This window comes from Catharus ustulatus, chromosome 6, assembly GCF_009819885.2.
Source record: "Catharus ustulatus isolate bCatUst1 chromosome 6, bCatUst1.pri.v2, whole genome shotgun sequence".
Classification (NCBI taxonomy): Eukaryota; Metazoa; Chordata; class Aves; order Passeriformes; family Turdidae; genus Catharus; species Catharus ustulatus.
In genome coordinates, this window is record NC_046226.1 from 15,246,238 (window position 1) to 15,534,595 (window position 288,358).

At 40.6% G+C, this 288,358-nt stretch overlaps 2 protein-coding genes across 5 annotated transcripts; both read left to right on the forward strand.

Moving 5' to 3' along the window:
• Positions 1 to 33,006: 33,006 nt before the first annotated feature.
• On the forward strand, positions 33,007 to 107,843 carry CLMN (calmin). Of its 3 annotated transcripts, none has more exons than XM_033062706.2 (13): positions 33,007 to 33,150; positions 82,438 to 82,499; positions 85,007 to 85,102; positions 86,588 to 86,671; positions 89,183 to 89,275; positions 90,524 to 90,711; positions 92,481 to 92,674; positions 93,609 to 93,691; positions 94,895 to 96,208; positions 97,313 to 97,491; positions 98,711 to 98,774; positions 99,816 to 99,877; positions 101,304 to 107,843. In XM_033062706.2, the coding sequence occupies exons 1-13, from the start codon at positions 33,069 to 33,071 to the stop codon at positions 101,455 to 101,457; spliced, it is 2,655 nt and encodes an 884-aa protein (XP_032918597.1). In that variant the 5' UTR covers positions 33,007 to 33,068; the 3' UTR covers positions 101,458 to 107,843. The 3 variants fall into 3 exon arrangements, with proteins under 3 accessions (XP_032918597.1, XP_032918598.1, XP_032918600.1); XM_033062707.2 differs by having other exon boundaries at positions 98,714 to 98,774; XM_033062709.2 differs by lacking the exon at positions 33,007 to 33,150 and adding an exon at positions 53,791 to 53,809.
• A 5,919-nt stretch (positions 107,844 to 113,762) lies between these two features.
• Positions 113,763 to 179,942, forward strand: DICER1 (dicer 1, ribonuclease III). Of its 2 annotated transcripts, none has more exons than XM_033061833.2 (29): positions 113,763 to 113,858; positions 130,979 to 131,044; positions 131,941 to 132,041; positions 137,689 to 137,878; positions 140,757 to 140,919; positions 141,331 to 141,461; positions 142,344 to 142,478; positions 143,185 to 143,345; positions 144,576 to 144,744; positions 146,825 to 147,297; positions 150,928 to 151,060; positions 152,014 to 152,256; positions 152,355 to 152,509; positions 153,748 to 153,880; positions 154,336 to 154,411; positions 155,500 to 155,639; positions 159,168 to 159,347; positions 160,185 to 160,398; positions 160,480 to 160,633; positions 162,122 to 162,304; positions 162,617 to 162,722; positions 162,819 to 162,994; positions 163,280 to 164,063; positions 165,469 to 165,624; positions 168,786 to 169,668; positions 171,679 to 171,947; positions 174,498 to 174,660; positions 174,757 to 174,832; positions 175,129 to 179,942. In XM_033061833.2, the coding sequence occupies exons 4-29, from the start codon at positions 137,735 to 137,737 to the stop codon at positions 175,292 to 175,294; spliced, it is 5,766 nt and encodes a 1,921-aa protein (XP_032917724.1). In that variant the 5' UTR covers positions 113,763 to 113,858; positions 130,979 to 131,044; positions 131,941 to 132,041; positions 137,689 to 137,734; the 3' UTR covers positions 175,295 to 179,942. The 2 variants fall into 2 exon arrangements, with proteins under 2 accessions (XP_032917724.1, XP_032917720.1); XM_033061829.1 differs by lacking the exon at positions 113,763 to 113,858 and adding an exon at positions 113,896 to 114,079 and having other exon boundaries at positions 137,686 to 137,878.
• The last annotated feature ends 108,416 nt before the right edge of the window (positions 179,943 to 288,358 follow it).

Sequence of the window (288,358 nt, forward strand, 5' to 3'; positions counted from 1 at the left end):
CTAAGTTATTTAAATAGAATTCTACTGGACCTGAAGAAAATGTGAATTTGCTAAATCATATTAGGATTCAATATGACTTCTTATGGCATTGGCCCCTGACACTCTCTGTGGGGTTCTCCTCAATCCCAAACCAGGTAAGACAAAGGGGAGGTTTCTTTGTGAACCTGGGGTTTGGAGTTAACACCAATCACATGTAGTGAGCTAGCAGTTTATCAGTGTAACCACTGCTGATCTCTCTGAAGAGCCATCACTGCAGTTGTGTGGATGCACAGTTCTCATTAGCATCCAGGTAATTGCCGGTTTCTTTCCTTGGTCTTCATGAGACAAAGTCTGCCAGTATCCCTGATATCAAAGGGTTTCACAGGCGGTTATTTCTGGACAAGTAGAAAACCACTACAATGTTTTGGTGAACCTGTGGGCTGGGTTCCCTGGTGCTTTTATGAACACATGGGGCTCTATGCAGGTCTTTGACTTCTCTCAGGCATTTGAACCATGTGATCTTGTGCCTTCCTATGAGCTGTCTAAGCCCCCAAAGGTACAAATGCAGACACTTCTGCTGATCATAGCTGTGTCAAGGTTGGAGCAGCAGCCCAAATTCCTCCCAGGAGAGAACGGGTTAAAACAGGCCCAGGGCTGAAGGAACAGCAAACTGTTGTGGTGGGACACTCACATTCCCATTAGGGCTACAATTGGTGCACAAAAGGAATTTCTGGTTTCACAGGTTTTTGTTTTTCCTTTGCAATTGAATTTTTTCAGCTTGCAGTTTGTTTTTTGTGGAGCCAGACAGCAGCCTCCTTGGTGTATAGCGGGCTTGTTCTTCTGGAACCAGCAAAAAAAACTTGGGGCTTCATTTTGCCCCAACCCTGTACAGAGACCAGGAAAGGCCTTTGTCCAGCAGGGAGGAAAAGTGCCTATGAGCAGATAAAACAGCTCATGCTTGTATGGGGAATGAATATTTTGTTGATCAGGTTCAGCCTGCAAACAATGCTACAGTGCATTGGTGGGAGTTGGGACAGTCAACAAGAATTATTATAAACACTTCTAGAAGACAATTAAATACTCCAGGTAGTTATAAATCTCTTAAGTCATATATTACTGCAGAAACACCTGTTTTAGATAGCAGCCCTGCTGCTAGAGGATAGAAGTTTAGGTTGTAGCAGCAAAAGGTGGCAAGTTCAATAAATAAGAATAATAGGGTAAGACCCTCAAGTGGAGTAAATCAGTGTAGCTTCATTGAAGCTCTTGGAACTAAGTCAATTTACAGCAGTAAGAATCTGGCTTGTAGTCAACAGGGATTTTACAGAATGTTTAAAAACTCTCCTTCTAGAGAGTTCTCTGCCTTATGTCTGTGCACTAAATCGTATCCGCACAAAGTCCTTGCTGGTATAATGAGGTCATTTCGGATGTGAGCGTTCATTATATGCTTAGGTAAATTAAGGGGAAAAAAATACATCATTAGCAAAGTCTTAAATAAAGGATGGAGCAAGGTTAGCGAGTGAGAACTATTTAAATAAAATCAATCTCAGCCCTGGAGAGTTAATGGGGAGTGGCTTTCTATGGAAAAAGGCTGATGCTGTGTTGATGCTGCACATCGAAGCTGAGCTCTACGGCCATGAGAGATTAAAAGCAGGGACTGAGGTTTTTTCCTAGGCTAATATTTCAAGCTTTCTAAACTTCATTCTGTGACATACCATGAATGCAGCCCAGGTTTACAACTTCAGAAAAATGCTCTGATAAACACATATTGCTGGGGCAAATGAAACTGAAGGCTCATCCGGTTTTACTGTAGCACTCGTAGTATTAAGAGGGATTGTAATATAATCCTCTTCAATGAATAACCCTAACAGATGTTATCAGGGTTGCTCTGTACGAGCTGTGGACCTCTTGCTAGAACTCCCTCTGTGGAAGTCCAGTTCATAAATTGTCCTAATGGGCTGCCTGCCTCGTCCTGCTGCTGCCGCGGCATGAAAAGGAGGTGGTTACCAGCGGCCTTGAAAGCCAGCATTATTCCCATCTGCTTTTCATTACAATGCTGCTAAATAGTTCATGCTTTTTGTTTCACAAACAAATAAGACCAGAACTAATCTTTTTGTTTAATGTTCGTTGATTGACATTTCAGGGAGGAAAAAAAAGTTTTGGGTTTGTTTTGATTTTTTTCTTTACTTCAGATCTCTGCAAAAGCTTTTAATGGAAGATAGAGCAGATTTCCGTTGACTTTTCTGGTGGGCTTTTTATGGCACCATTGATACAGGAAAAGATATGGGGGAAATCCAGATGATGAATGTGCTGTTCAATCAGCTGGGATTTCTTTGCTTGCAAGGAGATAACTCGATGAAGTGCAAACAGAGACAGGGAGCAGACGTTGACTGCTTGTCAGCTATATACAGAGCTATCTCTGGCTGGGGCTGCTGGAAAACACAGCAGCTATTAGTCCCCCTTTGCCCTTTCACAGTGCCCTGTCAGAGGGTCCCCAAGCACTGCAGACAGAGCCATCCATTAAACCTCAGGGCAGCAAGGCTGTTAAATTGCTGCTTCTTTACAAGGAGAGGGATGGCAGCCCTGGGAGGATTGAGCCGACATTTTAACCCCCTGGTTCCCTAAACTCCACTGAAGTGGGTGGGTGAAGGCATTCCTGTGGGTACTCTGCATCTCCAGCTGCAGGTGCTGCCTCTGCCCTAGTGGGATGGGTGTAGGTGACCCAGCTCCACACAGGGACCTTCATCCCCAGGGCAGAGGTGGGGAGGGGCTCAGGAGTCCCCCTGGGATGTGCAGTCTCCCCTCAAGCCTGTGACCATGCTGGAAGAAGGTTTTGAGTGGTTTCTTTCCAACCCAAAGCATCACCAGGTTGTTCCACTTGAGCATCAGTTTTGGCTGGTTTATCTGGATTTGGACAATTATCTTCATTAGAGCACCTAGTGGCCTGTGTCAGCTGTGAGGTCTAATTGCAGGGTGAGATAGAAACGTCCCTCAGAAACAGCTAAATACTCATAGGATCATGGGATGGTTTGGGTTGGAAGGGACTTTTAAAGATCATCTCAACCCAACCCCTGCTCCTGCCATGAGCAGGCACATCTTCCACCAGACCAGGCTGCTCAAAACCCCATCTGGCCTGGCCTTGAAGACTGTCAGGGATGGGGCATCCACAACTTCTCTGGGAAACCTGTTCCAGTGCCTCACCACCCTCAGAGTGAAGAATTTCTTCCTCATATCTAATCTACCCTCATTCAGTTTAAAAACTTTACCTTTTATTCTACTGCTATCTGTCCCTATAGCAAGTCCTTTTCCCTCTTTTTTTAAGCCCCCTTTAGGTACTGGAAAGTGCCAAAAGGCTTCCCTGGAGCCTTCTCTTCCCCAGGCTGAACAACCCCAACTCTGCCAGCATGTCTTCATGGGAGAGGTGCTCCAGCCCTCGGATCATCTTTGTGTCCCTGCTCTGGACTCTCTCCTGAAGTTCTGCACGCTGGGGCCCCAGAGCTGGGCACAGGACTCCAGGTGGGGTCTCACAAGAGCACAGTAAATATCAAGAAAAGATAAATCATCCCTTCTTTCAGCCTGACTCTGCATTGGAGTGGTGGTGTGTCAGTGCAGATGGTTAAATCACCATGCTACATCTGACCACATAGTAGTACTTTTGTATCATTGCACAAACAAAAATGAGTTTTCTGATCCACTCTTGAGGCAAATTCTTTGCATTTATTGCAGGATTAATTTTTCCCCGATGGCTGATGCATCAACCACCCCATCCCTTTCTCCCATAATCGCTGGCCTGAATTCAGAGGCAGGAGTGAGTCTTGGGGCCTGACCCTAATGCTTGCCTGCAAATAGGCTTTATGACTTATGCTGAACAAGACACCCAAGCAGTAACATTATATACTGGTTTCCATATTGTATTTCTTACTCTTCTAGCATTTTCCTTATGAGGATCTCAAGGCTCACTGCAAGGTTTGACTAATTCTCAAGAGTCATCTGTGCATTAAGTTCTTTTTGCTGAAATACTGTTTCTAGGGCTGAAGATTGCTGTTCTTGAGCATCTCTCTGCAACAGCATACAATAGTTACACTCAGGACTGTACAAATAAATTGTGAAGGCCTCAGTGCCTTGCATTTTATCATTTTCATTGAGGATTTTGACGTTTGTCTTAAAAATTTTCAAATCCAGGAATAGTAAATGCCGAGTCATAAAAGCTTAGGAAATGGGTCAAATCCAGAGTGCAAGGGAGCATTACAGTGTCTGATCTGCTGTCTCTGATAATACCCTCATAAGACAAGGTCTCTTTTTTTTCTCCATTCCTGAATAAATGAATTGCAGCATGTATGAAATCTCCAGAGGCCATCTGTGACTGTAATTCATTTACCCACTGTATTATGGAACAGATTTTCCAGCGAGTTCAAAACTCGGGAAAGGGGGGAAGGGAATAGTATGATGAGAAGGATCTGTGATCCATATCTAAAAGTAAAAATATTATTCAGTTGTCATATTTGATGGATAAAGTGTCTGACACACCAGGCAAAGCCATAGCAACTAGATAAATATGTTCAAAACATTTAATTTTGATACATTAAGAATGAGTTGGAGCAGGGGCTTATCGACATTGAAATTAAGCAGACATTTCTAAGTTCCTAAAAGCCTCTGATTTTGTTTAGTTTGGAAGAAAATTTGCTGTAGATAACTTGGAAGTGTAAGGGGAAGTTGGACTTGGTGCACAAAGGAGCAGCTCTGACAGGTCAGGACTAGCAATTACCTTTCTTCTTCATCTGTTATTTTCCAAGTGCCAGCAGCCCCTACTTCATTTGTGTTAGACCACAAGAGGCCTCTCGGCAAACTTACAGACCCTTGGCTTCTGCTTTTAAATTGAAATTAGTACATTCATTTACGACTTTAGCTGCTACAAAAATATTTTTATATATAGGGCACTCTCAATATTTCTGTAGTGCTGTTAACATTCAGTAATTGCAATTAGTAACACATCCTCATGAACAGCCATTTGGTTATGTGGCTGTAAGCAAGATTTCCTCCCTGAGTAATTCCAAGGATGGCACTGAAGCTGCAGCAGGAATTAATTTGGTCCATGGCAGCTGGCAGGGTTTGTGTTAACTCTGAAGTTCATGCTGGTACCTTCTGAAGGGTTTTCATTCTGCACCAGGTTGTGTGTTCATAAAGTGATGCTGTGCAGAAGAGGGAAATGCTACAAACTTCTAAAAATTATTTTCTGCAGGCATCTGATCAAGAGTTCTGGCTGTGGGAGGAAAATGTTCTCCTCCATGCAGTAATTTGGGGGCTCTGTTGGAGCAGAGAGAAGTGAAAAGAAGGCAAGAGAAGGAGCAAGGCTCTGGAGGAGACGCTTACCTTGCCAAAAGTCTGAAATCAATGCTGTACCAAGACCTTCACCTGCAGCCCCTGGCACTTGTAGGAACCAGCAGCAACTTCTTCTTCCTAATGCATCAGGCCCTCAAATATTTTTCTTCTGAGCCAGTGCAGAAGTGAAGAAGGCACACACAACCACTTTCTTTTCCTTCTTCTTCAAAGGATGCATCTTCAAAAGATGCACTCACCTTGCCTGACTCCTATGGTTGATGTGGGGCCTGAACAGAGCAAGGGCTGAGGGAGAGCTGAGCATTAACAGAGCAGCTTCCACCTCTGGAGAAGGAGTCACAGCTCCTCATTGTGCAAAGCATGCCAAGTGTGCTTGCCTGGGCACTGAGTGAGCCAAACACTGTTAATACAGCCCCATTACTGCTTTGAACTTGACCATCACAGCTCACTAGGGATGAAGTAAATGACAATTCTAGTTATTTTTTGCTCACACCTTCTCCTCTATGGCAGATAAAATATTTTGCAGAATGGCCACAATGCTAAGTGTAATTTTTTTTATACAATACTGGCAAAACATTCAGTGACAGGACTTGGTGCTCACCAGCAGAACTGTATCTTTTCAACAATTCATTTTTCAGGTGGACAACTAAGATAGTCCTCTCCAGAGGGCACCTGGCAAGGCTTCAGGAAAGTTAGAGGGAAAGGTTTGATAGAGAGTAAGGGTAAATTTCTGTATGAATATAATTAACCACTGCTAGTGCCTGCCTGCTGTGCTGGAAGGGCAGCTGGGGGATCTGGGTATCTCCTTTTGCTTCAGAGCAGTCTCAAAACCCAAGGTTTCATCCCAGAATGAGCAATCTTGGCCACAGCTGTCTTCCTGGGGCCATATTTTGGGAAGAGCTATTCCTGTTCTTGTGTGCAGTGCCCTTTCAGACAGTGACAAATGGTTTGTATTTGTCCCTGATAAAAGCCACGCCTTGCCTGAGTTATTTTTACAGCATTTTAACCACTAGTCAATCACCTTGTTTTTGCTGTGAGAGAAGCTAAATGCAGCAATTAGAAAGAACCAGACACAGTGCAACAATATTTAGTGATGTGTTAGGTACTGCTGCCCCTTACTCACCTCTCATGGCAGAGTGCATGACCCTGTGAGCCGGCAGATGGGGCATGCAGGAGGGGAATGGCTGATGTCTGCACTGCTGGGTGAGCCCTCCAGGACAGCAAAAAGGGTTTAATTTATTATGACAGAAACAGGGTCGAGAGGAAAAAGATTTGTGATAAGCAGGAGCAGAAATGTAAGCATTTTCTTTGGTACCACTTTCTTTCTAGACTTGGAAAATGAAAGTCAGCATCCTGGAGAGCTGTGTTGGATCAAGCTGGTAACTCAAGGTAGCTACCATGAATACAGGTGTCATGTTATTGCTGTCTGGATATCACATTGCCCTGGATTTCTTTGCCTATATTGAAGAAAAACTTGGGTTCCATAAAAACAGAGCACAGACAGCTCTTGCATTTGTGCAAATTTATTGATATTGGAGAGAGAAGAAAGCCAGAACTTACTTACTGGCACTTAAAAAATCTCTAAAATCTAACAAAAATCACAGCCAGACATGCATGCCATGCTGCTTGCTCCCTGCTCAGATGAGTGCAGGTAGGAGTGCCAGCAGCTGGCAGAAAAAGGACCACTTCTGGTTTTAAACCATTTGTGTCACATCTCACCCATGAGGAGCCTGGTGGGCAGGCAGCAGTGAGAAAAGCCAGGCAGTTTCACAAGCAGAGAAGTCCCTGAGGTCTGGGTGTGCTGGGAGCCCAGATCCCCTCCAGAGAAGTGTAATCCCAGAGTGCTGGGCATTCTCTCAGTCAAAGGCTGCCAAATGAGAGCAGCTGGGAATGGACTATGATCTGCAGAATAAGAGATGATCTGATTTTTTAAGGATTTTTGTTTGGAGGACTATAGGGCCCTCCTTGAAGGCCCCATGTGCTGACCTTGGATGCAATTGAGCTCCTAGTTTATATCTCTAATTTGCACTGTTGCTATGGGAAACTCTTTTGGGGCACATGTGTGTGCATGCACACGAGGCTGTGCATGCTTCCCAAGGGAGGGTGGCAGACTCCATTTCCTCTGCCCCTTTTATACCACAGCCTGAAACATTTGTGTTTAAATTCCATTACATCGTGAAAAACCTCTTCTGTTTCAACCAGCCAAAACCAGCTGCTATTTCTTCCTTTGTTTGAAATAGCAAAGCAAAACAGTGTTTACTTTAATTCTTGAGAGTGTCACAGATAATCTGTGGGATGGAGTCCTCATTTTCCATGCACTCCAAAACCATGGAGTGTCACGCACAGCTGTCAGTAGTACAAAAAAATGAAATCAAGTTGCTTAGCTCAGACAAAAACAGATAGAAGTTCTGCGTGCATTGCCCAGTAAGAAAAAAGGTGGAAGGGATGAGGAGAAGAATCTTAATATAAAAGAAATGTGAGGATATTAGGCACTCACAAGAGGATAAAAGAATCTGAAATCTGCCAGTAAAGAGGGATCTGTTGCCTTCCTGAAGCATGGGGATCTAATTACTCTTTTCTTCCCTCTCTTCGTTATAAAGCAGCTATTGCAGAACATAAATGACCTTGTAGACTCATGAGATATTCCTGCCAAAAAGCGTGTCCATTATCAAGTAATACATTTTCTGCTTGTGTAGTTCCAGTGTGCTCTTTTGAAAAGCAGTAAGTTCTCTTCTGTCTCCCTTATCACATTTCAGGATGTCTTTAGTCATAGGACTCTGCTTATTCAGTAGTTCATGTCAAATTTACTCCAGTAAGCAAAACTTAGAGTTCTTTCAGAATTGCTTTCCTGTTCCCCAGTGAGGGAAGTGTTAGGCTTGCTCCTTCTCTCACTAAAATACATTTGAGCTTTGCTGTTGATTTCTTGGAGGCCATGAAGGCATGAGACAATAATTTTTGAGCTAAGTCTCTCCAGAGCATTCTAATTCACACTATCTGAAGCATCTTTTTAAAGTAATCAACAGTGAGAAGAAAACAAACTTTTGGGACAAACACTTCAGAAAGGTAGAAACTAATTTAAGAGTTCATCATAGCTCAAGTCCTCCTGGCCAGATGTATTATAGACCGTGAAACCTGGGTCTTTGATTGGGAACAACTTTAGGCTGGAATATTTCCTGATAAACAATCACCCCCAAATGCTAGAAGCAATCAGAAATGAACGAAATCTGAAATCCCCAGAGCCTTTGGGGACAGTTGTGACCAGTCCTCCCTCTAGCCCAGCTACAAGATTCTGGTTGGCATCAACTACAGCCAGACCATGGACCATTCCAGCAGGTTATCCATGCACATGAGCATGCAGTGGGAATGGTCACTGCAAAAAGTATACTACAAATGCATCTCAGAATCCCAAATTCAGGTATGTTGGCCTCTGGTGTCAAAGCCTGGATTTGAGGCTTTGCTTGGTGATGCATTAAGTGATACAATAGTAGAAGATTATGGTTTTGTTAAGAGTGAGCAAGTATCCACTATTTTGTCTAGGAGAGTGAGCCTTTTGTTTGCTCAAAATAACTCATAAATTGGAGTCGTGCCCTTAATAATACAGCTACTTGCTTTCATTTAAGAAAAAATTAAAATTGGTACTGTTATTGTGTCCCAAATTTTATTCAGTCATAATGGTACTCAGGTTTTTATTGTTGCTGTAAAACATTCAGGCATTTCAGTCCCATGAATGGAACACCAACCATCCATGTGTGGTGCATTTTCTAAAAGAAAATTAAAAAAAAAAAAACCAACAGAGTTTGCAATAAAAGAGTCTAAGAAATGCAGAGAAATGTTCTGACTTCTAAAGGAGATGTTTCTTGCTGGGAACTCTGAGTTACAATCACCTCTTCAGCGTGCTGAAATACTGAGTGCCCCACATTCACACCAGGATCATTAAAGGCTGTCCCACAAGCACCAGGTTATCGCTGTCTTTTTGTGGTTTCCCCAGATTCCAACATAAAGAAAGCTGAACTTTTGCATGTATTCACATTAGAAGTTTCAGGCTTTTGTTGGCCTAAGAAGTCCAGTGTCATCACCAGGCTGAAGTTTGTGATTCTTCCCAGCTCCAGCCTCAGCTCCCACCCATCCTTTTGACACATGGAAAGAGGGCAAAATCTGAGCATGGTTTAGTACAAGACAAGGCTGTTGCTCAACATGCTGGCCAAATGAAGCTGGATGTGGACAAACAGCCCACTTCAGCAGCACATAATTTGGCTTTGGCATGACTAAGGCTGCTCTTAACTTCTCACGGCAGATGAGGCCAGAAAGTTCTTTTGCAGAACCTGGAGTGACCCAAGTCTAGCTCCTTATGTTCCTGGAAATAATAATGAGAGAAGATCCCCTTCAAGGATTGTGTCACTGTTCCCACTTAGAGAGGACAAGGAGGATCATTGGGCTGCCTTTCAGGGGGTTACCTGGCAGTTCAAGGGCCTCAGAATGACAAGCAGGTGGGATGGGTTCTTCATTCCTCCACAAGAAATCCAGTTTTTGGCATGGGAGAGCTATTCCTGAGCACAGCATCCCTTTGCTGCCCCAGGGAGATGGGTATTTTGTGCTCCAGGGAGATGCCTGATATGGCACCTGCATGCCAAATCCTCCTGCCCCCTGTGCTGCTCTGCAGCCTGTGTCTCCCTCAGCCATGGGCAAAACAAACCTTGTTTCTGATTCTCTTCAAGGAATTAAAAGGCAATCCCCATGGCTTCTGCAGGAGCAGGGTTTCTGGCAAAACGCATGAAGAACCACTGATTTATGGGGCTAAGGAAGTCTTCAACAGCTCATCACAAAATTCTCACCATTGATCTGAATACAGTGGATAAAAATTAGGAATTTAACAGCTTCTGTTTTAATTTATTTCATTCAGTTCAAGTTTTACTTCTTGTATCCAAAATAGGCAAATAAATAGAGTTTTTAATGAGTTTTTTCCCAACTAGTAATGTCCCAGTAGTTTTGTCTGCGTGGATGTGACTCCCAGGCTCTTTCCAGTCTCACTGCTGACCTGGGAATGGTTCAGTCAGATCACCTGTAGGCTCCAGACAAGTCAAGGGTATCAGTCTCACAGTTTTCCTTTTCTAAGGCAAAATATAGTGCAGCATTAGACAGCTCCACCTTTCTCTGTGCCTGGAAAACAGCTTCATGCTGAAGGAGAAATAGTCTTCCAAGGTAAGACAGTGGTCTTGTTTGATATGGACTGTCTTAATTTCTTTGCCATCAGTGTCTTCTTGTTCTGAGACAAATCCTCTGGTCCCAAAATACAAATACTCGCTCTCAAAAATAGGGCTATTAATATGTGTGTCACATTACATGAAAAATATCTATTGATAAGAGCACTGGTAAAATTAATGCCACAGCTTTATAACTACCTCTAAGCAAATGCCTATGTCTATCTGTACCATGAGGAGCAGATCCTAGTTTCAAATGAATTTGCATCTTGTACTTGATTCTTTTTTAAAAACTGCATAAGGCTAAATCTGCAGCATGTGTTTGTGAGAGAAGACTTTACAAATGTCCATAGCATAGAAAAAGCTCAATCAGAATTGAACCTTTTACTGCACACAGGATATGGTCTTCATGCAGCAAAGACAACTTGAATGATTGGTGGATTTTTATGTCTAATAAAGCATTAACTGTGATCCAAACTTTTCCTGCAGTTAAAGTATTTAGAATGGCTCTTTCCTGTGTGGATTCTCTGATACTCTCTCCTCTTCCTGGCTGTTTATTTTAGTCAGAAATTGCAGGAGCATCTTATCTCTGGGATTTCTCCTTCTCAGTCAAATCTGGTTGAAATTGGTCCATGAGTTCAAAGGTTACTATGAGAAGAGCAGTTAGAGAGGCACAAACACAGACATATACATTGACCACATAGGCCTTTTCACACAAGTTAAAAATACAAAACCAACGAAATACACAATAACTACTTTAAAAGATGAAGGCCTAGGCTGGAGAGAGGCTTTTTTTCCCCTCTCCAGTATTACCCATCAGTGTTTTCTGTCTGGGCTCAGCATGCTGATGGAATGCAGGACAACCCACCTGCCCTGGCAGCAGTTTCTCTGATGTGAGCACCAGGCAGTTGTACCACAACCCCATTCCCAAAAGGAATAGGACAGGGGTCCAACTATTGCCTCTGGGGAAAAAAGCTGCCAGTCCTGCCCTTGTATCTAGGCTGCCACATCATCCTTTCCACAGACTGTCTCCAGGGAATGCCAATGCCCCCAACTTATATATATACTGATATCATAAATAACCATGGCAATGGGACTAAACCAAGATTCAGATCGGAATTTCTGTGAAGATTGGGATCCTTTTTGCAGGAATGTGACCTGCTTGTCTTTGTTTACCCAAATCCTAGGATTTCTCAGCTCTGCAGAGAGAACCATTTTCATTCCACCTGCTGCCTGCCACAGAGGTGTAGTTGTGCTGCCAGGTAAAATGGAGACGGACACAGAAAAAGCACCCAGACTTCATCAACAAAAGGTCTTAAACATGAGGGAAACATCAAAAAAAAAAAAAAAAAGCCGGACATGTAGCTCAGCCAATGCAAACATGTAAGAAACTCTGCAAGGGCTCAGAAGAGAAACCAGATTGCTGTTGAAATAGCTGGTTAACATTTTGTCTGGAAGCACAGCTTCAATAAAAATAGGTAAGGAAACCAGCTAAGGACCCCCAATGGCAAACATATTTATTGAGAATCCAATAAAAGTCTCAGAACAAATAGCCTGAAGGACCTGTAGACACAGCCTCTGCTGTAATAAAAATGCAATACAAGGCATCAGGGAAATGGTAAGGGAAAAGGGCTGCTCCATGAGAAAACCAAACAAGAATCCCAGAGCATGAGGCCTGGAGACACAGGCTGGGATGTAATAAAATAACTGCCATTGGGGAAAAAGAAAGAAAAACAAAACATCTAACAAAGGCACAAAGAAACCCCAGATACCCCAGCTAGTCTAGAAAATCACCACAAGTTGCCGTAAAAACACATGGGAAAATAGGAAAAGGGTAATGGCTGCAAAGTGATCAACTCCTGCAGGTACCTCAGGGCAGTGTGTAGGCGAAAGTGCACAGGAAGCTGTGTCAGCTGCAGTAAACTCTGAGGGTGCCTAGGAGACAAGGCTGTAAAAGGTGACAAAACAGCAGCCTCAGAGGGGCTAAATCTCTGCATGGGAGAAAGATTTACTTTAAATCCAAACCCCACACTGCATGGAGCTGTGGGTTTTGTTTTATTTACCTTGGTCAGCAAAACTTTTTGGAAAGTACAAAAAATGCTGGAGAATTTCTATTATAAGTGCACGTGAAAATTGTTTTCGGAGACATCTGCTAGCTCAAAGGTTCAATCTGTACCCGCTTATTGAGAATGTTCATGTATCACAAAAGCAGCCAAAAAAATGGGCAATTATCGTCAAAGCCATTGTCATGTTAAGTACTGTTAATGAAAATTATATAAAAGAGGGGTTCATAAGAGCAAGCACGATTCTTTAAGGCAAGTGAGTAAATTGAGGAAAGAAGGTGATTTTCATTTCCTGGCTTCAGCCACACACTGCAGGTCACAGCCATAAAAGATCAGTTGCTGTGGAAAGGTGATGGAAGAGCTGAGATCTTGGGAGCACAGGGGACAGGACAGGACAGGATGAGACGGGACGGGACGAGACAGGACGGGATGGGATGGGATGGGATGGGATGGGGTGGGATGGGATGGGATGGGATGGGATGGGATGGGATGGGATGGGATGGGATGGGATGGGATGGGATGGGATGGGGTGGGGTGGGATGGGACACAGCCCGGCTGCCCGCTCAGCTGCTGACAATCCCACACACCCTGCTGAAGGAGGACAGGTCTGCACATTCGCTTTTCTGCGCTTTTCTGCACTGCCCTTCCTTCTACCATCAGTGGGCGAGGGCAGCATTTGACACTTCTGCCCGGGCTCTGCAGGGATGCCCTGAGGACAATACAAGGTGCAGACGTCACCTGGTTTTCTCCAGTTTCAGAGGAGCTGTGGTACACATAATAACAGGTCTGCAGCGGAGATTTGTGTGTCTCTTCAAAAATTTATTCAGTCCACATTTAGGGGTTTTGCTTCTTAAAAAGTATATACATGTCTATACATATATATGAACACACATTTATATACATACATGTACATGCTTCTTCTGGAACAGCTGCAGAATTAATTTGCTTAGATATGTGCTGGAAGTTGGCAGTAACAAAGTATTTTTTTTACAAGTCTCTGAATTAGGATATTAAAAGCTTGTCAAGTTTACTTTTCATTGCTGACAAAGAATTATGTGCTTTTTCAACAGCACTTCTTCCACTTGCGAGCTCTGCCCCTTGCACCAATCACTTTAAACTACCCACACTTTTGAAATTGTCCTTCCTGAGCTGCACAGTCCTAGGGTTTCCTGGGCACAGGGTTTAATGGTGAGGGATGTGGGATTAAGATTTATAAATGAATCCCCAGCCAAGCATGTAGTGAGCTGCTCCTCACAGCTTTGAGCTCTCCAGTTCCCATCAAATTCACCCTTCTTGTTTAATTTACAGCATGGCTCCCTTTAAAGGACATTTCAAATTGTAGACATCTCTTCCAGCCCACCTGAAGAGGATTTATCCATCATATCCATGCAGCTTCCATGTGCTGCAATGTCCCAAAGTGCTCCAAGGACACGGCAGTGTCTGCAGTTCGCCAAGCCACACGTGCAGGGGTGCTCTCATCACGCACAGGTCTGGAAGGGAGAAAGCCCAAAAAGACCAGCTACAGCAGAAAGGTTAAGCTCAGAAAGGTTAAACTGTTATGTCTGTGGTCCAAAAGAGCAGAGAGCTGAGCTCATTCCACCAAGTCTCTTGCTAATCTGGCGTTCTCATGGGTGTGAAATATTATCAGCTGTTAGAGTTATTAACCAGTGTTAACCAGGTAGTGCGTGCACTGAGCTATGCTCAAGGTTAACTGTGCCATTAAGGGCTTACAAACTCAATTAGAGATTTTAGTGCTCAACAGCTAATGGTTAATTTCTGCAGATGTCCTGTTTCCAATTACTATTCATATATAATGTAAGCAGCATGGCATCACACTTCAACTCAGACAGAGCGATTTTTTTAATATATATTTTAGACCAGCAGAAGGTTTCACTTAATTGTGTAATACCAATATTTAGTATTCCTGGAGTGTCTTTGAAATCCCTTTTAAATCCCAACTGTTTTCACCTTTCTTTTTCTATTACTATCACTGTTCCCCGTGTCACTTGTGCTCATCTGACCTCACAAGGTCACAGAGATGCTCTCTGCATTGTACCCAACAGGAAAAAGGACTGCTGCAAAGTGGTCCTTCTGGTTCCCACAGTCACAGGGAGAGACTCAGAGGTTTTCTTTTTTATCTCTCATTGGAGATGACGTGGGAAGCTCACAGCCCCCAAAGTGCATGGAGAAGCTCAAAAGCAGATTTAAAAGCCTACATTTGATCCTGCTGAGTTTGGAAATTTTTAAGCAACAAAAACCCTCTTGTAAGACCAACTCTGATAAGAGAGAGTTTGACTAAATCTGCAGTGGGAGTTAAGTGGAAAGTTCTGAGTCCTGGAGTTACACCCAGGTGGAAAGAAACTTGCTGCTGTCAGTAAAGAAAAGGAGTGAATAAATCAGTTCTCAACTAATGAGCCAAATAAATTCATAACTGGAATCACCCATTAGGAAAAATCAATTACTTTCCGTACATGCAATTGTGATATTCCTCCTGAGAAGGGCATGAACACATACCTAGCTCTGCACATACCAGTAAATCTATGCTTATCATTAAATCTAACTTAAGAATACAATTAAATTGAAATTAAATATGAAATGCCTTGGGAACTACTCATGAGCTTGAAATTCAGTCATTTAACTGCAATGTTGAACTGGAACCTCCGGGAGAAAAGGACCCCAGGGAGATGCACACCACACTAGGCTTGCAAAACCCTGTGAGATGGTTTCACAAGCCCTTCCAGCCTTCTAATGACTGTGCTGTTATTAAAAGGGCATGTCCCACCTCTTCTCCCTGCCATGCTCCCCCAGCACAGAAACCAACCACATTGTTTGGCCAACTGCATCAGCAGACTGATCTAGACAAAAAACAGTCCTCCAAAAAGCCCAGTAATTTTCAGAGGGGTGTGTTCCTTGACTCCTATGACTGCAGGTGCTGTCCCACAAAATGGAGGGGTGGGAGGACAGGGTGAACCCCCTCTTCTGGTGGCTGCAGAACCATCAGCTGGTCAAGCTGGTAAGGAAACTGTGTGCTCTGAGGGCCTGTAACAAAGTTCCTGTCATTTGGGAAGTATCTGCAGTCACTTCTGACCTGTTTTAGTGTGAATGAAACCATGGCTTTATTTGAGTTGGAGCCATTCTTTCAGGTACAAGAGCTTTTTGGATGATATCTGAGGAGATGTTGGTCTTTGACATTTGTAGAGGTGCAGTGTCAGTGCCTGTTATAGATATTCAGGTTAATGTTAGTCTACAGAAAAGGTGAACCACCCAATGATAGAGATCTGCTTTTTTCTGTAAGTAACCCCAACAGGAGTAATTAACCCCAGTGGGGTAAGTGTGCTCAGCCATTTTAAACTGAGAAATATTTGAGCAAGAGATTAACAGAAAGGAGATACAACTTCAGCTATTAAATACAAAAGAGGCAATGCTAAGTTAATACAATGGAATATCGAAAAATTATCATGGATGGGAATAGCAGATGGTTGGGGCTCAGAATTTACACTGTGCATGAAGTTATTCTGAGCAGGGGTCTCCACTCTGGTGGTTGTTCAGAAGCTGTGGGTGGAACTTCAGCAAGATGTTAGATCCTAATGCTCAGTGCTTCTTGCTCCCCATCTCCCACAGAAATAGACTATTGAGCACCTCTAATTGCCCCCCACCAAGTCCCCAAAGGGGAGAGACTCGCCCACACAAGCCTGTAAATGGAAGGCAAGGGAGAGGAGGAATAAGGCATGCCTGACAGATATTTGTCAAAGCATCACTGGATGAGGTTCACATGGGTTGTGCAAGTATGAGCAGTATGGAACACATCCAAAACCAAAGGATTCATCTATTAAAATACAATGTGTGGCTTTTTCTTTCATTTAAATTAGTGGGAATGAAGGAACAGACAATCCTGTTTAAGGAATGATTTTCACTTAGCACTTTCACCTTGATGAAGATATTTATTTATATCAGGTATTTACTTTACAATGGCAGTAGCACCTCTAATCATGACCAGGCCACCAGAGCAGAGAATAACCCCAGCTCCCTTCAAAGAGACAAAACCAGGAGGAGCTGAAAGGGTTTCTCAGACCTCATAGGATTTTTTTCCTTGCTTTTTTTCTTTCTTTTTTCTCTCAGTAGAAACTCAGAAAAGCACTCGAGTGAATGGCAAAGTGTCTCACAAATATCTTGAATAATTTGGCAACCGCAATGTTCCACATCTAATTTCATTACAGCACATTGAATGTTTTGGGGTTTTTACAATGGTTTTTGCACCTTTAACAACATGTTGATTATTGCATTTTGAAATAACTCACTTCTTTAAGAATAACTTAAGTGAAAATTTCATTTAGAGTTGCAACACCTGGAGAAAATCAACATCATGTGACTTGTAGGCACTTCTAAACAGGAAATACTCCATTTATTTTTTTAGCTGTGTTTGTGTAATAAAGTCTAGCATCCAAGTGTGAGCAACACATTTTCTCATTTTATTAAACAGCATGAAAGGATTTATTACTTCTCCACTGAATGCACTTCTGGCACCAAATGGAGCTGGACAATAATTGTCAGGCACTGAGTTTAACATTACGAGAAAACACCTTTGGTGGAGTTCAGAGTTTATTGTATAATGAAAAATACACCTAGATGGTGAGGCTTCCTTTGAGAATTTCTTTGGTGAGTATAATCTCAGGTACTGCTGCTAATAAATTGGATTCTTTGAAACAGAAATTAAAGTACTGAAAAAAATATCTAAGAGAATTATTTCTCTTTTCCTCCTCCAGTTATGCAAAGGTCCCTGAGAAGGAAAATAAAAACAGAGAGAATGGAGAACATTTATTTTACTTCTCAGCAGGTCAGGGCTGCAAGGTGCTCACAAAAGCCGTGTACCACATTTGGAATTTTTCTCCCTTTCTCCTCTGATCTATCTTGAATGCTCAAGATGCTCTTTCTCCCAGCCAGAGAAAGGTTTGAAGGACTTTCCTCTCTCTCTTTGTTTTATTCCCTGTATTGCAAGGGAAAGTTGCCCCAGCCAGTGCAGGAACCTTGAACAAGGCCTCGGTTGGAGAGAATGTCAGTGAGTGTTTTGCAGGTGTGCAGCATTCTTGTACCCTCAGGAGTTCCCCAGGAATGGAGACAGACGAGAAAAGGGAGAGATGTGGTAAAAAAAAAAAGATGTGGTAATAAGTTAAGTCCATCCTTCAGAGGACAAGCAGCAGGGACCGATCTGCAGCACCCTGCTCTGAGCTCCCTGCATCTCGTACAGGCAAAGGTGCCTCCACAAAGGACCTGGAAAATGTGGCAGTTTTATGCTCTCTTGGCTCAATCACAAATGACTGCTCAAAGTTGAAATAATAAAAAAGCCCTGTGTGTCTCTAGGGTCCAGGGCTGACAAATTCTCCCCAATGTCTCTATGGAGCATTGCAACACTCAACATTTGATTTGTTTTCCACTGAGACTGGCAGCGCACGTGTTAGAGGTTTAAGGTTAACTACAGGAATGGGAATAAGCTTTGCACAATCCCCAAATTAGGAGCTCTAACTAATGAAAAGCTCTCCCATTTACTGCCTTCCTCAGTGCAGGACAGCAGGCTGCAGCCACCCCGGCATGTCCCGCTGGGAGTGCAAGAAGGTGGGGAGGGGAGCAGGGGTGGGACTGCTCCCTACGGCAGGGAAGCACTGAAACCATCTTTATTGCCACAGCCTTTCACACCCCGCCTTGTAGTTACCTGCAAATTGGGTTATGTCCAGAAAACCTCATTCTGTTCTGCACCTGCGGTGCGGCGGGCAGGCTCGCTCCCATCCCGAGATGCGGGCGGGCGCCAGGAGAGGGCAGCGGTGCCCAGGGCTCGGCGGTACCCGGGGCTCGGTGGTACCCGGGACTCGGCTGTGCCCGGGGCTCGGCGGTACCCAGGGCTCAGATGTACCCGGGGCTCGGCGGTACCCAAGGCTCGGCGGTACCCAGGGCTCAGATGTACCCAGAGCTCAGCGGTGCCCAGGGCTCGGTGGTACCCAGGGCTCGGCTTTACCCAGGGCTCGGCTGTACCCGGGGCTCAGCGGTACCCAGAGCTCGGCGGTGCCCGGGGCTCAGTGATGACAAGGGCTCAGCGGTACCCAGAGCTCAGCGGTGCCCAGAGCTCAGCTGTATCCAGAGCTCAGCGGTACCCAGAGCTCAGCTGTATCCAGAGCTCAGCTGTATCCAGAGCTCGGCGATACCCAGGGCTCAGCGATACCCAGAGCTCAGCGGTACCCACAGCTCGGCGATACCCAGAGCTCAGCGGTACCCACAGCTCGGCGATACCCAGAGCTCGGTGATACCCAGAGCTCGGCGGTACCCAGAGCTCAGCGGTACCCAGAGCTCGGCGATACCCAGAGCTCGGCGGTACCCAGAGCTCAGCTGTACCCAGAGCTCAGCGGTGCCCAGAGCTCAGCGATACACAGAGCTCGGCGGTACCCAGGGCTCGGCGGTACCCGGGGCTCGGCGGTACCCAGAGCTCGGCGGTACCCAGAGCTCAGCGATACACAGAGCTCAGCTGTATCCAGAGCTCGGCGCTGCCCGCCCGGCGCGCTCCGCAGGCGGCTCCTCGGAGCCCCCGGACCAAAATCCAAGGAGATTTTCTGTAGCAACCATCGGGGCTCAGGTGCGCTGCCTTGCTGCGGTTCGTGCTGCCCGTGACGGTCAGACAGCACACGAGCCGCCAGACACACGGACACTCATCCTCCATCCCCCGACTGCAGGGCAGGCCATTTCTTAAGGGGATGCAGGTTTTAAAGCCAGAAAGGACCTTTATGGTGAGGCAAAAATTTTTAGTGGGGCCTGTTGCAATAGGACAGGGAGTAATGGTTTCACACTGAAAGAAGGTAGATTTAGACTAGTTATAAGGAAGAAATATTTTACGAAGAGCATGATGAAACACTGGCACGTGTTGTCCAGAGAGGTGGGTGGATGCCCTGTTCCTGGAAACATTCAAGGCTAAATTGGACTAGACTCTGAGCAACCTGATCTAGTTGAAGTTGTCTTTGCTTTTTGCAGAGAGTTTGGACTAGATGACCTTTAAAGGTCATTTTCAATCCAAATAATTCTAAATAGCTCTTACTTGGTTACTTTCAGTTGCTTCTTCTGAGTTTAAATGATCCTTTTCATTTGTGTGTACTGCAGATCTCATTGGCAATACATGAGAACCACAGGTGAAGCAAACTGGCAACAAAAGAAAAGCTTGTCTACTGGTCTATGGTTATCACAGAAGGAATATAGCAAATCACAGTCAGTAAATACGTTTTAAAGTAAGATAAATCTTGAAAATTGTTTGTGCTTTTACACATTAATGTCTCAGTGCAGAAAACAGTTATGCACATAATTGATGTTACCATCCTGATAATCCCATTGTGGCACATTAGCTGTAGGTATTTGCATTTTTATAGAAAGTCACAATAAGAAGCCACAGGAAGGTTTTTCAGTTCTACCTCAGTTAGGCAAGCTGTAGGATTTTATGTCCTTATGAACATGTGGATAAATGACATTTTGAGGAAAATTATTATAATTAATAGATATTATAGGATCATGACCTGGTTATAAATAACAAGGTCATTGTTAAAATGAGGATACTTTCCATCCACTTTTAAAGTTTATCTAGCAAAAATAGGTCAGGCCATACTAAATGGTGTTTCAGGCAGTTCTGAAAACAGTTTAGAGGAATTGATTTAGAACTTATGTGAGATGTATAATGAAATTTTACAACTTCAGGGAGCTCAGATCACATTTATGTGATTCTGCCCTGAACATGCAACTTTGGTTTCAAAAAGCAGAATAATAAGTGAACCTCAGAAATCAAATGCAAGAAAGGGGTGGTCAGAGAATGCCCTGAAAACATCTGACTTTTTCTTATGGGATAGGTATGTATGGCATGAACGAATGGCAAACTTCTGAGGCAGATCTTAGGGGCATGTTAATTACCTTCATAATCCTGACTCCTCACACATCATCGATGTCTCCTTGGCAATCAGGCCCTGGAGTCACTGATAAAGGCTTCATTTGGCTGGGAAATGACTCCTTCTGAGCATTGCAGTTGCACACACAAAGGTACATAGTGTATGACGGCCTGCTCCTATGGAAAAGTGCTTCTGGGATTCCAGCCATTGCTTATATTTGTACTCGGTCTATTTTTTCATGAAGTCTATCTAGTGATACTGATGATAATTCTTGCCTTACTAGACAGCTCTGTGCCTGGACACTGCTCCCAGAGACTGAAAAACCTAGCCTGATAATCCGTATTGGTGAGACTGAAGTGTGATAGGAGTAAAAATAATAACAAGCATTTTTAAACATGTGTCTACTTCCAAGTTTCTACACAGAAATCTAGAGCTGGCACTCCTATAACATTTTTACAGAATGGACATTGTTCCTGTCTGATGATTTCAGCAAAGCAGCTGAGCGTGTGTGAGATATGAATGACGGTGGGAATGGAGGGAGACAGAAAAACATGATCAAATGTGGCTATTCTTCCTCGGTGGGTCTGGACCCTGGGGATGTTTGGGATGAGGAAGTGATCCTTAGAAATCAGGCAGTTACGATAGGGTTAGCCAGATAAGCATTACCTCTCAAGAAAAGAAGGAATTGGAAAGATTTATCTGGTACTGGCAAAATATATAACAATACATATATAAATACATAGCCAGCCTTCAAGTCAAGTCCTCTCCAGCATCATCCCCATGGAATGCATGCATATGTCAATAATTCCATTATGTCAGTGTCTGCTACTTGTGCAGGAAGAGGTTAATTCCGCCTCAGCCTTTACAAAGTAAAAGCTCTTGTTATTTTTGTTTTGTTTTGGTTTGTTTTTTTTTAAACTGTGTGAAGAAAGAGGCAGGCTTTAAATATTTGTGTAGGCTGCTTGGCAACAGATTGCATGCGATCTTTAAAAAAACAATGAGCTCTCATAGAATTTACATTGTTTGAACTGGGCGCTAATGGCTCCTGACCACGCTCAATGGCTGGTCTGTGGGAAGAGGCAGGGAGAGAGGTGTTAAATTGTGCATTGTGTGCTGCTGCTCCAGCTTTCCGAGAAAGAGGCTGTAGTTGAGGAGCAGGGTGGGAATAAAGCCGTGGCTTTTACAGCACATAAAATGCATGAGGTGAGAGCTGACTGGCTGTGGTTGTGCACTCAAGGCTGCTCTTGTGGGGTTAAATCTGCATGCACATGCTGCTCCCAGATACAACCGATGGCTTCAGGTCTGTCTCCTTTGGTCTCAGCAAACAGCAGTGTTCTCAACACTTTTCCTTTAGAAATGGCTTCTACTTGTCTGCAGCAATGGCACTATTAAGCAGATTGCAATCCTTTCCCTATCAGCTGGAAACTGATTTAAAACTGATATATCATCTGTTCAGCTGTTGAGGAAAAGCAAAGCATCCTTGTGCCTGCAGCTGTTCAAAAGTAAATGAAATCAGCTCAGAAATTATGAGATGTCTCAAAGCAATAAGCACTATTTATTTTGTTTGTTTGTTTGATTTATTGATTGATTGGCCCTTGCACCTCTAGGATACAACTGGAGCATGCTTTCCTAGGTTTCTTGCAGTGCTGCTGGAGCAAAACCATTCTTTATCTTTTCCCCAAATTTTCTTCCTGGCAGGGAAAGGCATTTTCAAGCTTTTGCAACAGCAGTGAGAAAATATCTGAGAATTTCTGGTGCTGGGTTTGTAACCCTTTCCATAATCTAGGGAGATTACACCATTTCCCTGCATTGACAGCCTTAGGTTAAGAATTTTGGAACCATTCCTGGTGATCAAAGAGGAGTTAAGCATATGCAGTACCCACTGATATACTTGAAAATAAGACATAAAAGAGAACTGAACATGAGTGTATCTGATACCCTACCTCAAAACATGCACAAATAAAAGCTCTGATCACTGTTGCTTCACTTTTACCAGCCAAAATACAGACACTGCTTTCTGTTTATACAGGCAAAAACGAAACCACATAGTTTTCCTGAAACTACCTCCGCATGAAGACACACGAGTGTAGCAGCTCACAAGAGCTGGGAGAAGTAGGGCATAGTAAACCAAAAGCATCCAGTCCTATAAATAATATGAATTTAGAGAAATTATTTGCATATGATCTTAAGTGATTTACATATGCCCTAAGCCACAGCCAAATCCAAACTAATATCCAGACTTTTCAGAACCAGGTGCTCTGAATTGAGTGAATGATGCTGATAACATTCTGTAGGTTTGCCACTATTTGTGTTTTAACTCTCAGAACATATCTGAATGGGGAAGATGAGCTCTTGAGAAGTATCAGCTGGTAACAGGGCACCCACTGACTCGCTGAGCCTCTCTTTGCAGATACCACGTCAAGGTTATGAGTCTATGAAGTTACATAAGAGCAGGAGGCAGTAGCTTCTCGTGCACAGATGTGTACGACTCACAGAAATGGTGCTGAATAAACCAGACATTCACATGCTCATGTTCCACCAACAACACTCTTCTGCTTACTCCCATATTTATTAATTCCATACATGTGAATATACAGGTACATACACGATAATTTTACACACACCTTTGGCAGAGAGGCCATTCAGGTTACACACGGGTATGAGCTGTGCTATAACAACCATCTAGCAAAATATATTTTCAAATGTTGTGGCAATTCAGGGTAACCTTGCAAAAATGGCTGTGTGATGTAGTGACTGTCTTGCTGAATTGATAGAAGAGGATTAAATTATGACTATCAAACCATTCACCTTTGTCAGTGGATCTAATCACAATCTGTTTGATAGCGACAAAAAAAATGCCGTCTGACGGCAGCTTTGTAGCTTTGTGAATGAGTGAATTAGTTCCCACTGGCTAAGCACTAACTGCAAACTGTTATCACTTCACAGTTGCTGTTATGACTTTTGCTTTGCTTAATGGCTTCATTTCCAAGGTAGAAATCTGTAAGAAATGGAATTAAAATACTTTGACCTAGTCTGTGCAAGAGCTGGAAAAACAAAAAGAAAAGCAATACTCTTTTAAGATAAACCTCACAAAACTAAAGGCAAAGGACCATTAGGCAGATCCTCTGATACAGCTTTTATTTTACAAGTCATTATACTTCACGCAATTAACCCACTTTTGAATAAACTGTACTGTTAGTATGGCACATCTTCTAGACAGGCACACTCTCTCTCTGAAGTCATTAAGGGTTGGAAAATCATAATTTCTCTGGATGACTGACTCACTATTAAAATCGCCTCATTTGGATTCATCTTGGCTTCAGCTTCTGGCCATTGGTTTTTGTCTTTCTTGTCCCCAGTGCATTTTAAAACCCCTTAAGGCCTGGTGTTTTCTTCTTAAGAAGGAAATTAACTGTGTGTGTGAAGAGCCCTGAAGAGTTTGCCTCTTCATCAAACACTTTCTCACCAATGATCACAAGAAAGAGCTCCTGGACATATACATATTTTAAAATCAGTTGTGCAATTTAAAATGCAACAGGATTTGTAAATGCTGGTAAAAATCACTGAATACAAAAGGCAGAGCTCTCCAGCATGCCTACATGTGATCATGCTTTTACCTTATCCTGGAATCTCAAAATGCTCCCATAAAAGTTCTTTTGGATCAAGTGGAATAAGCCATTGACTTATATAAAAACACAAGAAAAAAAAAATTTGATTTTCAAGTTTTGCACCCTTTGACAGTCTTACTAGAACATAACAAAACTGGGAAATTTGTCAGATTTTTATCTCAGCAGTTCTGCAGTACTGGAGATAAATATTGCTGTTGGGACTTCCATTCAAACCCATCACTTGCGACTGTGCTGGTTTTGAGAGGTAGGAGATCGCACCAAATGCCCTTTCTAGTATCTTTGAAGGGAAGAATTAAAGGGTATTTTCAATCTCCAAAATTTCTTCTCAAATTAGACCAGCTGAATTTTGTGCTGTGGTATGATCATCTGCCAGTTCAAGTCAAGGGAGCTGCAACATAAATAGATGTATTTTTAAGTTTCTCCTAGAAGCAAAGTACAAACATTTCCATCAAAGCTGACTTAAGTGAGGATGCCTCATACTTTTGCCTTCCTCTTTAACTGTTGTTCATTTTTGCAAAGAAGTTATTATAACAGGGAAAACAATGCATAAATACATACAAATCCATTCCCTCAACACAGCCATGTGATACAGGAGGGACTGGGTGGTGCAGAGGGAGGCTGGACATGGGGAAAAGCAACATTAATGAAATCCCTATAGTGAACCACAGGCAAGTTGCCATTTCAGCCTGCATTTCTATGGTCATGCACACACCAACACCTACAAACTGAGCACAGAAAGTTCTTTTTGGTACTCCACACCCACAAAATATTGCTGCTGTTTTCTCTCCAGATTCCAGATTTTTCTGCTTAAAGGATGGGTTTGAAATCCAGAGCTTGATTTGGAAAACACTTTTGGAAAAGAGGTCAAGAATTGATCAGATGGAAGCAGCAGCCACCTCTCACTAGAAACGCTTCCTGGCTGGGGTGCTGCTCTCCAAATCAGCACTGCTGACCACAGCAAAGCAAGGACATCAAAACCTGCTGAAGTAAAGGCTCCACTGTGCTGTGGTCTCTAACATGTCTTTTAAGGTGGTAAGTCTTTAAGGGCATGTTGGTTAGAGGATGACAAACCCTGGGAGATGCTTGCAGTTAACTGTACTCAGGTGAAATACCAGCAACCATGACTTCTAAACTGCCTCTACAGGATCCACAAGGACATTCCTAGCACTCCTCAAGGTCACACTTTGAAACATGATAAAAAGAAACTTTCTAAATCATCAACTTCCTTCTGCTAAGGAATGACTGATGGGTTTTAATTCTCCTTATTTTCAGAGGCTTCTGGCAGAACTGTGGCATTAAATATTCAGTGAAATATAAGTAAGGTTTGAAAATGCCTGCTCTGAAAGAGCCTGGAATCATTAGTGAGTGCATTTCATACTGCAAAAGCCTCCATCTGGCAGGTTATGCATCGGAGTCATCCATTTCTTACCTCAAAAAATTATCAATTTTTTTATCAGCTACAGGGTACAGCCCTTCAACTTGAAGCATTTATATGTTTTTGTTACTTTCCAAGCTAATATTGTTTGGGAAGGTCAGGGAAGGAAGCTCATCTCACTTCTCTTTCACAATCAAACTGGCTTGACATTGGATGTAAATCTGAAACCGCTTCCTCAAACAGAAACAAACAAATAGGAAAAGGCTGAATTGCTTTGGAAGGGTGCTGCATTGACAGGCAGCTTAGCTGAATGTTGCATTTGAAGAATATTTGACATCTCCAGTGCTGTGAAAGAGGTCAGGCAGTTCAAAAGAAGCCTTCTTGCTTGCTGGCTTCTAAGAAACCAATTCATTTTGTTACTATGGTGAAGTACGCACAGTAGATCCCACATAATTCATTCCTCCACAAACATTTTATTGCAAAAATATACTGGTTGCTTTTTTGTAATATCAAATATTATTTCAGGGCTTGTAGATTTTGTATCAGACAGGTTATGCCAGGAAATTACAGAAAATTGTAATATACAAGAGATTTGAAATCTGCAGATGGAAAGCTGTGTATAAAAGTCAGCAATGTTAGCATTGTTTATACAGAAAATGCAACTGCAGTGCTTGAACACTAATAATTACCTGCTGCCCTGCTTCCAATCCTAATAGTCATGGGGTAAAAAATAAACCAGGCAATCTCCATTTTCACTTGAAGCTTTCATTTCTGGTTGGTGTTGGAGAAGGCTGATTTATAATTTACCCCATATTAAATATTTGTAGTTATGTCCAGAAAGAGCCTTTGCCAGCAAGTACTATTGCAGAGGCCTTGATTTGTATCTCTGGGGTATACAGTGAATGCACCACAAGTTCCTCTAATCAAGATAATTCAGGCAGAAGAAGGAAGCCAGGCCAGCCAGGGTGCCTTGAAGCTGAGCACTGTGCAGGGATGGCCAGCTCTGAGCACTGGATTGCTTCTTCCTGCACAACTTCACCAGCTTGCACCACTCTGCAGGACCCTGCAGCCACCATCATCATCTGCAGGGTCATCCCCAAGCCACTGCTTGCTGTCCCTCTCTCCTTCCATGCAGGAAGCCCTGACACAGAATTTGCCCTCCTGTTTCCTGGCTCACTGTTTAAGGCAATGCTTGCACCAGGCTGGCATCTCTACATTTGCAAGGAGACCAGACAGAATAAAACCATGAAACTTATGTTAAGGGAGTGGATTCTAAAGAGATGGGAACTCCTAGGAGATGCTCAGATGCTCTCAAGGTGAAAGCTTTGCTTCTTTGGTCTTTTTCCTGGCCTTTAGGGTGCTACACAACATGTAGAGCTGGAAAAATGATCCATTTACTTACAAACATTGCAAGCTTTGTTCAGTATCTACTGGGGAAACAAATCTTCATAGCGTGCTGGAGCACACAGAAGGGAATCTGAAGGTCCTGAATTCAGCTGGTCACAGATGAGTGAGAGCAAATCAGGCTCAAAGGGGCAGAATTACACAATACTGTCACATGGATGAGACAACTGCACCCCATATCCATCAGAAACAGAAAGAAAACAGAAGCAGAATAAAGGAAAAAATTACAAACAAGTTTCCAAAAACTGGATGGAACTTTTTCTGTGTCGAGTTGTCTCTGGATCAAGGAAGGGTTTTGCCCTAGTATAGGGAGATTTTGAATGACAGGCTCATGGCAACAGAAAGAAATCAGCTCCACAAGTACATAATATTTAAATGAGTTTTACATAACTACTCTCCTTTTTTTCCAACTTTCATCTGCATGAAAGAATGGGAAAAAACCAAACTGAATATAAGAAAACCAGCCTGAAGGCCAGAGAACAGCCTTTCCTACTTCTTTTGTCAAATAAATCACACATGCTCTCAATAAATCACACCTTAAAATCACACTTACCAAAGAAAATGAAAAACCAACAGAGGGAGGACTGCGAGTGACCCACACAACCCTGCTCCCACCACACCAGCTGTCCTGATGAAGAATCAGAAGGAACTCACCTGTACAGCTCCAGCACATGGAAGCTGTCCCTGTGATCCCACCCCATCACCCCAAAAGACCCAGACTTGAAAGTTCCCTAAGTTGGTCCCAACAAACTTTACCTTGGTAGCAAGCAAATAAAACAACTTTACCTTGCAAGTTAGGAGCCACTGTAACTCCTGGCATTATTAATGGACTGTGTGATGAAACTTAGACATAGCACATAAAGACCTCCAGCAATTTCCAGTCTATTTATTGCCAGTATGTGGCAACAGTTGTTGTGAATCACTGTGGTTCATCAGTGGTGGACTTCTGGGAGTCAAGGAAGGAGGAGACACAGCAGAAGGAGGCTGCTCAACATCCACAATTTGTAAATACACTGAGGCAGGGCCAAGAGTCATCACCCCTCTTCTCCTCTTACCATCTGAAAGGGACTAAGAGGAAGATGGGTCCAGTGGGGCACAATACTTCTATTTCTAAGCTGGTATTAATTTTATTGATTATATACATTTTATAAATTAATTCATTGCTAGTTATCACACTGGTTGCACAAGCAGACCACACATTTTAGTGTACACTCCCTTTCCTTTAAAGAAGTCATAAAGCACTTGTATTTCACTTTCTTTTGCACATGACCTTACTTCCTCCAGTTATTATTACATTTTTCTCAGTGTCTCCTCTTGGCTTGGTTGAATTAGACCGTCTTTTTCTCTCCTGACTTTTTTTGTGTTTTGCTTTGAAAGTCTGTTTTACATGGATGGTACCCCTCCCATTGTTTACATGTGTGTGGGCAGAGGAGCCAGACTATGGGGTGGCTGCTGTCAGACAGAAAATAAATCTTCACTTACCTATTCATCTGGGAGAGCTAATGAGTCTTTTCTCTGGGCTGGCCCTCCTCAGTATTTCAGATATGGCTAAGCAAGGAAAATAAAATGTGGGTGAGACATACAGTGGCATGATTATTGCCTTAAAATGGAGTGACCACTCAGGTCAGGTTGTAATGTATTTGTGAAACACAAAACATAAATAAGAATGTGGATTACTTTTCTGTGTTACAGAATTTAACTTTTCTCCTTTTTTTCCTGATTCAGGTATAGGGTAAGACAGCATCCATTTTCAGTCCTCTTCCTGTAAGACTTCAGAAAAAGGGTTAAAAATTGAGTGAGATCCTCACATACTCTGCACCCCTTTAGCAAGCCAGAAGCACGTGCAAAGACTCAAGGACCGTGCCAGTAGTGCAGGGACAGGACCCAAATGCCCACCACATCTGAAACAATTTGTCGTGGATAGAGAAAAACCTTGCTGACCTGAGGCATTCAACAAGGATGTTTTGGGAATGTAGGTGGAGGGAGGTCCAGGAAGGATCAGTGGAAAGTTGTTTTTGTAGCCCTTTGGTCAGAGCAGTCATGGATGGCTGAAGCTTGGTTAGATAGGAAGTTACACTTCTCTGAGGTTTGGGTTGAAATGCAAGATATTTTCACCTACTGCAAGATAGACAACACTTTTTTCTGGTCACCATTGGTCTGGAACCGTTTTAAACAAAAGCAGGAAAAAAATCCATTCCTAGAATGACTGCTCATATGGAGAACTCTGTTTATAAAGGCAAAGCAAATTATCTACAATGGCATAAATATTTTCCTTAATTTCAGAAATAGCTTCCTTTGTGTCAGATACTTTCCCCTGCCATTTTAGCAGGAATCACAAGGGACCCTCCATCTGAACAGGCACAAAGCTGACCTGTAGAATTTGATTGCTTTGTCCCTACTATTACACAACCTTCAAGTGTAAATTTTATTCTCAAACTGAGAATTCAACTCATTAAATCACTCACTGGTAAGATAGGCAAAGGATGGGAAAGGAAGAGCACTTTAACATCTTTATTCTGCATACACTTAAAAAAAAAAAAAAAGATAAAGGCTATGCAGAAGAGTGGTAGTTTCCCCATGAACTTCCTATCAGACTCCCTACTTTCTCATATGTGACCAAACTCTCTTTTTAATAAACCCACTATTACAGTTCAGAGTCTCTGCCAAGTGTTTACAGCATTGCCCTAAGTAACAAGTCTGAGTTAAGGGACTTAATTAAATCTAACCTGCTTTTTCAGTTATAGAATAGTCCTTTAACATCAAAAGGCAAGTGGACTTTGTTAATAAAATCCGAAATCACTTTTTGTTTAAGAGAAGTTCTTTATTCCTCACTGCATACAATCAGTTACTTCTTAGACGGCATGTAGTATTTTCACAGACAATTTCCACAAGCCTTTACAGAGTTCACAACAACTAACATAACATTTGGCATTCCAGCTTTATATGAGAATCTCAGATTTTATACTTTATTGCTGAGCTGATTCACAGACCCCAGGTTGCAGGGAAAAACTAAAAAACTTAGAGAAAAATATTTATACAGGATGCCCTGTTGATTTTAATATTTTTAAATATCATTACAGCTTCAGAGGCTTACCTTTCCATTTTGCAGCACTTGGTTTTTTAACAATTATCTCAAGGGAGGTTCTACATATGACAGCTTCTGCTAACCACAAAGCTGATTTGGGGAAGGTGCTGGAGAGCCATCTGAAAGTCTCCTACGAGCAAATGCAGGGGACATGGCTGCTGCCTTCCCATACACAGCTGGACACCTGCTAAGTGAAACTGGATCAGGGTTTTCATCCACAGCACCTCATGGCCCATGGTGTTAATGTAAGACAAGGCTGATGCAACTTACGTTGATGTGCTGGGCTAGAAACTGGAGTGATCAGACGTGGCAGACAGGCTGAACCCCAGGCTGAAGTCCTGCCTGGCTCACTGGCAAGAGAAGGGCAGGCTGCTATGCTGATGGTTTTGCCTCCACTGGCACAGGAAGAACTGGCAGCCCCAGCCTGTGCTGCTGCTTGACCACACCAGCCTCTGCTATTGTGCCTTGAGAGTACAGGGCAACACAGAGTAGGTGTTTTCCCAGGTAAGAATGGTTTAATGCCTTTCCCCTCTCTCTAAGCGGAAGTTTTAACTTCCCTGTACCCACAGTGTTAATCATTTACATCTTAAACCCAGCCTGACTCTGAGACCCAGACTGTGCAGGTCAAGTGCAGCTACCTGGCAGGCCTGGAGATGTCAGTGATGAGGGCTGCACCCTCAACCACCATGAGAGGGGGGTGGGCAGCTCTTGCATGAGGATAAGGAGGAGGCTGAAGGCAGTAATTAGCTCTAGGGAAATCTGCAGGAACAATGAATCACATCACAGGTCAGGTGGGGCTGGCAGTGAGGAGTTACAGCAGAAAGAGTGTGGCCAGCAGGACCAGGGCAGGGACTGCCCTCCTACAGTGGCACTGGTGCAGCTGCACCTTGAATCCTTTCCAGTTTGGGGGCCTTCATTGCAAGGAAGACATTGAGGTGTTTGTGGAGCTGGAGCACATCCAGACAAGGGCAAAGAAGATGGTGATAGGTCTGAAGCACAAGTCTTGTGAGGAGCTGCTGAGGGAGAGTTAGCCTAGAGAAAAGGAAGCTCAGGAAAGATCTTACTGCTCTCTACAACCACCTGAAAGGAGATTGTAGCCAGATGAGGGTCATTCTCTTCCCACAAGTAACAGGTGAAGGGCAACAAGAAATAGTCCCAGGTTGTGCCAGGAGTTGTTTAGATTGGATATTAAGAAAATTTTTGTACTGAAAGAGTTGTCAAGTGCTGGAAAAGACTGTGCAGGGAAGTGGTGGAATCGCCATCCCTGGAGGTATTTAACAGACCTGTAGATGTGCCACTTAGTGGTGGCCCTGACAGTGTTAGTTTGATGGCTGAGCTTGATGATGTTAGAGGTCTTTTTCATCCCAAACAATTCCAAATCTGTGAGTCCACGATTCTGCAGCTGAAGGTTGCAGGTTGGTTTGCTTCTCCTCATTCATTTGCTGGCATCTCATACTGCCTCCCTTTGTCCAGCTGGTGTGCTGACCACAGCAAATGGGCAATGCAGGCCAGTGTAGAATGGAAAAGGCTATTTAGGGAGCTCATGACACCCCAGCTCCTGGAGGATATTCACACACAACAGGACAAAGCCTCAGCTGTTCCCATCCAGTACTGGGACTAGTCCTGCTTCAAGCTGCAGTGTGGATTAGGGATCTCCACCTCTGGCAGACAGTATTTCAACTGATGATGTGAAGTTGTTCACCTGTTTTTCACACAGCCACACTTGCTCACTTTCCAGCTCTACCTCTAAATGTGGTACTGATGCATTCAGCCCACTTGGATAATGGAAAAAAACAGGTCCTCCCAGTGTAAAATGAAGGCAAAGCCAGGCATTGTGATTTATGCAAATCTATCTGAGTTCGGATGCCTTTTCTTTTCCACAGGCTGGTTTTTTCTGCTTCTTATGTTCACGTTTATAAACTCTTTGTCATGGCATTCATGTGTCCTTACACCTGTGCAAAACTTTCCAGTCTTGATTTGTAAACAGCTGAAGACTGCCTCAGACTCTTGGAGACTGCATTTTGGGATAGCTGACTGCTGCATGTTATAGGGGTGACGAATCCTTATTAGATGCTTAAGGGATGACTTTGCCTTCTTACCATCTCCATCTGATTTTGAGTTGTAGAGGCAAAATCACCAGAGCAGGCTGTGGGAAGAGCACTGCATTCCTGAGTTGGGTGAAACAACTGGTTGTGTGGAGTGTTTGCTTGGGATCACATAAACACTTCAGACTTGAAAGAGCCACAATTTCTAGATCCCAGTTTGTTTATATTTAACTTTGTAGATTTTGCTTACATGTTTTGCTAGTCTAACTCTTGATGCTATACTGGTCTGACTGGATCACATCAAAATTTGCTGTTTACTAGCATGAAGGTACAAATAGTGGTATATTGCAATGAAACGCCTCATATGCAAATGAAATGCTCACGCTGTTCATCAGGTTTGTAGAGAACACATCTCAGTGACACCCAAGAGCCTTGGTAACAATTACAGTCCGAGCTGCATGAAAAACGGCGTACGTGAACACAGTCAATGTGAGAATTCACCTCAAAGGAAATTTGAGAGCCTGAACAGACTGACAAGAGCAAGCTAAATCAGTATGCAACTGTTAGTGTTTTTAATGTATAGTGGCACTGATTTCATCCCCATGAGCTCCGCTGCTCATACTTTTATTTCTCCATGACACTTGTAGGGATGACCCTCCTCCGGTGCCCAGGTACGGCAGGAGTGCGCGGGCACTCGCTGCGCCCGAGGGGGCGGCTGGAGCGGCGGGAGCGGCACGGCCCCGGCGGGGACACGGCCGGGGAGACACGGCCGGGGAGACACAGCCGGGGACATGGCCGGTGACACGGCCGGGGACACGCCCGGACCGCGCCAGCGCCCCGCACCCGGCCGGGAGGGCGGAGGGAGGGAGGGAAGGAGGCGGCGAGCGGAGCGGAGCGGAGCGGAGGGAGGGACGCGGGGCGGGGCGCAGCCGGCGCGGAGAGGGGCCGCCCCCCGCCCGCTCCGCTCCGCTCCGCGCCCGCCGTCGGTGCCGGTGAAGGCGGCGGTGGCGGTGCCGCCGGCTCCCGCCGCCCCCCGGCCCCGCGTCCCTATGGCCGGGCAGGAGTGGGACTGGTTCCAGCGCGAGGAGCTCATCGGGCACATCAGCGACATCCGAGTGCAGAACCTCCAAGGTAAACCAACACCCCCGCAGACAGCCCTCCCTCCGCCCCCGCGCCGCCCCGCTCCCCTGCCCCTGAGCCGCCCCGCCGCTGCTGCCCCGCCGCCCGGCCCGGCCCGGCCCGTTCGGCTCCCGCAGCTCCGCGGGGCGGGGGCGGCTGCGGGGCCGGAGAACGACGAGGAGGAGGTCGAGGTCGGTGGGGCCAAAGTTTCCCCCGAGCGCGGCGCCTGCCCGTCCGGCCGCGGAGAGCCGCGGGGCAGGGCCGGGGCGCGGGGCCGGGGCGCTGGGGATGCTGCGGGGGTGGCACTGCCGGGTCCCCCCGGGGCTGCTGCCGCCCACGGCCTCCCCCGAGCACCGTCGGGGCGGGGGCTGCGGCTCCGGCCGGGCTCCGGGGCCGTGCGTGTGGCCGGGCGGTGTCGGGGCTCGCCCTGCCGGGGGTCCCGGGGTCCGGGGCAGAGCCCGCCCGCCGCTCCCCGCTGACACCGGGGTCACCGGCGCGGTCAGGGCACGGCTCCGGCCCCGCGCCACCGCGGGCTGGAGCGCAGCCGGTGACTATCGCAGGACTCGGTTTAATGTATCTTTAATAGACTACTGTTGAATAAACACGGACAGGGCTTTCGGATAAATCATCTACGAGATGCTCTCCTATTCTGCCACAGGCGGAAGGGATGCAAATACCTGCATGTAGATCGGTATCAACGTGGTGGTAGTAGTTCCTCCAAAGTTACGATTGCCCCTCACCTAGTAACTCCTCGTGATTGGAAAAGATCCGATGGAAGAGGAAAAAACGGCAGTTGTTTATGAGAGAACAACTTGTTAAATGTAACATACTGATCTTAATAGCTCACATAATACTGCGATATATCTTCATGTTCCATAAAAATAATAGACTCGAATCAGAGGTCATTATCTCTTCCTGTCTGTGCATAATTATATTAAGGCACTGTCTACCGGCAGAGCAGTGCAATTGCTGGAAATTAGTTTCGGTTTAGATTGATTATAGGAGATATATAATTTATCAGAAAGGAGAGTCAAATTAGTCATTCTTTCAGCTCTGGTGAATTAATGCAGTTAGCTGCTGGTGAGGTCACTCCACATCATTTTGACCTGCATCATCCTGACCTCTGAAATTCAGATTTTGAGTATGGTCAGGACTGTTGATTCCAGGTTGCATTCCCCTTGGGTTTTGACTGTCTCTCATTACATTATAGTTGTATGTTTCTGGCTTCTGTCTCAGTCCCTTTTGATTCTGTGTTGACATGACTGGCCTGCTTCTGATCTCTGTTGCTCAAAACTATAGTCATTAAACCAAGTTTAATCCTTAATTCATGGACATTTCTGAGAAGGAATACAAAAAAATCTGTTCTTAGAAAGAGTAATATGTTTTTGGCTTTGCCTCTCAGTCATTTGTGAGAGAATGGTTCATTTCTCTTTCTGGATCTTAAAATGCATGTGTACAGATGCACACAGCCTTATCTAAAATTCCTGTAGTTGTGTAGGAGAATGTCATCCTACAGAGCAAATTCCTTTGAATGACATTATGTTAATGAAAAAAACCTCCTGTTCTCTTCTTATCATCCAAGAGAAATGTTGAAACATATATTGATTATCGCTTTGCTTGTACTACTAAATAGGTTTTTAAGAAGTTTCATGCCTCACCTGAGCCCTTATAGGGTGGAAAAAACATTTGTTCTGAAGTGCTGTTCCAAAGCAAGTGATAATAGCTGTCACAAAAGATATGATTTGTAACACATAATTCTCACATTATCTTCTAGAGATGAAAAACATTTTACAGATGGCGAGTCTGATACTTGTGAGAGTGTGATTTTTGTTGCTTGGGAGCATGGTGCGTCTCTTCAGAACAGTTTCTTGTAAAATGGCAGCATATGTTCTATGCTCATATGTAGTAATTAAACTTGCTTTTGCTTTATAATTCAAAATTCATTCTGTCCTCTCAAAACAATGCAATCTGAATCGTTGCTAGTATCATTGTCTATCAGTTACAGAATCAATAACAGCTTTGATGTACTAGAAAGTCAAGAATTTAGGGTGAAAAGCTGGATGAGGACAACACAGCATTTCCATCAGCACCATCAGAGCCACGTGAAGGACCTCATGCAGTGAAGGTCCTCATCTGCTGCCACATCTCCAGCTCCTGCAGTGCCCTCTAGTAACACCAGCTGTGTTTAGAGTATGAAGTGGATGGTTTGTCTTACTCCAGAATGCTCCCATTCAGTGGGGCATTTTCCATATGAGGAGGTGCCTTCTGGTCTCTGGGGAACCCATCATGGTAATATAGACTCAAGAAGGAGCAAGGAGAGGAGGGGAGGCAGCAGCTAAATATTTGCAGATATGAACAACACATGCAAACAGTGGCATGTCTGCATGAGGAGGTGGAGAGTTCTGGGCTGATGCACAGAGCCAGAGAGATGTGAGGTGTGCAAGGCAGACAGAGCCAGGCAGTACAGCCATGCTGTGCCCAAGCCATCCTGCCAGCTTGAAAGAGCTGGAAGAGCCCAAGTGCTGATGACTCTGAGAAAGGGTCCCGAGCAGCCTAGCTGGTATTAAGGTTTCTGCAGGAATCATACAGGCATCTGCTGTAGTAGTTTTCCATACCCTTTCTGCCTCAGTTTTAAAAGTGAAAATTGTTTATTTCTCTTGAAAATTTCTTAATTATGTCTTAGCTAAGCTACAGAGCATTGCTGACATAGAATTCTATTTGAAGATAGCATATGTTGTTTCAGTCTGTTGCATCTTCCCTCTCTAGTTTGGTTGTTCCACATCCAGGAAGAATCCAAGATGCCAGTTACTGGGAAGTGTCTGCTCTCATGAAGATGCTTTTACAGTGGTATGATCCCACGAAATTGAGAAGATGATGTAGTTGAATGTGCTGGCTGCAGAAGTAGCTTCAGGAACTGTATGTTCTGTCATGTAATGGGTGAAATATGGCCTCTGTGGTTTTTTTTTTGCTTTTTCATAGGGATACTAAAACTGACAGCAATGGGTGAATTTACTAAATGGGCTGGACTTGGGGTGGAAAAAAGAATGATTTTAAAAATGGAATTGCATCTTGATATTTAGGCATCTAATGATGGGCTTCTCTTTTCCTTTTCCATCAAGAGATTTTCTATTTTATTTTTTAGAGGAAGGATGTGACATTTCAAAATTGTGTCAGCTAAGTGATGTTAAAAGCCAGGCACAATTCTTCCATTCTCAACAGAGATGATTTCAGAGAACAGAAGCAGAAGTGACAATCTAATGGAGGAGAGAGGAATATAAAGAAGGAATGAACACTGGGTGTGGTGATGCACAAGCCAAGTTTCTCCCTCCTGGTCTGTTCGGTTTCTAAATGCATTTAATAAACTGATACACTCATGCTCTTTGTTCTGTTTATATATTCTCCATATTCTCCATAGTGAATTTTTCCACATACTGAGAGAGAAAAATGGAAAGCCTGCACAGAATGTAGGAGTGCATCATCAGGCAAGGGAATGCTCAATAATTAATTTCCTGCCAGGAGATTTTTTTTTCCTCTTTCTTTCATGGCAACACCATTGGGAACATTTTGTTACAATACAAGAATATTTTAAAATCTCATCTACTGGAAGCTTGATTTAGGATCATCAAAAATATACTTCCTGATGTGGTGAATTGCACTTGCTGGAAAGATGCAACATCTTCATCCTCTTTTAGATGATATGTTGGTTGTGTGCTGTACAATAGTCTAAACGTGTGTTGAATAGTACATATCTTTCCTTACATTCCTCGGAATGAAATATGTGGAGATGAATAATTGTGCAGTCAGATGTATTGTTCATCTCTGGCAAACAAGTGCTGCTACCACAACTTAAAAATAATTATGGTTTGAGTGTTCATTTTGTATGTTTCTAGTAGAGTAGATGGGCTGGGATGGTAGAACTCTACCATTCTGCTACCAGAGGACAAGTCAAGGTCCTGCTGCTCGTTTTTTCACTACTCAGGGTTTGATTCAGAAGTCACAGAAACCTGTACATGTTTACGCCTTGGTTTCTGTAGATTTAAATATTTTCTTGAGTCTCATTCTTGCTCTGCTGAGGGGTACATGGCCTTCAAAATATTTGGAGGGCTACACAGGAGTGTATTGTAGCATTGACGGAAATAATGGAGAAAAAGAAGGGTGGCAAGAAGAAATAATCTCAATGATATCAGCCCCATTGGTTCCCCATCCTTGCCATAGTTTATATCTCTGGGTGGATCACTTTGTCATAAAGTCCCAGCACTCTCTGGTTTTGCTTGACTTCCTGTTTGGATCCTTGAGATCTAGACTTTATAAGCTTTGGACAGTAGTAACTATAGTTGTCACTAACATGAATCTCAGCATCTTCTGTGGTAAAGGATTCTGAAGCCTCTGTCTCAAGAAGGAATACAAATGCTTAGCTCTCAGAAGTTAATTCTGGGAGTGGGAGTGTCTATACATCTTTACTTTGGATGACCAAAGGCAGGTGCTACAGTCAGTCTTGAAAATGTTTCTCTCTGTACTTTTTATTTATGTATGAGGCCCATTTTTAATGACTTTTGCACTTAACTACAGAAAGTAATAATGTTCCTTTAATTACAAGATACAGCAGCACCCAACTTTTTTGCTATAGTTTGACTTGCTTCTCAAAAACATGGAACTTTCACAAGTATAAGGAAACCTGTTTAATATATCCATTAGTTCTGACAAAAGTAAGGTGCTGTAACTGTTCATTACTTTAACTCTTCTATAACTTGTCACCAAACTCGGCAGGATTTCATTCTGCCTGCAGGCATATTCATTTAGTGGAGTTTCTTTATAGATTCAGGTAATGTTTGGAAAGATTAAATTGTCAGGAGAACCCTAGGCAAATTATAAATTATAAATGTGAACCCCAGAATATTCAGATCCAGGTATAAGAAGCCCAAGTTAGTGCTGGAAACCCAAGTGTCCTAGTGGGCATGATCTTTGTAAGGGCAGTCTCTTACCTGGCAGTATTTGTCAGCAATGGAACAAAGACTTACCTGCTCCAGATGTAGGAAACCCTGGCTGAAATAAAGGAGCAGTGAGAGGTGAGACTAAGTGCAGATTGCATGTTTCAGCATGCAATTTTAACAAGGTTAATGCCTAATTTCTCTAACAAATTAAAAGTCTGCACTCTCTGTCCCATTGAATGGATGAAATGACACCAAATTCAAATCATGCCCAGTAGCTCCACAGTCACTTGAATCACTTGTGTACTGACATTTTGTCTTAAGAGAGACTCTGGCAACTGCATGGACTTGACTCAAGGCATGGGGTTGATGTGCTGTCACCAACATCACCTTCTCTCTCTTTCCTGGGTGAGCTGTTCTTCAGCCTCAGCATTAGGAGAGCTGGTGAGACCTCAGATCATATCACTTGCCTGAAGTCATAGTTTAAAAATTACAGTCTTCCAAACACTGTGTTAAAACTAGTGATGATTTAAAAATATAATGGACTTTTCATAGTTCTCCTGCTTGTTTTTTGTTTTGTCCGCTTGACTTGGCCAGAAATTCAAGCAATTTTCTTTCTCCTAAGGACAAATTCAAGGTTATGTCATTTGCCCTCTGAAGTATGTGTAGCATTTATTTTGAAAATATTACAAAGGGATGACTTGATTTCCTTTTCCACTTTCAAAGACAGACTTCTGTTGGACTAGAAGAAGCAACCTTGGGCATTTTGGCTTGTCAGTGTCCATTTAGACATTATTTGTTTATGTCCTCAGTTGTTGAACCTTACTGTTGTTTCAGAATGATTCTTAAGGGCATATGTCTAAAGAGAAATAGCCAAATATCTATCTTGTCATGTAGAAGTCAAAACGATCTCAAAAATGTATTTAAGGAGTAGAAATTAACAGATAAGCAGTGAGATGTGTGTCAGTGCTGGGGTGGTGAAGGGCATCACAGCACATTATAAGAAATTACTGTCTTTTTCTACATGTCTCTGTACCTGTAATTCTATTTTTATATCTCCCAACCAGTTAGATACAGGGACTGTAGGTGGAGGGTTGCAGCATGAATTTTACTTCATTATAATTGCTGCATATTTCTGTGCAAAGAGCTGAGCTGTATTTTAGCTGTAGATTGAGGCTGTGCAGCCATGAACAAAAGTTTAAATCACCATCTTCTAGGGATGGTTGTAATAGCAACAGACTGCATATCTACAGAGTAAATGCCTATGGACCTGTAAGCTTTAAGCAGAGGATTTCTTTCTAAAACCAGAAATCCCACTGAATCTGAATAGATGTTATCAAAAACACTTAAAAGATAAGTCTAATCCTGTGCCCATTACTTAATTTGATTTGTGATTCAAGACATATTTGTTATAATAATGTAATACTTTGAGGGATTCTATTAATTTTCCACTAATTAATTTAAGGCATAAATTAAAACATATTTTATGTCACAGTATCTTGAAAGTTACTCCTAATGTTGGTCAATCTAATTCAGACCTAGTATATTTGTGAAGAATGAGTTACTTTTTTTATACTTTTAATATCTGCATCTCTTAGTGTTAGCAGTCAGAAGTGAGACCCTTCTGGACTTTCTAGAAAATCTAGTGTTGATTTGCTTCATTATTATGTTTTTCCTCTTTTGCTAGTGTAATTGGTAGTATAGTTCCAGTTGTTGACAAAATATATGTTCATTAAATATGTTGTCACAGGGTTCATTTTAAAAGTAAAGGTTTATATTTCAGTACTTGTTATCTTTAGTGCATTCATCCTTTTGGATCTTCACTTTATCATAATTAAGACTGTGGAGATGAGTGCATTCTATTGTGTACAGTGGTAGAGAGTACCATTCTGTAGTGTATGTAGATGCTTTACCCATACCCATGGAATGGCCCAGATCCATTTTTAGGCTGTTTTTCCTAAGTTTTCTTCAGAGATGCACATAGCAGTGCGCTAAGCCCCCTGACTGTTGGGAGGCCATGTGTTATTCATATGCTGTGAGAGTCATATCACAGCCTGAAGTGTCCATTTCACAGGACTCCAGCTGAAGCTCTGAACTGCAGCCAAGGCACAGGGAGCAGTTACATGCACAGGCTGTCTTTCTGTTGTGCACTAATGATAGAAGTATAGAAGTACTTTGCCATTTTGTCTCAGTCTTTTTGAAGAACCCCCTAGTGTATGTCAAAAGGAGTTTGGTGTATGCAGCCAGGTTAGTTCACAACTGAGGGCTGATTATGCTTCTCTTGGCTCAGTGAGAAATGGGAAGGGCAAGAGAGACCTGGCTCTGTGACAAATGAAAGCAATGCCAATGAAGATAACTTAAAATCTGATCCTTCATATGACTGCATCTGGACACATGATTAAAGTTTTCTGGCTCTTACTCATGTTCATGATAAACATGAACTGCAGTTGTAACTTCATAAAGACACAGCACTTATAAATAACATAGTATGAAATGTCCACTTCAGACTTATTGTCTTAAATACAAGGAATGAAACATAAATCTGTCTGGGCTGTTTGCCCAGGGAGAGGAACAAGGCAAACAGGAGCAGGCCCATGGGGAAGAATGTGGTGTTCAGAAACCTAGATAGTGCAGGAAGGACCGTGGCCAGCATTTGCATGTCATACTTAAACTTGATGAAACATCAATGTCCTGCCCAAATGAGATGATGAGATTTCAGAGACAAAATTCCCATCGACTCTCCCTTTTGGATAAGGTACTCCATAGGGCTGTTTCTGGTACAAAACCTGAGTGATTCCAAGAGAAGCTGTTACGAGTATCTGGGTAACATCTGGTCCCTCTCCTTGTTCTCAGGTTTCAGGCTGTGTAGGGGGCTTCCTGGCCAGATGATTAATGCCACTGAACAACATTTAGTTCCTGTTGCTCTCTTTTTTTTTTGTTTTTTCTTTGTTTGGGTTTGTTTGTTTTGTTGTTGTTTTGGTTTTGGGTTTTTGTTTTGTTTGTTTGTGTTTTTTTAAGATCTCTCTGGATACAGGTCAAGGGGTGATTTGAAGTTTTAGACTCTTCCTGAGTTTTGCTGTTTCTTCCCATTACAGAAAAAAAAAGTTGTTAAGGGACCTAATGTTGGTGAAAAGAACTTGTGGTCAGTCTTCTTGCAGCAGTTGTTTGGTTACTGACATTGGAAAGAAGACAGAGTATGAATTTTTACTGGCTAAACTGCATTGTGAAGGTAGACAATCTTTTTTGACATATTTGGTGTGGACCTTTGAAAAACATTACATGTTTCCTTATCCTCATCAAAAGGATTAAAGAAGATGGGAGATCTTCATTCAACAACTTTGTGTATAAAGAGAGGAAGTTTGTGTTCTGGTTGCTAGCACAGCCAAGGGATGCTCTAAAATCCTTTGTCCAAGCTGCAGCTGACAGTATCAGTCATCATGAGTTTATTTTAATTTAAGAATTTGAAGGTTGCACCAGTGTGACTCCTGTGAAGTCAGGAAGTGGTTGATGGGTTGACCTGGAGATGGGAGCCCATTTCTGCAGAAGGACAGTGCATGCTTCCTGTCCACACCCAGGCATGGCTGAGAGGGGCTGTTCTCAGGTGCTGAGAGATCCCAGTGGAGCTGAGGTCTGGGAAGCTGACATCCCTCTGTCTCAAAACATACAACTGGAAGTTATATTCAGATTCTGTTTTAACTGGTCAGATCTTAGTACTTTAAAATAGACCCTTGACTTAGTCCTTGACACCCTTTAATTTTGGGAAAGGTTGAAGCATTATTTCATTGCCCATAACACAGATGGCTCTAGAGCAATTATTTTTCATGCAAGATCTCAGCTTTTTTCATGCATAGTGAGTCCTTTGCTTTTATGCTGAGACTGATTATGAAAGCCAGTTGCAGAAGCAGTCTGGGTGCCCACAGCAAGCTGATGAGACCCCCTTGCTGTGTGACTCAAGCCAGTAAACAGCTTTGTCATTTAGGCACTTAATTATGAGCTGAATGTTCACTTGACCTCTTATATTCTCATTTCACTAATGAACCAAAGCCTAGGAAGAGTGAGTGACTTAAGAGCTGCAGCAGTTTGGGCTCTTTGAGCCAAAGTTTCCACTCATTTAATTTATCATACTAATGATCAGTTTTGGAGCCCAAACATAGGAGCTGCATGGAAAATACAGCGTAATGTGCTAATGTGATGGCCACGTGACAGAAAGATTGGCGAGGGCTACCCACTTCTTCTTGGCTTTCTGGTCCTGCTACACGTGTGTATTCTTGCATGCAGCATCCTTAAAGAAGAGTGAAGGGACTATTATGGATGTGGAAGTAGCATTTAGGAATTCTGGTTTTACAGAGAGGGTCCAAACTTGAATTCTGGTACTCAGATAATATTGAATCCCATAGGCTTTCTCTCTTACGACTTTGTTTGTCTTGAATAACACTGAAAGGTGTTCCAACTGCATTCCAGCAAGGATTTATTTCTATTTTTAAAGTGTTTTTTAGTGTTTGAGTGTCTCATGGTTTTAATGTATTTCTCTAGATGATACCCTTAAGTTAGGCTTGAGGATAAAAGACACATGAAAGCCAGAGGATTTATTTCAAAGTTATCTAAACAATCTAATGATATGCTTCTCTGTGTATGAACATGGAAAATTTTGGTGGAGCAGGCCTTGAGTCTTGGTATTCTCTTTTCAAGAGAATGGACCATTGGAACTACCTGACCAAATTCCTTTCTTCACATCATCTTTTCTCCTTCACTATGTTACAGCAAAAGCTGACAATGTCTCCTAACAATTCATGTAAACTCTAACACGTTTATGCTGTCTTCTCCATAGTAAACCCTCACAAGCTGGTAATTCCCATGAAGCTACAGACCTATCTTTCACCCCAGCATGGGTTGTTCTCATGTTTGGTGGCAGGTGGTTCCCCTCTGGGTTTGCATGTGCTTGTTGGTGTTCTGTGCAGTGCACACCAATTGGTGTGAAGGTTAACTGCAATCAGGTTTCAGTTTGGCTTGATTTGGGGTTTTTTTATGTGCAAGAAGAACAAAATGTTTGTAGAATGAAATAAACCTGCTTTGTTCTACTTTTCCCCCATTTGTGAAAATGTATTTTTTGATGTCTCACGTTGATCATCTTTATGAGTTACTACTTACCATTTTCAGGTGGAAACTCTTTTTTTCCTTCAAGGGCTTTGGAGTTACTTCAGTTAAGATCCAAATTAGCTGTGCTCCTCTGGGTCTTTGTACTATGCTTTCAGTTTCCTGAGTTTGTTAGAAGTTTTGTTTGTTTTGTTTTGAATATGTGTTTCTAGAAAGAAGATAAAGGGAAGCTGGGGAAGGAAGAAAACTTCCTGCTAGATGGAAGAGGATAATTAATGATGAACATCTCCAGGAACTATTTTTTTTTTTTCTTTGAGAAATGTATGCTAATAAAAGCTTTCTGCTTGCATGCATAAATGAATCAGATTAAATTTTATCCCAGCATGAACTTGCTGCCAATTCATGCTCTTCAGTTCAGTTCTCAGAATCATCCAAATGTTATTTTAACAGAGAGCAGTGCTATGTCCATTTTCCTGAAACCCTGTCTGCCTTGTACAGTGGTCTGAAAGAGCTTGGTGGGGTAGAGAGGAAAACCAAAGAAGAGCTTGCCATGCACATGCATGAGGCTTATTTATCTTGTGTGAATGTAGGAAAATACCTATTGAGGGATGTGTGTCTGCCCTGGATGATCACAGAAATATGTTCTGCAAGATAAAGAAATCAGAGAGTTCATTAAAACAAAATTAGAAATAGGACAGCAATCAGATTCTGTGTTTTCTTACTGCAAAGGTCATGGAGGAATGAGGCAATTAATTGCCCAGCCTTTAAATGTCGTTTATTATGAAAGCTCTGTGATATCTGAGAGTGTAAGCTGCCTTGATTTGAGGCAAGTTGAAACTGGTGTCTTGTAGAGTTACAGCTTAATAAATAAGCCATTCTGACCTGCTCCTGAAGATTCCTTTCCTTCTTTGTTCTCCATTCCCAGTTTCTCAAGCTCCTTGGTGTTTGGTCATCTCCATCTAGGCTTGGTTTCATTGCACGAGCAGAGGAAAGCATTGCTGTTTAGTCTTGTTCATAGAGATGAGTTATTAACACTAAGAGGAATGAATAAATGGCAGGTGCTTTGCTGGGCACTTCCCCCACCTTCTCAGTCTTTCTTCCCACCAGAGCATGGGAAGTGCTGAGGCCTGATAAGTCCTGAAATAGCCCCGAGTGTTCCCTGGCAGGTTCTTCCCACTGCGCACGGGCAGTGGCTCGCGATCAGCATGTGTGTGGGAGCTGATCCATCCCTTAAGGCTTCTTTGGGAACCCCAAAGAACAATAATATCCTGTTGACTCGGATTTTACTATTTATATCCATCAGCTGAGCAGCCACCTCCTCTGTCTGCTCCTTAGTTACCAGTCTGTAAATCTGTCTTTGGACCACATTGTCTGCTGCATGGTTGACAACATGATTTTTCATTTCAAGATGAATTTGCTTGAGACACTTAGAAGAGCAAATACATCGATGACGAAAGGTGTCTTTTTTATTTTGCTAACCTGTTCACTTTTTGGGCATCAGACAAAGAGACTGGCAGGAAGCTAACCTAAAAAACCAAGGCTTTCATTGGGAAACAGTACAATAACAAGAGGAAAACAATCAGATCCCTTATAGGTATGTTTGTGAAAAAGTGCTGACATACACCTGTCAGATTAAAGACTGAATCCTGCCACCCACATACTGTCCTGGCAGTTTATTTATTTCTTTTTTTTTCCCACCCATTTTTTTTTCTGCAGCAGATTTTCAGTCTTGTTGAGTAGAAAAGGTGTCAGTTTCTTCCAGAAAAACCCTTTCCTGCCTTTGAAACATAAGGAAAAACTGTCAAATTTAGCCTGGTATTTTCTAGGCTGTTTTTTCAAAGGTGAGCTTTTTAAGAGAAGCTGTACAATTTACTTTGAAGAGAAAAAATACAGTCTAACCTGTGGGAGTCAGCTAGAGTGAAAATAAAGCAATTATTTCACTGCAATCTTTTATGAAGATTTTTGAGGCTCCTATCAGAAAACAAAGTGTGCAAATAATGGAATTTAGTTACAAAATCCAACTGCTTTGGTTCCAGTATGGATAAACTGTTGTGGACAGAGGGGGTTAAACCTGATCTGAATCAGAAGGGGCCATTGCTCCTCATTGGAGCTAATTTTAACAGTTTGAATGTGGAACACTTAGTTCTGTAATTTGGCTTTTGTGCCATCCTGCATGACCAGAGGCTGGTTCTTTTTGAAGACCTTGCTAGTACATCCACCAAGGAAGCACCACGTAGCTCTTGGCTTCCTGGCTCCTTCTTTTCTGCACTTGGGAACGTGGTGGTTCTGCCCATCTCCTTTCTCCTGTGCTATCACTCCTCAGCTCTGCCTTTTCAGGTTTTCCAGTGCCATACATGTCCTTCTGTTAAAGTACTGTAAGCAAAATACATGGCATGTTCAGCAGTGAAAAGTGAACTGGAAACACTCAGAGAAAACGGTATATTTTCTGAAACCATTTTTTAATTATTGTGAAAGCTTTGTGCTTATAGAAAGTTTGGGGGTATTTTTGGTACCATCTGGATACCTAAGCTTGGACAACAAATCACTTCTGACATAATGACGACAGTGTATAATACTGTGTTCTTCTAACCCATGTCTCATTAATGTGGAAGCACATGGATTTTCCTGCAAAATGTGGATTCACCATCTGTGCTAGTATTCTTTGCATGAAGTGAAAGACTGTTCTTTGTGTTGTGATTGCAATAGACCCATTCTGCTTTTACTGCCTTCTCTCTAGGACAAAATGGATAGGTCACAGAACAAAATAAATCTACACCAAACACTGCTCACTGCTAATGTTTATTTACCTTACATTGAGTGTGGGAGCTACCAACATTTATTAAAGGTGGAACTCACAAATGAGTTCTGTTGTTGCCACTTTCACTTCTTTATGCTTTGACATTCATTGGCTTATTTGGGCTGGAACCTCCTGCCTTGGGGAAAATGTGAATTCCTTGTATGCCCCTTGTAGATGTCAAAACCTAGGGACAGTAGCATTAAGAGATAAAATGTTACAGGCAGGTTTAAAAATGGTGTAGGAGAGAGTTGCCCTCTGAGTGCGTTGGAACTTAGTTTGAATCATGTTGCACATCAGTTATAAAGTATCTTAGAGGTTATTTGCATTTAGATCTAGGAATGGCGTTCTAATCTGTTCTAAGTCTGGGGATCCTCAGCTTTGCTGCACTTCCCCACTGATGCCTGAACTGCGATTTAAATTCTCCTGCCTTTGTGACTCCTTTTGTATTTATGGAATAATAGTTAGGATTCTTATATAGAAGGCATTGCAAAGCAGTCTGTCTTTTTACCATTAGGTAATTTTAAGTATTACAAAAAAAGTGTTTTATGTGCGCTGAAAGTTTATGCCACTATCACATTAACTGATAGCTTCATTCACACTCACAAGCTGGTACTGATGGTTTCCCCATGAAACCTGTCAAGCCCAGGGATCTTTGATCATCTTATTCTTTCTTCATCTCTGTCAAGTTCTTTTTTTTCATACTCTTGACACTGAGAAATAGATGGAACATCTTTAACTACAGTAAGTATAAGTATATTAGCAGTAAAAATTTAATCAAGAGCAAAGTACAATTAAGGGATAGATTGTATTTTCTTGTACTTTCAGTAGTTCTGCACTCTCATGGAGATAAGCTGCTTTATGGAAGATGCAGATCTGTGCTTTATTAATGAGTTTTATGGAAATTTTGATACATCAGTAAATAATACCAAAGGGGAAGAAAAGGGCTCTAAGAGGGATTTTTTTGTTGATAGATTCAGAGTATCAATTGAAGGGTTAGACTTCTCCAAGGACTCTGTGGAGGAAGACATTTAAAAGAGGACAGCAAGAAGATGCTGGGGCTGGGAGGGGACTGAAGGGGCTGGAAGCTGGACAAGCTGGTGGAGAAGGAAGGTGCCTGATCCCTATGCTTTGCGGACAAGTCCATCTTTCTTCAGACACAGTGAATGACTCTTACTGGATTCAGTAACAAATTCAAAACAGCAATAGCAAAGCCCTTCTTAGGTCATTGAGGTGAAATTCTGGTGAGGTTTAACAAAGCAGTGTCTGATGGTCAGCAGGATATTATCAGAGAATTGGCTGGAGTAGGGTTTTCAGAAATGAGAGAATGTCAGTAGGAGAGACTTGAACATGTAGGTAGACAAAATCCTATGATTTTACCTGCTGCATGAAAAAATCCAAAGCTGCTCACTGGGGACATGGTAGTTATACCATAGGAAGCAAAAAGATTTTGATGCTTTTTTCATGACTTAAATCCACTAAACCATGCACAAACCGTGCAAACCTCAGTAACTGTAAGAAGTTAAGCTTGCCTTCATCCTTCCTACTTGTCATATGAATTTCTTTGCCTGCAACTGGGATCTGATCTTGCACCCACTGAATTTTTTGCCATTGAGCTCAGTGAGGCTAAATCTGGCTGCTGCAGTGGAAGAACTGCTCATCTCTGCCTGTCTCATGTGCACAGAGTTGCCTGCTAAGACTCTGAGCACACAGTGAGGGTCCTCCAAGGACTGCAGTGTGCCTGCAGCCAGTTTATATAAATGTATCTGCCTCAGTTCAAAACCTGAACGTACAGAACTACATACCAGAATTAAATCTGGGTCCTCACATCAGCCTGATATCCCATGCACTTGTCCTTGGTTGGCATGTTGCCAGGTGAGCCAGCAGCACACCTGTGCGAGAGGGGTGATGTGGAAGCCCCTGGGTGGATGTTGCAATGCTTTATGCATTCATTTGCCTGCCTGTAGGAATCATTCTTATGGCTTCTGGCCTATTTCTCAGCAAAGCAATTAGCAAGTCCGAAAGGTCTTGCCTCAAGGCTTTTACAACCATGAATTATGCATTTTACTCTGTATCCTGCCTTTCGTTTCTCTAACATGCTCTTTCCAATCATGTAATGTCTTATTTTCCCCTCCCATAAAATCTGACAGGCTGGTGCCCAGAGCAGGGGCACAGGAAAGCCTTTTCATCATCTGTTTCCAACATACAATGTCTTTGGTTGGTTGGCTGGTTGACTTTTTTTCAGGTGGTGCTTATGAAAGTGCATGCTTGTTGCAGCCAGTGATATCTTTAGGCTATTCAGTGCCTTCCCTTCTGAGAGCAGTACCAATCTGCTGGGAACAGCTGCTGCTTGCCTGCCACCATTAAAACACAGGTTTAATGTTTATTTACAGCACCACGGACCATAAACTGCTGCTGCCACTCTGGTCTGGTGCAGCTAAGGAATAACATAGGCTGTGTCAACAGGAGTACCTTCAAAAGTTAATGGGAATTAACTTTCCTGAAAGCCAGCCTGGATGCTGGTGTAATGGTTCCCATGAAGAATGAAGGTGGCTCTGCCTCAGCTGTTCATAGTTAAATGGAAACTGAATTAAGGATACTTGTTTCCTCTGCTGCTGTTCTACATGAGAAGGTGTTTGCAGTGTAAATCTTCCATTGCATGCTTGAAGTCACCCAAGTCCTGCCAACAGAAGTGGTTCAGAGGAAGCAGTGAGGGTGGCAGAGCAGGGGACCCTGAATCGCTCCAGCTGGGGCAAGCGTGTGCTTTGTACCAGGATCCATACCTGTGGAGCTGGGCCCCTTCCAGTGCTGGTGCTGGAGGCTGTGCTGGGAGGGGCAGGCAGAGGAGCAGTTCAGCTGGAAAGGCTGAGCACAGAGCCCTGTCCTGCTGGAGCAGTGGGGCTGAGGCTCATTTGTCTGTAATTCCAGTTTTTGCTTTTGACATCGCCTTGAGGCAGGGAGAAGTTATGTGGCTACTCTAAACAAAAATAGGCTAGAAATTAATTTCAAGAGTATTTTCCTGCTTTTCTGTTCCAACAAGAAGCTCACTGGGGATGCCTGAGCTGCTGTTAGTAACAAGGATGCTGGAAGGTGACCACATGAGTGTGGGTATGTTTACTCTGCAGCTGACAAAGCAGGGATATATACTTAATGGCTATATACCTATAGTGGTTCCTGTAAGCAGTTTATTAGGCCTCTCCAGACTTTGAGGATGCTCCAGGGAAATTGCCTACATGGGCCCATGGCTATACATTACCTATTCATCTGCTGATCCATGGGATGCAATTATTCCTCCAGCCTCACAGAAAATGCTCTTCTAATTCAGTGCTGTGGCAGTGAGTGTGGAATGAAAGATGACTTTCAGCCACTTCAGGAGCTTGCTGCTGCCTCCTCTTAGGAGTCCCCAAGGAATCCTGCATGTCTGCAAGGGAGCCAGCTGCTCTCTCAAATCACTTATTTGGGCTACAGACCCACCCACTCCAGCGATGGTAATTCTGGGCAGTGTCTGGGAGGTAATTTGGTCCCAAGGCCCATCCTTCTGCTGCTGGGGATTCTCTATGGATGCAGGGATTGCAGCTTGTGGGGGTGGGGGAACTCTCAGTTCTGAGCCTGTGCTGGCCAAATTACACAAGCTGTGTTTCCAGTACCTGTGTTCTCATGTTTTCTTTGCCCTTCTGCACTGAAAACCTTGTTTAGTTAACAAAATCAATTATAAGCTGACACTGCTCTTGGTCTTTTAGTAAATGTAAAATTTAATTGCTAGGATGAGAAATATTTGAGTAGTGAATTTAGTGCCATGATATAAGCAAGGCAAGGTTTGTAGGGAGAGGTAATGCCTTTTTTTAGACTGACTGATAAGATACTTTCTTGTTTTTCCTGATCCTGTTCATTGGCCTAATAAAAGCTCCCAGCTCACCTCAGACTTTTTTTTGGTGGCATGCTTATCTGAGCAACGGCAATCAATGACATTAGCCTAGTGCAAGTGGTCATGTTTCCAGACGGGAGACTATGAAACAAACTCAGTGTTAATTTGTAGAAATCCAGTTTATTTACTGTCTTGCTTATATTGCTTTTTTCATATAATTTGTGACCATTAAGAAAAAAAAATTAAGTTCTTTCACTTATACAGGGTAATCTCTTGAAAGTATGTCATTGTATTTTCAACAGCTTGGCTACAAATAAGTGAGATTACAGCAGTGACTGACTGAGAATGACAAGTAACCAATAGCACAGCCAAGGCCCAGCCTGACTGCAGATGCAAAATGTGAAGTTTGGCCTTGAGAGGTGGTAAATGGATAAATTAAACTACAGCTGTAAGCAGGAGAAGACTGTTTAGCTGCACTGCCATAACCTGATGTTTCCCAGTGATGCCTGGTCCCTGAACAAAGTCAGCCATCTGTGCTTCATGGTACAAAGCAACACAAAATACCTACCCAGTCTGCAGCTTGCTGAATCCCAACATGTATAATGTATCAGAACAAGAAGGTTCACTGCTTGAAATGCAAATATTATAAGTCATATATACATTTTCCCTAGTTTATTTGACTGTGTAGGGCGAGGCCTATTTAAAGTTCCTTACCTTAGCTTATTTATGCATGGAAAGTCCTTGAGGAGTACTTCAGGGAGGAGGCACCAGTGAAGGCTGGGAGATGCCTGAGTTTTCCTCAGCCCTTGCAGGCTGTTAACATTGTCCCAGGATCATTCATTCCCAAAAAAAGTGTTAGGATTTAACTCATCTTTTCTGTTCTTGCAATGGCTAGCAGAGCAGAGTGGAAATATATTTCAATTTACTAAAGCAAGATTTGAGGTACTAACAAAAGCCCCATGTCTGGGAGGACACTGGTGTGAACAGGTGGGAGATTGTTTGAACTGCTCACTTGCAAACCACTTCAGCAAATGTTTCCTTGATCAGTACAGTCTATCCTGCCTGCAGTCACTGTAGCTGCTGGTATTACACACCTGGAAGGTCCCTCCTGTTGACTTAGCCCTCATTAAAGCTGTGCCTTTCCCGGGGCTGTGACTCTTGAGGACAAACACTGAGTTGTGGCACTTTGCAGGGGTGGGATGTGATCCCTGAACTCAGCTGCCCTGTCTCATAAGACTCCTGGGACTCTTTGCAGTTTTGGCTCGCTGGGTGGCATTTCTCTTAAGCCCTAACTAACTGGAAGCTGGACCTTCTCAGCTGTGACTTTTCCCTGGGTTTGATGTTGTTTGCAGTACATGAGAATGTGAAATGCTAAATGCCAGGGTGGGAAAGCACTCTCATTTGCTGTGAGACAGAAGTAGGCTCAATTTCAGCCTCTGCTGTAACTCTGCAGACGCAGAGAAAGGTTTAGGGCCAGCAATGAAAACAGTGGAGACCACAGTGTAAGCCCTGCAGCTACCGAGGGGCAGGACTAGCAGGGGGGAGACAGAGGTCTCCCTGATTTCCTTTTGACAGGGTCAGCAAACACTAATCCTTCTCTGCCAAGGGAAAGTTGCTCTGTTGGCTCGTGGGGAGCCCTTGGTCACGTCAGCCCATGTTTATGCACTGAACACAGTATGAGAGCACATAAAAGAGCAGTGTTGTCAGCTGAGCCCCCCCTGCCCTATACAAACACTGCCTTGTTTAGCCAGCTTGGCTCGTTATTTTTGTTTCGTTTTGGTAGGGTAAACTCCTTTTCTTATTCTTGTGTGGTGTTGGTACAAGACTGTGTTCCATCTATTAGTTGCATGCAGTACTTGCTCGTTGTGTCTGCCTTGGAAACCTCCAGATTTGTACGTCTGCACCATCCCAGGTGAAGACTGCAAGAGGCAATTCCTCCTGTCACTGTGTGTTCTGAACTCAGCCTGATCTGCTTACCCACAGTCCTGGTTCTCTTACTGAATGCAGACTGAATATCAAGTGCTTATGCACAGGTAAAACTATTTGTTTTAATTGAGTCCATCAGGTTAATGCTGAATTAACAGGACAATTAAGTGAATAAAAACCCTTGGTTATGATTGCTCAAGTAGGCCCAAAGAGCATTTGGCTGTGGAAAAAGAACAACTCTACCAAATTTGAATTTCTGTTAATCTGCAAAAGAAACTTGTCAGACGATTGCAGTTTTTGATTGTTGCTTCATTCCCTTGGCTTCTCCATCCCACCAGCTTGAATTCACTATTAAATATCACTAAATAATCAAAAAACATCAGAGGAATGCTGCTATTTGCAAACCTGTCCTTGCAGAGAGGTAATTTCTTTTCATTGTAAAGAATGCAAATGTGGAGCAGAAGGTAACTCTAGTTCTTTCTCCCTGAAAAAAATATTTCCAAGGTCAAGGAGATAATTTTTGTGTGCAGAACTTATAAATAATACTCAAAACATAACTACATAACTGTTGTAGTCATGCTAAGTGTTTTTAAAGAACCATTGAAGTGGTACAGCAGAAAAAAAAAAAAAAAAAGAAGAAAAAAACCAGTGAAAAGCCCCCAACAGCCATTCCTGTAGGTGCTGACTCTGAAAGAGCTGCCTGGGTACAGTCTCCCTGTCACCTGCCTTGGCATGGTGTGCCACCTTGGACATGTCTAAACTATGCTGAGCTTGTCTGTAAAGAGATGGGAAGTGCTTCAAGGTAGGAGCTTTGTGTGTGTGTGTAGCTGTGCAGTCTGGATCAAACTCTCTTTGATTTTAAGTTGTGCTAATAATTAACCCTAAGCCTGTAGTAACTATCCAGCATAATGATAACCACAGTGCTGGCTCCTGTCCACAAGGTTATTGGCTATGTACTGCACAGCATATCCCTTCCACTCTGTGTCGGGAGCTGATGTTTGTGAATGTGAAAGAGTCTAAATTAGGCACACTTGCCAGTATCTTTTTCCAAATTCTAATACTTTATAGGCAGTCCTTTGGCCTGTTAGGCTTGAAGAGTGTTCTTCGTGCAGAGACTTCATTAAAGCTCTTGAGCACACACTGTGGGCTGTGCTTTCTGTTTGTGTTAGCAGTGGTGCTTTTTCATGTTAAACTGGTTTGACCATAAACTGTACAAGATTAAGTCCACGTCTGTTTTATCTAGATTGTTTTCCTCCTTCTGTGTTACGTGATGGTGGGTAAGCAAAGCAGCAGTTGTGTCTCTGTGTTGTTAATCACCCTTTCTGTCCAATTCCTTGAGGTATGAAGGATACAAACAGGCAGTGAGTGTGGTTATTGCTGCCAATCACTGATGCTTTGGCAGCTCACACAGAAAACATAACTAGAGGTGCAGGAAGTAACATAACTTTTGTTTGTGTTTAAAATACCATTTGCTTTAAATTTCATCTGCTTCTTCTTGTCAGATGCTTTGCCCTAACTGCATTCCCTGACTGCCATCAAAGCTGAAATCCTGGCAATGTGGCTGCTGATCTCCATGAGTGACTCTCATCCCGGTAGCTGAAAATCAGCAGTGAGAAACTTTTCTCTGCAAACCAAAGGGAGCCCAGGCAGCCTGGGAAGGGGAGCAGAAAACATGCCCTGCCCCCTGTCTGCCCCTGCCCCGAGTGCTGACCCTGCACAGTGACCCTGCTGGTGACCCTGTGTCTCACCCTGCACACCAGCCATCCTGACTCTCCCACCAAGCTGATTTACAGCCTCTCCTCTAGTGCGTGTGTGAAGGAGAGGGAAACTGAGCTGTAGTTAATCTCATGTTTCTAAGCAACCAGGTAATTCTCTGCAGCTGATCCCTAAAGGGAAATTCCTGTTTTCTTGCACCCCTGCTCAGAGGACACCTTCCTCTTTGCCTTCTCCAGCTCCTGGGCAACAGGAGTCTGAGGAGGGTCACAGCTTTGCAGCATTTCTCCACATGCTGTGGGGGAGGGCGAGGAAGCACCAAAAGGGCATTTTGTTAATGTTCTGTAACAGGTAAGGAGGTGTTGCTTGCAAAATCAGTAGAATAGAGGTAATGTGGAAGGTTTTTCCCAGAGATAAACTGAAAATCACACTCAGAAGTAGGGGGGGGGGTTCTTTGCTCCAAGAACTTTAAAAATGTCTGAATAGTGTATTGCCAATCCTGTTTACAGTAAAACCTGTTTCCTTTTAAGTTTTGGTGATAGAAGTGACTGAATTCTATTCTGAGTCTGTTTGAGTCCTCAGAGTGACTATAAGGAGCTAGCCTTTTATTGATAAAAGGTTCCTGAACTTCAGACCTCAGATTATAGGAATAGGAGTTACAGGAAATTGAGATGAAATGAAATCTCTAAGCTTCTCCACTTGGGAGAATGGATGCTGGGCTGGGGCTTTGTAATAATAATGATTATTTTTAGGGCTTCTGTTTTTGTTTTTTTTTTAAAGTCCCATGACCCTTACACAAGCAGTTATACTGCAGGGACCTCAGTCTGCTCAGCTCCACCACTGAAGGTGAGGTGTGGTGAGCCCAGAGATGTGCTGGAATGGTGACAGGAATTGGGCAATGAACTCTAGTCACAGCTCCAGCCCCAGTGGAAAAGGTCAGTACCTGACCCTGGAATTAGCTCATTTGGTTGGAGCATGGTGCTGATTATGCCAAGGTCACAGACTGGATCCCTGTACAGGCCATTCACATATGGACTTGATCCTCATTGGTCCCTTCTAGCTCAGAATATTTTGTGATTCTGCTCAGGGAAGCAGTGCTGGATTACTTGAGAAGTGTTTCTGTTAGTTGAAGGCTGCCCATTTCACAAAATAGAACTACTGGTTAGAGGGCGGGGAGGGAAATTAGTTTTTTTCCCTAGAAATTCAACAGTAGTCAACAGGAGAGAATATAGTTAATAGAAATGGACATGCTGTGTAGGACAGGTGCATCAGTGTCTTGAGGTTTGGGGTTTTTTGCCTTGCCTGGTGTTTTATAATCTGTATCTAAGCTGAGAAACTGTCCCTGTTGGCCTTTGTCCTGTTTATTGACAAATATGTGCTACTGGGTACTGTTGAGGACACCAAGTCCACTTCCATTTGACTCAGATAAGATGAAATGATAAATGTCAAATGGACATTTAGGTGTGATCCAGCATTCTGTCCAGAAAAGTGCATACTAAACCACTCTGCACTGATGTTTAATAGCTTGGGTAACCAGATGCTGGGAACACAATTCTTTGGGGCAAGTCTACAAGCCTGATGCATTTAAGCCTGTAACAAGCATGTACTTTTACAGAGTGGAGTACAGAAAAAGGTAAACTTTTGAAAATATGACTTCAAAGTTATATTCTTGAGTTATAACTTATGGGAGGGGGCAGTCATGAGATGGACTTGCCTTTGGCTGAAGTGCAGATCAGGCAGGGTGCCTTGTGCCATGTACCTCCTTACTGACCTCTGGGGAGCCACAGGGCCACAGCTCTGTAATGGCCAAGGGACTTCTTGCCCAGCATCACCCTGGCCCTTCACTGGTTTGCCCTGGCAGCACAAGGAAATGTTCACCTGGGCATGGCTGGCAAGGGCTGCCTGCCCTTGGTGCTGCCTGTGCATGGGCTTGCCTTGCATGGTGATGTGCAGAGGAACACAACCAGGGCTGCCTGGGGCTGCACAGATTGTATTTCCAGGCAGGAAACGCTGTCAGGGCAAATTATGAGGAAATCTTCCAGCAGACTCATTTTAGTCTTAAATCTTGGCTACGTTGATCTCTTCAGGTGGCGGTGGAAGAGCACGTATGGCAGGGCTCACAGGGCTGCCCTTGCAGCTCAGTGGTGCAGGTCTGGTGCCAGGTTGGGGTCTGGGTGGGCACCAAGGAGCAGTGTCTGCCTGATTGATACCTGGCAGCCTGTGCACAGTGAGCTTCTTCCTCTGTGGTACTTTTGTTGAAGATCTGACCATGGTTAAAAGGAGAGATTAGTGCACAGGAAGTGCCTGACAAGAGAGAGATTAAAGCTGTTGTTGTAATTTTGGTTTGGGAACACACAAGAAATATTCTAGCTGACAACCACCAGCACTGCCTATGAGGTAGCTGTTTTCTGTCAGGCGTGTCTACTCTCAGCACCAACATGGGCTTTCATCTGTTTTAAAATTAATGTTAATTACAAGTTATTAATACTTTTTTAAACAGCTAAGTGCAGCTGAAAGCAATTACCCCTAATTGCTAATTTGTGTATGTACACCCAAAATGGTAATCTCTTCATCTGAACACCCAGTTCTTACTGGAGTCAGTCAGTGTGTTTTTGCTTCCATTTTTTACTTCAGTTTTGGATTGTATGTTAGCCTTTCTTTTTAATGGCTTCACTGAAAGCTACAAGATCTCTTCTCACAAGTTCTGTGATCTTCTGGATAGGATGATCTTGTTAACTGTTAAGGAGGCCTCACTAAATGTTCTTTAGTTTTGGAAGAATGCTTTAATCACAGTCACTGACATTGGGAATTAATCAGTTCTTGCAAGTAGTGAATAATATGCACTTGAATTCATGCTGGATCTCAATTTCATCTGTGAACATCATCATCCTTTTTCAGAAGCTAAGGCCACAAAGGCAGCTTGTGCTGATAAATTTGTGGTACAGTTCAGTGCTGACCTTTGCAATCCCAGGTCTCAGATGGTTTTGGGCTTTAAAAACTTAATTCAGAGACACCATGGCTTCTCTTTCCATCTGCATGTTTTCACCCTTGCCAATATAGGAAAGATTCAAAGCTGCCAAATTCTGCCAGTGGGAAATGGCTTTTCTGGTACTGCAGTCACAATCTGGTGGAACAGATTGTTAGATGGGTTGAAATCTGCTGGGACCACCTTGGGCTGGACTCCAGGAGATCAAAGGGCTGACATCCAGCTGGCACCAAGTAGTGAGCAGTGTACACTGCTGGAGTCCACGTTGTTGCTCGACATTTTCATCAGCACAGAGTGTGCCTTCCTCAAATGTGTGAACAACACTAAATTAGGGGTAGCAAATGAGAGAGCCTAAATCCACAGGGGTAAACTTGGTGACTAGACCAAGATGAAATGCGTGGAACTCAGAAAGCAAAGCAGTCTGCACCTTGGTGGGACCAACCCCTTGCAGAGGTAGAGGCTGGGAAGCAGCTGTGTGACTTGTGGTCCAGCTGATATGGACATGGGCACTACTGTGAATGCCAAGAGATGCCAGTAGATCTGAAAGCTGAAAACAGCCCAGCAATACACCTTGGCTGTGAATAAGTGAAGCCATCACTTCATTACATTGGTAAGGTCATTGCCTTCTGTGTTTTAGTGATAGTCATGGGCAATCTTCTACAGGGAGCTATCGTACTGCACTTGGCATTTACTGGCTGTGGAAGGGCACTTGCCTGAGAGATGGTGCATTCCTGAACACTTGCATTTGTTTGAGCACTTCCATTTGTCTGTCTTTTTATCCTAAAGTTGTACTTGAAATGTACCTGTTTGTACTTCCATAGGAGACTTGAAAAAAGATGAATATACTAAGGCAGGAAAAATATTATTGGGTATTGACCAACCATTAAAACAATGGCTTTTCTTTGTCTAAAATAGCTAGGTTTTAAAAAGAATTGAAGGAGGAAATAGAACTGATTTTTATGCCACCTATTCGTAGTGTTACAGAACTGCCTGCCCTTTTTGTAAGACATGCAGTACTGCAAGTGCTCAGGAGTTTCTTTCCAGAAGCCAAGACCTGCAGTTGAGCCCTGTGCCCACTGCCCTTTGGGCTGCCCTTCCACAGCCAGCAGATGCCAACTGCAGTGTGGTTACTCCTTGGAGAGTATTGGTTGTGACTGATGCTGAAACACTTCATCCTGCAGTAGTGAGGACTCCCAAGTGGAGGCAGACAGGTCTCTGCCATGATCAGCTTTCAGGTGTTTTAATTCTGTTTAGCAAGCTGAGTGTTCAAAAAGGTTCGTCATCAAAAGTTGTTCTCTTATTTTTCTTGTTTTTACATCCTTACCTCAAATGATAGATCTACCTCTCAGCCTGAGGTGTATCCATAGTACTTTTCCTGCATTAATAAGGGTAGGAGGACTTGTGACCGTGCCACTGGCACTTCAGAGCTGTCAGGCTGTTAAGGAGGAAGGTGCAGCTGACAGCTCTACTACAGACCTCACACGTGTCTGCAGGCAGCAGAGCCAGCCTCCATCGTGGGGCTGTAACACAGAGATTTCTGGACTGGAGAAGCATTTGGTGCACCTCCCATCCTACCTGGGTGGGTGTGGATCATGCCAGATGTGCCCAGTCCATCCCACTGTGCCCCAGCATAGCTGGCAGCACAAAGCCCCCTTGGAGAGCCTGCCAGGCACATCAGCTAGCAGCAACCTTTGCTGAGAGCAGGGATTTTAGTAGGCTTCACCTATGGAAAATGATTTTTCAGCCATGATCTATATTTAACTAGCTTCTGTTTGTTCAGCATTAAGTCACTGGAACAAGATGAGTTTGTTTCATTTCCACTGATATGGCATCTTCAAGCCAATGCCAGTCAAATCCCATACCCTGAGCCCAGCTCGTGTTTAACCAAGTGGTACATTTCATCCTGGATCAGCTTTTAAAATTAAACTGAAAAGGAGGACATCTTCATCTGCCTGTAATGTGTCACCAGCACAGTGAAAACAGGACAGTTGTGTGAGTCCTGCAGAAGGCAGGGATACCTGTGTGATGAACACATTCCCCAGCTGAGAGCCGGAGTGTCTCAGGATCAGTGGCTGTGAGCTCTGCATGTCACACCTCTGCTGCCAGCCTCTGCCTATGTCCAAGGGACCTTTGACTTGTCTAAACTCTTTCTTATATAGAAAAGTCTGGATCTGCTGGATGTTGTTCTGCTCCCTACTAAAGATTTAGTTCTGGTGAGGAATACCTGCTGCCTTTTAATTATTCATTTCTTCAGCTATGAACTAACCAACAGAGAAGATCCTTTTATGGTGAGCTGGATTTAAAAGGTAGCAGCCCCTTGTGATTCTGATATTTGATGCATGAGTGAGGACTGAATGCTGCTATCAGGCCTCCTGAGATGTGCATCAGCTGCTGTCTTTGGGCAGCATAATGCAGAGATGCCTGAGGGGTGTTGTGTTCATCTTGTGCAGGCCTGAAATGTTATAGCTGGAGTGACTAGGTATGTGCAATGCTCTCCTAACCACAGCTATCGCAGAGCAGCATCAGAAATGGGTTATGATTGCTCTGGTTTTCCTAATTGTTCTCTGATAAGGAAGGGAAGTACCTCTATAGACCTGCACCACTTTATCAGCTGTGAGATGGAAAGAATGAACAGGGAAGAGAAGAGGAAGAGAGAACCGTGTGCCAAGATTACAGCCAAGATCAAAGACTGAATGGGGAAATCAGCACCAGCAAAACAGAGAGGTAGGAATGATAAATGCAAAGCAGGCAAGGAGGAAGATAGTTATTGGAGATAGTTATGTCTCCAACCACTTGTGCAAAACAAAGTCCTCCATTTACATCACTGGGATGGGCAGCTAACAAAACGTGTAATTTAAATATTGTAAATCAACAGTATGTGTACTTTTTTCTGTGGCTTATCACTGGATAGGTACAGGTAAGTATTAGGGAGAGAGAAAATGAAGAAATTCTTAAGATAAGGACTTTTCTTGTAGTGCAGACCCTGCAAATACACAGGAGAGAATGGACAGTCAGCCTGTTGACAGACATTACACATACCTGTTTTTTATCACAGCTCTATGTTACATTTTTGAATGCTTTTAAGAATTTTGAGAATCTAAAGGTTATGTCAGCTGTTTTTTACATAGACATACAATCAAAATGTTAGTTCTCATCCTGAGACCTTACAAAGTGCTTATGGAAGGTAGGGAGACTGGGGCATGAAAACAAATCCATTTGGTTGTTTCTCCCATGTTGGTGCCTTTAACTACCAAACTGTAACTACATCTGAAAATACAACCATTGTATGCAGCCACTGGATCACTGAGTATTTTGTTAGACATGCCATAATTTTCCTCCTATATGAGGACTCATGCTTTGTTTATGAAGTGTCTCCAGTCTGGACAGCAGCAAAAATCTGTGTGATGTATGTGTGACTCAAGAGACTAAATAAAATGGCTCAAGGGCTGTTAAGACATACTTTAACATACAGTTTAAATAGAAATAAGCCAGTGCTGCTGCCAAGACAGGCAGAGCTATAACACACCCTTTTCCCCCTTGGCTCATACAGACACAAGTGTTTGTGTGACTGTGCAGTGAATTGGATCGAGTGACCAAGTTAAAATAAACCCTTTTGTCCATCAGGTTAACTTTAGCTGGCATCAAATCCTGCATCTGGTTTCCCACAGAATTACAGAAGGATTCAGACAGCTCTCCCTTATCCCCCACTCCCAGCCATTTGAGCTGATGGAGAACATTAGGCAAATCTTTGCACAAGAGTTACCTGTGTGTTCTCATTGGGTATGTAAACCATGAATCTGTGATAAAGGATGGGAAAAACAGAAATTGCCCTACACGTCACCTTAAGTCATGTACCACTAAAGGATGAAGAAGAAAGCAAATTGTCATTCTGGGTCTTTCCTACCTGATGGGGTATTGCAGACTTGCAGCTCTGTCATAAGATACATGTTATGTGGCTGATGAAGCCTGCTGTAGGCAGGCATTTCTCCATTTCTGCTTTTGATTGCTTCCTAGGATGGAGATTTGAATCAAACTGCGTCAACGCTTCTAAGTTAAAGAAGTATTTTAGTTACAACTTCTGTTTCCAAGAATAGGCTATAACAAATTACATGATTGAGTTATAAACATATTCACATATGAGAGTCACATTAAAAGTAGCAAACAAAACCTTTTTTGCTTTTCAGGATGGTGAGACTATCCCTTCCCATGCAAATAAGCTCTGATCCTGGCATTGCACAGACACCCTGTTTAAAGGCATAAGGGCTTTTTAGCTTCCAGACCCTCCTGGGGAAGGAATTGAGGGCAAAATGAGATGGGCAGGATCTGCTCCTCTTCCTGTGCGTTCAGGTCCCCTCAGAGGCTGTAAAGGAAGTCTGAGGCTCTCCTGGGTTGGATTGCAACTGGCTGTGCTAAAAACCAAGATGAGCCAATAACAGACTTGTCATTAAGTGTTTCCCTCCTTTTGGTGGGTGCCAGGATGTGATGCACAGGCTGATGGGTGACAACCTAATGTGGGAAGTGTATCCTCCTGCCCCAGCTCATTAAAACCAGGAGTTATTTTAACACTACCTCGCCCATTGCTGTTAATATTGATTATATGTAGTTTCTGCACCAGAAAACAAAGTGCTCAATCAAGAGCACACGTGGGCTCACACTTACCTTCCTCCTGCATTTGCCAGAATGTGCAATGGAGAGTTTGCCAGCTCTGCACTGCCCTGCTGGCTGCAGAACACCAAACAATAACTGACATGATCCAAAACTTGGACATATGAAACTAACTTCCAACTTTTACATAATAAAGCTGCTAGGTTAAGATTATATTCATTTTATATGGTGTGGGTTTTAAAAAAAATCAGTCCCAACAAGATTTAGGATGGATTTACTGTACTGTTGAACTACAGGGTTTTTCTTTGTTGCTTTTGTTATTAAGTTACTATGTTTATCTCTGAAGATAATGAAAACTAACTAAAAATTGACTTTGCTTTGCAAAGGTTTTAGGAGGCAAATTCTTGGCTAGGGAAAACAGCCTTAACCCAACATTAAGAGTATATTTTTGAATGATTTTCTGGGAAAATTGCATAACCTACACTTGGGATCCAAGCTACCCTGGGGAATAGAGAAATTGAATGCATATGGGGAAAATCACAGTATCTCTAATTGTGTTTCTTGTCATGAGTCTTGGAACATCAATAAATGTTTAAAAATGACATTTTTTGAAAGGGTAGGAGTGCATTTTTCTGAAAGCTTTAAGCAAGTACTTTAGCTTTTTCAGAATGCAGCATAAAAGCTAAACTGACAAAGAAATAGAAGATGATGAAAGTAATCCTATTTAAAAAAATTTAAATAAACACATCCAGAAAGCACTGGCAGCTTACTAAAGAAATACCCAGTGAGTAATTTCAATGGTTTGCTAGGCAACAGGTACATTGCTTGGGTAGGTGTAGGTGACTTGAAATCTTCTAATAAAGCTTTTTGCTCCAGAGGTCACCAGGGTATCTGTCCTTTCCTGAAAGCACCACCAGACTCCCTGTGGCACCTCCTTATCCTTTTCCTGCTTCTGTGCCAGGGCAGGAGTCTCAGGTGTCTCTCTGCAGATGTGGTTGCAGGCCTTATAGCCTAGTCACAGTTAAAGGATATTTTGCATGTAACAGTATTAGATTTGGGAGTTTTTAATAAAAAAGTTCATTCTGATATGAAGACAGAATGAACTAGTTTAAAAAATCAACAGATCTAATGGATTATTATTCAGTAAAACACAGTACACTTCACATTTTCAAAAAATAATTAACAGCTCAGTTTAACCAAACCTTACAGGAGCTTTATGCTTCAGTGAATTGAATTGGATAGTCATCTTTGGAGCTACAAAAATGTCTGAGATGCTGACATTACTCCAAAGATAAAATCTACAGACTGATACTTACTTAATAATGTGCATAAATCCTTCCTTTTCTTTATTCCTTCCTTTCACCCAGAATCCTTTTGGCATGGAAAGTGTTATTTTCCATCACACTGCAGTTGCATGGTTCTTTTTGATGTATTACCCTTGCACACTTCCCACAAGCTCTGAGCTGCTGCTGAATCTTATTAAGGAGTGGTACCCAGATGATATGACAGGACTCAGTGGTCCTTTGGAAATCCTAACAAATAGCATTTAGTCAGCTGAGGAACACTGTGCTTATTGATGAGAGTGATGCTTTTAAAAGGAAGTGGCCTGCACAGCTGTTTCCTAATTGTTGAAAACATTTAAACTGAAAGCAGTTTAAAATATAATGATGCTTCTGTAGAGGAACCTTTCATGTCCCTGAATTATTTACAATATTGGTCTGCTGTGCTTGCTTTTCTGTCTGCCTTTCATATGCATGAAGGAAAAAATTAAAGTGCCTGTGATTTGCACCTACATTTTTTCCTTGCTCCTCAAAATGTTCCTACTGAAGGTCAAATTATCAAACCTGGAGAAGAGACAGATGTAGTGTGTTTATGAAGAAACACAAGAACTGCTCAAAAGCAACATGGAGCAATTTGCATTCAAATTTGGGGAAGAAACTCGGGTTACAGAGGGGCAGGAATTTGGAAAGCCCCACAAGAGTCTGTGTGGGAGACATGAGACAAGCTGGTCTTGGAATTAGCTGAGGTGTTTCTGAAACCAGCCTTTTCTTATCTTTTCTGCAACATTATATTTTCTGGTACTTGGTATGTGTAATAGAATCAAATAATCAATTTAACAAGTAAAGAACAGAACAGGAAAGCAAAGTAACCATAACTAGAAGGGCTGTACATCCAGCAGAAGCTACCTGGAAAAAGGGGCTCCTTGGCAAATAATGCTTGCTTGCACATGGAAAAAGTACAGACCCTGAGTGCAGAGAGGACCATAGGAAAAAAAATATTAAAAAACCTCACTTAATATTACTGTCTAGTGGTAGCATGGGGGAGCAAATGACAAGCTGGTGAATCTGCAGGATTTATTTCTGCTGTTCAAAGTACATGCTGCATCAATTTTTAATGGGATAGAATGCACTTTTTGGGAGAGAGAGGTGTGCATATTGGGTTTTTTTCTCACTAGACTCAAGAAGCAGAAGGAGGATGGATGGTGGGATAATCTGTGGAACATGTGACTTCATATCCCTGGAAAAATTGAAATTCACCCCTAGAGAAATGCCTGCAAATTGCAAAGGCAGATGAACTCCTCAGGGAAAGGATAAAATAATGCCAGCCACTAGTCTGGAAAAAGCTTCCAGGCTGCAATTAAAGGAGCTAGAAGAGATTAACAAAGACAGAAAAAGTAGCATCTTTTCCAGCGTGCATATGTTGGGCAGCAGCACGTGCCATATGGAGTAAAACTGCTCCTTGCAGGTTGGGCCAAAGCAGGAGGGAAGGAGAGAGGGCAGATCCCCGTGCCCCAGCTGGCAGCAGTGCTGTGGGTCAGCCCTGGTGCTGCAGGCTCTGGGGTGCTGGGCTCAGGGCAGGCTGGTGCTCCATCACTGCTCCAGGAGCTCCACTGCCTCACCTGGGACTCCTGCCATGGCTCAGCCCCTGTGCCTGCAGTCATTCAGCAAATGGGCATCATCTCCAGAGAACTGGGCTGGCTGTGAGCTCCTCTGCAGTTTGGAGCATTGGCAGGAGGGTGCAAATCTGGGACAGTGATGTGGGACACTGACAGGAGCCGTGTGGAGCACAAGGACGTGTATCTGCAAAGGGGTACCCAGAGGATGTGTGGGTTTCAATTAGGACTCACTGGGCCTGTAACTTCCTAATGAGGAGGGAACTCCATTTTTTCTCTAAAGCAGCAGAGGACAAAAATTCTCCATTTCCAAGGACTGATATGTCTGATACTACTCAGAGCACCAACTCCATTCAGGGCAAAGGGTTTCACTGGAATGAGCATTGACCCAGAATGAGCATACTGATGTGCAGAGCTAGCTACAACACCAGTGAACCTCTTCAGTACAGACAACTGCAGACAGGGTAACTTTTGTACAACTTCAAACTTCTGTACAATTTCAAACAAGAGCCAGAAGGGCATTTAAAAGTAAAGTGTGAGTTGGTGCTTCCAAACTGATGGCCAAAATTCGGGTGTACCATAATTGGCCATCAACTTCTCATTGACCCATTTTGTAACTTGGGAAACTATAAAATTTTTAAAGAAAGATCTCCAGAATTGGATTGCTGCTAACATTCCCTAATGCCAACCAATTCTGCCTTCTCACCTCTATGTCTGAAGTGAATACAAAGTCTCCAGGCCATAAGAAGCTGCTGAGGAGTGCCTCCAGACCAGTGCAGATCATCTGAGGTTTAAGGACTGCAGTGTGAGAAGTTCCTGCCCAGGAACTGCAAGGGGTGGCAGGCAGTCAGAAGGGAGTGTGTCCTTGAGAGTGCAGCACAGGTGGCTTTGTGGGAAAAGTGCTTTGATGTGCACCTTGTGCATAGGTCACGAGTAGTCACAGTGCTTGGGGACTGAGCTGCTTCCTCAGTAAGAACACAGAGTCCTTTTTGATAACTGCAGTATTCTCTTTTGCTCTAGGTCCAATTCCTGAAAAAAATACCAGCTAAGAAACTCCATTTTTTTCCCTCTCAGAAAAGAACAGAGGCAGCAATGAGATGCTTTGAATTGAAAGAACATTCTCATATATCACCACACCCACAGAATTTATCAGCATCAAATTCTTTGATTAAAATTCTTTCTTTGACTGATAACTTCTCTGTCCAGAGCTTATTCCAAAAGTGCCAGGATGCTCTTAAAGCCAAAGGCAAGAACACTGGACTGGTGCTGACATGCCTGGAAGCAGCAGGTTTCTGTTCAAATACTCAGTTTCCTTCTTAAAGCAAGTAAATACAATGGTGACCTTGTCTGTCAAGCAGTTGAATTGTTAGGAAAACCTTCAATAGCGGCATTTTCTGTATCCCTAGCTGCTCAGCAAACCTGCTTCACTACAAAAAGCTCTCATAATGAAGGGAGGGAAAGAAGAGGGGTGTCTGTACAACCTAGTGAGCCCAAGGGAAAGCAGGGACAGCCCTAGGCAAAGCAGGCAGAAGTGTCATTTTCTGACCTCCAGGAAGGAATTAGGGGTCAGGCTAAGATAAACAGCTCTGCAAGGGGATGGAGAAAGAAATTTCCAGAGGATGTTGGCATCAGTGAAATAGTGCTCACTATGAGGGTAAGAGAAGGTAACTGCTCTTTGCCTCTGGTCCCCATTGAGCAGACTGTTTCTGGTTTAAAAATATTCTCTGTGGCGTCTGAGAATAATTTTGTGTTACTTTCCTGACTGTATTTCTGGCTTTTGATTTCCCATAGAGATCTGGAGCCTGATGGATTAGACCTGTTTCTGGGAGTAATTGTGGCAGTCAGGAAGGGCCCCATATCTGGAATGTGCTTTCCTTGGCAAGCACTGGGTGGTGGCAACCTTCAGGGTGTGACAAGAGACTATTTATTGACTTTAGTTCTTATGCTTACAGTAGGGGTTTTTCTGAGTGTCCAGCTTGAAATGACAATACCTTGTCTCCCACCCATGGGCTCTGTGATAGCTGCACTGTCTAATACATGCATTGCAGAAATTTTCCATGGCTGTTTTATTAACAGACAGCTGATTTAACAAGGCCAGCTGTTTTATAAATAGGTTAATCCATTTTAAATTAATAAAATAATTTGTTGAAGCCATTGACTTTAACAAGATGTGTTAGTTTTTACCAGTAAAAGTGAGTAAAAACCTCTTGGAGCAGGAACCAAGAGTTGTTTTATCCAGGTCCTTTCTCCCTGATTTTTTTTTTTTTAATATTTCAGTCCATCTGAGGGTGGGACCATACAAGGTAATGAAGAACACTGTAAATTGAGAAAATGATCATCTACTTATCTGCAGTGGAGGAAGTCCTACTATAGGAAAAAAGGAAAACCAAACCCAAGCCTCTTGCCTTGCCACTGCTATACAAGCATAAAAAAGCAAAGGTTTCTCACCTTTTCTCTACCTCCCAGGGCCTTTTTTCCAGAGTGGTGTTTTGCTTCAGCCTAGAGCATGTCAGCGTGCCTTCAGCCCAAGTCCTCTCTGACCTGTCCCACAGCTGAGACTGGTCCACTGCAGCACCTGACAGGAGCATGTGCTGGAGGCATGAACTCACAAAGGTTTGCTCAGCTAAGTGTCTCTGACAGTGCCAAAGCGGGTACCTGGTTAGTATAAGAAAAGGGCAAGAGTTTTCACAGTTTCCTCATCTAATCAGCAACCATGTGCAAAACAGGGACTTCCAGAGCCAGGAGGGAATTTGCTGGTGAACAACATGGGTGAATTTTCCTTCCATGACTGCCTCCCCTTCAGCTCTCAGTAAATGTGTTGAATCCTGTGTCTGGCTGTGAGGACTTCAACAATGCAATGATGTGAAGAGGCAATTCCCTTAGTTTTGTTTTTAAACCCGTGCCTTGGTGTTTTTCATTTGATGTTCCTTAGTTCTTTTGCTGGGAAAGACAGCAAATTATTCTTAAGTGCCACTCATGAGACACCTCACACAAAGAGAAAAAATTACTCTGTCAAATGCTAAGTCTTTGTTTCTTCAGATCAAATAATCTTACTCTTGCCACCACTCTTGTATCAAAAGATAAAAGAATTGTTTGTCACCAGAAGTATCCATCTGCCAGGTGACAAAAGATTAGCTTGATGTGTTCCAGCACCTCGGTTCTGGTAAAGCACAAAGATGACAGGGCAAAGGCTGGTGTCACCCATTGACTTTTTATCAGAGCCAGCTCTTCCTAGGCAGAGACACAAGGCAGCAATTACACCCTGCCAAACCCACTGCAACTTGGAGATCTTGTTAGGAAACATGCCAGGACCAGGCTGCCTCCTAGCTGTAGGTGGATATTGGCAAGAAGTTCAACCAGAAGGAGTACTGGAAATATACAGCTCCTTCTTCTTGAACTCCAGAAGTGAAATATTCACCAGCATTTATGCTTTATCCATGAGGAAACTGGGACTAATGCTTACATTAGTGCTTGGGCAAGGAGGGAAACCACACACCATGGTGACTTCACAGATTTCTCCTCCTGAAACCACACACCATGGTGACTTCACAGATTTCTCCTCCTGAAACCACACACCATGGTGACTGGACAGATTTCCTCCTCCTGAAACCACACACCATGGTGACTGGACAGATTTTCTCCTCCTGAAACCACACACCATGGTGACTTCACAGATTTCCTCCACTGGTTCCCAGGAGCTCCTCAGAAATGTGTAATTCATCATAGCTTAACTGGTACAGCTCTTGCTTCTGGAAGTGATTAGTGCTCCAGTGTGCCAGGCATGATATGAAGTCAGGATCCAGTCCCTTTCCTGGAATGCCTCTGGTACCTGGCTGAGCACCAGCTGTCTCAGGCTTGAAGAGTCATTAGTGTGCATCTCTATTTTTATGCCAGAGGTTAAAAATGTTTTAGGGCTACTGCTAAAGTATGAGATGAAGACTTGCATGCATTTTGGAAGTAACTTGAACCACAGGTTAGGTTTGTTACATAATGTAATGTTAAGTTATTAAAAATAGGTGGATCCTGAGAAATTGTGGGATTTGAGTAGAGTGGGCAAGTTTCAGGGATACTAACTCAGCATTGATTAGCCCATCTCTGTACTTGAAGAACAAACTGTTAGTACAAGATGTGAGGGAGCAACTGTATTTAGAAACAGGTTTCCAGGGAAACATTAGTTTCCCTAGAAGACAACCCTGAAAGATGAAATTTTATGTGACTCTTGGGACAAATGTTAAGTTTGAAGACTTTTTTTTCCCCTTACTTTTTATAGCAAGTACATTCTGCTCCAAATTCACTCACTTCAAACCTGTATGGTAAAACCTATTTTAGCTGTGGAGTTCAGTATCTCAGTGGATTTCATTAAGGAAAGGGCCCACACAAGCTGCATTTCCAAGATCCATCTCTTCCATAGCAACTCAAATCAAATCAATGCTTTCTAAGCATATGCTGGCATACCATACAAAGTGTGATTTAAAAGAGCAAGGCTTGAGATGCAACTTGCCTTCTTGTATGATAGCAGACAAATCAATCAAATATAACTTGTTTGTAAAATCAGTATAGTGATAATTTCTTGTGTTTGACCCTGCAATTGCATGGATCAATTTTATGAGTGTCTAAAAATCCAGAGGAAAAGAGTCAGTTTATACTAGCAGGAAGTTTTTCCTTTGACTGGCAATTCCTTCTGAAACCAGATGATTTTGTCTCTTAACCCCTTGGCAGCTTCCTTGCCAGCAAAATGCTCTAGAAGGCTGCTGTATCTCACTTAGTGAGCAAATTTTATGTTCTTTATGCAAGGAGATCTCTGTTGAAATTGTAAATACTATGAACTTGTCTAAGTACTTTTTGTCATTATTTTGTAAATTTTAATCTGTTCATAACAAACTCCAAGTTTTTATTTCTCTGCATGCTGTCTGTGACAAAAATATGTCCTTTGCTATATAATTGTACTTCTATACCTGATTATATAAATATATATTTTTTTTTAATGGTGAGAGTGGTCTGAAAGTGTCTAAGTGGAAGGATTTATATAATTAAGCTTTAAAATCCTGTGTTTAGTGGTCACAGAAGTAAATCAATTGATTGCTGCTTTTCCAGCAGAGACATGTAAGCCAATACTGGCATTTTTAAAAGTCACCAGTCATCTCCATTTTTAATTTTCTAGCCAAGGTAGAAGAGGCAGACAAGATTTGTCTTGGGAATTTGAATGACCCAGGGTCCTTTCTTCTCATCTGTTAATGTCAGTCTTTGCTTGCACAGGTGAAGTTTAATGTGGCCATCCTACAAAAAACAGCATAAAATTAAATCTTTTCAATGTTGAGAGAACAGAGCAACTATTATTTATTATTTTATTTATAATGAATTGATCTACAGATTAAACCTGTTTGTTTTAGCAGATAAATAAAAGCTAAATCCTTAGCTGTGGCTGCTGTCAAGGAAGAGCCTCTGTGGGACACAGCTGTGCCCAGAACTCTGCAGGATGTGAGATGAGTGAGGAATGCAGGCTCTGCAGACCTTAAAGAGGTGTGCAGCATGGTGTGGTGTCATAGCATCAAATCCTGATTGAATTATGTGCTTAGGGATTTCTGACAAGCTTTTTGTACTTAATTGCCACCCACGTGTTTCAGCTGGCATGGAATTGTAAGTAATTTTGTTGCTGTCTTTGGTCCATACGTGCTTTCTTCTCTTTTATCAACTGCTGATCTCCAGCAGAGCAGCAAAGCCCTCTTCTGACAATGTCTCCACTTAGAGGATTCCCACCTACTCTGCACACACCACAGAAAATGGAGAGTGTTCATGTTATTGGTGTTGCTGTTGCTGACCATTTGAAAACAAACAAAAAGTGAAATTACTGGTCTGTCAGCCAGACACAGCTGTAGGCAATAGTGTGAGCTGGCTACAGTAAAGCAACATGAAGAGAAGTTGTTTTTCAATCAAGTTAGGCTTTACCCTACTAATCCACTGAAACTGCAAAGGCTGTTTTCCCTAAACTTGTCACTTTATTAAATGGGAGCCAAAGCCAAAGGAAATCCACTTAAGAAAGAAAAGTTAAACAATGTAATTCTGCAGCTGTACAAATAAATTGAAATAGAGAAGGCATATTTTCAAAGCCCTTCCTACAGCTAAATTGCAGTCATAATTATAAATGGCAAAAATAAACTAAAGGACAGCCATGAAAATCTCTGTGAAATTACACTAAAACAAAATTCCCATCCTGACTTTTCTGGTGACTTTCTTATGAATGTCATGCTGGTGAGCAAGGGAAGAATGGCCTGCTGATGAAATTCAGGTGTAACATTTTCTCCTCTGTTACTTCCAGGGTTAGTAGGTAAAAGGTGTTTCTGTCTTTACAACTTTACTGCACTGGGATCAATACACAGGTGCAAACAAAGCTAGCCCAAGAGAGGCAAACTATTGTATCAAGTCCTGTTGGGATTCATTCCTTGGCTGTGTAAATGATGTTACTGATCAGTTTTGATATTGTTGGATAGATGAATCATGAAAGTCATCTTATGAATTCCTTATTTTCTAAACATTAGGGCCTGGCTTTGCAGTCAGTGTTTGTGGATTCAGTTTCAAGCTGGCCTCAAATGATTGCACTGTTACAGATGAGAAGCACAGAGCATGAACATTTACCCAAGGCCTGGAAGGAATTCCCACAGGCATTTAAGATTTTGAGCCTTCTCCTTGACATACTTTACCCAGGATTTTTTGATAGAGGTCATACTCTTGTATCCATGACCTTCCTAGCAATATTTTGTAGCAGAGTCTAAATGCTATTTTGCATTGAGAGTAATTGTATTTTTTGTAATGGTATCTCAGTTTCAAATTAGCATCTTTTGCTTAAAGACTTGGTGTTTCCCTGTTGCCATGCAAGAGGCTGTAATCAGGTTCTTGCATTCCTGATTTTTTTTCTCTATGAAGATTTCATTGTGTTTCTAATCCTGAGGGGAGCTGATTGTAGTTTTATCATGTTTTAGTCATGATGACTCAATTCTCTGGTCTGACTTTGCTTGTGCTATGGGCACTGCAAGTGCTTTGATGGTGCTTATTGCCATGCACACTTCAAGCCTGCCAGAGTCCTTGGAATAGTTAATAATGTCTTCCCATGATCTCAAAATGACACACAATGGGGCTATGTGAACTCTGGCTCTCAAAATCCATGAGTCATGTCTCATATTTGTGAAGTGTTTTGTTTGTTTTAAGTCATTTCATACAGCTGTAAACAGTTGAAATTCCTCACAAGAGTTAAGCTTCTCAACTTAAAACCAGGCTCTCAAAAACGAAGCAGTTGCTGGATGGCATGAGCCAAGGCACTGCTGCACAGGACCATGAACATCTGCAAAAGCTTCTCAGCTGACAGCACCATGCAAAGGCAGAATGGCTCTGTCCTGACTCTAACACAGCTCTATGAGATACCTGGGCTTCTTATAAAAGAATCTTGTACAAATCACATACAAACAGACTTAAAACAGCTTTGAAATCTCTAGGTCTGAGCATAGGCAGGGCCTGAGTGAGGAGATTTTGTCATCCCACTCACCTGCAGTGCCCGTGACCGTGCTTGTACTAGCTCACCTGATCTCAGTGTTGGTGACAAGGTGTTCAGCCATCAGGGTCTGTGTGCAGTGCAGCCTTCCTTATGCTTTTGGTGTCTTTTCCTATTTTACTGGATTGTCCAGCTCCTTATGGATTGCCATAAGGAACTGGAGTGTGTAGTCCTGACAGCAGCAGTGTCATCTTCTGCTGTCCATCCATCCATCCATCGACCCATCCACCCATCCATCCATCCACCCATCCATCCATCCATCCATCCATCCATTTCCTATGGTTGAAGAAAAATCAAGGCTAAGGTACTGATTTTTTCCTGTTTTTCTATGCATGTTCCATCTCTAAAGGCAACTGGAGGCCTAAAGAAGGTGGAGGTATCACCTATTAACCATATCCAGCACATACCAGCATTCCTCTGGGCTGAAGCTGGCAGGTGTGCCTGGCAGAGAGAGGAAAAGGAGGCAGAACAGAAGCTGACTGATTAGAGCTCTTCTGACTCCTACAGCAGCAGGAATGCTGTCAGCCCTCATGCTCTGCGTTATTCCCATTGCACAACATTCCTGATTTGATATGGCAAATGGATAAAAATCCAGGAGGAACATGCACTAACCAGAATCCTGTTGTCAGGGCTTGGGGTGAGAGATGCAAGGCAGTGCAATGTGGGGAGCAAGAGTGAGCTCATGTGATTGTGTTTGTGTTTTTGTAAGTGCTCTTGGGCCAAGGCTGCTGAGCACAGTAGGCCAGCTCTGCTGCCAAAATGTGGCTTGACACCCTCCCTTGTGCTGGCCCTCCCTCTCATGCCAAAATGCCTTTATTCCTCTTGCTAGGGACTATGACATATATTGGAAGCTCTGCCTTTCTCTGGAATATCAGATTAACTTCTCAGTGCAAGCTAATATAGCAAATAAATGGCTTGTGTCCCATTTTGAAGTGTTATCTCTTAAACACATCTCAGGAGGGATCGTTACGCATGCTGGACACAGTTCAAAGCAGCAAAATACGTGTTCTTTCCATGAGCAGTTTTTCTTTTTTTTTTTTTTTTTAATTTTGAACTTGGCTTTTGGAAAGATGTGATGATGCCATATGAGCACTGCAGATTGTATTAAAGGAAGGGCTTGTTGCTTGCATAATAATTGGTCCCTGAAGTTCTTGCTGCTCCCATTTGCTTCTTTGTAACAGAAGACACTGCTATGTCTTGTCCCCAGGGATGAAAAAGTGTGATAAGGAGGATGACAGGGCTGATGAGGTTGAAGGTACAGTGCAAACACAAAGTATAGTTGTGTAGTAACAGGGGTTGTGCTTGAAAGATTTTCTTGTTATGAGTAATACTGTACATGAGGAATATCTCTCTGGTAAATTTTGTCTTTGGAAATGTCCATAAATAACACAGATATTTGCTTGGCACTTAAATCCAAATTCTTTCATGTTTACCTTTTCTTCTGATGTTCCATGTTGGCTATGAAAGACATAGAGTGTGAATTTTCATGGTTCCTGCCATGTTCTCATTTGAAATTTGAAAATTGTTGCAAAAAATAGCAAGGTAGTGAGGTGGTGGCTGTCCTGGAACTACAGTTGAACTATTTAATAACAAAGTGAGGAGGCATACCAGTGTCAGTGTTGAAGATGCATGAAGTCTGTTTTTTGATGGCATTGGTTTAATGCCATAAAATTGTACTATTTTACTGTTGGATCCTCAGAACAAGAGTGCTCATGCACACATTGCTCTTCCTTGGATTTTCATCCTGGCAGATTTGTTCAAACCTGCCTTCAGGCATATAGCTAAAAATGTGGAACTCCCATCAAGAGCACCAGTCAGTCACTTGAGGGATGCAGTTCCACATTCTGGGAGACTCAGGAAAAACTGGGATTCTGAGTGTTGCTGCAGACCTTAAGCAGTAAAACCCTTAAACCCAGTCCAAGATTTTGTCTGATACCTTCTATTTTGACTAACTGGTAAGCTGTGCCAATACTGAACTATGTTCATACATTATAACCTGGTTCATAGAGCCTGCTGGAGCAAAGGAGAGACTGCTACTGATTTCAGAAAAATAATTTCTCTGCTCACTTCTGGTACCTGGATAGCATCACCCAGAATAATACCCAGGACCTGGAGCTCACAATTCCCTGTGCTACCTAAAGCAGTGCTCACCAGGGTGCAGAGGGGACCAGACCTTCTGCTGTGCTGCCCACAAAGCCTTGTTAGTGTCAGAGGGGCCAGGCTTGGGGTCTGCATGATTGATCTCACTGAACATTCAGAATTTTGCCATCCTTAGTCTGCCCATAACTTCTTCTGTGGCAGCCACCCTTTCTAGAAAAACAGGAGTAATTCTCTGAAGCCTCCCAACAGGCCATTTAAGTCAAATGGCAACTCCTCAGGAGTATGTACTGGTCAGTGCTAGGCTCTTGCATTTTTTAAAATGAATCTTAAAAAGGGTTTCTGCTGTGGTTCAGCTTTCTATCCATTTGAATCTAACTTTGGCAGCCTGCAGTCTGCCTTCATCCCACATCCATTTTTGAATGGTTGTTGCCTTGTGCTGCAATACAGCACCTAATATAGTGTAGCTCCCTCTCTTACATTGTTTTTAGTTTTGTGTTCCTCTCTGAACAAGAGTCCAAAAGAGACTTGTACCCTCTACTTCAGATCACGTGTCTGGCTCATAATGAACAAAGCATCTGCTTATTCCTCCAAAGCCAGAGGATTTTTCTCTAGTTAATATTAATCTCCCTAAATCTCTTCAATCTTTTGCTCTTAGAGTTGCATGTATTTCTGCATGTTTCTAATATTCACCTGATTACCATGATGCTTACTCTATTTCTTCTGTGCTGCCTATTGGCTTTGATAAGAGATGCTAAAAGGAAGAATAAGTGGGAGAGAGGCAGAAGGCAGCATGGCTCTGGATTCTGCATATCCATCTGAGGCTGCTCCATGTCTTGAGCACCCCACTAGGTTTTGGTGGTCCCTGCTCTGGGTTACTCTTTCTGGCTTTTATTACTGCTCTTTCAGTGCTGCACATATGTAATCCAGTTTTACTTCTGAACCTCTTCCAGTGCTGTGGTGTCCAGAAGGCTTTGTAAGCATTCCTTAGTTTGGATAATGTATTGCCTGGGTAATCTCGAGTTGTGTGGGGACAGTGGGGGAAGCAGAAAAGAGAAATCCAGAAGCCACCAGCACCCCAACAAGCAATTCTTTGTGATTTTAGGGCTTTTGCAAGGTGGTTCTGTGACATGTTTCTGGTTGCCTTTCCTTACCTGATTTTAGAAAATGAAGCTACCATCTTTAAAGTTTCCCTCAGATAAAGGCAAATTTCAAAGAAAATTATACACCTCTAGCAGCTGTCTTCTCAGCCTTTCTGTACCATCCTGTGGTGCTTTAAAGATCCTGGTTAATAATAGGGAGAGTTCAAATTTTGTGTTAAAGACTGATTTGTCTAAAGAAGCTCAGGAAACTGCCTGGGACTCTTCTGTGGACATGTCGCCAGTCTCCTGCACCTGCATTTTCTTAATTCCACTTGCAGATTTAATTACAATCGTTTCAAATGCATAAAATTACAGTTAAACACCAACTGTTAACATTAACAGACAAATATAGGAAACAGTGGGACTCTGGGCATGTTCTAGTTCTCATCTGATTCTGAATGTCAAGAAATAACTCTGACATAATGTGGGTTTTGTTTGTCTTCTTTGCTTATCTCAAATTATTCAGGCTTTAGCACTGTTGTCAGATGTGATGTATAGCAGAGTATCTTACTGCATTTCAGATTTTGATGTCTTAACTAAGTTACCCAGCCAAAAGGATTTTTTTTCCTCTGTAGAAATGAAAAAATGTGAAGAATAAAGAATGCTTCACAGTTTAAGCCTTCTAGGTTTGCCATAACAAGTAAAGGTAAATGCAAAGTAGAAATGGAATGGACCGGACTCTATGACTAGCCCTTACTTGCTGGATGTAGGATGGTTTCTGGAAGATGATATATTTTTCATTTTAGATGCCACAGGATGAGAGTGGAGGTCTTGCCAGGGATCACTTAGAAGTGATACATAGATACTGGTGCAGACACTCTCTGTGGGACCTACTTCTCTTTGTGGGAGGGAAAGGTCTGTGCTTCTAAAACCACGTCAGTGTGAACTTCATGCAAGAGCCATTCTAACTGATAGGAAGACAGGGCTAACTGGTACCTGAACGTGGCAACTATGATTTTGCTAGTTTCAGAAGGGTGCTCCTGATTTTACTTTTGAGCAAGTGCAGATAATCTCACTGAATATACTCAGATAGAAAAGGTGCAAGAGGTTGAAATGGAAGTTAAGCGTTGTGCTTTAAAGCAGAGTTCAATACGCCAGCAATGACAGGGGTGGGATGTTTTGCCCACTGCAGAGCTGGGGGCCTCAGTTGCCTCAAGAAACATCAGCAGTCTCAGGAGGTGAACCATTTGGAGAAGCCAGAAGTAGTGCAGCAAACAGCACTGGAACATCATGAACTCTGGGCAAGGAACAACTCCCGAACCACGACATTACTGGTTGTTGTTGCATTTCTCCTAATGGCAATTGCTGGTAACAGCAAATCCTGCTTCTTTTCATACACAGGAGGAGGTATTATGGTCCTTGAACAGTGTGTAATAAACCACAAGAGGTATTCTGCACAGCCTGAAAACCCACCCCTTGCTGGATCAGCACTTAGGTCACTTTTTAGATCAATTTCAAGCCCATTGAATTTAACCTAATTAATACTTTATTTGGGTCCAGCAATCTTCACAGTAAACTCTGATATCTGTTTCATTCAGTGTTCAGAACAGAATTGTGTTTCTCTTTTTCAACCTTGTCAGATTTTATTTCATAACATTCCTGGTATGTAAGCGAGAAATTCTGTTAATCTGTTCAATAACATTTCCCGTGTATATAAAGAGTCATGTGAATAAAGATGTTTGCTCTGTGATTGAAGGGTACGTGGAGGGGACTCTTTACCATCTGCCACTACTAAATTAGTTTTCAAGGGAAAATATAAATCCCTCTTATTGGAAGCTATTTTGATCAGTTCTAATAGTAATATTTTATGTAGGCTTTCTCTTCCAAAGCCCAATAGAATTTACAAGTAAATTCATCTAATTCTTGGTAAGAGAAACATCTGTCTCAGACATGATGAGGACTGAAGCACTAAGAGTTTTTTAGAAATCTCATATTCATGCTGTAATATTTGTCTGGTGCATGTAATCTTAATATACCAATTGCAGTAGTAAATAGTTTGCTATAACCAGACACTGAAGTCTGAAAGAAACCTGTTTAGCTGCAGCTAATGAAAATGTAACGCTTGGGATCTTACAATGTTTGTGTTCTGTAGCACCAACCTAAGTTTTAAAGAATTTTGAACCAATAAGACTTGGACTCTGCAACTTTGATGGAATGAAAAAGCCTCAAGCTTTCAACACCTGCCATAGAAATTTAATAAGGACCCTAATAAATGGGTCAGTTTCAACAAACAATTAACTTAACAACTTCATCTGGAGGGCTTAGAGGCCCTGTTCATAAGAGGTAACTTGAGAGCAGACTCATGTTATATAGTGTAGTTAATGTTTCCTTTAGAAAACCAGGGTTTTTAAGATTTAATATTTCATGTGCTCCAGATTACATCAAATTGGCATATGGTATACAACAAAGCCTTCAACCCCTGCATAGATCAAACAGAAAATTTATATTAATCTTCTAAGCTGTTTGGGGGTTTCTTAAGCACAAGGAAAATATTGGATTCGCAGGAATTCATAAGCTTATAAAATTAGTTTTGTGGGCAGTTTGGCTAAAGTTATTCCTTATATTTCGATTATGCCTTTAAAATTCACACTCCTACAAATATGGAGATTTTTATGTGCAAGTACTGAGTGCTCACAGAGCAGTGTGGCTGAGCTGCACCATATACTCGAGAGGAATGTTGTGAGCTATTTTTTCATCCTCTTGTGAAAACATGTAATAGAAATTAAGTCTCTGACCATTCATAGTTTAATGTAACCCTGTGCTGAGATGAAATAAAAGTACAAAATTTAATTGCACTTTCCCCTGCCCTACTTTGCACATTTCATCTTAAACTCTCCAGTTCTTTTGCCGTCAGTTGCTACCCCTGCACCCAGCCTCCCTTACTCACCCCCTTTTTACTTTTGTTCCAGTACACCTTTAATCATCCTTCCCATGTTAGATGTGTTGCTTGCATGTGCTCTATCCTTGGGCTGTGCACCTGGACTTTGTCCCATGTATTGTGTTTGAACAGTTGAAGGTCTCCTGGACAAGGATCCGTGCTTCCTCAGGGCTGTCCGTATCCGGTATCTATCATCAGCATCCTGCATCTAGTGCCTGACCACGTACTCTAACTCATGGCATGGTATTTATTTGCCCTTAGGTGATTACTTGCATCTATCATCATCTCAAATGAGCAATTTTAGGTGAAATCCATTTTCTAAGATGGCAGTCTGGCTTCCTTAGTGAACACTGTTTGCAGAGCAAGGAGTATTCAGGTTTGTTAGTGTGATGCCTAGTGATCAGAAATACCTAGGCTGCATTACAGTGTGGGAACACCATGAAGCTCAGTTTAAAATCCAGTTCTTGTTTTATTTAGTGACCTGGAATTCCAAAGTGGATTGTTCAATGTGTGTTCATTAGAGACTGATTGATTGTGTAATTCTATGAATGGGGGCTTGGGGGTGAGGAAGGCAGGAGGAGAGGAATTTGCATTTCCCAAGACTCAGGGTGTCTGAACCACGTCCCACTTTGGAATTAGGCAGTAGTATTTAATTATCATACATTTTCCCATATATTTTTGTTGTGTAATAAGAAGTGTCATTTTCTCCAGACCAAAGAGTTTGGCAGATGCTGGGATACATCCAGAGCCATGCACATTATGAACTGGTTCTGTGGTGGCCACTGGGTACTTACAAGGTGAATGTGAGGCGATTATCCTGGCAAGTTACTGCCTCTGAAGCCATGGGTGGTTAAAGCATTCTCTGTCACAATCAGATGGCCAACACCAGCATTTCCATCTTGAAGACTTGCTTCTTGTTAATGGCAAGTGTATCTATAGAGGTTGAGCTTGTGGTAGAAAGAAGAAAGCTGGATTTTGTGCTTATTATAAAACTGGAACTTGGCAAGATGTCCAGAAAGTGAGTTGTAAGTGGATCTACAGACCAGCTTGGCCTGTTGTGATGGTTTCAACGTCATTTGATTATGATATCCTGCATGAAATGCTAATATGTTTGGAAGCAAATTTAAGTGACCTTCTGCTTTGCTTTGGAAGTAATATCCATACATGCAAATCAAGCAGTTTCCCGAAGCTATATAATTACACACTGACAAGTGTTCTGCTCAAATCAGCTTCCATGCTTCATAGTTCCTTGAAGTGCCCAGCCCCATGGTGGTGTGCCTCAGAGGATTATTCATAACTGGTTCTACAACAACAGAATAAATAGTATTTAGAAGCAAATCAATATTTGCTATCTCCAGTTTGCTGTTGAACATAGAAGCTCCTAGGGATCGGCTTCCTGCAGGTGATGCAAACAGTGGTGACCTTTGAGGAGATTTGGGAGGGGGAGAGATGGCATTAGCAAATGCCTGAGGAATTTCTAGACTGATGGGGAAGGAAATAGTGCCACACAGGAAAGCAGCTGAACTACCTTGTGCATTAGCAGCTTAACCTTGAATTTTGCCCAAATGGTTTTTGAACTAGCTCAGTTTTACTCTTTGAGGAACTAGTTGCCTTTGTCATAAGATTTTACAAAGTAGTATATCTTTGTGAATACTGTATACTGACTAGGGTGCAGTTACTGGGGCTGAGCCAAATTCTGCTGTCCTCTAGGACACAGCTGTGGGGCAGAGAACTGTGTGGGTTATAATAGGGTACATCCAATCCTAACAGTACACCTTTTCCTTCTCCAGTGGCTTCTTTCCCTCTAAATTATTGCAGTTAATGCCTGTCAGTGCCCTGCCCATGCACTTTGACACAAGCACTGTGCTTCTTACACCCTCCTATGAAAGCATGTCATAGTTGGGCTTGTTGGAAGAGTGTGGAAGACCCAGCTTCTGTACGTGGTCAGAATTTGTCTCTATAATTTTTCTCTTATATCAAGGTCTGAGCTGAGCTGAATCAAAAAGGCAATTCCTGAATTTTTACTTCCTTCCAGCATTACATCTTTCAATTCAACCCTCACAGCAGGCATCCTTCTTTTCCAGTATATGATTTGTGTGCAGGCCAGCCATATGGTAGGTGTAATTATTATTTTATAATAGTGTTATTGCTCTCTAGCTGCCCAGTAAACACAGTGCAGTTTTAGTAAACTATATACCTAAGTATAGGAACTTTGGACTTGAATGATTTTCTTCACTTTTATATAATATTAGGTGTGAAGGAGAAAAAAGATTCTATTTAATTTATAGAAACTGCATAAAGTTTATAGAGTCTCTACAATCGTCTCAAATGAAAGGGCTGTGGAGAAGAGAAGCTGTACTGAAACTGGGAGGTCCACAGTGCCAGAGCAGGATAGCAGTTAAAGGCACACATCAGTAAATACCTGTGCTGAACTTTCCCCATTAATTCTGCCATTGAGCATATGGACTGCATTAGGGGTTTGTGTGCCTTAGGGAGTTTATAAACACATTTCCTCTCCTTTCCTCTTCCCCTTCCAGTTACTGTTGCTTTAGAATTTTACAGAATCAAATAGTGCCCATTCTGGGGTCAACGCTCTTCCTGGAAAGAAGTTGCTTGCCATAGAGACAAATTCATCTCAGAAACCTGTCTATGTATGCAAGTGCTTTCATGAATGTGCTTTTTTTAATGTTTGGTGTGTGAGCTTCCCAAAGCAGTAATACCAGCTTGGCTCACCCATCCTTTGAGGCATATGTGCAACTCCTGATTTGCATCATGGCAGAATTTCTGCAGCAAAATTAGGAGCCTGTGTGTGCTCAGTTTTATGGATGATCTGTAAATAAACACAGCTCTCTTTTGCATCCTTATTTACACTGAAAGTGAAGGTTGCCAAAGTGACTAACGACAAGAAACCAAGCCTCTGATGATACCAGAAAACACTATATTTGCTTCTGTGAACCTTTCTGTGTTTTATTTTTAATTCTGTTTGACACTGGAATTCTGTATATCCAGCCCTTTTGATAAGGTCTCGTTTTTATTTTCTGAAGCTTGGCACTGGTGCCCATCCAAGCATTCTCAGCATTTCAGACAAATTTATCAGGTGGCCCTGTTGCCTGCTGCTAGCTCCTCTGCCTTCCCCTTTGCACCCACACCTGTATTTGAACAGAAAGAAGTATATCTGGGAACAATTCTGGCTTAACCTCCACCCACTGTCAAAGGTTAATTTTAACAGCTCGATTGTTGAAGTTACACCCTGGGTGACACACAGCACTTGTGCTGCTCAGCTGTGGCTGTGGGAGTGAGTGCATGGAAACCCAGTTCTGAAGCTGAGGTGCTGAAGAAAGTGAAGCCCAAGAAATATGTGACACATCTCTCAGTTTATTGTACTTTGGGATTTGTAGGTGGTAAATGCTGTGGGTGTTTTACAGATACTCTGGAGTCCTAATATAATTTACAGTTTCATTTCTAGAGAGCTGTTTCAAATCTTTGCACATTCTTCTAAGACATTTTAAAAGAAAAGCCAACAGCAATAATTAGTTTGGCATTTTCTATGTTTTCTAAAGCACTTAAAGGGGTAATGACTTTTTTTAACCAATCTTGGAGAAAATCAGATTTTATGGAATAAGATGACTTAAAAGGCCTGAATGGACATCAGTGACAGATGTACTTTATGCTGAAAAGCCCTATTCCAATGCATCAAAATAAGGAAAACAGTTATACATATGATTAGAGACTGCTGACCCTTTGGTTAAAATGATCAAAAAGAACAATATTAAAATTTGATTTACAGAAGCTACTGCTTGGCCTATAATCAGTCTGACCAATAAAAGCAACCCAGACTTTTTGAGAACGTGATTTCCCAGTAGATAGGTTAGCTGTTATAAACACAAAATGGTTTTTAAATATATTTGATATGCTCTATGAGTAAATTGAAATACTAGCATATAACTAGTTTTAATGGGTTTTGTTCATAAATTGCCAGATTTCCTTAATTCAAGTGAAACCTGAGAACCACTTGAGAATAATTGTCTTTAAAGTGAAATATTGCTTTGACAGTCTACTTCATTTATATTAAATATATGGTTTACTTTTTTATATTAGAAGGTAAATGAAAGCTGGGCAGTAATATGATTCCCCTTACACTCTTGCCATAGTTCACTATGGAAATGGATTCAGGAAATGGCAGATGTGATTAAAAACTCTTCAGCTGGGCCAAGAGCTGTTTGTACAGCACCCAGTGCACAGCACTTCTGGCGAGGAACAAGCACTCCTAGTCTTATTGCAATATAAATAAAATGATTCTTCAGTCTGGGGACTTGGAATTTTGATTCTAAATGCACTGGTTAGGAGACTGGGAAATGGAGGCTTTTCCATTCATAGGAATGAAGACAAAATTGTTGTGTTGGTCCTGATTCCTTGTGCATGCAAGAACATTGGAATCCAGGCCAGCCCAATCTGCATGAGGGTGTCAGACCAATAATCCTATAAATTGACACAGAAGGGTCAGGCTGCCTGCTCAGAGCACCTTCTGACACCACTGGAGAGCTGTGCACAGCACATAAATGTTCATCTCTCAGAAGCTGAACACTGGAGATTGCAAAACTAAGAAATTCCTTCCTCCTGCCTTTAGAATGCATCTACAAATGTATAGCTCATGCCTGGACAAAGAAATTGAATAAAACACTGAAACTGGACTTTATATCTCCTGATTTAGAATATGTTTGTTTTATTCACCTAGTTCTCATAAATTCTCTTTTGTGCATCAGTTTCTGAAATTTACTATCAGTGTTCTCTCTTCGGGAAAGTTAAGTGCTGTTTTTTGTTTCTGATATTTCTAGTTGAACGCGAAAATGTACAGAAGAGGACCTTTACCAGATGGATAAACCTGCACTTGGGAAAGGTAAGACTGACAAACAGCCTTGATATTGGGATACAAGGACATAGCCATAGACAGATTGCAGTTAACTCCTCTGAACTAGTTAGACTTTGGAAACAAGGCTGACATCTGTGCATATAGGGATGTTTGGTGCAAAGTCAAAGTCTGTTTCTGGATTAATTAAACTTCATTTCCAGGCACAATGAATGCTTGACTGGCATTTATCATCTCAGGTGCATTTAAATCTTTAATGCCATTGCCTGTTACCAAGAGGGTAAAATTTTCCTGTAGAATGCACCCACATAAAATCAGATATGGTTGAGGCTCTGAGATGATGATGTCTGTGTTCTTCCCTGAACTGGAAGTTTCAACATCTGAGGAATCATGGCTAAAGACAGCTGTTCTTCAGAATCTGTCTTCATCCCAGATCTGAAGATGGAAAACAGTAAATAATTCCTTGTCAGTCATGTTATGGGGGGGCAAGATGATGGGATCTTCACATATCCACTTACATCAGAGAGCTAATGGACATCAGAGAGCTGGTTGGACATCATATCTTTAAGTTGTAATTGTTTCTTAATGACACCATAATATAGCTCTTAAACCTTAATTTACTGCTCTTATTGATAGTAGATAAATACTACCTCTCCTGAGTAGTCTATCATGCAGAGAATGCTTTTTTATGCTGTTGAGGTTGAAAAGAAAATAAAAAAAATCCTAATATTACTGAGACAGCAGCAACATTTGGTGCAGGATCAAGGAGTGAGACCAGGTTCCTGATCTAGACACAGCCCTAACTTGGACTGGTGATTGAGCTTCACAATGCTTTAGTATGTGTGGCTAAATTTAAAAAAATACAGACTGGGACTAGGTTTGGGCTGACTCTCAGCGTAGTAGTTCTTGAGAAGTGATTGCATTTCAGACACAGTAAAGGGCTTTTATACTTGCTTAAGTCCACTACTCTGCAGTGACTGTTTTTGAAGGCATAAAGGGATCCTCTTAAATCTCACTGGAAAATGAGAATAAGGCTAGTTGGAAATGTTTTGACTAGCAATTGCTCCCCAAGGCCTCTCAGAACGAAGACAGTGTTACGTGATGCCTTTGTGAATCAGGCTCTAGGACTTTAAACTAACTGCAGTTTTGGAACTTGTCAGAAAGGGTTGTCAAGTATGTGACTGCAAAGAAGGTCTTTGATTTACAGAGGGAATTTTATCATGAAGAAGGCTGTAGGGTGCTTTTAATTCTGCTGTGCCAGCCATATGAAGTCTTAGAACCTTGGTGAGCAGGTCAGCTTTCTCTGGAGTGCATATAAATTTATTTTCCTCTCTGATTCAACAAACAAAAATGCTTTTCTGGAGAAAGGGTGAAAGCCTTCTGCTTTATTGATGTTTTTTCCTGGAAGTGTCATAATAAACATTGTAATAAACCATGTAAACAATGAGCTTCACCAAAGCTGTCTCTAATTACAGGTGATCCCCTGAGGACACTCACTGAGAAAGGTGTCTTCTGCCTTTATCCTCAAAGAAGTACTTCTGGCAGAATGCTTTCTTTTTTCAGAGGCAGCAATGAACTCTTTTTGTACTTCTTCAGGAAACTTTTGGTGTGATCCCACTTGGGTCATGTCTTGAGATGATCTGGCACTGCTGGTCATGGAATAATTGGGAGTAATCTGAATTTCTGAGTTCTGTTTGTTCTTGCTTTAAGTACTGAAAGCATAGAAAGTGTTTGGGTTTTAGTCTTTCAGATAAGTTATTTAATTTTGAAATTAAAGATACTTTGCTTTCTTTCATGGAGCATTGTTTAGTCTCTTGGCTAGATTAAAGATCAGTCATGAAAATGTGTGGTCCCAGTTTGCCAGGAGCAGTGCGGAATCAAGCAGAAGTGCATTGCCCAACCAAAGATGAAAACATGGGGCTCTTTAGGGACACGTGAGTGGGTGACACCTGAGCAGAGTGTAATTGCTGCAGCTGGGATTACCCCTGAGGGCTGATCTGACTTGGCTGTGTGCCTTAAGTGCACACATCTACCAACACCACAGTGAAGTGAGGAGATGGTTCCCTTTGGAGGAGTTTGCTGAGAAAAGTGAGACACAATACAAGAAGTTGCTTTCTAAAGTACTTAGAAAATGCTGGGAGACAGAATGGCACCACCAGAAGCCTTTCACATGAGAAGGGACATTGTGGCCAGCTGGATCATGGGCTTATCTCTGCACAAAGTGGTCCAGCTTCTGCTGGACATGTCTTAGTCTGAGGGATCAGCACCCAAGCCCTGCGTGGTTATTTCCTAGGCAAAGTATTTAGGATGAGATTCTGTAATGGGAAATCTGGAATTAGTCTGTCTGATTTCAGTCTTGGCTCCAAAATTCATAGGACAGGATTGCCACTGATGTGAAGAACAATCAGCTCTTTCTTATAGCAGGCTATGATTTACTTCTTGTATCTCTGTCTTGTAAAATTCTCCTTCCACCTATCTGAAGTCACAGTGATCAAAAAGCAGTGCTTTAAAAACTACCTGGTTTCTTTTCTTCACAGTGCAAGCCTCCTTTGAAAGTGAAAGACTTGTTTATTGATATACAAGATGGCAAAATCTTGATGGCGCTCCTGGAAGTCCTGTCAGGACAAAAGCTGGTATGTACAGCCAGGGAGAAACTCCATCCCTGGGAGCTTGCTGTGTTTCAAGCTAGAGTGCCTGGATATCCAAGGAATAAGGGTGAATTTGGGCCTATGTCTTGCATAAGGTAGTAAGAATTTCAGCAACTTTGTTGTAATTTCCCTATGTTACAGGCAGGTGTCCTGAGCTATAATGTAGATTTCAAGGAAATATTACAATGAGGTGTAAATGGTGTGTGATCAGTGTTAATGTTCCTACCCCTCAGGGTTTTTAAGGTTTTAATACTATAATTCTCACACATTCCATTTGGAGATTACCCAAGTCACATTACCAAGAAAACACATATTTGCTATATAAATTTTTAATCCAAAAGTTCTATTTCTGTTTTGTCTAAGATCATTGTGACACTCAGTAGGTCTTCTGATGCCTGCTGTAGGTCTGAGTTTCATTCTGGTATCCTGGCTCAGGTTTTATTAGTCTTACTAATACATTCTAAATCAGCAGGGCAAAGCTTTATTAATCAGAAACTTCTTCTCTCCTCCTTTCTTTGTAAGAGGTGTGTAAAGTTCTACATACCAGAAATGGAACACCCAATGCAAATATAAATGCCCAGTTGACTTTAATGTTTTCTTTCTCCATCAGTCTTGTCATCAGGACTCTCCTGTGTGTGGCTATCACACTTGGGTGGGAGGAGCAGCTGTCTCATCACTGCAGATACAGCTGGTGATGCTCTGCAGTGGCTGACCACCTGCACACCCTGCACAGGAATGGCCCCTGAATCTGTGCTCACACATTCAGAGTCACGAGTATTTTTTAATACTCTTGAAGGTTGGCAGAGCTGCAGCAGAGGGAGCAGTGTCTCTATGTGCATTCACACAGATTGCATTGAGGGCCAGGCTTGAAATGAATTGAAGGGGGAGACACATCATGGTAAACCCTAGGCTATGCTTTGGGATGTCAGGGAGGAGGTGAGAGAAGGGGGTAAGGTCAGCTGGCTGAATTTCTTGTTAGCTGTTGCTGCACACATAGGATAAAAACAGTGTGCCAAAGTGGAATTGCGGGGAGACAGGCGTGCAAAATTTTTCATTTCTGCTAAAGTGAAGGTTTTTGCCTCCCACCTGCCTGTGCCTGCTATTAAAATTGCTCATGCTTCCTAATTGGGATAATTTCATTTAATTCAAGACAAAAGAAAAAATCTGGTGTTATGAATTTTCAGGCAAATCTGATCCTGTGACTGAACATGGTTGGGGAGTGATTACATAAATAATCAGTGTGGCAGGTCCAAGAGAGTGATAACATCTGGAGAGCAGGAAAGCTGGTTGCTAACCCTGTTGTGCTACAATTGTGCAGCTGAAGCATTTTACTGCTCACAAAAGATGGCAATAATTTTTCATAGATAGATTTCTTTATTTTGCCTCAGTGCCTGTAGTGTTTTAAGCTTTGTGTGATGTGGTGAATGATTCTACCAGTTTTAAAACCAGTGTGGCATTTCTTTTTTCTAGATGCACGAATACAAATCTTCAACCCATCGCATTTTTCGTTTGAACAACATAGCCAAAGCACTTAAGTTCTTGGAGGACAGTAACGTGAGTATTTTCAAAGACTGGTCTTAATATTTCCTCTTGATGTATGCTGCGAATTGTAATTGTTGCTAATCTGATGTGCTGCATATATGCAAGAGGAGTGTACTGCTCAAGAGGCTGTTATCTGAGCAGCAAGGCTGAAAAGCCACATGAAAATGCACAACAAGAACACCTACAGAGTCTAAAGCAAGGATTATTTGCTCCTTTTATATGGTAAAGTTCAATGAGATTAAAGGATCAGGAACCCAATATTAAAAGAAAATAAAAAGAAATGCAAGTAATTTTTATGATCTGGGTGTTAGTGATATTACTTCAGTTACACTGATGGTAGATAACTTTCTTTTCTGAGAAACGCTTTTATTATTAGAAATTGTGTGTTTATCTGGTAAACTGATTGCTGCATCAGCTGATCATGAGTCAAAAGCAAGAGAAAGTGAAATCTGAGAACATGATATAAATGCATCATTCCAGGAATCAAAGCCTTTCAGAGATAAAACTTCCTTCATAGTCAGTGTTGTAATACCACAGCATTACTTCCTACAGTTGTAAGTGACTAAGTGTGATCAGACCCTGTACCTGGAAATGATTAATTCCTTTTTTTATTTGCCCTGTGATGGGTTTATTCCATTGTTGAGAGTAATGGGGTCAAGAGAAGTCTCAGCACGTAACAATTTGTATCCATGGTGTACCTAGATCTTCCAGAAAGAGAAAACAGATATTGGGCTATTTCCTATAAATTACTCCAGTGAAGTTAAACTTTACGAGTGAGGAGAGATCAGTGTGTGCAAAACCCTGCCTTGTATGGGATGCTCCAACTGCACCTGGTGTCACTTTGCTGCTTCCCTGCACTGAGCTTAGCTCCTGCTCCAGCAGCAGTGCTTGTCATGCAAGAGAGTTGCTGCAAACCCCAGTGTAGGGATGAGCATGAGGTGAGGTCTTAGCACACCTCTTATGCCTTTGTAGATGTGGGGGGTTTAACACCCTTTGCCTTTTTCCTCGGGAGAGGATCGTGAAAGGTCAAGAAGTTATCCAGTAATTTCCAGGTGTTCCAGCCTCCCTATAGAAATTCTGTCAGTAGAGGCTGATCTTGCCCTAAAGGTTTACATGTCCGGCTGTAGAACTGCTAAGAAATATTCTACATATTCACATATTTCTTAACAGTTTCCCAGTTGATGCTTTTTACCCAAATCTAGCTTAGGCCCACTGGCAGATGAGATTATTTCTCTCTGTTGATACCAGCACTTGGCAGAGCTGCAGCTGAAGCATGTCTGGTTGCCAAGGCCTCACTAGGTCCTCGATCAGCAAGGCCAGGAAGGAGGAACCTTGAATGCAGGTGGTTTTTTAATTAGTAGTGCTAAAAACTTTCCTATGTATTTCCTGTTCCCTTTAGAGTAAGCAGTCAATATCTTCTGACTGAGTATCTCTGCTGGGCTGGGTCACAGACATGAGCAGCATAAGAGGACAGAGCTCACACTGAGCACTGTAATGATAAATACAACTTGCTCTCCATTTTGGAGAAACTGCTATTCCAATGTACTAAGTCTTGAAGGTTTTACCTTGGAGCTAGCAAGAAATCTGATCCTTGAAATCTGACAACTAGAGGTGTCTTCTTGCTAAGACTGAAAATGTTGAGCAAACCATTAGATAAAAAGTTATTTTGCTTTCTTTTTTTCAGCTTAATCAAACTGGTTAGTGAAGGGTGGTGATGAAAGTGTTGGCAAAATGCCTTGGCTGCCAAGAGCTTCAGGGTTAGATATTAAAGCACAGTGGGTGGAACCTGACAGAGTCTGCTGCTGTGGAACTGGGGCAGCAGGGTAGAGCCTGCTGAGTGATTCACCGTGTCCGGGACTTCTCCCTGATAAATAAATGGGCTGCTGGGCTTTAACTCGGCCTGGGCGCCATGTGCAGCACTGACAGCTTCCTTGTTTCCTCCCTCCTCTGTGACCTTTGCCAAAACCCAGTCTCAGTTGTCTAAGAGAATAACATCCTGGTGTTATCAGCTGGAAAAAACCTCAGTGTGGGAAAGTCTAGAGTTTGCTTGCATTAGGCAACCCTATCCGTTGCTAACTGATTTAATCAGAACTCTGTGACAAGCTGTGCAAGGTGGGATAAGGAAGGAGAAAGGAGATGCACAGAAAAAAAGAAGTATACAGATCTCACTAGGATTTTAGATTTTTGTATAAAAAATTACTCTTTACTATTTATGAATGAGGTCCACTGGAGGGGGCCCCATCTTCTTCCATTTTTGTGTGGAGGAAATGCATTTGTAGTCCCAAAAATGCAGAACTGAGTTCACTTCTGTTCTGCAGACTGTGCTGGGGGTTTCAGATAGGAGTTCAGGAGAAGGGTGATTGTGATCAGGGCAAATTTTCATTAATACAAGATTGCAGTATTGGTTTTTTGCTGGCCTGTCAGTGGCAGCACTGGTATGGACATATCCAGTAGTTTCAGTGCATTTTTTGTGTCTACCTTGCTCCTTTGAGTTTGGCTCTGAATCTATGATCTCTTCTACAGGTAAAGCTTGTTAGCATCGATGCAGCAGAAATAGCAGATGGAAATTCCTCTCTGGTACTTGGACTAATATGGAATATAATCTTGTTTTTTCAGGTAATAAAATTTGAATACTTTAACCATAAGTAATCAGTCTTCGTGGGATCCATCTATTCCAGCTGAACACTGATTTTTAAATTGATTTTTAATCCTAAAGAACATAATTAATCATGCTAAACCTGAGCTTTTCCCCTTCTAATGTACACTAATTTTATATTGCAGCTGCTTTCATTTTACTCCATTGGACCTATTTTGATGTAAATTTGAGATAATTTAAGCCCTCATTTAACTTGGACCTGAATTAGAGCTTCAGATTACTACTTTCCCTTCTTTCCTGTACCTTCTCAGGGTTCTGTTCCAGATTCCCTGGATCTGAACCAATATCCTGGGTATGGTTCCAGGTCACAGTTTATTTTCAATAACCTTTACTGGATTTCATCCAGTGTGGTGGGAAATTCCATTTAGAATCACTGTTCCCTGGAGACTTACTCAACATGGCAAAAATTTTGCCACTGATATACATGGTCATATGAAAGATCTCAAAGGACCTGGAACTGATAACACATATTTGAGCCTGAAAATTGATTTATCCCCAGGCTTAGATTAAAACTGCTCCCTAACCTACACATAGTTTGAAAATTACCTTCTAGGCAATCTCAAACTCTAATGGACAGAGAGAGATGGAGGGAGGGTTCTGAAACTCTTGTAAGACTGTGAGGCCCTTTCATTCTCTTGGTCTGATTTTAAAAATGGTTATAAGGTTAAAAAAATGTTCTCAAAGTTGCACTGGGGCTTCTCTCCCTGGCTGAGCTCCTCAGGCTGAACAGTGCTGCACAGACCCAGTTTGGCCAGGCAGACTCACAGGTAAAGACGGTGTGACCAGAACTGTCACCCTGGCAGCAGAGGGCACAGGGGACCCAAAAGCACCAGAGCCTCAAATGTCAGTGCTGACCAAGGACAGGAGTGCTGCTGCAGGTCACCATTTCTTGATGAACAGTATTTCACTCAAGCAATTCCCGTGAAGAGAACAATTTCAATTACAGTAACTTTTCTTTCAAGGACATGTTTCTCTGCTTTTTGTTTAATTGCGCAGTTGGCCTGATCTGGTAGCTTGCCCTTTCTGTTGCCTGGGCTGCTGCTGGCTGTCATGCTTGTAAAACACAAGTGGAGAGTTAAAATGAACAGGTTTATAATTATCACTTGAAATTCAGTTATGGCACTGATCTCTTTAAGTTTGCATGAAAACAAGGACACGATGCAGCCAGTGATAAAGCAGAACACTGTGTATTTCACCTTTTATTACAGATTAAGGAGCTTACAGGCAACCTCAACAGGAACTCCTCCTCCTCCAGCCTGTCCTCTGGGCCCAGTGGTCCAGAATCAGACACATCCCCCAGCACTCCCAGCGTGGAGAGAAACATGTCCATTACAGTGAAGGATCAGCGGAAAGCCATCAGGGCCCTTCTAATCTGGGTTCAGAGGAAAACCAGAAAGTAAGCTAACAAACCCTGGAACAAAGCAGTGTCTTGCCACCTGCCCCTTTGAAGCTAAGTCTCTTTTCTCTATCCTGCCCCATGGGTGTTAGCACGTGCTGTGGCTTCTGCTTTTGCAGTTTGGGAGCACAGGGTCTCTGCAGAGGGGTGTTTCACTATGGCCATGTGTTGACAGCAGCCATCCCACCCTGCAGGCTGCTGCTGGCTCCATGGTTTGAATGTTAAATGTTAACTCGCACTAACCTGCTTGGTGCTGCTTCAAACAGGATCATTCTCTACTCCCCAGACCCCGGTTTCATGCAGTCTATTTGACATACCTCGCTGATAAAAGGTTGGGTATAACCAGGGGTGAACTGAAAAAACAAATGTATGAAAGACTTTATCAGCAGCCTTTTAAAGGAAACAGTAGCCCAGAGGGAGCTTCTCTGTGCCCTGCAGAGTGCCTTGAAGGACAGAGCCCCTACTAGAGTCCTTCCTTCCTCAGCTGAAGAGGGGAATGGGGTGAAACTTAGGTAACTTTTCTTGAACTTGTAACATTTGAGTGCATTTCCACTGCACAAGACATCTCTCTCCTCTTTAATAAAAAAGCGGCTCTTTCACCACAGCATTTTGTGTAGGTAATGCTTTATCCTGGCAGAGTTGCTGTCAGATTAAAAAACTGTAGTGCAAGATGTCTCATGCACATGCAAATGCTTGGAGTGTATTTTACATGTATTGTTATTTGAAGCAGTGACTGGCAGAGAGTTTTAAAGAGGGCATGTGTCAAAGTTACTTATACAGATTGGTTGAATATTAGCTGAATATTTGGCATTTTTGCCTCTGGATTTATATCTTGCCTTTGAACATGAATTTTCTGTGTCTAGTGTTGAAGACAAAATCTTAAATACTCGGTCCTGTGGACTGCATCATCCCTTGGTTACCTCCAGTGAAGCTAAGGGTGCTTGTAGAGCAGATAAACTTGTCCCTGTGAGCTCTGCAGTTCACTGCTGCCAGTGCTGACCATAGAGGAAGGAAGATAGTTTTAGTCCAAAATAATGCCGATGCCATCCTTAATAGGTGGCATAAAGAAAGTGAAAACCTGAGAAATAAAGGCCACCAAGACTTTTCAGCCCTGTCAAAGAGTGAAAATTGAAAAGATCTAAAAATAGAAAATAATTCTTGCAACTGCAGTATTTAAAACATAATAGCATCATTGTAATCCTGTTATCCCATAATCTGTGTAGAATTTCCTATTCTGGGGCTTTCTTCCATTGCAAGTTGATGGCTGTTTTTCCTCCAAAACTTTGGGCATCTAACACTCTTGTGGTTTGTGCATATGCTGACACCATTTTCATTTGGCAGATTTTCTGCTATAGAAGGCCAAGTACACAGGAATGTGAATCATTTATGCTTATGTGTTTAAATATTTAAATCTTGGAAGTTTTCCCAAGCTATGGTATTAAAATGCTGGAGAGCAACAGAAACAGGAATCACAGAGACATTTGGTTTTGTGAATGTTAAATGTGGTTGCTGAATTCTTAAGGGCTTTGTTTTTACTAACTACTTCCTACAAGCAGGTTGGTGTTAGCTGTTAGCCACACCAATTCAGTTTGTGAACCTATATGTTTTCTAAATGTATTTCTAGATTTTGAAATCCAAAAATATCTCAAATGTGACAAGTGCTACTAAGCAACCTTACATTTTAACTTTCAGAAGTCTGAAAATGATGATGCTTTTACTTTGGATTTTGTAACAAACAACCCATGTAAAATGTATGTAATTCTATTTAGGTATGGCGTTGCAGTCCAGGACTTTACAAGTAGTTGGAGGAGTGGCCTTGCTTTCTTAGCTGTCATAAAAGCCATAGATTGCACTTTGGTAGACATGAAGCATGCACTGGAGAAATCAGCACGAGAAAACCTGGAGGATGCTTTCAGCATAGCACAGAATAAACTGGGTGTCCCTCGGCTCCTCGAACCAGAAGGTAAACACACCAGCTTTGTTGGGAAACATTCAAACTACAATGAATTCATGAATACTGCATTGTGATACATACCAAAAACCTCCCAGTGATTAGGCTGCTGATGGGATCAGAGTGCTTTTTGATAAGAAAAATAAAAATGGTCTGTGGCTTGTAATTGTAAGCTCCTTGAGGTCAAGGATTTTACTGTGGTTTTAGCTATGTACACTGGTCCTGGTTCATGCTTAGATGCTTTGTGGCATTTGCATTCTCAGAGGGCATTACTTATTGTGCTGAGGGGTGTCTCAGTGCATTAGCACTGCTCTGTAAGACCTAGGCTGCAGAGACTAAATGTCACTCCAGGATGAACTGTGTGAGGCTGCCGTACCAGGCAAATGGAGAAATACCCACTCAAATGTATCTGCATCTCCCAGTTTTCCCTTTACAGTGCATATACACACTGGTATATATACACATAAACCTAATTGTGTATCTGTATATAAAACATGTGTAAGTGGATTCCTTGTCCTTCTCTTTACTGATCTCTACTAGACTGGTGCTAGGCCTTGGTGACATGATTGAAAGCACAATGGCACTTTTGTCACCTGTTAGAAGACTGGGCCATCCTGTTAAAAATAAACCTCTGTATTGTCACTCAACAACCATCAACTGTTTAGTGACAGCAGCATAAATGGCAGTATAAAAGTGAATGAAAAGGGAATTCTGATCGGGGTTCAGTATGTGTCTGGAAATAGGATAAAAGGAATGTGAATAGGATGTTGAGAACTCTGTCAAGTGCCATCAGCAGTGAAGAGCATCTCTCTTATCTGTCAGGAAAAAAAAAATGTAGCTGTTATTTCTGTGACCATAATGGCAGGATAAATGTCTGACAATCTGTTCCTCAGCAAGAGCGTTTCAAAGCTGTGTGTGCTCAAGCCCCTCGCGTCTGTCTCCACAGATATCATGGTGGAGTCACCCGATGAACAGTCAATTGTGACATATGTGGCACAATTTCTGGAGCACTTCCCAGAGCTGGAAGGGGTATGTGTTTACTCCTATGTCATGTCATTTCTTTAATTTGCCTTAGTGTATGTAATAAAGTCAGATTTATTTTCTAGGTTTCTTTCTAAGCTATTTAAAATAAACAACAAACCTGGATTTAATTTTTCACATTTTTCTTAAATCTGGTGAAATGGGCTTTCATTGGTGATTACTAAAATGCCTTAGGTAGAATGGTGCTTTTTTAAATTTAAATTTAAATTGTAACTTTCAGACATTAGAATTGGTTTCATAGGATTCTATTGCTTTGTTATACTGGTTTTAAATAAGGCTGAAATTTATTCCTTTATCTATAATGACTCATTTGATTTTGAATTTAATTTTTACTTCTATCTGCGAAAGTTTGAGGGCCATGATCAGTCTGAATTTTGCAGGTATGAGACACAAGATACCAAAAGCTGAATCTTGTCAATACAATGGTTAAAAGCACTCATTATAAGCATTATAAGGAAACTGCAGTTTAAATGACCAGGGTGTGAATGCAAAACTAAAGAGTTGAGGATTAAGCAAGGGCTGACAGGGCAGGGACAAGGATTGGCATTTTCTCTCATTTCTTGACTAAAGAAATGGGCATTTTCTCTCATTTCTTGACTAAAGCTTACAGTTGGGATATATTTTGTAGCTGATAAAATTGGTGGGCATTATTAAAGGATTAAGGAATTAAAATTATTATAGTAATCCAATTATTATTATTAGATTAGATGAGCAATAAGATTGGTTGACATTAAGACTTGGCATTTTAATGGACAAAGTTAAAAACTACCTTTCTTTTATTATTCTATTTCTTTTAATAGAGTCTGTTTGAAGGAAATAATCTGGTATATCAATATATTTCACAATGGATTTACTGGAGTTGTTAGATTTATGTTATTCCCAGGGTTTGGGATTGTGTCAAAAAGCCAAGTCAGCTGTCTCCACAGGTGCAGCAGAGAGAGATAAATACATTAACAGTTGAGGAGTAGGCTTGTCTGCGTTCTGATCTTCCTGTACAACTGCCTTGATGCTGAGCTTTGTTCAAGGCACTTGACTTGCCAAATTAGTTTTCCTACTTAGGTGAGTCATTAATTGGGCATTCATAAGGTAATGGACTGAAAGACTAGGTATTTATTCTTTCCATCGTGTTTGGGAAATGTAAAATGGTATTTGAGCTAGGATGGTCTTCTGATGGTATATCATCACTTACAGGAAGACTTTACAGATCCTGACAAGGAGCTTCCAATTGAGTCCACCTATGTCCACATCAAAGACACACCATCAGAAAAGGAAGGCAAAATCTTGATTTTAAGTGAAAGTGAAGAAAGCATGTATACTGTTAATCATGAGAGGAGCCATCCGGCTCCTCCGAAGGTCCATATTCATGACATCCCTGAGAGAATCCCATTAGAAACCACTTCTGAAAATTGTAATGGTAAACTGAGTCAAGAGTTAGAGGATTTACAGGAAGTGTCTGAAGAGGAGCCTCAAAGGCCTACCTCACTGAAAATTACAGGACCTGTCAGTTTGGAATCCAATTCCTCTTGGGAGGTTCTAAATGATAAATTCATGCCAGGTGAAGGCAGCATCTCTGATGATCCACTGAAACAGAATGATGACCTTTCTCCAGCTGTTCTGACAGATCAGAAAAATTCTGTTGACTCTTTTGAAGAATACTCTGAGGAATTAACTAAGGAAACCCCTACTGAATATGACAACGAAACCAAGAGCCTTTCAGCCAATACTTCTTCTTTGAGTCCATTATCCTGGACTTCAGGTATACTTACAGATGATTCTATCAATAAAGTCGAAGAGAGCAAACCCCAGTCTTCAATTCTTTTACCAGAAGATACATCAAAACAAGAAGATACGCAGAAGTACATTCTCCACCTTCTAAATGAGGAGACACAGACACTTCCACAAGATGAACATACAAAGGAATCACCTGTCCTTGAGACAAGAGAAACAAGCCCTTGTTCACCGAATGGTTCTAATCTCGAAAGCCAAGAACTATCTACACAGCATGAAACATCTGATGACTCTCTCTCAGATGTACCCAAAACTCCAGAGGACCTGGACAGCTGTGATGAAGTTGAGTCTGCCCCTGAAGTGCTACCCAGTTCTTCAAAAGTATCCGTGATACCCCATGATCTCTTTTATTATCCACATTATAATGTTCCCATATCAGCAGTTCTGAACGCTTACCTCGAGCCTTGTATTGAAGTTTATGACACAGGAAATGAAAAAGCTTCTTCTGAAACAGTAACAGATGTTTTACATGACCAGAACTTACCAGAACAGGACCACAAGGAAAATGCTCCAGAGCCAGACTTGGAGAATAATCTAGGTACCTCTCCATCAGAAACAGATACTGAGAACAGCGAGGAGGAAACTACAAAAACGAGCAGTCACGTGAATTCTTCCGATGAAAAAGAAGTGCCATTAATAGTAGAAGAGTTAGAAATAGAGGAAGATGGCAATAAGGCCACCAACCATGAAGATTCCACTATTCCACAACATCCTGAGGTATTTCTTTGTGTATATATGTGGGCTTAGCATCAGATCCCAGTGATTTTCAAGTGCTTTCATTTTGCAATATTTGGGAGAAATACTTAAAATGTACTTGGTTTCCTGTTCCATTACACTGTTTGCCACAGCCCCCTACTGGAATGAATGGAACTGCAGTTCCCTGAGAAGATCTAACATTAAAATAGAAAATAAGTCCTTATACTAATGGCACTGCAAAAATGTAAATTTATATTATGTTTTAAAATAATTTGAGGCTTCTGTAATCTCTAAAATCCTAAGCATAAAAGATTACCTAAAAGTACAGCAAAAATGTGAATTTTTATTGTGTTTTAAAATAGTTAGAGGATACTGTATAATCCTTAGGTATAACAGATTACCAGAGAGGGTATTTTTCATAATCTGTAATGAGATGAATATAAATTAATATTGCTTCTAAAGAAAGGGTACAGCCAATGATAATTTTTTTTCTCAATCCAAGTAAATTTGCCTACAAAACCTTAGAAAACCATTTGAGTAGAATACATTAAAATGAAGGCTTGTCAGCACTAGAGGAGGAGAAAGAAGTGAATACTTTGAGGCTATTTGGTTTAGACAGTTTGCTCCTGCATCTCTTCTTCCTGACACCAGTTTGGAAGTGCCTCACATGTTTTCCAGCACAGGAATTTTTGACAGCAATTTTCAGGAATGAGTCTCCATTTAATGCTGCTCTACATCTTGCTTAGGCACATTGCTTGAACCTGTTTTGGTCCTGACTCTAACTGCAGTGATGAAGTCAGTTTGCTGTTAACTTGAAGGACTAATTGGGGATAGATTTAAAAAAGTCTAGTGGATTCTTCAACGAGCCATATCATGTCATACCTTCTTAATAGAAAGATCTGACTTTCCAGCTGTATGTATGTATGTATGTTGAACTGATGATTCCATGTATCCCAAAAGATTTTCAAGAAATTAGTTGATTTTTTATTCTCTCCAGTGAGGCTTTCATTCAGTCTCATACTATCTGCAAAATTGAGTGTCTGAGTAGGTTGCACCACTAGGATATTTGGAAGGGTGGGGAATCAGTCTTATTGTCTAAAGCAAAACATTTTGTAATTTCAACAGATCATAGTAGAACATCTAGAAGATTTACCAATAGCCATAAAGACACCAGAAGAAAATAGTAATGGGGAGAAGGAAGAGAAAAACGTAATTGAAGAAGATTTGCAGATCTCAGAAGTTGCCACTACTACTCTATCACAAGATGACCTGGAAGAAAATGCTGAATTCCAGGAATTTACCCGGTATTTCACATTAATTTTGTCTTAAATACAGCTAACTGGTCTTTTGAAATTGCCCTGTCCATTGGATATTTGCTGTAGTCTTGTTTTAGGAAGAAGTATTTGGATTCATTGGCTTCTTCCTGTATTTCTCTTAAACATGTCGAGTGATTCAATGGAACTTGATTTGACTGTGCTACAAACTCTGCCACACAAAACTCAAGTGGAAGCCCAGTGCATTTTGAACATGGAAGTGTTAGAATTGCTTTTCAACAGAAAGAGTATTTTGTAATGTAGATGGAATAGTCCACATGCATTGTGACACTATGGGGAAACATGACACTGATTGATTTCAGTAGATACTTTTTGGATGTTTTTTCTGATTATGAACAAGTAAATGAGTTGTTGGAGAGAAAATAAGATGAATAACTCATGAGTCGAGATAAAAGCATTTTAACTAAAAGGCAAAGGTCATGTGTAGAAGCAAATTAGAAGAAGACCAAAAAAAAAAGTATTTATTCTCTACTTCCCATCAGCATGGCAGTGTCCTGCCACTTCCTGGGAAGCATGGTATAGTGGTTGCTTCAGAAGACAGATAGAAGAATGTGTGTGTGTGTGTGTGTGTGTGTGACTGCCCTTTGGTCAGTTTGGGTCAGCTCTCCTGGCTGTGTCCCTCCAAGCCTCTTGCCCAGCCCCAGCCCACTGCTCTAGGGAAATTTAACTGCAGCCTGGCCAGGCCCAGTACAAAGACACTCAGCTATTTTTGCTCCATTTACTTTTGTTTCTTTTTTAATGTTCTAATTCATTCTTAGGTAATCTATTTGAGCTGGACATGAATTGTAATTTTTTGATGCTTATCACTGGAGAACTATAATGAATTTGAGAGTTTGCTTAGAAAAACCTGTTGCCCTTCAAGCTTTCTGTTCCCTGTCAGTCCAACTTTTTTTGCCAATGGCCATAAAACTTGGTTACACTGCCACTCAAATGTCAGTTATGTCAAAGGTGCAAAAATGCTCTCAGATACAATTTTTCAGAAAAGATTTTTTGAGCATATGAATTTTTTATTGTGGGTCACATTTTCCCAAAGTCATTTTTATCATGTTACTGATAAATTCCAGTCCATACTCTAATATATGCAAGAATGCATATTTTTATTTTGTGTAGCTTAAACCTCTTACATCCCTTTGCAGTGTCTCTTTTTAACTTAACTTTATGAATTTAAAAACTTTGCTTTTACATACAGAAGCAGTGACAGTGATGCCAACGTTCATCTCCGAAAAAGGTTTTCTCGTAATGCTTCTGAGGAGGTAAGTGTGGACATTTATTTATTGCTGTTTCTCTGGTTCTCTTAAACTCCAGAAGTTCACACACTGTAAAAAGGCCTGTGACAGTACGAAAGTCTTGTGGCTTATAATAATTTTAATTAAATAATAATTTAGTGCTAAAACCAGGCATACTTGCAAAGTTTCACTCAACTCTCCTAAATATTTACTAAACTTTACTGAACCTTGAACAAATTCACAAAGGAGTACCTAATACTAAAGTTAAATCTATTGCAACTTTAAATCTTACTTCATCATACCTGTATAGCTTGTTTGAATCTGCTCTAGTTTGCTGCCCCAGTTTGTTTTAGGTTTTGCATTCTCTGTATGTTCTCTTTTGTATTCTCTGTTGGTGCCATGGTCTCAACACTGCAAAAGTGCTGGGTGTCTCCTGAAGAGCATCGTTTCTGAAAAATTTGGCTCTGTCCCTTTTCCTCACAGTAGCAGTGTTTTAAATTATCAGTCACAGCAGCTAACCCTAAAAGAATTTTAGTTGTAATGTGAAGCTAATGACAGATGTGATTCATACTGGCTTCTTGAGAGCACACAATACAGCTGGGGCCTGGATTTTTATTTTTAAAGTCAGAAGAAAGGGACAGCATCAGCAATGTGGACATGCTGAGCAAGGACAGGAATATGGCTTTTTTTCAACACAAAAATAAATTTTTGACCATCTTGGAGTTTTAAAAAAAATGCTGCCATCAGTGTTCAATGAAAGGGAGGTTTCACACAGATGCTTTAGTTTTGCAATGCTGCCAGAGCTACTAGAAATACACAGGAATGAGAAGAGTTTTATTCAACTGATGAAAGCAGTTGAAAGTAAAAAAACTTTATTTCACAGCCTTTTTCCTTTTCTGTGTGTGCACCAGACTGCAGTGCTGGATGTCCAACGGGAAATGTTTATAAGCACACTTTCATCTTATTTGAGCAAACATTAAATACAATTTGCATAAAACACACAATTATGACCTTTGTGAGATGCTGAATGTTATTTTTGTTATCTAATCTATTTCTGGTTTGTTTAAGGAAACCTATGGTGTAAATGAGCAGAAGATGACAGATATGGGTGAAAATCCATTAATCATCAGGTGAGTGTTTCTTATTCAGGCTGACTTTTGCAAGGGAGCCATAACTCCTAGCTACTACTAGTAGTAATACAAAGAGAGATGGAAATTAATAATCATGGTAGCAGCTGTCTTCTGTAATGGCTCAGAGTCCACATTTCCCATAGGTGGAAGATACAAAATTTCCTTATTGCTCAATCTGTCCCTTGACTAAAATGCTTTTTGTTGACCTGAAAGATTCAGCTGTCTAAGCAACATTCTGGGCATTTTCCCCACGTGGTGGATATGTCAGGCTGAGAGCAGAGTGGGAGAACTTCCAGTGTTACTCTGGCAGCAATGACTCTTTCCAGGTTTGGAAGACTGTCAAAACAATTCTCAGTGAGATCAGTGTCAGTGCCAGGACTGGCCTCTGTTGGAGCTTCTATGGGTTTTGATAATTTTTAGACTTGGAGTGATGGATCGTGAACACAGAGTGTGCATCCCTTTGGTATTAGGGTCTAAATGTCTATAAAAACCAGAGTGCTTCAGGTTTTGCCTTCTTGGTAAAATGGTTGTTATATTTAGATGCAGAAAACACACAAAATATTATCAGGATCCACTGGCCTATCTCTCTGTTTAAAAAAAGAAATACACAAATAGCTGTTACAATTTCATCAGTTGTATAATTTGCTGATATTAAATGAATTTTGTGTAATACTCAGGTATATATCCAGTAGGAGGCCCCAAGAAGAAAAACACTATTTTTCTCCAAAAGTAGATTAAAAACAATTTACCGGAGTGTTTTTCTTACAGTACTAGAAAATGATTGTACCATCTTGTGCCTTTTAAAATAAGATCTTTCCTTGTCTTTGTGAGAGCTCTGTGGTGCTGGCAGAATCCATCAGGCTTAGCCTGTATGAACCACAGCTGGAAATTCGTAAAGTTGAAATTTTGGAGTTGTCCTGCAAACCCCCAGCTGCTAGTTGATTTCTTGGTTGGAGGTCATGGGCTTTTTCTTTCTGTTTAATATTCTAGTGCCTAACATGAGGGGCTCTGAAAGTAGATGATTTGGGGAACGTATATCAAGTCAGACCCAATGTACAAACAAAACTGTGGAAGTGTGAGATGTGTTGCCCACTGCTGTTTACTGTTCTGAAAATAAAAGGGCATCTTTTTGACAGGTGGAAATCTCCTTACATCAGAGGGCTGTGCTATAATAACACTTACTTAAACTACCTGAGAATTTATCTGGAGTTTTCAGAAGATTGATTCTTACATATGTTGACTCTGGAAGGAACACACTGCTAACACCCAGTATCCCCCTCCTAGTCTAGCTGGGGCCCTCCAACTGACTAGATTGGAAAGATTCATTAAACTGTCTTTTAGTCCACCCTCTGATCTGCAGAGTAATTAATAACACTGAAGGTTTCTTCTTTTCCTTGCCTCTTACTGAATTCTCTTCTGTTTTCAGGACGAAAAATGACTTGGAATCAAGAGAGACTCCAGCACCAACTCATGAGATAACGATTTTTGAGCAGCCAGAGCTATTCTACTTTGTCATTTTCTTCTGGGTGCTGGTCTACTGCCTTTTACTCCTTCCACAGCTTCTTAGCAACAAAGTTTGATCTGTGCGAGGTGTGGAAAATAAAGGGATGGTGGCTGGATTGCTTTGTGTATCAGCAGATGAATATGTTCCTTCAGGTGAAGCACAAACAGAAATCCAGGACCTGGTATTTGTGTTTATTATCAGGTTGTTCTCAATTTCGCTACTGTTGTGCTATGACAGTGTCAAAGCACGTTTTATATTATGGTAATTGTGTAAATATATATAAAAATTATCTGATTTAGTAGATGCGATTTTGTACATTTGTGCCTTGCTTTATAAGATGCTAAATAAAACCAGATAATTATCAGTAGAGGTATGAACAATTCAGAGCTCTAGTCTTCAAAAATTATTCTTCTGGCTTCATTTTCTTATATAGGGCCTGATAGCTGTGGAAGAGGGATGATGTTGACTTGCATCTGGATCTGCCCACCTGCAAGGGCAAGGCTAGAAATGCTTCTTCCCATTTTCCATTTGAAAGAGCTGGAGGCAGAGCAGAGCTCCAGGTAGTGAAACACACACCAGGAATTGATTACAGTTCCAGCAGCAAATCCAGTGGAGTAACAAAATCAGGTTGAGGGCATACTGGGATAGAGAAATTAGATTTTTTTTTTAGGATTTAAAGTAAATTTTATCCTGCACCTTTTGGTATGTTTGATTTGCAGGAATAAATTGGATATGGAGAAGTGTGAAGAACATACATGCTACTGCTTCTTAGGAGACTTTATATGGGAGATCTCAGGCCAGAAACTAAAGTTTTTTAAAAGTACCTCAGTGCTTCTGAGTCTGCTTCTGCTTCAATTTATTTGCTGCTTGTACTTACGGATGGCATAAAGATTTCTGTCTTTTGCAGATGCGGTAACCAGCTTTGCTGAGGTTACTGTTAAGGCTCTAGGGCATGGTAGAAGAATTAGAAGTATCTTTTAAGTGTCCAATTCAATTGAGAAAGAAATGACAGATGTAAAACTAAGTACAGAGAAATGCTGACAACTAGTCCAACTGAAGAGATTCCTGTTCCTTGAGCTACTTCTGCCTCTTGTAACTTTTGTCCACATCAATGATCACTTTAGGATATTTGATATAGGATTTTTGCCAGAAAAGGTGTAATCCATGCTCTGCAGGACAAAAGAGAAGTCTCCAATTTCATAGCAGTAACTTTTCTCCATGTGACTTTTAGTAAAGTCACTGCTTCTCATTGGCAAATTTTTAGTTTCACCGTATGCTTTATGAGACTGCATCACATTGCTGCCTCCACCTGAAAATTCAGAAGCTTGACTGCAATGTGCTTCCTTCCTAAAATGAAGGGTTTTATAATTTTACACTGAGTGAAAATTAAATGACATGGCTGTAAGTTTTACATATTCTGTTGTAGCATAAGGCGTATCCCTACCCTGGCTAAGTTTTCAGCTGAACTAATAGCACCTGGGATCAAGATACATCAAAATATATAGCAACTGAGCTGCAGTTAGAATTCAATAGAAGTAAGGAATGACAGGAGATCTTAAACATTGAAGATAAAATTCTGAAATCCTTTTAATAAAGCTGAAATATTTCCTATTCTGTCCTGCCACTGTTGACTAAAGCTAGATTTACCCCATGAACCTAGAAATAAGATCCATTCTTCTTGGTGAGGAAGAGATCCAAACATCCCAACTTAATTTGGTTTAAATCAGCTTAAGTTAAAAAAAATACATATCTTGCATCTTGTTCATGAAAACAGTCAAGATTTTGAGTCAGCTGATTTTGTGATCCATTAACCTGTTTGTGCTTGTTGTGGAAGGCAGTGATACTTTCTTCCAAAAGAAAACCTAAATAAGAATTTTTGAAGGTGCCTGCTGGAAGTGGGCTAAAATACAAACTTGAAGGGTTAGTGCTTTTTCCCCTGAAAGAATAAAACTTATTATAAGAAACCTTGTATGCTTATCCTGAAAACCAGAGTAGACCTGGGTGCAGCATCTATTTAGCATCAGCAAGCAGCAGTGTACTCCATTAGTTTGGAGCAAAACTGTTGACAGCTTTGCATTATGTTCCACTTTTCATAGGCTTCTTTGGTTTGTGAAAACTTTTTCTGACCCTTTGTATCTTTACTCTGGTCCTTCCATGTTTATTAATCTTCAGGAGAGGCTATTTAGAGTTGGATTACAGTCTCTTTAGAGAGCTTTACAGCTATCAAAGTTCAATCAAGTATGCTCCCTTCTTCTTTCCTTTCTCCTAAGAAAATTAATCAGGATGTGGAGCTCTTTGGATGTCTTAGCTAAAAACTGACATCCATGAAGAATGGAAAGGTGAAGAGGAATGTGCTGATGCCAGAAATGTCATTACACAGTATTTTTTGTCCAAGAAGGAGAAAACCCAATGTTTTCTTGGTTACCTGCCACTGATGAACAGTGACTGATACACTGAAATGAGCAGTTTAAATGTCAAACAGCATCCTGCAATTGTATTGCTCATCTCAGTGTTTCAATTGATGTACACTTTCCCAGCCTATCCCATTGAGAGACAGAGATGGCTTCTTCCATCCAAAATAGATGAAAAAAAAGCCCAAAATCCTAAGCCATTCCATGATACCTGGTATTACATTACTCTCAAATTTTGGGTTTGTTTTGTTGTGGGTGTGCTGTAACACAAGCACTGTACCTTACCCAGCCATTGCATGGGTGAGAAGATCCAGGGTGAAGTGCTAAGATTGATTACACTGGTGTTGTCAATCGTGCTTAAAAAAACTACTGAACTCTTCAAGACTTTTGCCTTCACCTGGAACTGTAAAGACTAACATCTGCATAAGCAGCAGCTTTCCCCAGTTAAACTGACTTGTGAGCCTACATCTCTTCTTCCACAGTGCAAGATCCAATTCCTTAATGCAAGTGCCCTGTTCTGAAAACACTGCTTAGTTTTGGGGTTTGTGGCTTATTCTGAGCTGCTGCCTAAAAGCCTGATTATGAAACATTTATTATGGCAAAGCCTATTTTAACTTGCTGCCCAGAGGACTGGCTGGCAATAGTGGAGGGTTTAAACCCTGGTGGGCAATCCGTTGTCTACCCATTTTCCAACAGATATGTGCACTGTCTGAATACAGAAGTTTTTGCCAAACTTTTGCCTGGGTTGAAAATGTTAAGCTTGAACTGCCCACATTTGGTATATTGATTTAGCAGCTGAATTCAGATACACCAGGGAACTGATCTATTCAGAGCCTTTCTAAAACCAGCTGGTTTTGAGCAAATATGGGTAGCAGAGCATTGTGAAGTGTAAGTGTCAGGAAGTGCCTTGAGGATTACTGGATAAAGGATGTTTGGTGTTCACAGAAGCAGCATGAAAGACTGAGTGGCAGCTGTAATAGGATGGTTCAATGTCATTGTAGTCATGTAACTTAACTGCAGAGTGTTTCATTGTGATTTTATAGAAAGTGCAAGGAACAATACACTATTAAAGACAGAACTCCACTAAACATTTATGGGGCAGATGACTTAGAGTTGAGGAACTTAGTTAAACAGTCACATACATAATCTACAAACTGACCAGAATATAGCTTTTGCCAAATTGTAGGAAATTATCAGTGCAAAGGCAGGGCAAGCACAGACTACAATAACAAATGACAATCAATTTTCAGCGCCATGAATATTTTTGAGAGATTGAGCTCTAAAATGTATTTTTATTGAGTTTCTAGATTGTAATGAATGTGTCTACAGAATTTTATGCAAAGCTTGAGAGTTCAGCTGTTTTAAAATGATTTTTTTATATAGCAGTGATTATTTTATCTATATATTTAATAGAACTGTAAAACCATTTTAAGAGTACCTGTAAAATTCTATGTATGTGATACAATTATTTATTAATTATGACTCATGAGAATGAACATTAAGCTATGCATTGGTTGTGTCATCCGTTTGAAAACTGGAAACTGCAAACAGGTGAAGAGCTTTTAATGAACAGCTGATCTGAAAAGCAGAGGAAACGACTGAATACATTTGTGTGATTCTTAAAGCTGCATAGCAATATGTCATTTTGTGATGTTAAACTTTCAGCTAAAGTTGCAAAATATACTGAGTGATCAAGCTACTTTCTTCCATTAAAACTTCCTGAGGCTGAAATTTCTACATGTTGATATTTGGCGTCTAAACACACTTAAATCCCATACACTTTCTGGACCCTCTCAGTTCACTCCTGTTCAGTATGACTGTAACTTCTTTATTCAAGTAGTGCTCCACTGAGTTTACAAGGCTACATGCCATACCCACTGGGAGTATTTAGGGTTCTCTGCACTAATCCTCAAAGAATCCAAGCTTTAGGAGATTCATTTGGCCAGTGTATGTGGTATCACATTCAGCCATCTAACACACTAATAATTATAATAGTGCATTATCACTTATGCTAGCTTTAAATACTTGGGAGTCCCTTCTTGCCAAGCACAAACGTGAATGCATCCAGTGATGCATTCAGTTCCTCTACTTCTGTGGAAGTCAGTGCAACACATCTGTGTGCTAAGCACACACTACAAGATCTGGCCCTGAGGGCACTTAAATCAACATCAACCGCATAGGCCAGGAAGTTGCTGAAGCCTATGCCATGCCCGTGCAAATCCAATCACACCAACCATACACCACTCACTTCAGTTGCCTCCATTTTACACAGAGCATTTGTTTGCCTCAATTCTGCAAAATCAACCCTCCAAAGAGAGGAAGTTAACATTTACTTCCATCTTCAATTAAGAGAACAGCAGCAGGGAACAAATAAGTGGAAAACAAAGGTGAGGTTTCAGGCTGGACTATGACCATGGAAGTTGCCAAACTGCTACAGCTGCAAGCTCATACCCTGGCAACAGGTTGCCTGCTGTTTCCATTGAGCTTATAACAGATCTGAATGGACATAAAAACCACTAAATCCTTTGTATTTCTGCATTGTGCAGGTTTTTGTCAGGTAAATAACTTCCCCTGGCACACCACTGATAACACTAATTTACAGCTGCCCAACTCACCATTGTTCCCGTTCCAGGTTTGTATATAAACAGGACACACACTCTGGCTTGTCCTCACCCATACCAGCCCAGGATCAGGAAGCTGTTCATGCAGGAGGAAGGGATACATGCACATTAAATGATATGGGAAAGTCATGTTCTCTGTGGAGTAGCTCGCTTGCTCTGTCCATTGCTTCACACAACTCCAGAGCTCACAAAGGGTGAAACATTAATCCCTATTTTTTCAAGTGCCATAATAATTTCAGAGTTATCTTAACTGCAGCTGTGGAAAATCAAAGTATTTTTTTCCTCCACTAAATGTATGACATGGAAAACCTCCTTGCACCTCAAGGAAATTTTGATAATTCCTTTCCAAGCAGCTGCTACTGCTGATACTGGAAAATGAGACCCATGTTATTTTCTCCCCATAGTGGGGGAAATGTCTAAGTTTATGTCTCTGACACATAAAATTGGCCCCTGAGTGATTAATATATTTTTTCTTCATGAAAAGGTTATAAGGACCAATCAAAAATTATTTTACCTTAGTAAGAAATAACTAAAACTAACCATTCCAAGAAAGGCTAGTTCCTGGTCGTCGCTGCCATGTTAAGGCAAGGTAATATGTTATTCCCCAAACAGTTTCATTATTTTCACTGGGCCTTTCTAGAATCTCTTTGATTCACAGAATGGATTTTCTGTGTCCAAGAACCAGTTTGTACAGGGAGATCCCTGGTCAATGGCCATTATTAAGACTGTAACAGAAAATCACTCGTTTATTTCAAAATGACTGGTCTGATGTGAATCAAGCAACTTTCGATGTATATGCTGCTGAGTTCTTAAGAGAAACATTGCAGTCACATTTTAATGCCAATAAGTTCACAAGTCACATAAGTATTTTTACTATAATAAAAAATTCAATTAGTACTTTTGTCTTAAACAAAACATTTTAATAGGGATACCACCTTGTGCTATTGTATACTGCTGTGTAAAAAGCTGAATAAACTTGTTTACCTTTCTTGTTAAAGTTCTCTAGTTTAAAATGTAACATCCTACAAGGCTAAACAGTTAATGAGGAACTTCATCCTAAATAAATAATTTCTAAGTAAGGAATGTAATATTTAAAATACATGTTTCTCTCTGGCAAGTGGTGAGGAATGATGACTTTTTTAAAATGAGAACAAATGCTGGGAAGATTTGAGTGGTGTCCAGATATACTGAAGGAAATGCAAATAGATTTCTTCTGAACACTCAGTCAGGGGCTTGTATTGGATGTTTGCACTAGTTGATCAAAGCTAATTTTTGTGACAAAGAACTAAATTCTTCTGTACAGCTGGTAAACAAAATGGTCTTTAGGAACTGTTATGCTGTAATAAGAATAGTATTTACTAGTGAATAGCTCCAATTTATTTTACAGAATCTCCAATTTTGAAATAAATGGACAGGCTTCCTGTATCTAATCTGTTACCTGTGAGTTTGTCCTTGTGGATTCTAATTGTTTAATTTATTAATTGTTATTATTATATATTGTATCTATTATATATATTATTTTTATCTATTCACACATTTTCATGCCCAGAAACTAAATGCACTTTTTAGAAGAGAAGACCTCAGTAGTAAAGACTGCAAATTCAGAAAGTGCATTTTTTCCCACTTATGCAAAAAATGACTTTTCATTTTGGAGGAAGAATCTAAAGTTTTTTCTGGTCAACAAACAAATGGATTTTAAATTTTTATAAAGGGGAAGAATTACTAATTTATTAATGCATAGAAATAGGCATTATAAAGGGAAGCCATGGGAAAGCTTACAAAACCAGTTGTGCTTAATTATTTACTGTTCTTACCATTTGTTTATCTGCACTGTTTCTATACACATGTTTAGACTTGGGGATTACCAAATTACTAGCTGCAGTACCAATTCATATTTACTATGTACTTCCCCCTACATTTTTTTCAGTATATGAGAAAAAGAAAATTTTAAAAAAAGTACTGCAATACAGTTCAGAATCAGCCCCATGATGTGTGTCCTGAAAAATACATCTAAATTCGATAAACACAGAAAAAGGAAATGGCATATAGGAAAGATATAGGAATGATTCTTCTCTTAAAGTTTCATAGGTATCACACTTTCGGACATGTAAATATTCCTCTAATCCTACAAAATCAAATCATCCCACATGCTTTCAAAGTGTTTCTAACCACTCCTGGAGTAGCTCTGCCTGTCTATTGGACTACCCTCCCACACACCTAAGCATACATAGCAAGAGAATATTCATGGTGCTGTTGAGAATTTGGGATGTTTGGGTCCAGTGCTGTTAGCATTGCAGATTTCCAGAATCATAGAATGGTTGGGCTGGAAGAGCTCTTTAAATATTTTCCAGTCTAAGTGCTCTGCCATGGGCACCTCCACCAAATCAGGTTGCTCGGATACCTGTACAGTCTGACCAAATGTTTCCAGGGATAGGGCACCTACCACTTTTCATTACTAAAACTTTAAAATCTCTAAATATACTTTGTTTGGTGTTTTGTTTCTTTGGGGTTTGTTTTGGTTTTGGTTTTGTTGTTGTTGTTTTGTTTTGTTTGGGGGGGGTTTATTTCTTTGGGGTTTTCTTTGTTCTTTGCTTCTTTAGTTGGGTTCATTTTTTTTGCTGCTGACACTGTGGTTAGGAATTTGCAAGTGCAGTGGGGAGGGTATGAAGTTCAAATAGGCAAGGTGGGTCATTTCAGTGTGTGGGAGCAGAGTAAACTTTTATAATGGTATGAGATCCAAACTTCAGTTCAAATTCAAACATCCTAAGACAGGAACCATAGGACTAGTTTTCTTTTAACTACTCTGGGATAAAAATAAGTCTGACAGAAACTCAAAAATAATTATCCTTGCTGTGTAATCACAATTTTTGTAGCTTGAAGATGATGTACATGCAGTGTTGGAAATACACTGGATCCATCTGGTAGTTGGCAACAAAGACAAGCACAGGGTTAATTTCAAATAGGGAGCCCTACACATGTGTACAAACTGAGTATGCACTTGGGTTCTACAGGAGCCCAGACATCCCTAGGATAACCTGTGGCCATCACACGTATTCTTGTTGGTAGTATGAACTGAAACCTTCATCCTCGCTTCAGGGCTCACTTTACCTGGCTGGTAAACAAAAGCCAGCAGGAGCAGGAGAACCATCAAACTGGTGAGTAGATATAGCAAAGCCTTTGACTTGAGCTGTCATCTCTGTTAAAACACTAATATATGGCAGTGAGCTTTTTGGTTGCTATTTCTACTGATGTTACAAGGATTATTTCCAGGAGCGCTAATTGCAGCAATTTATGAGATGCCTTCTGTGCCTACCTCCATTCCTTGGTGAGACAGTACCACTGGCTTACCACAGTCCTTGGCAAACTTTATCTTGGATCAAAACAAAATTTATAGCTCCATCTGCTGTAACTACTTCAAATTGATTATTTCCACATTTTTTTTATGGTTGCTCTGTACCCTGGGGAACAGATTTATCACTCTGCTGATATGTATTTTCTGCATGTTATCAAGAATCTACAAAAATACAGATTTATACATTACAAAGTGGTATTTCTTGGTTCTCAGGCATAAATGAGCATTAACAAGTGTGTATCTCAAAGACATTAGGAACTTCTGTTAACTGTTGAATGGCAGATCTTTTGCACTGTACCATTGCAGCTAATTGTGAAATATTTCCCCTCTTTCTGTAACAAAACTGCAACAGGTGAAGCCCCAGGTGACTAGAAAAAGGGAAACCTTGCACCCATTTTTAGAAATTGCTCCTTGTGTTCCCTGCTGGCCCAAACCTGAAAGGAAACAGTGCAGTGCTCAGTACTTCAAGGGCTGACATCATCAGTAAACCTGAGCAAAACTTTTCCTTCTTGCTGTCTGTGTTCAGATATTTTTAGTCACACCAAGATCTTCTGTGACTCCCTTCTTTTTCTACTTTTGATGTATTTCTAAATTTATAGGAAAATTAATCACATCACCCAAACCCTCTGTAGATTTGATGGCATCAAAACAAGCCAAAAATGATTTCTAGAGGAGTTGGAAGCCAATTTTGGTTAAAAAGTATTCTCTCTGTGAGACATTCCACAACAGACAACACAATTACAAGCTCAGAGTTGAATACAAATTGACATAAATTTTGTTCCCCTTTTTTTTTTCATCCACTGGTAGCTATAGGGGGTCAAAAAGGGATTTCTTTCCTAACAGAACATTTATTCTTCTCCATCCTTCTTCCTTACCAGTGCTTTAAATTAGTTTCTTTAGTGACATGTCACTGTGATAAAGACACTCTATAAGTAGAAGATGATGGAGGAGGTCATCAGTCTGGAGAAATCCAAGGAAAAAGCAGAAAACTTTGCCTGGGAAATGTTGCCAGAAGAGAGAGGGGTCAGTTTCCAAACTACATCAGCTCATATCCTCATGCCAGCAATTTACAGAGGTAAAAAAAAAAAAAAAAAAAAATCACTGAAGTTTCTCTTGCACTATGGAAAATATCCTCGGAATTATCCTCTGGGTCACTGGAGTTGGAAAACATGCCAGTTTTTTTTTTAATGCATTTTAGGGTGAGACAAAGATTCGTGCAACCTAACACCTTGTCAAAATCTAAGCTTCAGTTTTAGAAATGGAATTTGTTCAAAAAAAGGTTCTTTCTTTCTTCCAGCTTCCTTCTCTGTAATCATACCTGCAGCTTTTTCTCATAATACATTGCAGGTGTCATTATTAGCACCATGGTTTAAAATGTTTGCAACTGCTCTTTCCTGCAGTGATTCACAGCTGGAAAACCTGGTAGCCAGATTAGGGGCTTCCTAAGTGGAAAGCCCCGAGGAAAAATTTCCTGAGTGGAGTGCAGAATAGACGCATCCTTTCCTGGCCAGAAACTAGAATGCAACGCTTGGGCACGGATTTCCTCGGTAAGTACCAGCTTGTTTCAAAGGGTGCTACTGAACCAGTGTGCGACAGGAGGCCTGAGGACATCGTGGCTGGTACCAACAGCAGGGAACAACAGAGGTCACCATTGTCTCACAGGAAGGAATCTCTTCAGAGTCCATTTCAGAACCTGATGTGGCAAGTGGAGCCAAAACGCCTGGTTTCCACCAGTGGGATTAGAGAGTTCTGGAGCACGAGCAAAGACAATTCATTGTGACAAAGTGATTTTTAATGTCAGTTTTCTTCTTTTCTAACCCAGAGTATTTTTTTAATCTTAGTCAACAGAAAAAAAAACCCAGAAAAACCTCCACTCTCCATCTGTTACTGATTTTTTTAAAAGGGAGATAAATGTCTCTTGTTGTCTAACAGTTACTTCATAGAGTAAATATCAGTATTTATAGTACTAAAGATACAGAGAAGACTGTTACTGGTACATTGTTACTTATTCTTTTCCAGATTTTAATAGCTGGGCAGTGTGTCCTTTCCACCCTACAGCCTGTTTGCTTTGTTTTTATTGTTGGTTGTGTGTTTGTTTTTTTTATCAAACTCTGAATGCCAACCAGTTTCAAATACGTGAAATTTTTTTCAGTTGTGTGGATGAGTTAATCTCATTTTAAAAATCTTTGTAAGGAATTTGTGAAATCAACATAAATTTCTAAATTGGGCTTAAACTCTGAAGGTTAGGTATGATTACACAAATATATGACATCAAATATCTGTTTCTTTGAATGGAGAGAGGGTAGTGGGGAAATAATTGTAATAAACTGCACAGACTGTATCCTGTGCTTTTATATAAAAAACTCCTGTCAGCAGGCAGGCTTGAGGAGGAAACAGCTGTGGAAAAAGACACCCGATTTTATAAGAAAATAACTTCCAGAATTCTCCTGGCATTTGTCTGTTTTGTTTTCTAAGTATTCTGCTTGCTTTCTCTTTGAACCTACTTGAAATGGATAAAATTCATTATTTAACCAGGGTTTCTTTCTGTTCTATTTTATGTTAGAATGAATCAAGAATGCCAATTTCCTTCAGTACTTCAGCTAAAATTGGAAAAATAGACCCATATGCTCTGACAGTTCCCACTGGATAAGACTGAACAGCTGCTCTTCTTCCTCAGCTTTTGTCATGGGATATAATTATTCTTCCATCCATAAAAGAAACAGAAGGATGCCCTTTCAATCCTTTAAAAATACCTAGTACTGTAACATTTAACAACATAATGGCGGGCAATACAGAAGATGTGCTCTAAAAAGCAGCAGAGGTTTGTGCCAAGAAAATACTTAATTTGGTAATACCCCAGGCCTCTAGATCACTTTGAATCTGAAGTAATTTTACTCCAGTTGTTTCAAATGAACCTTAGGAGTGCTCTAATTAGCTTTATCATTTCATACAGATTTTGTAGGCACAGTTGTGTTACAATGGCAAGACCCTGGTAGGGAGCAGATGGAAGGAGGAACCTGGATGTCCAGCAACAGATCTTCCACTGAAAACACACTGCCTTCCACACAACAAAGGCAGTGGCTGGCCAGAAGTGGCATCACATTTATGCTCATCTTTATTAGGCACCAAGGCCAATCACCATCCAGTCCTTGTGCAAGCACCTTCAATCATGTAAGACTCTCACTTGGTCTCCTGGCTTAGCACAAATCTATCTCATTCACCTCTGGCTGAACGGTTTTGGTGGCGGCAAAAAATGCCAGCTGTTTAATCCTAGACATTTCAGGGCACTTTAAAAAATATTTAACATCTAGTAGTAACATCTACTAAATCAACAGAGTGTTTCTGAGATACTGGAGTGAGACCATTGGTCCAGCCAGGCGACAATCTGCCTCGTGCAGGGATAGGAGGAGATGCTGCCTTGGGAACCCACATAACCCAACCACCTCCAGCTGTCCTTTCTTCTTCCACCTTCTGGGCCCTGCAGCAACAAGGACTGAAGGCTCCCCAGCGGAAAAGTTGCGCTTTGCCTGTGGCAGGAAGGTGACTTCTGATGGAAATGGCCACCTATGTCTGGAAAGGCAGGATTTTGTTACACAGTCATGAGACAGCTGAGACAGCTCTCTATCCACACTGCCAAACGGGATCACCCGCAGGGACCGCCGTGCGATAGAACAACCCCACTCCCTCAGATCCGTCTCCCCATGACCAGCCCTGCCTCAGTGGCAGAAGCACCGACAGCCCGGCCCTCGACCCCGCTCCCAAGATGGCGGGCACTGCCCTCGCCCCAGCGCCGCCGCGCGCCCCCCGCTCCAGCGCGCGAGACCCGCCCGCCCGCGGGGCACGGCCGAGCGCTCGCACCGCTCCGGCGGGGGAGGGGAGGGAGCGCGCAGGCACGTGAGCGCCCGGAGGCTCTCCGGCAGTCGCTGTATCCCGCCGTCCCATTGGCCGCCGCGCGAACCTTTCACCTTTTACCCGGCTGCGGCCGCCAATCGCCTGCTCCCTCTCATAGCGTGGGGGACGCGGAGCGTGCGGACTGCGCAGGGCGGCATTCTCGGAGCGGGGTTGCGCCGCGGGCGCTGGGCGGCCCCCGTTGGTACGGGCGGGAGGGGCGGGGGCGGCGCTCCGTTTGCGTAGCGCCCGCCGTAGCGCAGGGGCAAGGGAGGGAGGGGGAGGCCGTCCCGGGCCCAGGTGAATGGAGGGACCTGACAGCTGCGGGGACTGAGGCGGCGGCGGCGGGGAAATGGCGGCGGCAGGAGCACAATGAGACGCGGCCTGTAGTAGGGGGAAACGCCGGGCTGGGTCCGGTCCGATCAGGTAGGAGATGGCGCGCCGGGAGCTGCATGGCGGCCGAGTGCGGGTGTGTCGCGCCCGCCGGCCGCAGCTCCCGCGGCCCCGGCGCCGCCGCCAGCGGGGTGGGATGGCGGCAGTCCGTCCCTCCCTCCCGGGGCCCGGGCACTGCTGCTCCGCCTCCGCCCCAGCGGCCTCCGGCGCAGATGCCCGGAGCCCGGGATCGGCCCGGGTATGTCCCCGGCGGCGGCGGGGCCCGCACGGCTGGGCCGCGCTGCGGCCCCGCTCGGCTTTGTCTGTGAGCGGCACCCCCGGGCAGCCGCGCCGGAGCCTCCCGGGGGCTCTGGGGCCCTCCCGCCGTGTCCCGGGAAAGCAGTGGCGGGTAGTAAAGGAGTTTAAACTCGGCAGTGCTGGTGTTGAAGGCGATATAAGAATGGCCTGGCTCTCTGCTTCCTTTCCATCCTTTTGCAGGGTAAATGAAGGCAGCGTGGTTAAGGCAGACCGTGTGCTGTGTGAATATCCGTTGAAAAGTGAAAGGTTAAACAGTCATATATTTTTGCACAGGACTTTGTTGGTTTCGTTAGGTAATATGTAAATAGCCTGCATGAGTAGAAAATGGGCGGTGTGATACTAATATCTGACCAAAAAAAAAAGAGATATTTTTGTGTGCATTATGCTTAACCAGAAATTAATGTTTAATAAAAGTGACTCTAAAAGTGAATAGTAAATCTCAGCTAACTGCTAAGAGTCCGGAGGATGTTTGGCACTTCAGATCATCTTTGAGTATTTTTGATATTAAGATTTTGGTCTTCAAGTTATGTAGTGAGCTCAAGTGGTGAAAGTGTATAGGCTGGAAGATTGTCTTTCGTTTTCTTTCGCTAAACGTGGTAATCAAACCAGTTAACTTCACAGGCACTCAGTTTGCCCTGTTTTACTATGTTTTCTTTAAATAAGCCGCTCTGGATGCTCTGCTGAAATGCTGACTGCATGTGTATGTTCCGTAGGTGGGGGTAGTGCTTGTTTTAGCAAGTTCACACAGACACTAACTGAAATTAATTTCATAACTATTCTCCTAAGCTTCTCTCTTAAGAGAGTCTTTCTTACTGTCTATCTGCACATTGTGGTCTGTGAGCTTTGAAGATGCTACTAGCAGTTTTCAGCTGAAAGGTGCTTTTTTTACATGCTTAATAATTGGATTGTTACTTTACTAATTGGTAGGGTTAACAAATATGAGTTTATTTATTCAGAAATGTTGACCCTGAATTAGCTACTACTGTTCTTCAAAGCATCCAGATGATACAGTTCTGTGAAAGTGGCAGATCAGTACTTGGCAGCCACAAAGTGATTAATACAAAAATTAACAACTAATTGAGAAGGAAATAGCATCAATATGTCATTGTATAAACCTGTTCTCAGTCTGTATGTTTGATATGAAATGCAGTTAAGGTATTTTCTCTTCATCTCTCTTCTACTTTAGAAAGGTTGTATTAGGCTAAGAGAAGTATAGATTGAAAATTGACTGGGACTTTTCACACGACTAAGGACATGCCAGTGAAGGAATAATAAACATCACAAAGAGAGTAATGAAGAAAGTAGAAGAAGGAAGTGTTGATTGTTTGCTTGTTTCTCCTGTTTTGAAGGATTTTTGTATCCTACAGGGTAAACACAAAATGTGATACATCTTTGTGTGTAACTGAAAGACATGGTGCATCAGTCTGTTGGGTATGCCAGAAATTTACGACAGTTGAAACAATTAATTTGTAGTGAAATTCATGCAAGGCTATAAAAACAAGAGTATTTTTTCAGTCAATTATACAGTTCCGTACATGTCCTCCTCTGGTTACTGATAAGGGGTAGCCAACCAAACTGTTCAGTCTGTTATATTGCACTAATGTTTTTCTAGAAGTTGATTTTTTTTTCCAATACTTTGATCATCTCTAGCATACAAATGGAAAAACCTAAAACCTGCGGTTCAAAAGCAAGTGTATTTTCATGGAGTTTTTTAATGTTGCCCATAGACGTTTCTCCTTTCCCACATCAAAAATGTGCAAAATACTTGACCATTTTTTCAGCAGTGTATGGATTTACTTCAGCAAGGTACTCAGAGTCTGAGTATCTCAGCTTGTCCTGTGTTGGCATTCGGTATGAACTGACTGAATGTGCATTGATCTCTGCTGAATGCAAATTACTGGCAAAACCAAGTGGAAACACATGCATTCTTAAAAGAGTGAGGAATTGTTTAGGAAAAATGGATAAAAGAGCTGAAATAGTTTGATTTCTCTTAGATAAGCTCTAGAATATAAGTGAGAACCAGAAGTCAGGAAGATTCTAAAAAGGATTCTAGGGCTTTAGGGTCCATGAGCATTATAGTAAGTGCTAAGACTACAGACAGGTTTTTTATTTTGGGGTGTAGGTTAATCTGTTGTTACTGAATTGTTTTTTGCTGGTTTTGCTTTTATATATTCTTTACATATATATTTGTAGCTCTGTAGCCTATTACTGAATTTGTAGCTAGCATTTTGTCTTCTCCATTAGACAGAAAGACACAAGAAATTCCCGGTGGCTCCAAGCCCTGGGGATCCAAGTTTAGATTCTCTGGGAGCTGTGGATGAGAATGGTCAGAATGACTTCTGGAAACACATTTTCATGAACAAAGTTTAGTTACTGTCCTAGGGGGGAGTTTCAGAAAAGGGTAGAACCAGGGATGAATCACCTTATCACCTATGTCTCTAACTGGGGATTCTTGTCAGTTATACTAATTTGCTAAACTTATAGAAATTGTATCCACCTTGTGTTACATGTGCATCTTTGGTACTTTTCATTCAGCATGTTGTGCACCATAAGGTAACTGCTTTTCATCACCTGACTGTGTCTGTTTCCTGATTTTAGGGCCAGTGAAAAGGTAGCAGGCATCAGGCAGCAGGTATAACTTCAGAACCTTCTGAGATGGGTTGTTCTGTTGTTCCGTAATTCTCTCTGAATATAATAATTCTCTCTCCTTTTCCCTCTCGTGTAGTTAGTACAAACTAGGGAGTGTACTGAGCGTGATAGGTTGTTGGCAGAAGAGCAAGGTGGCTCCATGTCCTAGTGCCTGACTGTGTAACCAGCCACTCACCATCTGTATCCCATCACCTTGATGTGTTCAAGTAATTTCTTCAGACTGACAGCAGAAGCTTGATTTTATTTATTTATATATATATATATCTAGGAAGTACTACTTTTAAAGAAAGTAAAAGTACAATTATAGTGTTGTGTAAAACAGGAACTTCTATAAAATGAGTACAGTGTGCTTTTAGAATGCTATGTCCTGAGGGCTAAGTTGGAGTAGATCAGAAAGCATGATTTTGCTTTACACCTGACATTTTTTTCATCAGTTAGCCATTTGTGAGTACCATATGTATTGTGATAAACCAGAAGAGAAGAAACTTGATATAGAGTAAAAACGAAAAGCTAATTTTTTAGCTGAAGTTACAGTCTTTGTTGACATTTAGAGTTTTGGTGCTTAAACTGTGTTAATTTGGGGGTATGGTGTCTTTAGGACTGTTATTAAAATAAATGTTCTAGAAGACTTAATCTAGAGAACAAAGCAGTGCCCACTTTAATGTGTACCATGTTATTATATTAGGTAAACTCTTCGTTTTGATAGTTCTTGCATGCTTATCTAGTAACATCATAATTTTTCAAGTTTGCATGCTGAGCAGTATTTGGAATTCCCTTATTTCTGCTCTGTGTTGCAGACTGCATTAGTTAAATCAGCTTTCCATTATATTTGTTGCCTTCAAAATCATATAGTCAAGTAGCAGAGAACTGAAACTCATGTCAGGGAATTTACTTGTGTTCTTGTACAGCTGCAGGTGTTGAAAGGCCATTCTCTGATGGGAAAGAGAAGAAAGAGCAATATTTTCCACTTTCTCCTGTTGTAAATACTCCTGTACTGCTTGTTGTGGCCCTTCATTTAAGGGCAGTACACTTGTCAGACTGTGATCTGTGTTTTGATTGGCATGGTGTTACTACTCTTCTTACCAAGACAAGAAATCAAAAGTGTTCTGTCTTGATCTTTGCTAATGGTAATAGAAAATCTTGGTTTGCTGTGTTTTGTTCTCTTTATGTCAGCTACTCAGTACTTCTGTAGTGTAAGTTGGCATGATACAGTTTCTGTCCATGTTTTAAGTATTCTGTTATTCTTCATAAAACATTAATTTCTTTTGGCTCATTGAATGAGCGTGAAAGATCTGAGAAACAGCAGGGTGGCTACTGACTTGAAAGATTGGTTGCTGGAAATAGAGATGGTCAGTTTGGGACTGTTTTAGCTGATCTTGGGGTGTTTTGTTTGTTTTAAATATCAGTATCCTTGTGTTTTTACATTTGTACAAATACACACACAAGTATAAACCAAATGCATGTTTGAACCAATCCCTTACTGTTAGTTATTAAAGCCTGATATCCGGTGCCTCTCTCCTCTTCTGGATTCTAATTCTTGATAGTTTGTCAAGCAGTGTAGCAGCTGTTCCTCAGCTGAGATGCTAGTAAGTAGCAGTAAAGAAATCTGTTTTAAATATAGGAATTTAGGATTATTTTTTAATCTTTTATTTTTGAAAACTCCAGTTTTAGACCTGCCCACTTACTGATTGCATAAATCCCCTTTCCTTAGGAAGTGACGTAATTGCATTTTGCTTTTTAAAGTTGTTTGACTCCATTGAGGTGATTTGGCTGTGCAAACGTGTCTGGGCTGGCTACCTTTACAATTCATGTTTCTCTTTTGTTTGCAAAATCTGCTTTGTTTCTGATCTATTCTAAGCTTCTTACAGCTGTCTTTGAACTGTTACTGGCCTTTTATGATATTTTCACTATATATTCTAGTTCAAGCAGAAATTAATGAAGAAGGCTTATCTGTCTAAAGGTGAAGTTGCCTTATAGTTTGCAGTAAAAACTTCTAGAGGTGATCTGAATCCTAGACAGCATTCAAACTGTAGAAGACTTAACTTTCTCATTAAATTTTGGCAAGTTAATTCAGGTATTTTTGTTTTCACCCCCTCTTTCGAGTATAATTTTCAAGTGCATAAATAAGACATTTTCCAGAAGTTTATATTCTGCATACCTTAAAACATTTAAATGTATTTAATCTGACTTATTAACTGGGGTTTTATTGATTCATAATATTAATTGATAGTATTTCTTCTTTATTCAGGTTATTAGTGTCTAGGGTCAATCTCAAGCAAGACTTCTAATTCTTCGCTGAAGCTGTGTATTTCTGAGCAGGCAGACTTGTGCTTTGCTATACCTTCATGGTCAGTGGCTACTATGCTTTTGTTTCTGGGAGAAGACTTAAAATGATAGTGCTTACAACGCAAGCAAAAGCTCTGGTCAATTTTTTTACAGTGACCCATAACTTTTGCCATCTTTTAACCACAGTTAAATGCTCGTATTGTCAACTTGCTATATAAAGTTGGTAAGAAGGGATATGATCTCTGTTTAAATTTGTTTTGGGGAAAAAAATTAATGCTTCTCCCTTCCCTCCAGCTGCTGAAGATAATTTTTCATGGTTCTTGCTGTCTAACGTTGTACTATCTCAATGACTGCCAACACTGTAGAAACTAAATTACTATTGGAGATAGATAATGGGCATAAAAAAGTGCAGTACTTCTTAAAACAAAAAGCCTTCTAACAAGCACACATTTAAACTTCTGTTTCTGCTGTGTTTTTTGAGTCCTCTAAAAGATGTGTGTTTTTGTTACTTGTTCTTCTTGCTGCTTATACTTTCCTGTTTGTGTGAGACAAACTAAGAGGCAAATTGGAATATGAATGTTTTCTACCAATTTAATGAACAGAGTCAGCATGAATGGCAGAAACTGTAAGGGGGAAGTGACAGAAGCATGTTACTGTGAGCCAAGGGATTATCTTTGTATCTTTTTCATTATTTCTGCAGTTACTGTCAGCAAGGTTTCATAGACTGCCTTACAATTTTTTACAACTTGTAAAAAAAGTGTGTGAGGAAAGTTCATTGTTTCTAAAGAATATTGAACTCTATCAGCATTGGCCTCAGGAGTTCACTGACACTAAAGAAAGGTAGCAAGATGTAAGTGATAAGGCAACAAGAAACTGTCTGTATTATTTCAAAGATTATAAATCAAAAAATAAACATATATCTAGGTATTTCCAGAAATGTATACCCGTAGGTTTTTATACTGAATAGATCAGTTAATTTGTTTGCTGTGTAATCAATCACAAAGGCTCTGAGTTAATAAAATCTTCCACTACAGAACTGTGGCTGTACCACCTATTGAGCAATTTGAGAGCAACGAGTTTGAGGCATGGTGGGTGATGAAGCTCTGGACGAGAAAGTGTGTAGGTTTTAGGAAAGTAATGCATTTTTATCTTCCAAGTATTTAATTGAAAAAAGGATTGGGAGAATGCCAAAGACATTTATGAGCTCCCTGAGTCTTTGAAAGATGTGATCAACTTCCAGGAGATGAGCAGTTTTCTCTATTGTAATCTTGCATAGTTAATGCTTTGCTATGGTGAAGTTAAGAAGTTAAACCTGCCTTGATTAGTAGTAAGATGTCTGGAAAATGGTCTTCTAATGACTGTGTGTTGCCTAAAGTGAATACAGGCTGAGTTTTAAGTGACAAAATAATGCTTTATTAAAATTGTCTACTGACCAGTTGTTATCTCAGCTGATGAGGGGCTGCAAGGAATTATTGGATGATTTTAGGGCATGTAGTGACTGGTGTAATGATGAAGCAGCTGCTGATTTCTGGCAGGCATTTGGAGTGGTATGCCACTAATGTATACATTGCCAGCTATTAGGAGTTGTTAAAACCTTTTATCAGTTCATCCCGGTACTGCAGTCTGCTGCCTTTAGGTGTTTCCTCTGGCACTATTTAAATAATTTTGGACTACACAGGAAGGAGTTTTGGGTTTGGAATTCTTACTGATCTTAGTGTAACACAGTTCAGCAGCAGTTGGCAATAGAGAAGGGAAGCTGGTGTCTGAGTTTAAATCACACGGTCAAAAAGCTGTTGAATCCAATTTCCTTGTTTTCTGTAATGAAGGTGTTCGAGTGGCTGTCAAAGTGGATGACAACCTCCTCCTCATGCCAGCTCTAGTAATTCTCTGCTCCATATCAGCTGCTTAATTCAGCTTGCTGAGCCAGTAGAAAACTTGCCTAGATCAAGGGAAAAAAAATCACTTGGTTATATTGTCCTGAACTGTTTTTGTCCCAGAGTCAGACAAGCGTCAAAGCTGTTAGTGAAGGGAAGAGCACTGGCAGTGGGGTTGCTTCATTGAGCATCAGGTTGCCATCAGTTTGGATCTACAGTCTCATGAAAACTAACCTCAAACTGCTACTGCTCACCAATTAATTGAAATAATTGCACCATGATATTCTTGACTTTGTACTTTCTCACTTACTGTTAATAGCTGGTATAAACAAGTGTGTTATGAAGTAGCTCTGTGGGGTTGTGTATAAAAGTCAGCTGTGGTAAACCCAGGATAGGAACCAAAGTGAGGGGAAAATTATGCTATGAAAATTAAATTAAAAAGCAGTTGGATTTATAAACACTTCTTTAGCAAGTACTGTTCTGAGATAGAAATAACTTTTTTAATAGTAACTGCAATCAGTGCAGTAATCAAGATGGAACACTTAGACTAGCTATTAGCTTGGAAAATTCACATCTAAAGTTATGCCTAGTTTGAAATCTCTCGTTTTTGCCTAGTGGCAATTTGTAGTTGTGACTCCATAATTAGGAATCTGTGCAAGAAACTACTTAAAATTCTAGGACTTATTTTCCTTTTTACCTCAAACATAGTGATTATATTCCAAGACACTATACAATTAGATACAAATCAATGATTTAACTTCAAGTTACTAAATTTTATTAAATATTAATGTTTTCCTCAATCCAATTTTCCATTCTTATAAAAATGGTGGGGTGAGATTTTTTGGTAATGGTGTGTTCAAGATGTTTGGTATATTTTGATTAGCTTTAAATGCTCTCCAAAGCTCAGTGTTTCCATTTTAGTGAGGGAAGGGGAAATCATTGTCCTGATTTAACAACAAACAAACAAACATACACACAAAACCCTAAAGCCAGCCATCATTGTCCCCAAATAAAGCCAAACAACTCTCGTCTATTTAATGTGAATCTGGTATGGATTTGTAATCACTCACTTGAAATCAGAGCTTTAGGACTCTACACTATCCAGAGCAGACTTTGCTATATAATTACGTAGGAAGTTCAGAAGTAACAAGTTAGAGTAGTTGAGAGAGGTATTTACCATTGCAAATCAGAAAAACTTTCTTGTTTGATTCCCACCCCCCCCAGATGTTTCAGCCCTACCTGAAAAGTGTAGGCTGTATCTGGGGCTCTAGTTTGACATGCATTTTACAAGGCATTTCTGCCTAGAAAAAAAATCCAAACTTTTTCCCCCCAGGTCCTGGTGTTTGTTATTAAGCTTCATTGGAGCAAGCATTTCTGAAGTTTTATGGTAAAGTGAATTAACTAAAACTTATTCTGTGTGATTTTTGTTTTCACCGTTATGGTCTGACTCAGATGTGGTCACAGATTACTTGGAAGCAGTTGTGGAGGCAGATTGAGGAGAGAATGATGCTTTGGATGAATAAACATTCTGTACTGAATGCATGGTAAGCTGTGATCAGGAAGCCTTTATTATGCAGTGTTTTGTATTGCTGCTGAGTGAAAATGAAAAAAAGTGATAAAATTGAAGGAATCTTTCTGTGCTTTGTTTCCATCATAAATTTATTTCTTCTCTGATTGTTTTAGAAAAAATTGACTGTACAACCAGCTGCAGATTTTTATAAGCATATTTGAGAAAGCTAAAGTGAAATACTGATCTGGTAAAATGATGGGATGTAAAACCTCTGTGTATGCCATGTCCTTAATCCGACTAAAACAGGAGCAGTAAGGTCACTTCTCGGTGACAGCCTGTTTGTAAGGATTTAAGGCACTTTTCCTTTTCAATGTACTTCCTTGCTTTAGTTGATTAGTCTCAGTTTCTCTAATGTCTTGTCTGCGCAACAAGGCCAAACTTAAAAATTTTTAACTTTAAAATCACACACCTTTAAAATTTCATTTCAAAACTGTTTTTCTGTTGTAAACCTTAGAGGCCTAGAGGGGTTTTTTTGGGGGGTTTTTTTAGGGTGGAGGTTTGTGTTCTTTTGCTTTAGTGGTTTGGTGGTTTTTAAATCATGTTTAGTATGCATTTGAAGTAGCTTGAATTGCAAATTAGAAAATTATGAAAAAGGTAATTTCTTAAAATCATTAGATAAATAGAAGTGAGACTTCCTGTTCAGAGTTGAGAAAGCAGTGCTGAGGAAGAAGAGGGAAATCTCCATTGAAAGTTAGGCATGTAATCTGCTTAAGTCATTTTGGAAGTCATCAATTATCTGCCTCTTTAGGCATCTTAATGCATCTGTGTATGCCTACTCAAATAAGCTGCTCATTAGTTGATGAAAGCAAATGATTAGTCAATGAAATTGAAAGTCAGCTGTATTTAAATATTTATTCTGAATAACTTAAGCTTTTATTTACTATTATAAATGTAATGCATCATTTTATTGAGTTACAAATTCTTTCCAAATACACCACAGTATGCAGGGGACAATTGTTCTACATAATTCATTTGAACAATTAATAAGGTAAATGGTGTGATTACTGCAGTGTTGATAGCTCTGATGCTATTCTCCTAATTAGTCAGATGCCTATGCTGTGGATCAACCTGAAAATGATACTAATGGATATAATTTACTTAGAAGTGAGTGGATGTACTTTTTCTAAGGAAAACTGTAAAAACAATCTAAGTTCCCAACTAATAGGGTAGTTTTATAATAACCCTAGATGTAATCTTTCCCAGTGTAAATCTGGGATGTTTACCAGTGTACATCAAAATTAGGGATGTTAATGTCTGATTTAATTGGACTTGCTATATTGGCATGTTAATGGTGGAGTAACTTACTTAAAAATGACTGATTATTCCTTGTTGGCAAAATAAATCATTTGATATCTAAAGACTTGTGGTAAGGTTGGGGGGGGGGGGGGGGGCGGGGTTTGTTTTGGTTTTTTTCTTTTTTAAAAGTCTGAAATATCTCGGCTTTTCCAAAACTTTGATTGCATTCATCTCTTTTTTGGTTTGCTTCTAGAAACTTTCTCCTTTCCTTTTAATTCCCTCATAACTAGGTTGAGTTCTTTGTCACTTGCATGCTCCCAGTGCTGCTTCTGATCCAGCCAGTGTGACTGTGCGTTCATTACAGTTGCCCTTCACTTCTGTGCTGCTTCATGGATGTCTTCAGAGTCTCTGTTTGATTGACCTCTGGAGAAACATAGTCTGACCTGCTGGCATTGGTCATCTGCAGAGTACTGTGCAAATAAATGAGGGTGAGAAAATGAGGGTATTCTTAATCCAGTACTCATCATTAAGTGAAAGAATTGAGGCGTGTGCAGAGAGACTGGAGGAGTGATGCAGTAATAACTGAATTTCGTTTTTTTCCCACATTTAGAATGGTAGAGATGTGTTGTACTGCTTATCTCATTCTTCTGTCCTTTCCAGGTTGTTCCTTGTCACTCACCAGGAATGTACCTGCCTGTTTTCTTTTGGTAGGTCTTAATATATCCAAAGTAGAAGCTGAGCACAGCAGCAGCTGAAAGGGGAGGTAGTCCAGGCTCTGCCAATGCAGCTGCCAGTCAGCCTCACAGAATTTGGCTGAATTTTTTTCTGAAAATTGAGAACTACTGAATTAAGAAAATCCTTCAAGAGTTTTTGCTCGTAGTTGCTTGATGTTGGCTGCTTAATGTTGCTGCAATCAAGCTACTGTACTTCTGGTAATTAGATGATACCAGGCATAATAATTGGTGGTTTGGCAACATCGATGCAAACTACAACTGACATCATAAGAACAGGACAGAATTCTTTCTTTCACTTTGTATTTTCTATTTCTTGATAACCAGGTTTTGTGGAGCTGGTAATCCTGAAAAAAGCAAAATCTGCTACGTTGTTCTTAGACAAGTATCTCTACTCAAACTTGTATGTTTGTGTTCTGCTCTGAAAATGCAGTTCACAACTGACTGAATTAGAGGACTATCTATTTTAATGCTACAGAAGAAAGGAGCTTTCTTCAACTGATGGCTGGGACTAAGGTCATGTACATATGTGTGTCTCTTCTAATGTAATATTGTGCCAGTAATACAAACAGGGTCTGGAATTGAAACGAATATAGGAATATATTAATTCTGTGTTGTGCTTAGCAGAAGGGTTAATTGACAGCTTTAGTACTATATTAACTTAGTTATGTTGCTTCCAGAACCCAACATATTGTCAGAAACCCTCAGTGGCACCATTTTCAGGGATTTAACTAATTTAAAACATTATTTCTCTGGCCTGAGTAGTTTTAGATAAATTAAATTATTGTTAAACAACTCCATTTTTTTATATTATTATCTTTCCTTCTAACTTGCCTCTATAATCTTTAAATGAGCTGTATCCAGTAAACCTCAACTACTTTAATGTCTGGAACAATCCTGTCATTTACATATCTGGGAATGCTTTTGGATACATGCAGGAATAGCTCTCACTCCATTCTGAAAAATGAAAGGTAAAAAAGTTACCTTCCCCTCATACCTCCCCACCTTTTTTTTTAATGATAGTTGTAGCAAAACAGCTTATTTCAGTTTTTGGTGCTTTTGTTACCATTCAAGGAGAAGGAACAACTTGGATTTTTTTTTTAACCCACGTAGTTAAGAGTATCCATCACTATGTATGTCACAAGCAGATCTGATGTGGAAAATTGGACTAATGCTGCACTGGACTGTATTCTACGTTTGGCATTTGGGAAAGATACCTATCAATATACACTCAGAATTCTCTTAAGGATACCTATTATCTCAATTTATTCTTCTTCATCTTGCATTTGTTCTACTGTGTAAGATTGATGGATGAATCAGGAATGGGTCTGTTTTCTGATTTGGACCTCTGTACTGCAAGGTTTAGTGGTGCTTAGTTGCAGCAGGATTGGAGCTAAGGGATCTTTATGAACTGGTTGAACCACCTCCCTGTTAGCAATGAAGTGTGTTTGACTTTGTTCCAGCTTTTGTGGTTGATCGTAATATGAAAAGCTTTCAAAGAAGGGAAGAAAATACAGGGCTTCTCAGTCAATATTTAGCCACCTATGATCACACATATTGGGGAGAAGAAGCTGTCCACATTACATTTTGTGGATCTTCAGTATTTTTATTTTTCAGATTCAGCTGGGATTCCATATTTACTCCTAATAATTTGATTTGAGGCATCTGTTAAAAAAGAAGCTTTAATTGAAGAAAAAAACATCTGGAATACTTAGCATAAGAGCAGTCCTCAGATCTGTGCAAATTGTTCCAGTTTTTCTTACTGATAGTTCAGGGCTGATGGTACACAGAACAAGCACATCTCATCTCGTAGGTATTTTTTACCATTTTACCTTAGATAAGGACTTCAGCTCTTCCATCACTACCTTTTTGCCAAGTAAATTGTTGAATATTTTAGGTTCAGTTTCAGTATTGTGTCAGTTGTTCTGGAACAACAGTGCTACAGGTAACCTGTGATATGAAACTGCTACATGAAACTTGAAGCATTGTACTGGTAAAATATAATATTTATGATTTTTCACCACTTTTGAACCCCAGATAGTGTGCTTTATTGGACAATATTGAAAAATAAAGATTGCATTTAAAGATAAAAGTCATTAATTGATTTGAGCTGCTCAAGTCTTATGTTGGTTTAACTGTAAAGAATGTGATGGAATGCTCATGTTCTACTCTAAATGCATGTATTTACATGGAGGGAAGTAACTATGTCTTCTCTACTTTGGAATTAAGTCAGATCATTTTACACAATGCACATTTATTCTGCTCATATCTGTGTGAGAACCCTTGCAACACTGTTGGTTTACCACAGAGCATTTTCATAGAATTGTAGAAATCCCTATGATTTAGGGAAAAGACCCCTAAAATCCAGCTATCAATGTAGGACTTCCCAGTCCACACAAAACCACGTCCATAAGTGCTGCATCTACACATTTTGTTAAACACCTCCAGGGGTGTGACTCAACATTTGTAGCATCTTCACCTTTACATATTATTACATGTTCCAAAAGAAAAATGGAGAAAACCCAACAACAAGCAAACAAAAAACTAAAACAAAAAAGAACAAGCCCAGTGACCTATGGAACGGTCTTGGAAGTTAATGTTTTTCTTCAATAAAATAATCAGTTAGGTTTTTTGGTTGTTGCGGGTTTTTTTCCTCTGCTGGTGCATTCTGGTGGCAGTTGAAGAACTTTGAATATCTTCTGAATTTGGGAGGAAGACGGTTTCTTTGTACAACATATTTTTATGAATTTAATACTAACTTCATCCCACCTTCTCATAAAATAAAATTCCAGTAATGTGCCCACAAGGTCATTTCAGGGAAAGGCCATGTGAAGGCAAGTAGTGTAACTGGTGAGAAGTCTTTCTTCTTTAGGATGAAATTAAAATTACAAAGTGTAAAATGTGGAACCAATAATGTACTAACCAACATCTAATACACATTTTAAGGTTGCACTAGAAAGAGTTGGTTTGATTCACCATTCATGATGAATACATTATTTTTTTGATGGTAGTTTTTTTGGAACTAAGTCTGGAACTCGAACACTGACTCTTGGGTGGTACATGAATTGATATGGCTGACTGCAGTAGATTTGAACTCTCGTTTTAGAATTGGTACAAGTTTTAGAGCTTGATTTACAATCCAAATGTCTGCTGACCTTGGATCGTACAATTACTGACTTAAGAGAAAGCATTTTGTAATGTAGGGAACTTAGTAATTTTGGATGTTGTGGCACAGTGATAACAGTGAACTGTTGAATACCCGTGTTTTGAGGAGCTTGACTTTCAGCCACATGCAGAGAAAGGGTTTATGTTTATGCAAATAATGGGATTAAAGTCTCTACATGGGGTTATATTCAGGGGGCAGCTGTTGCTTTTACTTATCCAAAGCAAGAATAATTAATGCTTTGGAACTGTACTTGCCTCACAGCTTGCCCCCAAATTGGGGAAGAGAGAAATCCTTGCTCTAATGTCTGCTTAATTGCCTTCCGGTAGAAAGATTTAAGTGCCTGAAAAGCTTGAACATAACCTTTAAATTAACTAAATCATCACAAGTAAATACTTTGGTACCCAAGTTAAATGACCAAATGATAAATAAATTCACAGATATGGTCAGTTATCCCTACTTGTGATACTGGTATTATACTTACCCATAAATTGGAATCTACACATGGAGCTGCAGTTTTTCTGTGCAGCATAAAACCTTCAAATATGTGGCATAATTTTAATTCTAATTGCTATTAAAACTAATAAATATGTTTGAGTGTTTGTATAGTTTGGGTGTTTTTTTATTTAGAGAGGTGTGTGTCCTGAGTGTAATCCTTTTTCCTGACTTCCTTGAAGGCTTCGGTCCTTGGATGTCAAAGAGTATTTGCTTTCAAATTAATATGAGGCAGAACGGAGTTTGTGGTATGGTTTCTGACATAACTTTATTGTTTGTACCATAATAAACCACAGAAAAACAGTTGAAATATGAAGTTGCTGGAATAACAAGAGGGAAGGGATAAGTCCTCTTTGTAGTCACCTCTTTCCCCCTTGACCTCAGCATCTGCGCCCAGCTGTGATTCTAGGGCAGGAAGCCACCCTCGATGTACTTTTTCTTCCCAATCATAAATGCAGTTTTAACCTTACACCCTAAAGATCATGCAGGGCTTTGTTCATCAGCTGTATTTGCATAAAGATTCACTAAATAAATGTGATTTTAAGAGTCTAGTGGCATAGAACTTACTACAAAATAACTTCATTTTCAAGTTAACAGTTTGAATAATGATTTAATTACTGTAGGGACTAAGAGTTTAATTTCATAGGGACTGTGTTTAATTTCATACTGTCAGAGGTGTTGAAGAGCAAGAATGATAGTCATTCGGATTTAGCCTATTGCTTATAGTGTGACAGCAGTTATTATACTGTAAATTTCAATTATCCTTTTTCTGGCCATCCTTTTTTAGTAACAAGTTAAGTATCATATGAATGATTATTTTGAAGGGCTGAATTGCAAACCCATACAATAAAAATAAAACTTGTTGATATATTCTGTGTTCTCTGCTATATTTGGATACTTGGTTTTTGCATTAGTAGTGTTTCAGTAGCAAATAGCCAAGATACTCGAAGATCTTGGCTGAGATTTGCAGAAGTAACTTGTGGTTGCTTGCAGATTTCTGGAGTGCTGGAGATTTGCAGAAGTGCCTGCTGCGTCACTTCTTGGACGCTTCTCTTGATGTCTTTATAGAAACTGATTTTTTTAATATGTTGGTGCTTTGAGTATTTATTGCGTTTGTAGTGTGTTTTGGAGTTAGATACTCAGTGTCTGCTTATCTTAGAACTCTTGCCTTCTGCCTGTTGATAAAATATGTGAATGTTTGTTGAGCTCTTAAAAGGTGACATTTAAAAAAAGGGGGAGCCTTGCCGATTGATAGAAGACATTGACATTCCTAAAAACTAGGTTTCTAATTTCTAGCATGTCACTAATTTTTCCTTTTTGTCTCTTTTACTTGTTTTTTTACAAGCTCCTCAGAAACTGTAGAGCGAGATGAGCGCTGTTTCTGTATTTGTTAGCGGTGTGAAGCGTTCGGGGCTGCGGGCTGCCCGGTGCCCGCGGGAAGGACGCACCGCGCTTTGTCTGCGCGGGTGCCCCAGCGCCATTTGCATGCTAATGGGATACACGCTGCGTTTTGTGCTAGGCCTTGACTGCATCTCAGGAATGTGGCCTGTCTGGTTTTAGGTTGGCATTCAAAGGGCCTACTGTAATTCCTGCCGGCCAATCGATGGATTAAAACCGCGCTCTTCTGGCTTCAGTGTGCCGAAGGAAGCGGTTGTGCTGGTGCAGAATTAGAATTGCAGTCTTTTTTGGTTCTCCAGATCTTACCTACTGCTCTGTGTTTTGTGTTTGCCATCTGCGATTTGGCACTGAAGTAAATTTGCTCTGTTAAGACACACATGCCGTATTAGCTTTACTGACAAAGGTTGAACCTTTCTTTCTGTTCATGTTTACTTTTTGCTGGGGTATCCAAATGCTGCATTGTTCTCTTCAGTTCTTTTAAATATATCGAGTGGAATGTATTTCTGTATTTTTACCGTGGAGGTGGCAATTTTCTGTTAGGTTGTTAGTTTATTTTCTGGTTCTGTGGAGTATATATTCTGGTTCACGTTTAGAGTGAATAAATGAATAAACTAGACATAACAGGAAGTTGCTATAATAAATCTAAGTTCTGCTTACTACATCTTAGAAGCAATTTGCTGTGTTTTGTGCTGAAAATAAAGGATGTATTTATGTATGCTGCAAACACAAATTTAAAATGTAGCCCAGGGAATAAATTTTTTGTCAGTCTGTTTTTAACATGAATGCAGTATCTATCAGATTTTCTGTGCTGCATTCCTTTTGTATTTTGTAAAACAAAACGATAACTGTTTACTTTGCTGGAAAACACATTCTTTCAGATCTTTCTCTTAAATGTGTTGAATAATGATTTTCTTCTGGATTTCCCTACTGTGTTAGGTGAAACATGCATGGAGCACAGGGGAGAAAAGCTGTGAATCTAGTTGGCCTTAGCTAGCAATTACTTTAGCAGAAAAAACAAAACATGTAAGTATCTCCTGAGCACTTGAGGGTAATCATTCAGATGTTGTCTGCATCCCTAGCCAAAAAGGGGCATATGATAATTAGATTTTGAAGGACCATGTGCTCTTGCTACAGAGCTAAATATTAAAATGCAAGAAAGCAGACTACCACATGGCATCGATGATTTTAATGGAAGTTCATGGTAAAATGCTCTCTCTTTATGTTGCCTTTTAGGTTACCTAGGGTGAAACAAAATTACAGGCTTGGAGACTCTGGAAAAGCTCAGCATCAGCGTTTGAGGTAAAATTGAACATACTGAACTAATCTTGGGAGTGTCCTCTTTGTTAGCTTTATGGAATTGATTGGAGGAGAAAGTTTCATCAGGACTCATTTTGTGTTTAAGTTTTCAGTATTGATTTTAAAAAATTTGACTTCACAATCTCTCTGAGAAAATTCACACTTTTAGGTGTATATATTGTGCAAATTTTTTATTTTATAGCTTTAAGAACACTCTGGATCTGCTTAAATATGGTATTTTTGCTTTAACTTGTAGTTCTATGTATATATAGTATATTTGGTATAAACATACATATATTTGGCTAATACGTATAGAAATTCACTGTCATTAATTTCTACCTTCTGAATTTTACTTTTATGGTTAAATCACCATCTTAAGTGCACAGCACTTTTACTAAAAAGACTGGTGTACTTTGAGAGAAATGGTTGTTGTTTTTTCATTAGTTGACTTTTCAAACTGAAATAGTTTAAAGAAGCTTGAATTCTGATTTTTTTTAAAAATGTCTAACTCAAAGTGAAAATGCATGTGAATGGAAAAAGCAGTACAGTTATACAAACCATGGTAAAACTATATCAAACACTCTACTCTTGTGTTTCTCACATGAACCAGTAATTATTGATAGTAACCTGGATATAGGACAAGGGAAGTATGAGCACATTTAAACTAAATTATCTCTTAAGTCTTTTAAATATGTTAAATTTTAGTTTCTCATAGTAAACTGAAATAATTCATGTTCAGAGTGAACCTAAATAGTTTGTTTCTGTCAGCAAGCTGTCATGTAGGCTCAACACATATAAATGTTTATAAGCAACTGAATTACCACAATTAATCTTGCTGTTGTATTGCACTTTTTAAATAATTTTTATAGTTCACAGGTTTTTGTTCTTGTTTTTTTAAGAGTCAAGGCTTGCAAATTATGTGATTAATCTACAAGCTGATATCATGATGTCAAAATGCAGTTCAGAAAGCATAAACACAGAGACTGCGGAAATTAAAACGGTAAGACTGCTTTGTAGTATGGGAGAAACAGGTTTTGATTTATCACTGCACTGTGTTGTCCTACTTTATATTTAAAGATGCTTCAGAACCATAGAGTTGAGCAACTTCCCTGTGTGAGTTTATAGAAATTGACTGAATTTCTTTGGAAAGAAAAGTGAACATAACTACTTCATTTCATACGTAGAAGTTCAGAAACACTTGCTCTGATACTTCTTATGAAACTGAATATGATTAGAAATCTATTCAATTTTTTAAAAGGATGTGTGTGTGTTTTTCTTGTGGATTTTGTATTTAAATGTGGTTGTGTTGGTGAAATATGATCAGTTTTTTACAAAAAAAAAAAAAAAGAGAGAGAGTTGACACAAGAGGTTAGAATTAGAATTGAATTCATATGTTGTTCCAGATAGGAGATGCAAAGTAAATGGTAAGGAAAAGAAATTACAGGTAAATTAAAGTCTTCGTTTTAATAGTGTGCTTCAGTTTGAAATATGAGTTCAACTAAAATAGGGAAAGATTCTATCTGGTTAAAACTACATAGCAGAAAAATGTGCTTTGATAGCATAGGGAAGACAGAAATGCATTTAGCTCCACTGGTGCTTACCTTGCATCTTAAATTCATATGCTTCATGCTTTATCTTTTGTCATATGTGTTAGGGAGGTGAAAGGAGTCTGCATAGCACCAGTTCTATACTACTGATTAAGCAACTGCATGATTAGGATCGTTGCACAGGCTTTGAACATGTCATTTAAAAACATGAAAGTTTGTTCCAGAATCTGGCTGCATGTCTGTGTTCTTTAAAGGAGAAACATCCCCTTTCTGAATGTTCATTCTGAATGACTGGTGCACTGCTATCACTAGAGATGTGCTTCAAAACTGATTTTTGTTTTTACATTTTATTGCTTTATTTGTAAATACCCTGCAGCCGGTGTGCTGATAAATAGTGGCATAATCCTTTTGCATTTGACTGTTCAGTGTGAAGCAGCACAACTCTTGTGTGAATGATGACTTGCTGGCTCTGTTGGTTGAGGGGGACAGATTACAGACTGGAAAAGCACAAACTTGGCTTTTGCCCAAGTCCAGGTTTGGTCATACTGAACACTAAATGAAGGACTTAAGGGGTTTTCTGGGTTTGCTAAGTGTCATGTTGTACTCCATTTCTCTCCTACAAACAGACACTTAGGAGGGGTCTGCAAGGAATTTCACCTGTTAACTGTTGTACTGCTTGTAGAAGTGCTTCAGAATCAGCCCATCCGAATGTAGAGCCTCAATTTAACTTTCATTTTAATAAACTCTAATGAAACTTTTCCTGGACAACAGAAACCAGCCGTCATTGTGCTGGTATGCCTTGGTAGGCTATTCAAGACCAGTGTTAGACAGGTTGTGTATCAGAAAAATAGAAAACATAGAATTCTTGTAGTTCCAAATGAATGTTCACAAAGAATATTTCTGATTGTGCTGGGGAAACAAGGGAAGATGGTCCTTAAAGGAATAGGGAAACAAGGGAAGATGGTCCTTAAAGGAATACTTATATTTGAGCTTTGTAAGCATCTAGGCCTTTTCTGCTTGGAAAGGAACACATCTGAAATACATTTCATTTCAGAAAATGGTAAGACCAAATGTAAAAATTGCTGTTAGGCAATGCATGGGATAAAGATCTTTGAAGGATGAGAGAGAAAGAATGTCTCATAAGATGTGTTCTGTGTTAAAGAGACCACAATATAAAAGAGATTTCTGATTCATTTTACTGAGTAATATTGACAGTTATTTGATATTTGAGTTTCAGACTTTTTTTTTTCAGAAAGAACTGGGGGTGTTTGGAGTTTTTAAGTTCTCTTAAGAGAATTAAAGCTACAGGAGTAATATTAGCAAAATAATTAACTTCTTTTTCTCGAAGTAGTGTGTTCTGGGCTGTCACTGAAAAGGTCAAATCTTTTAAAAAGTACACTTCTTTTAAAAGAAAGCTTTGAAACCAGACAATATAGAAATATTGCAAGTTCACCTAAACTGATGCAAACCCAGTTCTTGCCTCTGAATGCTTACAGTGTAAGTTGGTGTGGAACATTCTCAGTGACATTTTACATTTTGTATAGTAGCATTTACATTAATTTTCTACTTTGTATTTTGTATTTGTAATAGTTTAAAATTTTTCTTTGGTCCTCCTTTACCCCAGTAAGAATTTTCTGTGTTAGATCATTCAGCATGTTAATGTTTCATGTAGCACTTGAACACAGAAATTGCTATAAAGAAACTGCATTAACACTCTTCAGGTGTTCATGTAAGAGAATATTCAAGCAGTAAGGTTCTATTCATAATTTTTTATAAACTGTGGTTTATTTGCTTTGGAGTAAGTGGATTATTTTTATCTCTTGAGGTTAACTTGTTTTGGCTGCTGCTGAAAGTGTTTTTAGAGGATAAATTAGACATTCCTGGGCAAAGATGAAATCCTAAAGGATCAGAAATAATGTTTGTATCACAAGGATAATATTAGGTACAAATATTAGGTACAAACTTTACAAATCAGTATAGAAAGCAAATTAAATACATTGCAAATCACAATAAGAAATTTTTGTTGTTAATAGGAGATGATTATAGTTTTGCATTGATTTGTGAATACAGCACAAACTATGCTCACAAATGGTGGTAAAAACTTGAAAGGCTTTACTCTCTTCTCTGTATACCTCAGTGCCCTTCTATAAATGTTTTGAACTGTCCTTCAAGCAGGACTAGATCCAGGATGTCTCATTCCAGGTGCAGCCTCTTGTCAGTGTGGTTTGTATTCCTTAGTGCAGTAAACCTTGAATTTATTGTGCGCCAGGGGATGGCTTCAAATTGAATATAGTCATGTGACTGAAAAACCTACACCACAGTTCCAGATTTACTGCAGACTGGAAAAAATTGCTGTTGCATGCTGACCTCATTTCCAACATTGTATATTTTTCTGAAAAACAGTTCTTTAAATGATGGAATAGGGGGTTACTTTTAGCTCTGCAGTTCACTATCTGTTCACATAAATGTGTATTAAAATAAGGACATTAGGTTGTGAATTCTGCTCTTAAAGCTCTCAAGATTGATGGCCATGAAACGAATTATCACTATGATTTTAGTAGAACAAATAAGCTTGAGCACTGTCCTGCCTTATCCAGCTTCCATAACTAGTCTAGAGTCACAGGAGGTATGATTTGTTTCAGGTGATTCTTGCTCCAGATTCAGCTTCAGCACTCTTACAGTTTCTTGATTCTATCAGATTTCAAAATAATACAATGCACAAAGATGGAACATCTTAGCAAGTATCTTTATTACCCAAGTGATAAAGGCTGAGCAGGACTGGTTTGGCTTTTTGTTTTGTTTCACTGTTAACTAGTTTCAGTTAGCTCATGTTCAGTTTTCTGTCCACAGATTCTGAACATATGTGCTTACATCTCAAATGTTTGCAATTTAAAATCTGTTCTTCAAATAGATGTGTTCTTTCCCTTTTTATTTCTAGATGATCCTGTACTGCTTTTCTTTTATGGAAGAACTTGATATTTTTCCTTGCTCTTGAAATGGACACTCTAGAATGATACAATTCTGGCTTACTCCCATAATAATGTTGACAGTGATCTTGTCAGATCTTATATACTTCCAGTACAAATCACAGAAGTGAGGACCAGGACTAGGAAACCTTAGTGTAGCAGAATGAAACATGGATTTGGGAGGATAACTTTTTCCTTTTACCTGACTTTGCTTGAATTTCCACCCCCACTCCCCCCATACATTCTTTCAAATGTGTTGTGTCTCATGCAAGCTCAACCGAGGCATAACTGCAGTGACACACAATGCTGTTTTGGTCGTGTGTGCTTTTCAAGTTACAAATATGCATATACTTCTTCCTTCATACTTCAGAGGATTTTTTTAAGAATGCTTTTTGGTCTCAGTGACATGATTGTCTTTAAGAGACCATTCGTGAAGGGGTACAAACCAAAGCTGTAGTTTCAAGTGTATTTTGTTTCACAACCTTTCCAGATCAGGGTGGAACCATATGTAAGCATAAATCCTCTTGCTTCTTACAGCAGGGTAGCTAAACTGGTGTCACTGTTATTAGGAGCATAGCAAAAGAGGTGAATTATGTGTTATACTGAATCCTGTACTTGTTTTTTATTGGCAGCCTTTAAAAATAAGGTTGGTTTTCTCTCCTTAATTCCCTCCTGGTGATGTGATACAGCTATTTTATTTGTTCCCAAAGTTGTGTTTATCATTTGAGAGAGAAACAGTAGACAGATAGAACAGTAAGCAAAGAGGAGGAGCTGCTCATCTAAAGTGATTTATAAAACTGAAGTGGCTGCCTTATGTACAGGTATGATTGAGGAATCAGCTTTGGCTTTTACTATGGAAAATGTTTGAGTTTTTTTTCTCCTGGTCCATTCTAGCAATTATTATGACAATGAAATGTCATTTTAAACATTAGTTGTTTTTCACCAGTTGCTCAGTGTAAGTAGAGAAGCATGATTGAGACTATTTCGATGAAATACTGTAGTCATGTGAAAGATCTTTGTGTTCTTCAAACGCTGCAGGGGTTTGAACTGTACGATATTTAGGGTCCTTTGTAACCCAAACCATTCTGTGAGTCTAAGGATTTTGTCTGTGTTACCGGCTAGTGCTTCCAGTCACTGGAATACAAAAAGAGAAGCTAGACATATTAAAGGAGAGCATCTATAAGTTTGGAGTAGGGGGTGTTGGGGGTGACCCTTTTCCTGCTTTTTCTCCACTTTCCCTGTTCTCCTGCACCTAAACTGTCAGTTCATAAAAAAGCTTCACTATGGTTAGTAGTGAAGGCCATAATCATTTCCCCAGGTTAAAAGTTTTTATGTTGTGGGGTTTGTTTTATTTAGTAGGTTTCTTTGGTTTAGTTTTGTTTGTTTTAGCCTTGAGCATTCCTGACAAATAAATGTTTTCAACACACACACCCCCCACCAATAATGAGGACTTCATAGCCTCAGTGTTCACCGGTGCTCAGTTGTCATGAAGTTCTGAATGCTTTGTTTCTTTATAACTGTCTTTATGGAAGTTGGTGGTTAACCTGGTAGTGATTCCATTCTCTACCAGATTCATCGGCAATTATCTATAATGCTTATAATCTTATCAGAATCTGATAATTTTAAAATACTGACGTTCTTGTGTAGTTTCTGTTTTTTTCTTAGCAATTAGAATAAAACTCCTGTTTGTGTGTATTTGAAGCTTTAATTGGTCAAAGGCCTTTTTGGTTGGAAACAAAAATAGAAAATCTGATACTTGGGCCTGTGCTGTAAAATTCAGTGGTTTTCTTTCCTGAGGTAAAGCTAAGACAGCTTTACTTTTGAAAGTTTAAATTTAAAGTGAGATTCTGTTAGACCATGAGTGGAACTTCATATTAAAATGTGTGTGAGTAAATCCAAATGCCTGGAATGGGCATTGTCCTGTAATGTACAGCTCCTTCTGAATTTCTGGGGTACTTTGACAAGCACACATTTTCAAGTAGAGAAGTGTCTGTAAACCTAGAATTAACATTTTCCACTGAAAATAATATGAGAAGAAACACTTCAAGTAATGTCCTTTTCTTGATAAAAATTTTCTGTTATTGCTTGAGATTGCAGGTATATCTAATACTGTTTCATTTTCTTCTCATAGTAGGCTGTGCTGGAGCAAAAATGCAATGAAAGAAACACTGGATGAATGAATGAAAAGCCCTGCTTTGCAATCCCTCAGCATGGCGGGACTGCAGCTCATGACCCCCGCTTCCTCCCCAATGGGTCCATTTTTTGGACTACCATGGCAACAAGAAGCAATTCATGATAACATTTACACGCCAAGAAAATATCAGGTACTAGTGAGAGTACTAATACGGTAACATTAAAAGAAGTACAATTAAATCCATTAATTAATGGCAGGAGAACCCAGAGCAGGTGGAGAAGGTGCTGTGATGCACACTGTCAAGACATGTCTCACTCTTAGCTCCACCTATTGAGAGCTAATTCTTTAGTTTGACTTTGTTTGACATTTGTTATATCCCCCCTTCCCTCTTCTCAGTTTGCTCTAACAAGCAGAACAGCTTTTGAGCTGAGTGTTCTCCTGCCACTCTCTGCAGAATGCTGTTAGGAGCAAATGTGCATACATCATGTCTGCTTTCACCTCTCACTTTGTTTTCCATGTGGTGTACTAGTTTTGACTTTTAGTTCACATACTGGTCAAAGCAGCCCTCTAAAGTCAGAAACCCACCCCATCAGGGTACAGTAATTTCACGAATACAAGCCGCACCAATTTGACCAAAATTTTGGTGGAAACCCGGAAGTGCGGCTAATATTCCGGGGCGGCTAATCTATTAACAAAATTCTAAAAGCTGCCAACACGGAAGTGAGAGCCCGCGGCAGCCCCAAGCCAAGCTGGAGCCCGGCCGGCCCCGGCAGAGGTGGGAAAGCCTGGCAGAGGCGGGGCCAGCAGTGTGGGGGCGGGCGGCAGAGCCTGAGCCAGCAGGGCGGGGCAGGGAGGGCGGCAGAGCCTGAGCCAGCAGGGCGGGGGAGCCCGGGAGAACTGGGGCTAGCAGTGCAGGGGAGCATGGCAGAAGCAGGAAGGCCGGCGGGTGGGGCTGCCTGGCAGCCGGGGAAGCCCAGCAGAATCGGGGCCAGCAGCGTGGGGGAGCCCGGCGGTGCGGGGGCCTGCAGTGCCGGCCAGGGCGAGGAAACGCGGCGGCGGTGCAGACGGGAGGGGGCGGCCGGCGAGCCTGGTGGCGGCGGCGGCAGCCCTGCCGGCGGGGCGAGCGAAAGCGGCGCTCGCGAAGCGCCGCCGCCGCTCGCGAAGCGCCGCCGCTCGCGAGCGAAGCGCCGCCGCTCGCGAGCGAAGCGCCGCCGCCGCTCGCGGAAGCGCCGCGGCGAGCGAAGCGCCGCCGCGGCGAGCGAGCGAAGCGCCGCCGCGGCGAGCGAGCGCAGCGCCGCCGCGGCGAGCGAGCGCAGCGCCGCCGCCGCGGCGAGCGAGCGCAGCGCCGCCGCCGCTCGCGGAAGCGCCGCGGCGAGCGAAGCGCCGCCGCCGCTCGCGAGCGAAGCGCCGCCGCCGCTCGCGGAAGCGCCGCGGCGAGCGAAGCGCCGCCGCCGCTCGCGAGCGAAGCGCCGCCGCCGCTCGCGGAAGCGCCGCCGCCGCTCGCGGAAGCGCCGCGGCGAGCGAAGCGCCGCCGCCGCTCGCGAGCGAAGCGCCGCCGCGGCGAGCGAGCGCAGCGCCGCCGCGGCGACCGAGCGCAGCGCCGCCGCCGCTCGCGAGCGAAGCGCCGCCGCCGCTCGCGAGCGAAGCGCCGCCGCGGCGAGCGAGCGAAGCGCCGCCGCGGCGACCGAGCGCAGCGCCGCCGCGGCGACCGAGCGCAGCGCCGCCGCCGCTCGCGAGCGAAGCGCCGCCGCCGCTCGCGAGCGAAGCGCCGCCGCGGCGAGCGAGCGAAGCGCCGCCGCGGCGACCGAGCGCAGCGCCGCCGCCGCTCGCGAGCGAAGCGCCGCCGCGGCGACCGAGCGCAGCGCCGCCGCCGCTCGCGAGCGAAACGCCGCCGCCGCTCGCGAGCGAAGCGCCGCCGCCGCTCGCGAGCGCAGCGCCGCCGCCGCTCGCGAGCGAAGCGCCGCCGCCGCTCGCGAGCGAAGCGCCGCCGCCGCTCGCGAGCGAAGCGCCGCCGCGGCGACCGAGCGCAGCGCCGCCGCCGCTCGCGAGCGCAGCGCCGCCGCCGCTCGCGAGCGAAACGCCGCCGCCGCTCGCGAGCGAAGCGCCGCCGCCGCTCGCGAGCGAAGCGCCGTCGCCGCGAGCGAAAGCGCCGCCGCGAGCGAAAGCGCCGGGGGGCGGGCGCGGCGCTCGCGAGGCGCGGCGCAGGGCGAGCGAAAGCGGCAGCGGGGCGAGCGAAAGCGGCAGCGGGGCGGTGCTGACGGGAGAGGGGGGCCAGCGAGCCCGGCGGCGGCGGCAGCACCAGCCGGCCAGCCCCGCCGAGCCGTGGCGCTGAGCTGGGCCACCCGGCCCCGTCGGCAACCATGAGCGGGCCGAGCCTGCCTGGCCCCGCCCCGAGCCAGTAAAGCCCGCTATGCCGCGATCCTGTTACTAATTGGCCAATTTGTGAAAGCTGCGCACGGATTCTCGCGACGAACGAAAGTGCGGCTAATATTCGGGGTGCGGCTTATCTATTGACAAAGACAGCAACATTGTCGAGGCACCGGGGGTGCGGCTTATAATCCGTGCGGCTTGTATTCGTGAAACTACTGTACTCTGATTTTTCACCTAAGGGAGAATTGAGTTCTAGAATACCAGTTCTGTTTGCACTGCAGAGGTGTCCAGAGGCATTTTCTTAGCATTACTGAGAAACTTGATCTAGTCTACTTGCTTATTGGGCTGAATTGATGTGTGCAGTTAGATTTAAAAAGCTGTAACTTCTTTCTTCACACCATGTATACAGCAACAGAATCATCTATTAAAGACACATTCAGACACCTGAGAGTAGACTGTGGTACCTGAAGGATTTTAGATTTAAAAGCTGGGCTATATATAGTGTGTTAATATTTTTGAGGGACTGTGAGAATACATTGTTATGAAAGAGATGTGTTAATTATATGGCACTTGAAGGATCTCAAGCAATACTATTGACTTGTACTTGTCTGTAGTTTATTTATAATTTTTGTTATTTTTTTATCTGCTTTTTCACTGCATTGCTGTAAGTAAGGACATTATTATTTTTTTAAACCTAGGTTGAACTGCTTGAAGCAGCTTTGGATCATAATACAATAGTCTGCTTAAACACTGGCTCAGGGAAGACTTTTATTGCAGTACTACTCACTAAAGAGCTGTCCTATCAGATCAGGGGAGATTTCAACAAAAATGGAAAAAGAACTGTGTTCTTGGTCAACTCAGGTAAGAGGAAATGTTCCTAAACACACTGCTAGTTCTTCCATGGAATATTCTGTAACAGAAGTTCTGTGAAAACAAAGTTGGGAGAAACTTCTGCATGAAGTCTTCAACAGCAAGGATGTGATGCCTTTCATCTTTTGTTTCATCATCTGTTTAATATAATCTGTTTATAGATATAAGATGTTCTGTTTTCTATTTTAAAGTTGAGACATTGAATCTGAAATGCAATTTAGCTACCAATCTGTTTCCTTTATGTGGTTTTGCATAGAGGCGGTTGCCATGTACACATGGTTTAACACTAGTCTAAGCTAAAGATCACATTATCAAATGTGGTGCTAGGTCATATGACACACATCTTACACATTGAAGTATGGGAAGACTTTTATGTAAATGAGATTTATTTTTTTCCTTAAGCAAATCAAGTTGCTCAACAAGTGTCAGCTGTCAGGACACATTCAGACCTTAAAGTGGGAGAGTATTCAAGTTTGGAGATAACTGAATCATGGACAAAAGAGAAGTGGAGTCAGGAATTCTCTAAGCATCAGGTAATGTATTAAGTAAAAACTATAAGCAAAGCATACAGAGAATTAGGTTGGATCAGAAGTGATCCCTTTGAATTATACATTCAGTTATTTTTAAAAAAAACGCTCAGCATATTGTTAATATTTGTATGTTAATTTTGAGGCAAATATATGTAGGTGTTTTCAGGTTGGTTTTAAAAAACCATCCTCTTCAGTCTCCCTGACTTGCTGTTCATTGTGTTGATTGCAGAAGAAATTCTGAGTGTGCATACTATACTTCAAATGCTGTTAAAATTTTATTAAATGTTACGATTTTGGAGTTTACTTTCTGGTGATCAGTGATGCTCTATGGAATAGGTCTGACAAACTCTGACAGAAGAAAATGTTACTATACTTAGTGAAGTTCAAAGTGAGTGTAAAAACTACATAATTTTATCAATAAACTCAATTTTTATGTGTTAGTGTACAAGAAATAAGTTTTTCTTTAAAAAAGATTTTGATAACATCCAGCTTATGTTACAGCTGCAAATAGTTAAGACCTTATGAAGAACTATCTTGCCAGAGACATGATGATGGGACATATATAAGGATACTACATTTATTAGGATTTAATGATACTTTTCTGTGTGGTCTCATTGGTGTTGAGATTGTTGTATTCATTTTTTATCTGGGCATGTGACTGGAGTGATACAGACAGATATATTTAAATACACCATTCAGACAGATGGCTTTCTCCAGTAGAGAATGTTTTATTCTTTTTTGTCCTTACCTGATACAGGTAGATGAATAGGGGTTGGTATTTGCCAGTGCTGTCTTACTAGACTTGCAGGAGGCTTCTTCTCCTTCACCTTGACCTAAGACAACTTGTGCTTTTCTTGTACTGACATTGTTTTCCTTTCAATCTAGGTTCTGGTTATGACATGTCATGTTGCTTTGACTGTTTTGAGAAATGAGTATTTATCCCTGTCAAATATTAATCTTCTGGTGTTTGATGAGTGCCATCTTGCAATCCAGGATCATCCATACCGTGAAATTATGAAGGTGCATTTATTGGGTGAATGTTTAATATACTTGGTTGAGGACGAAAAGTCAGTGGGAGGACTGGAGAATTGGGAAGCATTTAAGGCAACTTTTGCTACCAAAAAAAAAATATTAGTGGAACCAATGTTATCATGTTACTGGGACTGTGAAATTACTGTATTAAGATTTTAGTGATACTATGTGGTAGAAAAATAATGTGTTTACTGTATTTTACAGTGGGGATTAAAGAAAAATCTGTCTTTAACAGAGAAGCTAAAATCATTGAATTACGGGAATTTTAAAAATTCACTGTTAAAATAATTGAGTTAGGGGATGGGATATGTTAATCAGTTTTTATTATTTTTAAAAATACTGATCTCTAAAGTTGTTTCTGGGGCTCTTTCCAGAATATTATTGGCTCTATGTTGTTTTTGGCTTGTAAGCAAGAGATACGTGCATAATAAGTATCTTTCCAAGTCTCTTTTTAAGTGCACATGCCTTTTTATATGGTGTGGAAGTATTATGTTATGTATTGTAAGTGTGACAAGAATATTCTGTTTAATACTAACTGTTTCTGTTTTTCCATGTTGTAAATAAACATATTATTTCTATGTTCTTTTGCAACTCCCGCTATTGAAATAAAAGTTTCCAGCCTTAGCATCATAGGTTTGCAGGTAGATTAACAGGGTACCTTTCATAAATAATTTAACTTGATTTTATTTTGCAGATCTGTGAGGATTATCCATCATGTCCTCGAATTTTGGGATTGACAGCTTCCATTTTAAATGGGAAATGTGATCCTGCTGAGTTAGAGGAGAAGATCCAGAAACTGGAGCAAATTTTGAAGAGCAATGCTGAAACTGCAACTGATTTGGTGGTTTTAGACAGGTGTGTTTTATAATGATTGTTGGTAAATTTTCATTTTGGATAGGGGAATATACCAGTCGCAATGGTTCATCTTTTAAATTTTAGAAAAGTTTGTGTGTATATGATGCTGCTGTTCCATTTAGGGTGAAGATGGAATGTGAAATGGTTTTTGAGTATAAAGGCTGATTGCCTTGGTAGAGAGAGATTTTCTGTAGTTAAAAAACAAAACAAACAGACACAACAAAATGGATCCTCAAAAAAAAAAAAACCAAAAGAAAACCGCAACCCAAAGCAACCAAAAAAATCCTTCAACACACCACCAAGCTAAAAAACTGACATTTCACAAAATATTTCTGAACTTTTAAAATGCACTCTTTTGTGTGGAGTGTAACTACTTCATGCCCAATGTATATTGTAATATCACTATTTAGCAAAATGTGGCAACATCCACAGTACAATGTGCTCTTAATGCCAGAGAAAATGCCTTTTTTTTCCCCCAAATAGTCTGGATTTCAAAGGCTAATGAAAGATAGAGGGAGATGAGAGGAGGCAGTAAATACTTAAATAACAGAGCAAGTGAGTTACAGAATCTAGAATCCTGTGAGTGTTGTTTAAACTAAAGGTGGTGATAATGCAATGACTTGTAGTCGGACAAATTAGGGTGAAATGATTGCTATATAGCATGTTTTCTTCTACCCCTGTACTGTATTATTGAGTTTCAGGCAAAGTTAAGGGTGGTTTTTTCAAGGTATGGAACAGGTGTAAATGTTTTAAATGTATTTTTTTGAACTTGCTTGAACCATTTCTTTTTAAGAATTTCTTGGTGCCATTCAAGAATAGTAATTATTTTACTTGTGTAAATGTATATATAGCCATAAATTGGCATTATGTGGATTGATTTTCTTTTGTACAGCAAGGGAGTGCACTATGGATAAACAAGTGAAGAAGTTGGTGAAGTAAATAGAATTTGCTTATTTTTTTCAATATTTGAAATGAGAATAACAGTATTAACCTTCTTTTTGGGAGTATATTAGAACAGTATCTAGAATGAAGTAGATCAGTATTTTGGGTGGTGGAAGTTTTTCTGAAGGGTTTGACTGTATAACTTTTAATAATTATTGATTCATGGTGGGGAGAGAAATGTTCTTGAATATACATCATGTTGCTGTTGCATTTGCTGTATAACCTTAGAAGCTGAAATAGCTCTGGCTTTCAGAAGCTGTGTTTAACTTGATCTTTGTCCTCATTAAGATATACTTCTCAGCCATGTGAGATTGTTGTAGACTGTGGACCATATACTGACAAAAGTGGGTTGTATGGAAGATTATTAAAGGAATTGGATGAAGCACTTGATTTTCTAAATGACTGCAACATATCTGTACATTCAAAAGAAAGAGATTCTACCTTAATTTCTAAGCAGGTAAGGATATCAGAAAATGTGTGTGAAACCTGGGGAATAGAAATCTTGCTACTGTTTTTCTTTGCTATGTATGCTGTGTAACTGAAACCTCCTTAGCTAGCCATCCTTGATTATCTGAAGCAAAACAACCTCTGATTTTTGTGTTCATTAACATGCAATTTTCATAAATGAGTGGGGCTTCAGTGTCAGGCATTGATTAGAATTTCATTTAGTTTGAGATTCAGATTTGCTGAAAGTACTAAAGCAGGTCTGCACCCTGATATTGTAGGTCCTTATCTCTGAAGTCAAGAATTTGACATTTTTGCAATCTCCTATGACCTTTGAATAATTCACTACAGAAAAGGAAATAATGCTTCAGGAAGAATTTGGACTGTACCCCATTGTATTAAAAGTTGATAAAGGAAGAATTTAGGCAAAAATTCCAACTGGAGATGTATGGTGTCTGTAGTTTATCTTAGAGCGGTATTGGACTAGTGCCACATCTTGCTGGAATGGGATCTGAATCTCAGGCTTACCCCTGACTTTCTCTGCGTTTCCTCTGTGTTCTGATCTTTGGCAGAGGATGGTCCAGAAGGTGTGGAGCGTTATCAGCTCCACACAGGCTCTCACACACCCCATCTTACACAAGGGGTCCAGGTACCTTTTTTAACCCTGCTTGGCCTTCCTGCTTTGGAATTGCCTGCTAAGGTACAGCTGTGTAGGTATGTAAGTCTTAGAACAAGAAGTCAGTAGTGAAGTCACTACTGTGGCTATTCCTGTAACTGTCCACTAGAAATTTGGAGAATGTATTTGTTCAGCCCAAAATACTCCAGTTTCCTTTAGCATTCTTAGAAACTGGGGGCTCTGACACTGTCTATAAATATTATTTGTGCCAGAGGGAAAGATGGTACATAAGGCAGCCTATCACAGTGCATGGGAATTGGAAATCCTGGTTACTTCTGTGGTCAACTTAAACCATGCTGGACTAAAATACATAAGGAATGCTGGCTGGAGGTGATCTTCATGGCTTGCAGAATCCAGAAGAGTGGATTAACTCTCCTGTGCTTGTTTTAAACCAGTAGCTCTCCAAGAAGGTGGAGACACCCATGTTAAGGAAAAAAAAAAGTTTCAGACTGAGGTGCTTTATGTCTTGGCAACATAGTTTCAAGCCTCTGTATGCTGTTACAATTAGAATAGGTAGCTTTGCCCTTAAAACTAATAAACTTCACAGAGGATAGGATAGCATCGAGAGGATGATAGCCTGTTCTTTAGTTCCACACAGAAGGGAAGAAGGAAGAGAAATTAAAGCAGCAGCTGAAAACCAGCATCCTGACTGTTATAGTTCAGTTGTAGTTCTTCTGGTACAATATAGGGCATCCAAATGATAAGTTCTATTAATAGTCTCTTGAATTCCATTTCTGAATTCCTAGTTTATTGTCTGACAACTTCACTCTTCCGGAGGAAGCAACTTCTCATCAGATAAGATTATGATGGTATTCTAATGCCCAGTCTGTTTTCTATTAATAGATATAGTTCTCTCTTTTTACTATTCCACCCACACATACAGATTACTATGTTCTGGTTTTCCTTTGAAAGGATAGACTTCCTAAAGCTACCTTAAGGCCAGCATGCAACTTTGTGGTTATATACTTCTGAAATCCTGCCAGCTATCAGTAGTAAATAAAGTGAAAATGCCCAGTAAAGTGTTTATTCTATTAGTTCTATGTTATATAATAAAAATAAGAATTTTTACTTTGTTTATCTAACTGCTTCAAAAAGTATTTTTAGTATAAATTCCAAATTGCAGTTCTAAAAAATAGCAAAATTTTGATTAGGCTTGGGGTTTTTGGAGATTCAGAATTGAACAGTTTGAAGTTGATTGGTAGTAATTTAAGGGGGGAGGGGGGAACTTGCTCCATTAGAAACACCAAATTTCCCATGGTCATCTATATAAGAAAAGCAGACTTCTGCATTTTCTTTAAAGTAGAAAAATTGTCATAGTCCTTACAAGTCTGTGCTGTAAGAGAAAAAAGCCCCTAGTCTTAAATGAATAGTTCATGAATGTACTCTCTGAACTGATACTTGAATTCATTTGTTGTAGATATTGTCAGACTGTCGAGCTGTGTTGGTTGTTCTGGGACCGTGGTGTGCAGATAAGGTAGCTGGGATGATGGTGAGAGAGCTGCAGAAGTATATCAAACATGAACAAGAGGAGCTGCACAGGAAATTTTTATTGTTTACAGACACTTTCCTAAGGAAAATACATGCACTCTGTGAAGAGCACTTCTCGCCTGCCTCACTTGACCTGAAATTTGTGACCCCAAAAGTAATAAAGCTGCTTGAAATCTTGCGCAAATACAAACCATATGAACGGCAGCAGTTTGAAAGTGTTGAATGGTATAACAATAGGAATCAGGATAATTACGTATCTTGGAGTGATTCTGAAGATGATGATGAGGATGAAGAAATTGAGGAGAAAGAGAAGCCAGAGACTAATTTCCCATCTCCCTTTACTAATATTTTATGTGGAATTATTTTTGTGGAAAGAAGATACACAGCAGTTGTTCTAAATAGGTAAAGCTTTTTGTTTAAAAAAAATATTCTGAAGAAAAAAGGCAGACTGAACTGCCAGGATGTTAATATCATGAATATGTAGGGGATTGCCTTTTATTTTCAGACTTCTATTCATAAAGTTGTTTTAGGAGATCATGAAATATTTCTAACGCATATGGGAAGAGCATATGTCTTTGAAAGTTGTACTCAAGGACTTGTTTCAGATCTGAGTTTTTAATCTGATTCCTTTAGAAGGCAAAATGTGAAATACTGTATTAAACCTGTAAAATAAGCATATACTGATTTGTTGTAATAGGTCTTTAGATTTATATTTGCAATGAATGTTTCAAACTTCTCTAGCCTACTGTGTGCAATAGTTCTGGAAATCTCAGCATTACCCTATTAAATCACAATGTTATATGAACCAAGTCTAGAGAGAATCAAATTTACTCTTGCACAAATATCTCTCAGTTGATGTTTATAAAGCACCTATTTAGTCAAACACTAAGTGCTTTCTTGAAGTCTCCACCAAGAAAAATATGAATGTGGGAGTAATTGCCTACTGGCAATATTGTAGCTCCTTATCAGTTCATATTCTTGAATGTGATATATGTTAGTTATGTATAATACTTAATTGTTAAAAGCTATTTGCCACAGGCTGTGAATGATGTGATTGATTCACCTATCCTGGTTTTGGTTTTTGATAGGTTTCCCTGATAGGGTAGCAAATGTCCTGTGCGAGGTGCTCATTGCCTTCTGGATACCTCTGAATCTGACTCCTTTGTTGGTACATTTTTGCTCGAGTTAATAAGTGCATAACTTATTGTAACTTTGATCTGCAGGCTTACCTATGTTTTTTTAATCAACTTTTATCTTTTCTTTCCCTTTTCTGCATTTTAAATATGTTCACATAAATCTGCAGTATGAGGCAAACCAAACTGTTCAGCAAGATGAACATATTCTGTTAATAAGTCCTGAAGAAATAACAGTAACAGAGTCTTTTGCTGAGCTGAAATGAGTATTTCATTACCCTACAGGGAATGAACAGAATTCTGAAAACTTCTCTGTTCAGCTATGAATGTGATTTAAATCATACTGGTTTTCCACTGTGTATTCTTATATTCTGTGATTTATGCACTACAGAATATCCTAACTGCTGTTGAACCTGACAGAATACAGACTCCAGATAAAATATGTGATCAAGTTCTGCCATCTTTAAGCTTTAGGCACCTTGAGTAGAGGTTATTGGTGGCAAAATATAAAACTATATGTAACATTTTATCCTCTTCTGAAAGCTAGCTCTCAAAATGCTCCTTTACCTCATGTAGCACCTGATTTCAGAATACCTGATATTGTATTGACCATCAGACTTGAGCTGTTGAAACTGAGACTGGGAGCCTTTGGTGGAGAAGCTCACTGTAGGCCCTCTTCAGCAGAGTGCATTTAATTCAAATCAGCTCTGCTGAGGACAGCTATACTTAGGCTATATGTAGGGGAAAGGCTCTACTGAATGAGAAAGTCATGAGTGTTTGAATTAGTGTATCACAACTACTTCCAGTAATCCAGTATGGATCATTAACTGGAATTGAGTTAAAACAGAAGTATTATTTTTCTTAAAACATAGTTATTATGGTAGCATTTAGAATACTATTTTATGAAATCCAGGATGACTGAAGAGGGGCAATATTCATGGCATGAGTTATACTCTGTCCTTTTTTACATTACATTTTTATTATGTGCAATTGATGGATTGGCTCACTCACTGTTGAATTTGGTGTATACAGTTCAGTTCTGGTGCCTATAAACTCTTTTTCAGAATAGAAGACATCTTCTCAAGCCCATTTCCTTCAATTTGCCTTGCAGCACCTCTCAACTCCCTTAAGAGAAGGATTTGAAAGCAGAAGTTCTTGTATCTATTTGAAAAACACCACCTGTTACCTACCACAAATAGTTCTTTTTTTAGTCACAAGGTTGAAGTCCTGTATGTTTCTCAGGAACTTGGTGAAGATTTGCAATGAAGTCTTTATTCAGATGCTTTTAATTGTCCAATTCTATACAAGTGAACTAAAGTAAGAATGTTTGAGATGTTTAGTAGGTACCTAATTTGTATAACCTCACCAAAATGCCATGTTGAAAAAGAAATACAAAAAAAAATTCTGTCCAGTTATTAACCCATACTTTCTCAGAGTGTCAGTCTCTAGAGCCTAGACTGCATACAGAAATGTAACTCCATTTGGCCTTGAGCTAACAAGCCACATTTGCACTTCAGCACAGGAGGATCCTTCCAGTCTGTTCCCTAAGGATGGCGAGCTGTATGCCTCTTGTCTGTCCTCTTGCCTAGCTCCCTCTTCATTCCACTTATAACAGATTGCAAAGGAGGAAAGCCTTCAAGGTGTTTTATGTTCCCATAGATTTTGTTTAAAACAGGAACTAGGAAAGGGGACAAGACTTAGGAGTTTTTCAAGGGTCAAAAGAGCCATTTTCCCTCTGGTTTGGCTGCAGCTTGCTGGGCAGATGGTAGGCTTGTAACTGGGGACTGGCACAGCATCCATCTACTTCTGTGTGAGGCAGAAGTGCTAGAGATTTTTTTGGGGAAAGGTTTGAGTTACTGCTGGAGGTATAGAGAGGCAGGCTGTTCTTTGGCTGTGGGGAGCACCTGGTGATGGACATAATGGATATGCCTTGAGCAGACTAGTACTGGGCTGGCTGTGGTGACACATGCAAGGGATTGTTTGTTGTATATAATCCCTTGGTTTTTATTGGCTCTCGTGTTCAAAAGCCTGTTGCAGTTGAGTAATTCCAAATTCTGTTGATCCTGAAAAATGATCAACTAATGATGCTCCAGCATACTTACTTTGATTGCACACTGTAATTGTGGTTTTAAATCCATAAATGCCTCATTCTGTAAATTAGTGCATTCTTTATTTAGTTGAGCAATCTTCTACTTTATCTCTGAAATCAGAACACTGCAGAAGCCAGCCTTTCCTGCTTCTGTCACATAAAGAATAAACTGAGTGGAAATAAAGTGAGAACCTGAATGCTCCTCACATCCGTGTTGAGTATTCCTTTTAAAGAATTGTATAATGTTCTGTATTTGGGTTAATTTCAAAAGTAGTGAACATCTCACTGTGTGGGCTGAACATCACATGAGAAAAACAGGTCAACATTTTGTCACCAGTGTGCTTGAACAGAATGTATATTCTAATGTTAAGTAGAATTACAATCTTACATTTTAACCTAGAAGTTAACGTTTTTATACTGAAGAAACATACTTTTGTTGAGGAAGCAGTTACAGGTCTTCCTTCTAAAATATGCTAGAGTTTACAGAAAAAATTAACGAAGTAATTTTGAGTAGAGTGCTTTAATAACAGGGAGCCTTAGAGTAATAGATTGTTTTAAAAATACCGAGTTTTACCATGATGGGTCTGAAATGTGTGTGATGCATGTGCACTCCTTGTGTTTCTTATGCAGTCTGTCTTGCGGTAACGTTACAGAGGTTAATCTTTTGGAGAAGACTGCAGTCAGTTTATGTGTTAACATGACTTAATTGTTATGCTTCCACTTTCCCTTTTAATGTAGGTCTTACAAATAACAGATTTTCATTCATTTTGTAGGTTGTGTAACTTCTAAAAACACATGTAATATTTTTAGGTTGATAAAAGAAGCTGGCAAGCAAGATCCAGAACTGGCTTACATCAGTAGCAATTTTATAACTGGACATGGCATTGGCAAGAACCAGCCTCGTAACAAGCAGATGGAAGTAGAATTTAGAAAACAGGAAGAGGTAACTTAAAGAAAAAAAATGTAAACTGGCAATGCCCTTTTTGGGTGTGTGTGTGTGTCTTTGAAAACAAAATAAATCAACAGGCAGAGTCTGGGGCACAGTCATTGGACATTTATAGCTTTTTTTTAACATATATACTTACTTACTAGAGATACAATAAAAGCATGTTTGGAGATATTGATATGTCACACTACACAAACAGAAATTAAAACTTCATGTAAAATTATGTTTATATCTAGTTAGATCAATATCTAATTTTTCTGCATTGTGTTAGTGTAAGATAATAATATGTAAAGAATGTCAGGCTAACTGACATTTTCAGTAGTTAAGCTGATTTTGATGTTTATTTTTTCTAAATTATTAAAATTTCTAAATCAAAAATTTTTTTTCTTAGTTTTATTAATCATTTAATGTTATAAATGTTAAACACCCACCCCCCCCTAATTTTGCATCATTTAAAGCTCATCCTGGCTGGGTTGGTCTCCAGACACCACACTTTTCTTTAGTAATGTTTTGTATATAGTATAAATATTAGAAGTACCAGCTCTTGAATGTGCTCTATTCCCTGAGGATGCTTGAGCCTCAGGAGTGTTTGGGAAAAGATGGTGTTCTGAGAACAGCATTTGTTTTTTCTTTAATACCACCACTGAAAACTCTTAAGTAAATAGGGGTATCCTCTCTATTGCTAGGTGTTATAGTAGCATCTTAGACACACTTGATTCCACATACCTGATTTTATTCCTAGCAGTTTGCTGGTTCTGATAAATAGAACTTTTTAATAACTAAATTCTTAATGTTTCCAAAAAGAGTGTAATATTTTTTATATTTTCATGTCTAGACATGTTTTTGGGGGTGTTTGAGCCACTCATCTTGGTTTTCCTGCCCTTGTTGAATCTCATGATGGAAACAGATCTTTGACTAATATGTCAAATTTGTCTTAATTGTTTTTGCAGGTTCTTAGAAAATTTCGAGCACATGAGACCAACCTACTTATTGCTACTAGTATTGTAGAAGAGGGTGTTGACATACCAAAATGCAACTTGGTGGTGCGTTTTGATTTGCCCACAGAGTACCGTTCCTATGTGCAGTCAAAAGGAAGAGCTAGAGCACCAATTTCCAATTACATTATGTTAGCAGATACAGACAAAATCAAAAGTTTTGAGGAAGATCTTAAGACATACAAAGCAATTGAGAAGGTATGAGGTCTAAGGAATGGGCCTGGGTTTTTTTAAATGTATCATAGTACTTTTTAAGGGAAAAATCTCTCATCATGTTCTGTTCTTCAAATGTTAAGATCCTCCGAAACAAATGTTCAAAATCTGTCGATGCCAATGAAACTGAAACTGAACCCATTGTTGATGATGATGATATCTTTCCACCCTATGTATTGAGGCCAGATGAGAACAGTCCAAGGGTTACTATTAACACTGCTATTGGACACATAAATAGGTAAGAGGTATATTCACTTCTTACTTCATGTCATTGAATAAAATGCATGAACTGGGGCATTTTACACGTTTCCTCTTTGGCATCTTCACAGAATCTTCTCTCCTAGACAAAGTAGTCACAGAGGTTTGAAGGAATTATTTGCTTTCTTTATCCAACCAGAGGTTCTAGCTCTGATAATAAATGTAGTGATGTTGATTCCTGTTTAACTAAAAGTTTCCCTGAAAACATTCGGCTTCAAAATGTGTAACAAATTTGCATTTTTGCTCTTGTCAAAGTAGTTTTAAAAAATAAATAAATGAACTGTTAAAACAGTAGTTAAATCTTCCAGTTCTAATGTTTGTTTGTATTCACCATCTGTTGTCATCTTTACAAACAAAACCACTTTAATTAAAGTCCTCAAGATGGGATGGGAGCTACTCAAATACCAACTCTGTTAGGCAGTGGTAATTAGAGGAGGTTCTCAGTGGCAGGAAGACAAAAAAGACAAAAGAAGATGATCCAGGGAGCTGTGGACCCGTCAATTTAACTACAGTCATGTGGAAGGCTATGGCCTAAGTCCTCATGGCATCAGTTTTTAAGCTCATAAAGAAAAAGGGGTTGGCAGAAACCAACCAAGTTTTACTGAGGGCTTTATATCTCCAGTGTGATGAAGTGGTTGACTATGAAAAGCAGTGAATGTCATTTACTGAAGTAAAGCTTGTGGTGCAATTGCCAAAGTACTGTCTTAGTAGCTAGATTCTTGAGAAGCAGACCATTTTGATGGTCTGGAAAATAAAGCCTGTCAAAGCAGTCAGATTTGAAGGATGAATGGCAGATTGTAAATGGTTCAAAGGCTGTCTGGCAGCTGGTTATACGTGGCATTACTTCTGGACTGTTAGGAGGTCCAGCACAGTTTTAACATCAGGATGTTTGCATTTAATACCAAGTGGGAAGGGAGGAAAAGCAGGAGGGCAAATCCATGATAAACAGGAGACATAATGGGAACCCTGGGACCTGGCAGGAAATAGCCTTGTGCATCCTTACAAGCTGGAGTGACCTTTCTGGAGACCAGGTTTATAATAAAGGACTTGGAGATCTTCTGGTCAGAATTTAGTTGAATATGAGTCAGTAGTGTACCTTTACAGTGCCTGAAATCATCTTCTCTAGCAATTCATACTAGTAAGATAAGGTTCCACTGAAATGTGTTTAGGTTTCAGTTTGCAGGTTTTGATGATGTGTGAAATGTTTTGTCAACTCAGGTACTGCGCTAGATTACCAAGTGACCCATTTACACACCTGGCTCCCAAGTGTAAGACCCGGGAACTACCTGACCATACATTTTACTCTACTCTCTACTTGCCAATCAACTCACCTCTTCGAGCTTCAATTGTTGTAAGTATTTGGGGAAGGAAGAGCATGGAAATACACGAATATGTTCGACTAAGAATTGGTTTGTGCCGTTTCTAGATTTAGTTTCATTGTTGGTAATGAAAACTAGTTTTTGTTGTATTGTATTCTCTAACTGGTTTTAGATCACTGTCTGTTTTTATTAAAATTCATTCTCCATCAGTTACTGTTTATGCCAAAGGCAAAAATATTTTGATATTTTTCCCTGTACATTGTTGTTTCATGTACTTGTGCTTTATTGGTTTTGATCAATAGTGTAGTTGAGTTCTTGCAATTTTATTTTCCATGGAAAAACATGGAATATCTTCACAAAACTGTCATCAGTATGTTTTTTGCAAAAACTTTGCTTGCCTCAAATCCTTGTGTTAAACTAAACATATAGTTTACATAAGTAACTTGCTAGTAACCAAAGTTTTTACGAAGTATTTAAATGTTTATAGGGCCCTCCAATGAGTTGTGCAAGACTGGCTGAGAGAGTTGTTGCTCTTATTTGCTGTGAAAAACTTCACAAAATTGGTAAGAACTGGAAAAGCAACCTCTTTGTTAAGGTGTATTTCATAGTTGAGAAATTGCATATGATATGCATGTTAAATATGTACGTGTCCTTCTGCTGTAGGCATCTATTGGAGCTTTCTTTTGCTTGCCTTGTTTTGTGATGCAGTCATGTACTTACTAATTTAGCTTGCACCTTTTGTAAGCTGAAGTTAAATTTTCCAGGGAAATCTGGTTATTTAACAAATTTTGTATTAAACAGTAAAAGCAACTTTACTACAAGAGACAAAGATTTTGGCACTGAATATACTTGTTTTTTGGAAGATACTGATTGTAGGTCAGGTCATCCTACAACCAAAAGAACATGATTTTTAAAGTGAATTGTGACAAAATACAAAATACACAACCCTGAATTTATTGCTTTCTCTACTATGTTCTAAGTCATGGTCCAAAAATAGGACATTGCAGGACTACTTCAGCTCTTTTTTCTAGTAAGTGTAATGGAGTATGTTCTTCATTGTGGAACATTTTAAAGATGATTCTGTGTTACTGTTTTTTTATGAAGTACAGAAGTATTTATGTATTTTTTAAGCAAAAAAGAATTGTACGTCTGGGGTTTATATTTTTTTTCTGAGTTAAACTTTTTGAACACTGAATTCATACCAACAAATGTGTCCAAGAATGGCACCCTGATGGTGGCTCAACCCATGTTGGAAGTGCACATTCAGCAGCAGTAATTTGCTTTTTAGAGTAATAGAGAAATATAAATTTTCCCTCTTCCTTTGTTTAACTCCATCTGAGTGATTTTAAAATAAGTGTTTCAATCAAAGATCGCTTTTTATGGGCAAAAAGAGTTATTGGAAATTTTTGTTATAGAATTCAATTTTTAAATATAAGAGGTTTTATACTACAAATAAGCATTTTTGCCCAAAATTCGGTCTTTAGCACTCTTTCCCCCAAGTTGCATTTTGGAGCCTTGCAATATTCCATGTGCTTTAAAACCTTACATATGAGGTGTTTACACAAGCAATCTCACTACTGTGTAGAATCTGAAGGAATTGAGATTTGATTGTTCATAATACTATTTCTTTGTACCCTTTCTTAATATTCAGGTGAACTGGATGATCATTTGATGCCAGTTGGTAAAGAAACGGTTAAATATGAGGAGGAACTTGATTTACATGATGAAGAAGAAACCAGTGTTCCAGGAAGGCCAGGCTCTACAAAACGAAGACAGTGCTATCCTAAAGCTGTTAGTATCACTTCCTGCTGTCCAGATCTCTGATCTAATGCTTTATGTGCTAATAAAACAGAATTGCCAACTCTTGCTCTTAGTTGATTAGAAATTTTTAGAAGTCTTGTACTTATAGTTGAAATACTTTGCTGTTCTCATTCTGTGGAAGCCTGCAATGCTACCTGAGTTTATGGTACCACATGCTTTGGGAGCATGCCTGTGAGCTCAAAGAACATTCACCTTCTCTAGGGCTTGTTGGCAAATACTTACTTGTCTAATATGAAAATAACTGAGGAAAATATTCCTTCATTAATAATCTCTAAAATCGTTACATTATTGGCTTTCAGGACAAATAATTGAACACTAAAGATGTGCCCCGGGCTAAATACAGAAATATGTTTGGGGGGTTTTTTTGGATGCTTGGTTTAGTTTGGCAAGTTTACTGGTTGAACACAGAATTTCATAATTCCTGGTTTAACTCTTATAATATCAAATAAGTGTACTTTTATTTTTTTTTCACTTTATATTTAATATTATACTTGATCTGTTGAAAGAGTCACATAAGGAAATAAAGCTCTGTGTTAAGTCATGTATTCACAGTCTGTTACAACAAGTTTCAACCACACCGGCTTTTAAAATTGGACTTCTTAAATGGTATTTGTCGGGGAATTGGAAATACTATAAGAGAAAATAAGAAGCTTTGTCAGAGTATTTTGCAACTGGAACCTTTTTCCTCTGCAGTTTTTACAGGTTCTGTGTAAAGTCTTTTGAATAGGACAGGTAACTCATATAAAATCTGATAATCTTTGCATTTTACAAAGATGCACAGTTTGCATTTTTGCACAGTATTTTTTGTTACAAGTGCTTTTCTCTGTCCTCTTACCTCACTTGGTAAAACTGTTGGGATAGAGGTGATTCATAAAATGCAGGATTATGGTATCTCATTCAGAGGAGTTGATTTGTCAAGTGATGCATCATTCTTTCTCAGTTATTTCTTTTTTAATAGGCAGTCTAAGAATACTTTCCTCTTGCCTTTGTCCCAACTTCTCACATCTGGAAAAAAAGCTTTGGCAAATGTTTAAGGTCTGCAAGATCCTCTTGGGTTTAATGTAGTTATTAAATTTATGAGTAATTTTCCATTAAACCAAGGCCATAGTTTTACTGCAGTGTAACTTTAAAATCCAGGACTACATGTATTGCAATTTAGTTTTAGATAAACAGGAGGATCATTTTGAGACCTGCAAAGTAATGAACTTCTACCAAACATAAAGCATGGTTTCTTAACGTCTATGACAAATATGAGCTGCACAATTAAAAGTGCTTGTGGCTGTTGCAAGTATTCACATCTGCGAGCTAGAATTGTAATGAGAAGACTCATATAGTGTAGTGGGCAAAGGGGCAGTGTGTTGAATTTTGTTTATGTGTTTATCCCAAAAAACCGCTTTTGATACTTTTAAACAATTCTGCTGGAAAAAGAATCTGTGTCAATGAAACTGTAAGTTTAGTCAAGTTTTTTATTTTTCTCTGAGTACACACATTTTTCTTTTTACCTTTTTTTTTCCTGTTCTACTGTTAAGTTCCAAAGGTCTTAGACATAAAATATGCTCTAGTGTTACTGGTTAAATGTAGACATTTCCATCAAAGCTTGTTTCAATCTGCTTAATGTGAGGAGAGGCATGTTTTGCCTTCATCCACTATTGCAGAAAGGAAGGTTCTAAGCACACCCAAAAGTGAGCTTAAAACAAAAACAAGGTTAAATGTTGTGATCCAAAGCAATAATGCAACTTTATATGTCATAAAAGAGTAAGGAAAGAGAGAAAATAGGAAAGTCAGAAGATACCCAGAATATTTGCAAGAAGCACAAGGAAGAGGCTACCACTACCATGGGTCCAGCACTGGCTCACAGAGTGCGATGGGGCAGATCTGCATCAGGTGTGCTGTGTCTGTCTTTGGTGAAGTCCCTCCCAGAGCAGTCAGGCTTGCCAGTGAGGGAGCAGAGCAATGGCAGCAGGACCAGCATGGGGTTGGGGGCACAAGCAGCCTCACAGGACAGCACAGACAGCAAAGATTCCAGCTCTGTGTAGATTTGGGAGCACCTGTGGCAGGTTGGGCACTTGCTTATAGAGGATTTTGAGAGTGGCAAGGGCAGGTCCACCTCATAAAGTTCATTGACTGGCTCTCATGATGTATCAAAAGTTTGCTGCTTGCTGCATCAACTGCAAACTATTTTAATAATTTTCAAACAGGGTCCTTCATTTTCTAAATCAAAGCAGTGTCTAAGGTTTTTGTTAGAGACAATTTGAAACTTAATTTTTCAAACAGTAATCTTCAAAGAGGCAATGGCGAAACATTCCTTACTTTTACTTGTTCATGACATTCCACCCCATGGTTCTACATTGCCTTGAGGAACATGGATGTAGGCTTTTTCTCCCATGGTGGTGATACAAATACAGCAAACAGAGGGGAAAAGTGAGATGAATAAGTGTGTTATCATGCACATAACCAGGCCAGTGCTAACAATTAAAAATACAAATCCAGTGACAGTTGCAACTCTTTATATGTGCTAACCACTTTCCCCATCTTGTAAGCTCTAAAGACTTTGGAAGGGTAGTAACCCATGATCTATGTTCTCATCCATCAAACCAGTCTCGTGTTTGTATAGATTGAATAGTTTGCATGGTTCTCCAACTTGATCTTTCTTTCATCTTGGCTGAAGCCTCCTCTATTGAGGATGAGGTCTTACGGATGACAATGCAATACTCAGTTAAAGGAAGAATGTGTTGGAATCAATACCCCTTTGTTTTTCAGTAGTCAGTAACTGTGATCTGTACTTGCTCCCAAGGGTTAGGGGTAAGGCTTGACATTGGTTAAAGGAGTGAGGAAGAGTTGGGGCAGCACCTAATAGAGATAGATGGTGAGTTTCTTTCCCAAATGCCCACCCATATTGTACCTTCATCATCAGTACATGACTGTCTTCAGGAGGTCCAGTCCTAATAGATTTGTAGGGAAGTGTCCCAAAACTAACCCAAAACTACTAGAGTTTCAATTGCTTTCTTCTTCCCCAGCCAACAGCACCTTACCTTAGCAATCTCGAGGTTGGTCATGTCCAAAAGCACCCACCACCAATATACCTTTATTTGAGGGAATGAGTTCATCTAAAGAGGCATCTTCAACTTTGAGGGCAGACTTTTGAGCTCCACTATCTACTAGAAAAGTTACAAGAACTTGATGGGAACCTATAGGATAGGTTGCTAGTAAGTCTCTTTCAGAATTTTTGGTGAGTCTTATGTAAAACCACCCTCTGTCCCCCAGCTCACCTACTGAGAACAAAGGAAATCTCATTGGCTGCCATGCCAGGCTGCTGGCCAAACATTTTTGCTTAAGAAAAAAAAACCACTGCTTGACCCCAGAATAATTCCTTTTTATTTCTTATTTTTAGCAATGTGTTTCCAAATAAACCTTAGAGGACTTACTCAAAGAATAATAGCTAGATGAACTTTACTGATTTTTATCATGTTGAAGCTTTTCTTTTTTTTTTTTTTTCAGATTCCGGAGTGTTTGAGGGATAGTTATCCCAAACCTGATCAACCCTGTTACTTGTATGTAATAGGAATGGTGTTAACGACTCCTCTACCTGATGAGCTCAACTTCAGGAGACGAAAGCTATATCCTCCTGAGGATACAACAAGATGTTTTGGCATATTGACAGCCAAACCTATACCTCAAGTAAGGAGTCTATTTCTTTTCCTTATTCTGCATCCCTTGCAACCTGTTATTTTCCACTTACTTCTCCCAACAAAGAGTTGGAAATGACCATAAATGGTGCTTGTATCAAGTAACCTCCAGAAAATAAGCAACACTATCCATCCAGTCAAGTCACCACTTACCACTTCTTTTTCTGTCTTTAGGGATGGAACAAGCTATTTTTGCCAAACTTTTGGTTTAGAAATTTAGTATTTTGCATTGGCAAAATCAAGATGTCTGTCCTTTTTTGTATGAGGTCTCATAGGAGTAGATATACCAGCTACAGAGTTGGCCTGCAGTGCACTATGTTATCTATACAAAAGCTATGGTAACGAATCTCTCAGCATTCCTGGTCTGCAGCAGCAGCAGAGAAAGTGGGCCGTGTTAATTGAAATTGGCACTACTTGCTTCAGAAAATTTTTATTAGTCATTTATTTTTGGTGAGACTCAGCTGAGGAAGATTTTTTCGAATTGTATTTTCTGTTGTCCACGTAAGAAGGCATTTGAGGAATATCTGGCTTTCACAGTTCTTTCTTCATAACAGAAAATACTTTGTTTTCTGCTTAGTTTTATAAAGACAAGAGCTGTAAAACACAAGGAGAACTATTAAAAAATCCGAATCGGTCATTCTTTAACATTCAGAGTCTTATCTGTAATTGAAGGGTCATCATAGTTCAAAATTCTGATCCTATTTGATCTGGTTTTCTGTGGAGTCAGTCAAGCATTACTTCAAAATCTGCACTAAACAGACAGTGCTCTATAAAGGAGTCCCACTTTGGATTTTCTTTTGTGATTTCTTTTGATTTTGTTCTTGTTTAGATTCCTCACTTTCCTGTGTATACTCGCTCTGGAGAGGTTACAATATCCATTGAGCTTAAGAAATCTGGTTTTACTCTGTCTCTGCAAATGCTTGAGTTGATAACACGACTCCACCAGTACATTTTTTCACATATTCTTCGTCTCGAGAAACCTGCACTAGAGTTCAAACCTACAGAAGCTGATTCAGCCTATTGTGTTCTACCTCTAAATGTTGGTAAGAACAAAAATTTTGTGATTTACAACTTGTCAGAGAAGTTCAGCCTGGAAAACTGAGTTGTGCATTTTCTTTTTTAAGTTGATGACTCCAGCACTTTGGACATTGACTTTAAGTTTATGGAAGACATTGAGAAATCTGAGGCACGTACAGGCATTCCCAGTACACAGTATACAAAAGAAATGCCTTTTATTTTCAAGCTAGAAGATTACCAGGATGCAGTTATCATTCCACGGTGAGTACTCTACATAGTTTAGGTGTGTACCTCTTGTATTTATACTAACACTTATAACATGGGCCTGTTAGTATCTGTAGCAGAATTGCTTTTTAAGAACTGTATGCTCTTAGTCTGAAGGTATCTGGTAGTGTTTCAAGTAATTTAAAGATTTTTTTAAAATTAATAATTAATCATAATTAGTAGGATTTAAGTGTTTATGCATCCCAAGATTCATTAGATTTTTATAAGGCATAGAAGAGCTCACCAGAAAACCTACATAGTATTCTGATAAAACACTGCAACTTCATCAAGAAGGGGCTTACTGGAAACTGGTTTTAGTCTGGAAGATTGCATGGGTGTCCTGTTCTCTGGTTACTGCTTATGCACACCAAAGGCCTGCTAAAGGAAGGTATTATGTTGGTAGATGGGAAAATTACAAGTGATGAAGACTATTTAATAGAATCTTCATATTGAGTGATACTCATTTTATGTACTGGATATGCAAAGGTTCTCCAGAATTGCGAGGCTTTGTGGAGACTGTGGACCAACTGGCTTTTGTTATACCTAGTACAATTGTAAATGAAGGTACTGAATAGATAGAGAGTATAAATTTAAGTTTAAACTTTGTGTTTTGGCCTCATCTGTCTCAGACTTTTTTTTTTTTTAAAGAAGCTGAAAAGTCTCATTAGTGATGCGTGAATTTTGTTTGGAGATACTATTTGTTTAGAATTGTTATTTAAATATTTCAGTAGAAATTTAAAATTATACATGCAGCAGGTCAAAGTGTGAAATAATATGCAAATCTAACTTGAATATTGCTTTCATTATTTTTTTATTATTATTATTATTATTGTTATTTTCTGGGCATGTTTATCACCATAGTTTCCAATGAGCCTTGGTAGCCATGAAAAAGATGTTGGCACAGTCTGACTTTAATTTTAATATTCTGCCTGTAATACAGGAACTTGCTTCACTGTCTTTGAAAGGCTTGTGGATTCACCTTGCTATGTACTTGGGGTTTTGTATTTTAAGTTTATTTGTGGGATGACTTGGTTAAAATGCCAGTTTAGATGTGAGGTAGTACAGTCTTTGTATGCAGAGGAACTCAGTTTCTACTGATGTAGAATACCACATTGGAGACTAGATGCTAAAAAGCCAAATTATCAAACTTGATTGTTAGGTGTTTTGAATTAAGAAATTATTGTTTTTAGCATTACTATTGTCTGGAGCTTGATTTTTGTATTACGTATTGAAGACCTAAATCCTCCATTTAATTTAAATGTTTATTTTGTAGATGGAATTTCACAGGTTGTAGATTCTCTTTATTTTGTCTTAAAGTACATTTCTCATTTAGCATTTGAGTTAGCCAAATAAATGATTTCTACAACAAAAAAGCCCTTATTAACCAAAAGTCTCAAGTGCACTGTTTAACTGTGTATCTCCTAACCATGTTAGAACATGAAGAACTTAACAAAAACTTTATTGTAATGCCAATTTTTTTTTTAGATATCGAAATTTTGATCAGCCTCATCGATTCTACGTAGCTGATGTATACACTGATCTTACTCCACTCAGTAAATTTCCTTCCCCTGAATATGAAACTTTTGCTGAATATTATAAAACAAAATATAATCTTGATCTTACCAATCTTAACCAGCCACTGCTGGATGTGGACCACACATCTTCAAGGTAACAACAATCGTATTTTGTGTCTAATGTTTGTAGTTTGACAGTGAAGTGCCTTTTTTTTTCTTTAAAATATGGGATAAAGCTGAGGGTTTGTGTCTTCCAAAATAATTACTGATTTATTTTTTGTTCTTGAGAGATACCTGATTTGTGTAACAAGAACTATGAATTGAGTCTGTTTTTTCCCAGAGGTAATAGAGCTGTCACTTCACAGTGCATTGAAGTTGAATGCTAAGAAACTTAAGAAAGTTTAGGCTAGTAAGTTCTATTCATTAATTATGTACTTACACCAGAGTATTTTCACATGGTTTTTAGACTTAATCTTTTGACTCCTCGCCATTTGAATCAGAAGGGAAAAGCACTTCCATTAAGCAGTGCTGAGAAGAGGAAAGCAAAGTGGGAAAGTTTGCAGAATAAACAGGTAAAATAGAAGCATCTAATTTGAGTGGACTTTCTTAATGGTGATCTGATAGCTACCTTTACAAGGAAAATTCTTTTCTTCGCCCTCCTTTCCCAGATACTGGTTCCTGAGCTCTGTGCTATACATCCTATTCCAGCGTCATTGTGGAGAAAAGCGGTTTGCCTCCCCAGCATACTTTACCGCCTGCACTGCCTTTTGACAGCAGAGGAACTAAGAGCTCAGACAGCCACTGATGCTGGTGTAGGGGTTAAATCACTTCCTGCAGATTTCAGGCATGTATTTTTTCAATAAGTACTTTTCAGTATGATGTCTGACTTACTTACAAGGTGGAAACAACTATTACTGCATGAATGATAAAACTGCTAACTCTTGTTTAACTCATGACACTTCTCTGTGAAACACAGTTTATGTGTTTGATTGTGAGAGGTGAAATTACATGTTGCAGTTGCTGTTCTTTTCAGAAGGTAGCTGTGGCTCTTTTAAACATATATGTGGATGTAGTCTTCTTGTCTTCTGCTAATATTTTTTGTTAACAAACCTCCTGTTTACCTTTACAGATATCCTAACTTGGACTTTGGATGGAAAAAATCTATTGACAGCAAATCCTTCATCTCTCTTCCTAACTCCTCTGTAGTAGAGAATGAAAATTACTGTAAGCACAGCACAATTGTAGTCCCTGAAAATGCTGCACATCAAGGTGCTAATAGAACCTCTTCTGCAGAAAACCATGACCAAATGTCTGTGAGTTACAGAACATTGCTCAATGAGTCACCCAGTAAACTCCAAATTGATGTCTCGGTAGAACTTGCAGCAATTAATGGTGTTTCTTATAATAAAAATCTTGCCAATGGCAATTGTGATTTAGTTAACAGAGACTTTTGCCAAGGAAATCAGCTGAATTACTGCAGGCAGGAAATACCTGTACAACCAACTACCTCATATCCCATTCAGAATTTATACAACAGTGAGAACCAGCCCAAGCCCAGCAATGAATGTACTCTACCGAGTAATAAATACCTTGATGGAAATGCTAACAGATCTACCTCAGATGGATGCCCCATTATGGCAGTGACCACCAGTACTTCAAAAGCTATTAATCTTTCAAAAGACAGAGCAGATTCTGAAAAGAGCCCTTGCAGTGGGTACTCCTCAAAAACTCTCGGTCCTAATCCTGGTCTCATTCTTCAAGCTTTGACTCTTTCAAATGCTAGTGATGGATTTAACCTGGAGCGGCTAGAGATGCTTGGTGATTCATTTTTAAAGCATGCCATCACTACATACTTGTTTTGCACTTACCCTGATGCTCACGAGGGACGGCTGTCATACATGAGAAGCAAAAAGGTGAGTAGTAACAATCCATACTATGTAAAAGGCATGCTGTAACAAGCCATATGTGTGAAATTTTTGCTGGAGGGTTGAATGGGAGCAGATTGATTTAATTCCATGGCTTTGTCCATTATATGTTGAGTATCATACATATTAGGAATAAAAATACAGGTCTGTGGGTTTAATATTGCCCTAAGTTGTGATTGATTTAACTGTTTTCTGCACTTCAATTTGAAATCTAAACCAGCTGATTTCAAACCTAAGAAAGGACAGAACTGAATGAAACTAAAAGTTCTGGGTTAGTGAGAGCATTTGGTGCACGGAACCTCTAGAACTGTATTGAGTTGAAGCTCTTTAGTAGCAATGCTTTGAATGAAGGATTGAATTAGCAGCACAGAGCCTTAGGTTGCAGCTTTACTTGACTTTTGTCTCCTCAAGAAGATACTTCCCTTGAAATTTAGCATCTTACTTAAAAATAAGACAACAAAAAAGTCTTACAGAACTGTTGAAACAAAACTTGTGAAAGTATTTTAGAATTAATGTAAACAGTAGGGAATTGAGTCTTCAGTTCTGCTGCTGCTAGAATAATCAACTGTGAAAACTTTTGTTTGTTTTGGTTTTTTTTCCACATGATGTGGTAATTTCAATTAAATGCCAAGGTATTGATTGTCTACCTCTAATAAAATCCATCACTCTGAAAAGGAAATTTTTGTGTTGTTTAATCTTGGAAAATAAGGAGGGCTAAATAAGTTGCACTGTTCAAATAAAAGAAGTGATTGAATATTCAAGTTCAAATTTCAAGACTCTAAAACATGCAGAGTGCATTTAAAAAGAGAAAAAAACATCATTGGTTGATAGTTTAAAAGGAAAAGGAAATATATCTGTATCTGAGAAAACTTTTTTCCCTTCCCTTTAAGATACTTAAAATCATTTTAGAGACTATCAAAATAACATCTGGATTATGACTTAATAAGTGTTATATGGAACTGTTTTTTAACACTTTCTATTGCCAAGGTTTAGGTCAATCTACCTATAAATAAGAACTTTTCATTCCAAATATAGTCTAAATGATGATTATTTATACTGGTAATAAATGACACTAGTACACGTTCTATTTGCTGTTATTTTAGAAGTAGCAATCAGTTTGTTTTGTAAGGAGAATGTAATATATTAAATTTCTTTAACTGAAACAGTCACCCCTAATATGCTTAGCCTCAGATTAAAAAAAAGAGGAAGATGTGTATCTTGCTTTGAGTTGGTTCTACTGTATTATGAAAGCTGAGCTCCCCTTTGAGAGTTGGAGAAAATGCATAATAATACAAGATCCACCTTGATACATAACGTTATTTTGCACCTTTTACCTTTTAGCCTATTTATGTAAATGTATGTCCAAAGGTTTATCAGAATGTTCTTCTTAAAGGTCAGCAACTGTAACTTGTATCGCCTTGGAAAAAAGAAAGGACTGCCAAGTCGCATGGTGGTGTCGATTTTTGATCCCCCAGTCAATTGGCTTCCCCCTGGTTACATAGTAAATCAGGACAAGAGCAACACTGACAAGTGGGAGAAAGATGAAATGGTATGAATTTATTTAACTGTGTTGACAAGTAGTTATTTGTGTCTCTCTATTCTTTCACCTCTACCTCGTCCCACCACCCCCAGTTATTTTGCTGTTTTCAGCAAAGAAAAGGTAAATCCATATATTTATATTTTCTTTCTAAAACTTCTCTGTAAGAAAATGAGAGGAAAACTGATTCTAACCAGAACCTGAAGTAAGGAAATTTATTGCACATCATCCAGTACTGAGTGTAGATATGAATGGAGGAGCAAAGAAGAAAAGCTTTTCTGATGATATTTAGCCTGCTCCCAGGAGTTTTTCAGAAGTTTCTGCTGGAAATTTTAAATGGTATTATCATCACTTCTTTAGCTGTAATATATTCAGGCAGAACACTGTCTACTTTTTAATAAGTAGTGAGTTCACCTTTACAGAATATATGAAAAAGTGTTGGTGTTTTTCATAGTGCTGATGCAGATTGAAGAGTAGAACTGGCTTGAGATAATGTTCAATATTGATGGCTGGTGGCTACACCATGACTGAAAGCTACTTCTCATGTCAAATACAGTGCTGGCTTAAGCTCTCTCACTGTCTGACACCCTCACTGTCTTATCAAACACTTGACAATGACAAATCTTAATGAGGAAGGGTTCACACTATTTTCTGACATTCTGGGACTAGAAGGACATGTGCAGAAATACCAGCGATCGTAGCAGTCAGTGACATGACGTTGTAGTGTTTCAGACTGGTTTGGAGTTCAGGGGAAGGAGGTAGAAGGACATCTTTCTTCTTCCCTGTTCTGAAGACCACACTCAGACTGTAGAACCACCAGAGGGCACATGAGAGCACTGTTAGGTGGATGTACTGTGCAAATAAATGTTTATTGCAGAATAAAACAACCTGATTATTGTGGTTCTGTACTGTGCCAAGATTTCATTTCAGAGAGACTTCCTGCTATACCTTTCTGGCAAATGAGATAGTACATTTGGGACTGGAGCTAATGGTTGGTTTTTAAAAGGTTTCAGTTTTCCACAACATTTCAGTGGCCTTTTCCTCTGTGGTAGTCACTGCTTATTTGTAAATAAAACATATGATTTCAGACCAAAATGCAGAGAGTGATGCAATTAAAGAGTGGGGGTGGGGGAGTTGTGCCAAGTAGATATTTTGCTTTCTTGGATGTAAATTTAATTCTCCATCCATTGGCTGATGGTCTGTAACTGAAAATAGAGATCTCAATGTGACAAATTAATGCTAAAACATCACAGTCAAGTGTTAGTATATATCAAGCTTTATTAAGGGGAAGAATCTTTCTTCCTTGATTTTATCAAATGGCTGATTGCCAAAAGAGCTTTTAAAAGAACACTTAATATATGTTTTGCATCACCTTTTAATTGGCAATAACTTCCTGAAAATTGGTAAGGTATTATGTAGGAGAAAAATCATTCTGGATTTCATTTATTCATTATTCATATTGTTCATTTATTTTTTTACATGCTAATGACAAAAAAAGTAATGATCAGAATTGCTTTCTGTTTCCTTTAACCACTGCTCATCCTTATCCCTTAGAATTTTTTTCTAATGTACAAGAAGTAATGTACAGACAATGTTAGGATAGTTCATGTAGCTGTCCTGCTACTTACAGTTACATTTTAAGGAATTTGTGAATGAAACCACAGTAAAACTTGCTAATTTGTTCCATGTTTGTAAAAATAGATGCCAAAATCTGTTTTGGAGCATCCATATAGACATGTCCTATTCAGAAACTTTAATTTCAGTAGTAAATGTGATGGGTGGTGTGTAACAAGAAAAAAGCAGCACTTGGCCCTTGTTGGGACTCGTTAAATTAAGTTTTATATTACTACTAGTATAAATAACTAAAATAACTACCAAATAAATAACTAAATCCAGTTTTGGTATCTCTGATCAGTACAAGTTATAGAAGTCCCTTCTCTGTGTGTGTGAGATAGATAATTACAGCAGCAGGAATTCTTTCAGCAGAATGTCTCAACTAAGAACTTCCTTAGCCACTTTTTTTTCCTCTGCTCTCATTACTAAACTTGACAAATCTTGGTCCATCCCAGTGAGGAATACTGAGATCTGTTTGGTCCTTAGTTTTAAGTGCTGCCTGGTGCCCTTTACAGCTGCCACCTCTGGATGGGTGTGCCTTTTGCCCAAAGCATCCCCTATGGTAGCATCTGGTTCAGAGTTTTGCAGGATTTAGTGACTGAACCCTACAATATGACATGCATAGGTTTGGGGCAGATAAAGGCTGTTTCACTTGATTCCAAATGTTGTTGGCATTCAGGACTCAGTCCAGGAAAGTGCTTTGAATCTGATCTTGCTCCTATCAAATTCAGTGGCAGAATTCCTGCTGACATCAGTGTTGCTGTGTTGAGCCTGTTGATAGTCCTTTTGATGTTAGGAAGACTACCAGTACATTTAGCTAATATGTTTAAGTGCTTTCCTGGATAGGAGCCATGGCAAATTGTGAAGAATTATATAGTTTGGGAATAGTTGTGTTCAATTTGTAATTTATGTCAGTCCATACCGATTTGTTCAATGTGAAGAGGGAAAAGACATAAGACATAATTAATTTTGCTGTTGTGGGTGTCTATCTAAGTATTAGATAATTGATGACAATTCTTCCTTCTATTAGTTAGGGCTAGAAGTAAAGCCTGTAAAAAAAAAAGCAAACCTGAGTAAAACCCCACTAAATGCATTTTCCATGTAGAAAGGTGTAGAAAAAAATCTTCAAAACTGCATTGATTCAACATTTGTAATAGCCTTACTTAGCAGCTTGAGAGAAGGATACACCTAGACCTTTCTGATACTTCCTTGTACAAAATTTGTTAATTTAGAATTTTCTGTTGTTTACTTTGGTGTGCAAGTGTATAATGTTTAATGGATATAAAGTTCATTGTGTGTGCCTAACATTCAAGTGCTGTGTGTAGAACACATGCTATTGTAGGTTAGTAACAAAGAGTTTGTATTCCAGAACAATAATTCCAGTCCTTCTGTAAGTTGAGGTTGTATTGTGCATCTGATCAGACAGTGTACTTAGGAACATAAAAAAATCTGTATTATTATTATTATGAGAGACTTTTCAAGTCCTACTCTTCTGATCTTTCTGCAGTAAAAGTATCTCATTTCCTTCTTCAGCACCATTTTTTTGTGTTCTTTCATAGACAAAGGAAAACATGTTGGCAAATGGTAAACTTGATGATTATAATGATGATGAAGAGAATGAAGACCTAATGTGGAGGTTGCCCAAGGAAGAAACAGACTTTGAAGATGATTTTCTGGAGTATGATCAGGAGCATATCAAATTCATTGATAATATGTTAATGGGATCAGGCGCTTTTGTGAAGAAAATTTCACTCTCACACTTTTCAACCACTGATTCAAGCTATGAATGGAAAGCACCCAAAAAGTCATCCATGGGTAATGTTCAGTGTTCATCGGATTTTGATGATTTTGACTATAGCTCTTGGGATGCTATGTGCTATCTGGATCCTAGCAAGGCTGTGGAAGAGGATGATTTTGTAGTGGGCTTCTGGAATCCATCGGAAGAAAACTGTGGTGTTGATGCAGGAAAACAGTCGATCTCCTATGACTTGCATACAGAGCAGTGTATTGCTGACAAGAGCATTGCAGACTGTGTGGAAGCCCTGTTGGGCTGCTATCTGACCAGCTGTGGTGAAAGAGCTGCTCAGCTTTTCCTGTGTTCATTGGGGCTGAAGGTGCTCCCTGTGATTAAAAAGACTGATTGGGAAGGCACTCCGTGTGCTACCAGAGAGAACTGTAACAGTGAGCAGAAAAATCTTTCACCAAATTCTGTTTCTGCTTCTGTAGCAAATTCAGAGCCTTCTCTGTGTAAAGACCTGGAGTATGGCTGTTTGAAGATTCCACCAAGGTGTATGTTTGATCACCCAGATGCTGAAAAAACCCTAAATCACCTTATTTCTGGTTTTGAAAACTTTGAGAAGAAAATAAATTACAGTTTTAAGAACAAGGCTTATCTTCTTCAGGCATTTACTCATGCCTCTTACCATTATAATACCATTACTGGTAAGTTGTTTTCAAAAAGCTCTATAGTTTTTTCTCTATATTGCAAAAGCAAGAGAAGTAGTATCTTGTGTTCCCATATATAGACTTTTTTTTAGACATCACATATTACAATAGTCTTGAAATACATTATCTTAAAAATACTATTTTGATCACTATTTAGAGGGGGATACTAGCTCAATTTACCTCAGTGATTATTCATATTTTGATTTGCTTCAGATAAAGTATATTTACTGAGGCCTCACCAAGTTTTAAGAAACAGCATCAGTGATAAATGCTCTATTGCTAGCTGTGTATGACTGACATTAGATCCTCATTTAAATGGAAATCAGTTCTTGTAGAACTCTGGAAAATTGCCATGTACTTCAGGAAATAGCAGTCATATTTTCCAAATATATTTAGCAGATTTGTTCTGAAATCGAATCCCAAGAATTACACTTTGTCTGTACTTCTGAGTATGAACTGTAGACTGCAGCTTTTATTAGCTGAATAATCTATTGGAGTGCAAAATGTGGAGACTTCCCTTTGAAGCTGTGAATTCAAAGTCTCAATTTAAGTCTAGGCTTTTTATTGAGTAAATATTTAAAACCAAAGTTTGAAGTAATTGGCTAAATCAGACTAAATATTAGTTTCAGATTAACATTTAATGTTTCTGTACATGAGCTCATATTTCTGTGATCTTTAATTGCTCTTGTTTATATTAATTAATGTAATATTTGTTCATTCTTAAACGTGCATATTTTCCTACAATAATATGCAATCAAAAGCAAACTATGGTAAAATTCCAACCCTATTTGTAGTTTTTGGGGAATGTCTTTGCAGTCAGCAGTCTGAATTTTTCCCCATAGTGAATTGGGCCCTTATTCCAAGGAGTGAGAAAGCTCTGCTTCCATTAAAGAAATAAGTAATTTTGAAATGCTACTACATTGAGAAACAGTTTTGACCAAGAACAGAAGTGCTCCTTTGGTTTTTCATTGTAGGGGATATTACCCACATATGTATTTACTTTTTACAAATATTTCACAAAACATATTGAAAGTAAATGATTCCTTCATTTTTAGACGTACATAAATATATATATACACTACCAAAAACCTTGAGGCATAGTGTCCAGTTAAAATTACATTGTTGAAACTGTAGGAAAACTTTTTATTTCATTTTTCTTTGCCAAGTGAGACAACTGTGAATATCTGTTACCTGTGACTTTTTAAGAAGTAACTAGCAGTTGACATCTGGCAGTGTCTTAGATTCAGCTGCTGTAAAAGCAACTTAATGCTAGTCAGTTCACTCTCATGGTAACTTCTTTAGTAGTTTGTCTTCTTCTTTCTCAACCTACCTACCTGTATTTGCATTCAAGAGGGTTTTTAGCTTTTGTTTCTGTTCTAAAAATAGATGTTCTTAGCTCTCTGTTCCCATGACCCCTGTCAATTGTCAAAAAAGCAAAGACTTGACAATTTTAATTTCCAGTTTAAAAGACATATCCTAAATAGGGATCTTTATTGAAAGTGTCTTAGCGCAAATCAGACAAAAAACTCAGATTTTGTGTTCCCCTGCTCTTAATACATTGTTTTTTCTATTAGTTGTTTTTACTTTTTAATTTTTATTTATTTTTTTAGTTTTAACTGCTACAGTTTTCATGTCAGCCTGCCAGCAGGATCTCTTAAATTTGCTTTTTTATATTTCTCATCATGTGAAGGTCTTGAGTAAAAACATTAATTGATTATAAACACAGCTGTTTTTCTAGCTGCCAAATTAACATTTTGTTCAAAATTGATTTTATTATTAGATACAGCTCCTGGCTTTCCTGATTTCCTTTTTTTTAGTATTTCATTAGCAATCTTTTTAAACACAAGGATACTTCTTTTAAGAAACAGATTGTCTTCTCTGAGCATTGGTTAGTTTGTGGAATTTACATGGCACTGTACCAAACTTCTTATCCAGAAAGCCTGGAAAGAATGTGTGTGTTAAACTTAATTGTGGTGTTGTACATTCTTTTATTTCCAATGCTTTAAGATTGTTACCAGCGCTTAGAATTCCTGGGAGATGCAATTTTGGACTACCTCATAACCAAGCACCTTTATGAAGACCCACGGCAACACTCTCCAGGAGTTCTTACTGACCTACGATCTGCTCTAGTCAATAATACCATTTTTGCATCATTAGCTGTAAAGTATGACTACCACAAGTACTTCAAAGCTGTCTCTCCTGAACTGTTTCATGTTATTGATGACTTTGTGCAGTTTCAAATGGAAAAGAATGAAATGCAAGGAATGGATTCTGAGGTTAGTGGAAGTAGAAGAAATATGTTCAGTATCTGATTTGAAGCATGTCACTGGATTTCTTAGCATTTTTGTAATGTTTTATGCACACAGCAGCCAAAGAAGCAGGCTCCCAGTAATAAGAGGATGCAATAAGTAAAGTAAAATACAACATTCGGAAAGTATAAAATCAATTGGAATTGACTGAAATTAATTAATTTGAAAGCCATTTGCCTCTAGGTTTTTCTGTGGCATTTGATTTTAGTTGTAGTTTTGCTCTTGTGTTGTTAGAACAGTGTGGGACACACACTTAGCTTTCTGCTTTCACCAATTGACAGGAAGCACTACTACGACGTTAAATTGTGGTGAAGTTGCTAAATCATGTAGTGCTGACTCAGGGTAGGGTATCCATGCAACACCATGAACAAAGCTACCATGGCACAATGCTGGGGTTATTAAATGTAGTGCACTGACAAGAGATTTCTGCTTTTTTTCTTATGATTTCTACTGAAGGAGATGTTACTGCACTATACTCAAGTGTGTCTGACACATGATCCTAAAGGCATTCTGCTAGCCAGGAAACATTATATGCATCTTTCAAGTAAGCCACTTGAAAAATAGTTTCACTGAAGACCTGCAAACACAGGTCATATTTTGTGCTGTGCGGGAAAGCTGATGATAATGAACCTCTATTTTCTGGAGAATATGGTAAAAGTAATTTATTTACATAAGCTGGTTAGGAAATCTGTGAGAGGAAGGACTTTGAAAGTCGAGTTCTGATCAGGATCTGGAAGAGATGGTCTTCTCATTACCCTTCTTAAAAAGTGTTAGTAGGTGTCCATAATAATTTGTCTTCTGAATAACTGACCAATCTTTTAAAAAAATACTCTGTCTGACAACATGCCAGCACTAAATAAGCATGTTATTTTTGTATTTAGTAATTTTTTTTCTGATAGACAATTTAAAACTTAAGGAGTCAAAATATTTCAGTCACATGTGTTCACAGCCCTTGCACTCTGTTGCAGAGTGGAAACCATGTTTTAAGGAAAAAAATTTTTAAACGTTGAATAAGAAATCTGTCATTGAAGTTTAGATAATATAAATTACCTTAGAAAATTAAACTCTTCTCTCTCTTGTTTTCTCCACAATATGAGTGAAAAGGCTAGGAACTTGTTTTCAGAGCTTACAGTGGTGTTTTTTTGCTTTGTTCAGTTTTTGCAAATATGCAAAAAGAAACTTTCACCAAAGTTGTGACCAAATTGTGTGATAGCTGTTTCAAATAAAATCCTTGTTTCACTCTCCCTACGCCTGCTCCCTATCTTGGTCTGGCACTGAATTACTGAAACTCTTATTTCATCACTTAATGTAAGAGTCTTTGTTTCTGCAGTTCATGCCAGCTAGACTGGTTTCCATGTGTGTCTCCATGTCATCTGCTTTTCTATTTTTTCAAATCTCACTCATGAAACATCTGTCCCTTGCCTTACAGCTCTTAGTTTCTCTCTTCTTCTGTTATTTCAGTATAATGCAAAAGTGCTTCAGTTTACACTTGGTATGAAGTACCCTATTCAGAACAGTTGAACTTGGTTTTTCATGTCAAAATCCCCATTTGTATTGCTGTATGCATCAGGTCTGACTACTTGTGTGATTTACTTCAGATAGAAATATTGGGTGGAACACATTTATGAAGTATTAGGGACACGCTTAAGACTGAATTGGATTTTAAACCCCAAAATGGAGTGAGAGGGTAGCTGCTGGGGGAGAAGACTGACAGGCGGAGTAGCATAATGGTCAAAATCTTTGTTTTCAAGTTAGGAAACTTTGTTTGGAGTTAGGCAAATGTACATTACATGTGTTTAAAGCATTTCAGTAAAGGATTAGATTAGCTCAAGACCTTTAAGACATACGGTTTATTTTTGATAATGACAATAGATTATTGTCTTAAATTGGTAGCATAGAAGAATACACTGCCTGCTGCACTTAAACACCTAGATGTGTCTGTTAGCTCAGCCTGGTGTGGTGTTTCTCAGTTATTAATGTCTTACCTTATTAGCACTTGTTTCATGCTTGTCTTCAGGGGTAAATAAGGTAAGGAGAGGTACATGCAAACTTTCATCCAGAGACTGGACTTAAAGAAATTTTATAAATCTCTTTCTGGGAGGTATATAATGTGTGAACTTTTCCTTTGTTATGGGTAGCTTTCTAGTATTAACTGATAAAAGTCTGGTTCTAATAGGGGAAAACAGACCCATGGTGAAATCCTACAGAATTACCACAGAAGTAATTCACAAAGTATAAAAGTTCCCTGTACACAATGGTGTTTGGGATTTTTTTTCCATATTTGAAAAATGATATGACTAAATAATATAACTAGCTGCTTGGTTTCACTGGGGAATAGAGCAACAGTTTGGCTGTGGAAAGTTGTCAATTAAAAACTTAAAGGAATCATCACAGGATGTAGGATGTAAGGGAGCTTACATTTCTGAAGATCTTTGTTTTACTGTAAGTGAAGCAATCGTTTCTCTCTTTTCCCCTCCCCTTCTGTCTCCCTCCCTTGTCTTCTTTAATTGCCAACAGCTCCGAAGATCTGAAGAAGATGAAGAAAAAGAGGAAGACATTGAAGTACCAAAGGCCATGGGGGATATATTTGAGTCCCTTGCTGGTGCCATTTATATGGATAGTGGAATGTCTTTGGAAATGGTTTGGCAAGTGTACTATCCAATGATGAGGCCACTAATAGGTACTGCCCGTTTTCAGAAAATTACTAATAATTAAGTGCCATCTGCTATGAAAAGAACAAAGCTGATTTTTTTTTTTCACTTTTTCTTCCAAATAGAAAAATTTTCTGCTAATGTGCCCCGTTCCCCAGTGCGAGAGCTGCTGGAAATGGAGCCAGAGACAGCCAAATTTAGGTAAGAATATGCTTTCTTCCATACACACTGACAGAAAGTGTTTCTAAACTGTGCTTCATGAACTACAGAGAATTTTTATATGTCACAAAGTACTTGTAATTTCTTTTGCACTAAGCAGCTAACCTAATCATCGTGTCCACTGTTCTTTATTTTTTTTCCTTGCATAGCTTTCTGAGAAATGTAATGATTTCTGTTTAATTTTACTGCCTTAACTTCTGTAGGAAAAAAGAATGTAGGTCTCTTATTTCACATTACCTTGCCTTGGCAGTAAGTAATTCTTATGTATATTTTTGCAGTCCGGCGGAAAGAACTTACGATGGAAAGGTCAGAGTTACAGTGGAAGTTGTAGGAAAGGGAAAGTTTAAAGGTGTTGGCAGAAGCTACAGGATTGCCAAATCTGCAGCAGCGAGAAGAGCACTACGAAGCCTCAAAGCAAATCAACCTCAGGTCCCAAACAGCTGAGACTCCTCTTAAAAGTAAATGAAATGGGGAAAAAAAAACAAATAAAGCAAATTTTTAAAAAAAAGTTCATGTTGAGAGGAACAAATTGGAAGACAGAATTTAAAGTTTGTTTGATAACAGAATAGATAACAAAACATTTAACATGTATAAAATTTTGGAACTAATTGTAGTTATAGTTTTTTGCGCAAACACAATCTTGTCTTCTTTCCTCACTTCTGCTTTGTTTAATCACGAGAGTGCTTTAATGATGACATTTAGCAAGTGTTCAGAATAATTGTTGTCAGGTCTTTTTGGTTTACTTTTCTTGTCAGTACAGCTTTGCTTAGTATTAGAAGGCCAGGGAGCTTATGCCTAATGCAGTTGCTAGATTTATATATATAGTAATCTTGGAATTCTTCAATCTGTGCACTAGTGCCAGTCATAAAGCAGTTGATAAACTGTACTGGATGATTGGGTATAAGAAAGATTAAGTGTGCCAGTATTCTACTTTTTATTTCTTTTTTTTTTTTTTTCTCTCCATGTCATCTTTTTACATTAAGATGGCATTCCCAATCATTATTGCACTTATTTGTTAGGGACAGATTTTAATTGAAATGGCTGGCATACTGGTAGAGTGAAACTTCGGTTCCCTTATGCCACACAGTCTTGCATAAAAAAAGGTTCTTGCCTTAAAAATAAATAAACCCTCATTAATAATCTTTAATTTCTGATCTTTTTTGGAACAAACTGTTTTACATTCCCTTCATTTTCTTATACATTTTACAATGATACAGCTCTATATTTACAGTACAACTCATTACTATAGCTGTGACTTATTACAGGATTATAATAGAAATTATATTCATATATATGTAATTAGGTTATTTTTAACAATTCTGAGGAGGTGGTTAGTCTACAGTTTTTTTTATACCATAAACGAAATATGGTCTTTGGCTAAAGTTCCAATTTTACACAAACCTGCAAGCTAGATAGTTCCAATACTGGAAACAGCAACAAATAATTGCACAGTGCAAACTGTCACTAACAAAATAACCTTAGACATATCACACCTAAGATATGCTGCAGATTTTATAGTCAATTGGTTACGTATTTAACAAACAGAGCACCTTTACACTTAGAGATATTTCCACGTAAATTTCTTACTGTACTTTTCAGAGTTGCATGCGTATTTCATCTACCAAAGCTGTGCTGTTAAATAACATGAAAGTTGATGTTTGAGATATAACTGCCGTACTTTTGATACATCTGTGATTTAGGTCCTTAATTTAGAGAAACTAGCTCATTGGTGTTTTGGTCTACTGGGAGCGTGGGGGGAAATCATACTTGTATATTTTAGGCTTTGCCTATACTTCTTTAATTAGAGTTTTGTAGGCACTCTTCACTTAAATACCTCAGTTCTTTTTTTCTCTTCTTTTCCTTTTTATTTTTGCATGCATTGGGTTTTTTTTCTGTTTTGGTGCTATGTTTATATATTATGCTTGAAATTTTAATTTTTTGCACTGTAACTATAATACCTCTTAATTTACCTTTTAAAAAAAGCTGTGGGTCTTGTATTCCCACCAGTATCAGTAGAGGTTTGCTGCAATTTTGCCCTGTTAATTATGCTTGAAGTTTGAGAAAGCAGAGCAAGGTGTTTTAACGTTTTCCAGCACAATAGTTTGAACTTGATGCTGTGTCTTATGAACTAAATTACAAACAAATACTGTATTTCCTGCTTTTGAACCCTATTTCTTTCCTCACAAATGCACACTAAAACAAAACAAAAACTGTCAGCTCTTGCTTTCTTAACAAAAAAAAATAAAATAAATGCCTTAGTGACAAGGGGCAGACATTAAGCTTTTCTGAAATACAGTTTTCGAAAATTCATATATTTGCTATCTCAGTCACTTTCCAGCCTGTGAAAAGGACTGTTCTTGTATTTGAAAGCTGCTTGTTATAGGAGTCAAACCAAGAATTAAAATACTAGCTTATAAAAAAGTCTAGTATTTGTTTGGTACTTCAATCATGAAAAGAGGTATAAGAACTGCAAGTGTAGATGATATAGTGATATGGAACAATAAAAACATGCAGTCCAAATTCTCAAATGTAAGTTGCTTTGCATTAGCTGTTTATAAAACTAAAAAAAAAAAAGGTCACTGATTTAAGCTATAGCTTGCTCTTTGTGGTAGAACTGAAGTTTTATAGTGAAAATACATGATTACTGATGTCAACAATTCTGTGTTTCTGGCCAGACATCAATCAGCAGATTAAATCAGACCATCTAGAAAGTCTTAAGTAGTTTTAATTACATTATGAAAAGCTAAAATTTCAGTTATTCTTTGAATGCCTAAAATTCTTACTGATTGTTACAAGGTTATAGATTCTCAGGGGTTTCAGATAATTGTTAGCAGTGAAGTGGTTATGGAGTGTTTGGGTGCAGACAAAATCAGCTGAACCTAGTCTGTGTTTCAGAACAGTTTAATATCACTTTGTTACTAGATAAAGCGTATGAATTGGACATCTGAAATGTGTAGTAGCTGACTATAAAGTAGTTGCTGCTGCTGCTGCATTTTTAAATGTGTTCTAAATGCCGCGATTTTTTCCAGTGTGACCTCATTGAAATACATTTATCCTTTGAGGCAGAAAATCCATATTAGTTTCCATGTTATACATCTGTGTGTTTTACCCTACAGTTGATATGATTTTGATACTGGACAGTGTATGCTATTAAAGACCTAAATCTGATCATTTGAAGGTTGGGATAGAAATCACTTGACATGCTATAAGCACAAGTGTGAGCGGACTGTTGCAGCCCATCTTCAAAAGCAACCACACTCATCATAAATAGTGTGGGGGTTAATTGGCATGAACCTTGGGGTTTTTTATCTAAGTCCTGTTATACTGTACTTTAAACAGTCCTCCTAACTATGCTGCGTTTTTATTTTTATGGCTTTTTTTTGCGCTGTTCTGTTCATGTAGCACAAATAAGCATTGCACTTGGTACCATGCTTTACCTCATTTCAAGGAAAAAATGCTTAACAGAGAGGAAAAATGTGGTTTGGCCTTGCTGCTGTTCTGATTTAATGACTTTGAAAAAGATAGTTTTTAATGCCTGCAATGTGTCATTTACTTGCACAACTTAAATAGGTCATTTGTAACGTCTGTGGCATTTTTACTGTACGTGGAAAAATACAACAAAGATGTGTAACAACTCTTGATTGTATTTTAAAGCTATTATTTTTCTACTACATCATTTTACTGTTATGTGAAGTAATTAAAATTAGAATGACCTCTGACTGACACTCCAGTAATTATCTCTGAACAAACCAACATTTTACACACATAATGTAATTTTTGTGAGAAGCCAGCCCCTAATAATTTGGTCAACCTCAACTAAATCTGTCCAGTCTGAATATTGAGTGCCCAGTAGTGACTTCTCAAGTGTTTGTTCAGCATGATGCTGCTAAAGTCCATACAAAAAAAAGCCTTCTATTTTTAAGTCTCATTACATAGTAATATGTTGCAACTGCCAAGTACAGAACTTGAACAAGAACCAGTTTTGGTGCTGGGGAGGAATATAGTGATGGCCCAGGATGGGGTGCTGGATCCTCAGCTGGTGCAAATTGATTTTGTATCATTTTAGTCAATGGAACTGCATTCATTTACATACCTGAAGATCTTGTGCTTGTATGTATGTTGCAGAGTTTCATTTTTCCTCCTTGTGAGCAGATACAGAACCATCAACTGGAAAATGTGGGGGGTTTATGTTACTGCATATGACATAACATATGCTACATATTCTATGCATTTATCTGTACAGAAAATGAATTCTTTGTATCCCAGTCACAGCAGCACACGCAATCCAAAAATGACAAATAGCATTGTGGTCTGCTGTGATACTGCACTTGACTCTGACAGTATTCTGGGTTTGTTTTGGATGGGGTTCCCATGAACACATTCTCATGGAAAGCTCTGTATTTTTTATATGAATGAAGCAAGAAGCATTTTGATGTTCGGTACTTAATTACTGACATTGATCCTTTTTCAATTGTTCTTATATTCAAGAAGTTAATTTCTTTACTTTCATATTAGATTTTAAACTTTAAACACTACAGTTCATGACCATCAGATGTAATCTAAATATCAGCTGTAACTCAATATGAATTACGTTAGCAAATATCTAGAGGTCATTGTAGTATACTCCACTAGCAGTTAAAATTAACTTCTATCAAAGCTAACTACAATTCTTAAAAAATATTTTCATCCAATAAAGTCCTTGGGGTTTTCCCTCTTTTATTTGAATTGCAACCACAGACTACTTTAATTGCTTTGTAGATGCACTCAGAATTTACTGCAGCAGCAAGTTGGGGAGAAAAATGTTTGTGAACAATAATTGGAAATTGCAGGCATTTTTATTGTAAATAGTGTGACTGAAAAGATGGTTAAAATCAAGTAGAAAGAATAACAAATATAATTTGATGGACAATAAAATATTTACCATCACATGCTGCAGCTGTCTTTAAGGGACATAAAATGTAATTCATTCATACTGTAATCATGCTGCAGAAGTTTGCAATCTGCACCTTATGGATCACAATTACCTTTAATAGTTTTTTGTAATAATTGTAGCTGAGTATATCTCCAATAAAGTTATGGTCTGTTCACCTTGTATTGTTGTTTTGCTTTTTTTTTTAATTCCTGGTAATATCTCCATAAATCTTCTAGAGTTTGCAAAAAAATTGCTGTTCAGTCTAAACATTTTAAAAATTGTGAAAACATTTGTGAAAACAATATTTCTTCATCTTATTTAAAGACAAGTCTGCTTGTCTCCTTCCTCTGATGAATGAACTGTCTTCAGAGCTATGTGAAGACTCTTAAGGGACACTCAAGTTAAAAATGATGGTGTATGTGGTACGATTTGATCTCTGTGTTGACCATTATACCTACAAAATGTCTGTTGTAGCTGGGAGGCCCCAGAGCACAAGGGTTCTTGAACGCTGGTTTGCATGACTGGGGCATGTTTTAAGAATAATGTGTTAGTATGAGCTGATAGTCTCAGCATTAATAACATCACTTTCATTATTTTTCTGTTTGTTTCCTGTTAGTATTTGGCTCATCCTGAATGTTGGCACTGTGTTTGTAGAATGCCCTGATGGTGTCTTGTATCTGTTATGGAGACTGGTCAGACCTGCCAGAAAAAGATCAGAAGTCTTCCTTTCTGAAAACTTCACAATGTAGCAGTCACTTGTTTGGCATCTGCACTGAGCATCTTTTACTACACATTTTGTCTTAAGTTATAGAGAAAAGCCTGCTGGGCTGCTGGTAGGCATGATGTTAGCTTTTTCTGGGATTTGGAAAAGGGGTAAGGGTAAGGCCCTTCGGGCTCCAGTGTCTAGGCTACTCAGCATGACAACACAGCCCCCACCTCCCCAGTTCTAGCAAGTGAGTCAAATCAGAAAACTTCTAATGAGGAGGTGATGTTTAAAAAGTGACCAGCACTGATGGATGCCAGCACCTGCAGAAACATTGTCGCAGGAGACTTGACTTACTAGTAATGTGAGCATCCTGAAGTCTGGAGTTGAGGTTTTGCTGGCAGTTTTCCTCGTGTCATCAGAGATTTTAAATTTGAACACTTTGTGGTCACCAATCTCTGCTTGGCTTATGAGATCCTCTCTGCTGACAAGTAGCAAATCAAGGAGATCATCTTTCTGAGTTGGCTCACTTAGAAACTGTTTTCATAAAGTCATCCAGGTTTTTTAGGAATTTTCTGGCCTGGGTTGTACCAGGTGTGTGATGCTCCCAATTGATTCCTGGCAAGTTGAAGTTCCCATAGGGACAAGGGAAGTTGACTTGGAAGTGACACTTTGTTCCTCAAAGAATAATTTGTCACTGCCATCATCCTGGCTTGGAGGTCCATTAGAGAGTCCCACGATGACATCCACAATATTTGCTTCTTGATTCTTACCCAGAGCCTCTCAGCTGTGCCATTGCCAGGTGTGATCTCCAAACATTCTACCCTTTCTATTACCTACACTACCACCCCCTGCCTGCCCCTCCTGAAGAGTCTGCAGCCCTCCAACAGGGCAGTTCTTGTCACAGGACTCATCCCACCAGTTTTCACTTATGCCAATGATGTCAAATCTCTGGGACTAGGCCAAAGCCTTGAGCTCCTTGTTTGCTGCTTATGGTGTGTGCATTAGTATAGAAACATTTCAGGTGTCATGCAGTTCAGCCAACACCTGGTGAAGCGGACTGAGAGATCCCATTAGTGCTTGTTTCCTCAAGTTCTGGCACATCATCCCATCACTCACCACTGCTGAGCCTGGTTTTGCCTCTTTCTCCCTTCAATGCTAGTTTGTCCTTCTGACAAATCTCAGTGCTCACCTTATAGGAATTGAAGGGAGAACACACCTGTCTGAGGAAGTCTACAGGTACTGCTTTCTCATCTCCTTATTACAAGAAAAAATGTGTTTTATGATTTCATCAGTTGAAATAAAATATATTTGGTTAGCTATTACTCTCAAGTAAAATCTTATTTAAAATAAAGAATTTGAAAACAGAGAGGAGTCAGTTTTAGACAATGTTTGTCCTGAAAGAGGCAATAACAAAGCTAATCATAACTTCAAATCCAGAAACACAGAGGAGCAGATTTGGTGTATGTATGGGCTCCCTTAACACTGCTGCTAGAGTCCAGGTGCAGGATCTGTTCCTTAGAGGAAATCTCCACGTCAGTGGACACAGGCAGTACTGACATGTAAGCAGGTTTTATTTTCCTCATAGCAGTGATTAGGTCTTTCCTTATTGTAGAATGTGAACAATAATTTCATTTTGGTGAGCGAAATAACTGAGAACCTTCCCAGTTTTATGGAAACAGTATCATTTACTTTGCTGCTTAACCATCTCCACTTACCTGGCTTTTGCTATATTTTTAACATTACTTTTTATGTGTATTTTATTGGAAATCTCATGCTAGCTTTTAAATTGAAGTAATTTTCTTCTGTTAGCTTGAAAATTTCCTGTAGTTCTGAGTTCCTGTCTGGCTCTCACTGAAGTCACTGGGAAGACATCCACTTGGGGTCTGTAAATTGTGCGTATTTGAATTTAACACAAAAGTCCTTCAGACATGATAAGTGTAAGTTCCAGATGTCAAGCAAAAGGTGAGAGAGGGATGTGCAAAGGCAGCCTCTGCTGTTCTGCTTCTATTTTTTCAGGCTTTTAAATAAAATGTGGCACATTCACTAGCTGCCTACTTCTGAAATAACCCAGTCTCTTCTCCTGAGTAACAAGTGACAGGACTAGAGGATATGGCTTTGAGTTGTGCAGGTTTTTGGGTATTAGGAAACATTTCTTTACTGAAAAAGTGGTCAGGCACTGTAACAGCCTGCTCAGGGAATTGGTAGAACCACCATGCCTGGAAGTGTTCACAAAGCATGTGGATGTGGCACTTAGGGACATGGTTTTGTGGTGAACACCATGCTGGGTTAATGGTTGGACTTAATGATCTTAGATCTTTTTACCCTGAACAACTCAGTGATTCTATGAGGACTCTCCTTCAGGTGTGCCCTCTGCAGACAGCACTGGGGCCAACTCCCACCCGTTTCTCTGCTGTCAGTGGAGCTGCAGGGCACCATTTGGTTTTCCAGCCCTTTCAAAATGAGGTGAGTTGAATGAGAAAGAGCTCCCTTCCTCCCTGCCACCTCAGGATGGCACTCAGCTGAGGACATGGATCTCACACAGTAGCTTGAAACTGGAAGTATTCTTCCAGGGAAAGTGATGGAACAAGGAGGGAAAAAAAAATGTCATCAGAGTGCAATATGGCCAGGGAATCAGGATCACTCTCATCTCTTGCCAAGGTGAGGGTGATCCTCTCTTCTTTACAGCCACTTGGCCTGAAGCAGGGGAGATGAAGTGCTGCAGCTTTTCCAGCATTTGTAATAAACTGGTGCTAAGATGTAGACTTACCTGAGGCACTGAGTTCCATGAGACTGCAGGATCACCAGTCCGGTCCTCAACTATATATTCCTTTAAAAAACAATTATCACAGAAGTACTTGCATACTTTCACATCACTTTTAGGGTAAGGCTTTTAACTTTACTTAGTTTCTCATCTATACAGCAACATCGAGAGGAGAGCAGTGCTGTTCGTGTGTGTTGCCTGTCTCACTACTATCATTAGAAAAAAAGCAGCAAACACATCTTGTTGAGCACAGACATCTGCTTCCATGTTCTTACACTTAAGCCACTTAGACAAGTTATTTTTACTTTTGTGTATTCATTCTCCAGTCACTACCTGACTTTAGACAAGACCTGTCTGTCTAAAGTGTCTGAATGGAACCCTCCCTGAATTCAGTAGAGCCTCAGGAGCTTGATAGTTAAGATTAGAGAGTCATAGAATGGTTTAGAATGAAAGGGATCTTAAAGTGTAATTCCACCCTGCCCCACAATGGTCAGGGACACCTTCCACTGGACCAGTTTGCTCAAAGCCCCATCCAGGCTAGGCTTCAACACTTGCAGGGACTCTGCTTATTCTGAGATCTGCCCCATTCTCACACAGCTACACCAATTTATGCTATTTTGCAGCACTAATTTCAAGTTAAAAAATTACTGCTTTCAGGGTGATTCTAGCTGCAATAGCAGGGCATTATGTTCCTGCCAGCAGCACTCATCACCTTTTTTCCCAGCTTTACATAGTACATGTGCTCTAGGCAAGAGAGATCTCATTATACAAACAAGCATGCCATAGGCAGCTGTACTCCCTGTCTGGCCAACTGGCTGCTGTGCAGGACTGTGCCAGCAAAAACCTTGCATGGAACAAGGGCAAAAGTTCCTGGGAGTGCCTCAACAATGGTGTTGAAATTGCTTGTGGTGGAGATGGGAAGGGATCTGTCTAAGATTTAGTAACCATTTTTTTCTGGACTAAATGCCTTTGTTGGGCTTTAAAAAGTTGCTCTTTCTGTGGAATCTGTCAGCTAGGAGGGTTTTCCTGCATGGAGCAGGAATATACTCCCTGCCACAGAGGGCTGAATTCCCAAAGAATGCCACTCTTCTCAGAAGGTACAGCAAGGCAGAGGAAAGCAAGTGAGATCTTCCCCATCCGCCTTGCAGGGCTGAATCAAACACACATCCTTGTGCATGCACATTGAGAGGGAAATTCTTATTTTACTCAACATGTAATTGCAATCTGTTGAATTTAGTGTAAAATAACCATACAGCAACCTCTGTGGAAGGTTTCTTGTAAAGTGATGTTGGTTTATTGGTAGGTTAGCTAAGGTGAAGGGTTACCTAATGCAGCAGCTGAATAAATGGCAGCAGAGCCTTATGGCACATAGGCTGTAGGGGCTAAACTAGATGTGAGTACACAGTCTATGCCAGATATACAGCAGCTGCTTTTTCTGTAGGATACAGTGTGTTGATGTGTGTCAGGAAATCCCAGAAACTTCAATGACTGAGGCAAGGAGTGAGGGGGGACCTGCATAAACACCTGAAATGTATCAACAAATAGAGAAAGGTGTAGACTGAAAATAATGCTGGAAGAAATGCCAAGATTCAGAGACACTTCAAATACACAGAAGAAAGGAAATAGACCTCGGCAGCCCAGCACATAAATAACAGACCCAGAAAGGGGTGAGCATTGTGGGGAAGAGCTGGGCAGTAGTGCCAACAGGCAGAACCAGAATAGTCTAGCAAGCAGGAGTAAATCCATTGGTAGTGATTTTCAGAGGCCAGTTTTAAGCTTCTCTCTTGATTTCCTCATAAAGCCAAATCTAACAATTAAGAAATTGGTTCCTTGCCTCAATAAAGAGGATCAGAGAAGATCCTAAATGAGAGTGAGCTGGAAAGATTTGGGCTGACATGAAGGCACAGAGATTACTTTGGCAATTATGGCAGGGGTGAAGGAGATGAAGCTGCAGCTGAAACCAGCTGGGGAGCACAAGTCCTCAGCTGTCAGTGAGGACAGTCAGTGGTGTCAGTAGCAGCAGTCTTTGACAGTCAAGTTCTAGCTGGGTAAACAGCCTAGCAAAAATCCATGCATTTACTGATCTATTCTAATATTGCATTATTTTTGTACGGTTTCATCCAGTGGCCCACCACAGAGATATCTATCAGTGCACTCGCATTTTCCTGTGGTTTCCTAGAAACACAGCTGGGGTTATCTCTGGGGAGTCTGGGCACTGCAGTGTGATGTTACCCAGAGAGAGCCTTTGAGCCTTCAGCTGAGCTCCCTCACCAGCCAGAGCTGCCCCACGGGGAGACAGAGCTGTCTGTGACCCACTGGCTGAGCGCTGGCCCTGCAGTGATGCTAGCTAGGATTGCTGACCAGTGATGGTTAGGGCGAGAATGCCCCAAATTGTGCTAAGTTCTGCCACAGCTGCCTGTGCACCTCCTCACCTGCAACTGTGATTGTGCTTTTTATACGATGCTCCTGAGACCTGGGTATAATTTTCTCTGCTCCCCGTCCCCAAGCATCTCTCTCGACTGTCAGTGTTTATAATGGCTGTGCACAATGTGCACAATTCCTCTGCCCCCTAACCCCCATTCCACCCCTGGGGCAGCTGTATTTCCACAGTGGATGAAGCAATTCCTGTATGTATGATTTTAAAGTGCTTTGGGACCCTTTGGGAGAGAAGGTGCAATTGTACAAGAACAAGATATTATTAAAACAGGAATCTGTGTAATAGGTGATAAATTTTGATACTGTATGTTTAATATAATATGACGGTTGTAAATCCAGTGAATTACCATAGGTATTTGCTGTGCTGTGTGTTTATGAATTGTTTGGGCAGGTGTTTTTCAAGTCCCAGTTTTTCACACAAAACGTGAGTTATAGGACAGTTTAATAATATTCCTTACTAGACTCCAATATGCTACAATTAGCTGCAGAAATGTTATCACTTGATGGTTAAGCTTGGTTGCTGACTGAGTTCATGTGTAAGAAGGTAAATGAAAAAGGCAACAGAGAGAAAAAAAGACCTGCACAAGTAAACTTTTAGATCTGCCTTTGATCTCTTACAAGCAAATATCTTTTAAAGCTGCAGAAATCAATATTTTCAGTATTGTTCAACCTGTATTTTACATGTGCTTCCACATAAGTTAGAAGCAGACTATTTTGATTGCAATAATGAAATAGTTCTCTAAAAGTTTATATTCAATAGTTAAACTATTTATATTTATTGATGTGAAGGGATATCTGTACTGCACATGTTATTTGAATCAAACCTTGTAGTATAGCTTTTAAATCAGATCCAAAATAATGTAATTCGGGATTACATGCAGACAGAATTTCTTATTTTTATTTTTTACTGACTTCCACATAAAAAGACTTACAAGAACTTGAAAAAATTTTTCTGATCTCTGAAGAAGGGAGAAGTGCTCTATTTCACTCTTCCATCTGCTTTTGTACCATGAGCTCAATCTCAGCCTGAGTTGATGTTATGCCAAGCAGCACAGTATTAATCTGTTGAGAGGTAGGGTTGAGGAGAGGTTTGGAGACTGAAGAGCATCATCTCCACCACTATAGGATTTTGTGAGTGTAAACCAGACTGTCATTAGTTTTATGAAAGCCTTTTGCTGATGTTCTTTGGAGTGTGGAGTCCTTTGCTTGCTAAGTAGGTGTTTTCAGCTCCAGAGGGGCTGAAAGGTGTGACTTACACACCTTCATAGCCATTGCTGGCACCTTCCAGATGAGCAAAGCTCATGGCTGGCTTCTGGAGGTTCTGTGGTCCTACTGCTGCAGCTGATGTCCAGGGGGCTGAAAGTCCTGGCCATCACTGCCCAGCTCTCCAAGTCCCATCCCACCATGGCTCATGCCCTCCTGAATGAGCAGATGAGCTGAGCTGAGCACCACTGCAATCAGGCCCATGGCTGAGTGTCACTGGATCCCACTAACGTGATGCTACAAGCTGGTAGCTCGGATAGAGTCTTAAACATTTCCTTTCCCCTTGACTGGAGTAAGGAAGGCGCCTGCAGCCCACCCCCTCCCCACACCGTGCCTTGTGTATGTGTAAAAGCTGCCCTTGGCCCCAGATGATATGTTTGCATTTCATAATTGATGCTGAACTCAACTTGAGGCAGATACGAAAGGACGATTTTTTAAACAGATGTTGCAGGTCACTTGTAAGTTATTTGTCAAATAAGTTTCAGAGCACAAGCCGCTGCTTTTGCCATTGTAACCAAAGGCGTCTGCTGTTCAGCAGCAGTAATTACAAAGCCAGGGCAACGCAGGGAAAATTCATCTTATTTAAAAGTGTTTTAGTGTCACCAAACAGCTTGCTATGCCATTAGGCAAGTTTTGCTAGACACGTTCAAGTTGAGGATTTTAATTTGTTTGAAGTATTCTCTAAAACAGAATTATGTTGGAGTTTACATAAAATGAGAGAATGACATGAAAAGTTTTAACTTAAGCAGCAAAATATAAAGGCTAATCTTATTTAAAAGTAATATGTGTGTCTTGATTGAGTGCCCAGATACACTCAACTGGGACATTTTAGTGGAATCGGTTCTAAGCTGTTACACTGAGTTATACAGAGTAGGTTTTCCTGAGCTCACATTGCCAGACCTGAAATACTCTTGTGGCTGCATTTAATAAAGAAACGAAAGTCTTGGGTAAGGGGATATGATTTTTTATGACAGAAGGAATGCAAATAACTTTTAGTCTCATTGCCTAGACCGAGTTTGGTCTGATTTGATGGAGTTTAATAATGACTTATAACCTGTGCTGACAATGTGCAGACCCGCACAACGTCATTTAACTCATTTATTCTGCTTGCTGTAAAAACAAAGAGATGGCAAATAAATATATGGAAAGTTCATTGTTTGTCAGAGGGCCCAAGCCAAAAGTTTTCAGTGACCTTTTAAAATATGGTCCCAGGCTAGTACTAAAATGTCTGTCACTCAGCGCACACACTTGCACAATTTGGCCTTTTAACCCGTGCATCTTGTTTTTCTCTCTTTCAACTGGTTGTATGAATTTCAAATCAGCTGCAGCTATTTAAGTTTTTGCATTGGAGGATTACTGTAAATTGCAGTCTGACAATTACAATGTACAGCGCACAGGAGAGTTATTAATGGATAGGCCTACTGATGGCCTTTCAGCGCTGACGAGGGCCTGGTGTTCCTCACCCATAATTAGATCCAGTGGTCGGGGTCTGCGCGGATGAGGCAGGGAAGGGGGTCGGCCGGGGAGCGCCGCTTTATCAGAGGAAGATATCAATTGATCAGAGATAGTTACTATCGGCAACGTCTAAATCTCTAATTCACCTTCTTCTTAATGACTTGTATTGGCTTAAGAAGCTAAGTCATTTGACAGCGCGGAGCTCGGCTGACAAAGCTGTGCAGGTGGTTTTAATAGAGGATTTCTGTTGCTTGAGATTTCACTAAAGACGGAGCAACAGTTCAACAGACACAACAGAGGCCAGTAAAAACCCCGGTCTGCTGCTCTGCTCTCTGAGGGTGCCAGTGGGGCTCAGGCTCTGCTGAACCACCACTCCCATTTACATGGCACTTTTTCCCCTTTGCAGACCTGAACAAGGGCTTTCTCTGAGGTTTCAGTGCTTATTTTAAGGAATGAATCTTATGTGGGTATAAATTATATGTGACAAATGAAAACCCTTCAGAGGGGGATTTATTTATTTATTTATTATTGCCCTATGAAAAAGGTTTTCCAGGACATAATGTTCCTGGAAAATGAAATATACTTTTAGGACAAAGAGAAAGTCCAATGCCCAGGAAAAATCAGTAAGCTTTGTAAAAGTTGAAGACAACAGTTGTTTACTTTTGATAAACTTGAATGCAAGCCAAGTGCTTAGATTAGACATGGCTTCATGAACCAAAATGTCAGCTTTTTAATGAAGTAACCCAAGAAGCATGGTTTTGTGCTTAGATTATCACAGTGTAAATCCAATAAGAGATGGGCACCTAACACCCCAAGGCGCTGCTGATCCAGCCCTGTTCCTTTCTAGAAGGATTACAACCACCTGCTGGGAAGTTTTCCATGCAGTAAAGCTGGTAGCCAAACTGATATTCACAGTATGTCCCAGAGACTTTTTATTGTTATTATTTGGATGATGTATACACATGGGAAATATAGGTTTGAGTCTGTTAAGGCTCTTTTTGGAGGTAAACATTTGTTTAAAATCTTGTTCCAATCTCTTAACACATATTGAAGTAAAATCTAATTGAGTAGATCACTGGCGTAGGCAGAACGTTCTGTTGTTGTTCTTGAGGGAGAGCTCAACAGAAAAGCAGGTCTGTGGGACTTTGCATTGCAGCCTTGAGTGGAAACATATTTATCAGCACAAAGCCTGCTATTTTAAGCTCTTCTGGAACTAGCAAAACTGAAGGACATTTCTTCTGGTTTCACCACCAGGTTCGTGACCTCACTCCCAATATCATTTCTAGGTTCACGGCACAGTTTCTGCTTGTGAGCTGTTTGTACTTGCAATGAACTTGCAACTCCACTCTGCAAGCTGTGGCTTTGCAGCTCCTAGGTTGAGGACTGCTGGCCTGAAGTCTTAAGAATAAATACACTGTGCACCTGTAGAGTGTCGTTATCTCAAGATCTCTAAATGCTTTCAAAAATTGCTAATTATGGTTTATAAAGCTCTGAGTGTTCTATCAGGGGAGAAAACAAAGGCAGGGGGAAATAAGAAACTCTACCAAAAGCAATAAATTGCTAAATGGTTCACTAAGTAATTTGCTCAGCCAAGTTTGTAGGCTGAGCTAGACTATGGATTTAAATCCTGGTCCTTTGATACTGATGGTGAAAGTCACAGAATCACGAAATTATTTAGGTTTGGAAAAGACCTCCAGGATCATCAAGTTCAATCTTGGACTGATCACCTCCCTGTCAATTAGACCACAGCCCTAAATGCCAAGTCTGGTCATTTCTTGAACACCTCCAGGAATGGTCATTCCACCACTTCCTGGGCACCCTAATACACAACTTCTTCAGGGAACAAATTCTTCCTGGCACAGCTTGGAACTATGTCCTCTTGTCCTATCACTTGTTGTCTGGGAAAAGACATCAATCTCCACCTGGCCAGAAGCTTTTTTTCTGTAGTTGTAGAAAGTAGTAAGGTCCTTTCTGAGCCTCCTTTCCTCCAAGATAAACTCCCCCAGCTCCCTCAGCTGCTCCTCACAAGACATGCCCCAGACCCTTCCCCAGCTCCATTGCCCTTCTCTGAACGTGTCCAGCCCCTCAGTGTCTTTCTTGTTGTGAGTGGCTCAGAACTGAGCACAGCATTTGAGGTGTGACCTCACCAGTGCTGAATACAAGGGGACAATCCCTGCCCTGGTCCTGCTAGCCACACTATTGCTGACACAGACCAGGATGGCCTTGGCCTTCTTGGCCGCCTGGGCACAGCTGGCTCATGTTCAGCTGCTGCCAACCAGCACTTCCAGCTCCTTTTCTGCTGGGCAGCTTTCCAGACACTCTGCCCTCAGCCTGTGGCACTGCCTGGGGTTGTTGTGGCCAAATTTTGAACCTCAAACTGTTGGCCTCAGTCCATCAATCCATCAGACCCATTGGCTTCAGTGTATTCAGGAGCTCACCAGCATTTTCTTTTGCTTTAAGCCCAAGTCACAGATAATTATCACATAATTAAAAGGAGAGCTGTCATTTTGGAGCTGGCTGACTGAGATAGCTGAGGTGTCGATATCATCCTGAATTTGGCATGGACGCTATCTGAAGAATGGTGCTGAGGTGGAGAGCTGCTTTTCTACAGTGAAACAAAATAAAACAATGGTGATAGCACTTGTTTTCAACCCAAAATGTTCCTGTTCTGCTGTGAACAATGAGGGATGCCCAACAAGTACTTTTTGGGACAGGGTGTGTAGGCGAGATGTTATAAAAAAATTGTTTTATTTTAGAATTGCCTCTGCTTATGCTTTTAGATTTCTGCTTTTTGTGTTTGAAGTTATGTGGTAAAGGGAAGGATTCTTCACTCATTTTTAGAGTAATGAAGTAGTGAAAATGAGTAGTGAAAAGCTATTACTGACCTCTTTGGATGCTATTATTTAGTTGCAAACTACTGGCAAGGGTGAGGGCAATAAGCACAATCCTGGCACATCACTGAAAGGCATTTTCCATCTGTCATGTGCCTTGTGTCATCTGCCAGGTGCTGGTGCTGGGCAGGCCTTTTCTCATACCCTTGTCTACAGCTACCTGTCAAACAGACAAAAGTCAAACTTCTCACTGAGGAAGAGTTTGGTACCAAGAATCAAGCACAACCTGTTCTCTTGCTGTAAGTCTGTCTTTTTTATTATTTAATTTTTGTTCAAGTGTAGGTTGGAATACTTCAATTTATTTTAATTTACCTATGTTGAGGGACTTGGTGAAAGAATTGTTTGGGAGGCAAAGAGCAAACCTTGATCACTCAGACCTTAAAGGTGACACTTTTGGCATGTTTTGAGGGCTTGAAGCAGGGGGGTCACATTCTTTGCACATGTTAAAAGGAGAACCTCTGCTGACTCAGTCATGCTCTGTTCATTTATGCAGAGAAGATAGGGCCCAGTGGTTTGTTCTGTAATGGTTTCCATAAGAGACATCTCGGCTCCCTCCCAGTATTCTGTGTGGTGTGAATAATTGCAATCTGTTAGCAATTTTGAGCAAGCCTGTTAGCACCATGAGCTGATCAGCTGGGTTTTGCAGAGACACTGCTGAGCTGCTCTGTCTCACACTTTGCTCTGGCAGCTCATCTCTTCCTACAGGGCAGAGTAATGTGGGAGCTGCTGGTATTGGGTAACTCTTCCCCCTTTTGCTTGCCAGTCATGATTGCACCCCACCATGCAATACTCAGTTCAAACATGCCTGTTCTGTGCAATGGCTTTGAAGGGAGCTGCTCTCTTGCTCCATGGCCATCAGCTGTTGACATTGTGATAAGCTGGTCACAAGAGGGTACATGATTGGTGACCTAATTCCACCACAGTTTCCACGAACCACGATCAAAATATGATTTTCTCTGCACATTGGGACTTGTGTCTATACCTCATGCCTCTTCCCCAAGTAAAAAAGTTTGCAAATTCAATCTTTAGTACATTTATATGTCTGTTTATATACACATATAAACATACACACAGTAAGTGTGTGTGTGCATCACTTGTTCATCTATGACTTGCATGTCAAACATCTGACGACACAGCAAAGGAAACCACCAGCTCTCCAGCTTCTGAAGTAAAGCACTGCTGCAAAAAGTATTATAATGAATAACTGACTTCTGTCTTAGTGGTGCCTTCATCTTTTTATTCCTTTTTAAAATAAAGTCTATTTTGACTGTTTTGCTCTACTGTTAACAGACGGATACACTCAAAATGTTGGCAGTTATGTTCAAGACTGGATTAATATAGGTTTGTTATTTTACTAGCATATCCAAAGGCAAATATTCCTACTGGACTCCACCCTTCAGCTGTGAAGCAGATTGTAAATCAGTCCCTTTTTTGTTGCTTTTAAAGTAGTTTAGGGGCTTTAAAATGGTATTTAATATTATTACAGTCTGCTTGAATATTGTACAATTTCTAACTATTTCTTCTTTTTTATATCCACTTTCCTGCCACTCAGAAGCTTCTAAAGAAAACAGTGCAGTCACTGCTAATGCCAAGGTGTAGCAGAAGTGCTTATACTGTTCTTGATGACTGTTCTCTCCCAAGTATTTAGGTGGTATGATTTTTGGCTTGCTAGGAAAACCCAACATTTACAGAGAGAAGGAATGAAGGCCAGGTTTTCAGATTTTGTCTTTAAGGCTGGAATGGGTACATTTGTCATTGTGCCATTCCCTAGGAAAGCTCCAGCTCGGGCAGAGCCAGTGGTCCTTGTCCCTTTGCTGCCATCCTTAATGCATCACTAAGACTATGGAAAAAAATATTCTGCATCTGGAAATATGGAAGGAAAAGGCTACTGGATCAGGAGCCAGCAGTTCTGATGCTAGCACACATCAGACACATCCATCAAGCACTCCATGACCTGAGAAAATTATATCCTAAAATATCCCTGTTCATGTGTTTCTAGTTTGAAATTCTGGTCTCTGGGTTTATTCTCTCTCCTCAAAGTCAGAGTAATGTAACCTAGGTTCTGGAAGAAAGTGGTTTTTTTGAGCTAGTCTTAGATTCTTGACTGATTCCAAAAATAGAGCCTGCCTATCCATTAAGATAAGATTGAAACTGTGGAGACATTAAGCACAGTTATAATAGCTTTGGTGTTCTGGTCTGCAAAAAAATGCCCATCCTGTCTAGCAGGGCCATTGTGTTAGTCTGGTCTCAGACCTGGGTGAGAGGTTCCAGGCTATCAGATGTACCTCCCACCACGTCCAAGCAGCTGCTGCCCCCAGAGGGAGAGAACAAGCGAACATATGATGTTCAGAGCTCTTGTGATAAAGCTTGAGTACCCTGGAAAGCAAATCTGCTCCTTGCTCACCTCGTTCTCTTCTGATTTCATGTCCCTGAACTCTCTTGTGCTGCTTGTTTTCCTTTTCTTCGCAAGGCTCCCCTTATCTAGACTCCTGCTGGGTCTCACGTTCCCGTTCACATCCTGCCCCTGTGAGAGAGGGCACATGGGATCATGCAGCCTGTGCAGGGAGCACTCAGCCTCGCTGACGGGCCAGCATCTGTGCACAACGTGCTGTGCACACCCAGGGCTGCTGGCTGTGTCGGTAGCATGTTTAGAGTTTCCCAAATGAAAGGACTAAAAGGTGAAAAAGATTATCATTTTTCAATCCCTGTAATCTAATCACTGTGTAGATTGACATCCAACCTTGCTTTCCTGCCCTCCCAGCACTGTGTTCCTGCCCCTGCATCTGCACACTGAGCTGGGCAAGAGAACTCTTCTCATCACAGCCTGTCTTTAGGTATTTTTCTGTTTTAAGGTCATGCTAGCTTAAAGCTGGATCAGCTTCCTCATCTGACCTACTGCATAATTTCAGGAGCTCTGGCATCAACAGGAGAGAGGGGAAGCACAAGCTGACAGCAATCTCCCCTGGCCCTGGTTGTGAGCTTCTGTGAGACCTCAGCCATGAGCTCCAGCCTATCTCCCATCACACCAGCCTCAGCAGTGTCACCAGGACCAGCTGCTGCCCTGGGGCTCAGGTTACTCAGCGAGCTGATGTGTCTGTAAGAGCCCCGAGGTCCCAGCACAAAGAACTCTTTGGAAATGGTTGAGTGGACAGGTGAGGGAGAGCTGGGCCATTTATTTCAGGTTGACAGTGAGTCGGAATAGGTGTGGTGTGAAACTGGACCTGCTCAGCATCCTCATGTCAGACACAAGAGCATTTAACAATTTACCTCGAGGATGGGACAGAAGCAATTTACTCAACACTTCTGCAGGTATCAGTCTGTGTGCTGCAGCTCGCTCCCCATCCACTGCACACAGGCACAAACACACACACAATGACTTCTTTGTTGGACTGGAAAAATGCTCCACGGGGAGCTGCACATCCCAGAATGCAGCTCTGCTCGCGTCTAGAGCTGTGATGGATCACTGTGGGGAACCTTAAATCTCTGCAGCGCTCAGATCTCTATCAAAAATGAGGGCAGCTGGAGTACGCCCCATTTAATGTAAACTGCATGTATGGCTGGATTCCTTACCACCTTGTCAGTGCCACCCCCAGCTGCCAAGGCCCAGAGCCCCTGAGCCCACTGAAACCAAAGGGAGGTGAGCATTTTCTTTGACTTGGATGCAGGTATTTTAAAGGGAACATGGGAAGTAATTAACACATAATTAACCTGTGGAACTTTCTGCCAGGAAGTATTACTGAGGCCAACCCCTCGGCAGGGTTAGGAATTTATATGAATAATAAGAGGTCCAAAGTGGAAAAGGTATCAGCCTTCAAAGTAGGGAGGACATCATTAAACAAAGTGAGTTAAGGAGATGGTTTTCTTGTGAATAAATTATTTTCTAGTGGTCTGTTGTGAGATGTCTCTCACATTCCTGTGAACTCTCTGGGAATAACTACTGATGAGGACAGTAGACCACTGGTCTGGTTCACTCTGTCAAGCACATTTCCTATTAAATGTACAGTATTGCAGAAGTACTCTAGAGCTCTTTCTGTGCTCTGGAAAATAACTGCTTGTTCAAACAATATAAAAACCAGTATCTTGTATCCCAGATCTGTCACTCTTGTATATTGCCATTATATGAATGGTTCATTGTCACTTCATCTCGCTGGCAAGTTGTTCATTAGAAATGAAAACATATATATGGAGGAAGCCAGTCTGCTCAGGGGATGTTCAGCTACATACTGCTGTAGAACAGATCAGAGTGCAAGGCTGCCCTGCCCAGGAGGGACCTGTGCAGTTGTGTCTAGGTGCCTGAGGAAAGGACACAAACAGTGGAATTAGTGAAGAGTTATCCTTCTAACAAAGGTAAGGTAATTAAAAAGGTAATTAGAAGGTAAACCTTCTAATCATGGGGCATCATACCTTGTGGATTCCTAGTGGAGCTTCAGGTTATGTCCCCACCACAGGGATTATTACACACTTTAAAAAAATTTATTCATTATTCAATGCTATTTATATTTTGGCCATAGCTACATGCTGTAGCAGTGTCATCCCATGGTGTCTCACCTTCTGGGTAAGAAGGTGCCTCCTCTTGTTTTTGCTGTCTACTTTCTCTGTAGCATTTGTGACTTTACACACTTCCATCGTATCTGCTCATCTTTGCCACCTCAATAAACTTAAGTAATTTCAAAGTACCTTTTCCACTGACTGCTCCCATGTATAAAAGTTCCAAATATCCTTGTCTTTCACTGCCCTCCATGCACTTTTCTCCAGTACTCTTTTGCCTTTCCCTTTTGAATTCTGATGCATCCTGCTAAAGACAGGGTAGCCAAAACAGCATCAGGGATTCACAATGCAGGGACACTGAATTTACACAGTGGGACAATGAGCACTGTGGTTATGTTCTCCTGACCCCAAGTTCACAATTGCTCTTTAGACTACTGGGAAACCCAGAGCTGATACTTTCAGAGGGCAAACCACAGTGAGTCCCAGTTCTTTTTCCCAAGCAGTTTTTGTGCCTCCTTAAGGAGCACAACTCCAGGAACAACTCCTTGAGACAACTCCTTTTGGGTATTTTCTTTCCACTGCACAAATGAAATATGGTCCTCCTAAATTTTCCATAAGAGTGAAACTATGGCCATTTTGAGTCAGACCAGAAGTGCATCTTGGCCACAGCTCTGTCTCTCTGATAGTGGGTTGTGGAGGCTTAGGGAAAGAACCAGGTGTTATGCTGTGATATTTTCTGTACATTTTTTCCATATCTGTGGCTTGGGAACTTCTTGGCCAGGAGGTTGCATTTGTTTTTGTTCTCACATTCCTCAGGGGACCTTTCCTCTGTTCACATGGACTTTTTATAACCTTTTATTCTAGCCATTTTTTAACCTGCAAGAGGAACTCATCCTTATCCTTGAAGACTCCTGGCATAAGGAAAAGCAGGTCTCTGAACTTTTTTCGAAACTCCAGACTTATTCACCTGACCACCATAATAGCCATTGGCTATTATAAAAATTATCTTTGCAAATACTTTGAAAAGTATCTTTTTCTAATATAGTCTCCTTTTGCTTTTTTCTGTCCACATACAGAAACCCAAAGGGGACTGCAGCTCATGGAAACTCTCCAGCCCAGCTTGAAACTAGCAGCCTCAGAGTGCTTGGAAATGACGGGAGGGTGAATGGATGTCCATGGGTTACTCAGCCTTCTGCTGCCATCACTGCACTGTTATCAGTACTCAGCAAGCCAGATTAAAGCTGATTACTCCTGGTGTCTGCTCGAGTCACAGGCACACCTCCAGGCTGCACTGTAGACACACCCTCTGCCTGAGAGCCTTACTCTACATGAGCTCTCCCAGTTTTAATAAATTTGCAGTGAAATATTAAACACTGGCATATGCATTTTTTTTGGCAAAAAGAAGCAAAAGTTGGAATCTGAATTTAAAACTGTAATGCAACAAGTGGACATGAAGATTAATAGACTTAACAAACACAACTTTTGAGACATGCCTAGCAGACATCATGCTTTTAAAATGTCACAGTTCATGTAGTTGTCACTTCAAACACTAAGGAAGCTGGCACTCCCCAAGTGCCAGCAAGCTCTGACTGGACAGTAATATGACTCAGACATATAAAATTAAAAACTGTCCAAGAAAATGTATAATTTCTTAAAGACCTCATTCTGCATGTTTTATACCACACTCCACTTTGCAAAGAAATGGTTGTCTGATCAGCTAAATAAAAATGAGATGTTTCCACTATACCTTCAGTAGAGGAAACAGAGCTGTTTGTAATGGAACAGCTTCCATGGGCAGTGCTGTGAGCCCTACTGATTGAAAAATATCTTGTCCTGTGAGGTTTGCTTGCCTTTCTCTGTCTAATCAATGCTCCTGAAATGTGTTTTACACAGTGGTCCATCTGAACATCACTGATGAATAGGATGTATTTCACTTCTGCAATTATCAAAAGCCTTATTTCAGTTCACAGGTCAGATAGTTTTTCTTTCTGTCACAGCTCTTTAGTAATGTCAGCTTAGAAATCTCAGTGCAGTCTGTTTTGGCAAGCAAGGTACCCTGACCTAATTGAGCTCTGGTACAAAAAGGCAAAGCTTTGGAAACCTGCTGCCTTTCTGCTCCTAACAGCAGCAGACAGACACCCCTATGGAAGCAAATTTCTCCTGCTGAAATGCACCACTGATAAATGAGCCTTTTCTTCTGGTTCTTCAGAAAGTAAAAATAAATATTAAAACCCATAATACAAGAACACTTTTTATTAATTCCAAGCAGACTTCACTCTTCAAAGAAACATATTTGTGTCTGAGTTTGAGAACATAAATATACAAATTTTCTGGTGAGCTGAGGCAGGAGAATTCTGAAGAGAATTTATTCTATGCTAACAGGATATTCTGCGATGCACAGCATTAAATAATCATAGATCAGATGTCTTAAATGTTATTTTCCATATATCTGAGTGTAGTTTTACAGCCAGCTGTTGCCTCCTCATCATCCTAGAGACATACTGGTTGTAGTGGATTTTCCTGTCCTTTTGCTTTGTGTTTCCCTAGGTGAGTCAGATCAGCTCCCTCATCCAATGGGCTCACCTCCTCGAGTCCTGCTGTGAGCACAGAGAGGGACAGGTACACGTGGCTGAGCACAAAGGAAAGAACAGGTCATGCCCTTTCAGATGCCGGCTCAAAATCACATTTTTCAGACTTCTGATGCAGATGTTGGACACTAATTAGTGCACTGACTACCTTGTTCCATTGAATTCCTTGTTTCCCTCGATGCCTCCAGTCACACTTACAAGCCAAAGGTTTCTATTGGGTATGGTGGGATTTTGCACTTTGACTTAATTAAAGCACATAACAGAAGCACAGCTAAGTCTCATCTGTAAATGTGGAACCATGCTAAAAACACATTAGGATGAACAGTTCTGTTGTAGTTTCCTCTTTTTTTCTATGAAGAGTTCTTTTGGTGAGGCAAAGGGAAATAAAATGGAAAGGAAAAGAAATATTCTTCCCCATGGAGATGAAGAAGAAAAATAAGAAAACCCATTAAAATCCTAGTACTAAATTTAAAAAACAAGGAACAATTCCTACACTGCCACCATGGGGCACTGCAAAAATGAGTGTTGTCTGTCAATATTGGTCAAGATCCTTTTCTTGCCTCCCCTTCAAGAGCTGAAGATGCAGCTATGCCAATGCACTTCTCAAGTTTATTCATCTCCATTCTTTCCTCTGCCAAAGTGCCTGGCTCTTTGAAAAAGACTTTTAGTTCATGAAAAGTTCAAGGATTACTAATGTACATAGAAGGACTGAAATAAGAGATTTTAATTAAATTCCAGACTTGTTATTGAGTTAGAGCATTGTCACAACAGACAATTATTGTTTTGGAGAATTTGGGTTTTTTTTATATGCAGTACAAATCTAAGTAGGGCAAAAAGAAACTTCAAGAGAATGAAAAAAGGAGGAATCTCCTGTCTTTGGGTTATCAGATCCTTTTTGCTCAGTGTTTGTAGTAGGCATGTGCTGGGGTACAATGAGGTACAGTGCCTTTTGAACTATACAAATACTGGCCCAAAAGAAATTTCATGGATAACTTTCTTCTTGTTTGGGTGGGCGAGACTCCTTGCTTGTGACTGCAGCAGGAGGGTTGCTGCCCAAAGCATGATTGCAGTTTTATCATCCAGGAACACAGAGTACACAACCACAGCTGAGCTCACAGGTTTGCCTTCCCTGGAGGAGCTTCCAGGACAGTCCATCACAGGCCTTTTAGCAGCTCTCCAGTATTTAGAGCCACTTTTCTCAGACTGAGTCCCACCGTTGGATCCTTGAGAACACAGGTGCCAAAAACATGAATTCTCCATGTATGACTACATGTGCTGCATGTCCTTCCCGTCCATGTGTATCACAGCTCTCCCGCTTCCAGCCTGCCTGATTAGGTGTGTGGCTAGAGCTGACCAGCTAGATGGGATGATTTCTTTAATTACCCCACTGGGAAGACTAAACTATTTCCCTAGCTGTGTCCAATGAGCTGGCTGTGTATTTGACACCCTCTTTTTACAAGGAGATGACAGGCCAAAGAATTTGGTATAGGGTGTATAGGATGGATGGATTATGCAGAAATTTGGAGATGGAATAAGCAAGATATTTAAGAGAGGTACAAATGTGTAGGTTGAAACACTTAGATTAAAGGCCTATGAAAGATTTGAGTAATTTTATTCTAGATTGCCCTAGATACAAACACAAGAGTGAAATGAAAGAGTGTTTCATTGAGAGTGCTTTGGGTTCCCACAGACCAAAAGATTTTGAAGCTGTCCTGAGGTGAGAAGAAAGACTTTGGAAGGGCAGGAGGTCTCTTGCATCCCAATGGGCCCTGTGGTATCATGAGAAGTTTTCTGGAGGATCTGAGGTCTCTTCTGAGAGCCCATGAGGATCTGTGCTGGCTGGATGCTGGATAGATCATGGAGAATGATGCAGTGGCACATCCCATCACTGAGCTCTGTGCTGACACCACTCCTCACAAAGAGATGACAAAACAAGCTGCTTCTCACCAAAGCTTTGCTCTTTGCCTGAAGGAATTAATCTGAAAGACACAGAGAAGGAAAGCCAAATGGTGTGGGCAGCCTGCATGGTGACAGCTCACCCCTGGGATGCCACACGTGTGCCTGGACAGATCGAGCAGGGGACACGGCCCCTGTTACCCTCTGCTCAGCAGTACACATTTGTCACCACAAGGCATTGCACATTTAATATCTCACAAGACTTGTGTGACTTCCAAGGCCCATGTCATGGATGAGATTAAATACTTTGCAAAGTGTAGAAAAACCTCTTTAATCCCAGGGACAGCAGTCTGAGATTTTCCCATTGCTGCCATCACATGTTTCTCTTGAGCCCACAAAAAGTCTGTGATTTCTCTGGTTTGTCCATTAAGCTGTTCCATGACCCCTTCAGTGGCCCACAGGATGTCTAGCAGTTCTTGGTTGCTTCACCAGGTGGAGAGGCTGCAGCTATTGCTGGGCAGGCCCACTGAAATTAATGCAGGAAGTCACCCACACTGTTTTGAGTTGTGAAGCAGTACCATAATTAAAAAAATATATAGATTTATGGACAGGACATACTTGTATGGTGTATTGGTAATAGCTTTCTCCTTGTAGAAATATATATTCAAAAATATAAAAATGTTGAGCTGTCAAAAAAGGTGATTGAAGTAGCAGCTAACTACTATTTTTCAGGGTAAAAAAGTGCTCATTTGCCACTGACCATCTTCTCTTGATGTAGTTATCCCCAATTAGGCTAAAAGTGCCAGAATTACAATATACTGTCTGCCAATTCAGCTTTACAATGGCTGGATAATTATAGAGCAAGAAAATTGTATGTCTGGAAGGGTGTTAACTGGAGAGCAAGGGGCCATGTAAATAAACTTGACAATGATATTGAAAGGCAAGAAAAAGACACTACTGGATAATAGCATTATTGTGTGCAGGAGTTATTTACATGCAACCAGAGCTTGTCACAAGTAATGAGAATTAGAGGAAAGCCCCTGCTCTTGGATGCCAGGCACACCATGGAACCTCTATGCCTCAAGAATGCCAACACAGAAGCTTAATTTTCTTTCTGTGCTGCACAATGCAGAAAATTGGAAACTGCATCTTCTGACTGGGCCTGAAACATGGTCAAAGTGTCAGCTTCCAAGTATCAGCTCTCCAGGCAAGCTCCTCTTCAGAGGTCAGTCACCTCCAGAGCAAAGTGGGAAGGGGAACATGGGGCATGAGGAAGTGTTGGGGTTTCTGTGGAAACCAGGTGTTTTGGGTGATGGTGGAACTCCAAAGAGCTAACCACAAGAGTTAGCTACACCAGGTACTGCTCTTGCCTTGCCTTGATCATCAAATAGTGCTTATAGGAGGGTTAGACAAAATTTCCATCAATTTCCATGGTTTTCACCAGACACATTTATGGCTTCAGAAAGTCTCCAGTCTCTTTTATGTGTAAAAATATTAAATTGCAGCAGAAAATCCTGCATCTTTCACCAATTTTAACAGCTTCTGCAAGCCACGTGTTGAGCTTGCCTATATCTGAGTCTGCTCTGCCCATTTTCTGAAGTGGTTTAACATCTCACTGTGCAAACAGAAACCTTCTCTGCTATGGCCTGTCTAGACCAGAAGTTATGGTTGCTACAGCTCTATTAATTATCTGAAATGTGCTAACACAACCCCATTGCATTCAGTCTGCTCTGAGCATGGGCAGAGCAAGGCAATGTTTGCCTGGAAAACAGTGTGTAAATGTTCTTTTCTCTAAACTAAAAGGAAGGCTTGTACAGCATCCAGCAGAAGGTCCTGCTCTGAGACAGATAAAAGGTCTTTTATCTGCACTGAAAAATAAACAAGGATCTTATCCATAGCTAATAAATGTCTTCAGGATTTGGCCCACAGAAATGATAAATAGGATAGGTCTGTCGGATTATAAAGTGTACATAAGATTTCTCAATTTTTTTCTGATTGTGTCTGTATATTGATGGAGACACAGTATCAAAAACTACCTAATATCGTGATATCCACTATATTGCATAATGCCCCACTGTCTTGGTAGGGGAAAAAAAAGAAATTCTAAACAACCAATATTTCTTAACCTCTGAATGAAGAAATGTAAATTTCTAGATGTCATGGTGACACAGAAGACTTTGGAACTGGAAGCAAGCTCATTATCCAGGGTTGAAGAGTAGGAAAGCAGGTAGCAGCTGCCCTGCATTTTTAAGCAAATGGAAGACATAGATTATTCTTAAGTCACTGTCCCAATTTTGTGGGGATTCATTGCTGTTCCTGCACAGGAAGGATCCATTCCACTGCCTATTCTCTCTATGATATTACATTGTCTCCCTGTAATTTTTTAGCAAACACTTTGATAAGAGGAAAGTAATTTGCTCACCATTTCACTTTTTTAAATTTTCTTTTTTTAATGCAGTGTATAATCTAGGAATAGGAGGAAAGAAGAGGTAGTGTCAGGAACCAGCAGATGCCCCCTGGTTTGCCAGTGGCCAGCACAATGTGTGCTGTTGGGATTTCACCTACAGGTGCTTCAGTAGCATCCCATGCAACATCTTGCTGTGTCTAACACCCTGTGTGAGAAATGCTCTGCCACTCTCCTGAAAAGTCATTTCCCTGCTGAGTAAGTCTCATACTGTCAGTGTGGAGGAAAACTGCAGTTACCCAGTTCATCCCAGTAAGAGCTGTTTTCCATCCAAGCAGTCACTGCTCAGCTCCATCCGAGTGCTGTTTGCTGGCGGAACATTGCCTGTCAGTGTAAGCAGTGGTGTGGTGGTGAAACAACTCCCTGGATCATCTGCTTCAGCCTGGGGAGTACTTTCAGCACCCTTCCCACTGTCCTAGACATCTCCCCAGTTCTCCCCACAGGTCTTCACAACCTCCTCTCAGTTCCTGCTGCGGTGACAAGGCTGCCTGTATGTCCTCCTTGAGCTCAAAAAGTGCTGCTTATAGCAGAAAACTCGAAGACAGCAGATTTAAATCAGATATTAGGAAGAAATTCTTCACTATGAGACTGGTTAGACACTGGCACAGGTTACCCAGAGAAACCTCACCCCTGGAAGTGCCCAAGGCCAGACTGGACAGGGCTTGGAGCAGCTTGGTCTGGTGGAGACTGTCCCCGCCAATGGCAGGGAGGTTGGAGCTAGATGATCTCAAAGGTGCCTTCCAACACAAACTAATACATGATTCCATGATAAGAGCAAAGTTTGAACATGAGTTTCCACCTGGGGAATGTACAAATACAGCCTACCACAGCTGTGCTGCACTGAATACTTTCCAGCCTTTCCCTCTAATCAGATTTCAGATCTCTACCTAGGGATACGTAAATACTTCTGAATCTGGCTTTAAGTGATGAAAGTGCCTCAAACCCATCTATTTTCTCTGAAACAGGCCATATTCTTCCTGACTCTCACATGCTGTCACCTGGGTATCCTGGTCCCATGCTGTCCCACACTGGTTCCCCCAGTATTTCATGAACCCCTCTCTCCCTCTGCCCTGTGTTGCTCTGTGCATCCACCCTGCATCGAGGACAAGCAGCAATGCAGGGGACTCTACCCTCCAGCCCCACACATGGCATCTCTCCAGGTGGCTCCTAAATCTCAGGCAGAGCAGGACTGTTCTGCCATGGGCGTCATCTGTTTTCTCCTTGTCCTTGCCTGCCTGTGGCTGGGGCTGGAGCCTCCTCCCAGCCTCCTGAGCAGCCTTGCACTGATGGGGCACCTCTCCCAGTGCTTTTTGGTAGGAGACCTTGAACACTGTACAGCAGTGCATGTTGTTCCTGGTAGCTTTATTCACCTGTGAGCTGTGTAAGATTAGAGGGGGGCCCAGAGCTCAAAAGAATCATTCAAGGTAACTGCAGGGCTGGGATGAATGAAGGTCTCAGAGATTTCAAGGTTTCACATTGATACCTCCTGGTGATGCACCCAGCAACTAAGTCCTTTCCAGGTCCTGTCCTTCAAGAGATTTGTGCTGCTTTATACCCTTCAAACTCTGACTATATTCTGGATTAAAATGGCAAAAATACTTACCTGGATCTCAGTTGCTAAATTGTTTTGGCCTGCAATCTTACTCAGATGTCTGAGCTTTTCCTTCCCATCTCAACCACTCTCGCATGACTTGGGGGAGTCAGGGATATGGGCACTGTAAAACAATCCCCTTGGGACTCTGTCTTCTTTTCCAGGCACTTTAATACTTACAAGGCTCTGGCCTTGTTGCACCTTGTTGCTCTGGTGCTTGTTGGCATCTTAACAAGTCTGTATTTCTTCTGCCAGGGATACCCAGAGTTTGGGATTACTGAAGTTGTGTCTCTGTAAATTGTTTAACCAAACAAGCTGGTTACCAAACACTGAGTAAGAGAAAATTAGCAACCTAATAGTACAGCTCCTTTATGGCCTTTTAATGTGTCCTTTCATTTCCATTCATTTGGGAAGAACCTGACTAAATGGCAAAAATAAGTACCTGTGGAGTCACTGGGCCAAACACATTCCTGGTGTAAGGCCAATGGAGTTACACTTGGGACAAGTTTAGCTCAGTGGATTTAGGTATGCCTCTGTTTTCCATGTCAAAGAGCTCCCAGATGATTGAGAACACATCTCAGTACATTAATGCTGTCCATGAAATGAACCCATGTTTCATGTTCTTTGGACATGAAGACATATTATATGTTCTCTATTTCTTGTCAAATAGCCCCCAGAATGCTGTATCAACCCTCATGGTTAACTCACCCATGAAAGTCGAGGTAGCTGGCCTTTTAGCATTTCTGCCTCTGCAGGCATGCCCCAGTGAATGGAACAGAGCCAAGGTAGGGGGAAAAACGCACCTTCCTTCCCAGAGGGGTATAGCACAGGGACCTGTGGAAAAGGATTCAAGACCTTCAAAGCATCTGAGCCTCCCTGTGGAAGGGGGCACAGGGGCCACAGAGAGTGGGGAATGCACTGGAGAAGGACTGATGTTGTTTGCCCTTAGGCCAAGCACATGACACAAAAGCAGATTGCAGTCAGTCTTCTGTCCCCTCCTTATCATACAGCCCCTCTGCTGTGAGCCCAGCGTGTTTAATCCCCAGGATCTATCCCAAAATATTTAGCTCATTTTGTACATATTACCTTCAAGTAATCATACACCACTGAGTCATACATCATGGGATTAACAATCCTACACATGGTATAAACAGAACCTAAATAAAATCCCAGAAAAAGGATATTGCCTTTTAAATAAGTCCTGACAGCTGTGGAAAATATTATGCCCCAATACAACCCTCCCATACGACATACATTAATATGAAGAGAACCCCAAACTGTTCCTCTGGATATTTTGTAAGGTTTTATTTTATTGTGGATTGGACATATTGAAGTAAGACTATAATCTTATTGTGCTCTGACCTGTGCTTTTACTGCACTGTATAAACAGCAGTTACTATGTTAGATGGAGAAATGTTTACAGAAAGAAGAAATAAAAACAAACGGATTTATTGTGTTGCAGAAATTTGAAACAGGGCTGAAAGACTGCCCATGTGTTTTGTGCTTGTAAGACCTTTCCCTGATGGAAACAGACAGCTTAAACATGACAGAAGCCCAGCGAGGTCCTGTGCTATCAAGAGTAAAATGCAATATCCGCACAGCACCGGCTCTTTCCAGCCAGCCTCGCTGCAGTCAAAGCCCCTGATATGGCTCTTGCTGCTGTCTGATCACACACGGCAGGTTTGGGATCTCATGTTTTTAATAGATTTTGAAATTGTTTTTAAGTGCTAGTGAAAAGTGCCAGATTGACAGCTCTGGAGTCTGGAGCCTCTTTTTAACCACAGAGAGAGTACAGCATGGGGAATGGCAAAGCAAACTTCCTTCCCCAGCCCCATCAGTGCCAGAGAGGAGGGAAGCACAGTGGGGTTTCCTTCTCCGCTGGCTTCTACAGTGCCTTCATCACTCAGGACAAGCAGCCACAGCCTTCATGGGCACCCATAAAACCAGTGCACACGGACAAACCACCGGGGAATGCCAGTCTGCCTTTTGGGAAAGCCCTTCTCTCCTCCTGGCTTTCAAAAGCTGACTTTTTCTCAAGACAAAGATCATTAGAGAAAAGTGGACTTTTTTCACATCATGACTTGGCCTCTTTTTTTTGCTGACATTTTTACTGACAAGCGTATCAAGATCAATGCCAGCATGATCATTTAGATTTTTCATTTTTCCAAATTCTGTGTTTCTGGCAGAAAAGAATGCTAATAAACATGTCAGTGATATTCTTGATAAGAAGATTGATTAAAAACACCATATGCAAAATCTTAAGATATAAAACACAGAAGTGAAACACTGGCCTGTTTTCAGCCCTACAAAATGGAAGCAATTTTGAAATTTTTTAGGATTTTTCTGTTTCACATTTCAACCAGTCTTGTGATCTTCCAAGCAAAGTCTCCACAGACTGCTCAAAAAGGAAAAAAAAAGTTTCCTAAAATGAAATCCTGGCCCCATTGAAGTAATCTGCAAAGCTCTAGTTGAATTCAACCCAGCTAGAATTTCACCCCTTATTTGTACACTGAGCAAATCTGATCTGGAGTTGGTAACACGTAATAAACATGAGACCCTAGGATGCCATTTTTAGTCACTTTTCAGGGTAGAGCTGTGCTTTAATTTATTTTGTCAAGTGTTTCCACTTAGGTTTTTCCTATTAATGCTTCTGTTACCCGCTGCACAGTAAGGTTATACCTCATATAAGTTCTTCTTCCTTAATAATTGTGGTACTTTTGCAAATGTTACTCTCTTTAATATGTGATTTCAGAATAATGAATGCTTGTCAAACTGATTTCTTGCTGTCTTAAAAGAGTTGGATGTGTTAGGCAATTTGCACTAGCAAACAGGCATGATGTGACTTAAAATGGCAGCTGCCCCACAGAGCAGGCTGAATTATGCAGGGCTCCTTCCCAATAGTCAGATGTCAGCTCTTTGGCCATTAAAAGGATGCTTTAGGATTTATGATACTCCAGTTGAATTCTGTCTCTTTCAGACCCCCATTGCAAAATGTCTCTGTATACATGAAAAAAATTAATTTCTGAAAATAACTGTACATCAGATAAAACCCTGAAAAATTCCATGAGTGACAAAGTATGACAAGAAAGGTGACATACACCTTTCACCTCCACAGGAGAGGAAACAATAGTCCAGATGCTATTCTTGGTAACTTTAAGAATAGTTCATATGATTAAATAAAACAGGAATGTAATGGGATTATCAAGAAAAAGAAAGTATAAAGTTTTCTGATTTTTTTTTTGCTTTCCTCAGTGAACAGCACAAATCTTCCCCTTACAAAGACCTTGAGAAGCTAAAGACTAGATGTTCAGAGAAAAGCTTATTGACAAATGTCACTTTTTCGGTGGGAAATTTTACCAAGTAATAAATAAACAGTTGTATCAAAAATAGTTTTTCTAAAGCTAAAACCACTCAGGATTTTTATGTCTAATCCCTTGTTTAGTCCAGGCCTATGGCTGAACCTATGGAGCTCCAGCTCCATTCGCCCTCCCAGCAGTGCAAGGCTCCAATCTCTCACTTTTCAGGCTGTGAGTTGTCAGTCCCTCAGCTTATGGTAATTTTACTTATGGAAATGGTGTCACTATGTCACATCAAATGTTGAAAGGAGATGTCAAGAAATTATCATATTGGTATAGAATCACAGGTTTCGGAGGAAATAAAAGATTTTTCTAGTATATCTATGTATGTATTTAAAAGGGTTGTTTGAAATTGCCTGGGGAAGCCTTAGGGAGATGTTTAACTCGCTGAATGCAGGTGATGGTAGGAAAATAAACATTAATTACACAGCCTTGTGAATTAAATGTATTTTAGACTCATGGGAAATAGGGCTGGGAACAATTCAAAAAGTTAGTTATTCCAACTTTCTCTGCTGAGGTGGGACTGAGTTCATGTGCCTTGTGGAGCCTAATCTGCATCTTCCCACTCAGGTGAAGGGTTTGAAGTGACCAGAAGGGTGTGACCTATGCATGTGCTCACCCATCCTTGCTTCCAGACAGCAGAGCTCACACCTTGCTGTGACACAAGCAGGATCAGGTGATTCACCTTGCTGCTGGAAAAGCTTCCTCAGCCCAGCACTGAGAGTATTTTGCAACACCATTTCTTGCAGGTCTGTTGCAGGACTATGACTGAGAAATGTTCAAAAACGGATGAGCTGATAAGGTCTCCAAAACCTGCTTTATAGCAAAAATTGAAAGCAATGCAAACTATTTATTTTGTCAGACAGAAACTGGGCATGGTTGCAGATGAAAGAGGAACAATTCCAACAGCTCAGAGCTGCTCAGGACAGCCAGGGTGCCTGCTCTCTCCTCTGGGGGCCATCAGCACACCCAGAATCCATTATGGGCAGAAAATTTTGGATATAACATAGGTCTTGAATTTATCAATGCAAAGGCAACACAGATGAGTGTCTGCAAAGGGAAACTTTAGAAGGCAGTGAGGTTTTCTTCACAAAAAGAGGCCAGCTACCTCTGACTGCTGGAACAACTTCTCCAAAGCTGCATGGATTATCCAAACTGGAGATCTCTGTTAACATTTTCTAGCTCAGCCAAAGGGTTTTTGTTTGGTTCAGAAATTGCTTCTTGGTCTTTGTTGTTTTATGGCCTTTGTTATATCAAAAGTCAGACTAGATAATCATAACAGCCCCTTCCAGCCACCAGAACTTTGGATCTATTATACAATTTTCGGAAATCCCAGCCCTGGCTCCCATGAGTTACACGTGGTCCTGGTGAAAGTCAGAGGAGAATATTGCCTGTTGAAGAATGTGCACTCCCTGTACAAATAGGTACTGTGCAGAAACAGGAAGATAAGTGAACAATTGTGAGAGTATGTGAATGAAACAAGATGATGCACTACAGAGCGAGCGATAAAACGAATCTCTGTAAAACCAGCCATCTAATGGAAAAAGCAAGAACAGATGGTGAAATAACTCCTAAACAAGCTGTTGCTTTAGACTCTGGCCATCCACAAACAAGTTGTGAGAATTTCTGATCCATGGTCCAGTGATTAAAGAGATGAAATTCAAAGGAAAAAGTGGGGGAACAAAAGAGGGGGGAAAAGAATGCATAAAACCCCAGCCCAGTTTAAGTTTCATAGTGAAATATCAAAGCAGTATTGAAACATAGGAATACCAAATGCCAATACTTTATTTTTATGTTTTGCATTTACTGAATCAGTTTCAATTGTATGAAGCTCTCTGCCCTTAAGCCCTATGATATAAATTTTATTGGATTTAAAGGAAACAGATTGTGAATCTGGGACAGAAATATATATATATTTTACCAGTGCAGATTTTATGGTTTTGCCAGAGGAAGCTTCAAAACCATTTGATGTGCTGCTTATTTAGTACTACTAACATATTCAGGAATTGAGGATGGGAAGAAAGAGAGAGGTAGGCAGAGAGATCTGTGCAGAGAACAAGTAATGCTCTTCCCCTGAAACCAATAAAGCGATCAGAGGCTGCAAGTGTGCCTGGGGACATGAGAGTGAGAGGCTGAGGGAGGTGGAGGCGGTGGAGAGAGCGAGTTCCAGCTGCCTGCAAGGCCAAGTAATGTTTCCATCTAATTTTTTCTGTGTCAGCCTGAGTATTAATGCTCTAACCTCATCACTGGACAGTCAGATGAGGTGAAGATGGCCATTAACACCCAGCTGGAGAAGCCTGCTGGTAGAAGGGCAGCAGATGCCCTCAGTGAGTGCTGCCCCTGAGGTTTTATCCCTCATGCTCAGCAGCTACCATCTAGCACCTTCCCTGCAGCCAGCACCTTCCAAAGCCCCGGGGACACAGGCAGTTAAGGGTGTGTTTGCCAAGGATTGTTGTTTATTCCTGCCTCACAGCTGGTTATCAAGAGGGAGGAGAAGTGGTACAACACTGCATCTCTGGCTCAAACTTTGCTCTCCACTGCATGTAGCAGGAGACCCTTGCACTTTGCTCGGGCAGAGGTCTTGTATGGAAATTGGCCTTTGAGCCTCTCTGGAGCAAGTCCAGGAGAAGTCCTGGGCACTAAAAGGGGGCTGGTCCCTCTCTTTGCCTCCTGGCTCTCTGAAAAAGAGGAGCCTGAGGCACCTCTCCAGTTTTCAACAAAAAAAGTGATTGTTAAGTTGAAGTCTGCTACCATTTGTGACACTGACAGTGATCTAGTCCTCTGTTAAGTATTTATCACCATGGTGGGGAGTGTGTGGGTGTGATGCAGTCACATTTTCCAAGGATTGTCTGTCTGTCACCTGCACTTCTGCCTCCCACCAAGGCCTTCCAGCTGGGATGGTGGCTGCACCACTGGAGGACTTAGGCTGCAGCTTCAACTTAAAGAAAAGAGCAAAATCCTATTTCCTCCAGAAATCTGCTTTACTGACAGGATGAATGGGTCATTGGTCATAATTCCTCCTTCTGCCTACTTCAGCTCTGCTGTCCTTGAGGTGGCTGCCAGCAGAGCCAGCTGATGGTGCTGACCCAGATGCCTGAGCCACCCCCAGCAGCAGCCATCACTTGGGGTGTTAACAAGGATCTAGCCCCTACTTTACTCTTTCTACTCTGCATGTGAGAAGGTGGAGGAGAGCAAACATGGAAGGGTGTGTAGAAGGTAGGGGAAGGGCTAATATTTCCCAGTGGTTTGGACTCTGTTGGTGTTTCCCAGCCATGGAAAAGCTGAGGAGGTCACAAACGCCTGGATTTCCATAGTGGGGTAGGTATGGGCAAGAAGATGAAGTCTGTAGTGTGGTCATGTCAGCTGTAGATCTTGGACACAGAGGAGTTCAGATGTCTCTATCACCACTGTTAAAGGGGCCACATATGGAGCACCCTGCCACAGGGTAGGAGAAACGGAGCAGTTCCCAAGGAACAGGAAGCTACTGAGGGAACAGGTAGATGAAACAATGCAAAATGAGTGTCAAACTGCCTTCTTGAAACATGTAGGGCTGGGTATTTGGTTCTCATGGTCAGTGACAGCTCTTCAACCAGAAGTAGTTCTGAGTAGTTTCCTGAGTATCCCTAGAGCTGCTCCAGTCACAGGGTGGGGAAGTGGGGAGGTAGAATAGACATTGGAAAATGAAGATTATGGAACTGCGTTTGTGGAGTTACTAAAAAATATTCCAAAAACTGTGCCCAAAGAGGTAGGACCAGGCAGTTAAATTCTCTGACATCAGTGGGCTGTAACATAGCTCTGAAATGTAAGGTAAATATCTGAAGTGCCTTAAATTCACCAAAATGACTGTTTCTATAAACATATATACTGCAGAGTAATCTGATTTATTTGGGCATTGGTCATAGCAAGTGTTTACTAATGCCTGTTTATGCTGCCATCACTAGGTACTGTTCTAAGTCACTCTGCCCTCAGAGTTTATGCTCACCCTTACACCAATGTGTCATCATTTACTTCTCACTAAATTTTATGTATAAAATGTCTTTAATAAGAGATAGTCGCAGAAAAGAATTTCTAGAAAAATATTTTTCTTAAAACAAGACCTGAGTTCACTTCAGCTGTGTCTTCTGTGACTGTTGCAGAGAGGAACTTTGCTAACAGTCACGTTTTTAGGAAAAAGGAGTGGTGAGCAGACAATAGAAAATATTACCAGAAAGCAAACTGTAACTGTGTAGAAGGGTTCATTAACACCTATCCTGTGGTAATCCAAACAGAGGCAGTAAAAGTAATGTGTCTGAGAAATTTATTGTTGGATATTTTTAAAAACTTACTGGAAATATTTTTTTACCTGTTTTTCTTTTTTCAAGAAAGAAAAAATTAGATTTTTTAAAAATTCCTTGTTCTGAAGAAGCCTGTATTGGCTAAGAAATGGTTCTCTGGGCTTCTTTCTGGGCTTTCTTTTCTCATTCAACAACGAAACTGCATGAAGTGTTAAAAAATTTGAAGGAATCATCACGAGATTTTGTTTAGAACCTGAAAATCCAGTGATCAAGAGTTCCAATAATTCATCTAAATAAGCATACTAAGTAAAAGAATTAAATTTTTTAGTTATCTAACCTGAGAACTAAATGTATTTTTTTTTAATTATCTGGAACAAAAATAGAAGGGTAACTTCTGCTGCTATTAGTGGGATTTCTCAAAATCACACTGAACATACAGGTATCATGATAATGTGATTCCAGAATAATATATTAATGTTTTGCAGTGGTAAAATCTTTTTTCACTGGTCTCTAATATCTAGGCTCTGAAAAGAAGGATACTCCTATCCAGTGTGGAAAATGTCATCCAGTGGTATAGGAGGGCTAACCATAATGCCAGTAATACTGGACAGAAAAACAATCATCCATGTGGCCGTTGAAAGAAAGCAACTGTAACATTAAAAAAGAAAAAAAAAATCTTTACTATTGAATTACAATGTGTACTAAAACTTACACTCTGAAACAGAATTTCTTGTGCATAATCCCGATTAATAAAATGGTTGAAGGGTTTGAATATATTCTAACTGATGGCTCTGACAAGTTAAGGCTAAATATACATTGCAGCAACCACTGTTGCATATACGTTTCATGCACAAATGGAGAAAATAACATGTTGACTGTAATTTCGTAAGACCAGAGGGATCAGTCTCAGATTCATATCTTAAGATAAAATGGTGCAATTACCATTGCAGTCCATCTTTCTGGAATATCTTCAGTCAAAGAAAAGTCAACCATAATTGTGGATTTCAGTGGAATATAGATGCAGCAGAAACGTTTCAGACCGCTGTGATTACATCATCTGCATCTTGACGATCCCGTGCCATTCACCCCCCAGCCCAGCACAGCCACAGCTTGCTCGGTGCACTCTGAAGACCAGTGATACTGTGCAGATGAAGAGAAAACAAACAAAACCCACTCAGGGCTTACAGGGATTAGTGTGCCAGCATATGCAGATTTTCCAGCATTCTCAGGGAATGCCTGTGAGGCTCAGGGGTCTTGGCTGTGCTCCCACCCAGGCAGCTTTGCCCATGGTGGGTGGTGGAGGAACCGGACTGATGCAATTGCCCATCAGTGGGTCCCTCCAATGAGACCATCAGGCCAGAGGAGACTGTCTCTTCCATGGTCAGTGACCTCTCTTTGTGATTTCTTATCCGTGGAGAGCAAAGCAAACAAAAACAGAATCCCCGTGCTAGCAGGGCAGGGCTGAGGCTCTCTTTCCCTCGTTCCCACTCCTGCAATGTGGATGAACCTCACTGGGATGCTCCTGTCCTGGCACCTCCTGCCAGAAACTCCTGCCTGCTTCGAGGCACAGACAGCTGGACCTGTTGTCTTCAGGTCTACCAAGCTCATGATGGATGGGAGGAAAATGAAAGGCAAGGAGATGGTGGGGAGCAAAGGAGAGGACAAGAAGGATCCCCTAACACATTACCACCCCAAGTTCTGGTTTATTTTCCATCCCTTAAGGTGCTGTGTATACGTTATGTATCCTGCTTCTCAGCCATAATAGACCAATGTGACATGCCACATATGGTGCCATGGACACCTTTTATTTAATCCACCTTGGAAAAAAATGCAGTGCCACAGCCATCTCATAGACTTATTCAAGTTGTAATAATCACAATTTTAATTTTTCCCACAACTTTGAGGCTTAATAGCTTTAAAATCTTACAAGTTGTAAAAACAATTAAAGCAATAATTTTAAAAATAAGCAGAATGGGACCTTCAAAAGAATGTGAACCTTTAACACTTCACGGTTAAATAAGGGCCTTGTAACACAGTCACTTGAAGGCCAGCCCTGAGAAAACGCAGAAGCATCCTGTGAATTTGTTGATGCTAGTTCAGACAGACTGTTTATTTTCATGATTTCATGGAGGAATTTTAATTTAATGAGTGTTTTATACACTAATGTAAAGCATAGTTTCAACCCTATAATTATAGTGTCAAAATATTTCTGCTTAAACAGCAGCAGCTGACTACAGAAATGTGATTTACATCTGAATTGTATCAGGGGGACACTGCTAAAAATAATCAGCATGTGCCTTTTAATTGAATAAAAAAATTAACAAAGAATATCAATGTATTTCTCAGCCTAAGTCTTTCTGCCTTTCATAAAAACGCTTTTCTTATTTGCTTATTGCTTTTTCAGGGCTAGGATTTCCAGAAAAATTGTAGGCACAGAATGGCCGTGTGTCATTTTGCCCACCCGTTCCTCCCTACTGCACACACAGCGATGGGAAATTGCATGAGCAAATTGTCAGTTCCTGTCATTGAGAGCCTACATTTTTTGAAAATCTCACCATTAATCTTTCAGCTCAGTTTTAAAATAACCAACTGCCATCATGAAACAGGTTTCTCATGCTGCTTAAGGCTGTCAGCAGGTTTTGACCAGTTCAAGCCACATTTTGCTCTTGGAATGGGGTTAGAAACCTCTTTGTAGTTGCTGCTGCTGGAGAATTCCTCTTTTGAGGTAATGCTTAGGGCAGCTTCAGATGGGAGAAGTCCTGATTGTGTGTTCCCAATCTGTGTGCACCACTGCTCCACCAGAGATGGGAACACAGCCCTGAGCAGTGCCCTGGTCTTTGTCTAGTCCTTATTCCTTGTAAAGCAGATGATTCTCTGTTTGTCTCACAGTACCTTCTAGAGGCCCTGGGTGAAATGGCACGCTGCTGTGCTGGGTGTTTCCTTCACCTCCCAGGGAGGGATGGTCTCTTCCCCAGAGAAGCTACAACCTACAGCCCAAGGCACACACAGGAAGGACCTTTACCCTTATAGTGGCAAAAAAGGGCTGATGTTGAGTCTGCATCTACATCTGCTGGGGGTGGAAGGGCATGGGATCCTTGAGAACATGTGCCTCTGCCATGTGCTGGCTCCCTGCTGGGGAATGCCAACAAACCCTTCCAAAACGTTCTGGGCTCACAGACCCCGCTGTAAGAAAGGGAGAAGCAGAAAGTGAGGGCACCACAGTCTGTGTCAGCTCAGCAAATGCAAACCTGGGAGCACATCATAGCAGACCTGCCCTCCAGTCTAGAAAAGTTCCAGAAGTATCTGACTTTCAAATTCAACCAGGAAATCTATGATGAAGCAACAGATATTTTCACAAGATGTTGTGTTTCATTCATGCAGGAGAATTTGGAAGAGAAGCTGATGATGTGGTTGTCTCATCTTCTTGCCTGCTCCTCCTCTTCTGGGCTGCCTGAGCCTTTGTGGGTTTAGGTTAAGCAAATCTGTCTGTTTTCTTGTGCCCAATCAGCTGGGCTGCAGGAAGTCCTCACTCTTTTCTCTCAGCCTCCAGCTTTGGGCCATCTCCTTTGCCCATTGCAGAGCTCACAACCACACCTTCTTTTGCAGGCAGGTCAGCCTCAGCAGAGCACTCCAGCCCTCACACAGCCAGTGTCAGCAGCCCAGGGTTTCACAGAGCACAGTGCAGGCCCTGTGAGCTACTGACATCTCCATGGCACCAGCTGGGTTTCAAACACTGCCAAAATCAGCTTTGTGCTCTTTGGTTGCTATTCTCTAGCCTAAGAAGGTATGATTATGGCTTTGTACAACCAGTATGTGATCACAAATGCATCTGCAAGTTAGAAGGAAGTTTCTATTATGTTTCTACTAAATTGTATAAACATTGCGTACGTGCATTTCATACTGCATATGGGCATTGAGGTATACGCTTCCACACACATGTCTAGATGTATAAATATTGTACTTCCCTTACTTGATGAAGCATGGATTTGGGGTCCTCCAGAATTCAGGGCTTGATCCTGATTCTCATCAGTGTACTAGCTTTAGTTCATTTTCTTCCTGCAGCATGCTCTCCAATGCCAGCAACGTGACATGAAATGTTTTTCCCTGGGTAAGATCCTAAAGTTCTGCTATGGCCTTTCCTGACACTAGGATCAATGTATGGATGAATCTGCTATTTGTATAAATTTCAATGTCTCTTTGGGAATGCGTATACTCTCTTTATTTTATACTAAGATTCCACTAAATTGTCCTTTGGATTTATTTCAAAGCAGGAAAAGGGGGGAAAAGGCAGTAAAGATTGCTCTTCTTATGCTTTAGTTGTTTTTTTAACTCAATTATATTTTGACAATTCTGTATGAAACTTTGGAGTATGTCTTTGTTTAAGCAGTATATCTTCCATAGGAATAGTCAGTTAAATGTATATGGCTAGTTTCAGGCATAACAAGCTTTGACAAGGGCATTTAGCGGTTGTAATTCAAATCTAATTCAGAACATCTTAGCGCTGGACCTGTCAAGCACTTGAAATGCACTGTAGCTGCAAAACCAAAGGATATGGTCCCAGTCGTGCTCTGTGTGGCATCAAGCTGATGTGTCAACAAGAGCAGTTACAATTACAGGTTCTTTCAAGCATACTAAACTAATTTACAGTGCTCTGAAAATGTGGGAAAAGGCCTTGCTAGCATAAAGGTGTATGGGACTTTTGGAATGCAAAGGCAAGGCAAGTGGCATGGCCATTTCATTCAGGAGTTTAAATATTTTGGAATTTCAGTACCACCTTTAGGGGGTTACATTTGTAACTAGATATTCTGTAGATAATAATAGATTTGCCTTGCAGCCATCAAATACCCTTGTCAAATCCCATTAGAATCACATTGCACATTTATTTGAAACCTCAGTCTAAAATTCATGCATCTGCTAAGTGAGGATGGGGCCCTATTTGCACTGGCACTGACTGGTCCTTTCTGTTTGTCTTCCTTGTTTACCTGATAAACACCATTTCCACTGGCTGCAAAATGCTTAGGCTTCTGCTTACAGGGATTACAAAACTTAGTGCAAAGGGAGAGGTTTTCCCAGAAGCAGATCTGATCCAAGGATGTCCCACAAAAAACAAGACAGAATTACAGTAACCAACATGTAATTTTAACATCACGATATAAAAAGACTTGATTTTAAAGTGCACCAGTGATTTAAAGCAGCTGCACGCATTTAGAGGGCATTGCTTTAATGTGCACACAAAGGCTAATGGAAGCTTTTACAAATGAAAAAAAAATCAGGTTTTATGATTTATCTACTTTTTATGCACAACATTATAGGCCTTCCCCCCAGGGACTCATAAATGTGATTTTTACTTCCCAAATTACAAAGCTAGTCAATTATTTGGGAATGAGTCATTCATTCAAAAGTGTCTGTAACGGGATGTGTTAACCATCAGGAAATTTTACACCAATTGGAATTATAAACACCAGGGTAAAAAAATCTCTTGGCCAACCAGCTATGTCTATTTGTGAAACCTTGAGCAAGGAGCACAGTGTAACTTATGCTGGAGAAGTTCTGAGAAGCTGACTTGGAGGGGAGAAAGGGGTGGTGAATTTTTCCCCCCCCCCTTTTCCTTTTGATTATATAAAATGTGTTTATTTTATTTTGAAATAATGTAGTTAGCAAGTCTGCAGCAACTTGCAGTCAAGGCTCCTAAAGCACCTTATAAACCTGGGCCGATTAAGCCTTGCAGCCATGTACAGGGTAAGGAACTGTTAGCTGCATTTTATGGAATGGGAAGCTGAGGGAGAGAGGTGCTGCTGGTGGGAGACACAAGGCGTTTCCTTGGGTCACCAAAACCACTCCTTCCCTGCCACAGCTCCATCAAGGCCAACGGGAGCCAAAGGAGCTGGTTTCAATCTGCATCTGTTTCCCTCTGTGTCTGGCTGTTTGCCCCCAAAGGCTTGCACTGACCCATCCAGAATCATCCCTGGGGCAACAGCAAGGCCCAAGCGTGGATGTGACTGATGACTCCTGCTGAAACTTATTATTGTGGAATCACAGAATATTCCAAAATGGAGAGCATCCATCAGGATCATCAAATCCAATGCCTGGCCCTGCACAGGACACCCCAAGAATCACACCATCAATGCCTGAGAGCATTGCCCAAGTGCTTCTTGAACTTGCCAGAGGCTGTATTGTTGAAACATCAAATTCCTTCGGCCACTGTAAACTCCTGCTGCATTCTTGGCCAAAATTTGGAAATCACTGGGGATCTTCATTAGTTACTAGTTCTCCAAAGAGAGAAGCAGTCAGGGAGGAAAGAGGACAAGCACCTATGAACAGATAGGTATATCTGCTGATATTTCCTCTGCTCCTGCTGGATGCAGAGGAAATCTATGAATTCCCTCCTATGAATTCCCACCCTATGAATTCCCTCCTCAGTCAGTGCTGCATCTGTTTTCTGGAGAAGACATTCAATCTTCCTGAAAAAAAACCAAATCCATACATGCACTTGCAAGTAGGTGAATTAAAAGTGAAGGGTGGAAAATGAAGTGTTAGAGTGCTACTATTTTAAAAGTATTATTAGAACCTAATTCATTATTTCTCTCTCTCTTTTTTTTTTTTTTTTTCTAAAGGAATTTAACTTTTGTAAATAGCTTCAATGATGGAAATGTTTGCCCTGGTTCAGCACAGTCACCCCTTTTGGGGCATCCTGGATTTTTCAAAACAACTTCCAAAAATACACTTTAGTACATTCATAATTCTTACACATAGTTAGATGATACAACATCTGAAATTTAAATCTCAGCTCTTCATACACACTCAAACCCAGTGGGGCCACTGTTTCCACAAGCAGAATATCCAAATGCTAATGTAAGGACAGAAGTAGGGTCATGGAAATCTTGCTAAGGAGTCATCCCATAGCAACATCCTGATGAAGTCATACTACTTTGGGCATAAGCCATAAAAGTGTTTAATTCAGGGTTGAAGAAATGCCCCCCAGGGCCTTGGCTGAATAGTGTCAAGGATGGAGAGAGCTTCAGGCACAGGAGCCACTGCCACAGATGTCATGTGCAGGCGGATGCAGAACAGCAAGAGGTGTCCTAGGAGCTGGTGCAGGAAGGTGTGCAGCAAGGGCTCAGCTGCCTGCCACCTCATGAGCTGGGGAAAAGATAGAGCTCAACTCCCACTCCCACTCCCACCACCTTCATAAGGCTCCTTTTCTGAGCACAATGCTTAGTTTCCTTTCTTTGTATTAAGTCTAGATTGTCAGAGTGCAGAACCAAATACTTTGCATCAGGTATTTCCTCACAGCGTCATTTCTGCTGGCTGGTTTGCAATACTGTGAACACACGCCTGGCACAGTGAGCTCTGTTTTCTTTCCTCTGAAAATGTAAGAAAAACAAAGCAGTACCTCATGAATCCTCAAAAAACTGGGTGTTCAGAAGCTATGTCCAGACTGGAATTACGTGATGTAAGTCCACCAAAATGACAGAGGAATGTATGCTATTCTAAGGCAGAGCAGCAGGCTTGTTATGCCAGAAACTGATTATTCCTATGGAAGATATACTGCTTAAACAAAGACATACTCCAAAAACAATTGAGTTTAAAAAGCATAACATAAAGCAAAAGTGTGCTCCTAAATAATCAAGTTCCTTCCATATCCTGTTTACAAGTAATGCCATTATTCAAGACAGCCTGGATCCTACAAAGGCTTGAGAATGGTGTTGCCATTAAGTGAGTGAGCAGATACATAGCCTTCAGAAAAGCTATAGACAACATAAAACTAAAGTTAAATTTAGGTGTTCACAGCACTAATTTATATTAAAGCCAGTTATGTGTTAAAGAATCAGGCCCTGAATAGTTTGGCAGTGCGTGGTGAAAGCTCCCTGTCTGTAAATTACTTTCTGTGAAACACTTTAACTGAATTCCAGACAAGTCAGAAGACTGAAAAAGAAGGTGGAAAATTTCAGAGAAACATAGATTTCCCTAGGTCTTAGTTAATACCTCAAGAACTTATCTGCTACATAAAGCTAATAGCCCAATTGCTGAATTTTTACATATTTTCCTGACATGTATTTTTCCAGAGAAATCTAAAAAATGTTAAGTAACTTGGGTCCAGGTATTATTTACAGTTCAAATCAAGAATTCTTTTTTTTTTTTTTTACCAATTTCATATGCCAGGAATCTGACACAGGATCTGAACCACAACGATTGACAATTAAGGAAAGTAAAGGCTATTCCCTTTGTCATCACACTTCCACTGATATGCTCTTTTATTATTAAGCAGGCCCAATCAAAACAAAAGGGATACTGTTTCTTTTATGAGTAATGCACTAACCCACCAGCAGAAAAAAGTTCACATAAAATGTATGGGTTCGGACAGCATAAGATTTATTACGATGGCTACAAAAATTATTCCTTCTTAGCAGCACTTAAATTGTCTAATTATTCACAGCTGTTTTCAATTTGTTTCAGGTTCTTAATTAGGGGGTAGGGTCCTCTGCCCAACGCCTGAACCAGCACCGTCAAAAAAGGCTAAGAGTGGTTTCATGCTAAACCTGAGGCTGATTAGTGGAAACCACTGCAAGGTAATTTGTTATTCATACTTATCCATTTGCCTCCTGCTGGGCTGAGATAAAGAGATACACAATTTCCTTCTTGTTTATATCATTATTTTTGTTCATCACAGTAATCAAGGCAAACCTGGATGGAAAGAGAAGAAAAAGAAAGTAGTTTTTTAGTTCTTCTAGAGGAGCATTCTAGGGCAAACAGGTATGTTTGGCAACCTGATAATCTTAATTGACCTCTGGATTTGAGGCTGGGCGATCTTTGTTTAAATTTAGCACAGCAGCAGGAGGCTGTGTGCCCCAGGGGTTCTTGGGGAGCAAACAGATGTGCAACCTGCAGGTAGGAGTCACTCCTGGGGGTTCAGACTTCCATCAAGGACAGCTTTCCTGAAGGATGTTACAGCAGGGTACAGCTAGTCCCTGCCGATTCTGGGTAGGGAGCCCGAGTTTATTGGTGAGAAGAACATGCCAGTTCTATTTGTATGTGCTGGACACTGAAAGCAGACGATTATGTCTTGCTTAGAAAGACCAGCAAAGGCGTTCTTGTCAGGTTGCCTTTGGATCCATCCCAGGCATTTTCTTCCCCTTGAATGCTTCAGCCATTACAGTTTTGAGCAGTCAAAAGCTTCCATGCTCTCCCTCTACCTGTGAGGCTGTGTGTTCTGCATCCACAGCAAATGTGTAGGTGCAAGTTCCTGCCTTTGCGTGCACAAGTCTGCTCTTGGGATGGATGCATGGCTGGGCACATACAGTAAAGGGAGCTCGAGCCAGTTCCAAAGGAAGTCTTACTGGTTTAAATGGGAGTAATAAATCTTTCAGGTCACCAGCTGCACTTAGCTGGCCTCATTAAAATTCAGATCCTTAGTATCTGTGGGCAAGTGTATGAAAAGGGGTTATGGGGTGAATTGGTCAACAGATTTTAGGTTTGTTTGTGCTCCCTGTGGACTCCCCTACTGAAAAAGTCCTGAAGAGTTTAATAGAAAAAAAAGAACCTATGTTATTTTTTTGAAGTATCCTATAGGATTTAATAGGGAATTATATCCTGGCTATGGACGTTTTTTTATGGTTCAGATAACTGTAGGAAAGACTGATTTGTGCATTAATGCATTTTTCTAGCGTGTCTCAATTATAGAAACATCTGCACTAAGTGAACTTGAAACCTCTTTGATTCCCTGTGCAAATTCTCACTATTCAAAAGTCCTCATGTTTTCCTATTTCTTGCCTTTAGCTTAATAGTTTCAGAGTGGGTTGCAATAGTATGTAACTGTGTAGCTTACAAAGGAAGGTGGGATTTTTAAGATGCAATTGCTTAAAACCTTCAAATACTGCATTCAAAAAAAATATAGCTAGCTCAGATTGATCTCCTGGATGTTATCAGCAGCATCTGTTATCTCTAGTGGAGACAAAGACTTTCAGTCTGAACAACAGCACTCATTCCATGCAGCCCTTTATTTGGCTGGGGAGGTTATTTGAATCCCTTCTAACAGTCATGGCTGTTTAATGGAAGGATGGAGTTTTGTCTGTTTTCAGTCTGGTACAGAGTGGGGTTTTTTTGGTTGTGATTTTTTTTTTTTTTTATTACTCTCTGCTGTTATTTACACCAGTGCAAAATTAGCGTGAGCTTTTAAGGTAGATTGTTTCACAAGGTGTGGGACAGCAGAGAATTTTTTTTCAGCTAATTGGAAAATGAAATGGTACTATCTTAAAACACATTGTTAAGTTTGTTAAGTCCTTTTCCAGGTTCATATAACAAGTTTATAGAAAGCTGTTCTTATTCTGGGTGTGTTGGGCAGCACAGGAGAGCTTCTGCAGGTCTGTGCTGTGGTGAACAGTTTCAATTCACTGTTCACTGCTTGGTACCCCCAGAGCACAGCTGATACCAGCTCCAGGCTGCCAGCCTGGTGTGAGGACATGAGGCCTGTTCTGCCTGTCTGTGAATGGAGCTCAGGGGCAGTGTCTGCTTTCCAGGCACCCTTCCACAGCCAAAATGCTTCCACTGGCATTTTCGTTGTGGATCCCCTTCCTTCCAGCTGGAAGTGAGCTACAAGCAAGGGTCTTTGTTGTCACCTCACTTGGTAAAAAAGCAGTCTACTTCCTGGAAAGTTTTATGTCCAAACAAGAAAAAAAAATCCTGACATTATCATAGAAACAAAGACACTGAGAACAATTACTGTTATTACAACAATCAGTGAGAAAATACTGGGTCCTTTGGCTCTCCTCTCAGGAAAATGTCAGGAACACTCCAATTTTGATGAAGAATCCAGGGACAGACTAAGCAGGTTGCCCAGAATCATCAAGGAGTCTGTGGTATTTAGAATTGAAGTTCATATCTCATGTAAAACTTTTCTGTATTTCTTCAACTCTCTGAAATAGCTCAGCTTAAGCCTTTCCACCACCTACATGAGGCATGTTGGCACAGCTTTCTTACAGAGGCACTCACATCTGCTGAGTCAATGCATGTTAGCCATCACAGTTTAGAGAATATCTGCTGATACAAACACTACTTGTATGCATATATAAGGGCTAATTCCCACTGAGTGAAAAGTCCATTATTAATATCACTGACCTGGAGTGAAGGTTTGCAAACTGAGGTTGTACTGTGCTGTTGTTCATCCTCTGTCCAAGCTTGGCATTTCTCTTGATTGGAGAAATGGCACTGGCAACTTTGATATCTGAGAATGTTCAGTCTGGTTTTGCGCTTTTGTGATGGCAACGTGAAATCTGTCCCGTAAACTCAAAGCATTCTGGAGAGAGTTCAGAAAAATGTGGACCAATATAATTTTATGCTTGTAAGAATCATCCTGGTGTTTTGTGAAGTCTTAACTTAGTTTATATTTCAGTCATTTGTTGGGACACCAATAAAAAAGAAATAACCTTAAAGAAAAAACAGCTGGTGACTCAAAATCAAATCCTGCTAATATTTCTCTCCCAATAAAATTGGTATCACTGATATGAAGGCATATTCTTCACATTATATATTATATAATATATAGTAGAATATATACACATACATAAACCCCTAATGCTTTAAGAGCTAGGATTTAGAAAATATATAAGGAAGCAAAATTACATTCAGTGCTGGGTATCCTACTACCAAAAATATCTAGAAAAACTGGAAGGACTTCAAAGAAGGCATGTTAAAGTGACTAGGAATCTGGGGGAATTGGATTTTGAGGAAGGTTTTAAAGCACCTAAAACCTGTATCCAGAAACTAATGAGACAGTGCCTCAGAACTCTGACTTGCATTAGAACTAGCACCATTTCTGGCTGGCATATGAAGGTAAATTGAAGACAGAGCTGGTTTGCACTGGGCTGTAAAATTGCCATGGTTTTGACACAGCTTCACAGGCAGCTGAGTCATCTCTTCAGTGGGACTGGAAACTCTGAAATGTGGGGCTGGAAGTGGCAGTGGGGAGCCAAAATACCAGGGTACTGCACAAAGAGCCTTCTGCAGCTTGAGAAGGCCCTTGGCAGCTCCCAGCAAAATGCTGGTAGCAGTGCTAGGAAGCTGCACCCACCCCCTCACCAGCAAGAACTTTGCTGTTTGAGGGTACCAGTGTCTGCAAGGCTGGAAGATAAAGGGCTACTGTGCCTTGAACTGCTGGCAAGGTCCAAGTCCCACTTTACAGGCACCTTTTTTTCCTCAGGTGTGGTAGTGGTGTTGCACCAGGGGAATGGAAAATCCACGTGTCCTGTAAATGACTGACAAGGACATGGGAGGAGTGGATTCACCTGCTTATGGACACAGAGATGATTTCCACCAGAGGTGGGCATCTAGCCCAGATCCTAAACTCCAGGTATGCAACCAAAGCACAAAAGTTCCCTTTACCTGCAGCACAGCCAGCTTAGAGAAAAGACTAGAGACATATATACACATGAAATCAGAAAAATAGGAATTTCATTTAAAACAAGTCTTAATGGTAAGACATTTCATTTTGTGGGGACTGCTTGTTCTTTTCCCTTTTATTGAATTTTAATTTTTAAACAGACATTTTTTACAAGAGCACATTTATAAACTTTTTATCTTGGGAAGGTTCTTGCAGGACACAAAAGTTATGGTTTCTGTTGTGTGATTTTTATATTTAGATGTAGCACAATCATGTTACAGGAAATCACAATGCTCACAAGGTTTATCCTTGTCCTCTCAGACAGGTTGGCTGATTTAACACACCTTTTCACTTCAGACAAAACTCCCTTTCAGGTATTATCTAAAAAAAATTAGGGTACTATTTCATAATGAAATATTACCCTTTATTTTAATCAGTCACAAAATGAAGTCTGCTCTTTCAAGAACATCAAAAAATTACTTAGAAGTCAAGATATTGGTATTGCCATTTTAGGTGTGAGAAGATCCATTTCATGACTGTGCTTTATTAAAAAGGAACTCTGACTTGCATATTCAGGCACATGAGACACAGCACATCAGATGCTGATAACACTTCAGTGTGAATGACTGATAAACTTTTCAAAATCTAAGGACTCTGTGTGTAAATTCTTTCTTGCTGAATCAGATCACTTCTCTTTTCTCCATATTTGGAACTTCTTTTTTTAATTTTGTTTAGAAAAAAAGTGTACTTATCCCACTAAAAACCATTTCCTCTTTCCTCTTTGCAAAGTGAAAAAGCAGAGATGTGAATTAATAAACATGAAAGAGCTATACTTCTCCTGCAACAGCTTATTGTTGAAAATCTTGAATCCTAATTAAGAGAAAGAAGAGCATTTGACCTTTGGAAAGTGATAGTCTTGTAATATTTTATGTATATGATCATTTGGAGAACCACAACCACTTTTGTGTTTGACTTCATAAAGTGAAAGGTAAAATATTATTAATGTAAGTGAAACATGCTTCAAGCAAAGAATAAAGCAATGAATCATGTTAAGTGAATTTTTGAAGAATGTGATTAGGATGTGCTCCTGCTCCTGGATGGTTATTTTCTTGCAAACAGGCTGTTAGGTTGAAACCATATCTGGGTTTTGTTGTTTTTTGAAAGAGCAAGATAAACTGGGGAGACTACAACAATAATGAAAAAACAGAAATCCATGAGCCAGGTTCTGTGAGCACTTCCTCAGGGAGAGGAAAGGCAGGAGGGATGGATTGCTAATGACTGGAAGTAGAATGTTTGATGGCATTACCAGGCAATGTAAATACAGGCTAATGGCCTCATCCTGAAGCACCTCCAGGTGCTGGGTGAGAGACCCAAAACACACCACAGCCAGCAGCAGCAGCCTAGGCAGGATAAGACCTGAAGTTACAGAGAATACAAAGCAGGATTTCAGTCCCTGACAGCCCTTGTGGTGGGAAAGTGAGATCTGGTCTCCAGAACAGCCAAAATCCAGGCAGTCGTTGTCCCATTCATGCTTCTGTCTATAGTTGCCTGAATTTCATAGGCTCCCTACTAATTTCTTCTTTAAAAATTAAAACATTCTTAGAGTATTGAGGAGACATTCAGGTCCCCAAGTACAGGTGGCTTCTAGACACCACTCTACAGGTGCATGAGTCTCTTGCAGGAGCCCTCTGCCATTGCTGCTGGTTTTGAGCAGCACCGAGGCACCCTCAGGGCTCCAGGGTGGCCCTCAGTATCTACAGCTGGGCTCCAGTACTGCTCCCCTAGTTCCAACAGGAATTTCTGGCTCTAAGAGGTTGGCTTCAATTTATTTCAATATTTTCTCTCCAATGTCCCCACTTCATTTGTGCAGGTGAAATATTCCTGGCTTAGTGTTCTGGGGACTGGAATTCTCCCTGGATAAGAATTGGTTTGGGTATAGCAATTTTTCACACAAGTATGGGGATGTTAGACATTGCAAGTCTCTGAAGAGAAGAGTACCCATGGTTACTGTTGTCTAAAAAAGCAAAAGTGCTAGTGTGCATCAGAACAGAAAAGCATAGCTCTGGCACCATAACAATATTACATAAAAGTTTCCTTTTTGGGTCTTGAGGCAACCTCAGCTATTGTTTGTATGCATGTGCCTCTTCTGAGTGCCTGGTGCTCTTCCCATGGACATTAGAGCACATTCCGTCTTGCCATTTTCCCTTCAGCTGCACAGCTCCTTCTTCATGTATGGCAGCTTTAAAACAACAAAAAAAGAACTCTTTAACCCTGCTGACCTTTAAGCACATGACCTGTGAAAACATCGTCTTCTTTCTATCTAACATACTCTGTATATTCAAGCACACATTTGACATTTATGTTTTCCTGAGGCAGTAAATTTTCCTTCTGCTGACACAGAAGTAAATGCTTTAATCAGAATAAATCTGACTCTTTAAATCAGCCAGCTACATCTATAGCAAATTAATACTTAAAATGGCTGAGCTTAAGGAGTCTGGATTTTTCTAGTATTTATTAAGAGCATGACTTTATTTTTTCTACAGCTTCTCAAGAGATTTGATCTCTACGCAAGTGAATGGAACGAGTATATGAGTTAAATACTATTAATCTGAGTCCCAAAATTAATGTGAAATCTACTGCTTTTCTTCCCAAGGGAAAACCAGGACTGGACAAGGATGAAGGGAGCCATCTTTAACTCATGTTGTCTATAAAATGGATATTTCTGGGAGCAGGTGCTGTTTGAGCACTTGCAGAAGAGGCCATGGACTTTGTGATCAGCCTGGGGCTGGAGGTGGGATATCCCTGTGCCAGGCTTGGGGCATGGGTTGTGTTGGAACATCTCTGCTATCAGCCCCACACCAGCCCTGCCACTGGGCTGAGCCAGCTCTGCCCTTCTCCTGAGACACTCTGCACATACAGCCCCAGAGTCAAAACTGAAAACTGTAAAATACTTCCTGCAATTTTAACAGGAAACACATCCGGCCTCTATAACAACAATAACTGTCATAATTAAAGACACTCTTTAAAACTTCATTTGGTTGAGAAAGGAAGCTATTTGAAGGAAGTTTCAATCCAAACCCTTTCTGTGAAAGGAACCTTTAATGACTTTCAAAACCTGCTGTAACTGTCTAGGATAACTTAGAAATACAAATGTCAGAAGATTTCTTGATCAAAGCAAATTCCCATTCTTACTGCTTTTCATGTCTTTTACAAATTGCTGTCAATTTTATTGAGACCCAAGCAAGCCATTAGTTCAGACTTTATTATGAAAGAATATATTTTTCAATTTTTACAGTTTTCACAATATCTTTTCCCTAACTATGACTGCTGCTTCTCAGAAAGTAATGAGCTTGGCCAAACCTTTTTCACAGATGAAAGCTGTAATGTGAAATAAAAATAGAGCTTTCTCCATGCTGACAGACTCCCACTTAGCCCTTTGTTTCTGTCCTCAAACACTTTAAGAGGAAAACAGGCTGTATTCAACCCTGCCTGTAACTTGCTGTCAGGCTCTTTCCCAAGACACTCTTGAACACCCAATTTACAGAAGCATCTTCTCCTCAAATCTCCTGCTGCCTTGGTTAAAATGATGACCCTTGGAGGCTGGGTGTGTGAGGACCTCCATCCATGATGCCCTGCAGTGCTGTCAGTGAGTGACCTGCTGCCACACCACCACACAAAAGCTGCAAGAGGCTTTCCTTATTTTCCCAAGTGTTATGCCTTTGAGAGGAAATATCACCCAAAATTTTAGGATATCCACTGGAAAGCTGCCGTTTGTCATATGGAAAAATACCAGTTTTTCTAGGCTGCTGCTTATATGGTGCCAAGGTGAAAGGACAGCATTGTGAGGATTTTCCCTTTGCCAGATTTTACATGGGAAAAGTGAGGTGTATCTGAACCCACACCAGCGTGTCCTACACTTGCTTCTCACCAAGTCTGAAAGTTTTGGACCAGCAGAAAAGCCCGGCATCACTGGGAGAGCAATGTGTGCAGTACCTCTGGAGGCACACTCCTCTCTTGTAGCTTGTGCATGCCTGTCATTGCCAAAGCCAGTGACAGGACTGATGCTTTCAATGGACGTAATTCAACTAAAAATGTTGGCCCCGGGGACTTCAGCTGTAGTGAAATGTGGCCAAGGTGGGGTAAAAGTGCCATTCTCTTTGAATTCATGGGGACCCTAAAAAATTCCTCACTTAACTCACAGGAAAAAGACAAAAAAAAAGAACAAATGAACAAACAAACAAGCAAACCCAAAAAACCCAAAACAAACAAAAACCAAAAACCAAAAAAAAGCTAAACAAAACCAAAGCCAAACAACAAAAGAAAAAAAAAACAAAACAAAAAACCAAAAACACTACCAAAAAAACTCAACCAACAAGGGGAAAAAAAAAAAAAAGAAAAAACTAAGAGAAAAACAATCAGAAACAAAATGGGCAAAGAACAGACATTAACTGGATAAAAAACCCAGCAGTTTTAGGCTCTGTGTAAGTCTGCTGAATGGGTGATTGGACAGTTTCTTGCAAAATCTTGCAAAATTATTGTTACAAAGAAAAGAAAGTCAAAGATTAGGCCACTGATCCACCAAAGAGTTCAAAGTCTGCTGAAGGGTGGCAGCTGCCAAATTCATGAGGTCATGTTCAGAGTGAGATAACTGTCCAGATCTCATTCTAAAAATTAGTTTCCTTTCTGGTATGCATGTGAAACCTTTCAGTTTCTCAATTGACTTTAATTTTCAGCCATTCTAAGCTTGCTAGACTACTGCCTCGTACAAAGATGATAAACAAAAGAAGTTTGCTGAATAAGAGAGTTTTCTGACTTTCTCTGATGAGAAAATAGATCTTCTTAAAATAAGCAATACTGAAACAGCTAGTGCTGAAATGTGATCAACAAAAATGTAATCAAATAATTTTCTGGATTTAGCATCCATAGGTGTGGAAGAGTCCATGAGCTGCTGTGCATAGCATTACTAGCTTGCTTCCTTTTTTAAAAAGTTTCATCCACAATTTCAAAAAAAAGAAAATTTTGGGTCATTTTGGTCCTAACTCTTCAAAATGGCATCTAGCCTATAGACTAATACACAAAGTAAAACAATAAAGTGGGAAAATGAATGAGTGCTGTGAATTCTTCCTGATGTCAGAAATGGAGAAAATAGCAATTGTAGCTACTGATGGATTCCGTAACTGTGACACAGCTCCTGGACAGGCCATTGCCCCAGCGCTTTCCTCAGGGTTTCCTGAGCAGAGGGGAAGAGAAAAGGCTGAAATGTGGTAACAGAGTCACAGAACACACTGAAGGGCATCTCAGGGGTATCTGAGATAATATTTGATTTTAATTTTTAATTAACTATCAGGTCAATTGAACTTCTGAGGCCAGAGACAGGCTGCTCTCAGTAAATAAATTGGAGGAATTTCCATTCTCCAACAGCCTTCAATAGGACAGATTTGGCTGCTGACTTTGCAAGTGACTTCTGCTAAGGCAGGTTGTGCTGCAAGTCACTTCTGCTAGAGTAAAGCAGGGTGAAAGTTATAGCTCTAGTTAGGCTATGCTGGTCTCAAGCATTTCCAGCTTAAAGACTCACTGAATAACTCTGAGGACATCTCTTGGTTTATTTAATCCCAAGAGATACTGAAACACACTGATGTAGTTTTTATGTACCAGTAAGGTCCAGACCTGGGTATTCAAGTACCAAGTATCTACTGAAAACATGTAAATCTGTGATTTAGGTATCTCAAAAGACCTTAACCTGCAACTAGAAGTCTTCATTGAATGAAAGACCTTCACTAACAGCAACAGAAGTTTTGTCAGAGTAAGGACCAGAGGACTTAGTCTTAACTTTGAAGGCAAGTAGTTTTAAAACCATTGATAACTGGATGAAACTGCTTGTTTGAAAAACTCAGAGCCACTTTTATATAGCAGTGGCAGAAATGTTAATGCCATTTTTCCTTTCAGGTCAGTGACAGAAACACAAGTATTAAGAAAACAGTTTTTTGAATGTTATCTGTGACTTTAATATCTCCTCATAGATTTGTGAGCCTGCTGAATTTGCCTGTCTGTAATCATTATTAGATAAAAAAAAGACTTAAGGGTAACTCTTTAGGTTAAAATTTATAACTTTCAAGTGATCATCTGCACCCTGTCATTTTGACTTCTTAAGCCTGAAGTTTGCAGTGCCTCAGGCAAAAACATTACTGTTACCGCACGTCAGATAAGATGCGGCCTGGCTTTTTTTATATATAATATTTATTGGATATTGGGCATTGCTAAAGGGGATCTTATTTTAACTGAAGCCAGATTTTCTGTAGTTAATAGAGTTAGGAATGGTGTATTATTTTCCAACTTGGACGGGTTAATAATACTTATAAGTTGTGAACATGGAAAGAATTCCCATAAATCTGTGTAGTGCACTGAATCTTACAACAGAAGAGATAAAGATGTATGAAATGCTGCTGAATGCCTGCATGTCACATTCAGCCCCTGTTCAAGGGCCTGATTCTGCTCTGGGAGCCCTGGAGGAGAGGATGCCTGAGTGGGGCTGTCAGCAGCTCCAAGGGCTGCTGGTCCTGGGTCACACCTCCTCATCTCCAAATGTTGCTCTCCAGCTCTGCGTGTTTTCCACATGTGTCATGATAGTCCTCTACTCCCCAAAAGGGTATGGTTTAGCCAAAAGTGGGAGGACTTAGCAGGACTACACAGAAAAATCAAAGAGCTGATGACTGGTTATTTTCCTCCCTCTGTTTTAACAGACAGAGTGGGCAATGTATTCCTTCTGTGCTGCTGAAAGGGACAAGGATCACTCTCAGGTTGAAAGGGCTCACTCCAGTTAACCAGAGAGACCTCAACATCCCATGCCAGATTTTGAATCTAAAGAAAGCCATATACACCTGTCTATGTAGAGCTGCTCTTCTCCCCCTGCTGAGCCATATGAAATTAGGGATCATTTTTATTCTGGTTTCGCTTTTCAGTTGTGCACATGCCTCCCTCGCATACACAAGCCTGGCATTCATGCAAACCAGGTGCATGCAGAAAAGAATTTTGCTCTGAATATGTACTTAGCCAGCAGTAACTAAGCTCTGCCAATTCTTCTCTGGAGTGCACAGAGCTTTGTGTAAAACCCGGAACAGACTCTCATTCTTAGCTTTAATTTCTCAGTTGTCCTATTCAGGAAGCCAGAGAAGATATTCCCACAATATGACGACTTTGCTGCTGCTTCACTGCCTGGCTTCAGGCAACACAGGGAGTGCAGAGCCCTCCTGGGTGCTGAGGGCTCTTGGCTCCCTTCTGACAAAACACTTAAGCATGTTACTGAAATCAAAAGAAGGACTCACCGGCTTCAGTGTGACCAGTGCTTTTGCTTACCTTGAACAGGGTTGGAGCATTCAACTCCTTATTGCATCCAGTCCTTCATGATTTTGTTCCAGCTCTCTTTCCTTCACTGTCTGTAATATGCATGCAATGGTACTCAGCCTGTAAAGATTTTATAATGCTACATATTATGCAAGAGAAAAACTCAAGAAAGTGAAGTATAAATGTCAATGCATTATTTTGGGAAGTGTTAGTAGAAAAATAAATGGAATATATCCATTCTACTTGCACAATAGCGGCTACCATCGTTCTTTTACATCTTCTGGGCAATAATTGTCACTGTGCTGTGCAAGGTCGCACTGATAATCCCAGCTTTATAGATGTACAGCTAAGGAAAGCTAAGTGACTTCCATAGGTCACAAAAAAAATCAATGGCCATGCAAACACCCAGGTGTCCTACTCAGGCTGTAACTTCTGAATTGCCTTAACTTGGTGCTATAAATAGCCTGGGTCCCAGTTCTGCTTCCACCAAGCTTCCTGTATCTCTGTCCCTTCCATTTACATGTCTCTGCTCCATTCTCTTGTAGGAACACTTACAGTTCAGCTTCAGGTTCTCTGCTGACATGTCTCATGCTTGGTGAGGAGATGATAGATTAGTTCCCCTAAGCTGAGGTTGGATAACTAAAGCAAGGCTTACAGCATCCCTAAGTACACAAGTGAGCAGCCTTCTCTCAGAGAGCTATGGTCTTGCTCTACACAAATCTGGAAGTGGTGTCATAATGAGTCTGCACATGCACTAAACACTGATCATATCTGACAAAAAAGCAAAAATGGAAACCTCCCCCAAGGCAAGATCTCCAAATGCGTAATTCAGACACGGAATGTATGGATGATCACATGGCTTACACTGGGACCCACAGCAGCAGCTTTCTTCTTCTCAGCACTGGCAGCTTCCAATATCTGGAGGTGGTGTAGAGGGCAGGCTGTACCTTGTGCCTCCTTACTGTATTACACAAGGAATTAAAAAATCTGGTTTCAATTAAAAAGTGTCTTTGCAAACTTTTTGGTTATGAAAAATGTAACTAGTTGGTGCTAAAGATAGGACATGGGTCTGCCTGGACCTTTGGACCTGGTACAGGTACTGTTGTGATCGGTTTGTCACATCCAACATTTGTGGTGAGGAAACGATAAGACTCAACTGGCAGTGGAATTTCTCCTCCTAAAACCTTTTTTAGCTTGGTGGCACAGTAGGTTGAAACATAATGGGTGTTTCCAGTTTGTATCATACCAAGGATATAAACACTGACCTTTCATTTGTCTTCTGATGAGCTGAAAATACAACTGCTGTCTGGGAGATGTTATTGAAATATTTGCTCTTAACCAAGATGGGGCATCCACACAGCTGTATAACTCAGATCCCCAGAGGGTCTCTATGTGACATCACCTATGCTAAGCCTTCCATTCCAGGGAAGTCTTAAAAGACACAATGCCCTCCCAGTGCTCATAAGCACTGTCAGGTTTGGCTGTGGTGACTGAAGTCAGCTGAATGGTGCCTTTGTCAGCCAGAACAGCTATACCTGATGGAAGTTTTGAGACAGCTCCCAGACCAGCCCAGTAACACAAACTGAAATAGATTTGATATTTTTGTTTGTATACTAGGCTGTGAACATCGAAGGCTTCTGAACAGAAAAGCTGCTTGATATTCCCATCTTTTCATGGGTACCATAACTTGGGTAGATAGCTTGGCCAGGTATGGAGCAGAAGCTTTCATTTGCCACCACTTGAATTGGCAGAAGTTGTGAAACACAGCTGCTCCTATTCTTGATGAACCATATGTCATCCACATCCACGTACTGGAGGGGCAAACAGCCTCTGCAACCACAAAAGAAAGCAGCATTGTGAACCGAGTGTGTTTTGATTGAGGCAAGTCCTTAGGAGAGGTTTTCAAAGCACCTGTATGATTACTTCATTGCTCTAGTGGCAAACTGGACTGCTCCAAAGGACTATCCATGCAGAGGCCTTTGGAAGTTTACTTTCAACCAGCATTTTGGATGAGGCAGATTGGCCTCCAATACTGGATGTGCTTTTCTCCTGGTGGGTGCTCAGCTCTGTGCTCTGGGTTTGGGGCTAACAAGTTTGACCAGACAGGTGTTCAGAGAGCAGCTTGGAGGGTGCCTGTCAGTGTGCAGCGGGCTGCAGAGGCACACCCTGAACTCTGCTCAGTGAAAGGCATAATCCCAGATAGCCAAAAAGGCTTTAATAACACTTGTGAAATACCCCAGCATTTACAAAAAGATACTCAGAGCATCTTTATTGGGATGGGTCACTCATTACAAGCGCTGAGATGACAGTTTAGCAGGACCACCTGGATAGCTACAGAGTTTATAATGTGTCAGACTTCTGCAATTGCTGTTGTTAACAGTAATTAACTCTTCAGCAGCTGCAGTTAATTTTTAAAGGTGCTGATCATCTAAGTACACAAGAAAACCTTAGGACTCCAATTTACATGTGGCAGCAGCTTAAAATCAGACCTCTGCAAGAAATTTGCTGCCACCAGGGTGTACTGCCCAGCACTAGAGGAAGTTGCTGTGTTTACGTGAAGGGATGATAGAAAGCTTGTGAAGAGGCTTGGCAAGAGTCTCCTTTTTTCTGGCATACTGTGATGTACCTTGGAAGAGGCTAGGTTTAAATTAGATGATAGGAAGAAATTCCTCAAGCACTGGAAGAGGGTGGCCAGAGAAGCTGTGGGTGCTCCATCCTTGGCAGTGTTCAAGGCCAGGCTGGATGGGGCTTTGGTCTTGTGAAATACCCCACAGCATAATCTTGAAGGTGCCCTCTAACAGGAACTAAGCTCTGATTTTGTGTGCTGCCGCTCTTTCAAATGAAAAGTGCCAGGGCATCCATTCTGCACCTGAAGCAGCATCATCTATCCAAGCAAAGGAGTGTTGTGTTTGAGGCAGAGAGAAGGGGAGGTAGGAAGGCAGAGAAGGGAAAGCCAGAAGGAAGCAAGGGAAGAGGTTGTTGTTGTTGAGCCCCTGAGGGGGAGGTGACACTGAACTGACTCCAAGACAAGTTTGTAAATTATGAGCAAAGATAGCACATGCTGTTTGCCTCTCTGTTTGCATTGTTCAGAGAGATGGAAATTTATGTACAGTCACGTAAATGAACTAGAGTGCAGCAAGAAATATCCCTGAATTTATCTTCCACTTTTTTCTCTAATAATTGCTTCAGGATCTCAAATCCCAGAGGATAACTATATGGTTACCCTTCTGTTCCTAGTGGTTAGATAGTTTTTAAAGAAGGATACTAAATATTAAAAGACAGTTGTATACATATGTGCATGCTGTCTTGGAGATCCTGTATGCATATGTGTTTTCCAAGCCCATTCCCAGATAGAATGCCATTACTCCACAAGCTGTGCAATGATTTTGTTATTGAGAAAGGCAATCCCATTGTGATTTGAATTGCGCCTGGAGTTATTAAAAAAAAAAATCAAACATGGTTTTAATTGCTGTGAAGGTTTTAGTTGCTTATAGCCAGGAATTTAGCTCAAAATGTCTGCACTCCTGAGTTTAATTTGTGCAAAGTTTAATATCTTCATGCAATAAACCACTGAGGTATTTCTGTTTTTAGAACAATATACTAAACCATTTTGACTTCTCCAGGCAGGATCAGTTTAAAGCTTTGATTACCTAAGCTTTAAATCCTTAATCTGTGCTTGGAAAAGGCGAGGGGGGAGGGAAGGGCAGTTAGTGAAGAGGGGCAGCATTTTCTGAATGTCCAGCAAAGTATCTCCTAAAAAAATGAAATCCATTTTCTATGGCACAGATAGGTATGAATTTGCCCATGATAAAAGCACACCAGTGTGCTAATTTTGGGGAGGGGGCATGCACGTGTGACCCACGCATGTGCTCTGAAGCTGGGGACAAGTGCCTGAGCTCTGCAGTCCTTGCCCCTTTTACCCCTCGCAGCCATGTGTGAGTAAATCACAGCTGTCAGTATGGTAGCAGCTTGATTAAAGTTCAGGGGTTTAATAGATCATTTTAAAAACCCCAAATTACTCCCACTCCCTAGCCGATCCACCTGGACCCTTGCCCTAGGTGCATGGCAGTTTTCAACCAGCACTGGAAAAGCCAAGTCTGGGCCTGAGGTTCCTGCTTATTCCCCCAGGATCCTCGCTGCAGACCTAGACCAACATTCTCAGCTGTATTTAATCTGCTCTGAGACAAGCTGGCTATGAGAAAATGCAAAGGAAAAGGCACATAAGCAAAGACATGGAAAAACTTGGACAGTTGGCCTGCTTTGTTCACTTGGTAAACTGGAGGCTGGCCAGTAACAGCGGAGCTCCCTTGGCAATACAAGTCTGTTCCAATTAATCGTGTTTAACCATTCTAATCACACTTTAGCACATTAATCCTATTTTCAATCCAAAACACATCTGAAAGAGCGGCATGTGGGCCTTTTTATAGCAACCGCAAATCAGATGTAACTGAGAGACATAGGGCCCTAGTTTACTCTGCACTTTCACTGAACTTAAACTTAATAAAATATGTGACTGAGTTGTGGTTGGATTTACTGCATGATGTTGATGCTTCCACATATAAATAGATCCCTTAAGTAACTTAAAAACCTGTCAGAAAGGGCAGTGAAAATTTGATTATAAGGTAACCAGTGCGTGTGTTTTCTAACAATGACATTGTTCCTCTGGTCAGTGGTATTGAGAGAACTTTTAAAATTTAATCTGCTTATGGATATAAATGATGCTACACTTGGAATCACAAGGCTGCATTTTTTGCCTCCACCACACTCAGTTACAAGGAATTTTATGGCTTACTTTAACCATGAAAACAAAATAAAGCTGTTATCTTCTCCCAGTCATACTTCTGGCTTTTAAAATAAATTTTGGAATAGCAAAATTTTTAACTTTATTGTATTCACCATGCACCAAATGAAATAATATTTTTGATTTGTACCCCTGATAAAATGTAGCTGCTTTGCATTGCTTCTGTGTTAAAAACCTTTCACTAAGAGGTGATCTTGTTAATGTATAGATCTGTGATGATGCATTTTATTTTTCCACTCTGTGGGTTTTCTTTAAACTGAACAACATCAACAAGAAAAAGAAATTGTATCCAGGTATGTCCATCACCAAACCTCTGATGTCTTTAAAGCCCAAATCCATGTTTGGAGGTGCATTGAAATGTAAATTATAAAGAAGGATTTGTGTTTGAGCGTTGAATTTAGCTGTGAAATGGGAATGAAGTTATCAATTAATCTAAAATAATTTAGCAATTCATAATATATCAAGAAAAGGTGTAAAAGGTGTAGAAGAAAAGTCCATCTTAAAAAGAAAAATCTTGGACAATTATCAGGATTATACTTGATGTTTGGTTTTCTAAGTAAACACTTCTAGCTTTTTATGTTACAAATACTCATCTAGTCAGATGAATTTAGGAACCTAAATGCAAACTAGGAATGAGTTTATCCAGGTAAGTAAGGTTTTATTAAACAATTTAATTCATTCCAGTTCTTTTGGAAGAAATTGCAGGTTATGGTTAATGTAGTGTATCAGACAGGAATAGCATTCACAGAGCCACCTGCATTTAATATAGAACTGTCAGAGATCTCTACTCACTACCACTTACCCAGAAAGAAATATGCAACAATTTGATCAACTCAGGACTTTTTAATATTGAAAAAAATATTTCTTTTTCTGAATACAATGAAAATAAGGACTCAGTTTGTAGAATTTTGCTCTTCAGTAGAATCAGATCTATACAGGGTTTTTCAAGCTTATTGAATTAAAAGTCATTTTGGCCCCTTCTGTATGCTTTAGTAGGCAGTGGAAAATACTATCCACTGGGACTGTACCCAAATAGAGAGTTAAGACAATACTTTCAAAGCAAGTCTTTTAAAAAGGCTTTTCCAAATATCGTGAAAGAAAGTCTGAAAAAATAAGTTAGTGCTTGCGGTGCCAAAGTCTGAAAATCTTTGGGTTAAAGATACCAACTGATGCATGGAATATTACAGAATCCCATGACCTGCTAACAAAACAGCTTATCTAACAGGTACTTCTAATATTCTTCAAAAAGGAGTCTATTACTGGTGAAAAGAGCAATTGAGTGACTAGGTGTCTGTGGTCATAGAGCACAAAGTGGTGAGCAGACAGTGTTGGCTTCTCCCCCACTGCTGATGAAAAGCACGACTGGAGAAGTATGAGCCTCTTTCGCTCACTGCTTGCCCTGTGAAGTGGGGGCAAGGCAGGGGAGGCTGCAGAGGTCGGTTTTACCTGTACAGGAGCTTTGAGAGACTTGCTAGGCCAGGCTGCCTTCACAGGGATACAGAGGAGGAAAATTTCTCTAATGGGAAGTTTGGACCAGTGTGAATTATTTGTTTTTCACTTTCTGCACTGAGGCCTTCAAAAGCTTGGCACAGTGGAGTTCATGGTAGAAAATGAACTGCAGTCAGCAAGAATTTGCTTGCCTGTGAGTCAGGCAAGTGCTGATACTTTGTCTTCTGCAAAGCAGAACTGCTAAGGGACAAGGGGCTTAATGTATTAACCTTTCCCCTCCTCAAGTTCAGTGAGTTTTTTGCCATCTACTTCAGCAGAGCCAAGATTAAATCAAAACCTACCTACAGTCCCGTTTCAGCCACAAACTTTAACAATTGCCATGAGACTCTGCTAAACCAGACAGAATAGAAGTTGATGGATTTATTTCCTTTCCTTTATTAGGAAACCTTTCCATGATCTGTAATGATTCGTCTTCTGAAGGGAAGCTCTGCAGCAGATGAATTGTCCAGAGAGTTCTGGCCAGGCAGCAGCAGAGAAGCTCGTGGCTCTGCACCCCACAGCCCAGGTCTGGCACCTCCCTTCAGCACCCACCTGCCTGCACACATCATCACAGCAGCCTTGAAAGCCCCTGAGGCCAAGGGAACCACATGTGCATCAGCAGTGGGTACCTGCTGATGTGCAGAAATGCCACTTGGCCATGTTGGCTCTGTGCCATTGCCTTCTTTTCACTGCCTTCCAAACGTACATCCTGAATGGATTGATCATTGTTGCCTTTAGCAGACCTTACACAACACATTGAATTTCAGTCCAAAAATATTTCCCTCCTTTAGGCTAGAATTTGCCATTGTAGTGTAGTACCACAACTGCTTGTGTGTTCCCCAAGACTTCTTGAGTGCAACAGGCAAAGCTGACAGTACAAGTGAAGTTATTTGGAACTGACATGTGTATCAGTATTTTGACATTACAGCAAAAATATTTCCCAGAGGTTAAGAAATTACCATTTTGTCAGCATTTTAGATAGGCTATTCCTGTTGCTTAAAAAAGTGTTAATATTTATCTATAACTTCAGGGACAGAAAGGGTCAGAATACAAACAGACTATGAGAAGTGATAAATTAAGAAACAAAGGTGTAAGTGTAGTTACTTGACCACCTCCTGGATTATTCAATACAGTGGATTTCTCAGGCCCAGCATTACACTCCTGTCTCCCTGGGGGACTGGGATAGGAAGGCCTAGATTATTTGCTTAGTTTGTCTGGTATGAAACTGGAGTAATTTCAGTAATTCAGATTTGGTTCCCAACTACAGCAGTTTAAATCCTGTAACATTGTTATCCTCTAGGCAGCCTCTGGAGCTTATCCTTGTTAAAAACCATGTAAATAAGATCACAGCCTAACTCCCAGAATCAGTTTGGGAAGCTTTTATAATGCTAATTTAAATTCAGATTTGGTTGGTTGTTAATCTGCTCCAACCTCCTGTTGTAGTGGTGGGTGCAGATGCAGCGAGTAGTGTTAAAGCTGTGGTGGAAGCTCTCTAATTCCTCCCCAGGAATGGCACAATCCCTTTGTTTCAAGATCTTCAAGATTAAACTCTCTTTAAAAGAGGTGCTTTTATCTCAGCCTAGGAATAAGATTTTTGTACCCAAGCAAGTTCTCTTCTCTGGAATAGAAAAAACCCAAAGCTTCAGTACATATGTTAGATGCACTTATACATTCCACAGATGAATGAGGGGGTACAATGTCATGGTCCTGTTGACCACATGGTGATTTTTAATGTATAAATTTAGTGCTGAACACACTCAGTGGCTCAGCTATTCCTGATTATCTGAAGCAGAAGGTGCCAGCTCCCAGCTCTGGTAGTGGGCACAAGGTGGCTTCAGTCCCTGCAGAGGCTACAGCTTGAGCTTAAGCTCGAGTTTAAGGTATGGTTGCTCTTTACATGAGGTAGACTTTAGCCCAGATTCCTTCCATAACTTCTGGATGACCATCAGCAGAACTTATAGACCACTATCAATTCTCAGAACTTCTCCCACCTCATATTTAGAGTAAAACTTTAAACTGAGATATGATTAAACCCACTGCTCCATGCAGTCCTGGATCACTTCCCATGGCCTCATAATGTCCTCCAGCAAAACAAGGAAATGTGGCATTTATGACTTGTTCCTTGATAGGTGTGACAGAGATAAAGATCCTATTAAAGCTGCTCTGTTCCTCTTATTTCCTTATAAAAATCTAATCTATACCTTTTTTTGACTAAGAATTGGAAGTTCTAGATGACCTACAGGTTAGTGCATATGACTGGTATTGCCCTTTGGCTCAGGCTGAGTGTGTAGTATGTGTCACATACAAGCAGAGGTGCCCATAACACCTGGAAAAAATGCTGTAGCCTTTATCTTTAAGGGAAGTAGCACACAGTCTGTATGTATGGAAGTACATACAGTTACCACCTGGTGTCAAGAAATCACATCTAAAGACACGAGACTGAATCTCCCAAGTGTGGAAGTGCTCGAAACCTTAGTCCAGGACATTTCTTTTTTGTTTAGAGTTATAAGCTGGGAAAGAAAACTTTTTTCCTGACACAACATTTACTATCTGTGTGACAGCTGAAGCCCCAGGAACTAAAGAGGACAAAGCATGTTAAGTTTTGAGCCTGAGAACTTGAAGCCAGTGGCTGAAGGGAGAGGTCAGTGTTGTACTAAAGGAAATTGAAGCCAGTTTCTCAATTTTGCTTGCTTCAGTGCTTCTACACACGAGCAAATTAATGTATTTTAGTTGTAGTAGTGTCACAGTTTTTCAGGCCAGATGGTACTAATACATGCTTTTCAGACTAAGTAAGTATCTGTGTTTATATTACTCAATAAGAATATTGTAGTTCAATATTATGCAATAACAATGCTGAAGTGTTTAGAAGTGAACAGGAACTGCAAGGTGCTAAAAAAATTTAGAGCAAAGAGGTGGCCCCTGCCCTAAGGACATGGTTCTAGAAGATAAGAGATTTGAGAAAAGTTAGGAGATCAATCAGACCATATTGAGTGGTTATTGGTTGGTAAATTCACTTTATTTATTGTATATATGTATTGCATTTACTGAGCTGTATAATAATGGATGATATTTCTTATTCAGGACTGGGGTTTCTTTTTAAAAATATTTTTGTTTTATAAGTTACTGGGAAGCATCCTAGCAAAGTCTCTGTAACACTTTGCACAGGACAATATGAAGAATATAAAATTCTTTGTAGTTTCCTGTGCGTGTTCATTATGTTTAGTGCACATACTTGCATTAAAAAAGGAAATATTTTAAGCAACTCTCTGCCTCAAATTTCTAATTAGACTGAACTCGAGGGACAGGTTTTATAGTCAGACAATGATTATAGGTATAGTCTTGCAGCCCTAGGGAATTTGGGTAGGGGGAACCATCATAATGCCATCCCCAGAAGGGATGTTCCCTTACACTTGGTCGTTTAGTGATGCTGCATGTTGGCCACTCGAATTCTGTGATTCCCTTAAGGAGCTGGGTGCTCCTCCATGATCAGACTTGGGCAGAAGGACAGGCTAAAGAGAATTGCAGCAGCTGTTGGACTGCAGGTCCTGTGTTAAAGTCACTTTGTCACTCCCCTCACATGGGATGAGAGTTTCAGCAGCTGCATTTGGCCTTTTCACCCTTGTCTGCAGAGACACAAATACCTTGGTGTGCTTTCACATTAACTCAGACATGTCAAAGGCTGTCTGTGGAGCTGAGAGTCTCACTGTTTTAAAAAAGGCAAAGCAAACCCTAAATGTTATAATGGATGTAGTTAAAATTAGAAATAGATCCAAGTGGAAATGTGGGGAATGAGTCCAAGTTGAAATAGAGGCTGAACCCATATTCTCACCCTGCTTGCATCTGCAGCTCTGAAAAGAGAGCCTGGGGTGTGCTTGAAATACACACAGCAGGTTTGGGGCAGGTCCATCCCTAAGTGCAGTTAGTAATGGTCCCCACAGGGCAAAATGAAGACTTACAACTGAGATATTTTCAGCCTTCTGCAGTGCAAGTGCTTTGGTTTAAGAAAAAGAAGGGTGCAGTGCATTCGATATCAGGGCCATCAGCCTGAGATTAGAAAAGGAGGACTCCATGCCCTCCTGCATGGACATAAAGATGTGGCCTCCAGCTCTATACCTCAGCTCTGGTTCTCACCTGGCAGTGACCCAGCAGGGTGTTTGCAGCAGATTTAGAGCTATGCAGACTTCATCCAACATCACTGCACTTCCCACAAGCACAGCATCCCTAGGGGGCTGTAAGGGCAGCCACATGCCCTTTCCTAAACTGTTTCCAAAGTACATTTTAAACAAAGCTGCAGCAAGGGGGTTTTTTTGGTTGGGGTTTTTTTTTTTTCCCCTTCTCTTCAGTCCAGCTATGCCTGATGAACAAGACTGAGAAATCCAGGTCAAACTCACTGTTAATTTAAAGAGTTCAGGAGACAGAGAATAGTTCTTGTCTATGCTACAACCTGTGGGCTTCATGGAGAAGTTCAGTGGCTGAGCTCCCCATGAAGCTCTCTGAGCAGAGGATGCTCACTGCCAGTGCCAGCATCCTGCTGCTCTGCATCCTCCACCTGCCACTGCTGCCTGGGCTGTGCTGGTCTCTGGAAAGGAGAATGATGTCCACAATCAATTCTTTCCACCCTGTCTCATCTCCATGCAAGCAAGCACTTGGATAACAGGACTGGTCTGTGTTTTCAGAGGAATGCAAGGCCTTGAAAGGCAGAGGATGGGCTCAGAGCTCGCTGCTGAGGTGTGTTTGTTTGGGTTTGACAAATTTAGGTTTTCCTTTGCAAGCCTGAACCTTCCTTTTGAAAGTCTTTGAATTCCAAATTTGAATTCCAGCTGCCTCAATTTCAGGCAGGCAGATTTTGAATCAGATCCCTGTGGTTTTGGTTTAGGGTTATATCCACAACTGAAAGGGGCCTTAATTTAGCCAGTTCCTCTTGGGAAGACAGCCAAAAGATTGAGGTTTCTGCCATCTTGAGCACAACCTTCATAAGAAATGCTCCTGAAATTTCTTTGCTGTCAAATTCAAGCCCTTCATGATGCTTCAGCATGCCACCCCAGCTTAAAATCTAAGCAGAACAGGTCCCTTGAATCCTTGAACTTTTGTGAGTGTTGGGCAGGCATGGATTAGAGCAAACAGCATTCACCCTACACTTTGTTTCCCCATCACTAGCTGAGATTTGAAACTGCCATAGTTCTCACTCCTTCCTGCTGTTCCAGCCTCGGAGATTCTGATTAGGAAAATAAATAGAAATGCCAGAAAAATGAGTGGAGAGAAGAGGAAACAACCAAAACCAAGCTGCCTTGGGACATATTCTAACTGAAGTGGTACAAGAGAAGAAAAGCTGTGGCCCTGTTGTGTTCATATTTCAGTTTCATATATGCCCAGTAAAAATCAGGATGTGCCATAGGCAGAGGAACACATGCTTTTATCTTCCACGTTATTTGTCCTGACAAAGGAGCAAACTGCTCCATGCGAGATTGTGGAGTCTTGCTCTGTGTCCATGTGAGAGCACCTGCCCTGCTGACCACGGTGGGAACTGAGTGAGGGACTCCAGAGCTAAAAGCTGTGTGCTTCCAGAGCTGCCATGTGACTCCGGGGTGCTCAGTGGAAATCAAGAAATGCCAAAGAGTACCACAGAAAAGTGCTGAGTGAAAGTTATGAACACCTTGGGACTGGCAGAGGACAGGGCTGGGAAAGTGCCACTGGTGATGTATGACAGCATAATCTCTGTAGCTCTCTGCACCCAAAATCTGGGAGCTGTTTCTTCAGACTGTGCTGCTTAGAGAAAAAAAATTGACAAGCAACCCTTTAGTTTAAAATGGATTCCCAAGGCCTCCTTCCCCTGATGAACAGCAACATCCTCTAGCGCAGGAGTGCCTTGGTGTGAGGAATATTTTCCCAAAAGGCTGTTCTGGCAATTGGCTCTTTAAATATAGCAAAGAGTAGCTACAGCAGCCCAGAAGCAACTGCAAACCATTTTAGGTCCTGTCATCACTCGTTCTGGCTCCTCTTCCATCTGGTAGCTCTTGTCACATCTTTCTTTCCTCGCTCCAGAGGAGTCTCCTGGTGTTGATAATTATTCCTTATTGCTTCTAATTATTCAATCAGTCCAATCATTTTCTACCCTTTCTTCTGTGCGTGACAGGGATGAGTTTTTCTCTAGACTCAAGAAGGGTGCACCTTAGGAGGGATAATGGAAGAAATACCTATTTTTGGCAGTGTTGATGCTGACCACGAAATCCCTGCTGTGCCTGTTTTGGGGAACCTGCACCGAGATGCATTTTGGTGTGAACCTGGGGTGACTTTGTCTCCCATATTTCATAACTTTACCTGCCTGCAGGGCACAAGCCTCTTTGTGGTGTTTGGATTGGGTGCAGGCTGAGAAAGATGGAAGAGGGGAGGAAAGGGGATTGCCTAGCCTTTGGACTGCACATTTGTTATTGTTTCATTTTCATTGTTCCTAGTAATTCTAAACTACAAGCTGCTCTGTGCATCTGGGGAAGTGTGACTGTACGAAAGCTTTTTTTTTTCTCCTATTTGAAGCATTTTTCTTTCATTCATTCTTCAACTTCTTTTCTTTTTCCTGAATCTTCACTGTTTTTTAATCTTTGCAAAGAAACACTAACTTTCTTTTTCTGCTAAGTTATAATTTATTTGTTATTTTATTGGGGAGCACAGGAAAAAGCAATTATTACTGCATTTCACATTATATAGGGATCCTTCTCTGTCCCAGCTGCTGGCCACATGACCAGCCTTTCTCTGGGGAAACCCAAAGTGCTTGGTTTCACTCTGCAATTCCATATTCATCCAAAACCTACTCTTATGCCATTATGGAGTCTTGTGAAAAGGTCATTTAATTATGAATTAGGTGTAGATGTTTCACAGAATTTTAAAAGTCATGAAGGTCCTGACTTTGAGCTATAGAAATAAACAGAGTTTTTTTAAATGAGATGATTTCAGAGGTAATTAAACAAGTAGCATGTTTTAATGTTTTAAGAGTTTGAACAAAGCAGAAAGATATCATTAAATTTTGAACCCCTCTTTAAATAAAAGTGGGATGGTTTTAGTTTAAGGAAGGATATAGCTTTTGTGTTGTGACACTGGCTCTATGCTCACAAAGCTGTGAGCCTGTTTCTAAAAATCTTCTCAAGCATTGTTGCACAAAGAAAGTTACTGGAATATGAGGGTTATGGAGACATGGAGAAAACAGACATATATATGGATTTTACATCTTCATATACCCCTGGAGAAGCTCCTGGAGAAGAGAGTGGAGTTGCACATTCACATGATCATCAAGTTGTGTCTCCAAACTGCACCAAGGGAACTCAAGTCTTCAGGTGTTCACTTGGCACAGTTTCTCCCCCAACCCTGTTCTTGCCCCTGTGTTCTGACAGGACACTCGGGAGCCCCGAGAGAATCCCTCTGAGGCTGAGGGCTGTGCAGCTCAGTCCTGCCAGGACATGCTGGGCAGCATGGCCATGCATGCAGATGTGGACTCACCAGCTGTGCAGGAGCAGGAGCACTCTGCAAGGCTGCAGCAGGAAGGAGCTCCTCCAACTGCCATAGACAAAATATTTGCCTGCTTTAGCTCTTGGATGAATCAACCTTGATGTCTGTCAGACTTCACTGTCTATTTGCCAGTGGGCAGTTGTTTCTCCTTGGCTGATGGACAGACAGATGCCTGTGGGTAGGCAGATATGTGACATCCTGGATACCAGAGCTATTTTTTTCCCTTTTCCAAGAAATGAGGGAATCAATTCTCTTTGACAGGGAGCAATAAACCACTTGTTGAATGCAGGTCTCCAGTCCTGAATTATAAATGGCTTTTCTGTCATTATTAAACTTGATTTGTTTTTTTCTTCAGGGAAAAACTCTAAGAATATTCAAGAAAATGTAAAATGAGAATAAAATCTTTTTTTTTTTCTCATTGAATGCACAGCTCTTGCTACCTTACATTAAAGACCCAAATAAATTGTGGAATCAGACAAGGGCGTTGAGGGGTGGTATAGAAGCTGTACCAAGGTGGAGGAGGGGGAGAAATGGATGGGTTTACTTTAAACATAAAATTTGCCGATAGAATAATAAAATAATATGATACATCTGGGTTGATTTTCTCCTTGGTGATAGAGGGCTGCTCTAACAGTTAAGCCTTGGTCATGGCTGACTTGGACATACTTTAAACTCTGTGATAGCGTTCTCCTATCTCTTTCTCTTTTTCTAAAATAATAACAAAAGGAAGGCATTTATTACCAGGAAGGCTGCACCCCTAGGCAAGGAGTAGTCATCTTTGATTTAACTTTACAGTGAAGTTGCTGAATTAAATGTAGTTTTGTTTTTATCTGTTTGCATGGAAGGCTTCCAGATAAAACAACTGTTTTAGTGACCTGTGCACTTGTATCATGTTAATTAGGTTTGAAAACTCATCTATTGTTTTCATAAGGCTATTACATTTTCTGTAATTAAATTAAGCAAAAAATAAGGATGCATGGAATAATATTTATTATTAATACCAGACTCGAAAGGCTTACAACATGTGAATTGAAGGTAAGGGCCTTGAAGACAGCCTGAACTTCAAAACAATGTCAATGGGTCTAGTTTTTCAGCAAGTCATAGCTACATGTATTTAAAGAAAGCATTGATAGAGTGAGAACTAGCCCACTGAACACCCAGGCTTCTGGTCCCATTTCAAGCTTCAGCTTCTGGGACCCTTACATCCTAAATTACTGCCTAAATGGGAACAAAGCTTTAACCCCAGTTACAGGGGTAGGGCTGTGATCTTGTGCTGTGTTTGATCATGGGACAAGAACTGGGAGGCTGCCTGCATGGTCACAGTTCCTGGGAGATGGAGAGAAAGTGGACGGCATGGGGTCATGAAAGGGCTCTTCAGCGGCAGGAGCAATTCAGGTGTCCTGTCTGTGTGAATCCTGTGTGTTGGCTCAGTTTAGGCACAATCACACTGTGTCAGGCCAAACACAGGTATCTATCCTGTTTACTATCCCATTGTGTGGCAGCCAACCTCAGATGTCTAGGAAGGAGAACACGTACACAAACAACGTGAAAATATTTCATGGAACATAATCTCATCTATCAGGGATATTTGGATCAGGGATTTTGTGAAACAGAAATTTCTTTATGGTCTCTGAATTCTTCTCTTTTATCCACTTACTGCCTGAACTTGGGTTAACTTTTGGCACCAACTTACCTGCACATTTACAAAGTACAATTTCCTTTGGTTTACTCTGAATCTGGAACCTGCTTCTTTCCTCTCTTGGCCTGCATCTCTGGGCAATACATGCTGCCCATGGTGAAAATCATCTCAGTGTGTGTCCTGTCCTGCAACGGCGTTCTGGCAAGAGTTGAGCCTGTGTCAGTCCATTTCCTAGCCTCTGCCAAGTGGTGAAGGCAAAATTCTGCCTTCAAAATCTGTTTAAAGTAAGTAGACATTAAAATGGTCCCATGCTGTGGCTCTGACCACAGAGATGAGAGCCAGCCTAGTTAACATTCTGTCTGGGAGCAGATGTCCTGTATTGGTCTTGGTGTGCTGGGAAGCCACCAGACTTGAGCTGCAGCAGAGCACAGCTGGGCTATCCCACATGGCCAAGCTCTGACACCAGCAGCAGGGTGGCCAGTGGCTTGTATTTCAAGGTTCCTGGCATTTCAGTCAAGGGCAAAGACAAGGCACTGCCCCTGGGCAGGCAGACCCCTGGCAGAGATCCGGGCTGTAGGGATGGTGAGCAGTGAGCTGGGCACAGAGAGACTGTGGGACCAGGGTTTGTTCAGCCAGAAGACAGCTTCAGGAACCCCACAGCAACCCCTGGTACCTGCAGGGGCCATGGAGAAGATGGAGCCAGGCTGTGCTCAGCACTGCAGGCTGGGAGGACAAGAGGCAGCAGCGTTCACTGAAACCAGAGGGGCTCAGACTGGGTGCTGGGAAACATTTTCTCCCTGTGGGGACTATAAGGAGTGGGAGAGGTTGCTTGGAGGGTCAGTGCAGCCTGCATCTTCAGAGGTTCTCCAGACCTCTCTGGGCAAAGCCCTGAGCAATCTGTTCTGGCTTCATGACTTTGCCTGGGGAATTATAGAAGATCCCTTCTGGGGCCACTGCCTGCCTGAAATACCCTATAATCTGAAATATTTCTTATGATTGAGGACGTTTATATTATCTTTCATATGTAGATTTTCTGGTGTCTAAGGCAATTTTTCTGCACTGAGGAGAATACTAGCCTCTCCAGGTTGCCTGTTTTGCATGAAACACAGAAAAGTAATGTTTTAGAGACCTCTAACCTCTGTCAAGTGCTAAGGGGATGAAAAGCTCCAAGGCAGGGACATGCAAACAGACACAAATAAACACAGCAACAGTATGACTGCACAAGTCTCATTTTCTTAGGCTAATTTTGAAATCTGTTAAAATCTAAATATGGACAAAGGTTTGAGTGAAATGTAATAATTGCTAAACCAGTTCACCTGGCACTATAAAGTAAAAATAATTAAAGTAGATAGCCCTTCCATGAAAAGAAATTCATGACAGCTAATTGTGGCTGAGGTATGCTACAGTACAAGCAGATTTTGCACGCCTTGTAAGCAGCGTATTCTGAACTGGCTTGAGTGCATGCACATCAATCAACCAGAATTAATCTCATGGTAAACATACACTGTTCACCAGCAAAACCTATCATTTGGATCCTCTAAAGTTTAATTAAAAACCTATGAGAGATCTTTAAACATGAAATGAGATTGATTATCAAATGTTGTCATAGCTACAGCAATGACACTTGTGATCTTGGTCTGTGTCCTTTAATGCTGTGTGTCTCGTAAAGTGGAAGTCTGGAGGTTCCTGCATTTCTTATTTTATGGATACTTTTAACTGGTTCTTGCATCAGTGTCTTCACTGCTAGATCCCAGGCTCTTTGTGGGAGTATATTGTCTGAAGTATATTACTTTGTATGCTTACAACAGAATATGTTGAGATGTGCTGAGTAGCTGCATTTTAAAGCCTCTTGAAACAGCAGCTGTATCATAATGCTACTGTTTAAGGGAGATTTGTGTACCAGGGATAGAGATTCCTCATAAAGAGAGGTGTCTCTTACCTTGAGACCCTTTGCTGTCTCCACCAAGTTCTTCTCTCCAGCTGTCCTGCCAAATCCCTTCCTTCTGCCTGAGCTGCCAGTCCCTGGCCCCCCAGGCTCCCCTAAACCCAACCTCATGCTGCTATCTTTCCATGCCCCACAGCCCTGGGTCCATGCAGCAGGACCTGCACTGCTCCCAGAGCCTCTCCCTGGCCATCATTTAACTGTGACCAAAGCTCTTCCAGTGGTGAGCCCCATGCCCTGCTCAGATTCATGGTTTTAGGAAATTGTCATCCCTCCCCTGTTGCCTTTGCCTGAGGGTGAGATACTGTCAGGAGAAGGAACCAGGATTCTCCCCCATTTCACTCCCATCTCACACAATGAATAAGCTGTAGTTACAAGATGGGTGCTGTGGGTTTGTATCCATATCCATTGAGAGAACAAAACTATTTCAATAAAATTCTTTAAATTCATTCCCTCACACTGTTGGAGTTGTGCTTTGATAGGTTGCTGAATAAAACAATCAGTGGCCTGACTTGGGACACATAATGGCTCTTTGGAAATTGTTTTGGTGCAAGGATGGCACATAAACAAAGCTTTCTTTTTTTTTTCTTCTGGGCATCAACTGCTGGCAGAAGTAGATGAAAACAGCTTCTCACACCACACCACCCATTTACATTTTCCATATGCTGGATTTTAAGATTACAGGGTTTTAGATTCTGAGTTTGCATGTTGTATTTTACATAATAATGAGTTTCTGTCTGAGGCTGAGTTGATACATGAGAAAGCAGAACCACCACCACCCAGAAAGCGAGGAAGAACAACACACATTTTGGAAAGGAGCTCTCATTGAGCTCTTCACATTTTTTCCGGGAAGCATATTCAGTTTCTGGCTTCTGCCATGCAGATGGTATCTGCTTCTGAGTGCCTTGGAAGGAGTTTGTCCTCCTGCTTGGTGGCTCTGTTTCCAGTATCTTCCTACTAAAGATCTCTCAAAATTATATCAGTCAGATTTTTCATCATAAATTAAAAATCATTCTCCCCCCAAAAATTTTGTTTAGGTCCTTGACTTTGAAATTTTGCACCTCCTTGTCATCACAGAATGGCCTTTTGCTATCTATTTTAATTGTAGAAACATAACTCCAGGTAAAGGTAATTCTTGGGTAATCCTATTCTTTTAATTATTTGTTTCCCTATTACAAGGAGTTTGTCTCTGTAAAAGGGATACAAAAGTCTGTGTAGTAGGTATGTTACTGGGAGGCTGGATTAGATGACTTCCTGAGGCCTCTTCCAAACCAAATTATCTTGTGATCCTACGTGCATTTTTAAAAAATCTCCCTGATCTCCTTCTGAAAATGAACTCAAGGTTAGAATTTGTTCTGGTTCTTCCTATTTTACTTTTTTTGGTCACCAAGCCCTTGGAGATGAGATGTCTACCAAGGTTTCACACAGCAGAGGGCCCTGCTGGACACTGCAGTACCCAGGGAAGTGATCCTCCAGCTTCTGTGCAGCACAGCCACATTCTGCAGCCTTTATTTTCCTCCATCTCACCCTTCTTTCTCTTATAGTAAAACTGGTAACTGGTATAGTTATAGTTATTACTATAAATTGGTACAGTAAAATCATAGTAACTGGTCTTTGCCACAATTGAGAGTCCTTTGCAGATAGAGTGAGAAGCTGGAGTCCTTTCCTCAAAAGTCACTTAATGACTTCAGAGACTCTTCCAGGTCTCTGCAGACACTTCCATTTCTGCAGTCACAATGCAGCCAGCATTAAACACTTCCTTGAACAGTTTTGTTTAGATCCATCACACCCTGCTTGGTTCTAACATCTCATCGCAGCACTTGTCCTTTGCCTGGCGTAGCAGAGGCCTTCAAAGTTCATTGAGCAGAGAAGGTGAATCTCATAATGGGGTGATTTTGCCCATTTTACAATTCACACTCAGAATCAGTTGTGCTCAAGCAGCATTTTTGCTGCTTATACAGAGACTTTGTCAGTTGACATACAAGTAACATTTATTTCAATGTATGTTCTCAAAGCAAAGAGAATTGCAAGCATTTGCCATGCTTTTCATTCTAGAAATCACCTAAGATTTATATCTGTGGTGAATTAAAGAGGACAAAACATCTCTGAACAGCAATCTCTGACCTGAACTTAGAATAGGTATTTGTAGATGCAGCTTGCACAGTTTCCTGGTCATTTGGAGTGAGTGGAAAAGTCCAAAGACTCTCAATAAAACTGATTTCACCAATTTCTGTCATTAGTAAAAGAGGATCAATCATAAGGGTATAGAATACCATGGGGCATCTTATTGCTACACTGACTGAGAATGAACACAGATCTGCTGCTTCAGAGACATGAAATATGTCTGAATTCTTCAGCTTGAGGACAGCTGTAATTATAATGAGCTTGCAGAAACCAGGCTGCAAGAGTAGCCTGTTCTGGGATCAGTATCCCTGCCTGGGATCAGCCGTAAATGACTCATAGTGAGGCGTAACACTACCTTTTGATTGAGAGGAATGTCAGTTCTCCAGCTATATGATAAATCATTACATCTTTATTAGGGAATGGAGAATGAAAGAAGCGGTCTTCCATTATATGTTTACTCAATTTGTGTCCAGCTGCTTTAGGAACACCCTACTCTTATTCAGTATCTTAGCAAGCTTTGCTAAATCCATCTGTTCTAAAGCAGTATTGTGTTAAGCACAAAATAAAGAACCCAAAGCAGGCACCAGCTGCAGTTACCAACAAGCAGGCTATTGAAATCCACTTACTCTAGCTTACTAGACACTTATGAGAAAGAAAGACCATTCTAATATATTTAAGGCTAGAAAAAGCTTGTGTCTCCTTGCCTAAGACAAGCAGTTCTGGTGATCATAGCTGGTGGTCTGGCCAGCAAGAAAAGGCAGGATGGGCTAGTAAAAGCTCCTTTGACTTCAATGCCAGTATGGATTTGGCCTCATGCAAACAATGAGAGTATGTGAAACTAATTATCTACCCATTGAGATTTTCTCTCCACCCTTTCTAATTTCTAATGAATGTAGATAATTGCTGTGTTCCCACTAACACACAGATTAGGCCTCTGGGATTAGGCTATGTGATTGAGCAGCTAATACTAAGGGTAAACGCCTCTTGTGTGCCTGTTAAATGCATTCTTGCTAGTAAGTTAAATAATCATTCTACTAAAGCGTTACTAAAAGATTTAAATACTTGTTTTGCAGACTTCTAGTAGATTTCTACAGTTTCTGACGTACTGTGACATGCTTCAGAATGTTCGTTTATATACAGTTTGATTTCTTTTGATGATTGTCAACTTAAGTTACTAAAAAAGGAGAGCATTTTGTACACAGAAAGGAAAAGGATTGAGGGAAAGCAGTATGTTAGAAACATGAGTAGGTGCCCTGGCTTGTCCATCAGTCTTGGCATCATTTTATTTATACATTTTCTAAAGGATTAGAAGTAATCAGTTCCAGAGGATGTGCTCTGGAGTATTGGCAGCGTTTGCTTTCTTGGCAATCATTGCAAATATTTCATACAGTTTCATATTGTCTTGTGCAGTACCAAGCGCCGGCGGTTTGACGTAAACAGCGTTAATGTTTTAACTTCTATGGCAGCGACTCCTGTCCCCCTGCAGAGCCCTGTGCTTTCCAAAGGCTTGGAGCTGGCAGGGCCCTTTTGGCAGGGTGGGAACGCTCACCTGGGGGTGGTACAGGACCCCCTTTTCAAGGTGAGGCCCTGCATGGCTCTGTCCTTTGCAGCAGCACACAGAGCCCGCAGAGCCTCTGCTCTGACCCCCAGCAGGATGAGGTGTGCAGGCACCAGGACACAGGCAGGCCCCATGCAGCAGGGCTCACTGCACTCGTTTTTACAGCTCTGCCTTACTCACCTGTGACAAACAGCACAGCACCCCTTCTGAACTCATTTGTTTTAACATTTGTAGGTAAATAGCTTCTAAGGTATAGAGCTTGCCATGCAGTTATGGATGCTCCAGACAGATGTTACCGCCTTTAGTCCTTCAAGGTAATGACCAGAAGCAAGTTTAGGGACCATGCTTCACTGATTCTCCAAAAAGGACACCTGAGGGCCTGTCCCCACCTGCTGAGGTGAAGGGTGCTAGGTTTTCCTGATGTCACTCTGTCAACTTCAGTGAGATGTTTAGGAGAAGAGTGGTAAGGCAGGGTATTAATGCAATAACTAGAGCCCAGAAGCAGTAGAGAAGGTGGGAGAGGAACATGACTTACAGTCCCTCAGACAAAAAGTACAATATTAATAAAAGAAAGCACTGTATTCCTGAAAAGAATAAAACTAACTCTGTTTACTCTGTCCTATTGGACAGAGGACATGTTGGAATATCAGCAAGTGGTTTTCAGAAAGGACTAGCAAAGTTCTGGCATTTCATAAAATCTAGGTAACATTGTGAAAAGAAACACAAGAAATAATTGTTTCTTAATATGGCATTTGCCTAAAGTAACATTGATGTTGATTGAAGTAATGTGATTTTCATATCTAAAATGTTGCAGGGGAGAGTATGTCTATTTCATTTATGTTTGCAGAAACTTAATCTACAGGAAAAGATTTTATAACAGAATTGGAGGTTAAATTTCATTTGCTGATTTAATAAAAGCTAACAGGATGGATTTGGGGATATTTCATTAATCTTTCTTTCCTTTCAGTGAAAAGGAAATTAAGTTCAATCTAGTTCAAACTTTGCTTCACTATTATACCATAGACTGCCAATGTCCATGTTCTCTCTGGCAAGTTAAAACCTAATTAGTCACAGAAAATTCTTCCCTGATCCTGTCACTGCGAGGCAGGAAAAGCCTGTGCTGCAGACAAAGAATGCAGATGCACTCAATGCTTGGCTGTGGCTCTGTAAATGTCTGTGCTTTCCTATAGCTTGCAGTGACATAACTGAAAGTGGCATATTTTGTCCTTCATGTGATGAGATCAGATATACGCTGCCTTTTCAAAATGTAAAGAAAATCTTTTAACAGAAGTAGTGCAAAGAGCACACTGCCATTTGCCGCTCCCCATTTCTGCCCGTTTTTCAGAGCAGCACGACTGGCTGCTTGGGCTGTGGGATGATCAGCTGAGCCCAGCTGGGTGAGCAGGGGCAGAAGGCTGTGTCTGGCTGCAGCTTGTCCAACCCCATCAGGAGCTAGCTCCCAGCTGAGCTGCCAGGATGGGGGTGCCGTGGGGCGGGGAGCTGCCCCCCACCGCTGGCAAGGATGGTCCAGCTGCTCCCACTGTACCTCGTGTCCAAGACCTGCTGGATCCATAAAATGCAACTTCGTATTTCAACTTTTCATAATTTTGAAGAAGAGGGTCAACTGATAAAATTAATTTAGAAGTAAAATTTTATCTATCACTTCCCTTAACATTTAGATAAAATAACTCTTGTTCTTTCAACATTCTTGATTGCACTTAATAAAAAGCAATAACTATTAAAAATACTTCTCATTTCTAATTCTAATTCTACTTCTAAAATAGAATTGTAGACTTATTCTGAGGCTGAATTTGGCTCCCTCTGACACATATGTTTTCTCATAATACATTGTATTTCCACTATCTGATGAAATTTTTATGGCATGCATTGAGTATACTCTGGGAAAGGAAAGTTATTTTACCTTTGGAGGTGAGATTATAGAGCATAATTGGCGCAAGCATATCTTGTAAAGGATATTTCACATCAAATTAGTTGTTTGCCATTTCTGTTTAGACTGAGATTTTCCAAGGCATTTAGAGGCACTGTCTCGTGCAACCCTTCTGAAATTCCCAGCTGTCACTGCAAGCTTCACATTAAGATTTGCAGGGGAAAAAACTGTCTGTGTTGTAGTCCAAGTGCAAGAAGCAGTTAATTCTGCTTCTTTCTGAAATTCAATGCAAAGCATGAGCCTTGGGGAGAATTTTAGCTTCCACTTCTGACTGAGACAGGGTATCTGGAGGTAACCCTTTGTTTTTCCAGAATACATGGGGGAAATAACTGAGTCTGCCCTCCTGCTCTTCCAGCACTTACACCTCCCCAAAACAACAGGTGACTAAAGCAAGGCAGGTACCTCACTCTGGGTAGAGGATTACTGTGAGGAAATCCTGTAGGATTTGTTTTATGAAGATATTTTTTTTCCCTCCCCTGTTGCTTCAGTAGTGTGGCTTTGTGCAGCTGGGAAGTGACCCAGCCCTGTGATTTCCCTTGTAGGCTGAGTGTGGAATGAACTTGAACATCCCCAGAGCCTGCTGCCCTTACTCAGCGTGTCCTGGCCCTTGCTCTCTGCCTTTAGAGGTCCTGGGGGAAGTGTCCCTGTGGGGAGGGGAGGTGGATGTCCCTGGGCTGGGGAAGACTATGCTGGTGTTCCTGCCAGGGAGGGAACAGCCCTTGGTATCCAGCTGTGTTTATGGTCTCAGCCCATGTTCTCTTGGTTTCTATGAAAGCCACAAGTGGAACAAACCTCAGGCTTAGCCCAAGGTCTGAGTGCAGTTTTTGCCTGAAGCCTGACTACGTGGTGACTGAGCAGACACCCCAGGGGTCTGTTCACACAGAGATTCTTCTCTTCAAGCTGTGCAGCTTTGCTCTCCTCTGCCCTGCTCTGCCTTTCATTGCTGGTGCGTTGGACTGGCTCCTGATGGAGGGAATTAACCCAGCCTGAGGCTGTGAGCAGAGATTCACCCTGTCCTTGGGCAGGACTGGGATGGACCAGGCTGATCTGGGTGCTGGAGAGCTGCCCTCTCTGTTTTGGCATGCATGTCCTGGCTAGAGCTGGGAGAGATTTCTCCAGAACTGCTGTGTTAGGCATCTGTACTCCACAGGCTTGTAAATAATTCAGTATATTGAGCTGTGGCTTACTTACAACATTAAACTGTTCAAAAAGACAAATGGAAATAAAATAATAACTTGAGCTTAAACACATAGGCTGCAGCAACCCAAGAATTCATTATGCTGTTTATCTGCTACTGTGGAGCATAATTTTAAAGAGCTATGTCATGCCAGAGCTTTCTTTTTTAATGACTGTTTCAGAACATACTACTGTGGAACATATAAGCATTCCAAGCTTTTCCTATATTTGATTATAGCTGATAGCAATCGAAGTAATTTTACTGCCAATAATAATGTTGGCAGCAGCTTAATTTAATAGCATAGAGGTTAGGTCTTATTTATGTCATTCCTCAAATTTGATAACTTTGAATGTAACTACAAAATATTTTGCAATGAAAATTTAAAATATGGGATATTTAATCTAGTGTTCTGGCCTCATTGCTTAAAAATGTTCATTCTACACAAACACATTGTTACACCAGTTGTTTTGAATATGACTTTTCCATGGACCATAGGCATTTTTCATAATATTTTGAGAAATGCTGATTACTTTATCACTGTGAGCCATGTCGATAGTTGAAAAATCAGTCTTATTTGAATAACTCTGCAATTTGCCAAAAGTAAGTAAATAATCTTTGGTAAAATAAATCCATTAACCATTTTTTTTTCCTGTCTGCTATCCTTTACCTTGGTAGGCTTAGAGTTGTATTACTGCCACATCAGAACACTGTCACCAGCTTTCATAGTTACATCAGTGTTGCATCACTAGAAAGGAGCCGAATTTGATCTCTTTGTAAATATGGGATTTTTGCCACTGCCTCAAATGGGGGAGACTGACTTACAAAAAACAGGTTTTCACCCATGGACTGTGCCATCCACGAGATGAATGTTGTAGCTCCTAGTGAGCTACATGTGCTGCTGCCTTCATCTGGCCCCTTTATTCAGAAATATTTATGTACATATAGTCTCACCACCCAGTATCCTTTGCCGTGGATCTCTCACTGCCTGTTGCTGTGTTCAGCACTTGCAGGGTTGGGACAGATGAGGTGAGGTATGGATAAGAACTGACATAATTTGCTGCTCTTTCCCCTTGGTCTGATGGATTCTCCTGAGGGCTGATCAAAGCAGCGTTGAAGGAATCTCCTGTCTCTCAAAGTTTCTCAACCTTCGAAAGCTAATTTTCTGGATAGTTTTGCTCGCAGAATGGCATCGGGTTTAAATGCTGAAGAGGAAAACGTGATGTTTTCATGCTTTCAGACACAGCTGGTTAATTCAGTGATAGGGAAGTAATATTATCCCCTGTAATAGAAGAAACAGCAAAGGCAGAGATGTTTCAAGAGAAATGTTCAGGGAGAATGAGAACCCCAGTTCATTCTGGAACTCCAGCCTGTCCTTGGGTTTGATGCTCTGTTCAGGCAGCCAAACCAGGCTTCCAGTGCTGGGGAAGAAAATCCCAGGGAAAATCAGGGATTTTCCCACAGTGGAATCAATGGGTTTCAGAGGGTGGATAGCACAATGAGATGCTTGCCATGCTTGCCTGTTGAAAGCAATAACAGGCCAGAGAATCACCAACCTTCTGTCCTGTCTGTTTCTGCTCACCTTGTGGAGTTGTAAAATAGATAAATAAAAAAAAGGCTCTCTACCATCCTCTTTCCTCAACACATGTTTTGAGATGAAGTTTTTAAGGTCACCTGCCTAGACTGTCAATTGAGAAACATTCAGAGAGTGAATGGTAGAACTGGGGAAAGCAAGGGGCAGCAACTGGTCTGTAAGTACTGAGAGGGGAGTAGCTCCCACCCCTGTGTTGCCAAGAGCATGGGCAGAAATTGCCTGAAAGAAGTGGTTTGGCAGCCTCTACCAGAACCTGAATGTTAGAAATCTGTGCTAGAACCACCTTGGCTGCTAAAAGCACTCAAAGGATCTCCAAAATTGTCAGGGGTAAGTCAAGAAGAAGAGGGAATTATGAGCTGGGGACAGAAAAGATGAAACTTCAGTGCATTCAGGGCATCTTTCCATGATGAGTCTCCTGCCTGCTTCAGGAGAAGGCAGAGAGAGCACCAGCCCAGATCTGCACTCCCTGCTCAGAATGGAGGTTTCTACCCATGCCCACCTTCCCACCAGGATGATACACCCAAGGTGTGGTGACCAGCGTGTCCCAGCTCTCTTGCTCTCAGGAAGCCCTGTTGCACTCACCTAAATACCGTATTCAAATGCTTCCCCCAGACGAATTAAAAAACAAATAATGAAAAAATTGGTCTTCTCACTGTGCATTCCCTCTCTGCTTTAAATAGATCTTGTGCTAAAAGACAGAAAGACTTGTGTATTTATTTCCAATATTATTAAATTACATATAGAATATGCTTCCTGAGTATTAGCAGAGTTTATAACCGAATTCATCCTATCCATGCTCTGGTTACATCTAATGAGGATAATTATTACATGGCTTAACTATAATTCAGTATTGACTCTTTCACGCATGAAAAGCTTTTGTTGGCAAGCATCAGTGGAGCGCTTCAACAAAAGACATCTTTAGCTTGTGTAAACATTGTTATTTCAAGGTCTCACCCTAACATACTTTAGGCTAAGTACTTTCTCCTCGATTGAGTTAATATAGCCAAAATGATATAAGGATGGGATTAGATACTGGCTTACACCACAAGCTAAAAAAATGAAAGTTTTACAGGGAAAAATGCAGTTAATTCCATCCTGTCAGCAGTGGATATTAAAGATTATTAGTTGGCACACTCAATTATGTGTGAATCACAATAGTGGTACTGTTACTTTTTCATTCAATTTTACAGGGGCAGGTAAAAAGTGTAGGTTTAGTATCATCTTCAGGGATTATTTGTTCCTTGTAGTGGTTTGAGGTTATATTAAAATGTTCAACAGGTTCAGAGGAAACATCTCTGTCTAATGAAATGTTCCACTTTTACATGATCTTAGTGACTGGATAGAAATCCAAATCTGCCTGATGGGACTTTGGCTCTAGCTACCTTTTATGAATATATTTCTTTAGGCAGTAACTAGTTATTCTATTATGTGATTGTTAAAATGATAAACCAACCAATATAGCTCTCTTTTTGCTGCTTCCCTCTGCTGGATAGAGCCAGTAGTGCTTAGTTGTATGTCAGGCTCATTAACACCAACAACCTGGAAAGACTTCCTTACCTCCTTAGGATACTGGCTTTTCACAGACGATAAATCTGAATCTTGTTCTGACTCTCATGGTGAGTTTATCACTCTGCAGGTTAAACAACAGTCACAGAATTCAGAATGATATAAAACTGTTGGCTCAATTAAATGGCCCCAGTCTGAGGCTTTGAGGCTGGAAGCTCTTCTATCAAGATGGGAAGGTGCGCTGGACTGGAATGGGACGCTGAGCATGCCAGTGTCTGCCCCTGGCCCTAGGGTGGACTGACAGTAGGACAAGGAGGTGTGCTATGCAAGAAATCAAATTAATGATGGGATATGTATATTGAAATTGTTGGGTTTTAAACAGAATAAGCCTCTGGCACTTGTTTGTGTTTTGCTTGTCTTCAGAGATTTCCGTAGCCAAAGGCGACCGCTGTGATAATGCGCTGTGACTGCCTGCCTGCCGTTCCAAGACCAGCAACAACGCTCGCTCAGCTGCAGCATATAGTTTAGGAAAAAAATCCAAACCCAACCTTCTAATCTTGGTTTTCAGTTTCCAGTGTTAGAAGGCCTCCCACAGCATGGTGACATTCCCGTATCCATTTTCCCTTGCAGAGTTTGCAGCCCCTCACAAGGTGAACGGGTCTCATTTTGAGATTTAAATGTCAGGATTCATCTTATACAGTTTCCCTCTCCAAAACTGACAAAGCCTGTCATCATATGTGTGTGGCCTGTATGGGTACTTGACAGAAGCAGCTCGGACAACTTTGTGCTGTCTGGGTGCCCAGGCATAGGATTTTACAACCTCTCATTGAGTTGCCCCACTACTATCCGTTCCAGAGGAGGACTAGTCCTTCAGAGCCAGTGGTGGAGATGATGTTTGTCTGAATACCCACAAAGTTCCCCAAATCCCTTCAGAGTTACCATTTCCCAGGCTTACAAATGAGACCTATGCACTTTGAGTTTGGATGTCTAACTTTTCAGGCTGACTGTACTGAAACGTGTCATTTAGCTGTATTTACCCAGAAATTTAAACTATTGCTATTTTTTTTCCAGAAATGTTGCTGCTAGGGTTCACAGTCAGTGCAAAAAATTCCAAACCAATCTTATTGTACATTTCTGTCACATGTTGTTCTCCAACCAATAGTTTATTAGTGCTGGAGTCATCCTCAGCAGCTGCTTCTACTACCAGTACTCATGCCCAAGTGGGAGTCTAGATCCACTGAAAAAGAGTTTTCTCTAATAATGCATTTCTATTAAATGCATTAAGTTCACTCAATTTCCTCTCAATAACCCCCTTGTAACTGAACTTCTGTAGAATCCTGTACTGTTTAATTCTCAGTTTTCAAGAATTGTCTGGCTCTGTCCCTTGATGGGGTAACCACGCTTCTTAAAACCTTTAATGTAATATTTCCTCAATGCCTTGTTTGGAAATCTAATATCAAGATTGAAGTCTGAAGATGGTTAGAAAGGAGGGAACTTTTGCTTTTTGGTTTAACAGCCTCAAGGTGTTTTTGCCTTGCTATCTCCCCAGGCACTGGAAGGTTTCCATCTCGCAGCCAGCTGTGTCCCATTGTCAATCCTCTGTTCAGGGCACCATTTTGAGATACAGGGACATCACCATTGGCATCCTGCAGAGGGGACAGAGACCACAGCAGGGCAGCTTGGTCCCCAGGGTGTGAATGGAGCTAGTGGAGGGTTTTGAGCAAATGGACCCCATACTTTGTGTCATGTTCACACTGTGAATCAGAGTAAATATGGGTCAGGTTTGTGATGCTGTTGCATAGACTAGATGGTTAAGAGCATATACATGAAATTTTAATTTAAAATTTAAAAAATTGGTCAAAATCCCCCAGTCCACCATCTCCTAGCTCTAAACATGAATTTAACTGCCTGGTGCTGCTCTCCCAGCACTGAGCAGAGGGCTTCAGAAGGTTTCCAGAAAGCCTGTGCTTGCTTATCAGGCAGGACAATCAAGGGCTTCCATGTCTCAAAAAGGGCTTTTGCAAAAATAAGGCACTGAGAAGGGAGATTTTCTCAGCAAGTGTAGGGTATTTCATTCTGTTGGCACAACAGTTTTTATTTGGCTACAATGTGTATTTACTTTATGAACTCTGAGTGTAGTAAGAATGCTAGCAAAAATCACTTGGAATAGGAAAAAAAGGAAACATTAAACCTTAACTCTGCATTCTCAATTAAATGATTACTCTTTTAGGATGAAATTGTTCTTGATTCTTACTGTAAACTTTTGAATTTCTTACATAAATAACATGATTGTATTTACATAAATAGTTGCACCCTGGAGTACTACAATCCTATTGTACACAAAAATCCCATTAAAATTTCCCGAGAGAAGAATACAGCTTGAGCAATGGTGTGTTGTGCATAAAACTAGTTGTCCTCACTTTTTTCTCTATTCAGAACCAAGCTGCGTCTTTTAGATGCATGCACCCAAGTGCAGAATTTGACCCCTTAGAATTCAATGCTCAGCTCCAATGCATGAAAGCACAGTCAGAAATGAACTGATATTTTGAAGCACTATAATGTACAGATAGGTTTCCTGCAAGCTGATTATATATGCATTTAGCCTTGTCTACCTAAAGCAGCTATAATCCCAATATCTAAGCACAGAGGAGCCTTAGTTCACATCTCTTCAGCTTTTTGCCACTCTGAATTAGACAAACTCTTGATTATTCTTTTCCCTTCTACAGGGTAAATACAGCATATAAATGTTAACTTTTCAAAATGAGGAGTGATGTAAAATACAGCCCAGTGTGCTCTCTCAGCCAATTGTAAGGAGGCAAGAATCCATATTTGGCCCTAACTGCAAAATAAGGCTTAAGTACTTAAAGGGGGCTTGTAAAAAAGGGTGAGAGGACTTTTTATATGGGCAGTTAGTGATAGGACAAGAGAGAATGATTTTGAACTAAAGAATTTGAGTTTTGGATTGGATATTAGTAAGCAATTTTTTACTGTGAGGGTGGTAGGACACTGCAAGAAGATACCCAGGAAAAGTTGTGGATGTCCCATCCCTGGAAGTGTTCAAGGCCAGGCTGGATGGGGCCCCCAGCAACCTGATCTAGTCAAAGGTATTCCTGCCTGTGGCAGAGGGGCTGGAAGTAGGTGATCTTTAAGGTCCCTGATTCTATGATTCTGCAGTAAATAAGTTTAAATAAGTAAATATCTTTGGATCAGAGCATCCACACTGTAGAACAGCTGATGGACACAGGCTGAAGCTATGACTGTGCTGGTGGGGTGGCTCCTGATCCTCGTACTGCTTGTGAATTCCTGACAATCACAGAAAATCAAAGAATGCATTTGGACAAAGATTAGCTGAAGTGTATGAAGAAGTGCTATAAGTAGTATTTCAGAAGTGATTTATAACTGTCTTAATTGATGAAGTAAAATGAGAAAAAATAAAATAAAAAAGGCAAATCATAGAATCATAGAATTTCTGAGTTGGAAAGGACATATCAAGTTCATAGAGTCCAACTCCTGGCCCTGCACAGGGGCCAGGAATCAAGAGTCACACTTTGTGTCTGAAAGCATTGTCCAAATGCTTCCTGAACTCATACAGGCTTGGGGCTGTAATGAGGGTTTGACTCAAAAAACTCAACCCTTTCTAATTCCCTTTGTATGAACATGTGCCTGACTGCACACATCCCACCACTTTTGTTTCAAAGCAAGAGAAAAAGAGTTTTAATGGAAAGCAAATGTATTCTTTGCTTTCAATTTTTTCTTTTAAAAACTCTACTTAGCCTAACCCCTGAAAATATTGTTTACAAAAAAGAAGTCAAAATGTTTAGTAAGTACAAAAATTAGCTGTGTCTACTACATAATCCACTTTCACATTAAAAAACCTCAAACCAAAAAACCCCAAGCAAACCAAAATAGGAAGACCACCCTGAAATCTTGTTCCAGTTTTACCTGAACCTCTGATAATTTTTGTTTTGCTAAAATTACAAATTAGACAATCAGTATCCAGCTGAGAAATGTAATCTAAACCTGCAGGAAATGACGTTCCTGGTGCTGTCAGGTAGGTACTCAGGAAAGATGCCTCTGGTGATTCAGTGGTGATGGAGTGTGCTCATAAGACATCTGAAGCATTCTGCAATATTTTGAAACTATGCAATTGTGTGCACAAAAAGAAAAAGTAAGTGAAGCAAGTACGGTAAGAAATATTTGTAATCTGAAATGCAGGGAACAAGATGTGCTGTATCAAGAACAAAAGCAGATGAGTGGAGCTAATATTCCATGCTACTGCAGGCTGGACAGCCATCCAAATCATTGTGTTGGGAGATGACAAATCTTTGATTTTGAGAGCAATGGCTAGTGACATTATATTTTGTATTTCCTGACACAGCATGAATCTAAGAATGTTTCTTACTTCATATGGGAATGATTTCAGGATGCTAGCGACATAACATTCAGGGAATGAACAGTCTAAAATTTCTATAAACACTAGAATCAAGGCATTTATGAGTTTTAGTAAAAATTTTATTGAAGTCTGGTCATGTTGGCATATTGTGCATTTTAAATGTAAATTAGATTACTGGCAGTAGATTCAATTTAGTGGTAAAATGTAAAGAAAACAGTTGGGCTACAGATGAAACAATAATGTAGCTGTTCTTTAGTTAAGAGAACAGTGAAATCCAGAAACAAATGGTGTTTGGGAATATTTATGGTAGAGGAAATATGCTGCATACAATTAACTTTGCCAATTATATGCAGCACAGTAGTTTTTGTTCAGCTTTGAAGAGCAGTTTCTGATAGTGAACATATGATAGGGCGAATGGATGGCTCTGAGGGTTTCCATGGGCACAGAAAGCCTTTCATCCTTAGCTCACTTCTGAAATGCAGCCCAGGCTGTGAGTGAGCAATGCTCATGGCTTTGGGTGTACAACCTGTTAGACGTGACACCAGGTCTCCTCCTTCTTCCCCAGTTGCACCATTTCAGGTGCAAAACCTGTGTGACCAAAAAGGGCCATAGGAATTGGCACTAGGATGGCAGCTCTAGGGGAAAACCCTCTGCTGGAGTGTTGGCATGGGGCTCCTTCTTACCAAGGTTTCCCCTGGTGGTGGAAGCACTCGACCTTTCTGCCTTGCTCTGTAGACACAACATGCTGGCTCTTGTCAGGCATCCTTAAAAAGCTTTCAAATTTCCTGAAAAACTTACGGCATTTAAATGAAAAATTCAGAAATGTATTTACTTACTTGTGTGAGTACATAAAAGAAAAAAAAGAAATTTAGATCTGGAGACACAGTGAACTGTTTTATTAAGCTCCAGAATATGCTGGAAAGAAAATTTCACCTCAAAGGAACAGTGGTACTGAGGAGTGATGGTTTTTCATGTACAGCAATCACTGCAGCTCTAAACAGGCTAGACTGGTGCAGAGCTGTGTAAGTTACAACACTGTTATTTAATTAAGCCAAATCTGTTCTGGATATATAGTGATTAAAATAGATAAATTGTTTGCACGCACTTAGGACATGCCCCATTGCCCCGGAATTACTTCTGTTATTAATTATGAAAAGGCAGGTTAACAAGGGAGTGAAACAGGTGAGAATTCACCCTCCCATACCATCCAGTTTGCTCAGGTTAAAGGCACCAGGGCATTGTCTTGCTGACAGACATTGAGGCTAAAATCCTGGTCTGTGATGAGCTTTGCTTTGAATGCTGCTGCCACAGTGGCATAAGTTAAGGGCTTCTCAGAAACAAATGTGGGCAAAAGTTTTTGAAACAGCACTTGGGGCTGGCCTTGGATGCTGCTGGCAGCTGGTGTGTGGGAAGGAGGAGCAGGGAAAATAACCTAGGAAAAGAGGCAAAAATATTCAGAGCTTTGTCAGCCAAAATGAGTGTCAGGGTCAGGTCTGTGAGAAGCAGAGAAATTGGACAAGGTTTTCAGCCAAGTGCTGACTGTGTCTGAGAGCTGGCTCCTGGACTGCTGGCCTCCCAAAGCATGGTGCTTTACAGGTTCCTCAGGTCAGGCAAGGAAACCCCTGACAGCTGCCAACTCCTTCTCATGGAAAAACCCACAAGACCATAACATTTGTTTAGCTATTTGGGCCTGAAAGTGAAATGTTATTTTGTCTACTTGACAGCTTTTTGTCCAATTTTTCATAAACCCTCTGGGGTACTGCCCATTTTTTATGTGTTGACAATAGCTAGCACAAACTCTGCTGAAGCTTTTGTGTAGCAAACTATTCTGTAGAAAGTTAAAAGTTGAGTAAGTTTTCCAGCTGTTTGCAAGTTGGACTGGAGGGTTTGCAGTCACACCTTGAAGAGGCATTGATCAGGTACTGCCTGATATAATATTAAATTGCTGGCTGCTGGTTTTGTGATTGGAATAAGGCTAATTGCACATCACAGAGCCTCTGAAATCCAGTGTGACTGTAATAAACATTCAGAAGACCATGTAAATAATATGGTTCAGAAGACCATAATAAATTTATTGTCAAAGTCATCTATCTGCTGCCAGACCCCAGTCTGGAAGGACATGTCTGCAGTCTGTCCCTGTGCTCTGCCTGGGATGTCACAAGCCATGGCTGGGGCAAAGGCCAGAGTGACACCAACCAGGACTTTGCCAGAGACTTTGTCATGAAGGCAAAAGTTTGTGTTTGTTGTAGATGCTTAACTGCTTTTTATTCTCAAATGTCCTTTAAAAGGCATGAGGGGTGAAGAGCCTGAGGAGTGTCATGACAAAATCTACAGCACAAAGAGAGCAAGAAACAGTGCCTAAGTGGGAGGCTCTTTGAAAGGCTTCCCTTGCCTTTCATAGCCACTAGAAGTAATTTATATCTTTCAACTATAACTTTTGAAGCAATTACTTTTTGAATCATCTGATTTTATAATGGGAAGTTGTGCTATTGGTTATTTTTCATTATTTAAAAACTGGAAGGCAGTGTAAGAAATCTTTCAAGAAAGAGCACCTCCTCTTAAGTTTACTTAATACCCTTTTTGTCATAAGGTTCAGAGTTCATTAGTGGGAGAACAGTTTCCTCATCAGAATGAGTAGCAAATAGTTGAAAGGAAAGAAGATGAAAACTTCAAATCAAACAGAAAGCTTTAATACAAATACTATTTGTCTGCTCTGTTTTTTAAGAGCTGTTCCTTCATGTGCCTCACTAATTTAGCACTGTGTTGCAAAACTTCAGGCTATCTTCAGCTTTCACTAGGATTTTAAATTATTGCCAATTATTAGTAATTATACATTTCAGAGAAAAATGTGTGCTTTTTGACCTTGATCAGGGTAGTGAGACAGATATGTCATGAGAAAACTAGCACAGCTGATGGGTTGAAGCTAATTTTGCTTTTAGATTCTTGATGTCAGGTCCCATGCCCAGGCAGTCCTGCTCCTCTCTGGGTGGCTGCAGCCTCTGCATATCTGTGGTGCCACAGCTCTTGAGAACTGGTTAATTTGTGGGGAAAGCCTTTAAGCTTGGGTATGACCCTTTTGTTCCCTCCAGCTCCCAGCTCTGTACTTACTGGTCAGCACAACTTTCATTGCTTTCCATCATGTACCAGCTGGATTTGTCTCGCCAAGAGCCTCCTCTCAAGAGGGAAGCTCAGTTCAGTGATTAAGCCCTGTCTGGAGTTTTGGGAGGCTGAATTCAGTGTTTTCCTCTCCCATTGTTTTCTATGCCTTTGGCTAAGTCGCTGGAGGAGCAGGACAAGGAGGAGGAATTAATCTCATCTGGCTTCAGCTGTTATGAATTAGGTGTCTAATCTGAGTTTGTGCTCCCTCTGTGGTCAAGAGAGAGAGACAGGCACCTCCAGGGCTAGACTCATCCCTTTCCAATGTGTCTGCTCTCTCAATAGGTAGATCAGCAACTAACTGAGACTCTCACCCTTCTTTTTCAGATGCCTAAAATAAATCAGAGTCCTACATATAGTCTCTGTTTTCTGGCTGTTACACAAAAGTGGAACCCATTAAGTCCATTTAAAACAATGCAATGCTATGGCAATGGAAACTGCTCAAAACCAAGGCCAATTTGGAAAGCACTGGCTGGTTTTTAGACCAGATCCTTTATAAATACTTGAAAACTAAAGGTGTAGAGAGTTGCCTCTTGATCTTTTAACATCTCCTTACTCCTATAAAAGTCAGGAATTTTTGAAAATCTTACTGAATGCCCATCTATGCTTTTAGGTGTATAAACCCTTATAAACCTCTGTCCCACTCTTATTAGAACAGCACTATCCTAAAATGTATCCAGGTCTCCAAGCAGCATTTTCCCTGGCTCCTGCCCCTCATTGCTCCAGACACCCCTGCTTCATTGCTCTGTGGGTCCTGTCCCTGGCAGCAGAGGTAGTCTTGGATGAGCACTGTCTGTGACACACAGCACTCCAGCTCTTCCCTGCTGGTGGATAATTCATGAGGATGAGAGCTGTAGCTGGGCTGGGGAGAGACCCAGTGAATCATAACTGCCTCTCCACTTCAGCTGAACTCTGTGGAAACTTGGCATGGTGGGGAATCTCAGACATAAACCATATTTTATTACTTGGAGTTGACAGTTCAGCTGTGACCGTGGAACTGGCAAGTTATAGACACAATGTACAAGATGTAAACAGAATTTGTTCTTTCTTCTGGGTTGCCTGGCATCTCTCGTTCTTTTTTGAGCATTTCCATCAAGACCAGCATGATAAGAGTTAATGCATGGTCTGAAAATTAATGTATGTAAGTGTGGTGGGACCTTTCCTCCTTTTTGGTTGTCCCTTTCCTTTTCTTTATGTGAACAGACTTGTTTGCCATCCCCAAGAGTGCAAGAGGCAAAGGTGAGCAGAGATTTGACAAACAGGGAAAATAATCCCTTTGCCCACCCCTAGTGGAAATTCTGTTAGCTACAACATGGCAGCTAAGACAGAGAGACTTAACCCAACCAAATCTCTTTTATTATGTTCCTGTGTTTATTTTTCCTCTGCATTTATGACTTAGCATGTTGGTTTTGGTGTGGAAAGGACTCTAAAGCTGTAGATATGTGTTGTAATTATACAAATTCCTCTGCATGGAGTCTGTTAAAAAGGTTGATCTATTTTTATGAGGACACACACAAATACTCATTTTGATGGACCTCATTGGCATTTATTGCAGGCCTGCCACTACTAAAATTTAAAGCCAACCTCGTAAATTTTATGGAAACTACATACTGCAATTATTAGCCCGAAGACCTCCTGTCTCGCAGGAATGAGTCAGAATTTGCTTTCCACGTACACTGTGGTTTACACCTGAAAGAGATTAGTTGGGACCACCAGTAGCTTGAAAACCTAATCTCCAGTATTTTGTTTCCAGTTTAGCTCTGAAAGATACTCCAGGTGTTCTCATTAATTAGTCATTGTAAGTCACTGTGTCACTATTGTGCATGGAATAGCTATTTTCCTTGGGCACTTTTTCTGCAGGAGTGTTTTAAATTAAAAGTTAGTTTATATACTTTTTAATGTTTAGAAACAATTCATGTGACTGGTGAAAATGAACAAAAACAAACTCTAACAAATCAGTTTAGAAGGCCAAGCTCTTGAACTTGAGTTTCCTGTAATGGTGCAACTTTACAGAGTTTAGCTGAGCACATTGCTAGCATAGCAATGGAGGATCCAGCTAAATATCATAAGCAGATCCTGCCATTTTTTCCTGCGGAAAAATTCCCACTTTCAGGAGTTTTCCATAAATCTTAAAGACCATGCAGAAGATAATATTGTTGTCCTTGTGTCATTGTCTTACTTTATAGTCACAGACACTGAGACAGAGATTAAGTGGATTAAATTTACTAGCACAACAAATCAGTAGGGAAAAGTGAGAATAAATACAGATGGATGATAAGATTTAACATATGCAAAGCATAAATATTAGTTTGTGTGTCATGTGGCTGTATATGGTCCTGCAGATAAACTTTGCTAAAACTTTATTCACTGCTTGGGACAAATAAGTGAGATGTTTTTGTTGCAAAGGGCAGGTCAGCTGACAGCAGGCAAAACGTTGTTAGAGAGAACTTGTGCAGCATTTAAAAACCATGAGTTATGTTAGTTAGGTAGCCTATTATGATGAGATTTTACCAAAAATATATATATTAATGTGAAGTGTTCTCATTCTTCATTTTCAAAAAAGTCTTTGTTCTTGGTCAGACTAATTGAATCCAAGCCAGAACAAAAAACTCAAGAGAAAAGGATTTGAGTTAACCAGAAAAGTGAAGGGGAAGTTACTCTGTTGGGAGTACCTTGGGTGACAAGGAGAAAGGGTAACCACTGAGTATTGGTTGAGTTGCTGCAGGAAAGGAAAATAACAATGTGTTACCACTGTGAAGGGGAAGAATAACTCAGCAAAGCACTAGCTCATGTAGCATTCTAGAAAACAGATTTACTAAGGAGCTCAGTTTTGGAGCACAGGAATACCAGGATGACTGGCTGCAGTCATGATGTTGCAGTTTCACAGGAGATGCAGTCATGCAGAGCTGGTCTTTAGGCTAAGGGAGATAATAAAAAAAACACCTTGAAAGGACATCTTCAGAGCCCCAGGCAAAGGGTAGGTCTATGGATCATAGTGAAAACACCTCAGGTTAAATGAAATCATTGCTAAGGGAAAAGGGCTTAAAGTAAAAAGCTGAACTTTGATGAGCCTTTGAGAAAACATTATTTACTGGTGTTAACAGATATAGAATTATAGAATTGTTAATATTGAAAAAGACCTCTAAGACCATCTAGTACAACCATTAACCCAGCACTGCCAGGTCCACCACTAAACCATGTTCTTAAGCACCACATCCACACATTTCTGGAACACTTTCAGAACTGGTGAATCCAACACCTCCCTGGGCAACCCATTTGCCCTATTGCATAAAATTATATAATTGCTCTTTTCCTCTCCTGCAGGAGTGAGACTTGCTTGCTTTTGCTCTGTGGTCTCTTGCAGATGGGGTGGAAATGAAGGAATCTAGTGTCCCCTGACCACAAAGCACATTAACTCATCCATGCTGTTGACCCTGTGGCCCAGCCCCTCACCTCATGATGTTGGTCCTCCTGTTAGGTCAGTGGGTGCAGGCAGCAGCTCACTGACATGAGGAGTTTATCCCTCTTTAGCTGTATCTATGCTTATATGTCACTGCACCAAATACTTGAGAAAAACACTTGAGATTTTCCTCACTGCCACAAGAAGTGTGAACGTTTTATTACATACTCTTTCACTTAGCAAATGACAATTCAGATACAGCACCAGACTCACTAAACTTCCTGCACAGTGAAACAGAAAAGCAGAGATGTTTCCCTTTACAATTGAAATGCAAGAAGACATTATGAGAAAAGCCTTTCTTATATTTAAATATCAAAGCATTGCTAATTCCATATACTGTTGCTTGAAAGAGGGAGATGCTGTCTATTAATCTATGGAGTGATATTGTGATGATCTATAATGTCCAGTGAGTGATATTTGCTTATTTTCCTGCTATTAGGCTGAGTATTTAAAAGCCTCTTTGACACATGGGCAGGACTTTTCTTTGTATGAATTCTTCTAAATGGTTTCAGAGTTTCTGTTTCACCTTGAAGAGTTTCACTTTGAGACCTCATAAACCTTTCTTTAACAAAGAAAGGGACAAAAAATCTGTATTCAGCTTTCTCCCACTGTAACAAATTTAACAGGTATCCTGGCTCTAGCTGAATATGACACAGTGCTTGTGAAAAGAAGCAAATGCATTGTGCTTTTTCTCAGATTTCAGAAGTAGCTGTATCTAAAAGGAATGTTGTCTCTTTAGCTTGTAAATAGTCAAGGTATTAAAATGTGCAAAATGCAAATGGAATTTGCACTGTAATACTCTTTAATTTGATTTGACATTAGATTTCAGCTCCTCATCTTTTCATGATAGCTATTGAAAAGATGTAATTTTATTTTGAAGTCTTAAATTTTACCTTTGCTATGTTCCAATGCAGGGAAATTGTGGTGGGAAAAGTTATAGTGCAGAGTTGTGGACACATGCAAATTAAGTTTTGACTTTGATTATATTTTTGCACTTGCTATTTGAGATGTGCACTCATTCTATTTTTCTTTTCAGTGAATATTTATCCTGATGGCTATCACTAAATAATTGCTTGGTGTCTAAAGCTCTTTTCACATGACGGGCAATTCAGAACCTTGATCAAGGTCAATTGTTAAGGTGTCGAAATCTGAAAATTTAATCATCACCAAGAGTAAAATGATATTCAGAATTATGCCTCTAAGAAAAGCCACTATTTACCAAGAAAAGAGTTTTTTATATACAGTGATCATAGTAATTTCTAAAGTGGAGCATCTTAGAATCTGCTTTGACTTATTCACTTGAGAAAATGGCTGGCTATTCATTCACTCAGAAAATTCTGGACAGCTAGTCAGAAAAAAAGAGAAAATCCAGTCTGATCAACAATAACTCAGGTTTTGTCTACAACTCTCAGAAACTTGATGCCTTGACCAGAGTTCAGTGTGGCTCATACAATTGCAATGCACTGCAAGTCCTTGCCCTAAAATTGGCCCCAGCTAAATCAAGAATTCACAGTTACTTTTGATAAGATTGGTGTGAAATGATGCTAGCCAATCTGTGGTCTTCCACAGAGCCAGATTTTCCTCCTAGATCCAGTATGTGCTCACATGGGGCTTTAACATCTTCTCATGATGCCAATAATTCCTGTCCACCAGATAGTTTCAGTTCACCAGATAATCAGACAGTATTTGAACCCATCTGTGACATGGCTCGAGATTTCTGGTGGTTTCTTGCTCAGACTAAGGGGGTATGAGAGGGTCCTGTGTGCAGTCACATACAACAATGGATTCAGGTGGGTGAGTGAGCCGCCAGCAGCCACAGGGACTTGTCAGCTGTTTGACAAGGGCTCTGGTTCTGGGTGGGGGCTGCAGATCATCTGAATTCACTGCTCTGGGAGCAGTGCTGACCTCTCTTTGGATGTGGGGCCCCCCCAAGAGCAGTCACTGCAAAAGGCACAGGTCAACATCCCACTACAAAAGTGATGACCAAAAAACACCTCAGACCTCACACACTGCAGTGGAAAATATGCAAATCCAGTGCTCCATCCAGTGAAATCCAAAGGACTGGTATATCTAGAGGTCGTATATAACTTCAGCAATAAAAATACCAGTTTGGTAGGCTGGGTAGTCCAGAGCAATCCCCACCATGTTCCTGAAATAATCTCTGCTTCTTAGTGAGTGCATCACAAATTCTTCAGATGCTTTCATTTATTCTGCTTTGTAAATTTTTCTCAGATTTTTAAGGACATTATTCCTGAAGAATATATCAAGAATTTGCTTGGGTAATGTCAGATCCTTTATTGCTCAGTGGACATTGAACCTTCCTACACAGCTTTCCAAGTCTCCTGAGAAGATACCTCTGGTGCCTTTTGATACCTCAGAGAAGGCAGAGCAGCAATATCATGATGGCAGCTGCACTGCTGAGTAAGTACCCAGCATGTGTTCCCTCTGGAATTAGCAAACAAAACTAAAGACTGGACACAAAGGTGCAGCACAGCCAGACCACTCATCTGTTTGCTCCTGGTACCTAAGGGTCTGTTTCTGGACAAATCGACAGGAGACCATTTTCTAGGCACTCTTCATGGGAGATCTTTATTGAAGGCAGTACCAGAACAATTTTGTTAACACCTGTCAGTCAAAGCTGTGATTACAAACCAGATATCTTAGATAATATGCATAGTCTTGGTAACATGCAAAACAACCCATTTGCAAAACCTAGCATCGTGAATTGCTCCAAATATTTGAAGAATAAGGTTAGTAGCTCTGTGTTGATGGAACTAATCAGCTTGTAGATCTTGAGCACAGCAATTTACAGCTTGCTTATATATATCTGTAAAAACCTTAATCACACCGTGGACTGCAGTGAAGGTTGCACAATAAATTCAGTAGTAACACTGCAAATACCATCACGATGCTTCCAAAGGAGAAAAAAATGTGGAAATTTATTTGTTCTAATGGTATAGAATTAAAAACAAAAACTTCAACAGACATCTATCTTGAGAATGAGAAGGAGATTTTATTAATCATAATCACATCTGATCTATATCCCCACTCAAAGCAGGGCTAATTTTATTGCTCAGGTTTTTATCAAATTCTCCAGGTGTGCAGATTCCTCAGTATCTCTGGGCAACAGTTTGGTGAGGAATTTTTTTCTTGTATCTAACTGAAATTTCTCTTGTTGCAGCATCTTTGATGTCTTTTGGCTTCTTCTGTGCACCTCAGAGAAGGATCTTTCTCCATCTCCTTTATAACTGTGAAGCTAAAGGAAACAATTAGATTTCCTATAAGCCTTCTTTTCTCTAGGTTAAATAAATCCATTTCTTTAACCGCTCCTTGAGCACCATGAGTTTCATCTCCCTAAGAAGCTTGTTGGCCCTCCACTGGAGTAGTTCCTGTTTCTCATACTGAGGGGCATCAGGCTGGACACAGCACCCTCTGTTTGATCTCACCTGTGCCGGAGGGAGAAGAACAATCACACCCATTGAGTTGTACACTGCACTCATTAATACTAATGTGTTTATATTCCTTGCCCAAAGAGTGTCCCTTTTCACAAATGCACCACTTTGGATCTTTCCCTTGCTGCAAAATCCTATTGAATATGTGTCAATGGGAGAGGGGAGAAAAAGGAAGGACAAGGAAATAACTTTTTGCAAAGTACAGCTTTCTTTAAGGACACAAAGGCAATGCTAGTATAGAAGGCAGGATACCCTTCTGAAGGCATCAGATTTCTTGTCTATGCAGAAATTGCAAATTTGGGCTTAAAAATGTAGTAAATACTAAATCACTTGACTTGCCCAAAATCACAAAATAAATTTATCCAGCTGAGAGCCCCAATTGCCTTGTTCAGTTTTCAGTTCAGACTTCAATGTCAGTCTTAATCTAAAAGTAATTCAGATCAGACTATTCAAAATGTTTCTGTGACTGTTTTTTCTTATTGTCCCACTACTGAAATGTTGGTAAAAATACTTTTAGCTTGGAACATAGAAACACACCAACAGCCATGAAAGACTTCCTTCTGAAAAAAAGTGTTTCATTTTCTTTTAGGTTATTTGTTTTTTCCCTTTGGTAGGCATTCAGCCATTTTTACTAGGTCTCTTCTTGTCACGTTAAATTAAATTCATAAAAATGTCAGAACATGAGTGACCAAAATTATTTTCTCATCCACACTGAGGTTCTATTGGGAACTTTTCCCTAGATGATGCTATTTGAACCTGACTATTGACAATAAATTTATTGCCTGTAAAGCTCCAAATGTGTGATGTCTTTTCCTTCCTTTCTGGCTTGATGCTTGCAACTTTTTACCTTTCTGGGAAAATATTGCCACCCACAAAGCACTTTTCTCCTTTTAGAAGAAATGCTGTGCTTCTACCATGGAAGGGTCACACAAGGTAAGACGTCAGGATGAAAACTAAGATCAAAGCCATAGAAGATGGAACAAGAATCTTATTTCAGAAAAATAGTCCATTTCCCTTCCTCAATCTTTGATATATAGTTAGTTTTTAGCAACTAAAGTTTGCTGTCATGGCTATGTAAATTGCTCCGTTATGGAAAAAAAATGGCCAGCTTACCAGTGTAAGTATCAAATGTAGAGGTATTAATATGAAAAAATTGGTTTAGCATGAACTATTTTGTGCTTTACAAGAATTGTATTCTGAAAGCAAGACTACAACAGTGCTTCCAGCATTCATCATTCTATTACGAGTCTCATGACGTTTGGTGTTTTTCCATAAAGCGCCAACTCCTGGAGACATCTCATTACCTGAGATTCTCAGCTTTCATTGCAAAGCAATGCCTGTAGATCTTGTAGTTGCAGAGAAAATTTTGCAAGTTGGTGCCCTAAACACTTAAAGCAAAGGTAAAGGCCAAATATTTTTAAATTCAGTTTTTAAGTTAAACTTAATTATCTTAGGTTCTGACCAAGAACTTCTGAGTTTTGAGACTGGCAGTAGACCAGCTATAAAATTCCTGGGTTAAAAAATGTTTAATAAATTTTAATATATTAAATAGTTTTATGTATTTATATCTATGTGCACACTTACAACTATAACTACAAAACACAAATTTTTAGATCTTATGCACCAGATTTAAGTCATATACTACTGACTTCACAGGCAGAAGTGTCACAAAACCAGAGAGGAACAGGGTATTTACACGGTCAATATAGATTTAAGACCGGTATATTTCTGTATCTAACAATATAAAATACAGAAATGCTAGCAGAATTTTACATAAAATAATTTTGGTAATTGATTCTTAATCTGCGCTTGCAGATTTTTTTATTTTTAAAATAGAAAAATTCATTAGTCATGCACCATGATAGGAAAATATTTTAATTTTGGCTGTGTGCACAGAGTACGTAGGAATGGCTAAGGAATAGGTGGGAAGGGGTGATGGATATAATGGATTCACTTGAAGGATTCTTTGAAATGTGTTAATCGTTTGTGATCACAATCATTTGTGTTAATGAAAGGGTTTACCAAAAAAATAAAATCAAAGCTCTTATTATTGGTTCCTGCAGGACTTGTTTTCTGTTCCCCAATAAGAGAATAAAAGCAATACCATGTACCCAAGGTGGTTTGTCATCCAGGAGGAATAACAACCAGTAAGAAGCACAAAAAAACCCCATGCCTGCAAATGATAAACATGCAGGAATGTGTTTGTCTTCAAATACTAAACAGTTCGGAAATAACTTTTGATTGAAAAATCCATAAATTACTACAGTGTGTTATTTCAACATTTATTCAACTGTGTATGTTTATATTATACCAACATTTATTCAACTGTGTATGTTTATATTATACCAATCAATATTTAACTCAGCTCATGATCCTGCCACATTCTATTTATACTCATGTATCTATATCAGATAAAGGTTTTGCAACTATGTGGTGAATTCCAGTCATGCAGTTCTGTTTTTTTTTTTTTTAATTTGCTTGAAGAACTAAGCAAGTGAACAGGATGTACTGGAATAATAATAATAATAATAAAGATTAAGAATAATTTCTTGCTAGAAATAGAGAAATTCAAATATCTGAGTAGAATTGGTTTCAAACAAAATGTATCTCTTCTTTTCTTCTGCTTTTCCATACCAATATAATTATAGCTTGCTTTGAAAATTGGAATTGTCATATAGGCAATGCCAAACCAAACAGAGCTGGCTATGGGGTTTTGATCGTTTTCTCTGGTGCACACAAAGGTCTGCCTACTGCATTTATTACAATAGCTCCTCAGAGGAAGTCAGAAATGCCATGTTCTTTGTACTCATCAAGTTTCACAAACATCAATTAAGAAGCTGGCTTTTGATTCCCATCACCCTTCTTCCTCCTTCCCCCAGGAGTTTTGTATCCTAAATAAAATGGTCAAAGGGAATATTGTAGGAGAAGACTTCCTCATGTACATATCTCTCTATACACACATATACACAAATTCAAAGGCACGTACATAAAAGCACTCACAGATACACACGCACATGCACACGTGTACATACACACCCAGAGGGTGTCTGGGCACTGCAACAAGCTCCTCAGGGCAGTGGTCACAGCACCAACCTGACAGAGCTCATGAAGCTTTTGGACAATGCTCTGGGGCACATGGTGTGACTTTTGGGGATGGTGCTGTGTTAGGAGTTGGACTTTGATGTTCCTTGTCATCAAGGGCCCACTCCAACTCAGAGTATTCTGTGATTCTATACATAAATGTACCTGTATGTATATGTATTTCAGAAAAGGAATATTGCACTTCTGTGTGCCCAGTCCCTCCTGTAAAGGTGTTGAAAGATGTGATGGGCCCCCAGCAACACTGACCACTGGTGGCAGTGAAGATGCACCATGTGTCACCAGAATCTTGTTTGTGCTGGTCAGAGCAGCTCCTGCAGCAGCGACAGAAAAAAACTTTCAATCTGTTTGGTGTGACCAGCAGGAAGCTCTTTGCCACGCTGGGATTCAACCACAGACTCTCAGGTCATCCCAGCTTTCCCTTGGGAGGCTCAGGGGCTCCAGCATCACAGTCCTGTTGAAGTCCTGTCTGCAGGCTCTGTGTGGAGCATGGCTTGCACACTTTGGGATCAAACCCTTGCACAGACACTTGCATCCAGCTGCAAACATTGACTCTCTATTTCTCTGCTCTTTTGATTTTTGTCTCTATGTCTACTGCTTATCTATTTCTCTGTTTTCCATTTCCCCCAATTTTGTTTTGCACTCTTAATATATTAACAGACTGAGTTTTGCTCCATTGAACTAAACTTTCCAACTCAATTTCCAAGAAGTTAATCCCATTAAGTTTTTTATTGTATTTGAAATGGATGTGCCAAGGAAACGGTATTGCTGTAATTTATAAGTGCACTGCAGCACCTCTAGGAGACAACTGTCTCTGTGCTTGGACAGGATATGTTATATAGAAATTGAGAGAGGACTTGTAAGATTTCTTTTCCACTATTGAAAGCTTTCAAGAACTTAATCTGAAAAAGTGATTATTTCTTTTCTCCTTGTGTCCAATAGACAGTGTTACAGTTTTAAAATAAAGATCATATAGCCTTGGAAAAGCATTTAACAAGCTTCATTGGGATATCATGTTGCAAGCAAAGTCCTGCTATGAAAAATTCTTAAATGTGGAAAATAATTTGAAATTTTGGATAAGCCATGGCTCACTTATTTGATTTTTTTATGAAGTTACAAAATAGATGTTGTCCCCAAATACCCTGATCTGCAATGATTAAACATAGTCTTGTGTGGAGGCCTGGCACAAATCCTCTGCATCATAGCTTAATGATTTATTTTGTTTCGCCCTGAATTTGTCCCTGTTGAAGTCCAAATGTCTTCCAGGGGAGTTGGTTTGGACCATGTAGTCCATGTGTGATAAAAAAAAAATAAGTCTGCTTTGAATAAATGGGGCTGGGTCCATTAAATACGTTTTTATTGTTGGATAGGGTAGCTAGAAGAAACCCTGAGGTAGAGCTCAGCCCCATTGCCTGCTACCAGAGGACTGGAAAACGAGGCAGAAAGCAACCTGGCCATTCCTGGGCAAATGCTTCTCATTTCCACCCATTTGGGCAGAAACCCCTCACAGCAGAGCTGTGTGTGGGGGTGGCTGCTGGGGAGGGCACGAGGGAGGGGAAGAGGTGGGCAAATGAAACCCCAGTATTGCTGTGGGTGCAGGGCAGAGCAGATTCCACCTGGGTGTGCACATGGGTCACTGGGAAAGACCTGTGTGGCCTCTCCATGAGAGCCAGGTGCTGTTTAAAGCACCTTCAGGGTGGATCCAAACTCGAAGGTTTCCAAATCCCCTCCATGGGCTCCAACGGGGCTGTGTGAAATGCACTGATTTGCCATCAGGAGTAAGTTTCTTCATTCCCCATCCCTTGAGCTGGATTATGTCATCATGCCAGGGCATTAACCTAGGGCTTGTACGTCTAAATATATTTGATTTTGGGTTTTCTTCTCTTCTAATGTTACAGCTTTGCCTGTATTTTATAAATACTCCATTTAAGGAGCTATTTAGCAGTAACAACATTCCTGAGCTCAATCCAAGAATTGAGCTAATTATGGCTCCCCTTCAAAAATCTATTTCCACTCCCCCTCCCAAGGCCTTCTCTCCCCTGTGGTCAAACAGCCTGAAGATAATAAAGTGCAAAAAACTCCTACCTAAATAAACAGAGGAATTAATTGGATACACTGTCGCTGACAGATTAGTAAATCCCAGTCTTGCATTACTTATTTATGTGAGTCATCCTGCTGTGTGGAAATATTTGTGTAATACCCTGATTTAGAAGAATTATGTCCAAAACCCACAAAACAGGAGGTTTTTTCGGCATCTTCCCTAAATGGGATAAGGAAGAGTAACAAGTAATCTGTTTTAACTGCTCATTAGCTGAGTAATGCAACTGGTGATAAATACAAAAGAGAAAGTTTCTGCTCTTGCAACTTCATTACCGTTGCATTAATTTTTCTTTTTTTTTCCTTCAAGAAAAGTCATGCCTTACAGTGTCCTTGGAAAAAAAGCCTTCTCTGTTTATAGGCAGTGCAATTCCACATTCTTGGTATATGGAACACCAAATGTCCGGGGATAGCCAGCATCCTGGCAGAGTGCCATGCATCTTATTATATGGTAGGAGAGCCAAATTTCCTCCTGCACAGTATGTCTATAAATAAATTGCTTCTTCCCAAGCAATTGAATAGAAGCATTTTTCCAACCAGCATGCAAATACAGGATTTTTTCTTACTGCAAGTAATAGCCAATTTATATTAGTTTAAGGTCAGAATTATTTTAACAATTATATTAAAAATGCTTTCTCCTGAGCTTGCACAGGGATGTAAAAAAAAATGCAATGAAATTTTTTCTTCACTTGTAAGGATCTGGCATAAAGAAGTCATCCCTCAACTGTCTGCAATTAAAGTGTTATATGTACATTTCAGCAGGGCTGTTAAAGGTTGACACTGCAGTCTTGAGATTGCATTTGCATTCAGCCTGTAGCTTCTTTGGGGTTTATTTACACAGTGCCTAGAAAAAAAAAATCTCATTATTTATATTGGTGGCTCTAAGTAGATACTAGAAAATAAATTGATATTTTGTGATATTTTTTGATTTTAAATCGGGATGTCAGCAAGCTGTCATTGAGCTCCACATCTCTCACTTTTATTCAGAACATATGGTTGTATTTTTGTGGGCTTGACTAATAAGGTTATTGAAACAATGCAGGGAGGAGGTTAGGAAATTTTCATCTGGCTACTTTGGTAACTTAAATTTATTATAATAATCAGTCTTAGAAGGTGTCTCTGCTTTTCAGTCAGATTGGCTTTGTGCCACATCACCTCTTTCAGAAGTGAGAACCAAAAGGAAACTGTAGTGGTACCACCCTGTTGAGCTTCAAATATTGACAGAATTAGAACATTCCAATATGCAAAGTATATCTTATTGTGTGACTTCCTTTTATTACACAGGGAATGTCTTAGAAACCATGGCGAGACAAGGACTTTCTTTTGTTCCTTCCAAATCTCAAGTCATCATCTAGAGTAATTAGGTAGTGTATTTACAACTTTGCAGCTTTTTAAAAGGTTTTTTTGAGAATTAATGATTTCAAGCTATCGTTTTCCCTTCCTCTCTTGATACCAAATTTACACGGTTTTTCCCTTTAACGTCCTTCCTCTTCAGTGATGAAAACTTTTTATACAATTAAATAGTATCTCCCATTCAGAACTACTTCCAGAAGGAAATGTTTGCTGCAGTGACATCCCATATGGTAAAAGAAGGATGAAGAAGTTTTTTATTAGAACTAGAAAGCAGATTCCTTTAGAGTCAGTATTAAAAACTAGTGTTTGGGAAAATGCTGACTATATTATTAAGCAGTGTAAGGAGTTAATATATTTCTTGTGAGTACTTTCTCATGAAAACCAGTATTTTCTCATGAATTTTGATCTAGTGTGTGCAGCATCGTTTCTCTGTAGCTTCATCTGTGCCTCCCCCTTTGACTGGGAGCCAGAACGGTGTCATAGATAGAATTAAGTGGGCCATCCTTTCTTGAGACAAAGTATGTTCTTAAATAATAAATGATCCTGGCAAGTTGTTTATTACCAGCAGTTAATGATCTGTTTATTAGTTAAAGTCTGTGGCTGTTAACACTCTAACAAATCAGTTCACTCTGTTAAACATCAATTTTGAGTACATTATTGGTATTAACCATACAACGAACTAAAACTGTTGCAGACAGTTGATTTTATTGCTGTAGCAGAATTGTATAATAGCAGGCAAAGGTGTTCAGTAGGGTACTGCTGTAGATAGATTAGGTTACGTTTGTTTTTGTATTGGTTAGCAACTCGCTCTTATTCACAGTGAATGTGTATTCTCTTTTCCCAAATGTCTCTCCAGCAGTTTAAATTCCTACACACTCTAATTTCCATGCTTTTAAGAGTGTAAGGATTACTTTTGTGTCTGTGCATATAGTTTGGGAAAAAAAAAATGATGGCTTAAAAATTAACTTCTGGAAGGTGTGTGGCATGAATAGCTTGCTTAAAAAAGGTAAAAGAAAAGCTCAGAAATCAAATGCTGCTAGCACTGCTTGTTTGCCTGAGCAATTGGCACTAGATCAACAGGTTTTCCAGACTGGTTGCAGCTACTGGGAGGAACAGACAGAGACAGAGATTGAAGATTCTGGTGTCGGCTCTGCATTAAGCTCTGCTTCACTTACATCATGTTAAAATCCCACAAGCATCTTCATAAAAATGAAGACCTGGGATATTAGGTGATCTTGATGAGAACACTTGGTCTTGAGTGGAATTGTGCACTACAAGGTTTTGGCTCTGCCTAGTCCCAAACCATAAAATACATGGACTGCAATTTTGCATCTGATCAGGAAACAAAGCTGTAAAAGTAGGTTCACTCCTAGGGCTCAAGTAGTGGTAACAAGTCTGGCAAGACTGGATAAATAGGTGTGAGAATTACATTCCAACCCGCAAATTCAAGAGTTCAGATCTGTTCTTTCAATTTTGGCCCACTTCTCATCAAAGGTAACTGTAAATACTTTCTGCATTTAGAAGTAATCCGCTGATATATTGGCAGAGAGTAACCCCCAAAAGCTTTTCTCTAAAATGCATAAAAAATACTTTTCTCCAATCTGCTTCATGACTAAACTATTTTTAGGGTTGTTTCTATGCTAGATTAATCAAACTGATCCAAAACTTTGTATAGGCCCAGTGTTATTTCTCTGCTTTCTGGAGAGGCTGGTTCAAATTTCATTTATATCTTAATTCTGTAGAATTCAGCTAAAATCAACATAGTTAAAACAGCAATCAGTGGTTCATGGTGTTTAGCTAGTGCAAAATAGCATTTAAAATTAAATCACACTAACATTATATTGATAATCTACAACTTGCTTGGGGTAGAAAAAAATACCGGAGAACGTGTTGTACCACCACAACTGTAGCTGTGGTCTAAAAGGTCAGTACAGAACAAGAATTCAGTAACAAAAGTGACACTTTGGACCCTGAACAGGAGGATGTCTAGCATAGTTTTCTGTAATGGTATTAAAGTATTCAGCTCTTTTCATGTTTGCCAACCAATTTTAATGCCCTGTTGAAGGAGGAATAGGAGGACCTGTGTTTTACACCCAGTGTCAACAGCAAGGTAATTTCCCTAAGAGTAAGTACTGCTTTCCTGAGAGTTTTAATTACCCTCGAGGTCCTGTGGTTTTCATCCAGACTTGCAATTAGCCAGTTATCCCACAGGAAGGTATTTGCAATGTAATCTGAATTAAAACCTTATCCAACTCCTGTTAAAACCAAAGGTAATGTAGGTTTGCTGAAATTCTCTCTCTGTCAGTTTGTTGCCAGTGTAGCTTGTTTAGGGGCTTGAGCTGCTGCAGCTTCCCTGTCACTCAGGGTCACCTACCCTGCTTCAGAGCAGTCCTAGAAAACAAAGCAACAAGAGAGGAGAAGGAGGACAGCTCAGCTCTCACCTTGGCTAGGCAGGGACAGAAACTTTCCCACTTGCCTCTGGGAACCCCAAATCACATTTTAACCTTGCAAAAAAGTGCGGATTTTGTAGACTAGTGCTATAGAAATGGTCGTATCTGAAGTCATGTCGCTAGCTGTGGCCCCTGAGGATTACTGCCTGCATATGCAAGTTTATGCAGTTGACATTCTGAGTTTGTGTGCATTGTAAGCACAGCACACAAAATCAGACATATCCATAAATCTGACTGCACGGACACTTACTTCTTGCCTGAAATGTAGTGATCACTACATGCATTTGTATGTGTTTATATATTCAAGTCCTGTGCAGGATGGCATGAATGCTAAATGTGTTTTCCTTTCCTGAACACCTTTTACTCTCCCTTACTCTGCCCTGTTTACACAATGCCACAAAGCAATGAGTGGTTTTAACAGAAAAACCTCTGAGTTGTTTCTGGTAGCATGTATTTTTTCTTATCAATGCACCACTCTGCATCACCCTGCAAAATGCAGGCAAGTGCCAAAACAATAGACTCTTCCTGTACTTTTACTTTCCTTCAATCTGTAAGAGCGAGGCTCCATTTAAATCCTTCTAAATGAATATTGTGAATGACACATCAGAGAAAAGCGTGTATTTTACCAGTCAGGTTTGAGGGTGTTTGAAATCAGCCCTCGGTTTCAAGTGACAGATAGACAGCAGCCAGGCTAACAGAGCAGAGGGAGGGTGAGAGGGAAGTTGTATATGCTGGACTGGTCAATGGGACTCAAGCAACCCACAGGAAAGAAAATACAGAAATTATGCAATTTTATGTCCCATGGTTATTGTTCTTTATAAACAGTATCTGTATTACTGCAGTCACTCTCAGCACAGAATTTTTCTACATGCAGAAAGCAAGCAGAAAATTCAAATGCATTTTCAGAATTAAAGAGGTTATATTTGCAATTGCTTGATTTTCTTGTCTGGATTTTAATGGAGAGACAGGACCAGTCCAATGATTTCAGAATAACTGTGTTGGTGGAATTGCACAGTCTAACTCCTGGATTGCTTAAGAGTGAAAGTTTCGATTTTCCTCCTTGAACCTTGTTTGAGACTGCACAACATGCAACACAACCAAGTGTGGAATACAGTCCAGAAAATTTAAGATGCAGTCTGAATATTGTTTGTGTTCTCTCCCTCTTTGAGGACAGGGCAAGCAAATGACATGTCAAGCTAATGCTTTTGTTAACCACAGCCAGTTCTGAAGTCAAGGCATTCTGTGCACCAGAAAGTCAGATTTCTTTCAACACAACTCTTTCCAGTACCTGATGTTCATGTTTAAATCATTTTAGAATTAGGAATCCAGTTGTTGGGGCCAGAGTATAGGCTAGGGAATATTTGTACAAAATATTTAAAGTTATTCTCTGGTTTCCCTGGATCCTGCTAACGTTTCAACATGGGCCAGTCTCCTTTTGCTGAAATAGGGCAGGCTGAGGTTAGGAAAACCTAAAATTAGTGGGATTTAAACTCTAATGGCTAGACTAAAGCATTAGTCATCTGGTGACTGATGCCTTAAGATCTTTCTTTGTAAAGAAAATATTTTTCAATCAAAAGAAACCAAAACAGTGCACTACCTGCTTGGGCAGAGTGTGAATATGTCTCTCTATTAGAAAATTGGTTGGGTTACAAAGATTCTGAAAGTTACCCCAAACTTTTAAAAGTTTTGTCTTATGTTACAAAATGAATATACAGAGGAACTTCACATGACACTTGTCATGGCTTTTGCAATATTTAAAGATACACAAGGAGATAACCTTTCAGATAGAGTACCAAATTAGTGATGAAAATGGGTAGATGCTGCTGTCACTAACTGCTGTTTCAAATCCATCTTCATGCCCTGTTTAAAATAGCAAATTTTGTAACCAACATGAAATTCAAAGGTTTGGAAAGGAAAACTTTTGCATAGACAGTTATTGCAAGAACTGTTACTGGGGTAGAATTTGGTGTTCCGAAAATGTCTGGAGTCTTACTGACGCTTTTACTGCTACGTGGGATGCCTTTTCTTGGTTTTGGGTCACTTCTGAACACGAAGTGTCAAAAGTCCATGGCTTACTTTAAAGGAAGCCTGCTCTGTTAACTATGGTGTCTCCCTAGAGCATGCAGAAAAGTAGGGAAAACATCTGCAACCCACTGTCTTCTTCAAGCTGATACTCACAGTACACTTGATGAGATAGCTGAAAGGCTCAAAATACCCTCAGCAAAAAGCCTTTTCAATGAGAAAATTCAGAGAAGATCAGAGCACTGTATAAATTCACATTCTTTATACACTGACCTCCTTGGTTAGATCTTTCCTAAAATATCTTACATCCACTGGATTTTCTCAACATGGTAGCAGATGCATATTTACTACTCTGAGGTTAAACTACAGTGAAGAATTGGCCCAAGAAATGCAGATATCCATCCATCCATCCATCCATCCATCCATCCAGTTTTGAGCACATTTAATCCTCAAACCAGTTCCTAATGTATGTTGATATATCCACTGCAAGAGGCAGAATGGGGGAAGAGCCATTATTCTCTCTCCCTGAGGATCTTTACCAATGGCAAAAGTCACATAAGGATTCATCCTCGCTCCCAAAAGCATGTTGTGCCACATCAGCACATAAATGAAGAGGATGTCATCGATAAAATATCTGGAAAAGGAAATATCCCTGACTTTTGGCCCCTGTATCATGTTCTCTGCTCAGTTCCTAGTCCAGAATTTCATCTAACATGCTGACCTCTTGAAACAGGCATCAGGCCCAGACTATGATCTTGCATATCTTACTAAAACTTTGGAGCAAATCCATCAAAAAACCTCTGAATTTACATTTTCTTAAAAGAACAGAATTCCCTTCAAAAACAGAAGAGGACTGGGCTGTGAAAAAGCAGTGCATAGGATTTAGAAAGAAAATAGAAACCCAAAGGCAAAATGTCTGGAGACAGCTGCAAATGGATAAATACTGGAATGATACTCCTGATTCATAGGAGCAAAAGACATTCTTGTTGCTCCAAAATATCATATCATCCCAAATTATTAAAAAAAAACCCTGTCTCATTAGATGAGATTCAAAGTATAAAAGCTACATAGTATAAATTTTCAACTAGAGTCAAACATGTATCACAGGACTACAAAAATCTAGTCCTGGTTAGTTTGGAATTAGACTGTCAGTTAGGAAGAGAATAACCATAAATTAATCCAGACCTCAAGTTAATTATATCTAAATTTAACATTTTCTGGAGGCTTTCAGAAAAGTACCAAAACCCTTAAGTATATCAATATTGTAAATTAAATTGTCTTTAGAAATACAAAAGAGAAACAAATCCAAACTTTATAATATCATATAAACACAAGTTTTGAGTTCTGTCATTTAGTGGTTTGAGTCTTGTGTTCAATTCTACAAATGCTCTTTGCTGGAAATAGGCTATTTTTGCCTAAATTAGAACACAAATGAGGATGTGGTTTACTGACAATGTGATAGAGACATAGATTAAAGTTGAGAACATTAATAGGTAAATATAACAACTGTTCCACTTCAGTTGCTTCACTGGATGATGTTGTTTTTTGCCTAATGTAAGCACTGGTCACTGAAACAGATTATAGTGATATTTATTTCAATGACATCATCAAAACGTCGTCTAACCAAGATAGTATTTCTGTAATTCCTTCTGGCATATTTGTCTTGCTACTTCAAATCTGTTACCCTTCATTATATATTTCTCCACCACAGTTTTGTTGGTTTCATTTTTGTACTTTTGACCTTCATTACTGGTATTGTTTCCTGGATTTATAAAAATGCAAATGCTACGTATTCATGATATGTATTCATGACATGTATCTGGCACACTTCACTTAGAAAAGTGTACTTGGCTTCAGTCATACAGCGTTTGGAAATGTTAATGTGACTTCTACCTGGAAGATACTCTCTATTTCCCTTCTGATTCAAAATCACTGGCGAGTACCAACCAGAATTCCACAGGTGTGGGAATGGGCTCCAGTTCCACTTCCAGCATGGTAAACACTGTTAGATTACAGTCATATTCACAAACTCTAAATCTCCTAGAAAACCATGGAAGTTTGAAAACGCATCATGTGCACGATACCAAAAACAATGCAGTAGCTGTCTTTTGTACAGTTGATTTATTTATTTTTAAAGCTGACTTTATTGCTCTAACTCCCTTGCAAAGACTTTTGAGGTTCTTTGCATTACAAATAAAGAGCTACTTTGGGTGTAACCTCCAGGGCCTTTTCAGAGAGAAGAGAGGTTGTGGTGGCATTATGTATGTACAGTTTATACTACAAAGATCTCCAGACAATGTAATAATACTTGGGCGGAATGATAAATGCTGACCACACACAAATTATGTTGATTTGTAGCTCTGTGTGCTCAGGATCTGTCATGGTTTAAAATCCAATGTGGTACACGATGATCCAAAAATTTAGTTCAGTTATTGGAATAAGGTAAATGAGCAACAGAAGTCTTAGTTTGGTTTGTGTTTATAAATTGGGAAAATGGTCCTTTGGCTTTTTTGGTTTGTTTATTTTTTTTTTAATTACTCAACTTATGATAGTACAAACCCTGGCATAGAAAGTGATCTAATAACATAACGAGCACAGTTTATGCACAGTGTTTGTAGGGAACAGATACACATATCTCCCTCTCCACTATTATGTGTGACTGTATGTATAACAAGGGGAATTAGAATTAGCTCATCCTTACAGGGAAAAATTAAAGCAATAATAGGTTGGAGTGAAGCCATTCTGTCTTGAAGCTGGTAAGCACACTGCTACAGTATGTTCTATTTCCAGAAGAAATTTTGGCTGCTCTCTATACTGTAATTGAGAACCATTTTGTAAACCTGGGTCAGTCGTATGTGTGCAATAGACCTGCTATGTCAGCCTCTCCAGCACATCCCTTAGAATGATTTTTTTTAATGTAGATGTCCAGATCATCCCTCTTTGCTGATCTTAAATGGGCTTGATCACAGTATCTTTGAGAAAAATATTTTGCTCAAACTGCTTTTGATGGAAAACAGAACTTCCAAGTAGCAGGGCATCCTTATGTTAACTCCTGCAATTGCAGCTGAGGAACCAAAGTGTATTCCCACTGTCCCCTTCCAAAGATGAACTATTTCAAAAGATTATTCTTTGCAACAATCTGCTCAGTTTAGATGCAGATTTCCCTGTTAAGACAAAAAGTCTTTTTCTTGCTGAGTCAATAATGTCATATGTCCTCCTTTGCCAAGTATGCTGTTAGTTGGAATACACATGAAACCTCCAAAAGAATCTCTTTGGCCTTTGTTCAAACTCATGGAAACCTGTAAGAGTTCTGCTTTCTTCACTAGCTTGTATCAAATCAGACTGGATCCATACCAGCTTTTAAATTGCTATAGAGTTTGAATTGTCTGTAACAGAATTTGTCTATGTTGACTCATTACAATTCTGAAAAAAATCACCCCTGACCACTAACAAAGGGGGTAGTGTATCTTGAGAACTCTGTGTATGACTAACTGACATATACAATAAATACAAATGTTACTACAGCAACAGATTGAAATTATATAGTTCATTTAAACCTTTTTCCAACTTCAGCTTAGTCCCAGCTAAAGCACACAGGAAATAAACATATTGAGCTGTCTGGCACCAGGCAACTATCCAGGTCCTGTTCTGTCTAGCACTGTGCTAGGCTTATCCATCTAATCAACATTAGGAGGTTTATTTATGTGAGACGGCTATATTAGCAGTAATAAATGAATTTATTCAGTAGCTTGGTGGATTTATACATGTACAAAATCATATTCGTTTAAGGAGACTTAAAACTGAGTGACTCCACTGCTTTCATGGACCTTATCCTGAAGCCCTCTCAGCACATTCTACTCTCTCCTCTTCACAAAAAAAAAACAAAAAAAAAAAAAACCAAAACAACTCAAACCGCACAACTCACCCCCCCAAAAAAATCCCAAATCACAAAAAAAA

Excerpts from the sequence above, each read along its gene's own strand:
- CLMN (XM_033062706.2), top strand. The coding sequence starts at position 33,069 with ATGGCCGGGCAGGAGTGGGACTGGTTCCAGCGCGAGGAGCTCATCGGG. Across the intron at positions 89,276-90,523 it reads ATATAATCTTGTTTTTTCAG|ATTAAGGAGCTTACAGGCAA; the intron begins GTAATAAAATTT and ends CTTTTATTACAG. Across the intron at positions 92,675-93,608 it reads TCGGCTCCTCGAACCAGAAG|ATATCATGGTGGAGTCACCC; the intron begins GTAAACACACCA and ends CTGTCTCCACAG.
- DICER1 (XM_033061833.2), top strand. The coding sequence starts at position 137,735 with ATGAAAAGCCCTGCTTTGCAATCCCTCAGCATGGCGGGACTGCAGCTC. Across the intron at positions 141,462-142,343 it reads AGGAATTCTCTAAGCATCAG|GTTCTGGTTATGACATGTCA; the intron begins GTAATGTATTAA and ends CTTTCAATCTAG. Across the intron at positions 174,661-174,756 it reads AATGATGAGGCCACTAATAG|AAAAATTTTCTGCTAATGTG; the intron begins GTACTGCCCGTT and ends TCTTCCAAATAG.